We start from the raw sequence: 273,287 nt of genomic DNA, 5'->3' as shown, positions 1-273,287 counted from the left end.
TTCAGAGCAGAGGACCTCAATTATCAAATTTGCAAGTACTGTGAGACGCAATCGAATCAACAAAGACCCTTATCTTTGTTATGGCATGCTTTTAATACCTCGTTGGGCGCATGCCAAAACGAGGTCCAGGCTCTTCTGAGGGCTAAAGGGAGACCTACTCGCTATTAAGCAGTGCATCGATTCAAATAGCTACTCAGCGTATTTTATTATGTAGAATTTTAATCATTTTGGAATTGAGTAGCTTCGTAATTGTTGGAAGCTATGGACAACGTGTTCGAAGATACTGCAGTTGCCAGTTTTTATTAATATTAGTGACAAAGCAAGCTTATATAGCATCAGCCAATTTCTCTTTATTTTTCTCATTCTCTAGTAGATTTGCAAAAAATACGTATACAAGGGCATCTGTGGTCTTGGCATAGCATTCATGATCAGACGTAAGCATGTTGCGTAATCGAATCTGTCACAAAGAAGGCATGGACAAACCATAATTAATTGATGGTTATTACATCCGCTGGCCTGAAACAATAAAGATGTAGTTTTGCCACTGGGTGGGGGAGCGCAGACCTTGTAAAATGAACTTTAAATCAATTTATTCAAAGTATTTTGAAATTGCTTTACTGTACAGACCTTAGCATGTTGGGAGCATTGTTTAAAATACAAAGTTCATATCATTTGCTTGCTAGATGGCGCTATACAAGCATGCAAATAAAATTGCTGTTTGCGCAAAGATCTTTATCTACAACTTCGTAAAATAGGGAGCGGACAGACACGAACTCGAATAATTTGCATTATCCGATGCTTGTATGGCGAGTGACTCTTTCAACTTCGTTTTCCCAACTAAAAAGGATGGAAGATTTCAGATGTGAAGTGGTGGGTAGGTACGAGTAAAGTTTATGTAAAATATAAAGTGCTTATTAATAAATTTGGTCACAAAAGTACCCTGCTTTATCAAGATCTTTTGCGATCAAGTCTAATCAAGAACTTGTAGCGCATTTCCATCGATGATGCTGTAGCTGAAAAATTCAAAATCATTGAGGACACAATATCCATAACAGCATAATTATTTCAGTTTAATAAACCTTTTAAGTCCTTCATTTTCTTTATCAATAGTTCTTGCATTTCTTCCATTCCACTTTTTGGTAGTATAGCGTTAATTATAACGCGACTCCGGGGTCCCCCCAAACTCGGCGTCAAGCAATCAATGTAATAAACACAAAACTCTGTAAAGGCCAGATTTACGTAGGTTAGTGTGTTCGTGTAGTGTTAGGGTGGGATTGTGTTGTTTATCCGGCCCCTTAGCCTAGGGGGGCCTGTGTTTTGACAGAAAAACCTCTAGTTTACCTTCCAGCACCACGAGGAGACGGACCGGGCAGTAGGGAGTAAGAAAGCGCTGGTGGGGCGAACCCTGTGGTAGCCGAGCTACAGACAGGAAGAGCCCAGTTAAAAAACAAACAAACAAACAAAACAAGAGGTTGAAGGTGATAGTTAGAAGACAGTTAGTCAGACGGGGGACAGTAGTAAAGGCTCCCGCCTAGTTGAAAGGGGGGACAGAAGAGGGACCCCGAGGTAGAATGCCCATCCACCCCGGGGGTGAAAGTTGACAGATGGCAGGGGGTTACCCACAAGGCGAAGGGGTGCCACCCAGGTTAGCATTAGTAGAGGCATATGATGCAAGAAAGCAAGCTTATATAGCATCAGCCAAAAAAAAAACGCCTTCCCATTTCACCCATCCTTTCACTCCAAATGTCTGTCTAGTTCTGCCTTAAATCTATTTAAGCTGTCAACTTCTACGACAGATGGAGGTTTGTTTCAGCAATCAACTACCCGCTGGCTAAACGCAAATTTCTGCACATCTATTCTACAACTGTCTTTCCTCAATTTGAATTTATGTCCCCTCAGGCGACTAATCTGGACAAGAGAAGAATCTCATTAACATTAAGCTTGCTCAAACCTTATACATCTCAATCAGATCACTGCGCAGGTGCCTAGTCTCCAGATACTGCAATTTGCAGAACTTAAGCCTTTCTTTGTAAGAGCAACCCTTTGTTCCATTTAGGTTGGAGGGAAAGGGATGAGGAGTGGGAAAACAATCAATCCAGGCGCTCCAACATAAGGATTGGGATTCCTATGTTGGAGCGTCTGTTTGCTGCTCATTCCCACACTGGTCAGAGGTAAATCTTGCTGACCAGTCTGCATCTAAATAGCTACGGCGTGATGTCTGTTTGGATGGGCGGGGGCTATATGGACATCCGCCCATCATCCTATCCAGGGGGGATTCACTTTTTGGTAGTGTTTGACTGGTGGTAAACGAGTTACGAGCCTCGGATAGAGAGAAGTGACCAGACTTATAAACCAGTGGTGATCAACCTATAGCTTGCCAAAAAATAAGTTTTCTACTTCTGTACCATACGCATTTATATGAAATGGCATAATAGACGAATATCTATTAATGTTACAATAGTACAAGCATTGTACAAAATTAAATAAACGAATGAGTATGACATTTTCCATGCATTCAATTTGGTTTAATGTCGACTTCCGCCGGAGATAGGCCAATTGCAATCCAGGGGTAAGGGGAAGAGTCTTTAAGAAAATTTTCCCTTCAGATAAGATGATATCACTTTGTTAGGGGTAGAAATCGAACTGGGAAAAGCCGTCCCATTTAAATCTCATTCATCGCAGCCAACTTCTGGAATGTTGAGCAATAAACACTTCTAAAAACGCCTCATTCGCTCTTAAAAGAATGGGCGGGTCGGGTCTGGTCTAGCCTAATCAGCTACCACAATTTATTACCTATTATCACTCGGCAGTTATTGTTACAGTTATCTCTTTGTTCTTTTTTTCTGATAAAGGTTTTAAATTTGATGGTACTTGTATCGAACAATTCAATATTAATGGAAGGAACGCTTAGTTTACTTTCAGATAACATAATAAATCAATAGTAATTTAAATAAAAAGGTTTGTCCATTTTCTATAACACTTCGCAGTACGTTATATTTCAGAGTTGTGTTTATTGAATTTTCATTTTCTGCGATTAACAGAAGTGAAAGGTAAATAAGTAGTTAACTTTTTGCTGGTTAATTACTAATTAACACTTAATGTATAAAAGTAATTGTTTTTAATTAACTACATATACCTAAGTCCCTCGTGGTTTTCACAGTGGTCATAGTCGCGCTATGTGGAAAAGGCCTGAATTCAAATCCCGTCAGTGATTCAAAGAATTTTTTTTTTTTAGGGTTGCGTGTGGTTTTATCTTCGGGAAAATAGGTTGTTTTATCCAACAAACCGACCGAAGAATACACGCAGTTACTGACGCAATATACCCTTCGTGTCTTTGGCTCTTAACACGCACATCCACATCACAAGCACGTAATATTTATTCAATATTTTGTAATTACTTTATTTGTTTCCTTCTGGATTTTAATAAAAATTGAAATACAACACGTATTTCGCTCTATGATTTTAATTGGAAACTTAATTTGAATTTAAAATTCGAAATTGAACTTTTCACACACCTCTTGAATGCTAACCAAGCCTCCACTTCTTTGGACACAGAAGTAAAAAACTCTCTCTCTCGATTTGAGAATCATCAAAAACACGAGCGGGGAGTTTAAACGTCATTTATCCCAGAAAATTTTGAAACGATGTACCAAAACCATTCCTTCTTCTTAATTCGAAAACTATAGGTGGTTTCCAAAAAATCTGTGTAAACACAGTGCTTCAGATATCTCCACAACCAAGAGTTTGCTGGAGTTAGTTTGGGCGATCTTGCAGGCTAGGGATGTGAAAAATAACGATTGATAATTCACTTTTTTATGAAGGCATCTTGTATGGGCTGTTTGACATTATTGTCAGTTTGGGTCATAGCACCATGCTACATGAAAATAAGGGCATTTAATGACCTTTTCTGAGTAATTGTCATTCGTTCTTGCTACGGATATTTCATCATTAAACTGTATCAAGTTATTTTAGCTTTTTCTTCTGCATGCCTCTAAATGTTCATGAATGCTTTTATACTATTTCTGTACTGTATATTAATTTATGGTTTCATATGTATTTTTATTCCTTTTTTATGACAACTAAATTCTTATTTTAAATTATGTCATGCGTGCTTTGAAAAAATATGCTCTGTTGTGTATGTGTTTAATAAATATTGCCTTCTTGGCAGCGCACTGGATATGTCACCTTTTTGAATTATTATTTTTATCTATTTCTACGGAAATATCTATTCGAGTTTAACATAAAGCATGAGAACTCTTTGTGTAGCAAAATAAGATATTTCTTTAGGCTAAGTATGCGTTATTATCTTGTAGTAATCACGCCCCTTCCTGACATCAACGTGCATTGGCTCATCGTTATCCGTCTACAGGACAGGACAATACAGCGGCCCCCTCCCGTACAAAACATGATGCGTGTGGGCGGTGGAGAAGGACATCTATAAAACGCTCAGTTCCACCGATTTCTCATCACCTGAAAAGGAACCAAATTTGGTTGTGACTTTGAGTTGTGTGGATATTATTGTATAATCCACTAAAATATGAGAAATAAACTCTCTTCTAAACAGCTCTGAAGTGTGGATTTTTCAGATATTGGTAGAAAATGTATTTCTCAAAACAGAAAAAAAAAAAACGGAAGGTTCCAAAGTAAATCATATTTTTTGAAATGATCTTGTGCAACTGTCCCCTAGGGGGGCAACTGTTCTAAAACGTTTAATTTTTATATTTTAATTTTAAATTATTTTCATTTATAAGTATATAAACAATAATTTTATAGAAATTGTTTTATAATTTTTTCAATTCATAATATTATAAATTTAATTAAAAATATTTTATGAATTAAAATATTAATCTGTATTAACGTTTTCAATTTTATCTAATTAATATATTATTATTATATATATTTTTTTCAATCCTGTTTCTAAAATTTCAAACCAGATGGCTCTGCAATAACCATATAATATAGCAGTAGCTAATATGGCTATAAACCAGCGAAAAACTTCATTTTGGTTCTCAAGAAAAATTTTACTAATTTCTTTTTCATTTACCTGATTCTGTAGTTCTCACCATTATTTTAGTTTCCTTCTAATTCATAAAAATAATTATTAAAGGAAACAGGAAGTGCAGTTTATGAGCACCCAAGGTTGAATGTTTCTTTACTCGCTTCTTCCATTTAAGATAATCGCTAGAAATCAAGGTTTAATCATTTAATGTTTATAGCATTACACGCTAGATGGCGCTACACGAGTACCGATGTAAATAAATAGTTTATTGTGGATATTTAAACCGGAAGTAAATTGGGTATCTACTGTTTCATTAAATATGAAGCGAAAATGAATTAACCAGTAGTCCAGTGTTGTACCAAGTACCTTGTCCATGGTGAGCGTCTGAGATTTAGGTATACGTAGGAGTATATTGAAGCTAGCATTAACGAACATCGTAAAGTACTCAAGCAGGTCATGTGATGTCCCAAAGTGTAAGCTCACCAATTAGGAAAGATGAAAGTCTTCGCCTTTCCTTTTATACCTAATTGTTAACCAACTAATTTCCACGCGAAGCTTTTACGCTCTAATCTTACATGCAAATAAGGAGGTATTTGCACTACTTTAAAGCGTGCTTTTAATCTGCACAAAGGAGCTGTACTACGTTAATTAACCAGCATCGTGGTGTCTTAGAGGATTCATTAGAGTACTTAAAAGGTTAATGTTTGTTTTCATTCATTTTAAAGAAAAGATCATCCTTATAATGGGTGGTAGCGATGCGTACGTTGTTCGAAAGCACTTTTCTGGATTCAGAATTCTAGAATTGTTTTTGATCAACTGTATATAAACTCTGAAAAATAATAGGGAATGTAAGAAATTGTGTGGACCATCTGTTTTTTAGTATGAGCAATGAAAAAATGAGATTCTGTTGAATCAAAATACCTTGTTATATTTATTTGATGAAAGTGCTCTTTCAAAATCGGCTTATTCTTTCGTAGAAACTAATTTTCTTTAATTAGTTTCTTAAGGTACTTTTAAAATTTTATGCGAGAACTACAGCACGTGTTATAATATTTCAAGTTTTTCGTTTACATCTGCAGACTCTGCTGTTCAGTGTATAAACAGAGAGATAAATTACAACCATTTAGGTGGTAGACGAACAGAGATTCTTTTACTACGAAATTTGAACACCATTCCATTAAATATTTACGCTTCAGTTCTACTTTCAATGTCACTCTTATTACACGCACATCATAATGCCTCGCTGTTTGGTATTCCCACAAGATATCTCGCCATATTTATCAGAACGAGCTAAGATATTTAGCAGAGCTGCATTAGATAAACACTTCGTGAATTCTCTCAACATGTGTGCGCTTTGCATACATCCTTAGATCTTTATTTGTTGATGAATTCTTTCTCTAGAGTGAAAACGAGAAAAAAAGATTCTAAAATTATACCAGAACCGAGTTCTTCATTCACCATTCAGTCGCTTCTGGGCGAGATACATTTCCGAAGTATCTTGTTTACCTTTGTAGTCATTCATCAGTGATCGCTGCTCCTCAATGGATCTGATGCTGCCAAACAGAAGTGGGAGTCTGTTTACCCGAATAAATGTCTGTATTTTTACTTCTCTGTTGCACCGCGCATTTTTGAAGAAACGGAACCATGCAGACCTTCCTTAGGAGAAATATTAATGGAGGAAGGCTGAAGTCTATTGTTTTATACATATAAATATAGGGTGACCACCAGAGATCATATCGTACTCTACCACCGTTTTCTGGATCTGTTGCAAGAATTTCATTGAAAGTACGCTTGCGTACTATCTCAGGTATTCTGTTTTTCGAGTGCTGCGAATTAAGACGGAACAGACGAGAAAGTTCACGTCGTGATTAGAAAACGGTCTTTCTTATTTCTTAAGAACGCAGCGGCTTTAAAGGTACCGCATAAAAATTCAAAGCCACCTGAATTTATGACCTTCTCTTAGCAGCAAAGAATTAATTGGCTAATAAAACATTAAATTAATTGCTTAAAGCATTTTAAATTTCCGGTCACTGCGTCGCTACGTGCTGGTGCCCTTTGTGCAATAAAAGAGATAATATTTTAATATTTACGGCTTTCTCCACCGCGCATTAATGCACAGTTATGGAGAAGATTAAACGCAATGAGAGAATTCACAGTCCGTAGAAACATGAATGATGTCAGAGCGAATTTTATGCTGAGCAAAATTTACTGTTTTATGTTAAATGTCCCACGAGTCTTATAATGGCGCCTTTGTAATAATCTTTTTGATGGAGGAGAAATCGGGGATCACCCCCCCTTTTTTTTGGCCCAATTTTCTCAAGGAATTGGATATTGCTAGCAGGTTTAACCTGCGAATTCAAAATACAGTATAACTATAGTGGATGCAACTCATTATCAGCAGGTTATTGCAAGCAACTACAGAATTCTAAATACAGTAGGACGTCGATAATCCCCAAAATGTTTGTTCGAAATAGGGGCTATCTGAATCAGCGAAGTCACTGACAGTTAGCGCCACCTACAATTGGTTGAGCAGATTCATTCTACATTAGTTGTCATTTAATAATAAAATAAGCGAAGTCACTGACAGTTAGCGCCACCTACAATTGGTTGAGCAGATTCATTCTACATTAGTTGTCATTTAATAATAAAATAAACTTAACGTACTGAAGAGAATGTTGGATCCAGCTTTTGTTTGGCAATATCAGTTAGAAATTTGGAGAAAGTTGTGAGCCTTCTACTGTGTATGGTGGTTGGTACCACAAGAACATACGTAAAGGATGTATTTGTGGTACCTAAAGGGACCACTTGATTTACCAGTACGGTTCAGTACAGATTTTTTTCTTTACTGTCGGAGCTGCTGATGCCCAAATTTCTGGTGTGTAGAGCAAAGTTTCTCAACTGAAATCCAGTGGCGGATGTAAAGGTTATAAACATTCCACCAAGGACCGGTAAAATTTAAACTAATTAAAAGTTGTAAAATAAAAGGTGAAAAAGAAGGAAAAAAGAACTGCTGACGTCACACGAAAAGAAAAGGGGCGAGGAAGGTAAAAAAAAAACCTGCACTGAAAAAGGGTTGGGAGGGTAGGAAAGGGGTGAGGAAAACTACCTGAACACATATTCGTCAAGGGCAGGAAGGGGAAGGATTGGAGCTTGCGAATGCTGCGGTCAAATGGGAAGAATTGAGAAAAGGATGAAGGACCGTAGGGCCTTCTTTCGTTCTGCTTTACAGTACAGGACTTGGGTCTAAGAGCTTTCTTAATCTTTCCACAGGGTTTCACGGACCATGCCGGATCGGAAAGTAATAGACCGCGGACCGGCAGTTGAGAAACACTGATATAAAGCACCATAGGGTAAATTAGTCGAGATATACACTGAGCGATCACTGATTATGACCACTTATCTCATACTTCGTAGATCCTCCTTTTTCCCTCTGTACAGCAGCTATCTGACTTGGCATTGATTCAACAAGATGTCGGAAGGTATGGCCAACCAAGCTGTGTGTGATTTGGCTAGCAATACAGGTATGGAGGTGACTGGTGTATCCAGACGCCTGATATGCCTTTCCATAATGTTTCACGAATGCTCTATGGGATTGATATCGCGGGAGTTCGGAGACCAATCGATATGCTGGAAGTCAGAACTGTGTTCCTCAAACCATTCCTGCACATCAAGTGCCCGATGACTCAGCGCATTGTCATCTTGGGAGACACCATCGCCATTCTGGAAAAAGTGTAACATAGCGGGGTGTACACAGTTAGCAGGCAGTTGACGATAGCGGAGACCACTGATACGTTGTTCCACATGCGCCAGGGGTCCAAGTCCTGCCAGTGAAACATGCCCCACACCATACAAACGCCTCCACCGGCCTGCATTTTTGATACCATGCATGATGGATGAAGAGCCTCATGTTGTTGATGCCAAATCCGTACACGACCATCCACTGTGTGGAGTGAATAACGTGACTCATCCGACCAGCACACCTTCTTACAGTCTTCTAACATCCAACTTGCATGCTCTTTTTTGTACTACGCCGATGAACTACGTTAGGAGTTTTTTTTTTTTTTTTTTTTAAGGAGCATTAGCAACTAATGCCATATTGCTCCGGGGATATGCAGTAGTCATTCCCTGACTTTTCCGCATCCTCCGTATTTGGTGGTGACGGGCTCGAATCCCGGTCTAATCAAGAAGCGTGTGCTACGCACTGCTGCTCCTTCCCACCTGACTACGGAGGCGCCTTGGTTAGGAGAGAATGCCGTTGGGGTCGTCTGCTGGTATAGCCCATACGTGTGCGAGCGTGCGACGCATTGTCATGCCAGATATTGTTCAGGGTTGGCCCATGTTGTATTGGGTAGTCAACTCTTGAACAGTGCTGCGCCTGTACGATTCGTCGAACCCGGCGCTCACCTCTAACATCGACCTTTCGCTGACCTTTGCAGTTTTGCCGTTGGGTCGTTGTTTGACCATTTTGACACCAGTCCTGTTACACTTTAACTGTGGCAGCTCTCGAACACCCTAAGAGTTCAGCCGTTTGGGAAATCGAGGCACCAGCTCGGAACACCTACTGAACCACTGACACATTATCTATGCTACATAGGTCGACTTATTGCGCACTCTCGTACTTCACGTGGTCAACGGGTCGCATTCAGTTTTCATAGGGATGGTCATAATTCAGTGATCACTCAGTGTATTTCTTCTTTGTTCTTACGTCATTTATTTACAGACTGTTTTTGTTTAGTACGCCTTCTAAGGCGACTCATCTTTGTTACTAGGTCTTCAATATGTTGAGGGAATTAGAATTAATATTACCCATATGGCTCAAGGAAGCCCTAGGTGTTTGTTACACCAGCCAAAAAAATAAATAAATAAATAAATAAAAGCAATTAATTAAAAATAAATAATAAAATTATATAAACTACTTACTTTCCTTCCCCCTCACGCAAGGGGAAGGCAAGTAAGCCATTTGGGAAAACTGAAAGGTCATCTGGATGACCTTTCAGTTTTCCCAAATGGCTGGTCGATGTCTAAAAGAGAACTTTTGTAATCCGTCTAGACCTTTTCTCGCATAATTCAGATTTATGGTCCCTAAAAACTTCAATTTTACTGTTATAAATGAATCCTTATTCGTGTGACTTTCACCTTTCAGAGCCTTATACAAAACTATTATTTTTAGGCCATCCGAATAATGAAATTCATCTGCCTTGCATTGTGTATTATGTCCGTAAATTGCGTGAGTTCTCTGATCGATTTGCCTGTTTTGCTGGACGAAAAACCCCCAGTTTCTGGGGGGAAAAACATTTCTATCTACGCCTGAGACCGACTAACTGAGCCACGGAGTGAAAAAAGCCCAGTAAAGTTCCTCGCGTCATCGACGGGATTCGAACCCTAGCCTTTTACACCCTGTGTGGGGAGGACGGTGACGACACTGTGCTACCGCGCAGACTAGCCGAGTGGTCAAGAGAAAGCGCATAAGCATACTCGCTTTGAGTGATCGGGGTTCAAACCCGTGACTACTAAATATGGTGTTGTTTCTTGTATTCGTTCTATCTTTTGAACTCCTCTAACCGTGTGGTCGTCCCAGAGTATAAACAGAATATTTATTTGTTTTTACTAGGGTTTATGCGTATCCCAAACTGTTCAAGGAGGAAAGCTAACTGAGTTATCCTGTTATTTATGGAATAAGTAATGGCAGCTGGGTTATCTCCTGGGGGATGGAGATTAGTAACTAGATGTCATCTACATACATAAAAATATGTTCTTTGCCGTATTAGTGTAGCTGTGAAAAGCAATCCGGACAAACCTCCTTGTGGCACTCCAGCATTTATTTTTCTAGTGGACTGATTTGTTGTTCTTGACGTGTGCAGATCTACACGTGAATAGGGATTTTTATGAAGGCCAAGTTATTTCCATAAAGGTGGAAAAATGATTCCAGCAGCGTAAGGATTGTTTCGATTTTGATGCTGTTAAAGTCTGCTTCCAGGTCAACATACAGAACTGCTAATTCTGCTTTATCTTCGAAAGCTTTTATTGCGAGGTTTGACATTGCTAGATTTGTCACAGTGGAATGGTTAGCTAATGCATTGCGGAGGACGCATGGAAGAAATAAGATATTGACTCAATGTTGATGAAGCATTAATAACGGGCTCAGTTTACCAATAAGGAATGTGCCATGCAAAAATATACTCCTCAGTGTAGTTTTCGAGAACAAAAAAGATAATGCACTCGAAAAGAGTGGAGCACATACAAATGATTCGTGCAAATCTTCTCTGTGGTACTACAATTAACTCTGTTTCACTACTGATTCGGAAACTATAAATTGCTTTTACCTTGGTTATATCAACGTCCTGACAACTAGTAAAGGGTAAGATCCTCCTGACTTTACCAGCTGTTCTCAATATCCCAATTTTGGTCTGCAGGGAGCTTCATTTACTACCTCTGTTTCAACAAATGGCAAACTACGTCATTACTAGCAGTTAATTGATGAATAATTAAAATATATTTTGATGTAATAATATTATTTAAGCACCTACATTGGGTGTTTATAAATTCCACCAAAGTTATAGGGATAGTTCTGCGTATCAATAGAAGTAAAAAGTTCACCTAAACATGAGTTCGAGTCTGAACTATAGAGCTATGGCTGTTTGAATTAAAAAAAAAAAAAAAAAATAGCTATGTAGTTTTAAATGGCAAAATGAGCATATCTAGTAAAATCTTCACCCATATCTAGTGAAATATTTATTCATATAGGTGAGTGTCTGGATATTATTTGTTTTGTTATTAATAAAACATCGAAAACTGAGCAGCCATTTTTTTTTTATATTTTAAATCCAAACCGCCATAGTTCTGTTATCGTTCAGAAGGCAACACTTGTGTTATATAAACTTTTTTTTTTTTTGCTTCTTTCGGTATTTCTTTCCCTATTAGTTCGACTTACTGAGGTTTTCCAGTTCTTATAAAACGGCTGCATCTGTGACCTTGTGCGTCAGTGTGTGGGTAAAACCGATTCTGATGCCAATTCTGCTGTAATGCCGGGCATCGTTGCAGGAATCTGTGATGGGCCCTTTACACAGAGTCCCGATTTCTGAAATTCACCACTGGTGCTAGAGAGAACGGAACAACCAAGTCCCCATGTGCTATATATATATATATATGCAGTTAATACTGTTTGTGATTTGTTAGTTTCAGCAAGTTTGTTGATGCTTGGAATTATGTTTTAGAGAAACCCTGGGGAGAGGTGGTTGCCAGAGATGCTGATGGTCAGCATTTATATACAATCGTAAGCGCGTAAGATTGGTACTTGGCAATGTGTTAGATTTTCTCATGGGTAAGGATATTGTGCAACAATAGAAGTAATATATCTTACAATGATTCACCTTTGACATTTACTTGTCGTATAACATACTTCTTAAATTATTAGTGTGTATATATATATATATATATATATATTTTTTTTTTTTTTTTATCATGAAAGAATGATCAATCTCAATCTTACGCCTTTTCTGTAACCAACGCCCAAACAGAGAATCTCGTTGTCTACATTTGTCTAATTTATCACTATAGTAAACTGGATACAATCTCCATTAATTATAAGTAAAATACAGTGTTTACTTTTCTGGCCGAGACTCAAAGTGCAGCTCTAAAAGTATAAAGCGAATCGCTCAATGTCAGACTAACTAGATTCGGTGTTATAAATCGTTAGATATCTCCAGAGTTTGTTTGAACTGCGTTAAATTTACGCAACTCTTTATATTAAAAAATCAATATACTGTATTAACCTGTTTAATGGCTTTTATTGATTTGATATGCATTTCATTTAAGAATAAATATTAAGCAAAAGATTATTATTGTATACAGCTTGAACTTTTATAGGTGAGGAATAAAATATTTATTTTGGTAATAAGACTGCATGGATAATCCACTCATTCATGACTGAGAGGGCGCTGATGGTTGAATTATAATCAGCCATACGAAGAATTTTTTTTTTTTTTTTAAATATGAATGTTCACACATGTAATATCAAAGCTGTCATTTTAATGTTATTTCATTCCAATAGAAATGAATTATAATTGTTTTAAAATAATGCACTCTTGTTTTTAAAGCTAAATTTTTTTTGGCTTTCGTACTTAATCCCTTATTCTTTAATTTAATTAAATTATAAAAACATTCCTTAATTTATTCATTTTCTGTTTGTATTGTTTTTCGGTAGATGGCGCTACAAATTCCCAACGTTAATTATATAAGAAATTTAATTCGCTCATTTTTGTTTAATGTTCTTTTTTTTCTTTTCTTTTTTTTAACCAGTTATAACTATTCCACTAATATTAGTTCAAATAAGATTTGAAGTTCTCAGAACTCGCCTGCCTCTTATCATAACAGCAAAGCTATTATTAATGAAGTCTGTGGCATGGCCTTATCCATCACACGATTAACGCAATGATAGTAACTAATTTATAACGGATGAACGTTCAAAGCTACCGATCTTCAATTCTGTAATCAGAATTTAATATCTTAATGAGCTCAGGTAGAGGTGTTTATCTGACTTCGGCTGACTGCAATTAGATTATGCGACCACAAGTGTCACACGAAAATCTTTATTTGCAATCAATAACATCAAAGTCCGTTTTCTAAGCCTTTAGAAATGATTTCTGGTGAAAGAAATAATAAAATATTCGCTTCCTTTCATCTTTCAAGAGTTGCATAATTTCTTCTCTCTCTCTCTCGGATGAATACCACTGATCGTATTTTAACGAACCTAACAATCATTTCTTTTCTATTAAATCATGCTCTGTTCGCCTTACCTTTTTGAAATCCTCAGTGTCTAATGACGTTTACTGTGGTGGATTCACGTTCTGAATACACCACTCCCTTCTAAAAAGAAACTTTAATCTCCTCGGTTATATATTTTTTTCTCATAAAGAGGCAAATTATGTTTTCGGAAACCTATTTAAGTTAATGGAGTAAATTGTTAAGCGTTAATTTTACAGATACTCCTACTAATTTGAGGTTTAATGCGTCCATTCGTTTCTTTTTCTATCGGAATAAACCTTTCAAACCAATGGAAAAAAAAATAATAATAATAAATAAAAATTAAGGTTTTTTGTTGTTGTTATTGTTTAAATAGCACACGCTTGCCGGCTTGAGATTTTAAGAAGTTTCAGTACGGAATATGATTCCATGGTTATTAGCAAAACCTTTTCGTATGAATGAGTCAACTCAAAACAGAACATTGAGTTGAGAGCTGAAAATCAGACATACGTTTCTTATAAATGTATACTATATGTCATATTAAGAGTGAACTCGCAATGCTCGATATTCTTCTCTGAAAATTCTCGCGGCGTAGCCACTGTCTTTTTGATTTGAAGTTTCAATTATTTCTCTTTCTCCCCTCCTGAAAATTCAAGTTTTTCATCTCACAAGCAGGAAACAACTTATGGACGCAAAATACTCAATCCTGATGATCTTACTTGCCTGTACGTTTATTTTAAACAACTTAATTCAACTCCGCGATGCAATTAGCTGATTTAAAGCTCAAGTGTATGGTTCTTCTCCCTCCAATTTATTTTTCCTGCCATGTACAGTATATGCAATTTAGTGACAAAATTACCTTTTTATTGCTTTAGTTGCCTCTGTGTTTGCCTTAAAGAACTCGACTCCTAACACTGATTCCATATTAAAATTTATTCATTAAATGACATTTGGAAAGAGAAACAAGGCTCAATACCAATCATGTTCTCTTTTTGACTTCTGTTAGATCTGATTATAGCTTAGTATAATTATAGAATTCTTTACGCACTAGTATTATGAAGAGTAAATAACGTTGATGCCTACTATTCTTTCAAGTGGCACATGTTTTTCGCTATAAAATTTAATTATTTTTAATATGCTTTTTTTTAATGTTAAGTTACAGCATAAAATAAAAACAGAAGTCAAAAATCCTGAATAACTTTCTCCAATAAAATACTCTTTCGAATGTGATATTAGGAAAAAAAAGATGCTTTTAAAGACCTCAAAGCAGAATATTGTTATGAATACGAAAAATATCGTTATTGAATACAACGAACTAAATCTAGTGGCTGGGAGGGTTCCTAAAGTCAAATATTGACTTTTATTTTTATCAGAGGCTTGTGCAAAAGAAGATAGGAAGAGAAATTATTGATGTCAGGTTCACACTACTATTATGGGAGGTTACACAAGGCTGATGGATAAATATTGCAGTTTTTTGATACATGGTTAGTCCCATACATCAAAAATCATTGTAGAGTGACTTTTACATTCATGGGGTTTGACTGGGATCGTACAGCAGCCTAACTACAGAATGTCCACATCACCATAAAGATGAATCACTGGCATCGTCGACAGAAGCCGGGAGCCAAATGAAAGTTAATAAAACCAAATTTATAAAGCTTCCTCCGCTCGGGGCCCTCTTCGGATTAAGGTCCCTATCCCAACCACGTTGCATAGTTAACCTCTTTGATTGTATGGTGATGGACCACCTAAATCAAGAATGAATTCTTCTAAAAAATAGTGTTATCGACTCTCCAATTTTCTTCAATCTTTTAAATTGAGCACTGGCCTTGGGTCTACACTCTTTTTTGCCATAAGCTCGATATAAAGAGCCGATAAAGGCGCCACTGTCATTGTTATCGACGAATGCGTATAAACATTGACAAACTTTAATCTATTGTTAATGTCACCAGCTTATATGAATTAGTTATCAATAAGCCCATTCATAAGCTGATAGCCTAATAAATAATATCCTTAAAAATTAGGACAGTCAGATCCAAGTTCAACGGCTACTCCCAACGATATTAATGTCTGTATTCGCATCTTGTTCAATCCTTATCTATTCCCTCAAATCTCATTTCGTAGAAGAATACAACTGTTTCTTGTAGCCAACTGTGTTCCATTTAATTACACCTCTAAAAATCCAGTGTAAATTAGCCATAAAACTTACAGAAATTGAGTGAAAAAGTTATACTGTTATCTTTTTACTCTAGTTTAGCTATACATAGATTCATTTTAATATTAGCTTACCATGTGTTGTTAAGGCAATTAATCATTTTTATCAGATAATATTTTCTTCTAGAACCAAGTCTCCCACCCCCACCACCATATTGTCAAATTACTATCCTGTGATGAATATTTAATGAACTTCTTATTTGAGAATAGCGAATATTAATAGAATTTTGGGCTTCCTAACACTTAAATAGGAGCGGTTGTTAGGTTAATTGACTTCCTTTAATAAATTCCTTTCCTCCTAATGGGCTTTGTTCGAACGCTATATTAATAATATCTCCTGTATAACATCACAAAAAAAAGAAGTCGGCGATAATTTGTAATTAAAATAACACCAGTTCACGAACATTTTCATATCTCAACTTCAAATCCCCCTGTTATACGCTCAATTAGTAAATGAGTACGCATTAATAATTACTTCTACTAATTAAAGCTAATCCAATAAATTATCTCAACTGAAAGTTTCCTCAATATGTTGTCTACCCGTTATGAAACGCAAAAATCAATATTTGTCCGGTCTGGTTCATTCAGGTACGATTCTCTTCTATAGACTCGCGCGGGTAGCAGTGGATATACTGTAGTCACCATCCACTCCACATTGGGTGGAAAACACCTGGAGTTCGAATCCTGTCAATAACGTACGAAATTTTTGCAAGCATGCAAACAGAATTTGCAAACACAGCACACTGATTCCTCACAACCTTAATTGCTTTGGGAACTAAGGCTATGAGACACCAAGACTATCCTAGAGATAGAGATTGCAGATTTTAATACAATGATTTTCTATGCCGCTTTTGTATATATATATTCACGGGCAGATTTGGGCGTTGTGCATGCTGAGAAAACTCTCTGCCTCAGATTGCCTAAATTAGCCCGGTTGAAAAGGTCTTTAGAAATTGCTCCAGTCTGCGGACTTGAATCTTTACCTCTCCTAACGAATGGCGAAACCACTATGATGTAACGGAGGGCAGTCTTCAACTCACAATGATTTTTCTCTAATATCATGATACATGGGCTGTGTTATGGTTATTAAGAGCGAAAAACAGCCGCCCTCATCCGTAATGAACTATGTCACATAGCTCGCAGAATAAAAAGCAGACCAGCTTCATACGCTAGAGCAGTGGTAGTTTGCACCTGGTCGTGCAAGTCAAAGTTATTTAGTTATGTAGAAGTGATGGGACATCGTAAAGTTATCACAGAGTTTCAAAAGGGCATAATTGTGGGAGCTCGAGCGTCGGATGCTTCCATATCGGAAATGGCACCCCATCTTGGTTGCTTAAGCCCACTGTGGTTAAGATGTACGAAGGATGGTATCGAACGGGTCAAATCCTCTCCCGCCTACAGAACTGTAAAGGATTATGCGAGGTGGATGGATGTTCGTGGTGAGCGAAGGGTGCAGCGTGTTGTATGGCTCAACGGCAGGTTCCTGTTATAACATTCCCCGTATTGTATTGAGACAGTTGACGTCTCAATACAATACGGGGAGTGGAAGAAATACAGTATATCCCGAATGACTGCGCCACACACTCAGACGTATGGGGTTCCACAGCAGACGACCACGCACTCTCTCTTCACCGCTAATCAGGACGCCTCCGTAGCCAGATGGGCAGGAGCAGCAGTGCGTAGCACACCCTTCTTGAGTAGACCGGGGTTCGAGCCCGTGACCACCAAATACAGATGGTGCGGAAAGGTCAGGAATTAAGTCCACCGCATATCCCCGGAGCAATATGGCCTTAGTTGCTAATGCTCCTAAAAAACCAAACAACAACTTCCTTGCAGAGCGGTCTATTTTCGCCTATACCTCAGAGCATCGTATCTGAAGAGGCAATTCGCTCTTGTTGCTCCCAAATGGACTGCTCTCACATTCTTAACACAGATTTCACCAGTCGAATATCCGAGTGGATTGATTACAAAACTCCTTCAAATCTTATATATTTATAAATCTGTGATGGTCTCACTTGATAAAACTAAAAAAAAAAGTTATAAAATGCTGAACTACGTGATATTATTTTCATGTTACTTCAAAAATCTCGGATTTAACAGAAATTATTTGAAATTCCAGCAGATGTTTCAGCCCTCAAGACATCTGGCGAAAACCTATGAAAAATCTTGCTCACGAATCCTCAGCTCCTATGGCGGAAGCCTCTTATACATCAATTCTAAAGCACTTCTAAACTCTACGATATATGCCTCCGAATAAGTCTCTAATGATGGGAATCGCACTCTAAATCCACTCCTATAAGGTGTCATTTCCAGTACAAGGCAGGCAGATCAAGTCAGAAGGCAATGGAGACATTAGATATTCATCAATCAGGCAAATATCGACGTCCTCTGCCTATTGTGGGAACTGCTGCCAACTCTACAATCCGAGCAGTTTCCACAACTAATGTTTCAACTAAGGGCATTTTCGTCTTAAGACTCTAACCACAACCGAGTGAGATGGAAAGTGGAACAACATATTAGATCTCAGCTGCAAATAGAAACTATAGTAATAATCCCAGAGGCCAGTAGTGAAGGATCACTACTGGCTTCTGTGAGCGATTATTCGTCCTTTTTTTGGAAACCTCCTCTTCCTAGATCTCACTCATTTGCCAGTGAACCAGATATTGAATCAAGCGGGTGCGATTGACAATCCATACACTTTTCAGAGATTCTGGAGTCCCTATTAGGAAGGATGGCTATACATGATTTATCTTTCTCTTCTTGACAGAATCTGAACAACGCCAGTTCTACTGAAAACATCTTGCCTTGCCAAACCATTAATCCAAAAAACTTGACTTAATGCTGCATCAAAAAAAGAAAAAAAAAAAAAAGAAAGAAAAGCAATTACTGTTTGATAGATGGACACTTGTAGCCTTGTGAAACATGATGAAATTCTTGAACTTACAACATGCTGGTTTTTACAGACTTCTGGTTGTCTCTTGAAGTCTCCATCCAAGTTCCTGACTTCACTTTTTCACAATTGCAGATGTGCTTCAAAAGGAGGAGTTGTTATTTATGCTCACAATCATCTGCGTTGCTCTGTCTTCCCTTTCTTAACTCAGCCAGATCAAGCTTTTGAATTCCTTTTTATCAGCATTGCTTCTCTGGTGGTTGGTCTGTCTATACCGTCCTCCTTTCGCTTCTATTAACAACTTTCTGTTATCCCTTGGAATTATTCTACCTCACTTTTCAGACAAATCCCTTAGTCTTTTACTGGCTGGACACTACAACATTAATATTCTTCAAAGATCTTCCTCATATGCAAGAGCTTCTTATATGTTATTGCTTCCAGTGGATTCTCCCTCTTCTTACTGGTGGTGATATCCGAACAAGAATTGGGGAATCTCAATTCCCTTCTTTATTTCGCAACTGGGGACTATTCAAACACATGTGCAATACTTAATGCGACTGTTTTTGACTATCGTCCCATTTTTATGGTAAATGAAAACGAAGTAAGCAAATCTAAGAACATCCCACACTTTAAGACCTCTCACCCCAGACTCTCTTAATGTGTTATGAACTCCAGCATCTACATGGGAGGAAGTGCTTGTTGCAGATGATCTGGAAAGTACTGCCAACTCATTCTTTAAGTATATACTAAACTGTTATGAAAAATGCGTACCGTATATCAGGTGCTAAAAAAAAAAATTCAAGTCAAGAGGAAAAGTAGGTCCGGAAACATTGAGATTGTAAATGTGACTCCTATTCACAAATGCGAATCAAAGAGTGAAGTGATTGATTACGGACCTCTAAGTTTGACCTCTTTTCTCCAGAAAATAACGGAGTCAGTTGTTAAAGAAGTACTGCAGGATTAGCTTAGTATAAATGGAACTATAGAACATCACAGTATAGATTTCTTCAAGGGTCGGGCTTTTCTGACCAATCTATTGAACACTATGACGTAGTAACAAAGGAATTGCATTAAAAAACCCCTTTGATATCGTATATTTAGACGTTAGTAAAGCTGCTTTTCACACTCTTTCCACGGGAAAGGCTGTTGTGCACATTGGAACAGTGTGGCAATGGGGGCCAAGTTACTACTATGGATAAAGGGATGGTCAAGTGGCAGAAGGTAGAGGGTGGTTATAAATGGGCACTACTTTTCTTGAACTAATGTTATTAGTGGAGTTCCTCAAGATTAAATTCTGAGTTCATTGTTGTTTTTAATATTTATGAATGATATTGATGAAGTTATATCAGGCTTAATGTCCAAGTTCGCAGATTATAAGAAGATTGGCAGGGTGATCAATGACAGCAATCAAGGCATACTACACTACTACAGCCTAGATGAATTAGGTAAGTGGACTGAAAAGTGGCAGTCGGGGTTTAAAATTGATATTTGCAATGTACAAAAGGGGGGCTGCAGTAATCCCAGAACAACATACAAATTGGGTGATACCACACTAAAGGTGGTGGAGAATGAAAGAGACTTAAGGGTAATTCTACAGTCCGACATGAAAATCTGAGCAGTGCAGAGAGGCTACTAGGACAGCTCACGGGTTTCTGTTTCAATGACACGCAGATATTTTCCAGAAATGACAAGAAGGTGATTGTCCTGTTGTTGAACGCAATGGTCAAAAGCCATATCTTGAGTACAACATATAGGTCTGGAAGCCTCGTTTAGAGAAAGATGTGGATATTTTGGAACAGGTGCAGAAAAGAGCAACAAGATTAGCCAAGAATGCAAATTGCAGCGCTTGGAAACTAGCCACTTGCGAGCAGATTTCATTGAAGAGGTTTAAGTCTTTAAATGGACTGAGTAATGATGACGGTATTCTGTTCTAAATCTTTCTCACATAAGGGGGCATAAATTAAAGAATGGTTGCAGGATAGATGTGCAAATATTTGCTTTCAGCCAGAGAATGATTAATTGCTTGTTGGAACCATCTTGGAAGTGTGTAGTTTGAATAAATTTAAAGAGAAATTAGACGCGTTATTAGAGGAGATGGATAGATCAGTTAGGTATTTTTCTTTTCTTTAGCTGATGCTGCATAAGCTCACTTCTTTGCATCATTTACCTAATACTAAAACCATGAAACTCACTTCGAGACCTGCTGACTCGGCCACACGTGAAAAAAGCTCATAAGTTCATCCCATTCTAGTTGTAACTGTTATGTGCCTATTATAAAGTATGAGACATGGTTCCGAAGAAGGTTCCTCCTATTTTATTTCGCCAATTTTTTCTTAAAAATGTATAAACTGTGTAGTCACTTCTGTAGAAATACAGAAAAATTGCTGCACTTCGCTTCAGTGCCTCTCATGTATAAATTACGAGTTTCCCGCAATACATTTTACCATTCACGCATTTCATTGTTATTGCCATTCAAGAAGTCCATCTAAAAGCAGCGGGAGGAATCATTATTTAGTAGCAAATAACGTCGTAAAATGCACATTTATCTCTCTGCCCACAGGTATTACTCCATTTCTAGTTCTTCCATTCTGGGTTGGTATATCGAACAGCCTCTGGCTTTCAGAAAGTGAGCTTCTTATTAAACGCCGAAGGAATAACACGCATAGATTTTGCATCTTCTTCGAACTGTCTACGTATTTTAAACATTTACTAGGAGATCTCAACTATTATATGTTGCAAAGAAAAAGATTCATAGACGCAGGAAAAATTTCTCAATTTCCGAGGAATAAAAAATGTAAATAAGGTACCATTTTTAAATTGAAAGGGGCAAAGAGGGGGTTCGTTTTATTCCAGATGGGAGTCGCATGCGAAACTAGGCAAAGAAGTAATTTCTTTGATTAGTTCAAAGTCATTTCCAGCCATTCTGCTTCACTGTTTCATTTTGTGTGTAGTTACCAACCTTCCAGAAATTGATTTAAAGTGAATATAATTTACTTCAAGATCCTTAACTCCTTCACGCGCGTTATTTAAGTAATTACGGAAAGATGGGTTTAAAGGTTATTCTACTTATTTACGTTTGGACTGATGTCTGGAAATGAAAAAGCATCGTGTTGCTAGGAGACGGAGTACAGTCAAGGATTCTTCACTGCGATTGTCTGTCCGCCTGAAAATAAGGTCATCCATAGAAAGAAGAAAAGAAGATGTCTGGAGATTGCGCAAGTCTATAAGCAATTAGAGGAACATTGTGCTGCATAAGTGTGTGTGTGTGTGTGCAGCGGAAGGAAGTACAATCTGATTGGGACTAATTAACTTGGTCTTTTTTACAGTTAGGGAAATTAACAGATGGAGTTGGTTGTAGGGCAATATAGCGAAATAAGGGGACAGCCACACTTCGGGGGAGAGTGGAAGATAAGGAGACTACTGTATGAAATTGGATTTCATGGTAGTTCAATTTTTTTTGACACTCGAAATATGCTTAGTTAGCATTTTGTGAGATACCAGCAATTTATGTTTGGTGGAATGACCTCACTGCAGGCACTTAACTAGTTTTGCTTCCATTCTTGTTTAGACGTTCCGGCCTTAGTTTGACATCGTATGAATAAACCAACCAGTGTTCCAATTATTGGAATCGAATACTCTTTACGCTAAAAGTCCTTCTAATTTATAAGACACTCCACTTGACATTACGGTTCTTCCTGAACTTGCCAATTTATGGAGATGACTACATTGTTCATGGGTTTGCACGATTAGCACAGTAGTTATAATCCCTTCTAACAATGGGTAGAAAAGGCGCGGGTTCGAGTTTGGGCTTTTTTTCACCCCTTGGCTGAGTTTAGTTTGCCTTAGGCAAAGATAGCAAAGTTCTTCCCTCCCGGAAACCCAGGTTTTTTGTCCAGCAAACGAGCAAGTCAACCAGTGAGCACACTGGTCGACTAATGGATATATTACACATGGGCAGATGAGTTGGGTTTTGGGTAGCCCTAAATGACCGTTTTTTTTATTTTATTGTAATTCGTGATGGATGAATATCTGTATTTTCTTCAAGAATTTACAAGCGTATCATCCTGAAAACTATTCAGAAAATATTCCATACATCTGGGGTTGCAAAGTATGCTTTTTCTATCAGATAATGTTCTGCAGCTGATTTGTAGAGTATTTTCCAACTGTTTCTCTTTATTTACAGTCATGAATACGAATAATTAATATCAGTCGTTTTTTTATACACAAATAATGCATCGGATGCTCTACGAGATATTTCTAAATACGATTTGATGTATTAGAACTCTGCATACTGTTTGGGTAAGGCACCACCGGTGGTTTCCTCCATCTGCACCATCAATACTCTTGTAATGAATGCAGAACCTCTGTAAAAGCCAGAAAAGTGTTGTATGTGTAGTTTTGTGGATTCTGTTGTTGTGTTTTGGTTACTTGGCAGCAGGGCCCCCTAGTGGGATTCTAGCGGCACCTGGGGTTTCTCCCATCTCTGCCTGTGTTCTTTGTATCGGGCTAGCCAGAAATTTAAAAAGTGTGTGGGATTTGTAATGTGTTGGGCCCCTTGTTCTTCCGGCCTGTTAGCTGCTGGGCCCGACGTTACCATACCTCGCCAACGGGGAGGGTGGTACCAGTATTTTATAAAGTACTCTGGGTGGTCCTGCCACTTACTTTCCTGAGATTTCAGTGACTAGGAGGTAAGGAGAAAGTAGTGGGTGGGGAGGCAAAAGACTGGGGGATAGGAAGCAAGGAGGGGAGCTGACAGGGTAGATGGCCACCATAGGGCAGCAGGACATGGCCTGCCAGAGGGAAGAGTGGGGCGGCAGGAGGGGGAGGAGACAGCAGGGCCGTCACCTCCCCCTGCCATGGAGGGGGAAGAAACAGGCTGAGACGAGGATATTCAGCCCAGTTCGCCATATGGCTATGGCAGTTATATATTTTTAGTCATAATCAGGGGTTAGTCCTGGGGTGAAACCCAGTCTTGACAATCTTGTCTGAGAGTCATGTCTTCACTTCTGTCTTTTAGTGCATTTCTTGACGTATTGCTCTTCTGGGGAATCACCAGGCTTGATCGTGATATCTCGGGTGTTATGTCCTTCAGAACTGATGTGTCTCTTTCATGCATTCCTTGTTGATTTGCTGTCTTTGGGGAATCAGCGGTGTCGCAACACCACATCTAATGTTTGTCTCTTAGTGCATTCCTTGATAAATTGCTATCATTGTTTTTAGTCTACTGAATAATGCCTGCGCAAATTTGCTGAGGGCAGCAAAATCCTCTTGGAGTCAAGTGGGCGGTATTCTTGGTTTGCGGGAGTGTATCTTATTCTCGTGATGAGTTCTCCTCTTAGGTCTTCATACACTGGTGTGCAAAACTTAAGGACTAACATTATTTCTAAAGGTTACAACCATAAAATCTTTACTTAAGGTACTCTTTACTGATGAGAGTAGATTCACTCAGCAGCGATTCTGGACATCAGCTAATTTGGCGAGAGGTTGGCACACGGTATCACCCCGCAAACATCACTGAAAGGGTCGAGGTGTTCTCGTATGGGGAGGAGTTATCTTGGATGGACGTACACAACTCCAGATACTGGAAGGCGGTACTGCAACCTGTGCACGCTGCTGTACTGAGGTAATCCTTCCCTCATGTGCGTCTGTTCAGAGGTGCCATTTTCCCCCAGTTCGTGTTTATGGATGATAACGCCACACCCCATCGCACTGCAGCTGTTGATATGCTTTTGGAAAGTGAGGACATTGCTCGTATGGATTGGCTTGCCCGTTCCATAAATCTAAATCCCATCGAACACATATGGGACGCTCTGGGGAGACGCTTTGCGGCACGTCCACACCCACCAGAAAATGTGCATCAGCTGAAAATGGCGCTGACAGAGGAACGCACGATGTTACCGCAAGAACTTATCAACAACATTGTTCTAAGTATCTGCATCGATATTAGGGGTGGCCATATCTCCTACTGAGGAACACCTCTTCCCTTTGTTCCACCTTTGGCAGTGATGTATGTGTATCATGGCAGCCAGTGCTATGTTGCCATTTTTGAATAAAGTCCCTCTGTACCGTATTGTTTCTGTTGTTGTTGTGTCGGTGTTGTTTCCTTCATCATTTCTGTACCTCACGAGGTTCCTTTGGTATGCTTTTCCCATATCCAGGCCACTCCTATGAGAAGCTACAGTTCAAATTATTATATTAGGGCCACCCAAAATTTCTTTCATATGCCCGTATATGTATTATGTCTGTAAATTTCGTGTGTTCTCTGGTCGATTTGCCTGTTTTGCTGGACGAAAAAACCCCAGTTTCTTGGGGGGAAAACCTTGCTATCTACGCCTGAGACTGACTAACTCACCCACCGAGTGAAAAAGCCCATTAAAGTTCCTCGCGTCATCGATGGGATTCGAACCCGGGCGTTTTCAACCCGGTGTGGGGAGGACGGTGACGATACCACTGTGCCACCCGCGCAGACTATGAGAAGCTACATGTAGACATGTATAGTATCTTATGTGGGATGGCACCTGAACGTGAGTTCAACTCCGCCTTTGTACACTGTGATGGTTACAGATCACTGCAACAGGCCAGAAATGTGTGTAATGTTATGTTTGTGCAGTGTGTGTGTGTTGTTTAGTTGTTTCTGGCCTCTTTGTCACCAGGCAGGCGATCACCTAGAAAGCCTGCCCAATGTCCATCTACACCACAGGGAGGTGGGCCACAACTACGCATGTAATGTGGCGGACCTCGAGTAGCTCGTACTGAATGCCCAAAACGAGTTTGGGATCATTCAAAGAGAAAAAAAGAAATCCAAAATCTACTGGTTAAGTGCAAGACTAGTGGATGCTACGATCCCGTACCTAGGGAGCCCAACGCCAGACACCAGCAAAATCCCGCACCCACAGACAGTAATGGATGCCAGCAAAAAAAAAAAAAAAAAAAAATTTAATCTCGCATCCATATGGAGAAAGCAGTGAGTACCAGCAATCTCGTACCACACGAGACCCAAATCCTGGATACCAGCAAAAGAGTTCGCCTCGTGAGGCCACAATTTCTGCCCCTTTAGGAGCTGTGAAGAAACAGAAAATAAAAACTCCGATCCGTGGAAGGAGAATGAAAGTTCGTATTGTCAGGTAAGTGCAGCCAGTAAAGTCCAATCAGGTAGTCCAGTCGGATGAGTCCTATCGAAAAGTCATTCTGGTTTGAAATTAGTTCTTCTGGGAAAAGGGAAATATCATAGAAAGTATTCTATTTTAGGTACGTCCTGTCAGGTAAGTAGGTCCATTTTATAATATAACCGTGATAGGTGCGCTGAATACTAAGTATTTATTTCAATAGAGTCCAAGAGCGTAATCAAGTATCAGCATAAGTTTTTTTTTTTTCTTCTTCTTCTTCTCCTCTTCTTTATTGTTTGAAGTTTAGGATACATTTCTAGATAAATGCAAAAAGCCTATTGTACAGTCAACATTCACGTAAGGTAGTGGTCGGAAGTTTAAGAGTTTGTAGGCGTAGGTGTATTTGCCAGCGGTCCGACAGTTGAAGAAGCAGGAGATGGAGCAGCCAACAGGTGCTCTTTTCTTTTTGTGAATACTTCTAGTGCAAATCTTTGAAATGTCTGAAAGGATTCTTCATTTTCCACGAATATAGCTTCATTTCCCTCAGCAAAATTATTATGATAAGATTTTATTGTTGATCTTTGGTCATTGTAGTTGGAGCAATGATAAATCACATGAGCCCAAGTTTCTTCGGACCCGCAGGAGCAAAGCTGTGAGTTGACAAGGCCGAATTGAAATAATTTTGAATTTAGGGATCAGTGACCAGTGATTAAGTATGAAGAGTACAGACTAGGCCTGAACCATTTCTTAACATCTCTTCCTGTGGCAAAGGTAACGTCTGATATAAAGTTTCGTGTCACATGCCCAGTTTGGCTGGTATCCCATCTGGTTTGCCAGATGTTTATCAAATTTTTCCTTATTCTGAGTTTTTCTTGCTTCACATCTGCATCTATATTACAGGTTATGCCAAGAATTTCAGTGGGAATTCTGTGTTTTATTCGGTAGCAGAGATCTTTGTTCACGAGGTGAAGGTCCATTGGAAGCACGCCTCCTAAGACCTGCAGTGCAGCAGAGGATACTGTCCTGCAAGCGCGAAGCATGGAAAGGAGCATAGATCTTTGAAATGTGATTAGTTTATCCTTTAAATTTGATGTTTGTTGCCCTGTGAAACCACGCTCCAGAGGCGTACGTGGCTATTGGAACAAAAAACAGCTTTGTAATATCCATAGGAAAAGAGTTTTTCTATTTAATCCCTATTCAGTCTTGGTAATTCTGATTAGAGCGTTAGTATACTTTTTGATCTTTGATGTTAGATAGTTGACGTGGGCCACAAAATTTAATCGGTCATCCACAATAACTCCTAGATATTTGAGCTGTGGAACCATTGGGATGGAACGGCCATTAATTTTAATGAGCGGAGGTCTACAGTAATCAAAATTTCCCCTGAAAGTGATCATCTTGGTCTTTGAAGGAGATGTACTCGGTTTATTAGTGGCTGCCCAAGCAAGGTGGTCAGAGAGGACCATGTTGGCGAGAGATGCGAGATTTGCCTGCAAAGAAGAGAGTCAAATCGTCGGCATATGCTATTGCGTGTGTCTTATGAGAAGCTACAGGTGAAAACCTGACTGTGGAAGCAGCCCCTGCGGACCGTTCTACAGGTGCTGGCATAGGGAGCAACAATCTGTACTTTTCTGTTTTGTAGGTATGATCTTAAACAATCCGAAAGGTTTTGCCGAGACGCGCCGCTCTGAGCCTTGCCAGGACGCTCGGCCACCACAGTGTGTCGGACGCCCAGACGAAGTCAGTTGTGATGGCCAAAAAAGTATTTTTTGGTGCACTGATTTGCCTTGCAGAGCAGATTTCGAATTGTTTAAATCGTCGACATTCGTGGAGTGAAGCCGTACTGTTTGGGTGTGTTGAGCTTGGCGTTGTGGTCAAGTTGATTTATTCTTTTGTGTAGCATCCTTTCTTTCTGAGTGTGGATAGCAGTGCTATAGGTCTGTAAGAGTTCGGTAATTCCAGTGGTTTGGTTGAGCCTTTGATTACTTTGAGTGTTGCAATTTTCTACTGGACTGGAAATTGGTCCTGTGCCAGGCAGGTATTAAATAGATGGAGCAGAAGATCTGGTACGAATTCAATGGCCCTTTTTGCCATTTCCGGTTCAATTTGGTCCGGGCCTGGGCATTTCCTGTTCTTAGTTCTTTGATCTACCTCCTGCATTTCATCCATTATAAATGGGGGGTTCTGTCTGATTACTTTCATATTGTTCATTGCCTTGGCATATTTCTCTTTGTTCCAATGTCAGCCGGTGGGGTGGTTCCTGAAAAATGGTGTCGAGTATGTTTCCAACAGATTCCTCCCAGGTCGTGGTATGGCGCCTTGGGGAGTTTTGGTTACCGTTACTACTTCCCCCCTTGGGAAGCTCGTTTGTCGTGATCCTACGTACTATTCCCCAGAGGTTTGTACTGCCCATTGCTTGAACCAATTTTTCTTGATCTTGTCTGTGTATAGGTTTGGGATTTGTCTGTATTGATTTTTCAGTACCATCACCTCCATGAGGCCAGGTCCTCCGAGCTCTCTGGAATTGTTTTCTTTTTTCCTGGACTAATTTCCTCATTCTATGGAGCTCCGGAGGCCACCAAGGCGTCGCTCCTACCAAGGGGTACCCCAGGTCTTGAAAGTCCACCCAAAGCTAGGAAAAGAGAAAAAAAAGCTTGCAGGGTTAGAGCACCCTGCAAACAAGTACGCCATTTGGCCTGAACCACCATACGGCATGTAGGTACCAGGTTTCCCACACCCGAAGGTATCAGCACCTGACCTACTCGACAGTATACAAGTGCATGTAATGTTTACACCCGAAGATGTCTGCAGCACTTGGCCCACCCTAAGATATGCAGGTGCAATTGTACCCTAAATGGAATTAGCTGAAGATCCCGCACTAGATACTGGTTCCAGCAGCAAATCCTAACTTTATCGAGGTTAGCTTGAGATTAAATCCTACCCCGGGAGTAGATCACTGGAGTTCCCACACCGGTGGCTCACTATAGTCAGTGCAAGTCACCGGTGTTCCTACAAGAGCTAGTAGGAAAAAGAAAAGTACCAACAGATCATATCACTCAAGTGAGCCATCAAGTTTCTGTGTTTAGAAAACCACTAGGAATTGGAAATTCAAATCACAGTATTTTGATTCTAATAGCATCTCTTTCAGTAAGTTTGAGCAATTCTGCGATCTTGGTTTTTTTCTTTTCTTTTCTTTTTTTTTTTTTAATCAAAAAACGTAGAGTCAAGATAAAAGCTAAATCGGGATTTTTCAGCAAACTTTGCTGACCGTTATTGAGCAAAGATACTATTTCAGAGACTCTGCCTCCACTCCCACAAATTGCCATCACTGAACGAACTGATATGAAATCAAAATGAACGATTTAATAAACTGCCCCCGCTATTAATCGAATCAGCAAGTTCATGCAACAGGAGTATAACTATTCAAAGCCCGAAACTGGAATTATCTTGAGTTTCTTAAAAGTGTCCTCACGAAATTAGTGCAACGCATCCGAAAACGAATTTGCTGCTATGCTGCTTTATCACCAAAGTTAGAAGAATATTTCCCTTCACCCACAAAGTCTCCTGTGAACATCGACAATGGAGGTGAAGAAACTCAAGAAGAGATGGTTCAGAAGAAGAATTCCACTTTTTTTTAGTAAAATCCATAATCGATACATTTAAAATCTTACATATTTATTGTAGACACAAATATTTAAACAGAAGGTCCTTCCTAAGAATTCTTCTTCAATGATTATTCAATGAAAGTATTGTTTCGTTATTAAATCAATGGTACGGACCATGTACCATTGGACTTAAATTGCTCGTAACTGTTTCTGAGTTTATGCAAACATATTTATTTCTTTCTGCTGGGTCTAGACGCATTAAATCATGTCTGCCATAAATATTCCAGACACGTAATTACTTGTAGCGTATTATGTCTAGACTTTTCTATTGCACATTTTCAAATCGTGAATTTTAATTAAATCTCACCTGAATGCGTTTAAATTTTAATTCTGCGAATGAAGCTAATCCTATTATTCATCCAGACGAGAACAGTTTTTGAAAGAGAATTGGGGTGCATCCATTCTTTACAGCAATATACTTCTAGAAAATGTTGAAAAGTAGGATGATAACGCGAAGAAAAGGATTGTCAGAGTTCTCTGTCCGATCACTTGCAGTAATATTGAAGTCATACATAAAGAAATGAAATTAGGCTTAGCCATCGAGTTTTGTAATGCAGTTTTGGAAAGTTTTTATTGACATGTCTGTTTGGTTGTCCACTTCATAACGAGCAGGGATACAAAAGTCTGCTTAAGCAATGCGCATAACTTGCCAGTACAAAGGCCACGAGAAGTAAGAAGATACGAATAGATCGTGGAGGCCATAGCAATAGAAACCCAGAAGTAATTCAAAAAACTCAGTCTTGGGTTTTCGTCTCCAGGAAATCATTCCAAGCCAGAAACACAAGAAAATGTCTGTATTAATGTATTCCACTCGTATTCATCTTCCCATTTCTGATGTCTTTCTTTCTTCCATTGCTCCAACCGTTCTCTTTTCTGTATGTAAATACTTTTCTTAAGTAAAAACTTTGTATTTTAACTCTACCCTGCCTAACCCTTTGGCTAAACTTTTCATCTCCAATCAGAAGTTCGTTTAATTTCCAGACATTAATAAAGAGCGTCTAATATTCTGTTGTGGTAGCGTAGAGTTATTCAAGTGATCGTTAATTTCGCTAGATGTGTATAGATGGATCAATTCTGCGTGCCAATCCACCGGCAAATTGTAATCCTTGATCTTTAGCACCTACATGTGAATAAAATGTAACTAATTGACCCTTGATTCCGCCTTGAATTAGCATCTCTGTTGGAATCTAAGTCACGGTGAGGCACTGCATCTATTGCTAGTAAAGTTGAAGGTCATGGCAAAGGCATATATGGATCTCGGGAAGGCAAAGATAAAATGCTAATTTAAATAGCAAACCAGCCTAGTTTGTTGTGCAGTAGCGTCAGTCATTTATGTTGTTCAGTCTAACAGCCATTTTTCGAAGGTTTAGGAGTTAGTTTTTATCAAGGTGGCTAAGACCATGAGATTTCATGACTATAAATTACATGACCATAAATTGTGCGAATTCTGTGGTCGGTTTATTTGTTTTGCGAAATATAAAATATAATTCAGTGTGGATTTGATTTTATGCCATTTATTTATTTTATATTCTTTTCAGTCCTAGCGAGTAACTATAATCAGTGTCCTTTCAACACTGGCTGAAAAAGTCTCTGGTTCGAATCCCATCAGTGACGCAAGGAACTTTTATGACCTTTTTTCACTCTTTGGTTGAATTAGTTGGTCTGAGGCCTGTAATATGGCAGCTTTTTTTACCCTAATTATGCCTCCTCAAGTCTTTCAATCCAGTGTCCTAATGATTACTCAAATACAATTTGCAACTACCTAGATTCAAACTTAGCCGGTTGTGATTCACCATTACCTTATTCAAATATTACCATCTACTGACATTAGCGTTGCCACCTGCTCAGATTTTCTCCAGACGTTCAGGAAATACGTAAATGTCTAGCTTCTGGATTGCACATTCCTTCGGATGTAGGTTATATAGATTCCTTGTAACTCTTAAGTGACAAATATCATTTCTACATCTTGTTATACTATTAAAATATGACTGAGAATTATTAAGATATGCAGGATTTATTTATGAAACGCTTTAAGATGTTTTTAAAACTTAAAGCGTTTGAATTCATTCAAAATTTATATTCTAATATTCATGGTGTATTGCTTTCAGTATTCCGTCTAAGCAAGGGAAATTTCTGGGTAAAAATAATGAACTTTATACTGTTAACTGGTATTCAAAGAGGTTTTGGAATAAGTGCAGGGTGATCGTTTTAAATGAAACCTTGTGTACATTGAGAATAACTTCGAGTGAAAGAGTTCTAGAGACATGAAATTTAAGAGTAACATTCTAAATTCTCTAGCGTGGCTTAATCTGTCTCAAAAAATGTTGAAAATAATCACCATCATGACGTTTGATATATTATTTTTCAATGTCTTTGACACAGCCCCACAAAAAGAAGTCTAATGGCGACAAATGTGGAGAGTGCAGTGGCTATATTCCTTTTGAAATTACGCAATTTTCGAAAAAAGGTATTTCTCGACTCCAGGCGCAAGTGAAGTATGAAAAAAGTTAAATCTAAGGAACCAAAGAGAAATTAGGTTACTTAAATTTCTAGTCTCCATAGTAGAACTTCCAATAAGCTCCATTGCCATGTCTTGTTTTTCCTTAATTCAAATACAACTCACACTTTGCGGTACTTATTAACAAGATTTATGAACAAAATTAAAGTTCGTGGAAAAATCCCACCTAATATCACCTGACTGACCTTCCGATTATAAAGCATGTCATCTCCAGATCACCCCACATTCGTTATATTTTCCAGCATGCGCTTTGCTTAAGACGTATCAGTCGAAGTACGACATGGCATTTAGGTGTTGGGTACTGTAGCAACTCCTTTATGACCCCCCACAAGCCCAGCCGTTGCCACTGGTAACAAACGAGTTATTTAATTTTGAAAATGCTTTGGAAATTAATTAACGCTCGAAAGCCCTCGGAGGTAAATTTTCCATGTCTAGTTATTAAGAAAATGCCATAAAATTCTGGGTAGTTTGTTAACATGCTTTTGCAGCTCTTCGAAGTATTGTATAATCGATAAAAACCTATCAGACGCCAAGAAGAGATTTGTTGTACCACAGATTTGAATAAATATCAAATGCCATTATGTAAATGCATTATTTTTAGCTTCGTTACCCATTAGCTACCCATAGTCTAATGGGTAGTTAAATGTCTAATCAGAGCATGGTCAATACACCTTACTTGAGTGTTCATATAAAAGTCCCTTTGAAGTCAGAGTATAGCAAAATATTAGATGCGCGTTATTGTAAATTACTCTTCAGTATTTCCTGAAGGATCATTTCAGGGTTGTGCTGTCACGGGCTCAATTGCGCACTTGTTTTGTAAGATTTTAGATGATTTGCCGAGTTTCCCTGTTATAGCAGCTATTAACAGTTGGTTTCGATTAGCGAATCTTTTCTATGATGCAGCACGCACCATCAATATTCAAATACGGTCTTATATATAATGAAGAAACCAGTACTATGTAGAGAGCTTCAGTGTTAGACTGTATACCCTACCAAAATATTGGAATGCACAATTAAGAGGCATGATTGTTGATGCTCATGCAGTGGAAGTATTCCTGAAGGTGATATATGTCGGCTCACGCTGTTAAGAGTCTATAATCAGCGGATAACAGCTGGAATAATCAGTCAGCACCGCGTAAAATCACGGACATGGTATATTAGCCTAATTAAGTTATCACTGAATTGGGTAGGAGAAACCTATTGTATTTCTAAATACTGTGATGGATAGAGTTCTGATCCTTCGTTATTATACAGAAAGATTGTAGAATTAAAAACAGATTTAAATCATGTTAAAAGTTCCCTTTCATGTCAAATAAAACTTGTCTTTCTTTCAAGTAATTAAATTTATACTATAAGAGTTTTACTTTCGCTTACCTGCTTGCACTTTTGCATCCAATCGTGTGTGTGAGAGAGAGAGAGAGAGAATGAAAACCTATTTAATAAATTCCAGGCAAATACATATGCAGTAAAGACTTAGTTGCTAAATTACTTAAATTATCCTGGGAGAAGCTACAAAGGGCTCAGTTCAGCATTATGATTAAAATTCGTTGTTCTAATCATGTTCTTCGTGAACGACCCATATGATAATAACAAGCGATTATTTTTATCTCCTGCGTTTCCCAGGTAAAATATTCTTTCTCTCTTTTTTTTTTAAATGTCAGCGTTATCAAGCGTTCTTCTGTCTCCAGCTGCAACCAGATTTGAAGCTTAGGAACTTAATCGCCACTACCTGAAGGAAGAGAACGGCTTTGATTGTACCAGTTCTAATCAGCGATGCAGTGAGGTCACTTCTTTTTTTCGTTCCATTAGAATCGGCGAGGTCATAGATGTTGCCAACAACTGAGGATTGCTGGTTCAAAAGAGTTATTACATGGTAATACATTCTACTTTTCCCCCCATCCATAAATTCCATCTAATTACATTGGTATGCACTCTTCAGATGTCTACGCTTTATCGTTTATGCCCAAACTGTTTGCTCATTTCGCGATCAGCATAACATCACGTTCAAATCATAAATGTTTAAAAGACAATAAACCACTGCATTTGACAGTTTAAATTGGAAGTGAGCATTTTCGAAGTATGTTTTTAAAAACACTGCACTAATTGCATTTATGTTGGATGAATGACTTTAAAAAAAAAAACTAGTAATTTGTTAAATGATAATAATAGTAAAAATACGTAAATAAATCAAATTGAGTGGACGATGAGAAAATCTGATACGGGAACAGTTGCGTGGTATTACGGATTTGTAGAGAATTAACGACTTTTTTTTTTTTTTTTTTAGAAGAAAAGTAAATGTGAAGAATGAACCCCAAAGCCTGGTGATTTTGTGGTGCAGAGGAAGTAGTATTCGTGATATACTAATGGCAAGAGTTTGGTTAATAGTCACGGTTGGCTCCAGTAAAGAGACTTACTCTTGTCTAGAAATCTGAATGGTTTTTTTTTTGGCTTGGAAGGATTGAAGCTAGGCTCTTCTAACCCTCCCCCCCTCCATCAATGGAGAATTACGCAGAGATCAGGATTTGTCGAACTCGAAGATGGAACGTAGTATACTGTCAGCAGCGAAACTGTGGACAGAATTTCCAGTTGACGTAAGAAGATCATTAATATACAGAAGGAAAAGAGTGGACGATGAACAGAACCTAGAGAACTACAGCATTAGTTGAAAACGTCGAACCGTTTTCGACTAACTATGTATTGAACGGTCAGAAAGGAAACAAACTACCCATTTGCAAAATTTGGAAAGTAGACCATAAGATGGAAGCTTATTTAGAAAACCTCTGTGCCAAACACGACCATAAGTCTTGGAAATGTCCAAAGAATTTGTGTGAATTTCAGGATTTCCATCGAATTTTTTCAAAAGATTGAGTAACATAAGCCAATATATCGCCAGTGGATCGACACTGACTGAATCTATGTTGGCGATCGTGGCAATCGATTGAGCAGGCAGAAGGTTTCAAGGTAGTTTAAGAGTAGTGGATTGATGGATCTCTTCATTACTTTGGAAAGGGTAGAGGTAAGTGCAATGGGGTGATAAGTGAAAGGGAGAGATTTGCGACCATTTTTAGGAACTGGTTTGATGGGAGAAAGCCTCCATCATGTGACATCAGGAAGTGTAAGAAAAAAAAAATTAGACACAAAACAAGTGCAAGCTAAGGACCACAGGTTTTAGAAAAATGCAATCAAGATCAAGACTCCGAAATTTTTGACAGTTTTTGCAATAGTATAATAATTAGAAGGAAGGGATCTGTTACTCTTTTTAGGAACTAGCTGGATTTGAGAAAATTTTCAGTCAGAAGTCTTTTCTTCTACTTTCTGAAATGGAATAATTCCTTATTAAACATTATCCCATTATAAAGAAATAAGTACGACCCTTCGTTGGTATAAAATAAATACAATCTTTTAAAATCATTAAAAATTTATATGGTTACAACCCAAACTGCTGTAATTTTAATACTTTTTGAACTTTTAGCTATATCGAAACGTTCTAAAAAACAAAAGGCAAAAATTTCATAAAATTATGCGTGTATTTTTATCAAGTTCCAAACAGTATCATATTTTCGATCGTTATAAAGCTACTTTTTTAAATACAGTATATAAAAATTAATTATTCAGCAGTGACAAAGAATAATTTTCCGATGGGTGGCGCTGTTGTCCACGTTTGAGTCATGTTTTAGGAATGTTAAATAGTGACACAATATTATTTATATTTCGCATTATTAAGACGCAGTATGAAAAGCAGACTGCAAAATAATCCAGTAATATTTATTACGTTATAGATGTCATAAGACTGGACAGAAATCTTTTATTTATTAATTTATTTAATGGAACGTGAATTTGCGTTTGTATTATATAAAAACTATTCATTCGATTATTAATTAATTAATATGTTAATGGAAACTTTCATGATATGATCTTGTTAAACGATACATTATAAATTAATTTTTTTTTCTTTGAAAGTTTGACGTTTACAGATAGTTCCTGCAATAAAAACCTTACTTTTCCGTGAAAGTTTTAAAACTCGGTGGTATTTTCATTATTTACGTAATTAATTATCCACTCGTTATTTTTTTATTAATAAAATGGATACTACTTCGTGGCAATTGCTTTTACATCGTTTAAAACACTGATTACATTCGTTACAGAATTTTGCTGTTTCTTTTTTTTTTCCCCAGCTCTCGATACTTTTTCGAACACGGGGAAAAAGAGGTGGATCTGTTCCCCTCCTCCTAGTAAAGCACCATACGTTTCCTCTTCTAAGACACTTGATTAATGAAAGTAATTAAAGGAAGAATTAAGATAATTTAATTTAGGATTAATCAAAGGATGAATTTTGGCTTTTTTAAAAAATCAATGTAATCCTTTAATACCGTGGTTTCTTTCCTGTCAATATTATCTAAAGAATTTCGATTGCTTTTGTGCTTTAGGGAACACAAGTTTCCTTTAAGAAGACTTGATATTCTAATGGCTAAGTGTATGAAGTGTTGGAAGCCGTTGAACTTGCGTAACTTGTGAGCTCTGTTTCTTAAATACCGTGACACCTTCAAGAGAATTATGCAATTTACTTCTGGCATCTTAAAAGCCTTTAGATTTAAAATGTTTGATTTCAGTTTTAATCTAAATATCACATTTTTGTTTAAAAATTTTGTAAATTTATCTCCAGTATTGCTTGGATTTGCATTTGAATCCTTCTTTTAAAGAGACCATTTCATTTTCGGGACATGGTAATGTGCCGTACCACAAAATCTTGCAATCAATGTTGAAAGTGTTTGAACTAAAGAAGAACTCCATTACTAAAATGGACCAAAACATAAATTGCAAATCTAATAGACGGTCTATTAGATTTGCAGTGTGAACTGTGAAAAAGAATATTTTTCACAGTTCACAATAATTTATAATTAAGGTTATATCAAAGATATGATTAATGGTAATTATTACCCAATCTGAAAGAATTTGGAAGGGCTATAGCCTCAACCTACGAGAAATTCACTTAATGTAAAAGTCAGTGCAATAGCATCATGTTTTTCCGTAAATGAATCGCCATTTTAATGGCATCGTTTTCATCATATCTCATATTGTGAATACCTTCACAACGATGTTGCTTATTTGAGGTAGTGCAATATTAGGCAACTCGTTGTGAAGGTATTCACAATATGAAATATGATGAAAACGATGCCATTTTCGCCAATTTGGTGATTCACTTACGTAAAAACATGATGCTATTGCACTAACCTTCACGTTATTTACCAACCTTGTTTAGAGTTTAATACAGGCTGATATTGAAAGAGTTGGTTTCTCTTCTTGGGCAAATGTTTTTTTTTACTTTGAGGAGTAACAAATTTCTTGACGCACAGCAATCTGAAACCAAAGTTAAGAATTCGTTGTGTCAAAGTTCTCGAACATGCATTTTTTTCACCATCATATTTTAATGGTTTCAAGAAGAAAATAATTCTCGTCAACCTTCAGGGCCCTCGTGGGTAGCGCAGTTGTTATAATCGCCGTCCTCCCCACACGGGGTGGAAAAGACCAGAGTTCGAATCTTTTCAGTAACGGGAGGAATTTTTATCGGCCTTTTCACAAGGTGTCTGAGTTAGTCGGTTTCAGGCGAGGACAGCATGGTTCCGGGAACTTAGCAAATCTACCACAGAACAGACGCAATATGGCCTAAAACCCTACAACAACTAGCCTGCATAGCATCTCTAACTGAAAATGCTCTTTCTATGGCCACAGTTGTATTGGAAATTGTTAAAGAAAGTTCCAAAACGATTGTATTTTTTAAATAAATGACTTCCCTTTGCGCAAAACTCGAATGCTCCTGACAGTCTTTCAACAGTTTGCATTAAATTCGTGTGTAATATTGGAATAAACTGGTACTCTTGGAGAAAAAGAAGAAGAAAAAAGCCAGAATTTGTCTTATACGAGTAATTCGTTTCGAATGTGTCCATATAAGTCCAATAACGTTTAAATACGATACATTTTTTAATATACACGTTCATTTCATAAATCGGACAGCTTTCAAGACTCAAAAACATCTTTAATTTCACTGCAATGCGTATATCCAACTACTTCCACTGACTTACAAAGGAACTGGAATGCAAAAAATAATTTTGGTATCATATATTTGGATTTCAGGAAAGCTTTTGACACTGTTGCGCATGGAAGACAATTGTACAAATTGGAGCACAATGGTATTAAAGGTAAGTTGCTACAATTGATAAAAGGATGGTTGAGTGGGAGAAGACAGAGGGTGGTAATCAATGGGTGCTGCTCTTCGTGAACTAATGTTATTAGTGGAGTCCCACAGGGTTCGGTGTTGGGTCCACTCTTGTTTTGTATATTTATCAATGATATTGATGAAGGTATATCAGACTTAATGTCGAAGTTTGCAGATGATACAAAGGTTGGCAGAGTTGTTAATGGCAGAGTGCTACTGCAACAGGATCTAGATAATTTGGGCAGATGGGCTAAGAAGTGGCAACTGAAATTTAACCTTGACAAATGCAAAGTGCTGCATATGGGTAGAAGTAACCCCAGAGAAACGTACCAACTGTGTGGTACTACACTTCAGGTGGTAGGAAATGAAAAAGACCTGGGAGTAATTGTGCAGTCAGATATGAAGTTTTCTGAGCAATGCAGGCAGATCATGGGGTTTTGTCAATAATATATAGGAATTTTGCTAGCAGGGAAAAGGAGGTGATTGTCCCTCTGTATAAGGCAAAGGTCAGGCCATATCTTGAGTACTGTATACAGGTCTGGAGGCCTCATTTTAGGAAGGATGTAGATTTGCTTGAGCGTGTACAGAGAAGGGCAACAAGATTGGTGAGGGGAATGAAGGGATCCTCTTACCAAGAGAGGCTTAAGTTCTGCAAATTGCACTGGCTGGAGACTAGGCACCTGCACGGTGATCTGATTGAGGTGTATAAGGCCTTGAATGGGTTGAGCACGCTGAATTCTGATGGGATCCTTCCACTTGTTCAGATTACCAACCTAAGGGGGCATAAATTCAAATTAAGAAAAGACAGATGTAGAATAGATGTGCGGAAATTTACCATTAGCCAGCGGGTGGTTAATTTCTGGAACAAACTTCCATCTGTCGTTGTGGAAGTTGATAGGTTGAATAAATTTAAGGAGGAACTGGACAGGCATTTGGAGGGAATGGTGTGATTTTTTTTTTTTTTTTTTTTGACTGATGCTGCATAAGCACATGCCACTACTACTACTAGTGAGAATTTTTCGGGTTGTTTATTCTGTTTGTTATGAGTTTGTTCCTTTGCCGATGAGGTAATTCCAGAACCGGTGACGAATCTTCTTTTGCAATTCGCTTTACGTAGGAATATAAAAAGTGAAAAACCCGACATTTCATTTTACACCGTGGGTGCTGCCTTTACAGGTGTCGATAACTACTAAAAGATAAACATATTGCGATAATGGCAGTCTTTGTTCTTTAAAAACGCATTGCTTAACCATTCGAATAATTGCGACATTTAATATCACAATGAAAAGTATTAAGTGGCTTGTTAAGGACTTGTTAATCTTCACCTCCCATCCTTAAATGATCAACAATTACAGATATTAGAAACACGTCGGGTATTTCGAGAAAGTTTCTATGGCCACCCTTCCTGTCTCGTTGGCACACTTTTAACGTTTTTGATAATAATGGTAACTTTATCTCGAGAACGGTCATAATTAAAACTGCATCTATTTGTGAGATCAGACTCGCACTATCTCTGGCAAACAAATACGAGATAGCACCTTACAATTGCATGTAATGGCGAAAGCGACACAACCAGTTTACTGTCAAGATAAATTAACAAAGAAAATTCCAATTACTGGCAAGATAATAGGTAGACTGCATACCACCACATATCACTTGGTCACAGAACAAAACAAAATACAGTGGCTCCAAATGGCAGCAAGTTGGAATGTTGGAATGATGCCTGAAGAGAGAAAAATAATGAAATTACGCTGCCCACACGTTAATTAAATTCAAGTTAGTGATTCTATTCAAGTTACTCGCCACCAGGGGCAACGAACGAATTGGAACACTTTGAAATAGTTCTGTACTTGACATTAGTGTTGTGTAAACAAAGCGATAAAATGGAGAGGAAATCAATTTTTGGTAATTCGAATTTACTGTTTTCTTGTGGAGTAGAATTGGTTCTACTCATCAAACAGTCTCTTTATTCAGCTTCACACGTAAAAAGTCTCGAATTCCATTCTGGAGGGCAGTCTCTTCATTCAGTCTAATTGCTTCTAGAATTAAGACTCTTAAACATTTCCTATATGAGAGTTTCTTAATGTTTACTTTGAATGCAACATTGTGTAACCAGAGTTAAACTAATTCTGAAAGACTCCCAAAGAGTCAACTCTTGTTGACTAATATCGCAGCCAATCATTGCTTTTGCCATATGGGCAAAGGACACTCACTATCTGCACGTAAATAGACGACAATGTATTTAAAATGGTTGTCGAATATTGGACCAGACAATTCCAGCGCAAGAGAGTGTCGAGCACTATCGCTCTTTATGTGTACCTGTAGTCATGGAAACAACGTTACGATGCTACAAATGGAGATTGGACATCTACTTACTTGCCGGTAGGTGCTAAAATAAGAAATCTCCTTGGTAGGCAATGGGCACAATCTGATTCGCTGTCATTACCACCGATGTCACAAATAAACACCTAACGAAGAGTTAAAAGCAGAAACTACTTCGATTTTACAATCTGATTTTATAGATCTACATTACAAGAAGAGAAAGTCATTGAGGTTACCGAGTATTGTCACTTAATACTGAAGATTCCTGTGATTGTTGAAGAAGAATTCAATAAAAAACGTTTAATGTAGCGTTGATGGAATGTCTTCATTGGAAAAATCATGTTATTATGGCATATTATTAATCTATTGCTTTTAATGCTGGATTTTTAACAGAATTTCGAACATCAACAAACGCTTTTCCACGTCATAAATGAATTAGAATAAAGCATCAAAACTGTGAACACAATTTGCTCTGTACCATTTAAAAAATAATTACGCTGTTGTCATTAAAAGAAAATAAAAGCAATTCGGATTTTCACAAAAGTTTCAACAAAAGGAAGCGCCTGTTTAAACCATAAAAGGCCCTTTAGGCTACGCTCGTGGCTTTTTCCTGAAGAGATGAGCATCGGTGATCAAATTTTTCTTTTTAATCCTTCCAAGCACTTCCATTTCTCTTTTCTATAAACGATGCGCAACTTCCATCAGTACTTCATTAGGCAGACTTTATTTTATTCTTTCTCTAAATTTTGCCCTCGTGGGTATCACAGTTAACCCTGAGTTAGAGTAAAAACCTGAGTTAGAGTCCCATCGATGACGTGAGGGATATTTATGGGCCTTTTTCACAACCTGGGGCAATTATTCGGTCTCAGGCGAGGATAGCATGATTTTTTCTCCCGGAAACTCGGATTTTTAGTCCATCAAACAGAGAATCGACCACAGAACACACGCAATTTACAGACAGTATACACAGGGCAACATGGCCTTAGTCGCTGATGCTCCTAAAAACCCAACAACAACAGCTAGAGATTCATATGTAGGTGCAGCGTGGCGTACAATTCAGAGTATGTAAATTGTATGTAACGAACAGTCGAGATGCACAGGATGGATTCATACAAATCAGTACAACGGATTGTACTGCAATTTCTGGCTACATAAGGCTAGGGTTATTGTTCTAAAGAAATCACTAAGATCATGAGACGCAAGTAAATTGTGCTTGTGAACTGTGTGTATTCTGTGTAGTCTCTTTTCTGTTCTGCGGGATGAAAACCAGAATTTCTAAGAAAAATGAAGGAAAGAAAAACGCAGTCAGTCCTACCCCATTAAAGAGTTAGCCATGGTGTGAAAACTATCTGTAAACTTTTCTTCTTTCCAAAGGGAATCTAACCCAGACCATTTCTGCATTGTATTGGAGAACAGTAGTTGTAACCACTGTGCTACCGCGAGAGTTCTGCTGAAGGAGTGTATCATGATGAAAGTTGCTATTGTATACAATTTGTTTATGAGGAACATTGCATGAGACATTTCCCTTGCAGTTAGCACAGTGGTTACGATCACTATCCTATTTTATCTTTTGTAAAAGCATAAAAGGTAACGCTTTTGGAGATTAGTAAGTGGTCAAAAAGGACTTTAACTTCGCTAAATACAATCGACTGCATTATTGGAAGGCATGCGTGCAACATCTTCTACGTTACCATCAGGACGGACGAAATTTCCTTCAGGAGATTGTTGTTTAAAATAAATCAGGTTGCTAGCTACCATCTTGAACTGGAAAGAAGAGAAAACAAAGCTGAAGTAGAAACATCAGCCATGACTACCAGGGAAATCTAGTGACATGCCTATAACTTACATGGCCATTGTCACATTTTTCTTTGATTGCCAAAGGCTATTATTCTGGTTTCTGGCATTATTTGAACCATTGAAATACTAAAACGATAAGCAATAAAGATGAAGAAGTCAAGTATGTTGAAGTGTTGAGTTACTGCCCAACAATACGTCTCTGCCACCACACACAATAAGGGATTCCAAATTTCAGTGGACAGATTTCATTGTGAGGTGTTCAGACATCCTTCATACAGTCGAGATCTCTTTTCTCCATGCGATATCTAATCATCTGCGGTAGTTTTAATCTTTTACTTGGAGCGTAACACTTACCACCACCGTCAGAAACGTGCAACAATTTACACGTTGTGCAAACACAAGGAGAGCCATAAGTCCACCGTGGATCAATGCAGTTTAAAAATACTTATTTCCCAAGTTTCGTTTGAATAACACCCATATATGCGATTACTTGAAGTTGTAACTCAGTTGTTGAGTTGCAGGAACATCAGCGACTTACAGTACATGATATTGCGACGTATATAACGTTATGTCTGTAAGTTGTGTAGTCAATTTGTGTGTTTGCTGGATGAAAAATTCGAGTGTCCCGGACGAAAACCTCACCTGAAACGATTAATTCAACTACGTTGTGAAAAAAAAAAAAAAACAACCCATAATTCCTCGCATCATTAACGGGATTCGAGCCTGGACCTTTTCCACCTGGTGTGGGGAGGATGGTGATTGTCAGCTGTGGTATCCACGAGGGCTGTTGTAACTCAGCTATTCGAAAACAATGCATTATCACCATCCTAGTGTCATCTAGGATGGTGAAATACATTGGTAATACAGTACAGTATATCATGATAGAATTTTTGGATACAGTTCATTCATTAATTAATATTAATCGGCAAAAAGTGCTCAACCTTTATGAGATCGGGCATCAATAGTGTCCTGCCAGAAGTGACTAACCGTTCGCATTCAATGTAAATTTTAGACATCAAAAACCCAATTATTTATTAATAAGAAATTTGACCTTAATGAAATGCATTGGGGATAAAAATTGAATCAGAAAAGTTAAAAATTGACTCATTTAGGTGCGTGCGCATCCACACACAAATTAGCTTACCACTAACCGCAATGAACTTGTGAAGACCTAACAAAGACAGTGAATAGTTTCTTCAAAGGTAGGTGAAACGGGACCGACCCCACAAGAGTGCCCCTGACGTTCCCGTATCAGTCGTGAAGTATAAGCTGCGTTCGAACACCTGCCGTCTCTTCACTTGGCTGACTTCCTCGAAAGGCGCGAGGGGTTGTCCATGTGTGGCTTTGCTGGTCAAAGGCTGTCGCCCATCGACAACTAGCAATCCTATGATGAATCGATAGAGGAACTATCGTTTACGGATGAAGGTTAAGGAAAGAACGGGGTGGGCAGAGGGGGGAAGAAGAGATAAACAAACTGCAGCTGAAACTCCCCGGATATTTCAACCAGAAGTACTCCCTCTAGTCATGATCGTTAGTCAATACTTTTCCACTTTTGTCCGTGTGTTTTCATAGCGAAAGGCAGTCTGAAATGCTACGCTGCGAATGGCTTCGATAACAGTGTTGGTGAAGTGCTGCTAAGAGTCTTCAGTTGTCTTTAAGTAACGGCAAATATGCCTCCTTCGTCTATCAGAATGACCCAATTACTGCTATTGTATCCGGACGTTGGACCTGAAAAACAAGACGTGTACAAAGACGGAACCAGTCAGCCGTCTTTTGTTTTTTTTCTTTTGTCAATTTTCTCAGCAAGATGATTCAATGGAACGTGACAAATTTGGCAGCTGAAAGTGAAAGGGATGGACTGATATGGGCATCAAGTGGGAAGATTTTAATATGACGGTCATCAGAAGTGAAGCCAGAGCTTGTTTAAGCAGGATGAGAAGAGAAACAGAGTGGGAAAAACTTGATTATTTGATGGTGAGCGAATAGGACAAAAGGGCAGAGGAGACTGAACTCATAGGTTTTTGGTAGATAAGAAAGTGAGAAACAAATTTGTTTTCTCTCCATTGAAATAGTGATAGTTTTATTTATTTTCAAAAGCTGCTACAGTTTTAATTAAGAAAGTTGAAAAACTTGGATAAGCGGAAAGAATGTGAAATGATGGAATCATCTTGCCTTTATCAATGTTTTCCAGTGTTTTGATTTGCAAAGGATGTGTGAAATGTGCTTTCATCTCTTCCAACGTCTTGTGTGCCTATTCCATGAAGCATCCGTGTCGTCATTCCAATGACGGACTTCCTGTAAGCGACGGAAGTCCGGCATTGGTTCGGAAGTAATCTAATTAGTTTTTCAACATTGAAAAGCTGCGGATATTTTCTGTATGCCCCTTACAGTTCTTTCGTGTTATGATGCTTTTAAAAACACAAACATCAAATTAAAACATCAAATTAAACATCAAAAAATTAAAACTGTACAGTTTTAATTGACATTTAAATTGACAATCTTGATTGATTTGACTTAACGATCATTTTTTATACTCGTCATGATCCCCTACTTTAAATAAGACTGAAACATGAATTGCTTCTTAACTTTAATTCCTCCTGAACTTGATAAACACTTATTGAGTGAATATTTCAATCGGTTATGTCACTATTTGAGGTGTGGGCCAAAAAATGACAAGACCATGCTTGCCAAAAAGGCTAGCATGGTCTTGCCTCTTTGGACTTTGAAGAAGACTCAATCTTCTTCAAGGTCCAAAGAGGCAAGACCATGAAGATTGAGTCTTCAATTGAGAGAAATGGGCCTGTGGTTCCAGGTCATAGCCACATATCATATTTTGTCAGCAATAATGATAGAAGAAATAAAATTTTGGTTAGCACGTTGACGAAAAAGCTGATATGCAAGAACTTGAAACAAAAATGGTTGATGCAAATTCTCTGCTTAGTAAAATTACTCATTTTAAAATGCAACAAAACACAATTCATTCTGTTCAACGCGCGCCAATTTAGACTGACTTCAGATAAACGAGTGATTCATGTGTTGCAATGTCTAGATGAGTCACTGAACGCGTTGCAACAAGTCGTAACTCGCTGTCCTAAAACTACTACAACGACAGGGACGTCAACAAGTCTACTGAAAACTTTTACAAAAATACTTCTAAATATCTTTAGAAGTATTTAGTTATCTGGATTTGAATTTTTTATTTCTTGGTGTGTTGCGAAATATAAATTCCTTATTTGTTTATATGCTTGGGCGATGATTTTTACTGACATCTTTTGTGAAAGAGCAGTTGTTTGAGAAAGCAATTCGCAAATCTTTCACGGAGGTAATTCTAGACACAATTTCTGTTGGGTGTTTTTAATGGAAATATAAAATTTGGCATCATCGGCTTAAAGAAGAATTTTAGTACCCTTCAGAAAATGGGATTAGTTTTAGATCGTTAACATATATGTTAAATATTAATGGCCCTAAAGAGGATCCTTGAGGGACACCTGTTAAAAATGTGAAAGATCTGGGTAAGTGTCGGAAATATTTGATTTGATAAGATCGTTGAGATACAGAGTCTAACAACCAGTTAAATAGAAGGTTGTTAACCCCACATGACTAATTTTTTGCTTAAACACGAACGGTATAGGGAACCAAATGCTCTGGACAGATCAATATAAACCAGATCAACTCAGTTTCCTCTGTCAAGTTCAGTTGGGACAAACTGCCAGAGAGAAACCAAGTTGGTTGTAATGGATCTTCTAGAGCTGAATCCATGTAATTTAGTTGCTAATATTTGGTTAAAGTATTAACCTATTTGTTTAAAAATAGCGCAATATCAAGGCAACTAGCGGTAAAGGCGAAATTCAAATAATCATGATCGGCTACTTTTTCATAATTTTGAAAAGGTTAAAATAAATTGCATTAACTATTTTTTTGACTAACGAATGCTAACTTTCCAAACGTTCATCAGAGTTAGTTATTTTGCAATTTCGAAATTGGTAAAATTATTTTGCAAAAGGAGACTCGATAATCCGATTCTCGGATTAACGAGTCACTACTTTACTTATAGTTTAACTACCTTTTTAAAGTAAGAAATAATTCGAAGTTACTGTATTTTTCAACCAAAATTAATTTATAAAAATTTAAGTTATAACTTTCTTACTGATTTTATTCTGCCCGGGCATATTAGTTAATAATATTTATAACGCGAAACCCAGTATTATAAATATGGTCACGAGGTAGTAACTGCACACGTCACTTATCTAATTTGAAGCCTCGGTGATATTTTATGAATGATCATCAGTTAATGGACACTGAATGCATTAATTCAACTTACACTTTGCGTTGATTAGGTATTTATTATTAAAATCTGCATCGCCAAAAGACTTCTGGGAAATAGAACAAAATTTGTGTGAACAGCGTCAAAAGTTTTTCGATAGTGAGAGGTCGCTGCGATCGGCTAATTAAAATGTTCGAAAAAAAAAGGTAAAAAATAAATAAATACAATAAAAAATAAAAACTAGAAATAATAAAATTAAAAACAAAAACGATAAATAATAAAATTAAATAAAAACGATAAATAATAAAGTTAAATAAATACAAAGTTTAAAAATCAGTTAAATCTTTATACAGGGGAAACTAGCTTCCCTGAACTTCCTTTCACCAAATCTAAAGCTAGTTTCCGTTTTTCTTGGGAATTTCCCCCCTTTTCCGTTTGTAGGGCAATCACCACAATCCATAGTTCTACACACCAGTACTTCTGACGCCAGAAACTTGGCGATACTGACTCGCCAGTGTACACTAAGCGGTGGATCGATGGGGTGTACCAAGATCGATACTAAATATCTATTGAATTTCCATTTGTGTTTGATTAGGTTCAACCGGCAAACAGATCAGCGACGTGTACGATAACGGACTGCTGTGAACACGCCTCGTCCGCAAGGTGAATCGTTGTCGAGAAATATGAAAAGAAGTAAACAGACGAGAAAACACTCTTGCACTTTTGCTATCTGTTGGTTTTGGATTTCGACGTGTCCTCTATAAAAAATAGTGCGTTTATAAAATAAATAAATTAGATAAAAAAGAAAACGATTAACCGAAAAAGAAGTGCCGGATTGTTGATTAAAAAACGTTAAAAGTTTGCGCTTATCTTTCGGAAAAAGAATTTTTAGCATTTTTAACTGAATGGCGGAGTGGTACAACGTGCAAAGAAAGTGCACCGCCCGCGCCAGTGCGATTTGACGCAGACGAACGAAGCGACAACAAACGGACGCCGCAGCGTGTGCTCCTGCTGATCGAATTACTTGTGTCTATCGCCATGACACTTTGATAGCGGAGTTCGCCGTTCCACTACACGAAAATTCGGCGGTCACCCAACGCTGACCTGTGCCCATGGATACAGTGCGGTAGACGCCATGTGGAAAGTGAGCTTGTTTGCCGTGTTACTGCTGGGATGTTTGTCAGGTGAGTGATCCAGCATGGTTCCATTGATAGATCGCTCGTGAAGGACAGGTACGGCTGCTCTGCGCTCATCGGTCGGGTTGCCGAGCGAACGCGGTCGGCGGTAGGTCGGCCGGTGTGCGCTTAAAAGAGCAGCGTAGTGTAGTTAATGATTTTCTACGATATCACACTGCAGGGTACGTACGGCAAGGGGTTTGTGTTCACTTACAGGGGAGCTTGGCCATTGCACACTGGTACGGAGGTAAACATTTCGAGGGAATTAGTTTGGTGTTGTCGGGTACGACGATGTCTTGTACCGCTCTAACATGTACAGCGGGAATCGATAACCTCACTTTACCACCTTGCTTACTTTCTCCCTCAATTCGTATTTCAGTTTTTACCATCTAGTACATGAAAAGTTCTTATTTCATATATCCAACGTTAATCTGGTTAAAATTTAAAATACTATCTTTTGATAGTTGAAGCGAGCTTAGATAGCTCAAGGCATTGGAGTGTCTAACTGCGTAGTTTTATTAACATCAAACACTAGCTCAATGGTGCTATATCGAATGAAAGCGAAGATACAGTTTGATTTTAAAGAATCGAGGATGGTGTTGAAGTTGATTCACACCAACCCCGTATTTCGACCGTGAATAGGACAGGCCTAACTCATTGCAAATCCATCCCGAACATAAAGTTGATGCATTAACCTAAAAAAAAAAAAAAGATGATTTCTACTGTATGAATCACCAGAGATCTCATTGAAAGAAATAGTGACTCGCTGAAATACAATGACTCAGTAGAAGCTTAATGAAAGGAAATACAATGACCTTAATTTCATCATAACAGTCCAATACTACTGTTGTCCTGGACTGAACAGTAAATTTGTTCTGGAAAGAACACTCAATTATTTAGTGAGATATCGATACAACTCTCCTGGTTATTAAACATTCCCTACCTCCTTACCAAAACTTTCCTTCGGATTCTTATTAATGAATCATATTTAAGTGATAACTATAGCAACTGGAACATGATAGAAATTTTCTTTCTACGTAACTTGCAACTTAACCTCGAAAAGAACCAGCTAATACGTTGGTCTTCTGTACGTGAAATAACCCAGGCGGTTTCTGACTACAAAACTACAGCAATTAACACGCCTTCCATCCCCATATGTTAGGCAAACTTGCGGCCTTAAGAATCCTTCCACACGCCCATAAGAGAGCCCCTGAAGACCAATTTTATATACACCTTCTTAATTGAAGAAGTGCGTGCGAAATGGATGTACTAGCAAGAGACAGAAACTCTTGTAACATGCAGGCTGTTTGATCAGATTTGTATGCTTTGAGGATGTCCCCTTATATTAAGCTTGTAGTCATTAGAAATGATTTATAATGGTTTCCATGATCCATTTAATCTCATGCACCTCTTCATTGAGCAATTACTCTGTCCAATGATCCTGATATAAGTAACTACAGTGCACAGCGTTGGTTCATTATTATTATTTTTTTTTTATTAAAGCACTGCCTTATGTAAAATAAATGTGGAAGGTTGGATGTCTTCACTGGAATAGATATTTCGAAGGTTACAGAAAAGGACATCAGTACAAACCGTTTTGCAATTAATTATTTCCAAGAAAGCAATTTTAATCCAACTTCTTAAATTTCACTAGCCAAATTTTGTAACTAATTCTCATTTGGATTTCTTTTGTTCTGTCTTTACCAGAAACTTTTTGTATTTTCATGGAGAGATTTTAACAAACCATAGCAGAGATAATTTTCGAAGATAGGACAATTTCTAGTGAAAAAAGTAACGATTATTTCGAGATCGAACTTGATCAAGGCTAATCGAGAACAATAGAGAAATTTGATATTAGAATTAATATTAAAAAACAGAAAAGAAAACAACCAGCTAATGAATTGTCCAAAGTGGGTGTTGTTTCGTGTCCCAAATGGTGTAGCTAAATTCTGGCATCGTATCAGCATTTTCCTTTCACTGCGTGTATTGATTGATCAGAATACAGTTATTGATTAAATAATTTCATTAATTTCTTTACGTGCTTTATACCTGGAGGTTGGTGAGCTCTGAACACGCACTTTTCTTTGAAAGCTAATAGTGCCCTAATCGCTTCCATTCTTCTCTTCCTTCATTCCTTCTCTCTTACCTTGTTTACATGTTTTTGGCCCGAAACAAAGGAAGTTAAGTACCGTTGCATTTTCAATAAACTTAAAAGATTAGAAACAAAAAGCGTGGTGGCGTCGAATAATTAAATTCTGGGTGTGGGGTCGAATTATTTTTAGCACATATATATTGCATCCTAGTTTGGATTGAATAGTTTTCACTGGTGTTTTAAGATTATTAGAAGACTCATCGGATGGCTGAAATGAGATATGTCCATATGGTGTCTGATAAGAATTATTCCAAATTTCGTATCCGTGTATATGATAAAAACAATGAAATTGCTAAAAACAAGTTTCAAATGCAGAGCGCACTTGAACTTTCAAACGAAGGAAGTTCAGTGCTCTTGTGCTGACAAGCGTAACGTGGAAATCCTACACAAAAATAAAAATAGCGTTTGGTGTTTCCTCACCGCACATGCCGCTAGAATGAACGGTATCAGCGTCTCGCTGTTTTTAGAGACATTGAAAAAAATTGCCCTGAAAGATTGGGTAAAAGTAAGCGATTTCTCGGGTATTGGTGCTTTGTTAAAGAAGATGGCTGGTTATAGAATGATGGAGAGAGGATAAAAATGGCGTTTCTACTTTGCTTAAATGTATCGTTCAAGGAAAAAAAGAAGTTTTTGTTTCAAGGACAATTTCATATTTTTATTTTTTCGTGGTTATTGGAAATGATTTGAAGACAATTGTTAATTTTTAAAGGTGTTTCCATTAGGTACCAGTATCGAAATCGTAGTCTAAAGTGGGATTCCTTCTCGAAAAGTAATTGTAGAGTATATGACCTCGATATAAAATCAACGAACCAGAACAAAAAAATTTTGAAGCGCAATATTTGCGCTTCGAAATAGGGTCATATGTTAATAATTTGAAGAGGGAAAGCAAATTTCTCATCATTGTTCAGTTCAAGCGAAGCACTGGGATTAAAGATTTTTTCGTTGTGCGATGAACTGGAAACAATCCATGATGGATTACGACACTCGGAATCCAAAATACTTTAAGTGCTTTGCCATTGTCCTGTCATTATTTTTTTGGGGGGGCGAATACAAAGTAGGGGAATGGCCAATCTGCTGAAGCCCAAGATAATTGCTACGCAGAACCAACTAGGGTTCTTACCACTAAATGCAAAATACCAGCTTTTATTCTCCTGGCGGTTGCATACATTTGAAGGTCAGCTTTGTCAGTTTAGAAGAAGGGGTGGCGGTAACTGACAACTCGGAAAAATTTACGACCGTGTTCTCAGATGTACCCAATACTTACTGATCTCTGAAGGTAGTGAGATGAAGTTTAAAGGGGAGGAGATCCCTACATGCCCACTAGGGATTTGAATTCTGATGTTCCTCCCTCCGTAGACGAGTCCTACCCATAGCAGTAAACCTCTTTTCTCCAACAGCACTAACGAAATTACTCCTGTCAGACACCAGGACAAATAAGAAAATGTTCCTGCGCGCGGTTTGTCTAGTATGAGTAGTCCAAAGTCTTTATTGTGATTGGAGAAATTTTGGAACCTTTTTTTCTTGTTGTTGTACAGTTTTCCCAACCCAATTTCTGATTACCACCAAAACCCGCATCGTTGTAGTAATCCCGAACCCTTTATAACATCGGAGAAAGTTTCCGCACTTATTCTTTCCGTATCTGTACCGCCATCACTTGGTCCTGAAGTGGCAATCGTCACGTCCTGGCTTAAGAGTAAGATCCTCGTGGCCGTGAAGGCAACACATTGTGTTAAGTGAAATGTACAAACTACGCATTTACGCCACCCGAACACTTATCTGCTTCCCGTTGCCTTGGAAACGGCCTTCTGGGAGGAACGCGTAGAGCTATCGCGTAAAGTGACTCCCAGAGAACACTAACGCGCACTTAGAAAATACTACGAAGAGGAAATTTTCTGTAAAAACTTCAGGATTGTTTGAAGCCAGACTACAATTAGATAATTGCTCTCTTTATGTCTTATAGAACAACCCATTTTTCTACAGCATCTATCCTTTGTTGCATCACTGAGTGCAGGAAAGTCTTTTTATTTGATTATTGGACAAACGAGGGTTAGGTCAGTGGTGCGGCATCTTTCTTTCTTTACAGTAAACGTGCAGTGTTCTCTTGGTAAATAGTCGATTTCTTCGTGTTCATACAATATATTTATCACCATTTCTCTTTAACCAAGCATATCAGCGTTTGAGTTTGGAGGCGTAGGCAGTATAGACTTAAGTAATCTAATAGAAACCATCCAGAATTAGGTTAGATGCGAGAGACAATATGTGAATTAACCAAAATTTATAGCAATTTTTTTGTGGAGGGGAAGAAAATGGTGGGCTATGGAATCGAAATTGAGTTCAACCCTTTTCAGACACCAAAAGAACATGCACTAAAAGTTTGGCGTCAATCTGCCTTTAATTTACTCAGTAATGCTAGAACATCCAAAGCATACACTTTCATGCATATAGACTGCCTTCCGACATACTGGGTACCTCTCCCTGGGAAGTAATGTTCAGTTACAGAGGCTAAACGACAGGTAGATGGTAGTACTAATTAAAAGTAGGGTTTAAAATGCATGCACTTTAAATAGCACGAAGATGGGACGAGAAAAGGACTCTGATCCCTTCTCAGGAGGTATAATAGGATATCGCATAGTAGCTACGTTCATTCACCAGATAGCAGGAAGAATTGAATGTCCGAAAATATCTTATCTTGTTGGAAATATCTTACACTAACTGAAGACAGGCGGTAACTCGACTATACATCCCAAAGCAGTTAGATAATCAGTGTTGATCTCTAGAGCAATACCGTTAGTTGAAATGGACAGTAAGAAGAAATAGCAAAGGGATCCTTAAAGTGTTGACCGGGAAGACGGCTGACAGAACTGGGATAAATGTAGAAACAATAACCATCTGAAAAACGCTTCATAAAATGGGTTTTTGTAGCTGTTCATAAGCGGAAATCCCAGCAGTACATGTCACCGCCTAACTGGCGTAAAGAACAGAGGCTTTGGAAGTTGAATAGAAGTTGAAGAACGTAATGCGGAGTGATATTGTTTTAACTGTGTAGTCCCAGCAATAGAGGGACGTGTCCATGCGTGACGTATGACTAAGGAACGATTTCGTTTAGATTGTATTATGCAACAATATCCATGCCATACTGTAGTACGGCATGATCGTCATCGATGAAACCATGAATGCTGCAGTCTATTGTAACATTTTAAACAGTTCTGCCTTACCTGCATTGCGGCAGTTTTTTGGAGAGGAATCTTATTTGTATCAACGATGCACGGTCAGTAAAACAGTGCTTTGAGGAGAATAATGTGATGAACCAGCCAATTCCATCCCAGATCTGAATCCAGAACATCTTTTGAATGCTTTGGAACCAGGGGCTGAAATGAAAAAAAAATCATGAAACAGAACGCTTGATAATAAATGCTTGATTTTTAATAATCAAGTATGTACGTGATATTACTGATGGATGTGACGAACCGGAACGGCGTTCGGATGCGCTCCAGTCCATTCCTAGTACTGTTTGGTACAAATGAGAGCCGGAACAAGACGTCTTAGTTCAAGCAGAGAACTAGTCGCTGCCATTTGGAGGAGTGGAGAAAGATTTCAGTCTCCTCATACCAAAAAAAGTTGTAGAAAGTGTTCTACAGAGGTCATTAAAGCCAATGGAAGTCATGTTTCTTTTTTTCTGTTTCTAATCACTTTTTCTTTTATGAAATAATAATAATAAAAAAAAAAAAAAAAAACCGGAATTATTTGTGCAATTTAAATGAAATTTGTGATAGTCCCACAAATTTCATTTTTAAATGTCATTTAATTTTCTAGAGAACTGTTTAGAGAAATAAACAAATTTATCTATTTATTTTTCTAAAAGAATCAAATATGAAATTTAATGGAATTCATCTACTGGTAGTTTCGGTTGGTTTGCCGAATAAAAAAAAAATCCGAGTTTCTGGGTGATAAAACCATGCAACATTCAGCTGATACTCAGTGGTGTTGTGAAAAGGCCCATAAATTTCTCGTGGGGTTCCTCGCTTGATGTAGGTGGACGATGGTTATAACTACTATACTACTGCGAGGAATAACATGCCTTAAAAACTCCAATAAAACAATATACTGTATTTAAGTTTATGACCGTAAGCATATAAGGAACAGAATCTATATTGGTTGCTGTAGTCTTAGACACCTTTGAAAAAAGTAGTGGACAGTTAAACGAAATTGTTAAACATGGCCGTGAACAACCTTGGTTAACTTGTCCTTACTTATAGTTTATACTGCACAACTCATCTGTCAGCATCGCATACAATATTACAAATGTAAAAAACAAAAACTTGTTTATATGCTATTAAATTTGTTCATAGTAGCAAAAGTTATAAAAGGGTAGATAAGTTACAAAACAACCATGTATAACATAAAAATATATTAGATCGTACGATTTTCTAAAACTTGCTTTTAATATTTAAATGTACAGATGATGATTAGGTTTATCGTTAACATACACCAGAACTGTATAAATATTTACTAATAAAGAAGTGCCTCGCATATAAATTACCCATAAAAAAAAACAAACTTAGTGACAGTAATTTTAATCAGATTTATCACTGCATACACATTATATTTTCTCCGACTAAAAATACTGCACTTTCATAATATTCTGTTGATTATATTTCATTTTAATGATGTACCAGATTGTGAATATGATTAAATTTCACCAAGCGCGAGAAAACTAACTGTTTTGATCAGAGGGCGCTGCTCAGCAATGCGAAAAGTAAAGCAGACGTAAGATTATTTAAATTAATGGCGAAATATTTGTTTAGTTTGTCGTATAATGGTGGTGTCAAACTTTAAGGTTAGAATGCGATGGAAAGGAAAACAATTTTATAAGCAACTGACTGTCGATATAAAAGACAACAAGGTGGCATAATTTATTCTAAGGAAAGTTATATGTTATCGGTATGGCAGATAGTTTACAGATATACGAGAACAGCATTGTAGAAGAAAATAAAGCCAAATTGTTAAACTCAGGTAAATAACTTTAATTTTGTTACTTTTATCGTAATTAAATAGTAGGGAGAGAGAATGCAGTCTCGAGACTAAAAGCCATCTTGGATGTTAAAGATGTAATTAGTCAGCCTGGGATCTAATCGGAGTTTAATATGATTGAATTATGTAATGAAGCCAATTTACTTAATTCTTCTAATTATGTACGTCATGATCTTAGAATGGAAATGTGAAATCCGTATTCATTGGTTTTGTTTTCATGAAAGCAAATATACATTTATATATATATGTATATAAAATTAGCATATAATTCTGAAGAGGTGTAAATCAGTGATTCGAGCCTTTCTTTCTTACCCCCCTTCTTCTAAAAAATCTTTTTTTTTTAAGGTTTTTATAAATTCTGGTAATATATTTGTTTATTTAAATGGGGATTTAATGTTCAATTTCTCATCGAAGAATAAAAATATGACCTCAAGAAAATACATATTTGAATTTATACTTTTTTTTAGAATTTATTTCAAGTAGTGCATTACCAAAGCAACCGCTATGATGAGAGGTCGTGCCCTTGCCATTACAGAAAAAAAAAATAATTTTTTTCTATTACTGTACAAATATTTATTATTATTTTTTTTTTATAGCAGTGATAGAATTATGCACATAGATTGAGCTTTCAGTTTCATTATATAACGTCATCATTAAAGTGGCCATCTTCCAATTCGTTTGGAGCACACCATCAAAAATGCGCTACCAAAACAAAACTGGAAGACAGGGAAAATCCGGTTTTAGGGGTATAAGCAGAAGGGTTCTTTGCAAAGAGGAGGAGGAATGTTTGGGTTTGGCATTCTTTTAGATTTTTAACGCCTCTTGTGGGAGGCTTGTGAAAGTCAGTGTATTTCGCATGCTTATACTGTGGAATCTTTTTATTTATTATTTTTTACGTCTGTTGAGTCATTCTGTAAAACAGGGCAGAGGTTCGACGTCAGCATAGTGGAGCTACATCTGCTCCAGATAGTGGGAGATAAAAGCAAACCTGTGGACTACGGACGCATGCATTTCAAGTTGGGCAAGAAGGAAGGCATAAACTGGGTTCCAGAAAGGTTTAACTCTTAATGTCCGCTACTTGGTGAAGTCATTTCCTCGTTACCAGAGTTTTCATGGCCATTATCTTGTATCCGGTGTTCGCACCCAGGAGGTTCATTCGAACTGGTTTTTACAAATGTTATCATCTGTAGAGAAAAGAAATAAAAATGTTTACAAATAATGATATCAAATTGAAACGGTGATGCGCAGGTGTTTAAAGAGTTTTTATACTGTTCGGAACAAACAGTATAAATAGTATTTACACCATGTAATTATGTTACCAACGCAAAATTTGATGGCTAAGATAATTATTTCGTGTCTTTAATTTGATATGAATTTAGTCAAGAAAAAATAATTTTATTTCTAAACGAAATTTCCAGAAACAATACGCTGGCCTTCATATAGAACTTATGGAATGTCCTTCAATATGGTAATTGGTCTGAGAATTCTTCGACTGCATCAGAACAGCTGCATTACAAGAAAACTGACGTAACATCAGTTCTGACACTTTACAGAGCTGTAGTGGAATCCACCTCGCAAAGTGGGTAGGCTGTCAGGAGCGCATAATTGCTCAACCTCTTGTTACTAATTCAGTTTCTAAATCTTTTTCCACTCTATGCATCTGGTATTCATTAAGTGATTACATAATGTTCATTTTAACTACGGATGGTTGATTGGCAGAGAGCGGAAAGCCTTTGGCTGGCCCATAGATCTCGAAAAAATCAAATCTAAGATTGTGAGACGTGTCCAGTTTTGAATTACGTGCTGGAGAACCGATCCACTTCCTGGCTGCAAAGCTTTTCAGAAGCAAATGACAAAGGCGTAGCGGCTCAGCTCATTTGAATATCTGATTTTGGAATTTAGCAGTTGCTTTCAAGACGGAATTGCTTGCTCACAAATGACTTAAAATTTGATCCTTTGTAGGTATTCTTTACAACTATACACTGAGTGATCACTGAATTATAACCACCTACCTAATACTTCGTACATCCTCCTTTTGCCCTCATTACAGCAGCTATCCGGCGTGGCATTGATTCAACAAGATGACGGAAGCGTTCGGGAGGTATGACCAATCAAGTTGTGTGCAATGCGCCCAGCAATGCAGGTATGGTGATTTGAGTATCCAGACGCCTGATATGCCTTTCCATAGTGTGCTCTATGGGATTGATATCGGTGGAATTCGGAGGCCAATCGATATACTGGAAGTCAGAACTGTGTTCCTCAAACCATTCCTGCACAAGTTCCCGATGGCTCGGTGCATTGTCATCTTGGAAGACACCATCGCCATTGGGGAAAAAGTGTAAGATTGCGGGCTGTACACAGTCAGCCAGCAGTTGACAATAGCGGAGACCAGTGATACGTTGTTCCACATGCACCAGGGGTCCAAGTTCCTGCCAGTGAAACATGCCCCACACCATACAACCGCCTCCACCGGCCTGCACTTTTGATACTATGCATGATGGATGAAGAGCCTCATGTTGTTGACGCCAAATCCGTACACGACCATCCACAGTGTGGAGTAATTAACGTGACTCATCTGACCAGCACACCTTCTTCCAGTCTTCTAAGGTCCAACTTGCATGCTCTTTGCACCAGGCGATTCTTTTACTCCAATGAACCTTGGTGAGGAGAACAGAATACCGTTGGGGTCGTCTGCTGGTATAGCCCATACGTGCGAGCGTGCGACGCATGGTCATGCCAGATATTGATCCGGGTTGGCCCATGTTGTATTGGGTAGTCAACTCTTTAACAGTGCTGCGCCTGTTCGCCTCTACGAGTCTTCGAACCCGGCGCTCACCTCTAACATCAACCTTCCGCTGACTTTGCAGTTTTGTCGTTGGGTCGTTGTTTAACCATTTTTATGCCAGCCCTGGTACACTTTAACTACGGCAGCTCTCGAACACCCCAACAGTTCAGCCGTTTGGGAAATCGAGGCACCAGCTCGTCGAGCACCCACAATCTGTCCTTTATCAAAGTCCGATAAATCCTCCCTTTTACCCATCACGCTCGGAATTTTACTACCTACTGAACCACTGACATTATATATGCTACACAGGTCGACTAACTGCGCACTCTCGTACCTCACGTGGTTGACGGGTCGTATTCAGTTTTCATAGGGGTGGTCATAATTCAGTGATCACTCTGTGTATAATGACCAGCAATTGTACAGTGTTATGCGTAGAGTTCTAGTCTTCTGTCTTTCTGTTAATTGCATTTTTCATTGCTATGGCACCCAATTATCATACAGTTTGATTTGGATGCCATTGCAATGAAAAATGCAATTTCATCAAGTCATTCATCATGAAAGACTTGATGAATCAAATCTTTTAAGAAACAGTATTATTAGTTTGAAAATGCTTCAGTTTTCTTGAATCGTAATTGATATCATTACTATCCGAAACTGAACAGCCAGTTTTGTATAATTTGGGCTTTTAATAGGAAGTACCATCGCCCTCATAACCAAACAGCGTTCACAAAGAGCTGTATCACATACTGTTTACAAAGCTAATGATAATGCCTTGTGGTAATAAATCCCACTCCTTTACAAGTACTGGTCTTAAGCCTATTGAAGGGCTCTGGAAGGAGATCGATGTGGATCATTTCGTTTTCATAATGTATCCTAAACATGTTGAATCAGATTCAAGTCCGAAGAGACCACTCTATTCAAAGATTATCCTCACGTGGAAAGAATTCGTCGACCGTCTCAGTCCCACATAGAAGAGCATTATGCTCATGAATTCAGAGCTTACTCTGAAAAGCTTAAAGGATCTCGTTCCTATACCTTGTGTGCAGTCAAGTCTCCCTCAGTGAGGTGGATATTAGTGTGGCCGTTTATCAACGATTCCTACGAGACCATTAAACGATTGCCAGGATAGTGGGCCCTTTCCCTGATAAAACAGTGTGTGTGCTTGTTCCATATTCTCTCCAGATGAGAACATCGCGAATTCATTTCAAGACTGAATCTCGACTCATCTGTAAAGAGAATACTGGCCCATTGGTGGCTCCACAGATGGTATCGTGGATACTAAATCAAACGAGTTCTCCTGTGTTGTAGGGAGGGGGAAGAGTACATGAACACATATCATGGGCCATCTCACTATGCATAGTGTGCCCTTTCCTGATTTTTTTCTGTATGCAGTTTGCCTTAAAATTATCGTTTCTCTTGAGCGGCCCTAATACCGAGACCCTTAACTTACTTTTGACGCAGCTATCGCGTTTCTCGGTGTAATAAAGAAATAAATTGCTGTTTATATTGTGGGATAGTGAAGAGTAGTCAGAGAAGTTTACAAAGATAGACTACACGAATATTATCGTTTTGTAGTATTGCTGATTTGCACTTGTATTTGACGACTTGGCTACGGTCCTTCAAATTGCATTCCTTACCACCTATTTGGTGAAATAGAGGTATTAACGTATAGATTTAAGACAGGGATGATACTGAAGCCACTTGTAATTTAAAACGATTTCAGTTTTATTTTCTACACTAAAGAAGAATACAGCCTCCTTCAAAAAGTTGGAGGACAGTGTATTGGAGACTAAATAAAGAAAAAAAAATTTAATATCGATTATGATCTACGTGGCTTTAATAACATCAGCGACTTTAATTTTCATCATTGGACTCAGACAGGGGCCCCTCACTGGGTATGCTACCTCCCTGACTTATGTGGGCATATCGCGATAACCGCTAACACTACAAACGGTTGTGTAAAAGGTTTCAACCCACGGCTAGTGTGATGCTCCATCATTATTCCTCCCACTTCCATAATTTAATATTCGAAGCTCCCTCCACCTGTTACCATACAGGAAGAAGAAGAGCAAAAAAGTCATTACAAACTTAACGTATCCCCTCTTCTCTTCCCGTGAGGGGGAGGACGAAGCTGCAGTCATGTTCCTGATGTGCTAGCTATTTAATGATCCGTGAGGGACGAAGAAGTGTGGAAGGAGGATAGGAAGAAGAACGTTGTATTAATGCATAAAACGTGTTTTTGTTTTTATATCTTTCTATTTTTTTTAATTTTGCGTTCATCACATCTGTTGATGATTCAGAAACTAAACTTAGCAACACTGACTGGGGAAGCTGTAAACGCAGTTAAATTGGAGCAATGAATGTGGCGTTTGTTTTCAGGCAGTCGAGGTAAAGTGCATCAGTGCAGGTGCCGAAAGGCGAAAAAATGAATCATAGGGAGCTTTGGATATGCCACAAATTGAGAAAAGGACAAAGGATTCAAAGTGTGAACTCAGTCACTCGCTGTGTGGTGGATCCTGCAGACTGACGTGTGCGTAATGCGCCTTTTGGACAGTTGCCAGGTGCACCACCACCACCCACTTGTCCCTTCCATACTACAAACGATCTGTACCAGAGCTGGCTGCCAGCCTACTCGAGGACACAAGTTCAGTTTGTCTCTTACCGTTTTAGAGAGTTTTCCAGAGTATTTTAAAAGCCCACGCGGGTAAGGACAACGGCTTTTAGACACGCAGACTTGGTACCTGTCATAGAGACAGCTAAATGATAAATACTCATTTAGTAGAAAAATAATTTTTTTTTTTTTTTAACCCCAAACCCGAAGGTATTATAACCTATAGTACTGAGCACCGTGCGTGGGTTGAAGGTTGAGAAGATGAAAGATACTTATTGAGATTAGACGTGAATTTCTGTACATTGTAATTTTTAGGAAATATGTGTGGTGGGAGATTGTTCCAGAAAATGGAAGTTGAAGGTATAAAAGAGGAAGAGGAGTTGGTTCTGTGAGTTTAAAGTTGGTCAGTAAAAGGATACTGACTGGTTGCGGCACGTGTTCGGACTGCTTTGGAAGAGGGGGGGAGGAGAATTATAGAAGCCAATTCAGAAGAACAGTGCCCATGGAAATATCTATAGAAAAGGCATGCAGCAGAAATAGAACGTGTGAGAAAGTGGAGAATAAATAAAATGCCACATTAGGATCACCCGTAATATTAATTCAACTACCCAAGTGTATTATGTTCGTGAATTGCGTGTGTTCTCTGGTCAATTTTTTCTGGATGAAAAACCCGATTTTTTGGGAGGGGGGAAATTTGCTATCCCCTGAGACCGACTAACTCAGTCATGGAGTGAAACGCTATAAAAGTTCTTCGCATCATTGACGGGATTGGAACCCGAGCCGTTTCCACCCGGTGTGGGAAGGAAGGTGAGGATGCCATTGTTCTACACGCGCAGAGTGAGAAAGTGGAGAGACTTTGTTAGAGATGGGTCATTAATAACCTAACTGCCCTCTTTCAAATGGAGTTTAGAAGCCTGAGAGAAGTTTTGGGGGCACTGGCCCAGATGTGAGAACAATATTCAATGGTAGGGCGGATTTGAGATTTGTACAAAGTTAGTAACTGTTTTGAAGAAAAGTAACGCCAAGAACAAAAGAGAAAACCCAGTTTTTTTTTTTTTTTTTTTTCAGATGCAGAGGAAGCAATATTTGTGATGTTAATCTGTGATATTTCTGCTAAGACAGATTAGAAGTCAGCGCAGTCACTAATACAAATGTGATCTTGTCTAGACATCTGAATGTCGTAGAAGATAAGCGTAGGAGCAAAAGAATCCTTTGTGCGAGATATATAACAGGACTGAGTTTTAGAAGGATTGAAGTTAACTAAGTTATCTTTGCCCCATTAAAGAATTACCTCGATATGAACATTTAAGCAATTGGTAGTGGATATTCGAGAAGTTGAAGCTGTTTGTGCAGAGCAAGATTTCTCAAACTGGAAGGTGGAATGCAATATGCTATCATTAGCAAAACTATGGATAGGATTTCCACTCAATGGAAGAAGGTCATTAATATGCAAGGGGAAAGTACTGGTCCTTGAGAAACACCAGCATTAGTGGATAAGTTAAAAGACAGAACCCCCTACCATCACCCGCATTGAGCGGCCAGAGAGAAAACTGGATATCCAAATTACAAAAAAACAATCCGCAATCCATAAGATGGAAGCTCGTTTAGAAGATCTTTATTCTAAACACGATCAAAAGTCTTTGAATTGTCAAGAGCAACTGCTTGAGTTTAACCAAACTTTTCCATTGAATTTATCCATAGATTGGTACTATAAGCTAGTTTATCACCAGTGGATCGACATTGAGGCTGAATACATATTGGCGTTCATTGATCAGATGGAAGGTTTCTAGGTAGTTTAGGAGTTGGCGATTAATGAATTTCTCCATTACTTTAAAAAGAGTAGAAGTAAGTGCGATGGGAAGGATTTGTCCCTTTTTTCAGGAACTGGCTGGATATAAGCAAATTTCCAAGCAGAAGTAAAAACACCAATGGAATAAGAAAGTGTAAAGAGGCGACACAGAACAGGATTAAGTTCAGGAGCACAGATTTTAAGAACAAGTAAAGAAATACCATCAGGACTAATTAACGTTCTTCTGACATCCTTTTGAAAGAAAACTACAGGAGGCGTTGAGTGGAGTGTGTTGAGAATAATAGGAGTTGGTTTACCAAGCTCGTCAATATAAGAGTTAGAAGAAAAGTAGGATGCATGCAGGTCAGCATTATTTAGCTGAGGAAGAAAGTCATTAATAGAACCATCAAGTTTTAACAGACGTGGGAGTAGAGATGGGCAAAAGTTGTGGTCAATAACTTTGGCAAGAGACCAGGATGCTCGACTACCATTTGGACGGGAAGCAATTTTCCTACTCTTAGCCTGTTTAAGATATATCTAGGACCAATTAATAACTGCATTACAATTGTTGAGAGCTTTCGTGTAGGCAGAAAATGAACCCAACCTGGAGATTTGGATGGAAGCCAGTTGCAATATTCAACATTCTTATCTTGAACAGCCTTAGTGCATTTATTGGAAAAACAAGATTTACATAAAGGACGAGATTTTAAGGTGGGCTGTGGAATAAAGGATTTCATCCCTACAACAATAATTTCCCTGACACAATTTGAGCAAACATTGATATCAGAAGATTTAAAAACAGTGCTCCAACCAAGAAAAGAAGAATAGAAATCTCTCAGGTCATCCCATTTTGCAGTCTTGTAATGCTGAACAACACGAATTTGAGAATGGCCACGATAGGAAAGCTCCACTGGAGAGGGGACCATCACTAAGTTGTGATCTGAGGTGCCCAGAGGACCATTCACTTCGACCGCATACTTGGAACGGTTGTTTGTAAGGAAAAAAAAAAATCAAGGGCGTTGGCTGTGTGGTTAGGATTGTTGGGTATTCTTGGAGGTATGTGAAAAATCTCTGCCAGGTTTAGTAATTGCAAAAACCTCAGAATCTCGACCAGTTGGGTCCTTGTGACTAGAAAATGGAAGCCAGCTGGAGTTGTGAGCATTAAAATCACCAAGGAAAATTACCACACTGTTAGGAAAGTTGAAATGGAGAAAGTCAAATTTCAAAGACCAACGAGGTCAAAGAGTTCCAAGTGATTAGTTGGGAGAACGATAGAGGCAACAGATAAATTTGACAGAATGTGGTAGAGAGAAATAGCCAGTGAAGATTGAAAAGAGAAGATTCGAAATTACTAGGTCTCTGTCAGGGAATATCAGAGCGGACATAAAAGCATACACATGTACATGAATTCTAAAGCAAATAAATGCACAACTGAGATGAGCAGTGGTTGAATCAACCTATAAATGGGATTCTGTCAGAAAAAGTACTTCAGGTCTGGCAGATTGTAAGTGTAAATGGACATAACTGAGATCGGAACCGAGACCACGTGTATTTGTGAAATAAACGAGGAAGTGTTTTGAGAGATTTATATTGTTTCGCCGATAAGTTTGTTATATTAGGCTTACTATTCATTATGTAGTCAGTAGTAAGAAAAGGTGGGGAGGGCATGTTTTATGAAGTAATGAAATTTTGGATAAGGCATGCACAGACCAAGAATATATCAAGCTCCTTGACATAATGGACCTTGACAATGCCTCCCCTCGTATACAAACTACTCAGAATATCTCCATTCACTATCTGGCAGAGTAGTGGTTGCGAGATTGGAGAGTTACCAACAGGTTCAGTCCGATGGACTATCTAGCAGCCAGCTTCCGAACGCCGTTTCAGAGCTGTAGCCTCGAAATGCAAGGAAGATTAGATCTCGCCATGATTCCCATCATAACATCAAAAGACATCAATCATACTGCATGATGGAAAAGACTGCGAGTTTTGCGCTGAAAATGAACTCTGTGTGGTGTGGATGCCACATCTTGATACCTGCTTACGTCGGCTCACGCCTGGGTGACTACCTCCAGTATACTAGGTGCCTTATTTCAAGACTTGCACACGGAGGTCATACTCAGTTTACTAAAATTCGCAGCATCGTGAAGGTTCAAACAGAGGATTTTGTTGTCGCAGATCGACCAGAATTGAACGAAATTCGATCCACTTGATGCAAGTGTAACCTGAATATCGGTTCAATCAGCATTTTAGACTTCTAGTTAGAAAGCTCTATCTTGTGATACTTGAGACTGAGTCTGACAGCCTCAAGGACCAATGGTATTTGTTTCACACGGACCGTCGCACTTTCTTCAATCCTAAAAATGCACGAGGTCCATGGTGGCATAAAAAATTTAGAATTATTAGTTTCTCAAATTGGTGTCAAATCTCCCAGTGGGAGGTTTTCGACGCCAATCAATTAATTTTAGCGCACCTGGTAAACAGAAATAATGGGGACAATTTCAGGCTCTCCAACAACGCATCTAAATTGGTCCAGATTACCATCTGTCTGCAAAATAATCCAACACAGGCCGTAGCCACTACTGGAGGATCCCAGTTACTAAATATGCCCATACACACTGACTTAGGCATTGTCTTCAATCCCAAGTTATTTTTCCATTGTCTTAAAGAAAAATCACTGGCTAGCGAAGTGCCAACTCCTCCATGTCCGTGAACCTGTGATAGTTCGAAAATACATATCCACATTCCTGGACGCTGGAATCCTCTACGGAGCTGAAATCTGGGTTTCGGGCCTCCCCACTAACGCAAACCGCATTTATGTCGAGGAACACTGGTTTCTAAAATGGGCCGCCCACAAATTTAATTTTCCACTTCTACGACAGACAACAGCAGCAATAGCACAAGAACTATGGCTAACGAGGCTACTAAAACTGGTTGAAGACAGAAGACTAGTATTCACTGCTAAAATGGTCACCGGAATTATATCGGAGCTTAGTATATGGGACATATAAATAAATTTTCTGTTTATACTCCGGCACGACAACCAAGTCAGTAGAGTTATACATTCATGGCGGGCCCCATGCACGTCTAAGATGAACACCAACCTTAATTTTGCATTCCAATAGGCTTGCCCTATGTGACCGTTGCCTACCGAATCAGATGCTTCACAGAATCCAAGAACTCGATGCTGACCTCCATCTATTTGCTACCAACGCAGCTTATAGGCGCCATAAGCTACCCAGCGGACTCGTCATCATAACTGCGTGGCCTGATCCATACAACACTCGCTGCTTTGCATCTGGCTTCAGCCCCTCCAGCTGTGGATGGACAACCATTATATTCTCAAATATAATATATTTATGTTATATGTATCCACCTATATAGTTATATGCCTATATACTATTTAGTCGTATACTAAGTTACATTCCATTTAATGTGTAAATCACTGGTCACCTGCCGTGATGGGAATAAAGATTATTTATTTAATGAAACTTCTGCACTGTTAGAAGAAGAATTCTACTAAATAGAACGTTCAAGAAGTTTAGAATATACCACTACCTTGTGGACAAAAAAAAAAAAAAAAAAAAAATCTTGCATTCTCACAACGCGACGCAAACGTCGTTTGATTGCCAAATTTGTTTTCCTGGCATTCTTAAGAATTCGCTAAGAACTGGCACTTGCTTGGAAGTCTGACTGAAGGTTTTGATAATCGGAACTAATGAAGTCATGCTGACCTATATTTCTGACATTCTTCATTGGAATTTAACACACCCATGATTTTCCCAAAGCGTAATATGCATAGCTTCTGAATGCCCCACCAATTTCTTGGGAGATTCATATCTTTTTTTTTTTTTGTCATTCATTATGATGTGCGGTGAGTGTTTTCGCTTAACGAAATCAAATGTGAATAGAGTTCTTGCCGGTGTGTCTCACCCACCACACTGAACGCATTTTGCATCATACAGCTTCAAATATTCTTTGTAATTTAACGCATTATAGTGCAAAATACACACATCTGTTATTTCTGTGCATAATATCTCTTCGCGTATATATTTTATATAAGCGCATTGTATTTAGTGGTGAGGGCGGTCTGGAAGCGAAAATGTGAATTCAGTATACTTAAAATAGCTACACGGAGAAAGTTATATGGGAAATACTCTGTTATGCGTTCTCTTCTCTAAATTTGTGTACTACTTATTTATCGCAGTAATTCTATACTACTCTTGTGGTTTATAATACGAAATTAAATATCATTTGTCCATATGCGGTTATTTTTAATCAGTGACTTAGGCCATATTTTTCCATAATATATATTATGTCTGTAAATTTGCATGCATTCTGAGGTCTATTTTCTGTTTGATGTACAAAAAAACCATGCTACCTCGCCTGAGAACCACTAACTCAGCCACGTTGTGAAAAAAGACCCACGAATTCCTCAAGTCATCTATGGTATTCGAACTTGAGTCTTTTTCCACAGTGCAGCTGATGCACTGCAGTTCCCTATGAACCCAGGAATACACCTGGGCTCCAAATCCCAGTAACAGAGGGTGTTCAATCCAGGCTAGAACTCCTGCTGGCCGTCTTTCCCCCCCGATATTAATTATCTCACCCGGGCTTCTGAACTCCGGCCCTGTACGTCCCCAAATCAGCTTGTTACTATTGTACCTCTCTCTTTCCTCTTCCCATCAAAGAAATTAAAACCATACCGCGTAAGAAATTTCTTCAACTACTAGCCTGCTCGGTTATCTGACATAAAATTACAGTTAAAATACTTTTTATTCCCGAATTTATTCAAGAATTTTTGAGAAATTTTATTAGTTTGAATATCACATTTCATTACATTTAACGTAGTGAAAATTTCGAATGGGTTCTGCCTCAAAAGAAAGTGCATTCAGAATAAGTCAGTTCTGAATGCGTTTTGCGCATTCAGAACCTATTTAATCCACACTATGGCTAAAATCAGGGCCCTGAGGCTGGGCACAATTTTGAAACCCTAGATTACCTGAATATATAAGCAAATTTTAGTATAAATAAATTTTGGGGTCCACTATTGCACTGGTGGACGGAGCCCTGCCTGTTCTTTCTTAAATGGGCCATGACTACAATACTATACGTTTGCAACGAAAAGTAGAAATCAATACAGTAGAATTGAAAAAAGTATTCTGAAAAGACCTAATTTTTATTATTATGGAAATAGGATTGCCTTCCCAGAATACGTTTCATTAACCTCTAAAACACAAAAGCAATATTACAAACCCACTAAAAATAAATAAGTAAAATACTGCGTCTTTGAATTGTTGGATATTTTATACCCCCATCAGTATCTTTCATATTGTCATCACACTAACGTCAGGTATGGGATATTGAATACTGCAATGATGTTGTTATATTAATCAGCGTGGCTAAAATGCTGACTGGACATATGCCATTACTGTACATGTATTGAGAGAGGAGAGGAGAGAGAGGTTGGTAGTCCTCTTGCAAACAGTGTCCAAGATAAACAGCTCTTTATTTTACTCTGAAGATATTGGCTGTAGTATCTGCGGAAGTGCTTGTCCGGAACATTAGTGAATTACTTTCGTCTTGTTTACTTTCAGCATGGGTCATCGAACTAACCCTTTTCTAGGTATTATCGTGTGGATAGCGCTTTCTTTCTTCTCAGGCGAATTAAAGGTCTTAATGGGACGTATATATGAATGGGGTCGAGGTTCTTCCACCCACTTTTTTTTTTGGAACTTCAAGAACAGTGTGTTATTTGATACAAGAGATGTTAAAATAATTTTTTGTGCTATTCAAGCTGATATGCAAAAAGTGTATTTTTGATGAAAGTGTTTTTTCACTCGAGAAACGCCATGCTTCTTAAGAAGTATTTGCTTGTTTGCAGATAACATTACTGAGCTACTTATAATTAAAATGAAAACACACTCGGTGTGGTTACTGAAAGAGTCGATACCGAAATAGAGGGAGAAAGACAATTTCTACATTGTGACATAAATTTCTCAGGTTGGATGCTGCCACCACGAGTTGCCTTGTTGTTGCACCAGAAATACTCAACACCTCACTCTGAACAAGGCTGAGACTTTTTAAAGTTTTCGTTTTAAATGAATACTTCGACCAAATTGGTATCTTTCGCCTCATGATTTCAATGAGCTAAATGCTGCAACTGATGAAAAATAACTGTCAAAACGCTTGCCGAGGTGGTTGGCGACACTGTATTACAAATGAATGACATTTACAGGCCTACTTGTTGTAATGGAAGTGCTGTTCTAGTGCACTGCCCAGGATGCTCGTGGTGATAGCATCAAGAAGTCAGTGTTATAGTGCGAGAACTTGTCCGTACAGAATGCCCGTGTACATTTATTTATTTAATTACAATGTTTTGCGCTCAATTTTCTTTTTTTAAATGCGTATTCACAGCGTGCTCATAAAAGATAAGAAGAGAGACGTGTAAAGTGGCTTAAAAACAAAATGAGTAACCAGTCACAAAATTATTTCGAAGGCAGAATGCAGCCCTAAAGCTATCCAGCACACATCTACTCTAAATAAAATTAATTAGTTAGATGTTTTCCGTATCCGAACTCTTATTACTCATATTAATCGCCCGCATGTCTTCCCTCAAAAATTATACGCTGACTCAATAACGCAACTAGGGTGAGGAGTGGTGGGAAGCTGTCCAGGTGCATGCTGATTCTTGGATGTATAATTTGCACGTTGGGTTGGTGTGTGTGTGTGGGGGAGGAATATTCTAGGACCTTCCCGTGGCTCAAAAATACCTAGTTACAATACTGTGTAGACTGAAAGCAGTAAAAATAACCTGTTTTTTTTCTAAGTGTGTGTTGTTGTTTTTTTTTTTTTTTAAATCTGTTTATTTTGAATAGTTGCGTAGTTATAAACTTGTGTACAGCAGTTATATTTGAATGACTTTGACAGTTATGCTAAATACCAGAATAGAAAACCGATTTTACTTTGAAAAATTGATACCACTGTACAGGGGCATATTCAAGGGGGGAGCAGTGGGGACATGCCCCTTTAACCACACGTATAAGTGTTCCTAGGTCTATCTAAAAAAAACACTCTAAAACCTGGTCATTATGCCCCTTTATGATTGATACCTGGATAAGGTACAGCCACCGTACAGTACTATGTATTGTTCAGAGCTATTCCGGTTGTATTTTTGCAACTCAAACTCTACCGGATCCCGAAACAATTTTTTTTTTGTATATCCTCTGAAAATCTTTATAATTTTAACGCGATTCGTTTCTTAATCGAGTAATAACGATTGAAAATTGAGTAAAGCTTTAGATTTATTGAAACTGGGAGGATTTGTAGACTGTATATCATCATCCACTTCGTGATACCTTCACAGTATCGAGGAAATCTGTACTTCTCGTGAAAATAGGAAATAGGGTCAAGTCTGAGGTTCACAGTTGTATAGGGTATTGACCTAGTATTCTGCAACTATAGCGATTACACTTATTAGCCATCATTAGGAAATGTAACACTCATGCACTCACACACAAACCGGTTATTGAATAACTACGGCACTTTCATGTTTAAATGAGATTGCATTCCTCTTCCAGTAGAGAAATCACACAACGTGTATTTTACGCAGGCTTTGAAGAATATTTGAACACTGTGTGGAAAACATTTCGCTACTACTGTTGAGCTCAAGTGGATGTATCAGGAGGATACTCTTTCCTCAAATCTGATATCACTCTCTGTCTCCCTTTCACACGCCTCACGTTTTCGCATAAAAAAATCTGCATACTACAAGAAACGTTACTTCCACCCTTCCCTGGAGATTTATAAAGTTCCCTCGGTTAAGCCAAGTATTTTTCCACATCGGCTGTTACTTATGAGATTTTCTAAATATCGTCAGCAATGTTATCCTTTCAGACTTCTATTTGAAACATGGTGTGGTGTATTTGGCGAAATCAGTGAAGTACACTTAACCATTTTCACAAGCCTTGACTTTAGTTTATCTGCAAACCAGTCGTCCGTGATAGTATAGTAGCTTCGCCACACATTTCTGCAGACTTTAGTAATACGGTCGAAGAAGCTGTTGATATTCCATAAGTCTATAACAATTTTCAAACCTAAAGTTAACCCACTAAAGCAGTTCTTAAATTTTTCATCCCGTGACTACTCCTCCACAGGACCCTTTATGCTCTTGTAATCCTCATTAACAGTTCAGCAGATGTACGTTGTCTCCTTTTGACCGTGGTTCAAGCTCGGGTGTGATCTGCACGTTGTCCTTTTGACCGTGGTTCAAGTTCGGGTGTACTGGTATCTGTTCTAAGAAGATTATAGGGAACATAGTTACTGCATTATCTAATAACGATTCACCCATGAATACTTAAAAAACCATTTTCAATAATCCGGTACGTGCGATGTCCCCGATAATGTTGGATTTATGAGGTTTTAGTTGTACTTATATTATATTGATCTAATATTTACTTGCTACCTAACCAAAGCGTAGTTTTAGTAATTTGTGTTTATTATACGTATTAGTACTGAAATACAGATTGTTTACATTAATTTTAACCAATTAATCTGTTCTATAAAAGAGAATTTAAAATAAAACCCCCGGGTCCTGACACTTTCGTAATATTCTGTTAAGAACAACAAAATGAGTTTGAGTTAAATTATCTCTCGAAAAGAGACTCGCTCCCAGCCACTTCATACAATATTTGCCATGAAAAAGATTTGCACACTCGGAATTTTTTTTCTTCTCAGCAGAACAAAAGATTTCTAAGAATGTCAATAATATCGGTAACTGCTCCAACGTGGTGCTGTCTTGACGAAAACAAAAGAAAATCAATTCGGAGATTCGGACCCAGAAATAAATCGAATCCTATTGAATTACTGAATCGAAATCCACCAGGTTCTGCTATTCACGAAATGTTTATGCCACTCTTGTGTCCTAAAAATAACGTATTGACTATTGGGTTGATGCTTCATCTTAGTATAAACAACGATGGCAGATAACAAATCGAAAAGAATGAAGAGTCAGCTTTTCAGCTGATCGTAATTTCCCCATTGAATGTTCATAATTCAGTATTAAGCCATACTGAATTTTAATTATTAATGGTTTCCAAAAAAGAATAAATATTTAAAATTTAGAGTAACTTCCCATTGAAAAAAGAGTGAGTGGACAAAGTGGCTTATTTTCATCATTCGTCTTTTGGTAATGAGAAAGGGCTAAAGATTCATGTTTAACATTATACAAATTAGCAACCAATATGGGCTTTCAACAGCCCTCTCTTATTAAATTGGCATGGAGTTGTCAGTGTTATGCAGCAGTATTTCCAGCAACCGGTTATTGTAATGGTCTACGAGAATTAAGTTAATCGTGGCTTCCTTACTATGTGCGAATTAGAAGGATGAATAGCACTGTCTGACCTCTGCTGTGCGGTGGAGGTCAGACAGACAGCGGTTAGATGGAATTTGGTAGAATAGATAGAGATCTGTATTTTAAAAGATCTATGCGTTTGAGATCAGTAAACCGTAGTCTAAATTGGATCATTTATCGCTAAGTATTCCCATCAGTTGGCACCTCACCTCAACTACGGCCCTGCGTGCTGTTTACTCCCTACATCAGGTAGTTTAATACGATAAGAGGAAGCAACTCATCTTGTTAAGAAGTCTCTCAAGCATTCAAGTATTCTGTGAAGCGTTGTATAATGTCAATTATCGAGAGACTTGGTTATCAAATAGTGGGTAGCTTTGTCATCTTTAAATACCTTGAAATCGAAGTTATTACAAAGTGTTAGAAGTTCCAGACATCTTACCACGGAAACAGGATTCGTAAATATTTTTCGAGTGAGGATAAATCGAAATGTATTTTCATTTATTCAATATAGAGTTGCCAATTGGCACATCCGCTCATAATTGCTGCAGATAAAACTCATAAATCTAATTAGACAAATTAATACAAAAATAATTAATTTTCGGGGCAGTTGAATTGATCCTTCGTGAACCTGACTGCAACTTCAATAACGATAAGTTCTTAATTGATAAATGCATAAAATACAAATTTCTCGTTAGAGGATAGACTACGTCTGGCTGTTCTATATTTAAATTAAATCTCGCATACTTATCCAAAGTGGGTTTTTATTTATACGAATGCATTCATCTCGTCCATCTTCTCAAAGAAATGCGGCTAGCAGATTACGATGGTGCCCCTCCCTTTTTTATTACTATCTTTGCGAATCTAGCGACCTCTGTCGATGTAAAAAAAAAAGTCACTACTGTATAACCCGATCTGTTTGTGACTGTTGGGCACGAGGCCAATGTGCGACAGTGAGACATGGAGACGCCAATGCAGCCTGCAATCGATCCAGTTTTATATGAAGCGAAGACACAGACAAAAGGCAGAGAGGACGGGCACCGAGGGGTGAAAGGGCAGTAATGGGGGGGGAAATTAAGATTACTATCTTTTATAGAAACGTGTGCTGGAAAACATTGGACAGAAAGCGAAACACATCGCTTCCATTCACACGACTAATTACGCCAGCTGATTAAAGGAACGCGCATTGCGCAAGACTTGCCATGCCAAAGGACCTTGTAAACTTAACAGTCATATAGCATCATCAATAGATGTCAGGCAAGCGGAAGTGACGGATCTCGTTATCGTAAATCGGTCGCTAAGGTTACTACCTTCAAATTGACGTCTTAAACTATTTGATATGTTACTAAATGGCAACGAAAACCATTTATACACAACTCCTCCCTCTGTGCACGATTTTTGAAACTTTCTTTTGCAAGCACTACGTCAACGGGGCTCTTTAGGTGGTAATATTACATAAGTTTTGCTTACTGCATTAATATCAAAAAGTATTTGATGCGTTTCTTGAAAAAAAAAAGTCCATTTGGCAAAGCAACCTAATATTGTTGTGAAATTAATGGCGTGGTTGAAGTTTTGTACGCCCTCTGGACAAGTGTGCATTTGAATGCAATACTAATTCAGGATTTTAAATGCTATAAAGGAATAAAATAAATTTTCTGTTTATAGTCTGAGACAGCTATGTAGGTTGTCCCACATTATAAACTTGTATAACCACGGTCAACTCAAACATGTATAAATGCGTATTGCTGTATCCAGGCTTTCACCAATCGACTAACAATTAGTACGAAATTTCGTTTTTTGGTAATTCTGATCGGACCTTCCACAAATCGCAGCAGTTTTGCTACAGAATTGCTTAAATTTTGTTATGAATCAGTGCTGTTGGTGATGAGACAGCCCTTCTAGCATATACTGGAGTGAAGTTGTACACGACATTGAGTAAATAAGAGAAGTCGCGGTATGGGTGGGAAGGAGTAGAACCCTTCATGACATCTTTCACATTTCAAAGGGTTTTTTTTTTTTTTTGGAAAACGGCTTTATTTTAAAAGTTGTTTCGGTTGTAGCAGAGCGGCCACGCCTACTAGCCGCAAGCAGGATATGCTTTTGGAAGGACTGAAACACAGCCGAGAGGGGGGGGACTGTTAATCATTATCGAAAAGATATTTTACAACGTTAATAGGTGGTTACAGTACTCACGCACGCCAAACGCTCTGCAAGGTTGTTAATTACGGTGTGTCACACTGCCCATTCCCCCCTTAATGTCATTCCTGGCTCTCATTTTTCTTCTTTTTTAATGGATACACGCATACGCACAATTGAGTCGAAAGGGCTTTGTGCGATTAGCCAGGCGAACGTTTCATCGGCATTAGCAAATCCAATTGGTGTGATTGATTGGAGGGGTGGCTGCATCGCACTGAGAAAGGGCAATTCTTCTAATGTACCTTTTGTAAAGTATCAGATAATGGGACTCTGGTGACAAGTTCGTTACAATTTCTCTCTCACCCCCTTTTTGATGATTCTCTCCTCATTTCCTTTTTGTTGGTCTTTCTTTTTTTTTTTTTTTTTTTCGTTCATTACTTCTTTTCCCCGGGCTTTCCATTACGCAGCATAATTACAACTCCACGACACCAGACACCCATAAACCCAATTCATTACAAAAATAGAACGTGCGTCAACCCACTTGTTGTGACATATTTTATTTCCTAATGTATGGTTAGGGTTCGCTAAATGACCATATCCGCCAGTCAGTACAAGAATGCGCAACTTTTTTTGAATGACGTAACTTGCCAATAAAAGTTCTGGCATCATTAGCGAAGAAGCACCAGTCTTAGAATATTCCACTATTTTGGGTAAGTCGCTACCAACAATTGCAATTTTCTGACCATGAACCTTTCTAATTAACTTCAAAGTACTGTACCATGTTTTTCTAACTACCTTCAAAGGGCTACAGTCGGTAACAGAAATATTTAAATACAGTGCTGGACCAGAAGAAAAATCAAACCTCCTTATGCTTTCACATTTTGGTCCTCATCACCTTTTTCAACAGCACCTTGATGAGATTTTTCCAGTTTGCCTTCAAATCTTAATACTTTGCTTGCGTCGCATTACCTTTTTGAAGACAATGTTGGTGACCTCAGATAAGAAGTCTGCTGTGCATAGATATAATGATGTAGCAGTGTTCACTGACCGCGCGCGCGTGTCGCAATCGATAGCGCGCACATCCCTCTCTACTGTCACCGCAGCTACACGACTTGCTGCGGTACGCGGGCAAAACCCAGGGATGTGCGCAGTGCTCTATCAAGTAGATGGCTGCAGCTGGGAGGTTGAACGCTCGGAATTATATCTCGCGCTTTGACATCAGAGTTGGCAGAAGATACAGAAGCATCTTCAACTCGGTTGGAGTCGTTCTCTTAAGTCACCGGATGCCTCGGAGAAGTGAGGAATCAGCAGAAAGGCTCGGGGTGATTTTCTTTCCCTTCTTCCTTCGAGTTTTGTTCTGGTGACTTAGCCGAAATTCTCTGCTCTCGTAAATCTCTTCTTCGCCTTTCTTTCGTCCTTATCCGACATTCCTTATTGGCTCCCTAGCCTGCCTTCCTTTTCTTTTTACCTCCGTTTCCCGAATTCATTTTTATACCTGACCCGATGTCTCTCGCAATGTATGGAAGTGTTTCTTATTTATTGTGTAGCAAAAAATACTCAATTTATCGAGTAGAAGTTTGGTGGTTCTTTTTTTGAAATTATTTTCAGTCCCTTGCTGCTGTAGTAGAGCTCTAATTGGTTAGTTGCTAAAAAAAAAAAAAAAAAAAAAGAAGTAGAGGGCACTTCAGCAACTGACCAATGGAGGTTTACTGAATTACGTATATTTGTTTATGTGAGGGTTATTAAAGTTATCGTGCAGAGAGAGTATAGTCCGTTAGCTGAATTTCTCTGATAGTTTTCTTTGACTTTCATTGACGTGTATTGGTAGATGGATACAGAATTTCTATTGCAAAATACAAAGCTGAATTTCAAGTGAATCTCAATACAACTTTAGAATAGTTTATTCTTGAAATATGGGCACACTGTTTTTCAGTATTACTTCCCCTCTTCTAAGTCTAGATTTTATTCCAGCAACTGACAAGCGTTTTGAATCCATCAGAGAAGAATTTCTTTGGTAAAGAGGTAGGGATTGAAGCTTATGGCTTTGGCACCAGAGGCAACACCAGGTCTGGACTACTTTGAATGGGCCACAAAGCAATTTTATGTAATTATCCAAACGAAACATACCCCCGAGAGGCGTACCACTGTTACAGTTTAATTTCTAAAAAACTCCTCTAAATGCATTTCACAGAGCAGTTTTTTTTCTTTTTTTCTTTACAGAATAAATTCTTGATTTAAAGAATTCGGTGACACCAGAATGAACTCGGCAACTCTCGTCTTCACACCAAAGTGAACTGGGCCCCCACTTTTGAAGATTGCTTTTACCCGGACTGTATCCACTTGTCTAATAGCATTTTAAACTTTTGCATCATTCATGAATTTACACCCCGAAGCGCTTCTTTAAATGGTCCAGAACGTGAAAAGAAGTCGCAAGATCAGGACTGTATGACGATTGTTGGTAGTCCAAAATGAACTCTGATGCATTCTGTTTTCGGGAAACAGGGCCACGCCCTTTCGACCGATTTGCGCTAATATTCAAATTTAGCAATTCATTCAAACTGTGATGTCTTGGTACTTCTGAATATGTTTTCATCAACTCGTTGAATTGTATCTGGTGCTGGTTTTTCAACCACTCTGCTAGCTCGATGTGCATCCATTGCGCTTGAGCTATCGTTTATGGATAAAAAAATGGAACTATGCACAAATTCTACAGTAAGTGTCGCACAGTGTCTCTCTTTAAGATGGTAAAAATCGAATCAAATTTCAGTTTGTTCAAAAGGGGTTTAATCTGAAAGAGCAACTCCCATTTTAAAAAGTCTTCAGCTCTGTAAGTGCAAATAACACGATGACGCGTCTTAAATTGTAAGATGATTCAAAGATACCAATCATAGAAATATCTTTCTTTCAACAATTAGTAGTACTGTTCTTTTAAAGCTTGTCTAAATATTTGATACAAATAATGGAATAGAACAAAGGCTTCATCTAATCGTGATCAAAGCGGATCTAAGTCTGCCTTTTTAATCTGCAAAATTTCACAAGTTGATTGAAACTTTGTTTGGGCAACGCTTCTTTGCTAAACTTTTTGTTTCGGATAAGAGAGAAAGAGACAGGCTCGTCCGCCTTGGCTGTGATTAGATAAGAAGCTTTTGTTCTATTTACCAGTTAATTTTTTTCTTTTTTTTTTTTACAATATATGACGCAATATGCCTTTTCCCCTCCCCATAATCAAAGAACTTTTAACAGAAGAATGAAAATGGGAGTTTTACTGGCATTTTCGTAGCACGTGGGTGTTTCTTCTTTTGAGATCAGATTCCTCTCCTAAAGTTATGTGCGGAGCAGTGGCCTAAAGGATGGGGATTAACCGCCCGCCCCGTTCCTTCGCTTTGAAAATAAAGCGGGCCTTCATTTTAAAAATAGTTTAGAAAATATGAGACACATTTTATGAAAAATATAATCCATCTTAACTATTGTGTATTAATACAGATTTGAGACGATAAAATTTCGAATCTCCCTTTTGCCCATAATGAGATTCTAGTTACGTCTATGTTGCTTTGAGAAAGTAGCCCCCCCCTCCCTCTTGCGGAGGAACAGATTTTTATGAGGGGAAGACTGTCCATGGTGAAAATTGAATTCTGTTTTGTACATCAGCAACGTATCTGTACTTGAGTTCATTCCTACAAAAGAACCAAAGGTTCATTCGCAGGAGTGTCTTACAAAAGTTCTTATATGCCTGTTGAACCGTTTCCGCTGATAGATACCGTACCTATCTGGGGACCCTTTTATTCAGCAAGTTTTATTCAGGAATTTGGGCCTTTCTGAAAGTAATAAATCTCTTGAAGCTTTCTTTGCTGTACGGTACTTTACTGTCTTCTCCATCCTCCCACAGGACTTACAAGCAAAGAGGAGATGACAGAGCAACCCGCTATTACATTGTGACTTCCGCTGTTCCCCAGGACAGAAGGGGATTCTCTGTGCTGCCATTAAATAGATTATGATTTATTTATAAACCCCTCCTGTATGTGCCCCCTTTTTTTAGCGACATTTCCCTTCATGCCGTGTGAATAGGCTTTGTGCTTCCGCTAGGCAGGGAATGACACGAATATTCAGTTCTGCTGTGGCGGGAAATATCGGATCGGTATCTCCTTAGAACGTCTAACAATGTCCTTAAGAGGTAATGCAGACCATTACATAAGATTTCCATATTAACTAGCCATCTGCAAGTTCTCGTCAGCATAAACTGGTCTGAACTCTGGGTGGGGCAAAAGTAAGCTTCTCTTGTTGAAGGTCATGGGTTGTGATTTGGTCCACATGCTACTCGTGACTCTACCTCATCCTCTTCCCTGCCTCAATGGGAAAGTGACACGCAGCTGCGCGCATATGTTCGTACCCCCTCGCAGTTCACTGTCGTTGCGGGGAAGATCCTTGAAGGCTGATTCATCTCTTGAAGCTTTCTTTCTACACCGCTACCCCCGAATGTAGCTGACATTGTGTATGTGCGCCGCCATATACTCGCCTGTAAGCTGGAACTTCACAAAGGTGGCGTTGTTAGGCGTTCTTGAATGGTCTCGTGGAAACTAGGCACCGCAACGTTTTCTCACGGCATGCCTCTTTAAATCGAAGCGAGAGAGAGCCACCTGTGCCCTACAGACAGCCCAGCATTATCTGCTGATGTCCGCTAGATGTCCTCCGTGTGCACGCATTGGAATGACTCAAAATATTCCAGCTGGTCAAATGCGTTTTGAATTTAAATGGCTGTCGGTCGGCAGTTCAACTAGTTTTTGAAGATACATTGTGCCCCGATAGAAGCTAGAATCTTCTGCAGCCAGAATAGCTTATTCTCTCCCAGCTAAGGTCAGTTGGCGTCGTAGATACAGACCCGACCTTATGTACTCCAGAAAATGACTTCGGGGCGAAAGATAAAATGAAATAAAACCTGTCTAGGCTTGGACAAATGGCTATATGTGCATGTGGAATGGCTGTCATGACAACCGAAGTCTAATGACTGTTTTTATACGCTGAATAGGAGTTTCCGGATGTATTCTTTAGAAGCTCGAATGCCCAAAGCGAAACTTCTTCTTCAGCTGAACGCTTTTCTTTTGAAAAGAGGCGTTGGATTTTCTTGTTTGGCTTCCGTCATGATTTTATATTGAAAATTGCACTTCTCGTTTGACGACACTTGCTAGCGAGTCACGTGCACTGTTAATCCAGGATGGCGTACGTTGGCGAAATACTGCTCAGCTAGGAGAAACTGAACATTTAGCCAATGATCGATATTTACTCGGAAAACAATAGGAGGTCACTAAGGGTTTGCAGGTAGAAAAAACGAAGGTACCTTGATTGGTATTTACGAACAGCACACACACGGATTCTATAAGAATCGAATAAAGCAAATGCTGAAACGGTTATTTAAGAAGACATGGACTCAGCCATGTTGAAATCAAATTGCCAAATAACTTATTTAAACCGATGTAACAAACTTTCTAGCTAAATGTTGTAATACATACTTCAAGCACTCCAAAATGGTTTCTTGAAATTGAAAATAGTTTCAGTTTCCTTCCACTAGAAACGTGCACTCTTTAAAATGCATGTTGAATTCACGGTATTGGGTTTATATTTCAGATACGAGAGGTGGTCAAAGGGTTCTGAGAACAGTGTACGTAAGACTATTAATACATTATAGAATAGGCTATTTTTATAGCGTAATGTCTTATAACATGAAGAAAAATTGTAATGTCAATGTTTTATGCAATTTCTGAAACTTAATTTTAATTGAAATTTTATATTAGTAGGCGGAAGAAGGATGAATATCCAACAAATCGAACATCGTTCAAGTAATCAAATTTTTGACCAAAGAGGGTTATAAACGCTAAAGAAGTGCATGAAAGAATGACTAGAGTGTTTGTGAGTAGTATCACCGAGTTGCGCTGTTGTTGCGAGAGGGTCGGCAGGGTTCAAAAGAGGAGGGGAGTCAGTTGAGGAAGATCCAAGGTCCGCTCGGCCATTTGAAACAAATATTTCTCAAACAGCTGCCACATCTTGAAGGAAAAAATTTAGAAAACAGCAGAATTCAAGTGTCTGAACTTGAAAACGTAGCATCCATGGAAGCATTTTAACAATAATACATGAACATGTGGGAATCTGCAAAGTTTGTCCAAGATGGGTTCCCAGAGACCTCTCTGTTTATAATACTTTTGATAATAGAGAGCTATTAAGTGCTCGATTTATAATACTGTAAACATTGGAGGGCGCAGTCATCAAAAGATAATTTAAAATTAATTCGTGCTAATCCGGATAGATGTTTATCCTATCTGGTAATTTGGGATGAAAATTGGTTACATTTGTGTGATCCTGAATCCAAATTAGAAAGCATGCGGTAGAAGCACAAGGGATCTTCACCCCCGAAAAATTTTCGAATGTAATCATCAGCTGGAAAATTGTTGGGTGGCCTCAGTTTTTTGGAACACAAAACGATTATTTTTGTTAATTGGTTACTTTGCACATAAAACCACAATAAAAGCTGCAATTCTGGAAAAAAAAAAAAAAAAAAAAAACCGAGGAAAGTTGGGTCATCTGTTATTGCTTTTCCATGACAGTGCTACTTTGCATAAAGCCCGGGTAATTAGGCTAAAATTCATAAATGTGGATTTGAATAAATAACCTCCTCCCCAACGTCACAGATCTGGCCACAAGTGACTATTACTCAGAAACCTCAAGTCTCATCTTCATGGAACTTATTTTAAAGATGGTGAAGAGCTAAAAGCAGTAGTGGAAGCCTGGTTTGACGCCCCCCCCCTTTTTTGTGAAGGATTAAGTCTATGCAAATTAAATAGAATAAGTGTATGGTGCTTCCATATTGAGGCACTGTTTACGGAGAAACAAATTTTCAGTTCAGTACAATAATAAACAGGCAACAATTGCATAATCAAATCTTCCCATGTACACATAGTGATGTCACTTCGTCATCTACGCTTGTAAGTTTTGGCCCTCGTTGGAAGCACTGCGGATATAATCACCGTCCTGGAAAAGATCTGAATTCGAATTCCGTCAATGACGCGAGGAATTTTTAAGGGCCTTTTTCACATCGGGCTGAGTTAGTCGGTCTCGGGCGAGGGTAACATGGTTTTTAGTCCAGAAAACAGCAAATCTACCCCAGAACGTACGTACGTATGTATCTATAGTGATAATATCTAACATTTTTCCTAGATAATTGTAAGGTGCTGTAGCCCTTAAGCTTCTGTTTGGTTTTAGTTCCGATTGTTCCATGTTTTGGCAATTGCTTTAAAATATGCAGCGTTAATTTTGACGCCTTTTTTTGCGAAAGGACTTTCTGTTTAAGCGAAACGTGTCTGCTAACGGCGTTCATTAGGAGTACTTATTTCTTTTAACTTTCTATTCCAACTTCCGTCTCTTTAAGTGAACGCAACGAGAAAACCTATCCATTCACTTGGTAACAGTTTTCTGTTGCTTCCTCCCCCTCTTCAATGCATTTATTTGTATGCACAGAGATCTCGGCAAGTTGGCAACTTGCCAAAAAAGAAAAAGAAAAAAAAAAAAAAAAAAAAAACCCAGCAAGCATTGTCTGAAATTGGCATAGCGCCAGAATGAGAAAAGGAATGCCACAATTTTTTTAAATTATAAATTTGGGTAATGTCTATAAAATACAACGGAACTTTTAAATAAGCCAAAACTTCTCAAACATCAGTAATTGTACATCATTATTTTTCTCTTCAGTCGCAATACATTTCATAACAATTGCGAAATATGTCGATAATAAGGCTAAACTTGTAAGGAGAACACTTAGCCATCTCATGAAGTCTAAATAAACAGCACTCCTCTAATGAGGAGAATTATATCTATTGCGAGAGCGTCCATGACTATGTCATTAGGAGTGGGATGGCACCAAATCAGTGAAAATCTTCAATATAGGTCCTTCTGGAGCTTCAATATGGTATGAAGCTCCAGAAGTGCCAAGTGGTCACTACATGACTTATTAATGTGGTTCTTCAAGGATAGCGAATAGAAGTGATACTGTCTCACTTTTATCAGCTCCGAAACACCTGGGTTTGATTCTCGTTGTCGCCCGAATTTGCGAGATACTTCTGTGTGATCGGGAGAGCTGTATTGGTTTACCTATACTACGTCGAGAGATAGCCAAGAAGTCATTATCGGGCGTGGATGGCATACTTTTTTCCTCCTCTTTCAGGAAGTTTGGATTTTCATCCTGCAAAACAGGCCCTCTAACCATTGAATACACACAATTTACAGAAGCGAAATGCAGTAGTTTCATGTCCATATTTGCTTCGGGAAATATTTTAAACAATCAAGCTTGCGCTATCTTCTAGCTGACACGCGAAATTTGAATACTTCGAGCATCTCGGAAGAAACAGCTCCTCGAAATAATAACTTGTAGAGTATTTTTAGATTCGCCTTTGTTCTGTGCTCTTCAATTGGCTTTAATCGAAAATAATTATAGAAATGAAGTTTATTTGAGCTTTTTTTAATAGTTTATTGGTGTCGCTTCTCTTGTGTAAGGTTTCTTGGTGGTTGCATATTTAAGAGGTGTAGGAACTGTAGATTCAACCTAGTAAAATTAAAGGTCTCTCTTATATAAAATCAAACTTCTCAATTTCTGATATGTTAATTTGGCAATTGGATAGATATTTGGAATAGATCTTGGTCCTTCGAATGATGGATTGGACTTGCTAGAGTTAATTGAGACACTATTGGCTTATTCACTGTCTTTGTTTGTGAAAAATGTGTTAGACAGGATGCTCTTGTGGCCTTTTAATATTGACAAGATCATTTATAAATGCTTTTATGAAAGTTCAGAGATGTTTGTCCAAGTTTTTATTGCAGCTGCTGAATATGTACTGACTTCACTTGGATGAATATATTGGAATTCATTCTATTTTTGGTTATTAATGGAAATACATCCATTGTTATCATTTAACAATTTTAAAAATGACACAACATACTTATACTAATTTGCTTACAGGCTAACTGAAGAAAATAATAATAAATAAATTGGCAAACGAATTAAACTTCATTACATTATAAATACTTCGGTTTCCATAAACCGAATGTAATAATGTATATGCATTACTGGATGTTGCGTGTGGCAGGGCCGTGCAAATGAGGAGTACATTGGATGCGCCACTCCAGGGCCCCAATCGAGGGGGTCATCAAAGTCTCAACATAAGTAAACGAGGCCCCTTAACCCCGTTTGCATCCTGGTCCCCAAGTACCTTTGCACGGCCCTGGCGTATGGAATTGCTCTGTAAACCGGAATGCTTTGATAAAGGTCAATTGTTATCTTCGCACTACGATTATAATACTGGTACTTTTAGTATATCTTTAATTTTATTGTCTATTAGTGTAAACACCCTTGTGGGACAATAATTATCCCCTAATAATAAAGATATTTTTAAATATTTCCAGAAGCTCCTCTTTATGATGAAAAATTCAACAACCGTTTTGGTTATTGAAGTACCTAAGAATGTTATTGGCTTATTAGCAGCTGTCAAGACACCACGACTCAAAGTACTTGTTATTTTGACAGAAGCCGTACTTAATCGATCATTAAATTCAAGTTTATCAATACAGCGAACCACTTTTTTAGAGAGGAGTGTTAGAAGCAATGAGGGCACGAGCATGGAATAAAAATCAGATAGAATAACAAACCTTTCAACTAGCATATATTATGGTAGCGCATGTACTTTTGTCCAGGAATTTCTCTCTCTCTCCCAGTTTATCAACTCTGTTATGACTGTACTAGTTTCATATTGTCATTCCGGAACAGTTTTTCCACCCGACTCAGCTACCGAAATGAGGAGAAGTCTGCTCCTATTAAGCTCTTTTCACCATCTGTTTGACTGGAATACCCGATGTGACCAACGATGAATTTTTACTCGCTTGTTGTCATAGCAACACGTGCTTTGAAACTCGCCAGCGTTCTGAATGGGTGGCCGTGTGTGTGCGAATTATATTAAGCATCCCGCTGTTCGATTGTCGCATCCCATACCTCATGGCACAGTTTAGTAAACTTTCCCTCTCGCAGTTTCCTTCATCATCCGATTTCAAATTTCGTTTCCCCATTTCCTTGTACTCCAGTCTTATTATTCCTTCATTGTTATTATTTTTTTTCTTAAATCACTGTTGTTGAACCAAAGTGAATATTATTTTTGAATTCGGAGTACGAATACAATACATGTTACAAAAGATACGCTTGATGTTCCGATTTGCAACGTTCCCTAGAAGTTATGCTTAAATCGGAAGCAATTTTCGCATCGATATAATGGGATGGCGCGTGCCAAAAAGAAAAAAAAAAAAAAAGTTTGCGTTTTGTTGCGGTATGGGCAGTATTAGAATTGCCAAATGATGCAAGCAAGACGTTTGTTGATACTCGTCGTATTTAGTATCTTATGGTGCTTGATCTGGTGACTGGGGAGGCCACTGCAGCAAGCTAAATTCACTATATTGTTCCTAGAACCGATTCTGTACAATTCTGGCCTTATGACATGGCCCATTATCTTGTTGGAAGGACGCATCCCAAGATGGATATGCTGCAGTCATGAAGGTATACTGCCTGGTCAGATAGTTTCTTATGGCATTCAGAGAGGCACAAATGTGCACCACAACAGCACTCCACGCACCATTAAACCCCATCACCAGCTTGCATTGTCGATGCCTGGAAGGATGAGTCCATGGACTTAGGCTGTTTTTGCCACAGGAATGTGTAGTGGGCATAATCTAATATAAGCTATCAAAACCGTTCTTGGATCGATTTTTGCATCTATAAAGGTACATCATTGGAAAAATCTTGACCAAAAATTGAGTTTAGGATGTTAAGCAGAATTTTTAATAAGTTTAAAATATGAAATTAAGTTATTGACGCGTTTGTTCAAATGACCATCTCACATAAATCAGGATGTTATAATCGCAACGGTATCTGTTGAACCATTAATGTAATGGATAAGATCGCTTCTTGCTTGTTTTATTACTTCGAGTATACGTGATCCAGTTGTACGTTTTTCTTTTCTAACTAATCCGTGCTTCTTTTTATAGCAGAATTGAACGAAGTGATATGAACGAGAAAAATAAATAAATAAATAAAACATATCACCGGAAAGGGAATTCATTCTTCGTTTCTGTGTCATTGATTAAAGATATAAATAGTATGAACGCAGTATGCGATCCACTTGAATCACAAGTATCACAGGGAGATCGATTAAAAAATCCAGAATAAGTGAAAAGAATATTTTGTATGTATGTGTTGTAGAAATATATTAAATGTATAATCGTAGTACTATTAACACTTTAACGCGCCCTCTTAAATATCTTTGAACACAGTCGACTTTTCAAAATCATTTAATTAAATCATCATTCACTCTTATTTCTCGTTTTTAAATAGCTGTTTGATTAATTTTGTTGATTAAAAATAATTATTCATATCTTTTAATTTTTATGTCTGTAATATATATATATTTTTTAAATTTGACTTTACTGAAAGGTATTTGACAATGTAGTCCAGTACTATATTCTTTTTCACAAATCCACATGCAAAGCAGTACTTTAAATCTTATCGGGCGGTACTCTGGGGAGGGCAACGTGTTATTATCTAAGATAATAGTAAGCGTAATTTCCGAAGTGTTCCAAATGATTGTCTCTAAACACCCGAATAAACTGCATGAATCTTTTGATGAATATCAGAATTCGGATTTCTGCCTAATGTAATTATCAGACACAATAAACCTCAAAGTTTGATGTCTTACGAAATGAGAAAGGAAACTTTTATCACGACAAGCTCCCTGATGTAATCTTTTGATCACATAAATCCCTATTTCCTTCTCAGTAAGCTTCGTTTTTTACCTCATCCTCCAACTTTTCTTGGCTGGCTAGCTGAGATTTTAGCTAACCGTCCAGCAATAAATAATGGTTGATATGCAGAGTCCGAGAGCTCTCTGATTAATTCTGAAATTATGCAAGGATTCCCATGGAGGTAGGGAGAGCCTGCTATTCGTTTGATGGTTCAGGGGACCATAGATGGTGGCGCAGTGCGGTAGCACACGCTTCTTGATTAGACCGGGGTTCGAGCCCGTCACCACCAAATACGGAGGATGCGGAAAGGTCAGGGAATGACCACCGCATATCCCCAGAGCAATATGGCCTTAGTTGCTAATGCTCCAAATAACAAAACAAACAACAACAGATGGTGGCGCAAAGTTGCACAATATTTAAATTACGCTATTACTGGCTGACAGACAATAGCGTGGGCGCTAGTGCCTGTTAGTTGCCTATTTGCTCTTTAGGAATATTGGTGTCACCTAGTTGTTTTAGGGGTTAAGATCAAGCTGGTTCATTCACTCATTAAAATTAATAACATTTCGAAGATTTCTGTGCATTCGCGAATTCGGTTTTTCGCAGCAGAGATTATTAGACGCTGCCTGCAACTTCTTGCATTTGGGCCGTGTTTTATCTCTACAGTATGGTCTGGTTGGTTCTTCCAGTTTGTTTGCTGCATTGTTAAGTTTATTAAAGGCTTATTTAAGACGCATTTTGATATTTTTAATCCCGGTGTGTGGAACTAATTACTTTCAGAGCTCTATCATTAATGATGCTGGGTTGGTAACGTAATGCTTGTTTATTAAAATTATTTTCCGTTGTGTACCAAGTGTGTGAATAGTTTATTTTTTGATGGTGACACCTGCGAAGAAAACGTCTCATATAAAGACATAATTAAAGTAGTGTGGATTGATATTTTTGTGCCATTTGGAATCTTTAAAAGTTAAGTATATGCAGCTTTAATTACGAGTTTCTTTCAGCGTCTGCGTTGAAAGAATAACCAGTTATTTCCCACAAACATGTTATGGTTATTGACAGTCTGGTAGTAAAGTTGGCTTCTGCATCTACGCCTCGCGGTTGGCGCGGTGGATCGTGTTACGCTTCTCTTAAACTACAGTGTAAAGGAAGAGAAATGCGAACAAAGTCGCCATGCCGGCTGTTTTTTTTTTTTTTTTTTTTTTTCCTCTTTGGTCCCCTTCCTCCTTGGAAACCGAGATTTTTCTTTTCTTAAAATAGTAAACCGATCAATAGTGCAATCAATTGTATTAGTTTTAATGATATGCTTGCTTTTCTAACATTCTCTTCTGTATCTCATCGGAACCCTATTGAACATTATGTGGCTATCTTATTATTGATTAGCATATACACTGTTTCCAGCCATCTGCTGGATTTAGTTCTTATACGATGAAGTTTTATAATAAGTGGCTAAAATAACTATGTGAAAACTAACGCTTAAGTTCTTATAACTGCTCCACTGGATATGAGCAGGATGTACTGGAAGGAGACTGGGGGAACCTGCGACTCCCCTGTTAAATTTTTGGGGATTATTCGAGCCCCTTAAAAATAGTTTGATAAAAGTTACCAGGCTGTTTTAACCGGGAATGTTCCTTAGCTGAAATTCTTCTCGAGCGAATCCCTTGTTTAACAAGCTCCTTGAGAGAGAGAGAGAGAGAGAGAGAGAGAGAGAGAGAGAGATTAATGGTTGTACAAGTCCCTCTTTACTAGGGACAGCGAACGCTATAGAATGGCATTTATTAATATTTTTCTGGAATTAATTTGTTATGACCCCGCTGGGAGGAGATAAGTGTGCTTTGCTTTGCAGGCTTTTAGATTCACGATCGTTTTTTAATTACCCTTAAAAATTTATATCATCATGTATATTAGAACGAAATTTTTGCATGTTTTACACACCATTACATTATATAATTATATTTTGGTATTGCTGGTTTTGCAGTCCATCTTGTGCTCGGTATTCGTAGAGTTATCTGAACATCATTGAATAACTTGAGATAGCATTCACGTAAATTATTGGAGCTAATTTTAAAGTCGGCACGGGACCTGGGACACAGCCTCATCGTATTGGACTCCTTGGACTCCAGTCTGACCTTTCCGAGGACCCCCCCCCCATCCGATGCACCTAAACGGTGGCTTTCGTAGAGCTGAAATTGCCCTTGGGTTTGGTGGATCGTTTATTTTTAGAGGTGTTGGCATTATGCTGAACTGGAGGCGATAAGCAGACATCACATTAGGCTAATGCGTCTGCTTATCGCTTGCGTTTCAGCTTAATGTTGACACCTCTTAAAAGTAAACTATCTCCCAAATCTATGTGCTGTTTTGGTTCTGCGCAGGTCACCATTTAAATTGCCGAATTGTACTATGGATTTCTCTCAGCAGGCGAAATCCGTGCTGTTTCTAAATATCCCAACCGAGAAAAAAAAGAGAGGGGGGCTATATACGTTGTGTACCAGGGACTCCAGAATTACCCCCCCCCCAAAAAAAAAAAGAAAAAACACGTGTGGCATATTAATTTAGCTAATAGCACCCACCAAAACACTGCTTCTGAGAGTTGCATGTTAAACTGAATGCAAGCAGATAGCAGAAGTGAGTAAGAGTTGCGGCAACGATTGAAAATCGACCCGAAAGTTGTGAAGAATATGGAATGAGGATGAATGTAGGTAGGATAGGGAAGAGATTCAAAGGAAATAACTATTAAAACAGATGCTAAGAGGATATATAAGTGGATAAATACGGATATCTTGGCGGTCTGTTAACAAATAATGGAAGAAATAATAAAGAAATTAAAACTAAAATTGCATTTGGTAAGGTGGCATTTAAAAAGAAGCAGATATTTACAAGGAGAATGTATATTGAATGACAGAAGAGGAAATGTTTTGTACAGAGTGCAGCACTTTATGGGGCTGATATTTAGGCACTTACATCGGCGGGTTTTTTTATTTTTTTTTAATGGTGACCACAAACGGGAAAGATATTAGACCCTATAGAACTCGAGAGCCATGCATGGGTTGAAGGCTGAAGACCCTTGTTGATATTAGACTTCTGTAGATTGTAATTTTAGTGAAATACGTGTAAAGGAAGGTTGTTCCAGAAAATAGAAGCGATAAATGAGAAAGTTGGCAGTGAATGGGTGCTGACTAGTTGCATCATGTGCTCGGACTGGTTTGGAAGAGAGTGGAGAAATTGCAGATGCCAATTCAGAAGAACAGTGCTCATGGAAGTGTCTATAAGAAAGGCATGCAGCAGAAACAGAACGTCTATGAGACAGAGTGGAGAGACTTTGTAAGAGATGGGTCATTAATTAACTGCCATCTTTCGGTATGATAAAAAAAGATAAGGAAAAAAATAAAAATCGGACAGGCAAGAGAAGAAGAAAGAGAATTGTAATGATGGATGATTTTATAGAGGCTAATGGTATCGTGGTTTGAGGAGAGATGAAAATGTGATTGAGTTCGTGTCGCCATGGATATGCTTTGTGGCAGAGATCACCAATTATGAGAATGTAACACATACATATGAGATGAGATCAGCATTTTGCTATTGATGTGAAACACTTACACACGAGAGAGAGAAAGAAATGTACACAAACATCCTCAGTTGCGTACAAATTTCTGTGTCGCCCTGTTCTTAAAATTACTGACGGCAAAACTCCTCTCGTCCGTTGCTGTTTTCCAGCCCGTGGAGCGATTTATGGTAGATGAGAGGCGGCTAAAAACAGCGTGCATATACCCTGGCGGCGCGCGCCTGGATACGGTATTTGGCAATTCTGCAGCACCACTGTGCCGTCAAGAGTCGCCTGCGGAGGTTAATGGATGACGCCAAGGATCATAATCTGCTCGCGAAGCGGAAGAGTAGCGGGTTCCTGAAAGACTGGGTTTGTGTCTGTCCCCCTATCTCTACCAGCCACCAGAGGGTGTGAAGCGAGGCGGCTGTAGGCTATCATAGGTATAGCTGTCGGCGAGCTAAGGAAATAGCAGTTCCGCGTGCGATTATCCCCACTCTCCCTCCAGACTTAGTAGGGATCTTCTCCCACGAACGCTCTGTCATTTTCTTTAATGGTTTAAGACAGATTACCGCTTGGGTTCTGGCACGGAATTAGTTTCGGGAAATGCCTTTCGACTCTTTCCCCATGCTGATACCTACTTGTCCACTGAAGTTTGCTTCCTTAGAGGAAGGATATTATTATTAGCGATTCTACTGTTTGCTGCTTGCGTAATAAAGACTTTAAACGTTCTTGTTTTGATCCAACGGAGTTAAAAGGCCTTACAACAAACAAGAATTTCAGGTAAAATTACTGCCCAAAGTATATATATAAGTGGATATATAAGCGTAGTTAAATTCGTAAAAAGAAATGGCCCTTGTACATTTGTTCCCATCGATCACTAAATCGGGTATTGCAGCTAACAGATGGTTTCATTACTCCCCGGCATGCGTCATCACCCTCCGATAAGTGGAAGTTTGATTAGTCCCTCGAGACGATCTTTTATAGACGCCAGGGAAAGTTGGCAGTCCACACGAAGTGTTGAACCCAACCTGTGTGTCCCTGAAACACATCCACACGGGAGCTGTTCCCTTTTCTTGTGCTTGGAGGAGGCAGACTGGCACCCGAACGGTGCAAAAATAACAACGCTAAACACAGTACACATGCAACGGTCGAAAGAAAAAAAGAAAAGCCACAGCATGAGGAAGAAGAAAAAAAAAAAATTCCAGATCAGTGTTGTGGTGACTCGAATATATCGCTTGTATAGTGGAGGTCGGTCTCGTGTTTGCTGTCTTTGTTCTCTTCAGTACTTTTGAATTATTGTATCGTAAACTAGCGCTTTACTGTCATGGACACGACTTATCTGGTGATGAGGTCTTGAGAGGTTTGCTCTTGAGGATACGATCACGGCCCCCATTTCCGCCTACAATCAATTCCTATAGTGAGAAGATGAGACAATCATTCAATTGTTTCATTTTCCATTTGACTGTACTAATTTATATTAAGTCTTAGGCTGCAGTATGCACTGCTACACCAAAAGTTAGGAGACATTTGTTGTTATGACCAAAAACATGTATTTATTCAAAGAAATTAACAGCATGCTGGCACACCTTTGGTTGCAATAACTGCTGTATAATTTCAGCCAGGAAAGATTACTAATTTCTAATAGAAAGCTGGTGATTTTGTGTTCTACTTCTTTAAAACAATCCTGTGCTCCTTCTGCTCTACAATTCATCCCAAAGATATTAATTGGGTTGAAGTTGTATTTCTGTGCTAGCTACTGTAACGTTCTGATGTTATTTTCGAATCACGCGTTCACAATACTTGCTTTGTGACATGGACCATCGCCATGTTGGGAGGTGTAATGGCTGCGTCCATAAAATTTCCACAATGTAGGCACATAGAATTGTATATAACATTGATACAGGACTTCTCTTTCGAATCCCACCCCTTGTGGAATACTAGTAGATATTTGACGGGTGAAAGTCCCCATTTGGATGTTAAGATGACCACACCTATTCGTTAGTAGTGCAGTAAGGAAGGTCACGAAGTCTATTTATCCCAAAGAAAGATTGCAGAAGATGGAGGTTCTGAGATGTTCAAGGCTATTAAAGACTACTTCAATATCAGCGTGTACGATTGCCATCTAGTATGGCAAATTGAGCTGCTAGCAAGTTGGTTACGTGGTGGTTCCCCATGAAATCTAAATTTCTATAATGACCCCCCTCCTGTACCGTAGAATGCGTAGTCGGAATTCAGACATTCGGCAAGCAGGAGGCTGGCAAGAAACTATGGTCTAAGGATGGGTTTGGGCAAAATTCCCAAAACGTTACCTTAATATATAGGGATTTAGTTATAAGCTAAATAATCTATCTTGATATTCACGTGGTATAAGAATGGTCACATAGAAATTTAGATTTCATAGTTAATAATAAAATTCTTTAAGAAATTAACTGGTATACATTTTTGATTCCTTGCACAGATAACCAGAGGAATCTTTCAAAACATTCACTATACAAGTCACAAAAATACAAAGTTCAGCTGCAAATTAACCATTAAAGACAAAATATCTGAACAGGGAATTAATCTTAATAAAAACAAGGCTACAAATTAAGCATAATATACAATGACATCGGCATACTAGGATCGCACTTGCAAACCTATCCTTTACATAATCTTGTTTTTGTTGACGAATATGCATTCCAGTTGTTAATATTTTCCAATTAGAGCATTCTGTGGGAGTGATACGACTCGTGGGCCCATACCATACTGTTGCTTAAATAATTCCGAGACTACTGGTACTGTACTCTTTGCTGGCGCCAAATCTCTTATTTTTGGTTTGTCATGTATTCTTTCTTTTCTCCTCCTTCTTGGCCAGGAAACTCGGGTAGTTGAAGCTCGTATAATCCAGGTCCTATATTATCTATCATTTTGTTTGTCACTTAAGTATGGACACTTGACAGCAACCCCCTGATCACTTTATACCTATTAATTTTTTTATAGTCTTAATTCGAAACCTTGGTGCATACAATTCCAAATTCGCCTCATCATCATCACAACAACAAAAATATATAAATAAAAGCAGATGCATGGTCCATTCATCAGGACCTTGAATGAGCTAATAACCTTGCCAGTCTTTCCAAAAACGACACAAGTCAGATCTAACAGATACCGCAGAGTCATTCATTTCCGCTCCTACATCTGCCTGATAGACGAAGGTATTGTTGGCAAGCAGATAACAATGACCATCGTTTGACAGCATTCATTGTTTCCAGCGTTCTATTTGCTACCCGCGTTCATTGTTCAGCTCCTTTGTTGACAACAAGTTCTTTTCACTTTCATTTAGCACAATCTGTGTGGTTTCTTTGTTCGGATCCATATTGGAGTTGGGCAAAGATTGTCTGCACCTAATAATAACCTCCTCGCCCAGTTATAAGGCTTCTGTGTTGCGCAAGTGTATTGTCTGCTCGAAGCTTGCTCCATTGCGATAAATTTGTCTCAGTGTCATCCTTATCTTAGATTTTATCTAAACGTGATTAGTTATCCTTTTAGCAGCCAGGCGATACGTTTCTTTTTATTCCATTGCTGTTCTGTTGTCGTTCCTTAAATGGTCAGCTAGTCTATCTTACCGTTCTTGGCTCAGGTGATTCTTTTAAAACTCGCTTGGATTTCTTTTTTTTTTTTTTTAAGTTTTTAAGATGAAAGATCTGGATCATCCTATACATATAAGTGAGATGTGTCTTCCTTAAAATGTTTGTACCCTCTACTTGACCTCCCTAATACTAACCGACACGCCCCCGTGTGATTTGTTGTAGGAGTAGTACGGAATCGGAGAGCGGAAATGGTGTTACTTGAAGCCGGAAACCCTTGAGACCGCTCGCTGGGCCAAGTGACTGCCACTTAAATCCGCGGCGTCTCTTTGTCCTCGATTTTTCCGTAGCGGGAAACCTGAGGGATTTCGGCGGCGCTGGATTAGTGATACGGGGTTGACTGGCAGGTGTTCGTACTTAACAGGACGCAATTCGTGCAGATGGCGTTCTCAGCTGTCGCCCCTGTATGCCCGCAGGTTGGTGTTGTAAACGTTTACGGGGTTTCTCCCTCCCCCCCCCCCTTTCTTTTCAGGAATACGGAATCTTGTTTTTATTAACGCGAGGCCAACAACTCGTCGTACTCTGCGGTCCAGATGTCTCTATAAGTCGTCTTGTCTTCAGGCATGTTTCGCATGCCAATGAAGAAAGTCTTTATGTTGGTGGCTTTTACCGGCTTCCAACGGAAGGGAGAGAAATGGAGTTGGACTTAAAATCAATCTTCAGGAAAATGGAAGCGAACACACCAATTTCAACTTAAAAGATTAATCTTTTTTGATTAACTGGACAGCGAAAGATAAAGAAAAAAAAAATCGATTTTTCTCTAAGAAGTTTCATTCAAACTTTCCTCTTCTAAAGAAACTTGTGGTTCCAAGAAGGAACTTGTAATGGAATGTTTACAGCAACTTAAGTGAAACGTGGAATCTGTAATTTACGGGGCTGTTCAAAAGGATTTTGTAGTTTTACTGAAGAGTGGAATGATAGAGCAACAAACGGGAACTGCCCTACCAGTTCTTTAACAATTTTTCTTCTCTTGCAGTCGCGTCTTTTTTTATTATTATTTTTTGCTTACCCACTTTACCAGTTGGTACTATTAAACATAAGACCATATCAATTTCCAGAATTTACTGTAAATGCTCAATTCTCTGTTTTTAAGGGATTCCACAGACTTTAAAAAAAGCATCTGGTATTGCGCGAACAGTTTTTTTAAATTCTCTGCTTTCTTTAGTGCGAGTAAAGATTCAAAATTGGTTACAAGTTCTCCGTAACCAATTGCGACACGTCCATTCCCAACCTGAACCTTGCATATTTTACCCTCTTTCGCCACTTTACCTTGGCTCAATTCTGTTCCATCATCCTTGTTTTAACAGCGAATGCAATGAAAACACTATTTTCATTTGAATTGTAAAATACTTCGAAGGAATAGACGTTTAAAAGATGTGAGAACGTGGAGTACGTCCTCCATATTTATATCCTCTCGGTGCGAACGGGGTGCTTAACGTTGTCTTCGATGGACCGTCTGGAATACTTATGGTTGCAGCTAAGATAGCGCACGTACACATAACCATCAATTAATGGGATACAGATACAAAGCTTCTGTGGTGGCTATTTCCAATCGGACATAATTTATGTCTGCTGATTAAATTTAAATAAATTTCCATCTACTGTATTTGTACTGGTGCATTATTAGGCGTCGCAGCTGATGCGCTGTTAAACACAACAACCATCTGTTTATACTTTAGGATGACCACATTGGGTGAGCTCTGTTTGCAGCATAGACAGATTCAATGGCCCAAGGGACATTGAATGTCTCACCCTTGGGCCATTAAATCTGTCTATGCTGTGAACCTGAAACGTTACATGAAGGGTGGGACATTGAAATTGTCCCACCCTTCATGTAAAGGTAACATGGCTTGCTCTGGATGGCGTATTAGTTGGAGGCAGCAGGCGGAATTTAATTTTGTATGTAGCTGAATGAATTCTCGTACAGCAACGCATAGCATGTGCGCATAGAGAATTAACTGGTACGTCATCAGTGAAAAAGTATTTGTGCATTCTTTTGTTCCATCCCTGCCACAGTTAATTAAATACCTCGCAAGAAAAGAGAAAATAGAATCCACGCGCTTCTTACGAATGTGGTATGTTGGGATGATCATTAATAAGCACGCGGTGATTAATAAGCGCGTGGCAGCATACTGTGGGCGTTAATTTCGCATGACCCAAGAAATATTCATTTAACCCTTTCTCATTTTGCGTTAGAGCTACGTTACAGGTCAAAATGAGGTCATATGCAAAGGCTCATTTCCTCCTCCCCCCTTCTTGTGACAAGGGACACTTTTTTTTTTTTTTTTTTAGCACTCGCTAAGAATTGCCATTGCACTCCCAGTATTTTAACTATTCACGATGCGAAACCATTTCGATAATTAAGGGAATGACAGTTGTCATGTGACTTGAGGTCAGTATCATCCAGTAAAAGTTCGCCTTTGGAGAAATCGTTTTTGTGAATTTTACATTAATAAACAAGAGAAGATAATTTAACTACTAATTAATACTGGAAGTTAATTCTCTGTAGAAAAATCTTCAGGCTGAACTCGAAACCAACTGTGAAAATTGAGCAGAAAATATTTCGAATGAATTTATCTCAAGGCCCAAGGGAATTGCCATTTCAGTTCACTGGTTTAATCAAAATGAAAATGGGGGGGGGGGGAGTTATCTTTCGAGCAAAAGTCATATCAGGATCAAGAATACTAAATTCACAAATCAGGCCGCCGTAGCCGAGTGGTCAGGGCGCGGGTGCATAAGTACACGTACCTTGAGCTACGGGGTTTCAAGCCCGTGACTGCTAAATACGGTGCTGTTTCTTGTATTCTGTCTATTTTGTGAACTCCTCTGACCGTTTGGTCGTCCCGGAGTATAAAAACAGAACATTTATTTTTATTATAAGTAGGAGAGGGTTGAAATGCAGTAACCAATCTCCAGCATGCATTTTGCAGACATATTCATAGTACATCTTCCAGAAATGCTGACAGTTTGGCTCAGTAGATAGAACACACTTCAGATGCACAGTCCAATCGATGTCAAAAAATCACAATCAATTTGCTCTTGACATTCAAATGGAGTACTCCAGCATGAATGTGCGACAATTTCTGGCTAAAAGTAACTTGACCGTGGTTCCTTACTCTCCATATTCTTGAGCTCTGGATCCCATGATTTCTTTTTGTTTTTCAAAACTAAAATTTGTACCGAAAGGGCGAAGATACATATAAAATCACATGATATGCTGAAGGGGATCATAAAGCACTCCAGAAATGCTTACAACAATGGTAGAATCCATTGAAGCCCAAAAAAGTGTGGTAAACGATGTGAAGCAGTCCTCTGAGGACTACTTTGTTTCAACCGTTCCAACGACCACTGTCGCTTTGCTACATCCAAAACCGGATTTACTGAGGTGCGGTAGGACAGTCGCTCCAGGTCCCAAGATCACTGGGTCGTGGGACGAATGTAATTATCGTTGGACCAGGGTCCTGCGATCGTATTTTTAAAATATGTATTCCAGGTTTCAGCCTGTAAAATCAAGAAAAAGTCGTCTGTCCGATCATGGGTGTCTTCTGGTCTGCTTTATGCTTGTCGCTGCTGTTTTTTTCTAGTCGATGGCCACTGATCTTAGGGATGCTTACGCTATAATGGCATCGACAATCATGTCCTTCATGAATATGTTGCTATTTCCTGCGTTTCTCGTAGTGATCTGATTCTTCAGTTTATATAATTCATTGTTTTCTGCCCACACGGATCTGTAATGCAAGACACATCGCTGCCAGTCCTTAATGCGATAACTTTTATAAAAGAACTGTTAAATCAGATAGAGTGGATTATTAAAATGATCCCGTGATAGTGAAGTCGTTGAGTTCAGAAATTGTATCCGTTTTGCATCGGAAATTGTATCAAGGATTGCATCACCGAGGAAGATATCGTAACCGGAATTTGTGGAAGAAAAAAAGGAACGAAATAAATTCACTTTGTAAGATATCTTGCGAATTGTTGTTTAGGCTGTAATTGAGTTTCTCTATATTCTTTCTTTCTTTCTTTCTATGGACACTTGGAGTTCTTAATGCAATACTCCTTTTAACATCTCCTTCATTCCTAGCCCTTAATAGCCATCTCATGTAATTCGTCGCTCATCGGGAACCGCGCCATAACATCTCGCGACGTTTCCTTTTACAAAGGTGCTCTGTCTGAAGTTACATCGCCGATCGGTGGAACGAAATCCCATCGTCTGTGTTCGCGAATTGGAGACATTTCTCACCTGTCGCTGCCCATTACTCGTGTCGTTTGTTTGTGCGATTCACGGAAGCCTTGCGCAGTTTGGTCGCCTCTTGCCTCCCGTAGAAAGTTAAATGGATGGAACGACGGCCAAGCTGTTGAGTTCAAATCTACAGGGAGGCGGGGAGGGGTCAGTAATAGGGGAGACATTTTGGGAGTAAAAGAAAAAGAGGGACTCCGCCAACTCCATTTGTTCCGTACTGGCAGATAAGGATGTACAACCTGGAGGATGGAATTGGTGACCGTAAAGATTTCAATCAGTCATCGTCGTAAATCGATAAGCAAGCTGTATGCTGCTCGTTAGAGGGCGCATTTATTGAACTACTTACAACTTCTCAGCCTTTACCTCAGTACGTCGGAGCAGCGTGTCCTAGTTTAGCGAGTCGCTGTTTCATAAGGATCGCTTTTTATTGGTCCTGATGTCGCTGTGCTACAAAGGGTTGATGATTATGCATGAAAGTGTTAATGGACCGTGTACCTGCCCGGTTATCCAGGATTAGTATTCCTTTGTGTACAAGAATCTGCTTGTATCTTTTATAATTATTTGTCGGGCTTTAAAGAATCCGTGTTTATTAAAGTCCACCGTACTTTTGCCATTATCATCATGCATGGCGATGGTGTTTGTAAGTCTCTCCCTTTCCACTATTTATGCAATAAGCGTGTCCACCGTTTTCCCAATAATGGATTACAGTATTTACTTTCGTAAATAATACAATGCCCGATAGGAATGGGTCCGTATAAATAAACGAACCATTGATTTCGTCGGCCGTGAGGTTAGTGTCATAACAGCTTTCTTAAAACGTTTGGTTGTAAGTTTGAAGGAGGCAGTTGACGAAAGTTGTCTTACTGGCAAAAAGATCTGATAAATGTTTCTTAAGCAGTCGTTCTTCAAAGTTACCATCCTTCAATCAAATTTAAAATACAGGGGTTCGAAAGCGTGGAATGAATGCGGATCATTTCCTTCTTTTATTCTTTGTAGATAAAGCCGAAGGGAACACGAGAGGTAGCAACGATGAAAAGATCAATTCCTTTGAGTTTTGGTGCAGGTTGCGATGGCCCAGCTTATTCAGACAGGGTTTCAAAGCTTTGCAGTTGTTAATTTGTACTGGACACAAAATGCCTCGTGACTAAGGAGAAGCGTTTGAAATATTGATGAGATTTTGTTTTCATTTTTCGATAGTGGAATATCTTTTATACTTCAAAAGATGGAACCTGGTGTTTTTGTAACAGTAAAGGGTTAGCATACCGCTGTTGAAATGCCACAGTTCCTCTTTCATACAAGAAGCACGTGCGAAGTGTGCGCTTTTAAATTTCAAACAATGCTCTGCCTATTATTGTATTGATAACGTGACCCGGGTGTTAATACTGCCAACAATGCAGCGTGAAGTGTGACCAAACGATGGGTATTTGCACACTGAACTGTAATGACGTGCTAACACGAACGTGTGGTATCACGAGAATTTCGACAACAAACCTCTGGAGCGTGTAATTCACTTGTGCAGGTCGGAGGCAGTATGAGTGTTGAATAGATCGAGCCTTCTTTAAATATTTTATTTGAGTCCCTTTAGAAATATTAGTACGAACATTTGTGTATCTATTCTAAAAATTAGTTTTTCGCTTATAGGTTGCGACCTGTATGCGTTTAACATACTGAACGTATTAAAATCCGCACGAATGTTGGTATTCGGAACCAGTGCCTTCAACTACATTCTTTGCAAGCCAGAATTTTTAGAATACGCGCAACTGTTGTGATAATTATAGAATAACTGATATGCTGACAGAATAATTTTTTTCGTCTGTTATGTAATTTTTTTTTCGTCTGTTGTTATTCCCCCCACCGTATTTTCTGTTGTTTCGTCCGTTGTTATTTCATAGCAACAGACGAAAAAAAAAAAAATTATTCTTTGTTTTTCGTCTGCTATTTCATAACAACAGACGAAAAAAAATTTCTTTATTATGTTGAACAGAGACGTTAGACATAACGAGAAGTCTTTATATGACATCACTTGGAAATCGTGTTTAGAGAGGTTCAGGTTTTGATTCAAACTGTCCTCTATCGCAATCAGTTCTTCCTCTCGGTCCATAAACTTTATTCTTTCGGCACGTGGTATGAAATTCATAAGCGGAATCCCGCACATTTCTCAGAACGTGTCACTGCCAGCAGATTGCGAGCAAAAGAAAGGTTGCACGCGCGACATGCCCAGTGGTCGTTAAAAGTGATCTATAAGCCTCCTTGTAGCACTCAAACTGATGGCAGCACTCAAAACGTGCATGACAAACACTCATATCACATTCTCCTCCATGCTGCTGGCTATTCTACGTTGCCATGACAACTTACTTACTTTCTCTGACCTGTGCGTTGGCCAAAATCGAGTGAGAAACTTAGCTCGACTTTAAAAAAAAAAAATAGGCTGGAGTTGTGGACCTCTAGAGGATTGGAAGCATCTGCTGTGTTACTGCCCGATTTATTCAAATCAGAGACAGCAGTTGAATTCTGTCAACAAATATTTGATACGGGTCAGGAGCACAAATTCATTGAAGATCCAACCGTGTTCCAGTATTTTCAAGATTACGCCAACGCTTTATTTACTCACCGGAAAACAGTCTTGACAACTGAGGATAACTTAATGGTTATAATTGGTTAGGAAAAATCTGTTCATGGTAATAGTCACATGACTCGCATCACTTGGCTATAAATAATTTTCCCTGGAAAAAAAAAAAGTGATATTTTGATTTGATATTTTTACCTGTAAGTGAGCTGCTAGTAGCTCATTTTATTCTTTATTCATTTTAATATTAATATTATTTTTAAACTGTTAAGTTTTCTTTTGCTATATTCTAGTATTGTTCTTAATTTCCTTTTTTTGTCTTTCTTTTTCTCTCGTTTTTTTTGTGCCACATTCACAGGCAATTGACTTCTGCTTTCCGGTGGATATGGGATCTTTAGATTAGTCCTTTTGGACTGGCCAGTACGCGCTCAACTGCGGCCCGCCTCCTCTTGGCATGTACGTGTACTAGGAAGCAGCATTCGTCCTGATTGCTGCTTCCCGCTAGCACACGCACGCACGCTGCACTCATTTCTGGCCATTTTACAGAGTTCTGTAATCATGACAGAGTACTGTGGCGGAGTTGAGCTAGCGTTCAGAGCTGCCCTACCTAAGACACGTGGCCACACATGTCCAACAGATCGGAATTATTGAATTCTAACCTGTCGAGAAATTCAGTGTATAAAAGAACGGCCAAAATTACTATGCAGTGATTTATGATCGAAATGAAGTAATGACTTAATGGCCATAGATGATTCGATACTGACCAGTTCTGCAGTTGGTAGACACAATCTAATGGTTAAGCGAAGACTGAAACCGCAGATTAGAGTGAACTGGTATCAGCCACGTAGTTATGCCCTTGCTAAAGAAAAGCAAACATCACTTAATTTCTTAAAGTTGCCAAGTAATTACCTGCTCTATGAAAACAGGATGAATCCCATAACTGGAATATACTTTGCATTAAATTTTCATTCAGTCCTAATGTGATTGAGTGGATTATACGCTCTTTGGCATCTAACATTCCGATGGATAGTTTTCCGAACTTCCCACTTGCAATTAGCATCACTTCGGGAAGCATCGGTGAATGCGAACGTGTCGGCGTTTCAATAGAGCAACGCTGGTTTCGGTTCGTCTTTCAAAACGGATGCATGAACGCCTACTCTTCCGACATTTGAGTCTGTCAGTTTCGGTAAACAACATCTACGGATGACACTTTGAAATAACTCTGTCTTCGGCAGATTCCCAGGAAAGCCTGGGAATCGGCAGAAATAGTTGATTGAACTAATGCAGCAATGACGTCAGCTGAAATGATCTTCAGAGTGAATGATATCCAAGGAATGATACATCGTAGAATTAAAGTCCAGTTCCTTTGCGCATCGTGAATATTTTTCCAAAGATAATAGCGACCTGGAAATCCTTCCCGTATCTCAATGCTCTCGAGCTTCCCTGTGAAAAACCGCTATTTCTCCCTCGGGATTGAGTAACCGCATACCCGAGCGAAACAACCTAAAAATTCTCTGTTTGTTGAAGGGAATCGGATTTCAGACGTTCTTCCCGGGTGGGCGGACGGATTGCCCACTGTGTTTCCACGGAGGCCACTAACATCGGTAAAACCACCAGACAACAGCTGTTGTACTATAAATGTCCACCATGTGGGAAGGACCACCCAGGTGTAAACAAACGTGGGCAGGGAAGTCGAGACTGGCACAACTAGGTTGGGCTGCAACGGTGTCCTTATATTGCATTCTTAACACTACACTTAAATTGTCTTAATTGTACCCGGATCATGTATATATGTATTAATAATAATAAATGAAAAAAATATATAAATTTCCCTTTTGCATGTTAAGTTGTATAACTATGCGCGAAAGCCAGTCATTTGTGTAAACTATGCGGTGACCGAATGAATGCTTATGATTAGTATTATAAAAAAAAAAAGAAAAAGTCATTGTCTTGGTAGTTGTCCATATTTAGGTGGCACCTGTGTCCTGGTGTCCTGTCTAGTTGTATGATGACTAATGCAAGATGGCAGATGTGTGAGAGAATGTAGTGTGATGTGCCATTAATTAGCCTACCCCTAAATATATTTAAAAAAAAAAAGTGGGTACTTGTGAATGTGTTTGACAGGTGTGCAGATAGGTTGACGACATCTAGAGTGTGTGTTGTTCTGATAGGCCACCCTCCCCCATTAGACTGCTGTGGGAGCAACCTATCAGGAAACCTCCCGGCCTTGCTGATGTCATGCACTTTTCTCTGATGCATGGAATTTGTGGACACTGGTTTCAGCTGACCTGGCCAGTGTGGGATTTGAAGCAGACAAGTATTTTAAATTGTCTACAATGCGATCTCCTCCACTCCCACATAGGGCACCCTGGCCCTATGGCTTTACTTCTCCTTCAGTACCTGCATCCCTCCACAGGCGTCTCCGTAGCCAGGTGGGAAGGACCAGCAGTGCGTAGCACACACTTCTTCATTACACCGGGGTTAGAGCCCGTCACCACGAAATACGGAGGATGCGGAAAGGTCAGGGAATGACCACCGCATATCCCGGAGCAATATGGCCTTAGTTGCTAATGCTCCTAAAAACCAAATAACAAACAAACAGCATCCCTCCCCCACCTCTCATCCAAACCTTTTGCCTGGTGGATTCTACCAAATCTTTTTCTGTTCTTAACAATTCCCCCCTCCCCATGACGGACGGGCTCCTTCCACCGGGGTGCCCATGGAAGGCACCCTGTTTTTTTTATCTTCACCTTTACTCTAGTACTCAAGCTATCAGCCCAGCTTCTCTCCTTTTCCAATAAAAAAAAAAACCGCTTCCAATTTTTTTTTTAAGGCGCGTTCCCTGGCAATCTCAAGAGACGCCCAGGGTTCGTCCCAGGCAGAAACTTTATCTACATCCGGCCTACCTTCTCATGGTGATGGACTGGCAACGGAGTCTCACCATGGGTCCCGTGGCTAAATGGAAATCCTGACAGGCCTTTACAGAGTTTGTAATGCAACACGGCGTATACTACGCGGAGTTGGGGGCAGGGCGGAAATACCCAGTGACGCTTGACATTATACACTACAATTCTGTGTCCAAATGCTATTCTTTCATGTAGGAAAGAATAACATTTGCTTAAAGCTCGAATAGCTCGAAGCTTAAAGCCTACTTTTAGCTGTTGCGTATGCTGTTTCTTTGTTTGGTAGTTGTTGGCGCATCAGCTTCTGTGGCCATAATGCACCTCCCAAGGTTTTTGCAGTACTTTGATCCAAGCCCGAGGCGGGATTCGAACCCGCGACCTTTAGGTTGCCAGGCAGGCACTTTACCCACCCGGCTAGCCCGGTCGGCGTTGCGTATGCTTGTGGAGGCATCTTTTACTGCCGATAGGTGACTACTGCAGAGTGGGCTATTAATTTTGAACACTACCTTTTAGGTTTAGACATAAGTTTAAAGCGTGTTCGAAACATTCAAATCAAAGCCCTAAGGATGACCCCCGACGCCAGATTTGAATACCATCGAGTATATTATCATGCAGAATATTTATTCGGTTGGCATCTCAAAAAAACAGCAGTTTTCTTGAGACAGAAGAAATCTTAAACGCAAGCCTGAATAATCTACTATCATCTAGAGGTTGTATTTTTAAACGTTTCCTACAAGGTTGCACTTTATCCACAAAACCGCAAACAGCTTAAATCCGAATACCTAACGTAACCTGCTCTGGTGTATAAAATTATTTTTCCTGCAAAATTCTGTGGAAAGCGCATCTTTTTATCCTTGCTATCGAACGGATTCCGGCACACCCAGACGCTGTACACTACTACCAAAAGTATTCTGGTAAAATCACGATTGGAAAAACAGGAGTTTTATATTAAAAGAGGAATTTAAGCTAAGTAAGACCTAAATATCTGCTTATTTCCAGTTTATGTACAGATGGAAATCGCACATTTCCTGGTATATTCTACCATTTAACTAGTGACCAAAAATAAATGGGGAAAATAGTTATAATAAATAATTATAAGTTACTTATATAAGGCTTAATTATCGATTAAATTGGAAACTTACCTTCGTTGGAAACTTACCAGATAATTTTAGCCGTATGTAAGCAATTTATAATTTATTATATTAAATGTTATAATAAATTATAATTCATTTATTATAGTAACATAACAATTTAGCTCTATTTGCCGTCTTTGCAGTCACTAATGCAGTAATAGGAAACATACTACGGAATGTCTAATGTTCCATCTTTTATACAATTCCAAATACATTGATGGAATCAATCCCGCTAGATTCAGTAGGACGCTCTGAACTTCATATCATCTATCCTTTAGAATCGGATAATCTAACTGTAAACTCCAGATGGAAAATGGGAATGAGAAGTAACCATAGTTCCCCACGGTGGAGTCTTATTGGGATTTCTATTTACTGTAATAAAAGCTCCATCAGTAACGAACCGCCAGTATCTTCTTAGCTTTGCGTATTTCGGGCTGAAAATTAACCCATCCAAATCTGCCTTGATCTTCTCAATAACATCTACCTCACTGTATGTTCCCTTCCCCAACTATAGCGCATTCAGATGAAGCAGCATATAATGATGGTATCTTACTTATCACTATTATGTGGTGCTGAAGTATGGACGTCAGCAGCCCCCATAACAATAAAGCCACTTCTGGCATACGAATTCTGGTTATTAAAATAGGCGAATTGGAAATCAAGGCTCCCACGACAACAGTGGACTACAACCTTGGAAACTTAATCGTTGGAAACTTAACATCATAATAAAATTGGTAAGAAACGTTGGTTCTTCTACATTACTTGCCAGTTTTGTTATGGTTTTAAGTTTCCAACGATCAAATATAGGAGGAAAGTGCATTTCCTTCCCCCAGGGAATTCAGAGCTCTTAGTTTTTTTTTAAATTTTGTCCATGATTTCCATTTCTCACTCTACATGCTTTAATCAGGCGATCAGGAGGTAAGTTCCGTCCACTAGAGGTATACTAATTCATATAATTATCATAAGTTCTCAGAACTTAAAGCAGTGCTAAATATTATTATTGAGATATTTGTATCTCACATAAGTTAAAAGTACTTCATTCCTATCACACCTCTCAAGCAACATCTAAAAACGAGATTTTTGATGAATAAATTAATGAGTTCATTTGCTTTGAGTGACCGGGGTTCAAGTCCGTGACTGCTAAATACGATGCTGTTTATCGTATTCTCTGTATCTTGTGAACTCCTCTGATCGTGTGGTCGTCCGGAGTATAAACAGAAATTCTTTTTTTTTTTTTTTTTTATTTATCAGTATTTACTTTCCTTCCCTTTGCTCATTCGCACTACAATTTCCTCCTCTGCCATCATAAGAGAAAGGAAGACCTTTTCATTTCGGTCCAGTGCAGATACTCCTGTTGATGATTGTCAGTACAAACGACTGACCTACTTTTTGGTTTTTTATTGTAGATGTTTTTATGAGTTTATCAGTCACGATCTCCACACGCCAAATGGTTCATTCAAGTCGATCACTGTCAGTGGTGGCTGATATGAACGTGAGTGAAACGAATTTTCCAAATAAGATTGCTTCTTAATTGTTCTGTCGTTTCTTAAACATCGCCATATGGATTGTTTTAGTTTCCCCACCTAAGATGGTTCACACGGCCACACCCAAATGGACCACACTCGAAAACCTTCTCGTCATTTCCGGTCATCACTCTTGTTATTGTTATTTCCAGCTGATGATCTTTCAGGTGCTGGTCCTTTCGCGTCCAGAGTACGTCTCTGTTATCCTGTCGTATAACCGTTATAATAATAAATATCGATGCTACGACTCTGTACACCCCCCTCCAACGTCATGTCTGTTTGACCGGTTGTCAAGGAAACCAAAGTCATTACCCCTGGAGCCAGAAGCGCGGAAAGCTAAGAGGTACTCGATCAATAACACGCGGCACCAGAGAACTGCTGGTCAGGGTTCACTAGGGTTCAGAGGGTGTATTGGGAACATGTGGCTAGCGTAGGGAGTTGAAAAGGGAGGAAACGGCCATATATGGTCAAGGTGTGTAGTAGGGGTATTCCTCGCACAGGCTCACAGTTCTAGGACAATAAGGGAGGGGGAGAGGGGTGGGGAAACAGCTGTTGAATTGTAACCATCGCGAATGAGTTGAACGGACTTCAATTTTACACACTTCCGATGACCACTTGGTATCATTATCCAAGTTCCTTTGATCCACTTTTAAGAATTGGAGAGTTCAATTTTTATGAGAGCCAGGTATTTTACCGTTGGAATTCCTCATTTAAATGCCAGGGGACATTTAGCAAAGAATATCTCGCTGAACAAACGTAGGATGGCTCTGGTCCCGTATTTAAGTATTTATTGCATTTTTGACTGATATCATTGGCATCATCCACACGCGCCAACTAGTGAGCAGCGGGAGCTGTGTTCAAAGTTTTAGGCAGCTCGCGCCACTTGCTGTGTAAAGCAATTGACACGAGGTCCGTGATGAAAGTGGACTGCGGGAGGTAAGGTCGTTGACCACGATTAGCCTCAGCAGGAGCGACTTAAAATAGCTTCTTTCTAAGGAACCACACTCCAAGACACTTCCAAAGAAAGGCTTCATTATAGTGAAGTTTGTTCAGCCTTATTTATCTCTGTATCGTTGACATCTGTGTCCGTTTTTGTAGGTTGGTTTTGATTGTCTTTCACATGTGTCAAACAATCTCTGCGTATGGTAAAATTCGTGTTAGGACCATGGGGTTTCAGTTTATAAAGATCAGGAGTAGCGAAATAACAGCATGTCCTTCGACATGCTGTTATTTCGCTACTCCTGATCTTTATGATTCAGAAGATGATTCTAATGCGGAGCAATATGGCCTTAGTTGCTAATGCTCTTAAAAACCAAACAACAAACAACAACAAACATGATTCTAATAGTTAAGAAACCCGCAAGCTAGTTTTTATTAAAATAATTCAAAGTACATACCCTTACCACAGATTCAAGTGGCATGGAGTAACCCAACTAACTGCTGTATAATGACATAGGGTTCTCTTTTGATTATTTTTAGATTTCTGTTATTTGTCGTATGGACTTTTTTTTTGTCGTATTTGGCTGTAATTTTTGAATATAATATTAAAATTGGACCAAGATTTTACGATCTCTAAATTTAGATCCTGTTTTTTCACACTGGAAAAGTTGTTTCCTCCTCAGATTGTCTAAAAACGTCATCGGGGTTCTTCTGAAACGAACACAACCGATTTTATTCGAAGGGGAAAAACAGCAGACATTTTATATGGGGTGTTTACTCTTCAGTATGCTCACTTAGCTGTGCAGAACAGCTACTTGTTGTGAACACCACAGTGAGCGTGTGAAAGTTTTGCAATAACAAATTTGCTACCTGAATACTTTCCCATTTAGAATTTACTCTTGGTAACATCGTCAGTTGGTTCCACTGCACACGTAGCCGAGTTGTTATGCGCGCGAGTACATAAGTACATACGCTTTGAGTGACAGAGTTCAAGTCCGTTACTGCTAAATACGGTGTTGTATCGTGTGAACTCGTGATTGTTCCGAAGTATAAACAGATTTTTTTTTATTTAATTATAATACAATTCCATTAACTGAAATTTTAATTTCAGTTAATGGAATTGTATTATAATTAAAAGTTTAAGAGGAAACAGATCAGCGCTATTGGACAAAAGCGAAATTTTGATCTCATTGAAATGGCCAAACTATGTTGTCATCTGGCTGTAAGAGATAAATATCGATCTGTTGAAATTTTCATTTCAAAAGATCGAGACTCGTTTGAGTCCATATTAATCTGCTCTTGGAAAAAAAGTACAAAAGAATGAAAAGTCAGGTGGAGGGAAAAATCCATTGACCTCAGGAAGCGATAACAGTTGACTTTGCTCATAGACTTTGAGCTTAGACGAACTTGCAAATAGCAGCAGCAGTTGACCTTTGTTCCTTTAGGTGACATTGTCGGAAATATTTCGTAGCTTATGTTCAACGCTGTATTAATTTGAATAAAACACCTTCGATGTCAACACATACCCTTAAATTTAAACGTGATGGTTGAAATTTAAGCTCTCATTTTCCAAACCGCCTGTGTGTGAGTGCAGGGTCGGCGCAAGTGATGCACTTGCTACGGGCGCCGCCTAAAATAGGCGCTACTAGATGCGTTACTGCATATATGCGTGTTAAGATACGATATGAATTAGGCACCGTGACAAGGTTTTTGTCTCAGGGGCCACAAACGCTAGCGTCGGCCCTGTGTGTCTGTTTTCTTGTAAGTTTTTTTTTTTTTTTTTTTATGTATGCAGCAGCTGCTGGACTATTTCTTAAGAAGTGATTTCGCAGTTTTGAAGAGGTAATGACCAGTTGTATAAGTGAGCGTTCAGCTGCTCCTCACCGCGGTGATGTGGATACCGTTACATATCACACCAGAAGAAAAGGCCGATTCCCTTTCTTTTCTAACTCTCGGCGCGTTTGGCACCCTTCCAAACTACCTTAAGTGCCTGCCATCTGCGTGAAAGAAATGTAGGAACCTGCGAAGTGGAAGGCAAGGTAGTGGGATGGTGCTTTTGTTCGCCCTGTCTGCCAGGTAGTGTTCTTGTGGCAGAAAGAAATCGCCGTTTGAAAAACTTCCACCCCGAATTACTATATCGCTGGTTACGATATTTCGCCGATTTAGTTTAATTGGCACCGTGCCAGGAACTGCCACCCGGTCAACGGCAGGTGGCGCTTCGATACTTTTTGTTTTCTTGCGGAGAAAGCCACAATTTTGAAATAAGCTGGTGAAAAAACGTAGTGTGCGATGGAGCACGATGTCTAGTGAAAATCGGGAGGTGTTCGCAGTTCCCTTAGGCATGAAAACATTATAAATCATCGTATATCTTAGGGAGAACCTTTCTTTTCTTGGTCTGTGAACGTTACCAACGCATACTCCCCTGTCATCCCATAAGGGTGTTGAATATTTTACAGTTGCTGAAAATAGCGAAACTTTCGCGAAAAATAAGAAATGCGGTCAAAGATGTGGTCCCCCTAAAAACTACTGCAGGCGGACATTTTTCAGCTTCTGTATTGTAAGAAAAAACTGGCGTATCAGGTACTTACCGAGCATTTTCTTCTCTGATTTAATCACAAATCTTGTGTTGTTGGGGTAAAGGTAAAAGATGGTTTCACCGAAAAATGGCATAACCACGTTTCCGTTTTAAAGGCAGACTGAATTTTGCCTTCTTATTAAATTATCCTCGTATTTTATTAGCTATTTCAATTCTACCTCACGAAATTCATATTGAATAAAAACTTTTTCTTAATCACAGTTCGAAGAGTTTAATTGTACTTTTTTGTTGTTTTTCATTTTAGGGATAAAGGGGGGTGTTGATATCACCCTAGAAGGAAGGGATGCTGGATTTTTCTTAAAACCGCACCAATCAGAAGAGGTTGGAAATGGAGTGGATGCAATGGAAAGATTTACTTTGTTACATTCAACAATTCCTATAACAATACGAGCCCAGTACGGACCATTTGCTGTTAAACAGACTGTGCTTCCGGCGCTAGTAGTGCCCTCTATTGCCAACAGCTGGAATGAAAGCCAAGATGAATCGGGGGTGACTTCGGGTGACGTTGTTCCAGCACTGGCAACGCCACCTGTCGGTGACTTAGATGTTAGTGCTCACCTCGTGACCCACGAAGTTAGGCGCGATCGACCTGTGCTACGGGTATTATTCCACAGCAGTCGGGCGTCTGACCCCAAGACCCGACAACACGGGGAAGACAGCCAGAAAGGACCTCTGTGTATTGTGTTGTACGTTCATCATCAGGACCAGCATTTAATGGCGGTGTGCAGCCCGAGCGCAAGTCGAGATGGTGTGTGCTTAGCAGAGGCCACCCTTCCAGCCGCCTGGTGGCCCCCTTTAGAAGCTGGAGTTTGGAAATCTGCCAAGACCCAGAAAACGTCGGTGCGCGTGGAGTACAGTGTTCTACAAAGTCATTCGCTAGAGTGTTCCAATTCGGCGTTACCCGTAACAGCGCCGCCTGGTGTCCCAAGTGTGTACTTGGCGGACGTAGCGTTGTCTAGTGTACACGGTAGCTATGAAGAAGTGAAAAGTGATGACGTAGTGAGGATCCTTGTACCCCAGGGTCCTGCCTATCCTCGTTCCAAGGTGTATGTTCCTGTATACTTGCAGCCCAATCCAGTTTATCCACTCTACGTGTTTGTCATCAGGTAAGATCGTTAGATTCTTTCTATTCTACTGTATACAAGTAATCTTATATCCATACGTTACAAGAAACATTATGAATTAAAGGTTTTATAAATCCAGGACCTCGGAAACTGAAGTTTTTATTCAGTTTGATTATTCGTTATTATTATTATTTATTCAAACAAAGAAAGTTAAATCCATTTCTAAACAAACCATCCATACGAGGGTGGTTCAATAAAGAATCGCCCTCACCTACTTCCACATATCGCAGAGTCGTGATATTTCTGTACTAAATATCATACATATCTCTGTACTAAAGGTGTAAAATTTCAACCGTGTGTCTTAATTTGTTTTTCTCTTACAGAGCTGAATGTGTGACGAAGTAGCATCATGGACAAAGTTGAAGCCAGAGCTGTAATCCAGTATCTGTTCTTGAAGGGGAAATCTCCTAAAGAAATCCACGAGGAGATGACTGCTGTATATAAGGGTGAAGCCCCATCCTATGGCATTGTGAAGCACTGGCATAGACAGTTTAGGTAATGGTCGGACATCGGTAGAATCTGAGCCCATTCCAGGTCGTCCCCATTCAGCCATTGATGACAGCACAACCAGGAAAGTGGAGTCGTTAATCATGGAAGATTGCCCGATGTCTGTGCGTGAATTGTCCCAGGAGTTGAAGATTAGTGTGGGCTCTGTTGAAACAGTCCTTCATGACCAAATTCATTCACGGAAATTGAGTGCAAGATGGATTCCCCGATTGACTGGTTTCCAGAAGGTTGATCGACAACAGAAGTCACAAGAGTTGTTAGCCCTGTGCCAAAAAAAAAAAAAAAAAAATGAAGATTTTTCTCTCGTTTAATCACTCAGGATGAAAGTTGGATAAACCATTTCGACTCTGAAAGTAAAAAGCAGTCCATGGAAGACAAGGGTACAAGCGTCAGCAGGAAAGGTCTTGCTGACAGTGTTTTGGGACGAGAAAGGCGTAATAATGACTGATTACTTGCTGAAAGGTAGAACAATTACAGGTGCCTATTATGCCAACTTACTCACAAAATTACGGGAGAAAATCAAAACATGATTTTCATATATGGCATGCTGCCCAAAGGTGTGAGAATGCTTCAAGACAATGCCCCAGTTCACACTTCTGAAATTGCAACAACACAAGCGGCCACTTGTGGATATGAAATACTGCCCCATCCAGCCTACTCATCCGATCTTGCACCATCGGACTTTTTGTTTCCTTCCCTCAAATCATTTCTTCGGGGGCCCACTTCCCTGACGCCAAGATACTCATTTCTACAACAGAGTCATGGTTCAAAGACCAACCTCACCCCTTCTACAAAAACGGTATCCGTAGCCTCATCCATCGATGGGAAAAATGTGTAAATCTGCACTGTGGCTATGCAGAGGAGGAATAAACCTGTGCCAAGAATCAACAGGTTAGCACCTTTACAGCTGGGTCAGTGCGATTCTTTATTGAACCACCTCGTTAGATTCTTTCTGTTCTACTATATACAAGTAATCTTATATCCATACATTATGAATAAGAAACATTATGAATTAAAGGTTTTATTAATCCAAGACCTCGGAAACTGAAGTTTTCATTCAGTTTGATTATTCATTATTAGTACTGTATTATTATTTATTCAAACAAAGAGAAAGTTAAATCCATTCCTAAACAAAGCATCCTTATGCTAGGTGGATAAACACAACCATAAATGTGCAGTATATTGAATACGACACACATTTCGGGTAATTTTAAAGCCCAGAAATCTATAGAACCAACTTCAGAGGGCCAAAGCCAGAAATATCAAAATACAGATTTCTTAAATATATTCAGCATCTCGCTATCTACAAGAGTGGTTAGCCACCAGAAAGGTGTCCATGCAAAGTATATAACCACTGACCATGTTGCACGGAAATTGCAGTATGATTAAGTATCGGGGAGAACTATTGTTCTTGTTTTCGTAATTGTGTGAGGTCTGATCTGAAAATCGTTAAATTCCAGTGTGATTGTTGAAAACATTTGACTATGTCAGCTAAAGGGGCGAACAACTAATGTTCGCTGATATGCACCCTTCCTTTATTCTTAAGATGTTCGGGGCATCCAGTCCTCCCATAATAAGTTTAGAGAGAGAGAAATGATGTTTCGAGTGATGATTCGTTTCCACGGGATCATTCCCAGGGAGTAGATAATAGCCTTAGAAATAGTAGGGGAGGGAGGGACACTGGTTCTATTAAGAGATCTTAAAAGCCAGCATTGAAACTCCCAAGAAATGATGTAAGTACAGCAATAGTCAAACCGATGTAATAGTCAATAATTGTTATTGTTGTTGTTGGATTTTAGGAGCATCGGCGACTAAGGCCATGTTGTTTCGTGTTTATTGGCTGTAAATTGCGTGTGTTCCGAGGTCGATTTTCTGTTTTCTGGACAAAAAAACCTGAGTTTCCGGGAGAAAAAAGTATGCTATTCTCGCCTGTTTTTTTTCCAGCAGAATTTTTATGCATCGTATCAGAGTGTTTGGCGTTATTTGGAGGTGAATAAATTTACCCGGCCTGTTTGGTTTTGCATACGCTTTGTTCTGTGAATTATTTTGTACATATATTCCCTCGATTTCACTTTCCATAAACAAATATTGGTTTTCTCCTCCGAATCAGACAGAAATTGAAAATGAAGGACATTATGATAAATATAAGCCACGAAAAGCACCACCCCATGAAGCGTTTAACGCCTTTCTTCAGATGGCTTGGCCGAATCTCAACAATTTGAATGTGAACAAATTGTGTTTAAAGAAAGTGTTGAATCTTGCAGCGGAGACACTATTCAAATAGAAAAAGAAACTTGGGAATTATTTAAAAACAATGTGAAATCATAAATGAAAATTTGCAGTAATTTTCTTTAATTATCCCCCCCCCCGCTTCTCTTTTATACTGTAGATGTGTGCATTTAAAATAGATTGTTCCCAAAATCGACTATTCGAAATTACACTCGACCCCAGTTCTTATAACCAGGATTCTACAGTATGTTGGAGGAAAGATGAAAAAAAAAAAAAAATTCTGAGTGGAGAGCTACCGGTATCACAAAACGTCGGACAAATTTCATGATAAGTTTAGCACTGTTGAAACCCAATAGTTCCTGTTGTGTAGACCAAAGAACAGTGAAGATTTACTCCCTTCTTCTTTGAAAACGCCCTTGAAAGGACAAACCTTGCCCTAGGGTTTCCTGCCGCAGACCAACCCGAGAGCCTTGTGAAGGTTGACATTTTTCTAATCTTGTATCCATTTGTTGTGATTTATTCTTCTCTTTGAGAACCTCATCCATTGTTGTTTTTCAGCGGTTAACTCAAGCCCAATTGATTCCAAGAGTCTTTGCGGATAGCACAGTGGGTATACTCACCACACCAAAGTCACACCAAAGTCTCGAGTTTAAATGCCATCAGAGGCGGTGAATTTTTTTTTTTTTTTTTTTTTTTTTTACGATTTGGCTGTGTTTAGTCTGATGGGTTTATCTCCCAGAAACAGGCAAACTTTGGGGCTTAACACATAACTAACACCTAAGGGATTCAAGGAATACGTTGAGATCACAGATTAATTGCATTGCAATTCTTTGGCTGTTGGTGCGCGATCCAGCTGATTTGAGTGTACGATGTCAGGTTCTGGAACCTTGCTAAGAGGGGTGCGAATTCTGCTACAAGTATTGGTAGAGACACCCTGTAGAACCTCTCTTGAGACATCTAAAAGGAGATGCCTTTCCCGTAATATTACAGCGAGAAGGAGATTACTAGAGATTCTCAAGTAGTTTCCCAAAATTTTAAGTACGGATGTTACTGAAACCATATAATAGAATTTAACATTGTTTATTATGAAATCTCATATGCTAATTTATCAAATCTTACAAAATGAATGTCAAATGTCCTGACTAGAAGGAAAGTAGTTAGTCTGTATCTCCTATCAGTAAGACAGCTTATTGTACTCCAAATAGAGTGGTCATTTACACATTTATAACTAGGCGCCTCCGTAGCCAGGTGGGAAGGAGCAGCAGTGCACAGCACACGCTTCTTGATTAGACCGGGGTTCGAGCCCGTCACCACCAAATACGGAGGATGCGGAAAGGTCACGGAATGACCACCGCATATCCGGAAGCAATATGGCCTTAGTTGCTAATGCTCCTAAAAACCAAATAACAAATAACAACATTTATAACTAGGCAATCGTATGCAATATGTCTATGCATGTGCAGACTGTGTATTTATAGTGTAGTATGGCTCGAACAAGCGATATGTGGAATTCCTTATCTGAGCTACTGGCCTTTGAAACCTTGTTGTTTTCCCATCCTTAGTCACGTTGGTTGCTCTCATCTGTATTTGCAGCCAGTATTTTTGTTTTCTCTAGTCCCACCGTTGAACTCTGACCTCTGCATCTCTACCCATGTTCAAAAATAGAGAAATATTACAGCCTATAGTCGATCCTTTTTTCTTAAAAAAAAATATTGTCACACTGTCGTGTAGCTGTGTCAGCAGTTATATCACATTTCGAAGGGGACAAAAAAAAGGAAAGCGTTTCTAATGTCCTTGTTGACAGTTCCACTTCCGGTTCATAAAGCACTAATAATAAACGGACTTGAAAGTGATACAAGTATCTTTTATCTTGTGACAAGATGCTTCTGTCTTTCTGATGCAAACACGCAGTAAAATGTAATCATTGACAGGTCCTTTGGTGCGGATCTGCTTTACCGTCTGTTTCTCGCATTCCGAGCATTAAAGCTACGTGATTTTGTTCACTTCGTTTTATCTCTTTGGTAACACGCCAGTCCTGACTGCAGAAAACGCCATACGTCTGCCTCCGATTTCTGTGCCGTTACCGTGGCAACCAAGACACGATTGCATTGTTGGTTTTAATAGTCTGCCGTGCATATCTTTTGGAAACTCTGTAAGCAGTCGATTGGGTTTCCGTCTCAAATATTTCCAACACGTTAGCGATCCATTCTGCTTCTTCTCCCCTGAACATTTCATCGAGTTAATCGACAAGGTCCAGTGGTGTCTTCTTGTCACGCCATGGATCTCTGCGTTCCCTGTTCACGCAATCAGTCGATAATTTATTTTGGTTTCAGTTCAGTTCGTGTTTTTTTTTTTTTTTTTTTTTTTAAGTGAGCAGCTAGCTCTTCTTCGAGTGCACGTGCTGCTCCGAGACACTCAAACTATAAGTAAGGTGATTAAGTCTCGTTGTCGGGTTCTGCTTTTGGAAATGCGCGTGCCAAATACCAATAAATAGTGACCGCATTAATTTAACCCTTAACCACTAACGTTTGATTTCGGAAATGTAAGTACAGTACTTGCATGCCGTCTGAGCAACACCCTAATTTATTTTTGTTAAAGAACAAAAATGGGCACGTATAAGGAGAAGGGAAATTATTCAATGCACCATGTACAGTGCATATCAGTTGTTATGATTAAAAAGAAAACGTACTTCTGTATTTAAAAAAAAAAATAGATTAATTAAATAATCCTTTGGTTACAACTCATAAAAAATGCGTCTGCTATATACAGTATTACAAAAGAAAAAAAGTTGGTTAATAAAAAAATTCCGGATTTTTCAAGCGTCAAAAACACGCTATGGTGTCAGTCATTTTCTCTGGAGATTTTGTAGAATTTCTTTGTAGTACACTTCAAATCTGTCGCAATTTGGATAAGTTGAGCGTATGCGTTTAACAAACCCTCCTTTTGTTTATTGAAGCAGACCTGTGGAAAAGTCTCGTAACTACACTTCTCGACAAATTAACAGAACAAAATGTTTTTCATGAATATTTTATGGTGAACAGTGCTGCCGAAGACACCGTTCACAATAAAATAGCAGTCCTGATTTAGCCTACAAACAGATTCTAGATGTTATTTCATCCGGAGACAACGAGGAATGCGGTATTATCCCTCCAACGTCAGAAGGGGACACTAAGTGGAGGTGGTGTTCTCGTGTTGGGCAGAATAATGATCAATGGTCGCACTCCTCTTCATGTTTTTGATAGGGGGGCCGTAACAGATCCTCGAACCCTATGTGTGACTTTTTAGGGGTGCGGTTGGCTCACATTTTCTTTTCATGCACAACAACGCCACTGCATATAGAGCTCAAGTGGTGGAGGAATGTCTTAAAACTGAAGATATCCAACGACTGCCGTGGCCAGCACGATCATCAGACTTAAATCTGATGGAATATGTGTGGGACGTCCTTTATGTACATGATGTCATGTGACCATATTTTCGAGTATCTTGTATCGACTTCTGTAATGTGACCTTTTCGGTAATTTTTATACAACCTATAAATGTCCGTTATATATATCCGAAGTGCCTCACTGTCTCCTCATTTCATTGTAATTTTATGTTACATCACCATACCTCATTTTGTCCCGCTTTATTGCAAGCTGCATGAGTTACGCCACATTTTCTACGCGTTCTGTTAATTTTGTCGAGCAGTGTAACTAACGTGTCCTGTGAAAAACGGTCTGCAACTTTTAAGATTAATTTCTGCCCATAAGCATCACCAACTTCTTGCTAAACAGATTAATTTGAAGGTACACTGACTTTTAGGCTCCAAAATAAAGATAATGAGAGTTTATTCCCACTTATCCAGTCTATATCTATCTCACAGAGAGCGTCATCTCCTCACGTGGTAACAACTAACAGAGCATCTCTGTTCGTGTGAATGTGATATCGCTGCAGATAAGAAAAGTACATCTTTTCCATATTTGCGGCGAAGAAATAACAGAACTTCTGTTCCATGGACAGTTGTCTGTAGTCTGTCCAATTTTTAAGCGCCTCTCTCGCAAAACTGGACAACGCTTCCAACAAGGTTGACTCAAAGCTACTGTCGAGCCAACGGGCGGTCTCCGCTGTCAGATTATTCCCATCTGTGAATATTTTCAGATTTTGTGTCATAGTGTAGCTCGAACACGTTTAGTGGTTTGTTGTCACAAGTGTGGAAGACTGATGATGATGTCACGGAACAGCACCTCCAAGTATTCTGAGCATACGACAAAGATAAGAACTATTTTCACTCAACCACTTTTTACAGTGTGTGACTATTTCAGGGAACCAGAATTCACGTTGGTGGTTGACAAGGCATCCTACGGAACGGATGCCAAACCTGTAATGAGCGCCCTCTAACCGGCGTGCTCGTTGTATGCAAAAATAAATAATTGAGAACTGTCAAACTGCGTGGTGTTGAATTTCCTCTTGAATTAACAAACTGGGTTTATTGTAATTCTCGCTCGAGCATCGCCTAAATTTGCATTGGTGACGTTCTTTTGGGTTTAATTTTAAGAGCATCGTGGCAATGTGCCAAAAGTTGGAAAGTGAAAAATCGGAAGAGGGCGTTGTATAATATTCTCTTTCTCTCGGGTATTGTCTCCATATGTGGATTTTTTCTAATAGTTTCCGGAACCGAAATTCTCAGAAGTGTACCAGCGGGGGGAAGTCTGAGTTATGACGAAATTTATAAATATTTATAAAAAATAAGAAAATTTACGGCGTAAGACACCTCGAAAAACAGGTTTACTTGTGTACATCTGTTTGATGATAAAATAATAACAATAAATAAATAAATAAATAAATAAATAAAAATAATACAATTATAGAAAAAAAAAAAAAGCTTGGCGTGTACAGTTCTCCCGCCTCGTCTGATATAAAAAATTCAGCCTTGAAAGCTGCGGACAGCTCTTAATCTAAAAAAAAAAAATAAGTCTTCAGGTCATTGGAAATGCAGGGAAGGTGGCTCTTTGGTCAACGTTTAGCTGATACTTTAGCGAATTGTTTCTCTTTACCAATTCCTTAAATTTGTACCAGTTCTTTTTTCTGATTTTTTTTTTACGGTATTTCATACCATGATCGGCAAACATTACCATGTTTTTAACTTCTGCAGGGTCTTAATGTAATTAAGAAACCTGCCATCAAGACAGTACTTAGTAATAAAGTTTGAGCACCTGCTTGCAGTTCAATAATCGTCACATGTAGTGCTGCCATCTAGTGTAAATTTCGTCACCTGATTTTCATCTACTGTATTTAGGTACGGTTAAATCGTTGTTGCCCTACGGCTGGCGTAGTGTTTACGGTCTGTTCTTCCGCACCTTATGGAAAAAAGACTGGATTCGAATCCTGTGGAAACGGGAGGAATTTTTACACGAGGAATATTTTTTACTTCGTGGCCCAAAAAGACTCAGCCACAATGTGAAAAATAGTTGTCTGTCTCAGAGGATGATTGCTTTTTTTTTTTTTTTTTTTTTCCCGAAAAAAAAAAAAAAATCTTGCTCCAATTTCTGTTATATGTGGAAGGTTTGTTTGTCTTGAACCTGTTGATCAGTAGTCAAAGCTCTTTTCGGTAAATACCCGATTTCCTATAGCCTGAGATTGGCTACAAAAGATTCCAGTTTGCAGGGCACTCAGATATCGGTTCTGAAGTGCAGTTAGTCAAATAGCAGTCACTGTTTGGCGTATCTGATGCGGAAGATTGAAAGAGCGCAGTAAAAGTGCTGTGCTTTTTTCCATAACAGCAGTACTGTATATCATCATGAGGTTTTATTTTGGTACGTATGGGTTGCAGTTTTGGTGCCCCACAAAGTATTAAAAATATCAAGAAATGGACGTATTACGTTACTTTGTGCATTCGTTTGATGAGCCCACTATTTTCAAATCCTTAGTTTTAAAAATGGCTTTCCAGAAAAGTGTGGCAGTTCTCACTTAGCGCTTCCACGTGTCAGCACTGAACACGTGCCACATCTCTGCTGCAAACGGGAGCCACGTGGCGTTGCCCACCACGAACTTAGTTGAGAGATCTGCAATCCCCCCAACACACACACATGGCCTTGCAGCTCTCGGGGGCAGCTTGATGAGAGACTTACCGAACTTCTGTTTATCTTCTAAACACGCGAGACGGCGCCTCATTCCATATCGACTGCACTTAATGTGGCCACGCGACACCTTGACGTTGACGTTTGGGCTTTGAAGTCGCCGGAAGTTCCAGATTACTGTCTTTAACTCGCCTTCATCCTGCCAATTCAGGGTGACAGAAAGCCACGTGCAGGTTTTCTAGCCACACCTTTTCTCAACAAGGAAACTGCCCTTTCAGTCTTCAGATGCTGTGGATCGTTGTAAGACACACCTGTTATACTCGTATACACACATCTCTACAAGCGACCTTCGACTCATCTATTTTAACTTTAAAAGGTAAACAAGTGGCTATTTATAGCAATTCTCTACTCCCTGAATGTTTTAACAGTTTAAATAAAGTCAAATCCTCATCTTCTACTGCTTAATACGCACCGAGTTAAATAAAAAAATCGTAAATTAATCAAAAGTAACTTATCAGCCAATCGCTTTTTTAGAAAAGAAGATATTTGATAGTCACGTTTTGAGGTTCGATTCTTTATTCTTTTATCAGATGCTCAAACACGCTAACATCGCGAGAGGAATTAACATTAAAAATGCATTGTTCACTAATAGCTACATCAATCCCCAACTTTCAGAGACGCTTCCACACACCCATTGTTGCCAAGTGAAGCGTGTGGAAAGCCTCACGTAAAGGTCACGAGTTATATGTTTGACGTCAAGGGAATTAGAAATCACCTAGAGAAATTGCACCATGCACTGTTTCCTGGTTCTTGCGTTAACGTCAGAGAACTTGGGGGGGGGGGACATTCAGTTCGGAAGACATGCGACTGTTTGCTCTGCTAATATTAGACATATTGCGTGCTTCACTTACATAATTCGTACTTTTTCCAATACCTATGTGTGGCCCTCCACCCTTTCTGGCGTCAGCACTCTTTGTCAGTACTGTTGTCACTTGTATGAGCATGGAGCTGCATTACATTTCAGATTAGGCAGTCTTCTGCAGGTTGCCACGGCTGGATACATTAGTGGAACAGTGCATACATATGCTTATAATCATTTGCTGTTCAGGAATATGGCACGTATCATCAATTGGTTCAAGAGAGCTGACCGAGACCTTGAGGCATCTCGCAAGGGGACAAACAGTGCTTTGCTAAGCATTGCAACGTGCTTTACACAGCTACAACCGTTATGGATTCACCCCCCCCCCAAGCTATGGAATAAGTGGCGTTTGGTACAACGGATTTAAGTTTTACTCCGCTTTTCTTGTTATCATTGAGTCGGAGGACTTTGCGAACCTAGGGGCCAAAAGCATGCGAGGATATTTACGCTCGCCCTTGGCAGCTTACTGTACTCATACGCGTATAAACACGAACATGAGGCCATCACACTAGTCTACAGGACCCTTGCTTGAAGAATTTCGGCAAATTCCAGTCATGTCCCTCAAGCAAATCATTTTTTAACACCTTCACGCTTGTGAGGTTTGTTAATTAGGTTGGGTGTTATTCGGATGAAAAGTGCCGTACTAATGATACCAAAAACGAGTATCTAGGTAATGTTGGCAGGGATCGAGATGTGGCGTCTATATCACACATGGGAGCGGCAGAGCTTAATATGACCTGTGACCTCTGTATGTGTGCCGCTAATCAACCTGTTAAAAGCCATTTTACAAGCATCCACTGTAATGTACATCCCTATACAGTTATGTCAATATGTCCACATTGGGCTGGGTTGTTCAGATCGGACACATGAGTGTAAGACTTTTTAAGCGTAAATCTTCCTGTGTTTTGTGGGGGAAGGCACTTTTCGTATTATGGCAATAAATGGATTATTATAAATAATTATGAATAGAATTAATGGAACAGATTTACTTGTGATCAGATCAAAATCATTCTCCAAACACACGAAGGCCGAATTCATAACTGTAATATTTCTGTGATTATTTTGATACCAATAAGGCTTATCCATGATGATATTTTTCGAATCATTGTTGAAGTCCTTATCACTAGAATTGACTCCTATTCTGCTGTCTTTTCTACAGATTTACTCTATTAAAGTTTTTCCCGGATCATGGAAATTTGTTTACATCCATTCTCCTTCAGGGAAAAAGAAGTCCTTCCCACTCAGTTGTAATCTTGTTGCCCTTTCTTCGTCTCCTTGACGTAATGGAGAACTCCATTGGCAGGCAGGTCCCCTCTTTGACCTTCCTGAAATCAGTGGTCATTATTACGTAATTGATACATGGGATTTTCTAGCTTGTATTACCCATCTTTGGACAAATGCATTTTGAGGGGTAAAAGAAGCGAACCTCAAGTAATTTTTGATATTTCACAGACCAGTTTTCTACGGCATGCAATGGCGCTAGTTGAAGAAATTTATAACTGGGAAACTTGATGTTCCAGCCGTCTGTCAACCTAAAATTAACAGAAAAATTACAGACCAGCGAAGAGTAGAAATGCGATCTTCTCTTGATCAGCTGGGTTGTTTAGTAACACATTCCCAGTTAGCACATTCAGATTTGTCAGTGATGTGGACAATGATCTTCGGAGATTATACGAAGATAGAAGTTACAGCAAGATGGTTTATGAAGAAATCTACGCTAAGCTGCAGTTCTATAACAACCAATACCTAAAGAACTTTTATGCTAGGTCATTTTACTAATGTAAAGTGTATATTTTAAATACGTATCCATACTTATGCATAATATTCTGTATTGCCCTCCTGGTACATGAATGCTGTCGGGACCAATGTAATTTACTCGTATTTATTGAATAAATATTGTTGTCACATCTAAGGCGATATTCTCAGGTCCTCTTGTAAAGTCATGGGGATCCTGTCACCCCAATCAGTAGTGAGATCCACCTGCCATTCTCGATCCTAGTTTATCCCAAGTCTTTGAGATGAACGAGGATTGAGAGATCGTCAGTTCACTTTCTGTTCCACACCCTTCGCACGTTCCAAACTGGTTTCTGCAGAGCGGAAAAGTGTGTATGCGCAGCTGTCGAGTTAAAGCGGAAAGGGGGGATAGAAAAGGATGAGGGCGGTGAGTTTGCATTAAATCACAATTTGTAATCCGCTCAGGCTGTTATTGTTTTCCCACCCCGTCATTCCATGCGAGTGAACACCCAGTTCGTGCATAAAAGATTATGTTAAGATGATTTAAGTCGCTTTGCCATCGAAGTGCGAGTAGCTTTTGGCAACACAGTAGCATCAATGTCGTTAAGGCTTAATTTTTCTAAACATAGAGGGCACTGCGGTTGAAATCGATGAAAGTCTGCAGGACTTAGGGGAGATTAAGTGTCAGCTTCGTGTCTCAGCTTCTTAATGTACTTCTTACGCCTACTAACACTTGTACACGTGTAGCCGACTCCGGTGTAAGATTAATGCTGGCTTCGTGTCCAGATTTAGAAAACATTCTTCTCCCGAAACGTGTATAAGAATTAAAAAGGAAAAGGTGTTGTGGTAAATTCCTCTCGGTTCTGTGTACCGAAAGGGAGCTGTCACTTTGTGTAAGCACCCTGTCATTACTGTAGGATGCTTACACGACATTAGACCCTCTTCTAGCAAGAACCTTTTCTCGCTTCTAATCATCTTTTTGTTGTGAAGGCGATTTAAACTTTATCTCTCTTGAAAATCGTTTTTTATTTTCTGGAAATGAGATGATTTATCCGATGGATGCGGTAATGCACTGCAGTGCACATCACCGAATAAAAACTGTAATGCGTTGATATCCAGATCAATTTGGCGTCAATCTTTTTGATGCTACCGTGGGCATACATTAATGGAGACAACTTTAGAACGTACAGTAGTGCTGAGCATCGAAGGTATTTTTAATTTTTAGGCAGTGAAAACAACACCAAGTTGAAATAAACCTGATAGTGCACCGATTACATCGTCCACTCTGCTGTAAGATATGTATTGTGAGAAAGATCTTCACCCATTTCTGTACTTTTTTTTAGTGAAATTGCAATAAAATATAGAATTTCTACTTCTTTTTTGAAAGTTTTAAGGAAATTTATTTATTTCCTGAAAGATCTTCCATGAAGCTATTGGAAAGCTTAAGAATTTCATTTTTTCATTGTAGGTGAAAATGCACTGATTTCATTTTGCAATTTGGTTAATCCTATTTCAGTGATTCCACTTTGCTATAACAAAGGCATTCTTCAAGTTAAATGTCAGCATTCTCAAAGCGATCAAAATATTTCGAAGTTGAGTGATCGAGTGAGGCTGGCCAAATAATAATTGGGCAAGATCATTGCGCGATCACTTCCTTATTCGACACAGCTTTTTGATTCTATAGGGATAAGTTCATTTAGGGCTCCGTTATTCTGTCTACGTTCCCGAGCTCGAACTTTAAAGATCGATGAAGTAAATAAGGAACACTCACCCTAATCAATTAAAGTTTTCGATAAATTCTTTCAAATCTATATTATTTCACCAAAATACATTGGAACTATCAATTTATTAATTACGTTTCCACGTAATTAATAAATTGATAGTTGGCGTTCATATGTTTTGATTTTATTCAAAAGGTTAACCATATTTGAGGAAATTCTGTTTCTTTTTGCTTCTTACCTTGAAAGAAGCCCCATCTTACAGTGCTTCTTCCAATTCTTGTAGTTTCTTTCTTTGAGACAGTCTTCCGTAGCAGCCGATATACAATTTAAATTTACTCATGGAAGATCCCTTCCGGAAATGGTTAATAACCTGAGGTATCCAATTTTATCTTATTTGTCCAACGATATTAATCTACCGCACTTTAAATTTAAATCTGAAATTTAATGATGGAAGAGAGCAGAGTGCTTTAGTTATTGTATTAGTGCCGGTGCTTTGTTCAATACACGCAATGTCCGCGTGCAGCTCATTTCTGTTTCCTTGCCATTAACCCTTCTGCGTGCTGTTTTAGTTCCCCAGCGATCTGTGATGTAATATCTACAACCAGAATTGCTAATAGAAAAAAGGAATGCCAGTTGTCTCCTGGAGTAGTTTGTAAGTAAAGCACAATTTAGGGCCTGCACGTCAGATTGCACTTTATTGCTGCGCCTTAAATCAAAATAAAGTGAATGACGCTGCTGGATGATGAACAGAGTGCGGTACGTCTAAACATATTATGTTGTAATGGAATTTTCTTAGACTTTGACTGAAGATACAATTCGTTGTAATAATTTGGATATTCTTCCAGAACAGTTTGATATTCCATGTTGTACTTGGATTATGCGTTTTATTTAGTGGTAGACGAACAAACCACTCTGAAAATTCTCCCTCTTCCCTCATTTTTTGTGGAAATTCAACTAGTAGTATGTCCTCTTTCGCTTTGATTTCTTGGTCAGACTCAAAGTGAAGACGTTCGGTTTTTTTTCCCTTATAAACTGCAACTACAAATTACACAAACAAATGTTATGGCACTTTGGCATGCTCCTGCAAACGGAAATCTGTATCATCGCTTGTGGATTAACATAGGGGTTGAAAAATGGCCATCACAAACAGCCATAACTGATCTGCAATGCTACATATAACTTACGTGTACATCCTCTATTGACTGTTTGGTGACTTCAGTTTTGCTAACATTTTTTTCACTTAGCAATTGTGCCATTTCGTCTGCTGTTGCTATTATACTTATCTCAAGCAGATTCGTAGAATTCTCCCATCAGAAAACTGTTTCACCCCACACGCTCCTCCAAAAAAATAGCACATAGAACGCATGCAGTTTACAGATATAGTAAGGTGGCGCATTGTGGCTTAGGTTGTCTTTGAAGAAATCAAAAGCAACTCAATCCAGCTGGCTAAATCAGGCCTATCTTTCATGTATGTGAATTTATTAAAACTATTCCTACAACGAGCTCTGATCAAATGCTCTTTATCTACAGACCACACTATCTACACTTAATAGTGAACAGAAGTTCAACAACCACTAACCTACCTATTACTCTGATAAACGTACAAAAGCCAATCCACTGTATGTGTTTATGTGTATGCACACAGGAAGTCTCCAACTTACATCTTTTTGAATTATGTAGCTTTTAGTTTTAAAATCGTAAATCCTATAAATATGAAACTTTCGTTTTTCTCTCTCATCGTTAAGAAGTATCTTAAGGAAGAGAATCTCACCAATAGGACCTTGTTTGTTTTTGATAACGCGCCTGGCCATCCTTAACATTGAACATGTTGATGACAACATGCAAGTCGTTTTGATGACAGCAAATACTTCTTTGTTGCAACTGATAGACTAAGGAGTTGATAGTAACGTTCATAGTCCATTATGCCCCGGATTTGTGGCATATGTGAGGAAGTCACCAGGGCTTCGATGAAATGTGTGTGAGTTTATTGTGTAATTGGCTTCAACGAAGTGGACATAAACAACATGAAGGAGCCACTGGAAATGCACGATTCCGAGCTGACCTAATGAGAATCTGGTTGAATTGGAGCAGTAAAGGGCAAGAGTGCAGGAGGAGGAGGAAATGCAGCCAGCACTGCAAGTTAAACAATTCTCAACTAAAAGGATGTCCAATGCTTTCAGTTAATTCAAAGATGGGTTTGGCCATTCCTGTTTAAGATGGCTCAAAAATAGAAAAGCAGCAGCAAGTTCAGTGGGAGGTTGAGCAATCTTTTGCGATGTCGTAATGAACTGTATCAAGACAAGAAAAAGAAAAATTCTGTTCATAATTCTGCCCTCAACTTCTTAAAATGTGAATAATTTTGTATGAATAACACTGTATATTAACAACAAATGCTTATGTACACAGTGTAATGCCTATGTGTGTATTTTTATTGCTTTACTGTTTCAATATTCATTTATTTAATTCCTGTTTTTAATGAACAGTTAAATGAAGCTTAAACTAAGTTTCTGAGTCCAAAAATTTTACTATGGGAAGGCATCCCCACCCCGTTATAAAATATAAATGTACATTGTCAAAAAACCTGCACGATTATGTCATTTCCATATACTTCGCCATTCATAGGAACACATCCCCGACGTAAATGGAACGCTATCTGTATATATACATATAAAGCAACGGGATGTGGTCCTCCCCGATATCTCAGCATCTTCATCAATAGCATGTGATAACGTGAATTATTTGTGACTGAAATCTTGAGCAGTTTCAGGTCATTTGCATACTTATTTTACTGTAAAATTCTTTATTTTTAATAAACCATCAAATACCGGCTATAAGCAATCAATGGAATGAATAATTCAGGTATATCTAGGATTGCTCGGGCTCACGCGTAGTCATAAAAACCTATTCAGTATTTAATTGAAAGATATAATACACTGGCGCCTTAAAGACATGTACAAGACATGACATGTACAAATATTTAGGGGAACATTTTTTTTTCTGAATTTTATGAGTTATATGCGATTAAACTACGCCAATGGGCTTCGCCGAAGGCCCCTATTTTTAGTGATTAGTAGGAACCATCAGCCATGACGTTGACATTCCATCCTCCTCGATATTTTTTCTCCATTATGTTTGATATCTTAGTAAAATTTTTCTCCTTGTTTTCTGCTTAGCAAAAATTTTCAGAAACTAGTTAAAAAGCTGTATTATTTCTTAACTTGTTTTACTCTATTAATTGTATTATGCTTATCAAAATAGGCATAATACAATTTCTTGACAGTCTGTCACATTCTCCTTCCTTATCTCATACGCTTCTATACCAACGCTTATGGAATAGAGCATCAAGAATTTGTTATTCTGTATTTCCAAAATGATAGATTTTACTTCGTTCAATGTTGGAGAGTAGTCTATCATTCAACAGTAATTGCTGCTCGTGAAGTCTCTAACTACTCTGGATTCATGTGTCTGTAGTTATTAAGGCAACAAAGAATGTCCCGAAATATTGACTAATTTTAAATCGTTATTATGAATGACCTTGTAAAGCGCCACTACACTGGAAGCTTCTATTATAACTCATAATTTCATAATGATATTGAAGCGCAGCAAACCTTACTAATAGTACCTTACCCTTGAAGGAATTTCATCTTGCTTGAAAGAGTCCTGTCACAGAAATGTTTTCATATGAAATTTAGATTTGATAAATCGCGAACTTTATTCTTCCTCTTTTTACTTTATTGAGGAGGACCTGTAGAATAAAAGGTTTTAAAATATGCGCATCGTGCTTCTCTGTTTGCAACTCACGTGCAGCGACTTCTCCCCATTGTGGGAGAAACTATCATTTATTAAGTTCTCCAGTGGCGTCCCATCCACTGGTTTTACTGTTTGCCCGAGCGTGTGGTGGAGACAATTTATCTCCCATCCCCCCAACGTGTGCCGGTTGCCGTACAATGTCCAAATGACATGGCTTCCAGGCCAAGTCATTACACAAGTTAATTGGGTAGAGGGAAAGCGGAGTATTATCAGAGGAGGAAATTAGGGCGTTCCAGTTTACTTTCCGAGGAGGGAGAGGAGAGTTTTAAGAGGGGAAAATAAAGATTTTAATTTATTTATATACATATACGTTTGTGTATTACTTCTTTTCTTTCCTGATCTTTTCGAAAATTATCTGCTTCTCATATAATTTCGAAAAGAACAAGAAGAATAAAATTCTTGACCAGAAGTATTGAATGAAGGACTTATTGCTTCAAATCCGCGAATTGAATTAACCCAGTGTGTCCCAAGAAGGATATAATAGCGATATTGTATTCCACACACGAAGCAGAGTGAATATAAGATTATATTTTAAAATAACAAACCAAAATTTTTAGCGCTGACGCGACTCAGAAATTTGCGATTCAACTTATTGGTGGAAGATTCTGTGACTTGTGCTGAAAAATAAGCCAAGATATTCGTTATAAATAATTTTTTTTTTTTTTTTTTCTCTGTCCGAGTATTTCTGTTTATACTCAAGAGTAAAGTGCATAAAGAAGCATCAAACCCCTTTGCCATGCCAACCGAGATTTTCTAAATGGAATAATTTCTTGAAAATGACATGCCATCGGAGAACATGAGATTTGGAGAACATATGTTGTGAATGTGTTTGAGAACGTATGGTGTGTTGTGAACATTTCTCTTTGGTTTTGTGAACTCAATTAGATTCGGCTACTTATTTTTGAAACGTGTCCACGGTAATGGCGAAGTATACTGGAACCACTGTACAAATTGAGGACCAAACTGCAGCACCTGACTTCCGGATACTCATTTCTGCCATACAGATTCGCCAAGTTTTCATTATGGTTTCAAATTGTGTGTGTGTGTGTGTGTGTATGTATGCGCGCGCGCGCATATTGTCTTACATTTGTAGTTGCCTGAAAATTATAATTGTGGAGGAAAACCTCCTAATCGTTGTCTGATTGCATTATTCACGACGTTGACTGAATTTACACCCTTTTTAATTGCTATTTAAGTTTTATGGATTTTTTTTTTTTTTTTTTTTTTTTACATAACGCTAAGCAGTAAGTGCCCGTATTTATATAATTATACAGAAGGTAAAATGCAGATTTAAAAAAAAAAAAAATAACTATATAAACAAGTTAACTCTTTTTTTTTACCTAAATTAATAATTTTTTGTAACTTTTATTATTTTTTATAGCATCTTCGTCCAGCAAAAAGAAAATAGACCTCAGAACACGCACAATTTACATATAATATATACACGGAGCAACATGGCCTTGGTCGCTGATGCTCCTAAAACCCAATAACATAACTCCATGTTATTATTGGTGACTCTATTGTCAAGGAAACGTGGAATATATTGTATAAAAAGGATAGCTGGAACAGAGAAGGGCAACAAGATTGGTGAGGGGAATGAAGGGATCCTCTTACCAAGAGAGGATTACACAACACAGTGTACAAGAAACAGCACGACATTTAGCAGTCACGAGCTTGAACCCAAAGCACGTGTACTTAATGCACCCTGGTGCCTGACCACTCAGATAAGGCAGCCCTTAAGAAAGAGAAGATAACGGGTCGCACCACAGATTTGGCATTGAAACAGTCACCAACGCGCTGCTAGTGGCAGTAGTTCATCTACTGTCGGTTGGAAACCGCATAAACTTGCTCACAATTCGTCAGTTGTTAGATCAAATGCGAGATGTCTTTGCACTTGAAACTGATCAATTGGTGTTTGAGACAACTTCAAAGCTGTCATGTTGCGTAATGAATCACAGTACTAAGTCCATTTGCACCCAGTAGATGAATCAGGGTTTGTCATGAAGCTGCCAAACACCTAAGAGTATGACTGTTTCCCAAAAGCGAAAGTTGTTGGAGCTAGTATCATTGGGCAGGAGTGCTGTGACTCGGGGGAGAACTGAGGGGGGCAATTCTCCAACGCATCACAGCCTAAAAAAATGTGCAACTTGTGAAATGTTTGCCGAACTCTCTGGAACGGAACATGATATTGCCATGGGGGATGTCTTTGTGTGTGCGCGATGTAAGGAGTGTAAGGAAATCAGGCGACAACTCAGCGTTGTTATGGGCCTATATGAGAGTTTGAAGGACAGGGTGGATGCCCTCGAAAGATCTAAATTGAGGAGCCCATCAGGCTCTCAGCTGCCCAACTCAACGCTAGAGCTCACTCCTGGGCATCAGGCAACACAGCGGCAATCTCCAAAGCAGAATGCGCTGGTCCCAAAGGAACTAGTTATTGTTGGTGACTCTATTGTCAGGGAGACGGGGAATATATTTTGTAAAAAGGATAGGTGGAACAGGACCAGGGTATGTCTGCCAGGGGCAAAGGTTGATGACGTTGTAGAGCGGATATTATCTTTCAAGGGCACAAAAGGTGATATAGTTGTACACGTTGGCACTAATGATATTAAGAGTAGGAGACCGGCGGAATTACTCAACAAGTACAGGTCACTGTTGAAAAAAAGCCGAGAATTAGGGTTGAATTTGAAAGTGTCTGCAATTCTGCCCAGACACGATAGGAGGGAGTATATGATGAGAGCCTTGTCGATCAATTCGGCCCTGGAAAGATTGTGCAAGGCTCAAGGGGTAGAATTTTTTTCAGCCTGGACTGTACTTGTTAACAGGAGAGATTGCTTCTACAGGGATGGGATACACTTAAATAGAAAGGGTGCAAGAATATTTGCTGATGCTATCGAGGCAGTGTTAGGTGGGTCGGAAAACTGCTAGTTTGGGGGGATACAAAGACTAATAGTTTAACAGTAACCGCAGGCAGAGGTGAAGGTGATTCTTGCACAACTTCTATTAGAATAAGAAGCGACCTGGAGCGAGGGGTGTTGGGGGTTTCAGGGACGGATGGCAGTCATCATGGAACAGTTGGGTATATGGGATGTGTTAGGGTAACAAGGAATAGGCATAGGAGCATGTATGCTTGCATGTATACCAATGCTAGAAGTATAGTAAATAAATTTGATGAATTTGAAGTGTTGGTAAAGACATCAAAGGCGGATATTGTTGGGATAGCAGAGACGTGGTGTCACAAAGATATAAGGAATGCAGAACTGGAATTTGGGGAGTACAATGTGTACAGAAAGGATAGACAGGACAGAAAGGGAGGGGGTGTTATGCTGTTAATTAAGAAAAACATAAAATCAAAGGAAGTGCACCCAGTTAATATAGATGAACAGTACTCTGTTGAGTCAGTTTGGTGTGAGATAAGCACTGCGAAAGGAAAAATAAGAGTAGGAGTGTGTTATAGGCCTAATGACTTGAATGAGTACAATGAACAATTGTACAGAGAAATAGTGGGCCAGTAAATCAGAATGTCTTATAATGGGGGATTTTAACTTCCCAGATATTGACTGGAACTTGTGGGTTGGTCACTCACACACTAGTCAGACTTTTGTGGAGTTATTGGATGATTGTTTTCTGCAGCAGCATGTTCGAGAGGCAACCAGAGAAAGTAACACTCTTGATCTGGTTATCAGCAGTGATCATTCGTGTATTAAGAATTTGCAGATAAAGGAACCACTAGGTGGCAGTGATCACAGTGTGCTGAAGTGGGATTTACTCAAAGAGGTAACTACCGTCAGGGGTAAAGGAAAGGGTTTTTGCTTCCGTAAAGGGGAGTACAGTGGTCTCAGACAGTTTTTAAATTCTGTACAGTGGGATCAACTGACGATGTTACAAACAGTAAATTCTAAGTGGGAAGCATTCAAGGAATTAATCGTGGAAGCGACTAGACTTTATATACCGATTAAGAAATATCGTTCAAGGTTTAGGCCTAAATGGTTATCAAATGAACTAATGAGACTCGTGACAGAGAAGAAAAATGCTTGGGATGCATATATATTATCAGGTGACGCAGAAGCCTGTGGCAGATATAAGCTAGTCTGTAATCAAGTCACAAAGGAGGTTCGGCAGGCGAAGGCGGATTACGAGAAATCTTTGGCAAAAGATGCTAAGAATAACAGCAAGGATTTCTTTACTTATATAAACTCTAAAAGGAAGGGGATGAATATGATTGGTCCACTTGACATCGATGGTTCGACTGTTGATGATCCTGTTCAGATAGCAAACAAACTGAATCAGTATTTTGCATCTACATTCACACGTGAGGAATTATTACAATTTGAAAATGGAAGAAGGTTATCAAATTGTAGCAGTGTGCTTAATGATTTTGTAATAACTGAGAGCAAAGTGGAGGAGAAATTGTTGAAGTTAAACATAAGAAAGGCACCTGGGGTGGATGGGATCTATCCAGTTATTTTAAAGGAGGCGGCAAAGCAACTAAGCAAACCCTTAGCCATAATTATGAGAGCATCCTTGGACTCAGGGGAGGTTCCCACGGACTGGAGATGTGCAAATGTGTCCCCAATTCACAAAGGGGGATCGAAGGGTGACACGAGTAATTACAGACCAGTTAGTTTAACTTCTGTTCCGGGTAAAATAATGGAGTCGCTGGTTAAAGATGCATTGCAGGATCATCTAGACAAGACTGCATCAATAATTCAAACACAGCATGGGTTTGTTAAGGGTAAGTCTTGTCTGACAAATTTGATTGGTTATTATGATGTGGTCACAAAGGAACTGGATGCAAAAAATAATTTTGATATCATATACTTGGATTTCAGAAAAGCTCTTGACACTGTTGCGCATGGAAGACTACTGTACAAATTGGAGCAGAATGGTATTAAGGGTGAGTTGCTACAATGGATAAAAGGATGGTTAAGTGGGAGAAGACAGAGGGTGGTAATCAATGGGTGCTGCTCTTCGTGGACTAATGTTATTAGTGGAGTCCCACAGGGTTCGGTGTTGGGTCCACTGTTGTTTTGTGTATTTATCAATGATATTGATGAAGGTATATCAGGCTTAATGTCGAAGTTTGCAGATGACACAAAGGTTGGCAGGGTTGTTAATGACAGTAATGGCAGTGTGCTACTGCAACAGGATCTAGATAATTTGGGCAGATGGGCTAAGAAGTGGCAACTGAAGTTCAACCTTGACAAATGCAAAGTACTGCATATGGGTAGAAGTAACCCCAGAGAAACGTACCAACTGTGTGGTACTACACTTAAGGTGGTAGAAAATGAAAAAGACCTGGGAGTAATTGTGCAGTCAGATATGAAGTTTTCTGAGCAGTGCAGACAGGCTGCTAGGGCGGGTCATGGGGTTTTGTCAATGATATATAGGAATTTTGCTAGCAGGGAAAAGGAGGTGATTGTCCCTCTGTATAAGGCAATGGTCAGACCACGCCTTGAGTACTGCGTACAGGTCTGGAGGCCTCATTTTAGGAAGGATGTAGATTTGCTTGAGCGTGTACAGAGAAGAGCAACACGATTGGTGAGGGGAATGAAGGGATTCTCTTACCAAGAGAGGCTTAAGTTCTGCAAATTGCAGTGGCTGGAGACTAGGCACCTGCGCGGTGATCTGATTGAGGTCTATAAGGCCTTGAATGGGTTGAGCACGCTGAATTCTGATGGGATCCTTCCACTTGTTCAGATTACCAACCTACGGGGACATAAGTTCAAATTAAGAAAGGACAGATGTAGAATAGATGTGCGGAAATTTGCCTTTAGCCAGCGGGTGGTTAATTGCTGGAACAAACTTCCATCTGTCGTTGTAGAAGTTGATAGGTTAAATAAATTTAAGGAGGAACTGGACAGGCATTTGGAGGGAATGGTGTGATTTTTTTTTTTTTTTTTTTTTTTTTTGGCTGATGCTGCATAAGCTCCTACACTTGCTTTCTTGCATCACATGCCACTGCCACTACTACTACTACTACCAGCTTTGCAAACAAAACCAGCTCCAAAAACTGCTGTTAAAGGAAGACCTGCAACTAGGTGGAAGGATAGGATCAGTGAACTTTTGGGCGTGACATTTTGCGATGACGCTCGTATAGCATGTGATCGATGCAGTTGGAGGATTTTGTTGATGGCCACAACAGCTCCTCAGGGAACTATGTGACTGGAAGAAGAAAGCTTTGCAATAATATTACTAATACGCTATCAATAAGAAGGGCCATGTAGCAATGCTAGAATAGCCACCATTGGTTACAAATCTGCTACGGATGATCCAAAATCATGATTTGGATCTCTCTCTCTCTCTCTCTCTCGCTCTCTGTGGAACCACATGTAACCTCGGCCTGAAAGCCCGAATGAACTAACGAAATCCATTATCCAAATAGCGTGTAAGAACGATAATACCATATTATTCGCATATATACTGTATATATGTCGGAAATGTTACTGACAGGACCTTTGCTAAGATTGCTGACAACGGCCGACCAGCACCCTATTAGAAAGGAGATTTAAATATAACTAACTTACCCCAAAATTTTGCTTACTGTCCTAATACTTTAATAATGTATTCTATATGAAGGTAGATAAGAGGTTATAGACGCGATAAACTAACGCCTCACAGCCTTAATTTATTTGGCACTTAACACGTATCGTATCATCTATATAAGAGTAGAAAGAATGGTCGCACCACGGACCTAATATTAAAAGTTGGTTGCTTCTTAAGGATATAAAATGTTTACCCTATTTCTTGAATGCCAAATAATTAGAACTCTTCAGCAGCTACGAATCTTTAGGAATACGCCAAGTGGCTGCATTAAGAAGGTATCTGACGACAAGACACGTAGTCTTCTTTACAAAAACTTCTACACTAAAAATTTCTGCACTCTTAAGAGAACTGAGGCCACGTGATTGGGGAGCCATTTCAGTTGGGAATATGCTTTCCTTCATTCCTGGAACTATTTCTCGATAATGCGAGCTGAGAATATGGGCTCTCATTCTGAGAGAGACTTCTCGACCTGATTATTGGAGGGGCGTGATATGTGAAGATCCTGAAGCAATCATTTGACCATAAGTGGAGTTGGGTGACTGTAATCTGTAGCTATGGTCACCTAAGTTTCCTGGGAGAGGAAAATATTGCGGATACCGATTTCTGTCGTCCAGTGTTGAAAGCTGTCCTTACTTTGGATATTGCGGCGCTATTTTTGTGTGCAATTCTAGATTGCATCTTAGCCATCGCTTCTGGCGCAACATGGCAATATCCATCGGCTTAGTCATCGTGCCACTCCGCTACACGTACGTCATGTCAATCCAATCCTCGAATCGATGTTGCTTTTTTATGTCACTTTCGATATTATTCGGGAGGAGAAAGTTAGCGTGTTATTTGTATACCTAATAATTGGAGAGGACTTATAAATGCAGCTCGTAAACGAACGTTTGATGTCGCTTATGGGAAATCGTTTCAACATTGGAAATCTATATATTTTGAATACTTTCCGACACTTAAAAATGTCATCAGAATATGCGTGATCACGTCGATATCGTTGGTATGCAAACTGCATCACTGATTTCAGTAATGGAATTTATTTGCCTGGTCCTCTGGTCTTTATTTGCATTAGGGAGTGCAGACAAGGAGATTCCGATCTTCTTGTACTCGTATAATCAAATTCGACCAGGAAAGAGGAATTTCGTATTCCCGTGGTCGCGAAGTGGGATATCTAGCATACGGGGATGTGCCCGCCTCTCCCGAACTTCTGAAAAAATAAGTGCACGGGTGACGAGGTGGAGGATAAGAGGAAGATCCAAAGACTATATTTCACAGGGATAGGTAGCCTTTGTAGTTCAACTTAAAGTGTCAAACGAGGCACTTCCATCAGTCTAAAGGCCAGAAGTTATGGTCACCTACGCTTCATCAATCTTGTTCTTTGTTGGTGAGTAGTTATTCCTGGTAGCGCTTAAATATTCATTGATATTGACGCGCTGTCTGTCACGAGGAGTGATCGGGCACTCTCCACTCTCATCCATCAGGTGACTTCTGATCAATACACCTTGTGCAAATGGCACGAGTCGGCAGCTAGTGACGGTTGGCTTTCCGCGCATCGGCGAAATGAAGCTGTATTTCAAGCCACGAGGGAGAGAAGAAGCTTTACCCTGAGGAATTGCTCCACTCAACGATGTAATGAAAGAAATTTTTCTCCAAGAATCATATACGAGTGGCGGGGAGAACTGGAGCGCGTGTAGTTTCGTGTAAAGTACTGCAGCGACACCCTGCTTAGCCTCTCGAGAAAGTCATGTTGTGATGCAGCCATTAGACTCTCTATCCGAGCACTTCTTCTCCGAGAAGATTAACTTAGTTACACCGTCGTTATGGGGTTTATCTGACATTTCCATTTGTCTTCATTACTTTTTACTCCTCAGTTTGAACACTTGTATCCCCACCTACGTGGCTTATTGCAACACACAATCACTTTGTGGTCTTTCGAAGCCTGGAAGACAAAGCACCGACTTCACGTGAAGTCCAGCACGCAGAAATCGGAGACACGAGTTTGTGGATTTAAGTACAAAACATTATCGGGGAATTGAGCTTTAATTTCGAAAAAGTATTTTTGTATGGTTACAACGAGTGGATGGCCTCCATAAAGCTGCTGTTTCAAAGCAGGAGGCAGGCTTGATTGCCATCTCGAGACCTGTAGTATATGATGGTTCCAGTATATCCGAGAGGAAGGTTCTGTTGAAGAGCATTGCTTCCGACAATGGTTTCACGGGTCAGTCGATTTATTCACTACTGCATCGGATGATAGCAACTATTTTTATCGTTCTGTTCCACGCAGTTAGTGCTGTTTCTGTTGTGTTAAGAGCTATTGGCTTGGGTCAACGACTTTTTTTTGGAAATAACTGTGAATGAACGCCGAAAATTTCATGCAGTAAACACAGTTCAGATATTATATTTAATGAACTCTTCGTGAACTTTTCAAATTGTTTATGAATTTAGAACTATCAAATTGCCTTATTTTATGATAATCCCAAACGAAAGGCTGTTGAAACAAATTATGCTGTTTTCTTGTACGTTAAATTCTGAGGATTAGGAAGACCGAAGACTCTTAACAACATTGGTCTTGAAAATCTGCCGACTGTAGTTTGAGAAACCAAAATGACGAATTCTGTAATGCATTTACAGTTTAGCTTGGGCTGTCTACAACAAACGTTGAGAAACCGTTCTAGGTCTAAAATAAGAAAAAAGCTGTACAAACATGCGTCCGATTCTGAATTGTTACGATTGTTTGGATTTTTTAAAAAATGTCTGTGGAAATTTTAATACTAAAAAATAGTAAAATAAATAAATAAAAACAAGCAGATGAGTATCTAGTAAAATTTTTATTCATACCAGTTAAGTATCTGCTTTTATTTTATTTTTTTAAATAAATGTATTTTCTTAGGCACTTATTCCCCACCGGTGTGCCACGAGATTGGGTAAAATTCTACCGAGTTCAATGGCATTCACTCCTCAAGCGTGCCGAGAATATAGCGTCTTTTTAGTCAAAGTGTGAATCGGGTGACAAAAGGTTGGGAACCACTGTGACCTAAGAGAAATATTTATCTCGCATAAATTAGTATTAAATGACCAAACTTTTCTACGAAAAGTTTTCTTGGCTAGGAAAGGAGGCCAGAGCCCCCGGAATTATAATCTTTCCCTAGTTTTTAACAACAGCACTATTTTAATAAAACTTGAAAACTAGCTGATGAAGTATCAGGCGTTGCTCGGGGGAACTCTGCTTTACAGTATCAGGTTCCCTGGAGGTTGTCCTTTGCAGCGGATTTTTTTAGACACATTTTGGTTTCGTTTTGTTTTATGTTTCTTCAGGCCATACCAAAATATCAACGGTGGAAGGCCACTTTTTTCTTTTCCAACCATTCTGTGGAGTGCCTATGACATTCTGTCGCGCCAACAATTTTCTCTTCCATTACAAAATTCAATTTGTTTCAGTCTGTTTGATGCGCGCGCTTTTCCCTTGAGATTATTCCGTTGAGACTTTCCCCTTGAGAATATGAGAAAATTCCTGTATATCATGGTGTCTTGTCAATGATATACAGGAATTTTTCTAGCAGGGATAAGGAGGTGATTATTCCCTTGTATAAGGCAATGGTCAGGCCACACCTTGAGTACTGTATACAGGTCTGGAGGCCTCATTTTAAGAAGGATGTGAGCTGTTGGAACGAGTACAGAGAAGGGCAACAAGATTAGTGAATGGAACAAAGGATTGCTCTTACGAAGAAAGGCTTAAGTTTTGCAGATTACAGTGTCTGGAGACTAGGCACCAGCGAGGTGATCTGATAGAGGTGTATAAAGCCTTGAATGGTTTGAGCATGCTCAATGCTGATGGGATTCTTCCTCTCGCTCAGAATAATCACCTGAGAGGGCATAAATTCAAATTGAGGAAAGACAGATGTAGGATAGATGTGCGGAAATTTGCCTTTAGCCAGCAGGTAGTTGGTTGGTGGAACAGACTTCCATCCCTTGTGGAATTTGATAGCCTAAATAAATTTAAGGCTCAGCTGGACAGGTATTTCGAACGAACGGAGGCGTGAAATGGGAGTGGGTTTTTTTTTGGCTGATGCTGCATAAGCTTGCTTTCTTGCATCATCTGCCTATTCTAATTAGTTTCTAAACCAGGTATGTCAAATCCGCAGTCCGCTCGCGGCCATCTGACGTTTGTTGCGCGTCCTCCCCAAAATTAATGTCAACGTTCACAGGTTAAAGAGGTTAAACGTATATAAAAATAATGGTAAATGGTGATACTTCGAGGCGATACACCAATATAAAATTTAAATAAAATTCGTAACTAATACGAATCATCATAAATGTTGATCGTTGAAATCCCGAATTTTGTGTAATGGGAAATACATAAAAATATTTAGTGCGCTATATTTTTCTCAGTAATGCCACATGTGGTCCCACATCGGATGGAAAAGACTAGTTCGGATTCCGTCAGTGAAGCAAGGAGTTTTTATCGGTCTTTTTCACAAGGTTAGTCTCGAGCGAGGGTAGCGTGGTTTTTTTTTTTTTTTTTCGTCCGGCAAACAGCAAATCGGCTAACGAACACATACAATTTACAGGCATATTAAATATATGGCACAGTTTTATCGCTTAAGTTGTTGAATGAACTTTTCCAGGATAGTGGGCCATCTGTAAATACTGCAAGTCACGAGTTTGAAATATTCGATGTGTTGGGTTGTGTTTAGGGTAAACGCCGTGCTGAGAATCCAGACCATGAGACGTGAGAGGACGGTGCCTGTAAATTGTGCATATTCCCGTGGTATAACGATAGTTCTGTATAGAAAATAATAAATAAATCATGTATTACCATTCTAATTATACGGGTTGATTGGTCTCGAACGAAGGTTGCACGTTCTTCAAAGGAAACTCGGGTTTTTCATCCAGCAAAACAGATGAACAAACCATTAGAATATGTGCAGATTACAGACACCATACATTTACGCCTCATAGTTTTAGCAACTTTTGAGAAAAAACAAACAAATTGTGACCTGTGTACTGTAATATCATACGCCGCATTATGTACTTTTTTTACTTTATTATTTAGCCTCTTTGGATTTTGCATATGCAGAGTTGAAGACCAACCTTCCACAAGCAAGTAACACGAAATACTAAGCATAAAAGATAGAACACTACCCTTTATACTTTCAAGAATTACTTTCCAGACAGCTTACAGCCAGCCAACCGAACAGAGTCCCTTCCATTCAATCTCCATTCATCTTAACGTAGAAGATCACTGCTTATTCAAAACGGACAGGCTAGAACCAATCAGCATAACGTAGCTTTCTCTTGGGGCCGATGGTAATCGCAGTCTGTCAGACTTCGGAAAATAGCAATTGTTGCGAGTGTACAGCTCCAACAGATGTCATACCTTTTGTAACTCCCATTAAATTGCTCTGTGGAGGTGAATATGTTCTGCGCAGGCTTTTTTCCTGCCAATTTTTTTTTTTTTTTTTTTAAATTTGCTGTTGAAGGCTGTATTCGTACTGTTATTCGGCCTCAACGTGGAAAAAAAGCAGCGACCACCGTTTAATGAATTAAAACGAGGTAGTCTTCACGCTATTGTGTTGTCCTGTGGGAAAAGGAGGAATCCAGCAAATGCTTTCACAAGACAGCTTTAATACTTCGTCTTTTTAATGGAAGTATTCAGTGTTATTACAGCTTCCTACCGTTTTAAAGCTCTGAAACATGTAACGCGACTTCTCAAAACTGGACTTCGAGTTCAACCGGAAGTTTTTGCACGGATACTGAATCTATCGATGAACAGGCCGCCTCCAGTACACGTATGAATTCTCCATCTGTTAATATTCCTGGAAACTCTATCAGGAAGCTACTTCATGTTTGCATGCACCGATATCCCTATAAAATCACGGGGGCATATCAAATCTTGTTCGCAGATAAGCCTAAAAGCTTAGCATTTTCCCAGTGATGCTGAATGAAACAAAATCAAATTGGTTGGCAAACGTGTTCTGGACTGACGAAGCACATTTTTCGTTAATTGGGACTGTGGACTCCTAGCTGGCGCATTTGGCTCTCAGATCGCACGAATTACTTTTCAGGAAGTCCCCATATTCCCTAAAGGCGATTGTGTGCGATTTTACCTCTTCAGAAGTGGGCCATCCTTTTTCGAAAGGCCGACTTCTGAAGGAAAAGAAACAGCAACCGATACAGGACAACGCTGTGAAATCCCTTATTAGAAGAGAAGATTAAACTGCATTTACGAGGACCATTGTCGTCATACTTGATGGAGCGTCGCCACATGAATTTGGCCTCCACATTCACGGGATTTGACTCCAGAAAATTTTTAGCTATGGAGGTATTTTTAAGACTATATTTACAAAGAGCACATAGCCTTAAAATTATGTGTTCTCTAAAGAAACCTTGTTTCTTTAGAGAAAAATCTAAAGAATAACATTCAATATAAGATTTCAGCAATCTCTGCAGATTTGCTACCAGGAGAGTGCGAACTATGTTACTTCTTGACCAACGTGGTGAACGTATAGGGCACTTTGATATACCGTATATCGTAATTTCTGCAGCCGAATTTTAAAAAAAATATAAATAAATTATCTGTTTATACTCCGGGACGACCAAAGGAGTTCACAATATAGACAGAATACAAGAAACAGCACCGTATTCAGTAGTCACGGGCTTGAACCCCGGTCACTCAAGGCACGTGTACTTATGCACCCGCGCGCCTGACCACTAGGCTACGGTGGCCTTCTTTTTTTTCGCTTCCTTTCAAGTACAGTATTCATTTCAACACTGTAGACTATTATTATCATCTGTTCTCTCTACACATATTTTGTATTACAATAGAAAACCTTGATCCTCTGGTGGTGAATATTGTAAAAGTTTTTTATATGAAGCTTCTTTTGACAATTTTTATTATTTTTTTAAATTGCTAAGGACTTTTGTTAACCGCCCTGTATATCAAGAAAGGATAAAGTATATTATACTGCCTCTCAGAAGTGAAATAGTTCAGGAACTATTTAAATATATTTGTAATTATAAATACCGTATTCCTTAAAAGTATCTATTTTGATACGATATGGAAATACGAAGTGCTGTATGAGTTTTTAACTGGATAATTTGCATGGGCAATACTAGATGTAAATAAAATGGCCGCGATTTCCTTTGGGATTATTTAGTTTTCCTTATCAACAGAAACCAAGCATTAGATACGAGAAATCTTTAGAGAGTTGCACTGGTATGTGCCAGACATTTTCCGGTGGTTAGTGTTTAAAAGGATATCCGGCCATAAACCTTTTTCTGTTTGTTGTCTGCATACTCCGAAATTTTTGGAAATTAGACGTTGGAATGAAACAGAAAGAAATACATGAGTAGCAGCAAAGCGGGCTCGAAAACACCAAAACAAGATAAGTTTATATTTAAACTTAAGGTAAAAGTTTTCCAGTTGTTAAACATACAAAAAAAAAAAAAAAAAAAAAATCCAAAATTAAGATGATCATTTTCGATTACCAGTTCGAGCAAATCCTTAATTAATAGTAGCATCCCAATATTAAAATCAATGAGAACTGTGTATATTATTTGTACACGTTGAATGAACTCTTTATAAAAAAAAATATAAAACAATCTCACAAAGTGGCAAAATCGAATGAACAGCGTAGGTGTTCAGGTAAGTCATCTGTATTAATTTTACTCTTGAACCTCACTCAGTAAGCAAACACTTGCTCTCCTTGTGAGATATTTCAATATTTTTGTAGAGTAGTTGAGGTATTTGTTATCTAAGTTTGATCACATTGTTTGTGGTTTGCAGGAATTATTATTATTTTCTTTTCAGGGCAAGGGTTAAGAGTGGTCTTAGAATCCTCGGAGCTCAGGTTTCACAACCCTCTTTATGGAGGATTTCTGTCGATATGAACGCACGGCAAACGATTGCAACTGTAACTGCTTTTGTCAAGGACACCTCAACCAATCCACCACTAGAGGACGCACCAACCAGGTAACCTTTTTATTTTCAGAGCTTCCCCACATACGCCACCAGTATATCTTAATATCAATCTGTTTCACGCAGTTTGTGACAGAGTTTCCATTAATTTGACTGTCCATCAGTAGTATAAGATACCGAAGCACCAATTGCAAACAAAACACATTGACTTGAATTTCTTTTTTGCAGTTTATTGGTTTTTTTAAGTTGCATGTTCACTCGCGCTTGATCTCTCTAAACTTCGCCTAACTGCTTGGTTTTCGTGATGATGGGCATAGTTTAGCGACCATGTTTAAATCAAGATTACAATACCACTTGTATAGATATTAATAACTAACCGGAAATTAGTGTATGTGGAGTCATTGACACCGTACTAAGTTTACAGATGATTAACCAGTCTTAGGCACGCAATGTAGACTGCCACCACCACCTAAAGAAATGAAATGCAGCTGGCCAAATAATGTTCTTGTATCGTGATGCTTTAATTACGAAATATGCCGATGCAATTAATAACCGTGTGGTTAATGGCTGACGGTGCATTTTTGCAACTGAATATCCATCACAGTTAATGAGTGGGCAGTTTTTATAACTGGAGTATTTATTTCTAGACCATGAGCTACTTTCTGATTAATAGAGCAGCGCAGATCATAGCGGATATGCTCTACGGCTGTTCTAAGGCCAGTTTGTGTGTTAGCAGAATGAAAAACGAGAAATAACTGGGGTAACATCAATTTTATTTCCATGACTGGCTAGACCAGGATTTAACTTGCTTTTGAAGCCTGTTTGGTGTCAATAAACATGGGTATAAGTGCGATAAAGCAGTCGTTGAAGCGTCAGGTTGAAGGACTAAACTCTTCACAGGTGTGATCGGTAGCTACTAGTGTTCTTGTTGTCAGTTCAGTATAATATACTGTTAATTCTTCTCGATATATTTGATGTCAATCATAATGTAAAATTTATTTAGATTATATAAGCTGGTTTAGGTTACTTTATATTTGGTGAACAATAGTTTGAAAAGAATATCTGTGTACCCCGCCGTATACCCTCCAATACTTTCGTCCGGCAGTGTCTATACTGCTATAACGAGGAAGTTGTAAAGATTATTTTACAAATTATCAGCATTCAAGGTTGACATCAGCACTCATTTTAAAATAAGTTCGGATTTCATTAACTCTTACCAGAGAAAGATAAGTCATATACTAACTTATGAGACCATTTAATAATGAAGAACACGAGTTGATTAATATTAATTTCTCAGTTTTACTTCTAGGCAAGTTTTATTTCCACTTTTATATACAGTTTATTGTAAATAAAATTGGATATAAACTTACATTTTACAACGAATACCGTTTTAACTAAAATTCCACTATAAAGAAAATATTTATACGTCCCGCGTGACTTCTTATTAGTGCTTTGTATGTCTGATTTGAACGAAGTTTGATGAAAATTTCAGGATAGCGAATTTAGCCCTGACGTAGCCGAGTGGTTAGTGCATGAGTGCAGTAGCACGCGCTCTTTGAGTTGGACCGGGGTTCAAGCCCGTAACTGCTAAATACGATTAACGTTTATATTGATTGATTTATTGTAAACTTCACTGACCTGGTTGTCGTGCCGGAGTATAAACAAGAACAATTTTTTTTTATTTGTCGGTTTGATATTTTGGGAGCAAAAAATGTCTTCTTCACAGGAGAAGTGATGGGAACCAAAGATGAAGTACGTGACTGTAAAGTCAGCTCTCTAAGAAGAAAAAAGTGTGTTGAAAATATTACGTTTCATTGTGACCAACCAACCTTGGATGGGGTAAAATGAAACGCTCGATAAGGATTTTTTATTCGTTAATGAAGAATCTGGTGTGAACTAATATAGGGTGCCAGGAATTTCATAATTAAGCATGTTTCATAGGAAAAATGAATCCAACAACAACAAAAAAATAATAATAACTGTGAATTTTAATAGCAGTTATCACCAAAAAAAACTTTTCTATTTCATTGTGTGCCCAAGTTACCCCTATATATAAATCTCAGGCGGGCTACATGTTGAACGCCCCTGCTAATAGGGCTTGCGTTTTGAAGTGGTGGCAGAGTTAGTTATAGTAGAGAGAATTTCAACAGGCGGGTCAAAATCATTCATTGAATATTCCGCAACGCACTCACTCTACGAGTACACCCGTCTTATCAACAAACTATTGATCAAGAAAAAAACTGTTTATGTAAGCAGTCGGTACCACGAATTATGTGGGTGAAAGGTATAGGGAATGAGAGAGAGCTAACGAAGAATTTCTCTCCACTATAGCGCTTCAGTCAGTGACATAGCGGAAAGGTCCGCTTATCCAGCATTGTGGGGGACGGTATTTTTATCTTATTTTTTTATTTTTTTTAATCACGGACTCCCTTCCTGACAAATTTTGCAGTTTTTTTAGTAAATTCCGTTACGCCATTGCTCTTAACGCGAAAAACAATTCAACCTAACGTGATAGCAATTTGGGCCTTCAGATATTGTTATCAGAACCCCTGTTTATTCGTCGTCAGTTCCGCCGTGCTCCGAACCAAGACCGATTGCGTGATAGGTTTGATGACTTCCAGTTTTCAAAATCACAGCCGGCAGATTTCAAAAACGGCGCACGCGCACCTGGCCTATACCCTCATAGTCATTAAAGTACCCGGCCTTGAACTGGATTCCAACCGATACAAGCAACGTTGTGTTCACCTCGCCTGCCACACTGTTACGACTGCCTTAATAACACCGTACGGAGCTCTTCACTCGGAAAGGAACAGTTGAGATGCTCGTGGATTAAGATTTGTTTTCTTAAGCTCAATATGGCTTATATAATAGAAAAATAACTTTTTGTAAAATTATTTACTTCTCGCTTTTACAGGTATATTTACACGCTCGGCTGGTTTTTATTTTATTGTCTCCGATTAAAAAGGCATGGTCGACCTTTTCTTTTCTCACACGGCCGAACTCGGTGTTTCCAGCTCTTTTAAATGTGCGATGAATACAAGTGATGTCGGTAGTGTTGATGATAAACAGCCTGGAAATAGTTGCGACATTAAAATGCTGTGATTAAGGTGTTCCTTCATTAATATTAACACCACTGAACCGAATCGGCATCACGAGGGGAAAAAAATGTAATCGTAGAGCAGAGCGGTTGGAGAATCCTTTGGAGCCATAAAAACGGAGTTGGTTGAAGCTTCGTTTAACATAATTAGTCTTAATCAGTTGGCTTGCCACATTTCAAAGAAAGTAAAAATCGCGTAATTACGAGGCAGGCGTTAGCCAACCTTTCTGCTACTAGGAATCCCAGAGGTTGGGAAAAAAATTAATAAGAAGAATTTAAAAGAAAAAAATTCTGAGAATCAATTATTAGCTTCATTAACTCTAAGCCTAATTCAACTGACTTCTTTTTTCTCTCTCTCGCATGCTTAAGGGAAATTTCCACGTTAAACCAGAAAGATCAGACAGCTTGTGTAGTGCTTTTAACCTTATCAGCGTGCATCTGGGAAAGTCAAGATGTGAGCTGTTTATGGTAGTACTCTTTAAATAATCCTCTCGCAGCTGGACTGGTTCTTTCACTCCATCTATCTTCATCCGGGTTTTTGTTCTTACCTTAAACATCTGGTTAAGTCAAAGACCCACTTTCGCAAAGGACCACTGTTGACGCTTTTAAAACCACTGATTTGCTTCAGCCATTTTCTGAATTTTGACTTCGAAAATTGATTCTAAGTTGTCTCACTCGCTGAGGGTTATGCAAGTTCTGTTCTCTCTTTAACTTTGTATCCCCCCACCTTTTTCCTAACCACCTCTGTAACAATCTGTAATTACTATTTATGGTTGTCTACTGACATCTTCGAAACAACTTCCCGCTATCTGCCAAATCGCCCGCTTCCCCTTACCCTCCTGCGCTGTATAAAAATCGCCTTTGTTGCAACGTTGCTTTCCCCCCCCCCCCTTCCCCTCGTTATAATGTCCGTGATTAACGACTTCCCGAGTTTGGGCTAATCAAGTCCCCGAATTACTCTGGTTAAACTGACTGTGGGAATGCAGTCATCCATCAGTAAACACTGCGAGGATGTCCTTGTTCATGATTTGCCTAGGACAGAACTTAACCGTCACCTGCCCAACCCTTACAAGAACTTGAGTGGTTTCAGGGTTCTTATTTTAAGCGCGATATTCAAAACTTTTTTTTTTTTTTTTTAATGGCCATCACTGGCTGTTGATAAAGCGTGTCTGTCTCCTGTAAAAGTAGCTTCACCGCAACAACACACTCTTAAATTAATATTACGTTTTAAACTTTCCCAATTCTACGACATCCGATATCCTGGAGTTATCCTGTTATACCGCGTTAGCATAGCAGATTAAAAAGGACACTTATTATGTGCACACACGGTGACAGTCATAAAGGTTTCCATTGCTATCTGAAGTATCGTTTGCAGTATCCATTCAATGAGATACGGATTAGAAGAGCACTTGAAGCTTTGTTTCATCACCCTGAAAACACCATCGATCTGTCTTAAAATCAATAACTACGTTAGAATATCACAGCAACTTCTGCACTGTAGTTTGACTCCAGGAAAAATACCTCGTGCGTCAAAATTTTCTCTCTCTCTCTCTCTCTCTCTCTACAGCTACGAGCGGTGGTTACATCCTCATCTTCCTACAGATAAGGTCCGTGCCTATGAAACGACTGTGACCAACAGCAGTCCGAACACATTCAATTAGGTTATCAGCGGTATCCACATCACGGTTGATGTTCGTCTTCGCTCCGCCAGCACAATGTCCTCACTTTATCTGTTCTTTATGCGGCAGAATATTGAAAAAGGCCATTACAGCTATTTCGGCGTAATTTCGGAGCCAACGTTGAACACAGCGGGATCGTAATTCTCCTCACAACGAACACTATCGAGATCCCGAAATAAAAATTCTGTTTTAGGGGGGGAAAAAACTGTCTTTTCAGTTTCCCCTTCCTCCTCTCTCTCTCTCTCCCCCGATTGTTGGACGTGGAGCGAGTGAAAGCGCGAGCGATGGGCACCCGAATAACAATGAGTTGACTCAGCTAACAGATTGAAAGCGTGATGCGTACATTACGTTATCGCTGCCTCATGAATACCACTGGGAGGCGCGCGCCAGCTACCCTTACCTCGCCACAATCTGAAATTCTGATGTATAAATATATGGTCGTCACTCAAGGTGTCTGATATCTCCTAATGTCCACTACTTATTCTTACCATCTTCACGGCGTAAGCGAAAAATCTTGTTCTCGTTCAGAGGCGAAGGTGGCGCTTTTGTGTTTAAATTAAATCATAAACTTACAAAGAACACTCGAGGATCAACCCGAAAGTTAAGAATTTCAGAAATAGCACGTAGACGACTTTTAAGGGAAAAGATACGCGGGGTTTCGTCCGTGGCATGCACTATTGGAAGTTCCTTATCTTTCCAATCTCTTCTTCCCCCTTTAAACAGGTCTTCAGTTGTGCTTTTTTTTTTTTTTTTTTTGTTCATCACTCACGTTTGTCTTTCCCACTTTTGTAGAGCACACGTGGAAGTAGTTTTCCTGGATTTTCACGCGCGCTAAAGAAGGGCTACTTCTTCATTCAAACAGCAAACGTCACTGCCTTTTTTGCTGCCCGTTTTGAAAGGGAATTTCTTAATTTTTTTTTTTTTTTTTTTTTACTCAGGGATGTAATTAGTTGGGACAGTGTCCAGTTGAACAAACTGTGCTACGCTTGTCAGTTGATTCTATTCGTAGTGTTATTTGGACGTTGATCAGGACGTGGATCCAGCCTCAATGTTCATAAACATCTTCAGAATGTTTCTGAACATTGAGGCTGGACAATCGTTACCCTTGAAAGCGAATTCCATAAGTTTATTCGATCGATTCCTTTACGAACATCCTGGTGAATGCATAGCAGTTTCTTAAATTTCACTTTGGAGAAACCAAACAGATATTTCCTTCCCAAACGAATTTACATATTGAATATATTCACCCAAAACTTGGGGCCAGATAGCTGTAGTCCATTGTAGGATCAAAATTATGCTACGTATTTATTCCGGGCTGGGGACAATCCCGGCACATGAATGAGATTGCTCTGTCAACCCAGAACAAATTCTTTTCGTCTCTCACGCATTTCATCCTACTGTCGTTTGTTTCCGTCCCACACCACCAATCCGCGAGTTCCGTTGGACTTTCGCGTATCTCATTAAGTACTTCGCCCGTCTTTCGCATTTGATTATATTTCCACGGGGGTGCAATTATTCGGCAGCGTGATTAAAAGCGTTGGGAGGATCACCCTAATGGCGGTGAGATCTCTCCATCTACGTAAGGAAGCCGCGAAGGTGCACGTGTCCCTGTTATCGACACGGCTTCTGTGCTAGTTTGGTATTCGTTCTTCCGTCGACTCGGGTCAAGGCCGTATTTAATTTGTGTCATTTTCATAAAGGTTTCCATTACCCGAGATATCTCTCCACGCCCCTTCACAGTCTAATTATTTCTTGTAGATAATGTTTCTCAAATTCCTCCAGCATTTCCATTATCTCGCTGTGAGTTCCATTAATGTTAAATAACTTCTGCTCTAGTTGGCCACGAGAGGTCACCGCTTATACAAAGGTTTAGTATCTGCTGGCGTACGAAGTCTTAAAAGCCAGAGAATTATTACCAAAGATGTCCATATAATTTCTGCACCAATGCTTGGACAGATTATTTTAAAGTGGAATTATAATCTATCATTGGTTTCTCCAGGATGGTTTGCTGCATCTCTCTAAAGTGATACCTTTGTAACCTAATGACACCACCAGGTGCTGCACTTTTTGAGAATTCTGATTTGTACTGTAGCTAAAAAAAAAAGCAAGAAAAAGAAACACCTACATATCGGAAATTTCTCTGCACAGGAGGGTATGAAAATTGATCTCTTACCTCCCTGCAGCAGAATGGTAAGTTGTGTACGTATCATATCAAAGATTGCTTCTGAGCATAGTTGTAAAACATCCAGAAGAAAATTTCTCAGATGAATTAAGCGGTGAAAATGTTCTTGTACCGATAAAAGCTAAGTCATTAGTGTATTATGGTGGATTTGATTTCTTTTCTGGTTGCAAACTGCTGGAAGGCATTCCCAATAGCCACGATGCGTCTTTTTTATCATTTCTGATAACGTATTTCCTGTACTCGTAACTACCTCGTGGGTGAGGAGAGCATCAGTCACACTCGACATTAGTTTCCTGTTGCGTAGTCATCAGTTGTACAAACAAAAACTTTTCAGTGACTGAAGATCTAACTGACACAACACGCCGCTTTGGTGATCTGTATTACTTCCCTACCAAAAGTATTAGGATATCCTTCCCAGTATAGTGAACATACGAACGACATATATGTAATATGCAATGCAGAAACATGTTTCAAAGTGTGTAGTATATGTCAAAACAAACAGGACGATCACGGAAAGGTGCTTAGAAGTTTTAAAGGAGCTCTCTCTCTTGTCATTTGAAATATGTTACTGTGTGCGACAGCCTGACTTTTGAACTTTGATAATTCAACTGTAGCCGACGAAGTAAAAAAATATTTTATTTTCAATAATTCATTACAAAAATGAATATTGGACATCGTTTGGAGTGGGTGCGTAGCCCATGGTTCTTACACCATGGAACAGGTTCTGTTGAGAGGTCACTCGCATTAATCAACCTTCAGATCAAACGGTCGAGTGTGTTGGGATGGGGAATAGCTATGGAACGTGAATGGCAACTGCCGTAGTGTATTGCGCCCACAACGAAGTTCATAACAGGTGGGATCGTGGTGTGGATTGCTTCCCGTAGTTCACGTTCGGATCATTGGTTGTAGTTCCAAATGGTATCATGCGGTATACTGAAATTTAAGATGACTCTGTTGTGTCCACACCCTGGCAGTCTGAAAATTGCTCCTCCCTTCCATTCAATAGTGTAAAAATTCAATTTCAGGAAAACTAAGTCCCACAAGTCGTCTGACTGGTACAAAGTCTAGACCCGAATCCAATTAAATATCTTTGGGACAACATGGATCGGCGGATCAGGGCGCAGTCGATAGGTTCCTCTTCTACAGCCGAATTATCGACCGCGCCGAAGGTGGACTTGTTACACAACTCTGCTGCAAGCTTGTCAAAAGTGTTCCACGATGGACTGATACTGCTATTGGGGAAGGTGCATGGTCTACTGAAGCTAGACCCTGCACCTTGTTAATCCCATTTATGTTATTCTTATTATCGCATTTGCAAAAACTTGATGAAGTCGTTAAATGCAGAAATATTGTAGAGATATTGGGGACATGGTATCACTCCGACATAAGGGACACAGAATTTGAATATTGGGTGAGTATAATGGGCACAGAAATGAGAGATGGACAGGAGAGGGGGTTATGCTCTTAGTTAAAAAGCATATTAAATTTAAGGCGCTGCACCCAGTCGACATGGGTGGCTAGCAGTCGGTATGACAGGGGCACTGGGAAAGCAAAAATAAGAGTAGGAATGAACTATAGGCCTAATGACTGTAGTGGGTATAACGAACAGCCATACAGAGAATTAGAATCGGCTAGAAAATCAGACTGTCTTATAATGGGGGATTTTAACTTCCCAATAACTGGGACTTGAGTTAGTCGCTCACACAATAACAAGACTTTTTTGAATTTATTGGATTTTATTTATTTATTTCGTGTGATGTGATCAATACATGAAGGAACCAGTTTTTTCTTGCTTCCTTCGTGTATCGTGGCCGGGATATCCAACCAACCGGTTGGTTCGGCACCATCGTGATATCGAACCCGCGACCTTTGGGTTGCCAGGCAGGCACCTTACCTGCCCGGTCGGCCATTTATTGGATGAATATTTTTTAGTGTAACAAGAGGAAGCAATATTTTTAATATGATTATCAGCAACGATTTATCATGCATTAAGAATCTGCAGCGATCTCTAGGTGGCAGCAATCCCAGTGACTAATGTGGAATTTAATTAAAGACAACTACTGTCAAGGGTAAAGGGAAGGGCTTTTGTTTTCGTCAGGGTGACTGCAGTGGTCTCAAAGTTCTTAAATTCCATGCAGTGGGACCAACTGATGATTTTACCAACAGCAAATTCTAAATGGAAAGCATTCAAAGAAGTAATCATGGAAGCTACTAGGCTTTTCATACCAACTAAGAAATACTCTCCGAGGCTTAGACAATAACAAGACTTTTGCGAATTTATTGGATTTTATTTATTTATTTCGTATGATGTGATCAATACACGAAGGAACCAGTTTTTTCTTGCTTCCTTCGTGTATCGTGGCCGGGATATCCAACCAACCGGTTGGATGTCAGATGAACTAATGAGACTCATGGCAGAGAAGAAATATGCATGAGGTGCACATAAAGTATCAGGCTACACAGAAGCGTATTGAAGTTAGAAGTTAGCCTGTAATCATGTCACCAAGGAGAAGGCACATTACGAGAAGTCTCTGGCAAAGAATGCAAAGAAAAAGCAGCCAAGACTGTTTTATGTACATTAACAGTAGGAGGAAGGAGATGAATCAGGTCAGTCCACTTGATGTTGAGGGTTTAACTGTTGATGATCCTGCTCAGGTTGCTGACAAATTGAATAGGTATTTTGCATTTACATTTACGCATGAAGAATTCTTTAAGAAAGTGGCTACCAGGAGTTTGTTCAACTCTAAGAGGCAGTTAAATGATTTTGTGATAACTGAGAGGAAAATGAAAGAGAAATTGTTGAAGCTAAACATAAAAAAGCACCTGTGGTTGATGATATCTATCATTTTCATTATATTAACAGAAGCAGAGGAAGCGGTAAGCGAACCCTTAGCCATAATTATGAGAGCATCTTTGGATTCTGGAGAGAGGTCCTTATGGACTGGAGATGTGCGAATGCATCCCTTATTCACAAGGGGGGGGGGGGCTCAAAAGGTGACAGTAAATACAGACCTATTAGCTTAACGTCTGTTCCAGGGAAAATAATGGAGTCACTGGTTAAAATGTAATGCAGGACCATCTAGACAGGAATGTAGTTATACTGCAGTCACAGCATGGATTTGTTAAAAGGCAGTCTTGTCTAACCAATCTGATTGGATACTATGATGCAGTAACAAAGGAACTACATGCAAAAAATGATTTTGACATCATATACTTAGATTTTTAGGAACACTTTTTGATACTGTTGCACAAATGGGAACAGTGTGGTATTAAGGGCAGGTTACTGCTATGGATAAAGGGCTGGTTGAGTGGGAGAGAGGATTGTGGTTATTAATGGACACTGCTCTTCGTTGACTAATATTATTAGGGGACTCCTCCAGGGTTCAGTACTGGGCCAATTTTGTTTTATCTGTTTAATAATGAAGGTATATCAGGCTTAATGTCTGATAGGATGCAGAGAAAGGCAACGAGATTGGTAAAGTGAACGAAAGGGTTGTCTTACCAAGAAAAGCTTCAGTTCTGCAAATTGCAGCATCTGGAGACTAGGCACATGCGAGGTGATATGACTGAGATGTTTGATGTGCTTTGAATGAATTGAATAAACTCAATGCTGATGACATTCTTGCTCAGACTACATACATGAGGGGGCATGAATTCAAATTAAGGAAGGATGGTTGCAGGATAGATATGCGGAAGTTTGCCTCCGGCCAGCGTGTAGTTGATTGTCGGAACAAATTTCCATCTGTTGTTATGGAAGCGGATAGTTTGAATAAATTCAAGGGGAAACTAGACAATTTATTGGAGGGGGATGGACAGGTGATGTGGAATTTTTTTGGCTGATACTTTTTAAGCTTGCTTTCTTGTATCATTTGCCACTACTAATACTAATAATAATGCTTTTACAAATATAAAAATATATTAGGTAGTGTGTATCAGCAAGTATTGGCATTTCCAAGCAGAATTCATCATGTTGTGTATATTACTTGATATATCAGTTGTCTTGTACTTTATACTTTAGTGATATGGTTATCTGTATCACCTAGAATCTCAGAAATTTGTGAGAGATTGAATATTGGCTAAAGGGATGCGGTTATATGCTCTAAAAGTGACTCTTTAAGAGTTCCTTTTAAAGCATATAATTGATTCTCAACTAATTTAATTTTCTACAATCCTTTGAAGCCAAGTCAACTTTAATTGTTTCGGTACTTAAAATACATTTATTCGATCATTCTTTCGAATTAGCATTTGTGATTCCACCACTCTCTTCCAAACCAATCCAGACACGTGCTTGAACTATTCGGCATCCATTCGCTGTTCGGTTCTGGGGTGATAAAAGTAACTTTTTATTTTCTTTATTTATCTCTCCTTTTATTTTGTGGAACAACCTTCCTTCACATGTATTTCCTCGAAACTTACAATTTAAAGATATTCAGGTCCAGCATCAACAAGTGTCTTCAGTCTTTTCAACCTTCAACCCATACACGGTACTCAAGTACTATAGTATACTCTAAAAATCACTCAAGAAGGTTCAGAAGCATGCTGACCAACATTCGTAACCTGAAACGTATATTCCCTAACAATGTAATCAATATTTTCAACAAACTCAACGTTACCCCTTGAACGATTCTCTGACGCCAAAAGCTATAGGACTGAAATCCTTCAAGAAATTTATATCTTCTTGCAATTTTGATTTTTTAAGAATGCAACTTCGTATTTCCTGCCTCTTTGTATGTTAATTATTATGCATAGTAATACGATCATTTTAACCTTCCACCACTGTTGGTTTTCAGGAATTGTACTTTGTGTTCCTTTGGACCAGCTGCACATAAAACCGATTAGTTTATCCAAAGATACCGCCCTCACTTAGCTATAAATGATATCTTCTTGGTGACGTGACATCCATTTATCTTGTTGTTAATGGCGGTATAACTTAACAATTAAGGTGTTCTGTATGGCACATTGCAAATCAGACAGCAGAAGCAATCTTGATTTGACAGTTATCTTTTTGAGCAATGAAAAATTCTGCCCAAGTGGAAATAACCAAACAAAATATAGCAAAGATTGGGAAGTCAATTTTAAGTTAATAAGATTGAAAATTTCATGATTTTCGATACCAGGATATCTGAAATATCATAACATAAGAAGCCAGAATCATTTTCATTTATGGTGATGTCTTGTAACTAGTGCTGGATTTAGGGTCCCCCGGCTCCCTACTCGTAAACAACAGATATTTCTGTTCATAAAAACAGAATGTGTGCAACAATATGCGTCACACTTTCGAGACGAATAATGATATCGAAAACCTTGCAGTTTCCCAACTTCCAATTGGATACACCAAAATTAGAATGCTGGATAACAAGACCAACAGCGTGGCAAAGACGTATTACAGAAGAACAACCCTCCAAAAGTGCAGTCACTAAATTAGACAACCTACAAAGATTTTTTTTCGGTGAACATTATCAAGATGTACAATAACCTTAACATCGACCCTGAAAAACTGCACAAGAAAAGCATATAAGAAAAAAAAATCCTTTCCTTATATGTTTGTTTGTGTAGATTTTCATTTATTGGACATCAGAATCCTAAACATGAAAATGCGGGTTTAAGATTCTGATGTAAACTGACCCAAATTAGATCACATCCGGAATGAAGGCATTGACCCCAAAACACAGAGACAGAGAAGAAATTATTGCGTAATATTTTTTGTAATAATGAACATGGTTATTTTAATCAGAATTAATATATAGAATATTAAATTTTAATCTCCATTATAAAAGCTACAGGGCAAATTTATTATTTTTTTTAAAAACAGTTTAGTCAAAGGCTGTAACAAGGTATATCTTAGGAGAAATAAATAGATATAATGATAATCATCTCGCGCGTTGTGCAGTCTGGGTAAATTCTATCCTCCTCAATAAGGTCTTTTTAACCCTGATCCAGCCATATTTCACCAATGATATTTTTGCATGAGGGGAATCAATCAGCCAGGAGAACGTGGCTAAGACTAATACTATCTTAAATCGTTGCATGGCGCTAATTTGGGGTCTTCCCTGGAATGCCCCATTTACCGATTTAAGTAGGTAAACGTCTTAACATTCACCAGTTCAGAAATCAGAGACTGTGTAGCAGGCTGCCCAATTCTTTGAAGAATTGGTCACCTTGGAAATTGGTAGTATAACGTACGATTTAAGGAAAAACTAACTTGAAGAAGTCATTTGAACAGAAAAACCTCAAATTTGAAGTGGCGAAAAATTGGAGGACCTTATATGAAGAGAAAGACTGCTTCAAGTCGCTCAATGACTTTCAAGAGTCTTTGAATGTAGTAATCATGTTATAACATCAATGTACACGTATGTATAATAATGTACGTACGTATTTGACAATGTATCTATGTCTGTTAAAACTGTATCATTTATATTCATCTCAGGGAACAACACCCTTTAAAAAAATTAGGCTTGCCTTCCTACCTGTTTGTTGGTACTTCCCCTGATTTTGTCAGAATTAATGGGATAAATAAACAGTACTTAATAATAATCATAAAAGTTATTTATTTGCCTCATTATTTTTTTGGCTGCCCTTGATTTCGGGACCCTGCCGCAACTTCTCCAATTACATTTGGCGTTGTTACCTTGCGGTTGTTAGTCTTCGCACAACAACAGCACACCCCACCTTGTAGCAACTCCTTTGCATAACAAACTAAGATAAATGGAAAGCACGAATTGCTGTTATGCAACCCATCGTTTAATCAAACGTGAATGAAATTATCGTATCATCAGTTGACTGATATTAATGTGGCAGATCTACAGGCCAATTCACCTTTATAGCAGAGATCGCTAACTGCAGCATCCATTCACTGAATGTAAATCTCGAATTATAATATTCTAAATTATTATTTCTGCAGTTTTTCGCGCTTTCGCATATTTGCCTACGGCGCTTAGCGTCTCCACCCTGTCCGTCCGTCCATCCGCATGTAATAACTCCATTCCTATTGGATGGATTTTTGTGAAACAATTTTTCCGACCCTTCCCAAAATTCATTAAAATCGAACCAATAGAAATTCGTCAATTATTATGATTGTTTTTCATATACTATATATCAAACAGGCTATCCATACGCTGTATATTGCAGCTGAGCTAAATAGTGTTTGTTGTGCGATGATTGGAGAGTATAGCGAATACGCAAAAAAGAAACTTTCTCGGTTCGCACATATGAAGTATTTGCTTTCTGATGAGTTCGTTTTTCTGTTAAATTTGTAAATAATGAATAATTACTATTTGCTTATACTATATTTGAAAACATTGGTCACATCACCGTCATGGATAAGATTACGCCCCTTTGAATAAAAGGTCTCACACCGTATGCAGCCCTCTTGTCAGGTCCATGCTACCCTCAACCTTCTCAGAAAAAAAAAAAAAAAAAAACGAAAAATAAATTGTGTGGACAACACAAACCTCTTTAAAAATCCCCTAATGTGCAACTTTCTTCTTCAAAGAATGTTTGTTTTTTTCTCTCCAGAGCAACTAAGGCGTAGGTATATTGTGTGGTTTTTTTGGTCTACAGTGAGAGATTTCCAGATGATATTTTCGTTTTATGTGAAACAGTTTAATGAAAAACAGTTTTAATATTAAACTTTTTTTCCCTTTTAATATTAAACTTTATCCAATAAGCAGCAATATTTCTTATTTCATTTTTTATTTAATTTCTAGAATTGATTAGTAACTGAATGCTCCCATTAAAACTGTTATTCTGGACGTCTGTAACGAGAAGTCCGATACAAACCAATATTACGGATGCTCTAAAAATAAAGCAATTTGATGCAAAGTATGTATTTCACTGAAATCTGGTTGTTTAGTGGTTTTATGGCGTATCAGCGTCTGAACCGTCGTCTTAGATAGAACTCTAGATAAAATTATATCAATTAATAAGATGTGAACACTTGATTATATCTGACATATTGTCATTTCCAATAAAATCTGTCTGAGTGTATAAGGCTCATAAGATGGATAAAACAAAGACGGTGATTATTATTAAAATGGTTTCATAATTTCTACACACAGGACGATCATCAGCCCTCAGCAGATAGGTACGCGTCGAGTGACAATGCAGATCCAAACAAGGACTACTTCCTCCTGAGGAACCCTGCGCTGACTAGACAGCAAATGAATAATTACAGGCTTGATTTCGTTTAGCTTATTGGTGGTGTGCCCAGGCCAAAATTCTTGCCATCATATACACATAGTTTGTTGTGGATTAGACGCTGGTAGTCTGTACGTGGAACCAACAAGCGAATGTGATTCTGTGGTCTTGTTGATTTGGCTGCAGCATAAGCTAAGTCATTACTTCTGATACCAACGTGGCTAGAGATCATGCAAAGGGAGTGTAGAATTTTCTGTACCTGATACAAACCAGATAAGGAATGCATCTCATCTCTGATAAATCCTGTAATACATTTTGATTATTGGTATATAGCATGAACCTTTGTTACTGGTGGGATTTTATATGATCCAAGGCCAGTTATATAGCATTTAACTGTGCAGTATATATATACCACATTCATACTGCACCCGATTATAGATAGCTTTGTTTGAATCAAGACAAGCAGATCCCACAAACACTTCAGACTTCGAGCCATCGGTATATACTGGCAAGAAGGCATGGTCTTTGGTTCAGTGTGCTGCAAACAGTTAGCGGTGTATATATGGAGATGTGTCAACTTTCGGCCAGCTCCTAAGAGTAAAATCATAAGACGGAAGTTGCACATTCCAAGGAGGAAGGATTTGCTACTGACGTGCATATATTATTCAACGTAAAGTTTATATCTTGAATCTTGATACCAAAGGGACAAACGGCTATTCTACGCGTATTACACAGATTTTCCCATTGTTGCATATAAATGGATGCCCACGTAGATGGACCGGCAGGGATTTTATTTTTATGGCATATTGTAAAAACTGCTCATGTCGAAGCATCAATAGCGGGTCACTGGCTTCCACATAAAGACTTTGGACGAGACAAGTACGAAATGCCCCTGTGGCAATCCGGATCTCTGGTGGTTTGGATAGAGCCAGTGGAAAACGGAATTTCTACCAGAGGAATACACTTGGGAATCATAGTCAAGTTTGAAGAGCACAATTGCTCAATAAAGGAGTAATAATGTGCGTCCATCTGCTCCCCAATAATTGGAGGAGTAGCACTGAGAATGCTTAGATTTCTCGTGCATTTTTTCCTGAACCCGACGGATATGGTGGAGGAAAGTCAACTTTTGATCAAAGATGAGTCCCAAAAATTTTGTTTCAAAATGCCACAGGAATTGCATTTTGTCCAAGCCTGAGTTCAGGGCCAGAGAAGCGCGGCAAAAATGCACAAAAACGGACATTTTGAACAAAAAACTTAAGCCCATTGGCTAAAGCCCAGGAACTAAGATGGTTAATTGTCTGTTGCAGTTGTTGTTCGATAATTCTTAAGTTTAGGAGTGACAAAAAAAATACTAAAATCATGCACGATTTACTGGTGGAGAAAGCTGTTCTGCAATAATGTTCACTTTGGCTTCAAAAAGCATAACATTGAGGACAAGAGCCTTGGAGAACTTCCTTTTGGCAAAAATAAACTGGTACAAGCTAGACCTAACACGAACCTGGAAGGGTTGTTTTCAAAATAAATTGCTGACAAAAATCGGAAGATACCTCTAAAACAGATAGCTAGAGATCTTTTAAAACACCATACCTCCAAGAAACGTTTTCCATGTCAAAGAAAACTGATACCAAGTGCTAACGTAGCACGAATCATTGTTTCTAATCGGATAAAAAAAAACCCATAGTGGACCAGATCCCTTGGTAACAACATTGTGTCTTTTTGAAGCAGTCATTTGCTTCAAGGTAATAATACATAAGGCGAATAATGACTATTTATTGAAATCTGAAGAACTCTTTATTTTATACAGAAGGCACATTGCTGTACACAACACCCTTCACGGCTACAAGCCAGGGGTTTAATCGTGTATGGTTCGTTTCATCAGTGGTCATAAATTTCAGTTATGAAGTTCGATAAATTGCATCGGATGTCTTTAGATGGGCAAAATTATTTATTTAACCTCAACGATCCTCGGCAATAAAAACAGTTTAACCCAACACATGCTGTAAAAAGTTCTGGATGAAAACAGGGAGATGTCCTCTTAGCATTAAGTTATATATGTCCCGGAGAATGCCATAGCGCCAGGCTGTATCGTATGCCTTTCGATATCGAAGCATATCATGACTAAATGTTGTTTTCTAATGAAAGCATTTCGTACGTTGTTTTCTATTTTAATCAAGAGGTCCAAGTTTGATCTATGTTTCCTGAAGCCACACTGCACTGGGCACAAAAGGTTATGGTTTTCTAGGTACCACGTGAGTCTTGAATTTATAATCTTTTCCATTAACTTTCCTAGGCAGCTGGTGAGTGCTATTGGACGGTAGCTGTTTAGATTAGTAGAATCTTTGCCAGGTTTTGGGAAAGCGTGGACAATTGCATGATGCCACATGTTAGGAAACTCTTGTTCCATATAAATTATATTGTATAAAAGAAGTATAGATTGTAAAGTTTCTTCACTGAGTTTCTTTATCGTTATATAATTGATGCCATCTGGACCTTCTGCACTTTGTTTTGTTTGTGACAGTACCTTATGGAGTTCTGCTATCGTTAGTGGATTGTTATATTGTTCTACATATTTTGTGGAGAATTTTAAGTTGTATTTTTCATGATGATTTTTATATTTCTGGAATTCCGGTGAATAGGATGTGGTGGCAGATATTTTGGCGAATGTTTCACCTAAAGCATTTGCTATTTCTTTTGGATCAGCTATGTCTTGTCCTTGCCAATTGATAATTGGATGTACTAAATTTTGGTATCTATTGTTCATTTTTCTTATTTTATCCCAAACTGTTTTAGTATTTGCAGTTCTATTTATGATTGAGGCGAAACATCCAGGAGGCTTTCTTGCATGCCCGTCTGACATATCTTGCTCTTGCTCTCATTTTTTTAATGTATTAGATTGTCTGTGGTAGGACTTTTGAGAAAAATATTCCATGCTCTGTTTCTATCTCGTTTTGCTTGGGTACATTCCTCATTCCACCAAAGCTTTGGGAATAGAGGAAGTTTGGTAGACGTTTTTGGTATTGATTGTTCTGCTGCTTGGCTAATTTGATTCGTTACATATTGTTTTGCTTGGTTAATGGTTAGTTGTCGGACTCTCTGTTGTTCGATTACTGCTAAATTTTTGAATTTTTCCCAGTCTGCTTTGGGAAATTTCCATTTGGGTTTTTGTCTGGATTGACATAGGGTGTCTTTTGTTAAAGTGACAATAATGGGGTAGTGGTCACTGTGTAATGGTTCTTCATGAACTGTCCATTCTAAAATAGGATATAATGCTGGGGAGCATAAAGTAACGTCTATCGCTGAGCTAGTTCCTGTTGGAAGGTGGAAATACGTGTGTTTTCCACTGTTCAGGAGAATTAGATTTTTGGCATCTATTACTTTTTCTATTTGATGTCCTCTTTTATTAAAATCAGTATTTCCCCATAAATGGTGATGCCCATTTAGATCCTCCATTATACAGTAGGGAGGGGGTAGTTGATCTATTAGTTCTTCTAAGTCTTCGTAATTTATTTCTTGGTTCGGGAGTAAATATATTGATACTATTGTTATCAAACTATTTGTTGCTATACGTACTGCTACTGCCTCAAGAGTGGTTTGTAGGTGGACTGCTTGGACTGGTATGTGAGAGTTGACAAGGATTGCTACTCCTCCGTGGGCTATAGAACTATTTATTCGGTCTCGTCTATGTATGCTGTAACTCTTGATTAAGATTGTATCGTCAGGTTTTAGATACGTTTCTTATAAGCAGAAGCATATCGGGTGATATTGAGAAATTAAATCACGAACATCGTCAACATTCTTACGGAAACCTCGGCAATTCCATTGAATAAAGGTACTACTCATTGTTTTGTTTTAGATGAGTTTTCTGGTTGTTTTCTCGTTACTGTTTTAAATTTTTCTGTCTGTGGTTTGTCTTTTTTAGGGAAATATGGCTTTCCAGTGTCCATATCTTCCTCGGCAAATATTTCTAGAACGAGATCTTCTTGTTGTGTTTTTCCTGCTCTGTCCATATGTTCAGCAGCATGGTGTATTATTATGGAGGTATCTTCTTTGGTTTTTCCCTGCAGCGGTGAAAATACTGTTGGTGGAACTGAGATAGGGGTGTTTGCCGCCTGTTCTCGTTTCTGCTGTTTTGGGGGAATGAGCCATTTGCGTGCCCAATCCGACAACGATTCTTTTGGTGCGATTGTAACTTCCGTTTGTGATCCTGTTGTTTGTTGGTTCTGGGTTATTTGTACTACTTGAGCTATCTGTGCGTAGGTAAGTTTCCTTGTGTTGGCTGGTTGTATCGTCTTTCTGGCTTCCTGGTATGTAACTTTGTGTTCTGCTTTGTATTTTTGGATTTTCCTTTCCCGTTTCCATCTTTCGCATTCTCGAGAGTAGGCAGTGTGGCTTCCACTACAGTTTGGGCATTTAGGGTGCTCGGTTGTGCATTCTTGATTGGTGTGTTCTCGGAACCACATCTGGCACATATTGCTGTTCCTCTGCATGTTGTTTGTGAATGTCCGTATTTTTGACATTTAAAGCATCAAATAGGATTTGGTATGTAGGGTCGGATTTGACAAAGCAAGTATCCTGCTTTCACGTGCTGTGGTGGACTTCGAGTGTTGAAAGTTAAAATGATATTTCTGGTCTGGATGATTATTCCTTCTTTTTTGATCGTTATTCTTTTAACATGAATGACTCCCTGGGTTTTCATTTCTTGTAATATTTCTTCTTCTGTTATAGTGAGGAGATCCCATTCAGAGATTACTCCTTTCGAGGTGTTTAAAGTATTATGGGGTGTAATTGATACTGGGATTCCGCCAAAAGTGGACGTTTTCATTAGTTGCTCTGACTGTCGTATATTGGCTGTCTCAATTAATAGGTCGCCTGATTTTAATCTTTTTACTGCTTTTGGAGTTCCAGCTATTCTTTCCAGACATTTTTGTATCAGGAAAGGGGATAATTTTCCAGTGGACTGTTCGCCCGTAGAATGAATGATGAGATACTTTTGAGCGGGTATCTCATATATATATATATCGGTTTTTTGCCTTTTGGCCATGTTTGTGCAAATTTATTCACGTTCTTGAGTTGATTGGGCCATGTTAGAGGATTTTGTGACTTTGTTGTCAGAATCCATGCTGTTTGCTCCTTTTCGCCCTGGGAGTGAGAGCTTTTCCTCCCAGGTTTCCAGCCCCACCAAGTGGAGGCAGGAGCGGTGCCACCTAGTGACTAAGCGGGGAAAAAAAAGGGTTAGTAAGTGATTAATATAAAGAAACGTGACTTTCCTTTCTGTATTAGTAAGTTTTAATGTGTTATTAATATATACAGTAGGAGTTTAAGGAGATTGCAAAAACTCACACAAAAAATAAGCTCTTTATAATAATTGGCACGCTAGAAAATTCGCTGGAAGGTCGCTCGAATCACTACGCTTGGCACTCGGAGCCGAATATAAAGAAATAGACGTTGAAGTTCAGCATTTCAATAGCGCTATTCGTCCCTCTTTCTTGTCTTTTTCGCCATCTCAGCGGGTCGCGTTGTGTGCGTATATACAGCCATTTGCCTTTAGGAAAAATGTAAGTCGTTATGATGACAATAAAATACTGACAGTGTTATTAACAGTAGCCGAAAACCCCAGGCGACTTCCATGAACTTTGAACTAGCCATTGACAACAGCATTAGTTTTCCATTTTAATTTGCCTTAGGAAGACAGTGTAGTAATTATTAAGGGAAAACCTCCCACCAAAAATGGTAACGCCTTCAAATATTTGAAACAGCTGTGGTAAGTACTGATTAAACTTAATTCGATTATCAATGGATGCTCGCAACAAAAATTTATTTATTTATTTCGTATGATGTGAACCAGTTTTTTCCTGCTTTCTTCGTGTATCGTGGCCGTGAAATCCAACCGTAACCGGAGGTGCGGCACCATCGTGATATCAAGCCCGAGGCGAGATTCGAACCGGCGACCTTTCGGTTGCCAGGCAGGCACTTAACCCACCTGGCTAGCCCGGTCGGCGCAACAAAAATAATCCACAATGAACACGTTTCATTTGAAATGACTTCATTATTGTCTAATAAAAGCAAAACGATAATAACAAAATGAACATTTTTCTTTTGAAATGACTTCATTATTTGCGCGATATGAAAAAAAATAATCAAATTATGGAGAATAACGCATGCGCTCTTCTGGCTTTTAAGTTTGGCTGGTTTTCTCCATTGATTCCAAGTTGTTTCATTTATACTGGGTGAAACACAGACCACTAAAGCTCTCTTTGCACATTATATTCTTATTTTGTTCCTAATCTCCGTATATCAATTTAATATTTCTGCGATAGGGCAACAAATTATACATAAACAGAAATTACTCGTTTATGTAAGTTTGGGTTCAAATCCTGGCGAGAGTCCGAAGAGGCTTCTTCAATCTAGGATGTAGTTGGCTGATCTCGGAAAACTGGAGTTTGAAGCTCTGAAATACTTCATTCTGGGGCAGCACGATGTTTGTATAAATCGCCCTCAACATGCTCTTGTACAACTATAAACCAGTTTGTTCAATTGCACTGGTAATCCCGTTCTGAAGTTTGTTCTCCTCCTAATTCCGTTCAGAAAAAGCATGAATAGCACTTTTGGATGGAGGGATTAGACTGTATATTCATTGTGGGATTAGGCAGGTAGCGTAGATAACCAATTGATGCCGACTTTGAAGAAGCAACTCATGCAACCGCAAGACATTTTTGGCTGTCCTTTGAAATTAGCTGTGAGGGTTGCACAGTGGTTATAATCACCGTTCTTCCTCACACACATCGGCTGGAAGAGGCCCAGGTTCCAATCCCGTCAATGACCCGAGGAACTTTTATGGTTTTTTCTTCTCCATGACTGTGTTAGTCGGTCTAAGGCGTGGACAGCAAGGCTCTACCCCCTAGAAACTCTGGCATTTCGTCCAGCAGAATTGACAAATCTACCAGAGAACAAAACAGCTGTTAGGTGGCTCTAGTATAACAATTTTTTTTTTCATTAAAATTACAGGCCGCAGTTTTCACTTGAGTCGGTCATGGTGGAGGCGTATTCAACTGATGAATATTTCCGAAGAATATAGCGACCATTCTTCTGAAATTGGAAACTGGCTAACGTGAACATTTGGTCTGTCGGTTCTGGATCCTTCAGAAAGAAGTACCAGAAAGTTTTATGGAAGATCTAATGCTGATTCAGCCGTCTGAGAGTCACGTACTGTGCTTTACAGTGTCATCAATGTAAATTGATGACACTGTCAAATTTCCACCGAATTTTTAGACCTGCTCTGAAATTTCTTCAGAGAAGAGAACCAGTTCATGCAGAATTCAATAAAGATCACGATTATGATTATTAGTAGCCATAAGATGCAAGCCTCTGACTGCCTTTTTCGTTGTAGAAGTTGATAGCTTAAATAGATTCAACGCAGGATCTATTTAAGAAACATACAATTTGGAGTGAGTGGATGGGTGAAATGAGAAGGATGTGTGTGTGTGTGTGTGTTTTTTTTTTTTTTTGGCTGATACTATATAAGCTTGCTTTCTTGCATCATGTGCCTATGCTAATGCTGTTCTGCAAATTGCAGCATCTGGAGACCAGGCACCTGTAAAGCGATCTGATTTAGGCTCGATCGATCTGTATAAGGTTGATCGATCATACAGATCGATAGTTGATCGATCTGTATAAGGCCTTGAATGGATTGAGCAGGCTAAATGCTGATAGGATTCTTCTTTCGCATACGTAATGGCATGCGCACTTTCGCACATGCGCATGTCTATTTACGTATGCGCGTGTCAATTTACGTGCGCATGTCTGATTTTTGTATGCCATGTAGCTTCGGCGATAGGAGAAACCCTGGAAATCGCAACAAAGTAGAAAAAAATGCGCGTGCATTTTTTCGTACTTTTAGCCATTTACGTATGCGCGTGCATTTTTTTGTACTTTTATCCATTTACGTATGCGCGTGCACCAGAATGCACCATAGTTCATCCTAATATTTTTATATTTTTCGATACGTTAAAGGTACGTATACATGTCGTATAACGCGGTGTATGAATATAGTCAGTCCTCGTATAGCACACGATAAGTTGTGTTCCTAGAAACCCTCGTGCAATAATAACAACAGGCCCTATGGGAAAAATAGGGTTAGGTACTACCCACCCAAGATTGAACATTTGTAACCAAAACATTACCAAACTGTCGATTAGTACTAGCTTTTGCTTCTATCGTAAGCAAACTTGTTTTTTTTTTTTTTTTGATTTTCTATCCAAACAGATGGCAGCCGTTCCATCTCTTCCAATTCTTTGTCTTAATCTAATGGATTTTAATTACACTTTGAGTTGTTCCTGCTATGAAAGTTGTTTTTATTTTCTCCGCATTCTTTGTAATTCTCGGCGTTGCCTCATTTAGGTCTGTAGCACATGCAATGTCACATGGTCTTTCATTTCGCTCAAAGCGTTTCACAATTTCATATATTTTCTCTTTTTTTCTCAAAACATTACCAAACACAAATGTGAATTTGTGTTTGGTAATGTTTTGGCCGTATGAGGCCACTATAAATTTTTTCGGGTAAGAATTTTTGACTCAGTCCGCCTCTGTTTATCGATATTGCTTTTCTTTTTCTCTCTGAATCTATATCTTCACCAGGACGCTTCCTTTTCACACCTTTTAAGTATTTTACTCATTTTTAGGGAATAAAGCACAATTACAAAACGAGGAGGCGCATAAACAAAGCTGCGCGCGTGTAGCAACTGAACAAACAACACCGTAAAGGGAGAGACACACTAACACCTCACTAGCTCACATTTCTAGGAGTTACTACCATAAAACAATTTCCAGTTGCGTTTCGGCTAGTGGAATCTGTTATAAACTGGTAGTAAACTCGATCTAATTGCATTTGCTATAATACCAATAGCTGAAATTGTGTGGGTTTTTACGTTATTATGTGAAATGTGTTTCCCCTTCACTGGTATAAAAAACATAAATACATTTTCAGAATCTTCTATTCATTCCTATCGTGTTGCGCTCGGTTTCATATTTTTTCTCCATCTGTGTCGGACTGCCATTTCTATCGGTGATTCTGCGTCCGACTGCCATTTCTTGTAAACACAAAGGCGAATCGTGGATAAGCGAATTCGGTTCTTGTTATATAAGATATCGTTCCCTTATTTATAAATCGTGTATGGTCGAATTCGTGTAGTGTAAACACGTGTTATTCACTGACTGTTAAGCAGAAACGTAAAACGCGTGTTATCTTTTAATTATTATTAAAATTCAAGAGGAAATAAGTAAAATACATTATAGAAATGTTGACTACATACTAAGATATGCGTTGCTATTTTGTTTATTTTATTTAATCACAGATCCGTAAAATATGGGTTGCATTTCAGGTTTTATTAAAAATCCAAGAGGAAATAAGTAAAGTACATTGGTGTGCAAAACTTAAGGACCAACAACACTATTTCTAAAGGTTACAACCACAAAATCTTTACTTAAGGTACTTTTTACTGATGAGAGTAGATTCACTCAGCAGCGATTCTGAACGTCAGCTAATCTGGCAAGAGGTTGGCACACGGTATCACCCGCAAACATTACTGAAAGGGATCGATATGGCGATTGAGGTGTTCTCGTCAGGGGAGGCGTTACCTTGGATGGACGTACACAATTCCAGATACTGGAAGGCGGTACTGTAACCAGTGCACGCTACTGTACTGAGGTAATCCTTCCCCATGTGCGTCTGTTCCGAGGTGCCATTGGCCCCGAGTTCGTGTTTATGGATGATAATGCCACACCCCATTGCACTGCAGCTGTTTATATTCTTTTGGAAAGTGAGGACATTGTTCTTATGGATTTGCCTGCCCGTTCCATAGATCTAAATCCCATCAAACACATATGGGACGCTCTGGGGAGACGCCTAGTGGCACGTCCATACCCACTAGAAAATCTTCACCAGCGGTGAACATGGACAGGCGGTGCAAAGCCTGCATCGACATTAGGAGTGGCCATATCTCCTACTGAGGACCACCTCTTCCCTTTGTTCCATCTTTGGCAGTGATGCATCTATATCATGGCAGCCAGTGCAGTGCTATGTTGCCATTTTTGAATAAAGTCCCTCTGTACCGTTTTGTTTCCGTTGTTGTGTCGGTGTTATTTCCTTCATTTCTGTACCTCATTAGGTTCTTTTGGTATGCTTTTCCCATATCCAGGCCACTCCTGTGAGAAGCTACAGGTGAAAACCTGACTGGTCCTTAAATTTTGCACACCAGTGTATTACCGAACATTATACATCATACGCTGCAAGATGTATAATGTGAAAACAACTTTTTTATGTATTATTATTTTATTAATTAGTAATTAATTAGCTGGTAACAAGATAATTAGTTATTTACTTTTTAATTTTTATTAATCATAAAAAAGAAAAAATGCAGTTAATTTAAGAAATAAAAATCAAAAATGTGCGAAATGCAATGCACTACGTTCATTACCTAACTTTTTTCGTGTGACTTTTTTTTTTTTTTTTTATAATGTTTTGCTTTTACTTATTGTCTAAAAAAATCAAGGGAAAATGACTTCATTGTATACATTTAAGTATAGCAGCCTTAGACAGAACTTAATGTTATTGCCCTACACCTAGGATTCCTCCTAGGTGTAAAACTTCTTTTCTATGACCCTAAATATGATATATGCTAGCAACCCCCCCCCCCTTTTTTTTTTTTTAGAAATAAACCCCGAGCTCTCGTGGACTTCCACTCGAAATGGCAGCGCGGTACTTCACCTTCACTAACCAAATGTAATTTGGTTAGTGAAGGTGATTTCTAACACACTTGTGTGCACTGTCAGTAGTGCAAACTCACGACTCTCCTCCGCCCAAGGAACTGCATCCTCACACACTCACCATAGAATGAATAAATGCAATTTAATGAAATTAAATAAAGACGGGGAACTTGCAGGCTACCCCTTCAAGGGGACTTCAGCTTGTGAAATCCGAAAAGGATCGTATTTTAATTATTAACCGCTATTTAGCCAAATGTCCACGTACGTCCCTATACGATCCGAACACAGATTTCTTCATTAAGGGTTAATTACTTGATTATAATTTATGTTAATTCCGTTTATTACGAATTAGTTTTTAACGTTAATTTGCTTTTGGTTTATACCTGTCGATTGGCATGGGCGATGTTCACAAGTTGCATTTCGTTTATTACTTTTGATACTTATTTAACCTATAGAGGGCGGTGGCTGCGCCACACTTTAGGATTTTCGGTTTAGTTTGTTCGTTATTTGCTTTCTGTGTTCGGATCATATTGGGGCATCCGTTGACATTTGGCTGCAATACGACCCGTTTCGGAGTTCACAAGTGCTGATGTTCCCCTTCCCCCAAAGAGGTGGTGCTTGTGAGTTCCCTGTCTTTATTTAATTTCATTTATTATGAAAGTGGCAGCGGAAAGGCGTGCGTTTGCACTGCTACGGGTTGGTTTTGTTTTCTTTCTTTCTTGATTTATTTATTATTATATTTTTTTTTTAATTTTGAATATTAGGGAGTCGTGGTATTTAGGTAGTAGAAAAGCACCTTGCTCGCTACGTGATTATATTGCGAATGTCAACACCCATGTACAAGAAAGGGCCCTCTTTTAACACTCGGAGAGTGAGTGGAGTGCTGTCTGTTTGGCTATAATGAAAAGTAAGAACATGCACTTCAATTAGTCGAGTAAGCTATTCCCATATCTCCGTATATTTCATTTCATCCGTTGTCGGGTTTCGAGTGGCCGACTTTGGTGGGTCTGAAGTGCGCCATCTCCTTGTCTTTCCACATTCATGCGTCCGCCTTTCCAGGAATAATTTCCATTACAGCAGATAAGTTTGTTGACCTTTCGCGCAAAGTTCTTTTGAATTTCGTGCATCGATCGAGCCACACGTCGTTAATCTGCGTCATTAAGTCTCCTAATTACCTCGCTTTCCGCCTCGAAGTGTCGGAATTAATTAGAAAATATGTTGCTGATTTCGGTAGAGTGATGCCCCTTTTTACGGGCGTCTTCGAGCTCATCGTCGTTACAAGCTCCACTCTGACCCTCGTTTACGTCGTCACTCTGACCCTTCGTTTGCTCTTTCGGAAAAAAGCACTCAACACCAGTGCGTAGTCGTCAGTTTAGTTGGAATGGGAAGTCGCAATTGATTACGCGAGTCTTCACGAAAAATTAAACCCGTCATCTTATTCCACAGACAAGAGGAAGAAAATATTCTCTGATAACGAGATTAGAAACTTAGCCACTTACAGTTTCCTGGATGAAAAATTGGAAAATTTCTGAAATGAATTGAAAAATTGACTTCGGCAAACCCTGTGTGACAGTGCAGCAGTGTTAGCGGATGTCGCCGACATGAATCAGTGTCTTAGGTTCGTAAGGGTTCATTACGTCCTACGCAGAAGCTACTTTCGTCAGACACATTCATTACGATTTCGGACTAATTACGATCGTCCCTTCACGATTTACGAGTTTCAGGGGAAGACGGTCTTATCTCCTTCACATCGCCCCATAAACGGCATATCGCTGCGTATTTATATCAAACAATACACGATTCATCAGTCCTACATGTACTCCCATGTACTTGCATAACCATTACGCCTCGCAAGTTTCTTGGTCTCCTTTTTTTTCATCGTCATTCCGGACTAGAAGTTGCTGTCTGCCCCCAGGCTACAAGTCAGTACATCTGCAGCTAAACTTTGACGACTTCTGCAACAGTGAACCGTGTATGCAACACTAAAATCTACGCTGGATGAAATCATTTTCTGCCTTCAAGGCGTGCGGTGCCTTACCGATATTCTTGGTACTTCTACCAATATGTATATTCATGTTTCTGAAGGGGGTGGGGGGCAAAAATCTTTTCTGGTCTTAACTACATAACACCCAAGTCGATATCAATATTGAAGCAGATCTTTGAAAAATCTGGTTAGGATGAATATTACTGAGGGACACATTCACAAGGGCGGTATATGTTCTACAGATTCTCCGCCCTCGCGCTAACCTTTTTAAATGATTGCCACCGAGGAGTAGATATTTGTATTGCACGTGGCCGTAAAAGTGGACACACCAAGGGTAGATTGGCCCATTACGTGATCGCCTCCGGAGAGTCGAGAAGGTTGTTCCCACCACAAAGGGAACAAAGCGTCGTTGATATGTCGCTTTTACTCTCCACTGCACGGTTGCTTGGCCCTATTGATTTTTCATTATTTCCCCACCGCCGCGGTTTGGTGATCTTCTTGCGCATGCGGCAGCGACTGGGAGGCTGTTTTGCACCATCATTACCAATATTAAGGCTTAGATTCGTTTAGGGAAAACTTTGACGAGCGTAATGTCAGCACCCAAAATGGAAAAGCTGCTCAGTGGGGTTTACGAATTTCCGAGCAGGGCAACGACACGAGATTTTAGTTATTTTGAAGAAGGGAAGGAGGAGCAGTTGTCTACTTTGGTCGGTTGGATTCAGTTCACTTACGATCAATTTGATTATGAAAATCACTTGAATTGGCTCATATCTTAAGATTAGTTCGGAGTCGTTAGGAGGTCATCTTATATTTGGTTGCTTTTTATTTTTATTTAGCCACTTCTGTTCTCTGGAACAACCCTTCACTGCATTTGCATTTCCTGGGAATTGCAGCCAACAAAGAAATTCGATCCCAGTGACAAGTTTCTTCTGGCTTTTCAATCGATCCTCTAGAGGGTATTATACGTTTAGGGCAAAAAAATTATATTTGAACAATAGTACACCCTGCTACCAATGTCATACATGCAATCCCTGCCTTTTGTTTCCCTTTTGGATTCAATAGAATTGTTGAAAATTAACTTACAAGACTATAGTTTTAAATTGTCATATAACTGTGATTAAAATCCAAATACTGAATGAAATCGTGAATTTAAAAAGAAAATCTAACAAACATTAACAGGTGGCGCCACCTTAGCTCTGATACCGCAAAATCTATAAAATTTACTGTTTTCACATATTATTTAGAAGAGAACTATCCTGTAAGATACTTGACGCAGTGACTAATAACAGTTACCAACCTGTTCAGCTGATTTTATTCAAGTCTGGATGACTGTATTCCACAGCCAATGATTTGATGCAGCACATGTGCGAAGTGAATCATGCTTCATGATATGGCAATGCTGTGCGTGCTAAAAATGCTTGGTGGATACCTCGCGTGTGAAGGAAAAGGAATCGCGTGCCAAAGATGAAAGATGGCTGCACAGCTTAATGACACGAAGATTAGGGACCATTTCCTACGGCTCAAGAATGGACATTCAAAGTTAATCATCGACAAGATTAGACGAACGTCTTTTAATCTTGCTATTGACGGGCAGGCAATTAGTGGTCTTGGTGTAACGCACAAAAGTGATGATTCGCACGTCGTGAGTTCGAGCTCGTCTGTGCAAGAAATACGTGGTCTGTGTTGTAAGGGGCGGGGCAGGCGGATCAGTTTGCCGAGCTCGGATCTTGAGAAATTTAGACAATGGGGTTTTAAATTTTAAACTGCCGAAAGACTAAAGTACATAAATACTGATGGCTAGAATCGCGCGGAGGGACTGGGGTCTTAAATCCCATACTCTCTGGATCTAGTACGAATCTCTGTTCCTGCCTATTCTGACCTTTGGTTCTGGTGCATGGGGACATCCCATTGAGAACAAGTCTATTCAGTAAAAGCTAACTGAAGCACAGAGGATAATCCTCCTAACAGTGTCCAGAGCCTGCAGAATTGTCCCCACCCCGGCACTGCAAGCTATTTGTGGAAAATTGCCCATCCACCTAGAGATCATGCATTCATATCTCAAATATCACCTGAGAATTGAAAATTCAGCAGAAATAAATGGGGTCTCTTTGGACCTGACTGTTGCACCAGCAACTGAAATGAGGAGGATCCATGCCCAGTTTGTCCAAATTTGGCAGCAGAATTGGAACAACAGCCTACTTGGTAGAACCACATTCCACTTCATCCATTCATTTAGGGAGCTTAATAAACAGTTCCTTTCCTGGTTCAACCCAGGACTATATGCGACGTATATCCTCACTGGACATAGTAGCCTGAATGCCAAGCTGCATAGCTTCAACCTCTCTCAAACTTCCTATTGTGGTTCCCAGGAAATGGCAGAGCACATACTACTAGAATGTCCACACTATGCCGATCTTCGGCAGCCGCTTCAGTTGCTAACTGAAGTTTATTCACTTCAAGGAGCACCCTCTTTGTTAGACTCCAGGGAAAGCTACAATGCTTTCTCACGCTATGCCAATAAAGTCTTAAAAAGAAGGCTTTGTTGCTAAACAAAGTCATCTGATGCTGAACAACGCCACATAACCCTGAATGAATTCCCTTGGATATTCTGTGTCTTTACGGAGGACATATCTGCCTTCTCCACACGGATGTGACAAATCCGAAGAGACCCACCTGAACTAGATTACATTTGACAAACTTTGATACCCACATAGACAGCCTTCGCTGTCCATATTAATTGTGCTTACCAACCGGCAGACTTCACTACAAGCATTGATCCAAAAAGATACTGACCTGAGGCTTCACCACTTATAATGACACATCTGGACTGACTGCTCACTGGACTGAAATTTTGATCTACTTCAGATCACTTGGACTTGTCAACTGCTGACCCTACCTCCACAGGTGGGAACTCTCTCCTGGTTATCCAGCAATCCAGCTGGTTCTGATGCTTGGCTCAGAGCGGGAAGATAGACAATCCTCTTAGAGACCAGCTGACCTTGGTAGCCTGAGGTGGGACTCTTCTGCTGACTCCTTCGGGGGTGGGATTAATGGACACCACTGTCCAGACTTTCTTTGCTTTTACTTTCCTTCATTTATCTTGTAACGCTACTTTTCTTGGGGTTGTCTCCTTCTTTCTTCCCCTACATTTCTGTCTACTCTCCCTCCTCCATTTTACCCCACTGTTCACCAAATACAGAGTGGCCAAAAAATAACTTTACAACTTATAACGGCCGCCATTTTGGTTTAGTCCGAACGTGACAGTGCATATTTGACCATCGAGCAGTGTAGACACGGCATATTTGTTATGGAGCATTTAAAGATTCAACAACGCGTTCTTAGTATTGAAACGTACTACGAAAATCAGTCGTCAATAACGGTGACCCTCAGAAAATTGCATCCAATTCTTGGCTGAAACAATACGCCTTCCGGATCCACAATTATTCGTTTAGTGGCTAATTTCGAGGAAAGCGGTGCTGTGGCAGATAGACCAAGGTCAGGCCACGTTAGAAGTGTACGCTTAGTGGAGAATATTGAAATCGTGCATGAAAGTGTAGCTAAAGAACCGATAACGTCCTCACGGCGACGTTCCCAACAAATTGGAATTTCGCGGTCGTCTCTGCAGAATATTCTCAAAAAAGATTTGCATATGTATCCATATAAGATGAATCAAGAACTTCAGCCTCGAGACCATGAACGCCGTCGCAACTACAGTAATTCAATCCTACTCGTCTCTAATGAAAACCCAAATTTTTATGAGAAAATCATAATGAGCGATGAAGCCCATTTCGATCTCAGCGGTTATGTTAACAAACACAATAGCCGCTATTGGGGCACTGAAAATCCACAAGTGATTCATCAGCAACCATTACATCCTCGTAGGGTGAGAGTGTGGTGTGGAATTTGGTCAGGAGGTGTAATTAGACTTTATTTCTTCGAAGACGCTGCGGGTAACGCTGTAACTGAACGGCGACCACTACCATGCCATGATCGAGAACTTTCTATCACAGCAATTGGATGAACTGAGTTTGGAAAACATGTTGTTTCAGCAAGATGGGGCTACATGTCACACAGCACGAGCCACAATCGAAAATTTGAAGAGAATGTTTCCACACCGATTAATCTCCAGAAGCAGTGACATCGACTGGCGGTCAAGATCGCCAGATTTAACTGCTGCAGACATCTTTCTGTGGGGTTATCTTAAAGGACGTGTCTATGCCAACAAGCTAACGTCGATTGAACGACTAAAGAACAATATTCGAGCAGTAATAGTTGAAATATCGCCTGAAATTTGTGTAAATGTTATGAGAAATGCACTTGAAAGAGCTTGCATTTGTGTGGCAGCAAGAGGCGCCATTTGGCTGACATTATATTCCACAAATAATTGCAAGGTCCAAATAAAGCATTTATGTTAAAATATTTATTGTTTTGTCTTTATTATAGGAATTATTTGAAATGAAATTTGCAAAGTTAATTTTTGGCCACCCTTTATTTCCTCTTCTGCTCAATATTTCTTTTGGACTTCTCTAGAATTTTCTGGAAAGTCTGGTGCGAGACCTGTCCCTGATAGTTTCTGGCGCGCCTCCACGTGGCTGAGGTTGGGAGGCAGGGGGCAGCCGACCAGGTGTCTGCTGACCCCTGGCTGCGAAGTCGCGCCAGGTGCCGGCACACAACACTCATAACATTTGCAAACCAACATTACACTTACACAGCCGGCTTTGGAATTTGGCTTTTACAGATAATACAGCGGCGTGTGTGTGGGGGGGGAACCCTGGAGACCCCCAAAATAGAACAAGAAACTTAAAAAAAAAAGTACGTAAATGCTGTATTTCGTTCACTGACTCAGTTCCATTTGAAAAGACCTAGAAAAATATTCCTCATGCCTCTGATGGAATTTGAATTTAAACCGTACGGAATATATGAGTAGGAAAAAAAAAAAGAGTAGCGTACTGGTAAGTCAACATTATTTTTCGGTGGATGGATATAGAACTCACGATGAACCATCAAGATGTACAATAGGGAATTATTAAGGATGGAGAGACAAACGACCAGAAATTATGGCTGTCATTAAATTTTCTACTGTTGGTCTTTCCAGTGTGTTTTACTTAGTAAATGGGGATTTTTAATCTTTTTCTAATTTGAATATACCTGGACACTTTCTAAGTAAGAATATTTTATGCTTTATTTATTTACTTCAGTTTATCTTATAAACAACCACTTTCCAAATATTCTTCCTGTGCTTTCATTCATATGCGTTTTGTGCTCCAAAATTTAATTATAATTAAAATCCGTTTTAAAGGAAAGCCCACTTAGCTTCCACCACATGCATGATAAAATCAACACCTGTGGTGGAGTCACCTCCTATGTCCTAGGGAGGCGGGTCTCCACTATCTGGTGTTATTAAACCCAATAAACTGAATCTAAAATCCTTCTACTTACATGTTTAAAAGTATATACAACTCATTCAACTCTATATTACACTTAAAAATTTGTATAATTAAAAAATCCTAAAATCCTTCTCCTTAAAAATATAAAAACTACAAAATTTACAAACTTAAATTCCTAAAAACATCAGTATTACTAATTGAATTTATGATATTCGTCATAATTTCGTACCAGTCTCCCTATAGAACTTTCTAAATTATCCCTGAGATCAACGTACAAACCACAATTCATTAAAATGTGGTCAGTTTCCTCTAACTCCAGCGACCCCAATATCTCCTTAAATGTCTGCCAATCATCACGACATGTCCTACTCTTTCAACTGGAGAGGCATTTCTTTTTTAAAGAAGGCGGCCCCATCCCTGCCAGTTTGCTTGGAAAGCTCATATCCAGCCATTTCAAAAAAAAAAAAAAAAAGGGAGCGACAATTCATTTCTATCCGATTATCTTCTCATTGCACTTACATCTATTCTTTCTAAATTAATGGAGAAATCAAGTAACCACCAACTCTTAAACTATCTAGAAACCTTCCATGTAATCAATGATCGCCAGTATGGACTCCGTCAGTGTCGATCCACTGATGATATTCTGGCTTATTCCCATCTGTGGACAAATTCAGTGGAAAAGTTTGAAACTCAAGCAGTTGCTCTTGACATTTTAAAGACTCTTTGATCGTGTTTGGCAAAGGTCTTCTAAATAAGCTTCCATTTTATGGTTTGCCAACTTTTTTTTTTTTTTTTTTTGTAATTGGGTTTCCAGTTTTTTCTCTGCCCGCTCACTGCGGTGATGGTAGGTGGCTCTCTGTCTTCTTAACTTCTCGACTAACGCTGGTATTCTCCAGATTCAGTTCTTTCTCCCACTCTTTTCCTCTCCTCTTGTATATTAATGACCTTCTTCCATTGACCGGAAATCCTATCCATAGTGTTGCTGATGATAGCACATTGCATTCCACCTTCCGGTTTGAGAAACTTGCCCTGCTCAAACAAGTTTCAACTTCTCGAATATGCACTACCAATTCCTTAAATGCGGATCTCCAGTGGGGAAAAGATAACTTGGTAAATTTTAGTCCTAAAACCCAGTCCTGTCTTATCTCGCACAAAGGATTCTTCTGCTCCCATGGTTATCTTCGATGACATTCAGATTTCTAAGGCAAGATGATATATCTCTATTGGGATTACCCTAACTTCTAATCTCTCTTGGAATAAGAACATTACAAATATTGCTTCCTCTACATCTAAAAAAAACTGTTTTCTTTTTCACTCTCGGCGTTACTTTTCTTCCACTGTACAAATCGCAAATCCGCCCTACCATGGAATATTTTTCCCACATCTAGGGCGGTGCCCCCAAAACTTCTGTCTTCTAGATTCCATTCAAAAGAGGGCAGTTAGGTTACTTAATGACTCGTCTGTAACAGTCTCTCCACTCTGTCTCGTAGACGTTCTGTTTCTGCTGCGTGCCTTTTCTATAGATACAGTACTTCCATGGGCACTATTCTGATTGGCTTCTGTAATTTCCGATCTCTCTTCCAAAGCATTCCGAACAGGTGCCGCAACCAGTCAACCTCTCCTTTTACTGTCCTACTTCAAACTCACAGAACCAACTTTTCATCTTCCTCGTTTATTCATTCAACTGCCGTTTTCTGGAACAACCTTCCTTCATACGTATTTCCTGAAAATTACAATCTACAGAAATTCAAGTCTAATGTCAACAAGCATCTTCTTCCATTTTCTCAATCTTCAGCCCATGCACGGTACTATTACTATAAGTTCTAATACCTCTCGTGTTTGGGGTTTTCATAAAACAAATTTCCTGGCAATCCACGATCCATTGAAATACTGTACAGGTAAGTTCTTGCATAACATGTACTACTATTAGTTGGTTATCATACCTGGCACATGGGAATGGCCAGGGATTGTCTGCCTGCTTACGAATGATATCAAATACACCAATCGTCTGCCAGCGTGCTGATCACATACACAGCATCAATATAATACCTCCAATTTGAAGGGTATGTCAGTTCAGTAGTTCATATGTTAATGAAACAGCTATTTCGCACTAAAGCTGATCATGAGTCTGCTGGTCTTGATTTAGAGGATAAGTCTTTCTCACGAGGAAATATTTAGCTATTTCACCTCGCAACAGAAAGTCGACTTTGCATTCACTGCATAAAATCGCATCCAGGAGAAGTCAAGGCCTTTTTAAACACAACAACATACGCAGCTGATGTATCCATCACATAGCAATTTTGAAGCCGTAATCAAGAATAGCACTGCTCAGAAAATGGAACGCAATTCATATACAAGTCTATGCAGTAATGGAGTGAACAGCCTAAATATATTGTTATAACCCTAGCATTCACAGAACCGTCCCAACGGCCCGCCAGATCCCACTTCTCTATCTGAACTTTTGAGCAGTACAATATTTCTATATTACCATCTTTCCATAAATCTGCAAAAGATCTCTTCTGCTAAACACCTGTTATTAATGTAGTATCCGCCCTCATTTCAACAAACTTTTAAAAATCTCAGCCTCAATTAAATTCTTCTTGAGTACTTCTATATCTCGTAAACTCCTGACTTCTGGTTGTTCCGAAATATAAACAGAAAATTTATTTTATTTTTATTTACTCTCCCAATGTTCATTAAAGATGCAGCTTCATTCAATTCCTTCAAGTCAGTCAGTGACTGGCGTCGAAGGAATTAACAGATTTTCTTGTGTTATTCTGATTTGCTCTTCGTCTTCTTCATTCATATCATCATTCGGGAAAAGATTTTGGAGAACCACATTCATCGACTCTTACCAACAGAACGCGAGGCCCTTCAATTGTATAAAAAAACGTTATCAGTCTTCAACTTTTTCCTTTATAATATCATATAGCATGCCCCAGAATCATTAATTCCCGGGTTTCAACAAAATCTGTCAAAATTTTCGTTTACTTTCATTTATCAATCTAATGTTTTTTTTTTTTCTCCACATCATACTTCATTCTTACTCTTTCTATCTCAATACCAGACTTAACCGCCTGGCACTCGTCACCCTTCTCCTACTCTCCGGGTTAATTCTCATGACCATCACGGTACTATTCTATTAAACTTTCGAATCTTCTTTGTTCAGTGGCACGAAGCTCCATACATCAACTGCTGAATCATTTTTGCTTTTTCCACTACTTCCAATTTCGAAGTCGATAACTCTTTTATAGTCTCTTCAAACACCTGCTCAATGTTTGAAGATGGATGTTCCGAAGATGGATATTATTTGTATAGACTCGAGTTGTGACAAACATTGTAGTTAAAAAAAAAAAAAAAAAAAAAAATAGTCCGTACTATTTATCATTAATATAGTTACACTTTATAGTCTAGAATATTAATTTGCAAACTGTGGTCCGCCGGCTAGTGGTAGGAAGTCTGCAAGAAGGTGGACTTTCTGCTCATTTTGTGCAGAAAGTCCACCTTCATTTGCGTGACTGGTCTAGAATGTGATCAAAAACAACAATTATCTTTCTAAGATTTTTCATGGTGAGAATTTTTAACAGAATAGGACTACCCGTTCAGGAGCGTTTCAACCTCCGTTTCAACGAGTTATGCAGCACCCGGACGGCAAAACATTCAAATTTCCCTTTGCAGCAAAATTTAACTGGCACCCCGGTGGCGAATATCCTTGAAACGCTCCTGTACCCATTACTCAAGGAAAGATTATAAAGTTCCTGTTACGTCCGTTTGCAAGTACAAATAGAGTACTCTCAATTTGGAGGCTGCCATGTTCATACGGTGCTCTTTGGATACAGATCAGCTATCGAATAATGAATTAATGCCTGATTTTAAAATAAATAATTGTACATTGATATTTTGTATTTAGAAGCATTGAAAAATAACAGATTCCATAAGAATCTGCTTCAGATTCTTATGGAACATCTAATTTAGGATGTACATTGAAGTCATATTTTTGAATAAATAACTCGTCTGTTGGCTAGACAGTTGGGATACCAGAAAGTAGCAGGTCGAAGCAAATACAATTACTATACTAATTTAATTTCTTCAAGAAAGGTTCGCTATTTACTGTATCGAATGCCTTTATTTGCGAGTTGGTGACATTCACTTTATTTTAAAAGTAAGAGAAGACTACTAGGTATGACACCAACCTAAACAGAATCCTGTTACGCGTTCTGGAAAGGGATGAAAGATCAGTATACATTATGGTTTCGAACACTTTTTCAATGGAATTTAATAGGTGTAGTTCCTGTAACAAAGTATTGTCAGAGTTGGGTTTTGTAGGGAGACGGTTGGCCAGCATCATGTCGTTATGATCGCTGCTTTCGCTTAACTGAGCCAAGGAGTGTCGGGTTCTGATTTTCCCCGATAATTACAGGCCGACACTAAATTAAATAATGCAGCATGCTCTTCACTTGAAGCCCTAGGGAATTTTGTTAATGCATCTTCTTCGCACTCTTGTTCGGTGGCTGGATCTAATAAGGTATGCTAGCAAAGCTACTCGTGTTTCTCCTCCTCCTCCCACCTCCACTGCATCTTTGTGCTACGTAAACCTTCCATAAAGATTTTAACACTAATACTAACAGTTGTATCTACTGTTAGCCATTGCCATACCAACAATATGCTAACAGAACATACTGGAACTTCGATTTGTTCTAATATAAACTACAGTGATTATCAACACCATCACTTGAGACCGTAATAACTCTAATTTAAAAACGTAAGAAATATTACAATAATAATTGTAATAATATGATTTTAATAAAACAAGTCGTACGTTCCCTTCTTCTCATCTAATAGCCGCCCCATTTATTTGAGTGTGTTTTTATTGAAGAATTGATAACTTGAATTAAACATAAACATCATTCCTTAAAACATAGGCAACCGTCCTCGCTTTATGTAGGGTGGGAGGGAGATAGGTGCCTCGCACTTCTAGGAATCGAATGAAAACAAAATGTAAAGATCAAATTAAATCCACTTTACTTGAGTTCGGTTTAGATCATAGAGATCTTTACTCTTCGACGGCCCTTGGTCTTCACTAGCGAAGACCGAGAGCCGAATATTCGACCTTATGGCTTGTGCTTATGTTCGACTTAAGAGACACCGTTATCCACGATAAATAACGACACAATTTTGTCATGGGTTGGTAAGAGTTTGTTTTTAATATTTGCATTATACACGACTGACCACTTTATTAGGCAAACCCACCCTTTTCATGAAATGGAGCGCTCAGTAACCGTATCATGTATTTGTACCATGTGATATAATACGGGTGAGCAGATACGTAGGGATGCTGTATGTGTGTATATGCAGTTCAGTGCGAGAATGGGCAAGATAAAAGTTTTAAGCGAATTTGAACTTGGCATAGTAGTAGGCGCCAGACGCACCAATATGAGACTGCAAGCCTGCTGGAGTTTCATATATGTGTATAGAGATTGGTTCAATAACCGCATACCATCCAGACAACGGTGATCTTACGAGTGCGAAGGAAGAAGAACAGCTCTTTGATTCAAGAGGCCAACGGAGGCTAACAGAAATTGTGCAGGAAAACAGACAGGCTACAGTCGATCAAATAACAATCCAGTGCAACAGATTGAACCGATGACCAAACCTAGTTCCACTCCTGTCAGCCAGAAGGTACGGTTACAGTGGGCTCAGTCCTTTTCCAGTCCTCCACTTTACAGTGGAGGACTGGAAAAACGTTGTTTGGTGTGACGAATTCCAGCTCCTGCTCTTTCATGCTGATAGAAGGACCAGAATATGGCAAAAACAGTGAGTCCATGCTGTAAGATGTCAACGATACAGGCTGGTGGCGGTGTAATGGTGCTGCGAATGTTTTCGTGGTGCACACTTAGACCCCTTGATATACCAGTGAAGGAACATTTGGATGCAACAAGTCATTGGGAAATTGTTTCTGACCAGGTGCACTTCTTGTTTGAAGTGTATCCATTTGTGAATGGGTTCTCCAAACAGGATATGCCTTAGATAATTGTTAAAAATGCCAGAATTATACAGAACCGGTCTTGGGAATATGAAAGTGAATTCAACCTACTGCGACGACCTTCCCATTCAATTGGATCTTCAACCATCCAGTTTGCAACAACTGTGGGAATCAATTGAGTTAACATGAATCAGAATCCCTGTGGCACGCTTTCGACACGTCGTTGAGTCCATGAAGAGACGAATTTAGGCCGTTCGGAGTGCTAAAGTTGGGGCGAGGTTCTACTTGCTATTAAATAGGCAATATTTAATACAATGGCAACTCAGTTGTGCTTACGCTCGTATAGGTTCCGATCGCCAGTGGAATTTAGGTTTCGTCTCTTAGTTTGCTAGAATTGTTTCCTGCTTAACAGGATTCATCCATATGTAGATCCGTGTTTTCAGCTGAATCTCTTATTATCGCTCACATCGGGGAATCCATGGGTGGTTTTCTAATAGTAAGTAGGCCATAGCAAAAATGTGAGGATTTGTGAATTTTCACAATAACAGATGCATCCATGACGAAGTTGTCACTGTGATTCCTAAAAATTTCTTTTGTGTTAATCTTCCTTTTGTTAGTAAGTAATGCCCTTCGTTTAGGAGCTGGTGCATGGGTAGGGTGGGGTAGGATTTCCTAGCGTTTAGTCAGCCAGCAGTTGTGCTTTATCCTTGGATGATTCCATACCTCTGTGCTTTGCTGGGTGAGTATTGGCTTTGGATTGATAATTTGCATTTCTATTTTCATAAATGGTATAAGATTTAATTTCTGTGATGCGTCGCGAGCATACAGAAGTACACATGTTTGAGTGACCGTGGGGCAAGCTCGCGTGACTACTAAATACGGCAATGTTCTTGTATCTCTTTATATTGTGGACTCCACTCCTAAGCTTATATGGTCTTCCCAGAATATAAACAGAATTTATTTATTAAAATCTATTCCGATTATAATATTTTGCGATAATGAATAGAATATATGAGCTTATAGCTGTTGTAACTTTAGAAAAGTTAAGGATTTTATGACTTGAAGTTGGCTCTCTTATATTAATTACCGTGATGTCAATTAACTTTTGGAATGACACAACCAATACAGTATTTATTCAAAATTTTACTAACCCAATCGTGCCTGCTCAAGATGAAACAACTTGACTTTGCTTGTCCGCCTTTTTTTGGGGTTACTTTGACTCTCCTATAAGAATCAGTTCGGAAGAAATTTAAGTTTTTATTTTTTCTGTATTTTCGAAACAAAATGGAAAATCGTATTATTTTCTATTACACCAGCTATTCACATTACATTTATTTTTTCTTCAAGAGCTTCCTTTTCTCATGACTGACGTACATGAAGAAGAATTTGCTATTCACTTAAATCACGACACTTTTCTTACTTGAAATGTAGCTCGTATACTTCTACAGGAGTATACATGCTACTGTTTCTCTTTAGTTGCTAGGGTGGCGAATTAGCCGGTGATAACGTCATCGGTATTTACAGCTGTGTGAAAAACCTGGTGCTGTAGTTAAAAGATGACTTGTTCAGGAGGAGGGTGGAGGGTGTTCCTAGAACGTTGTTATGGGTGACTTGACATGAATCTCTCAGCATGCTCGAAGGGCTGCTAATTATCGCGACACACCCGAATGAAGTTATTAAGGCTTAATGATCTTGCATGCGTTTAATAACTGCCCTTCAGGAACAGGTGTTCGATATGGTCACGCTTGTAATTTGAGTTCTCCATGCGTTGATTACAAACACCGAACTCTCCCTCAACTTAATGATCCTTCTTGCAGTACTGTTGATACGATGCATGGCAATTATCTAAATGCGAAAAGAATTCACTGGTTTAAACATTTCGGTGGTCATTTCTTAATCCAAATAGAAGACTTCACAAGATAGGTGGAATACAAGAACATAACCGTATTTGGGAGTCACTCAAGCACGTGGACCGCAGCGTCGTTTTACTGTGTAGACTAGCTAATATTGTTTACAATAGGGCGCTGATTACGTTTTATGATGTTGTTTTGCTTTCAGGTTGGACCTGGTTTTGGGGAGCAGGGAGGAGGAATTTGAAAGAAACGAGCAAATCTAATCCGAATTTTGAACGATTGGTGAAATTGTGTTTCTAGCTGGTCTGAGACTCTCTGTCAATTCGGAAAGAGCTTTGGACAAGCAAGTTACAACACTGATTGATGAATGGATGAACAGTAATACGTTTGAGAGATGCAGAAGTCTGAAAACACTGCTGACCACAATCAGGAAATTCATCATTACTAGAAAGTTAAACTATAAAGTGTTTAAGGACAAAGGCCTCGTGCTACGAGGTAGAATGACTATCATGTAGGTTAGTGCAAATGCATCATTTTAACATAGCTATCTACCAGAGTAGTTGAATTAATTAATTTAATTAATTAATTACATTGGCATCATTTTGGTTATATCTCATATTGTGAATGCCTTCACAACGAGTTGCCATGGTATTGTACTACCTCGAATAAATAACGCTTCACCAGTGGAGAAGACTATTGTTATTTATTCTCGGCGGATACCACCACCCAGACGGCACCGTTTCAAAGTTTGTTGGCTTCTCTTCGGTGGGCGGGCAGTTACCCTGGTGTTGCAATAGTGACAACCCAGTTGTGAAGTATAACTTCACAATTTGAGAGATGCCTGATGGTGTGTACTGATATAGACTGTAAAGTGTTTAAGTGCAAAGGCTTCTCCACTGGTGAAGTGTTATTTATTCGAGGTAGTACAATACCATGGCAACTCGTTGTGAAGGCGTTCACAATATGAGTATAACCAAAACGATGCCAATGTAATTAATTAATTTAATTCACCTACTTTGGTAGATAGCTATGTTAAAATGATGGAGTTGCACTAACCTACATGATAGAAAGTTAAATCATTGCATGACTTGCGTATACTGATTGAAAATGATTATTGAATCTTGCAGCACTTCTGGTAACAACGTACAATATCGTGTTGACTCTGGAGAGAGAGAGATTTTAATGGAATCGAATGAGAGTTATAAAGAAACATGATTTGCTTGCATTTGTTTTATTTATTTCTTCCTTTTTATTTTTTAGGTGTGTTAGCAATATGCATAATGCTCCTGTTGTCTTCAACGTGTTCGTCCTTCCGTCCGCATGTAACAACTCGACTCCGAGTGGGCTGATTTTCACGAAATTTAATTTTATATTTGAGCCTTTCCAAATATCATTAAAATCAGATCAATAGAAATCCGACAATTATTATTTCTTTGTCCGTTCGTCCGCATGTAATAATTCGGCTCCTACTGAATGGATTTCATGAAATTTTATATTTTGCTCTTCTAGAAAGATTTGTGATTCCTTCCAAATTTCGTTAAAATCGTACCAATGGAAATCCGGAAATTATTTTTACATACATATCACATAGACTACCCATAATCACTATACAGTTTATTGCAGTTGAAGCACTGGATATTATGTGCGTTGCCTTTTTTTTTTTGCATGTATGTACAAGACGGATGCTGTTTCTTGTATTCTCTAGATCTTGTGAACTCCTCTGACCGTGTGGTCCTCCCTGAGTATAAACAGAAAATTTATTATTTTATTAAATAATTCTCATTCTGGGAAACAAAATTGTAAACAACAGACGAAATTCTTCTCAGTAGTTCGAAATTATTGCCTGTCAGCAATTTTCAAATTTTCATTTCGCATTTTTTTCCACATTAGCTTTATTTGTTTTTACCTTTTAATAACATCACGTATGATCAGACTGCGGTTGATAAATACATTAAAGTAAGTGGTTAAGTTCTAAATGTAATTACTAATAGGGAGAATTATACTTAGTTAAGAGCAAAACCGAATCTAGGACTGAGTGTAAAATAATTGTACGAATCAAGCTGCTAAACAACTGCGCGGGGCCACTCATTAGTATTTAAAGGATCTGCTTTATACTTGCAGGGTAATTAATGTCAGTTATCAAGATAAGGTACTGCAACGAGAGTTCTATAAAAATTAAGCAGGCAGATGGGCTGAGGTCTATAAAAAAATCAGGCTGAGAAATGGCAGCTGAAGTTTAACACGAATGCAAGCTACTGCATATGGGTAGCGATCTTGCATAAGAAAGATCCACTTTTCACGAGCATGAAATCGAGAAGATATTGATATAACTTTGGCAGGATGCGTTTGAATTAATATCTAATACGATTCTTGGGAACTTTTACCCACGGAAGATTGAGTCTTGAATATTTGTGATAATATCCGGTGATAAAATTAAGCAGAGACTGAATGTCACTCATACAAAAACTAATTGTGGAAGTAATAAGTTGAGTCAGAAAAGTTTTTCGCGTGAACTGAGGAAAGTGATAAGAAGCCAGAAGAAAAATGAAAATTAAAAACCTGTAGATGAAGTAAATGAGGAATGGCTTGGATAATTGAAATAAAAATTTGTGCTACGTGCTTGAAGTTAATTAGTTTTCTCAAGACGTGAAAGTAAGCTAATATATGAAGGAGTATTGCTGTAATTAAAGACGTGGTAAACTTAATAATGTAAGAAAGATGCGATATTCGAGACAATGTTTTTAGATGGGAGATGCCAACAGACATTTCTTAGTCATGGGAGTGACAATATTGAACTAATGTAAAAACAAACATAATAACACCGTATCAGTGTTATAAGATGTGATTAACTCAGTTTTTAAACCGTTTGGTGTAAATAAATGCGGACAGCGTATCCGAAATGTAGAATTCAGTTGATTTTATTTGTAATTTGGGTGTCTGCCCATGGTCTTACCAAGAAATGGCTTAACAGGAAACTCGACGGCCATATTTTGACGTCTAAAATTATTATAAATTTTCTGCAGAAACATCCGTTTTGAACGACGCATATATGGGATATTTCGAAGAAAATTTGGCGATATTCCAAATAAATTGATTGCTTTCCCTGTTCTCAATGTCAGTCGGAACTAATGCCAAGGCAACTGATGATAATACGTACTTCTGACAACTGTGATAACTTGTGCAGTACTCTTGAACTAGATGGAGCTATTCCAAAATTAGAGCTAACACTTACAACTGTATTATTCCTGGTCCTTATTTAATACTTCTGGATTATTTTGTATGAATTAGACCAAAGACAGTCTTTGGTGTAATAATCAGCTGCCCTCTTAGAGGAATTTTTGGTTTGAAGATGGTGTAATATGGAACTCGGGAGAGTTGGTTTATTATGTATGAAAATATTGATACCTTCTTGTATAGGCTTAAATTGCTAAAGTCGGATTTATTTTAATCTATAATTTACTCTTAACGAATTCACTCTGTTGGCTAGTGATCCATTAATGCTTGTGGAAGGTCTGAACGTCTTTAATTTCTAGGAATGTGTAGCAATATCCATTGTATAATTACAGAATTAGACAGTAATGATGCCTTAAGTCAACAACAATTAAGAAATATTAGCCATCTCAGCCCCTATTCCTTTGAGGAATAGGGGATGAGATGGCAAGGAAAGCATCTGCATCAGATTTTATCAAAGCACAACATAAATACAAGTAGATTGCTATGACAACGTGAATGTGGTTGTTATGGATGCAATTTCATATTCCTCTCTCTGCAATAAAGATTGTAATATTAATAAAGGAAGCGACGTCAGTCGATGACCAAGGTAAGTCAGATGCGACTATTGATTGTATATCACGACTGGAGGAGACAGCTTTTTATCTCTTCCGATGTAAAAATGGCAGATGCAATGAATGATTTTTATGAGCGTGTCAGACTTGACAGAGACTGTATGTCTCTGTCAAATTTGGCAGATTTGTCTTCATTTAGCAGTACGTATTCGTCCGTCAGCTATTAAAAATGCAAGGAGAGGCGAATCTTCACTTTCTCAATCTTTTCTCTGCAAATTAAATAGAAAGATAGCAGTATTGCAGCCAAACCTCTATTTTAATTGTCTGTACAGCTCCTGCGAAGACAATTCATTTTTCTTGTGCAGAAATTCTCTGCCCCCCCTTATTGTTGCATTTGGTCTGCGCTAATCTACATATAATATTTTAATTTTAATGTGCGTTAAGTGTGAGATGTGGACATGTGGACATGTGTTTTTGTAAAGGGCGGCTCCTAGAACGTGAGTTCAACTCCGCCTCGTATCTCTGTGAAGAACAGTATCACTACAAATGGGCCAGATGTGTGTGACGTCGGTTTGTGTGTATTATGTGTGTGTTCTGTTGTTATGTTCTGACCGCTTGGCTACCCAGAAGCATCAGTCACCTGGACAGATGATTCTGGGTACTCGTCCACACCACGGGAAGGTGGGCCAGTCCCAATGGAGCACGTACTGTCTCGATACGAGACTCTGAACCACCTGATGTTGCCAAAAGGTGGGCCAGATTTCTCTGGGGGCCCACTCCAGAGAGGGAAAAAAATAATAATAAATAAATAAATAAAATAAAAATTAAACTAAAAACAGAAACAAAATGTATTTCCCGTGGTGCAAAAAAAAAAAAAAAAAAAAATAATAATAATAATAAATAAAAAAAAAAAAAATTTTAAAAAATAATAAATAAATAAAAAAATAATAAAATAAATAATTAAATAAAATAAGAAAAATAAAATAAATTCCCTGTAATGAAAAAAAAAAAAAAAAAGGGAGAGCTGTCTGGCACCAATGATAGTCCACATCCCAGTTGTCAGAACAGAGCACGAGTAAAAAAAAAAAAAAAAAAAAAAAAAAAAAAAATGAAGCTAAGTAAATGAAAAAAAAAAAAATAATAAGAATAATTAAATAATTTTAATCCCACAGTGAAGAGGAAGATGTAAGTCGGGGTGCCAGCAGAGAGAGAGTAAGAGAAAAAAAAAAAAAAAAAAAAAATGTGAGAGTGGTTATCTATCCTGCACAGAGGGAGAAAGAAGAAAAGGTGAGCCAAGGCTGCTCCTAGTTCCAGGGTAGGACCCGGAAACAGTGCAAAATGCAGGTTTGAGGAAAAATAAAAAAAATAAATAAAAATAATAATAAAATAAAAATAAATAAAAAATAAAAATAATTAAAGAATAAATAAATAATTTTAATCCCACACCCTGGCTACAGTGAAGAGAAAGATGTAAATCGGGTGCCAGCAGAGAGAATGAAAAAAAAAAAAAATAAATAATAATAATAATAATAAAAATAAAAAAAAATGGGAGAGTGGTTATCTATCCTGCACAGAGTGGGAAAGAAGAAAAGGTGAGCCAAAGCTGCTCCTAGTTCTAGGGCAGGACCCGGAAACAATGCAGAACGGAGGTTAGAAAAAAAAAAAAAATAGTCAGTAGAAGAGGTGACTTTCAGTTGGCAGTGGAATTGTTAATGATCGGCATTTCCACGTCGGTGATTGACGATCAGTGTCCTCCTCCAGGCAAATACCTCAGCTGCAAAGGTCTGGAAGGCTTCGAGGTTGTTTTGGGTACATATCAGTTGATGCAGATCTGCTGGTGGGAAGTCCTGGATCTTATTCTGGAGACGGTTTCTGATATCGTTGTAATGTACGCACTCCAGAAGCAAGTGTTTCCAACTTTCACTTTGTCCGCAAAAGCAGTAGTTAAGTGTGAGATGGAAAACCAACGCAATATTTGAGTACATTTTATTCGTTATATGCTATGACAGTCTGTGAATTCCATGGTAGAAATATAGAGGCCGCCATAGTCGAGTGGTCAGGCGCGCGGGTGCATAAGTACACGTGCTTTGAGTGACCCGGATTCAAGCCCTTGACTGCTGAATACGGTGCTGTTTCTTGTATTCGGTGTATCTTTTGAACTCCTCTGACCGTGTGGGCGTCCCGGAGTATAAACAGAAAATTTATTTATTTATTATTTTTTCTCTCAATTCGTAAAAAGGAGGGTGTGATTAAAAATCTGTCTGGAGGTGCAGACTACAATTATATGCTCCTTTTAATACTGGTGTGGAGGCAGCTGCTTGTTTGTATCTGTTCTCCGATCATCTTAAATCCCCGGTAAGATACTAGGAGAAGGAAGAAACTTGTAGCTAGATATTCTTATAAGCGGGAGTTGATACTGAAAGGCTTACCAGTCTAATTGCGGGTATGATTAAAGCGATGCTACACACCTCTTATTGATTTGAAGAAGTGTAGAATCCAACTTAAGGTTATGCTGTTAAAAATGGAATGATAGTTGTCCCTAGCCAAAGTGATCTGTGGGGGAGAGGTTTTTTTTTGGCGTCTTTACTTTATAATTCTTTTATATTTTATTATTTCAACCCCTTTTTTAATTATATCCTCCCTTATATTTATTATTACCTAATAAAGGTACAGTACTTTGCAATTTCCCACTTTGCAATCTGACTCTTATGTCTATCAGGAGCTTTCCGGTTCAAAGAGATTTCTATATTATTATGTTCCTCCTTTGGGTTTGGCTGTATGTTCAAAATGACTAAACAAAGACTTCGTTTAAAATATACACAATTTTATTACATATTTACATAAATGAAATTGTTCAATGATCCAGTACATATTATAATTAGTATTGTTCTATTACCGTAAAAGCATAAAATGATTGGTTAAGTTTAGTTATATTCTTGTACAACTTCTTCCATTATATCACAAGGCTAACAACGTTTTTCTTATGCCACTCTTTTTATACATTACTTAGTAAAACATTCTCTGAGTAAATCATTTTTTATTCTAATAGATCAGGCTTGTCTCTCACATTCCAATCTTCTTTTTTAACAATAAGATTTCTCTGTTAGCAACATTAAGGGTAATCTCCTTCTAATTAGATTATTTATCTTTACTAATACATTAGCATTCATCTTTTAAATCAATATTTATCTCAATCCCTAAGTTATGCTAACAACCTTACTTCTGACTTGTCAGCTTATGACAGTTCAGTGTATTACATATATATATATAACAATCTTTCTATAATCCCTCTAGTTATCCCACTTCCAAAACTGTTACCTTACTTTACGTTACTCAAGAAAATTTTCTATATCTATAATTCTTTCTTTCTCTCTCTCTCTCTCTCTCTCTCTCTCTCTCTCTCTCTCTCTCTCTCTCTCTCTCTTCACCTTTATCTAGGGAACCTTATCTTAATTACACATTTTTTTTAAGGTACATATCTCTTATTATATATGTTATAATGTCCCTCTTATAATTCCTAACCCTTCTTTAAAGTCCTATAATTTACAAGTGAATACTCATGTTAATTAAACACTTACTTCTGATACTGAACAGGATCTTTTGGTAGGGCCTTTCGTTTCTCAATGGGCTGTAGTCTACGTCTGGATAGGGCATCACTGAGTCTCTTAGGAATTTATGGGCTGGTCTTCGATACTGCTACTTAGCCTTCGGTTCAGCTATTCTGGCGGGCTCGGGGTTACAACTTTACCTCTCAGCTCACTTATCTGCGCATTGGCCTTTATCACTGCCTTCAGATGACGGACTATGGTTATTTCTCTCCTTACACAACTCTTATTTGCACGCTGGCCACTTTCCCTACCTCCTGATTTCGGACTAGGCTTATTTCTCCTTACACTTCACCCGTTTACATACGACCACTACCGCTCCTTCCGATGACGGACTAGGCTTATTTTCTCCTTACCAAGGCTCCTACTTTCAGCTTCACAAGGCTGCTTCTTTCGGTTTACCAAGGTTCTTCCTTTCACTTATTTGCACACTGGCAACTTTCACTGCCTTCTGATGATGGACTAGGCTTATTTCTCCTTACACTTCACTCGTTTGCATACTGGCCACTTTCACTACCTCACGATTACGGACTAGGCTTATTTCTCTCTACTATATTTCTTCCATTACCAACCATATGACCAACTACTCGACTGTTCTCTTCTATCATGAAACTTTTCTAACCCTTCCTAACTTACTGGCTGCACTTAAACTTATCTAACCCTTTACAACTTACTACTCCATCTTAACTTTGTCAGAACTTTCTCAACTGGCTGACAGGACAGGACATTTGGTTACGCGTTCTCTCTTTTTGTTCTTCGAATTTGTGTACCGCCCTTTTTTGTTGGCCCACCTTCGCTCAGAAATTTAACCACTCGTACTTCAATATTTAAATTTACATCCCGACTATTCGCTAGTGTGAGTTTCCCATGCTGTCTCCATCCTTGCTAGATTCAACCTCCCATTTTAATATCAATATTCCTTTCCCATGCGGTCTGTTCTCTTTTGAAGTCGGCGGAACATTCCCACAGACACGTGTTACTACTATCTGTTATCTTTATATACAATTTCCTTGTAAGATTTTATATCTTACAGATCGTTTTCGGACTTTGAACGTTAAATATTCCAATACAAAAAAAAAATGTTGTTTATATTTAATTGTTCCTTATATGTACTGTATTTTGTATTCCGAATCTCTGTTGTCAGTATTTTGGAGGAAATCGATACCGATATTGCGATATATAAGATCCTTGCATGCGTATAGTAAGTTTTTCCCATCATACACATATGTTGCCCCTATGCATAATACTCTTCACTTTATCTTGATATATGCTCTCTTGACTATGCGCAATCAACTTACGAAATTCTAAAAAAGACAATGCCATTCGTTTTGTGGAAACGCAGGGGTACAGTAGTACACGCAATCCAGTTGACAGTAGTTCAAGCTTGTGACTGCTAAATGCGGTAGTGTTGTCTTCTGTCTACCTTGCAAACTTCCCTGTCCCTGTGTGGCTGTCCTGGAGTATAAACTGTTGTTATTAGGAGCATTAGCAACTCAGGCCATATTGCTCCGGGGATATGTGGTGGTCATTCCCTGACCTTTCCGCATCCTCCGTATTTGGTGGCCACGGGCTCGAACCCCGGTCTAATCAAGAAGCGTGTGCTACACATTGCTGCTCCTGGCTACGGAGGCGCCGGAGTATAAACTAAAACTTTATTTATATACTAACTGGGAGTAATACTCCCATTAGAATTATCTGATTCTAATGAATTATCTTATTATCTAAAAAATATCGTCTTCTAAGCTCAAACTTTTCTTTTCTTTCTATGTTAAGCGCATGAATTAAGCTGCAAGTTGCTGTTTTCTGAGGCTTAACTCCTCCAAAAATAACTCTGCAGCTACAAAGGGTTGCGTGAAACCCTTTTGAAACTATTCCGATTAAGAGAATAAGGAATGAAGTTACATACACTGGTGGTCAAAAATGAATGCCTTCTCAATTTAAGGAACATCCCATAACTTGATGTAGTTTAGTGTAAAACTAGTGTGAATCATTCATACTGAAAGACATCTTTTGAAATGCGTATTCTTTTAGTAAATGCCCTTAGCGTGATTAAATTATTGCTGTCTCTTCTATACCGCCATCTGACTATTCGATTTTTTCATTTGTGTAAATGCTATTCGAATTTTATTCCCTCCGTTTGCAGTATACTGTTCCCAACTATTCGTCAGTAGAGCACATACACGCATAATCCGTCTATTCACGCCTCTGCCCACTTAAAAAAGACAATAAACCTTCCTTCCAAACTACCTGAATATTATTGGAAACTAATTAAGAGGAAATTGGCATTCCGAAGCGCCGCCTGGCGTTAATTAGTGATCAATATAGTCTAATCAACAATAGAGAAAAGTTGAGAAAGGAAAGTTAATTTCTGCCTTGTGTGTGGAGAAGTGGATAAACAGTTAGTTATTCCCCCCTCCCCCAGGCTGAAACACTTCACACTAATGAGGTGTGAAGGCGAGGAAACAAAAGAACACCGCTAATAGACGCCACTGAAGAACGATACGAAGCCAGCCAGCGTTCTTGATTACAGCGGTGTCCTAAGCGCAGCTAAATGACGCCTGTCGCCACCAATCAACTTCTACTTTTTCTCCCCCCCCCGTCTAACTTCCTTCCAACAGAAACTTTATTGGCTTCTCCTAATTCTACAGCATTTGTAAAGAGGATAAACATCAGAATTGCTCCTGAAGATCACAACTGTTCTAGCAAATGCGGTCCAAGAGACAACTTCAGTTTTGTGTAATATGAAAGGGGAGACAAATTACTTTTATAGTCATGATGCCAACGATGGATTTTATCGGATTACTTTTCAGGCCAGGCTTTTTCTGGTAATCGACCTCAAAAGGTGATGCCTTGATATCTTCATGCTTGCCGACCTTTTAGAACAGAAATAATCAATAAAAATTGAAGCACTTTGAGGATTTTACCTTCCTCAGAAGGTAAATTTTGAGAGAAGACATAGGATGATAGTTTTATCCAGTTATCTATATTGGCAACGCACATTAGATTATTAATTTATTAATATTTTAAAGTAGTACGTTGTTAGTTAAAATATTTCCGAATTATAGAAACCTTTCGTTAACTCGTGCGTACATTCTTAATTTTACCTTTTCTCTTTAAAGTGATTGTTACCCAGAAATCCTCTGGGTAACGATCACTCAACCATTTAATCTAAAAGTATACGTCGAGTCACTGTTTTTACCTTTTGAAATTTAATTATTAATTTCCACATAGTGCCTTCATGGAACACAACTGTAATTGTTTTCTGGCAAGATGATATCTTTCCTTCTTCAGTAACCATATTCTTTTGAACCTTAAGTTTTCAACGTAGTACGCGCGTTTGAAGCTCATGTGACAGCCAAACACCACTGTGCTGCTTTTATATTCTCTCTCTCTCTCTCTCCCCCCCCCCCTGTATCTTGTGAACTCCTCAGGTCCTCTGTGGTTGTCCCTGAGTATAAACAAAAAATTTACATTTTTACTTTCTGATTGAGGTGCAAGACGTGATCCAATAATCAACTTCTGTGCTAAGAAATTTTGTGATATTTCCCAAGAGAGAGCGAGAGACACGCTATCCAAGCTACCGCGTTCATAACTCATAACAAGTAGTTCAAGTTACTTCTAACCAGGTAGCGCTGGAAGGGTCACTGGAAATGATTCAGATTAGTAGCACGGACCAAGATTCTTGCGCAGTACAGTAACTTGGGAAATAATTCAGTTAGCGCAATTACCGTGAGAACTTCACAGAAGGTTCCAATGGGGCTTCCCATTCTCCACTTACCATAGGCAATTGGAGAACGGGAACTCTAGTGTTGGGCACAGCAGACCCTACACTACAGTGTTAGGGACATAAAGAATACAATAAGACAGACTCTTTCATGTTTGTATACTAATATGCTACAGGTATAGTTAAATAAATTTGATGAAGTACTAGTTAAATCATCGAACGTTAATGGTGCCATTCTGATATACTGGATGCAGGTCTCGGAATAGACCGGAGTGTCGTTCCGGTTTGTCACCACATTGTTTCTGTTTGTTTGGAGTAGAGTGCATCAGCGACTTGACCATATTGCACCATTTTGTGTTGTGTGTATAACTATTAACCGATTTGCGTGTTGTACGGGCTCAAAAACCCGGAATAACTCACTGGGGAGAGACCTACTCCTGAGATCAGCTAACTGCAGCCTCGTTTAAAGAGAGCTTTAGAAATTCCTCCCGTCATCGGGAATCGAACCCAGATCTCTTCAAACTCGTTTGAAGAGATCTGGGTTCAGATCACTTCAAACAGATTCATACCCATTAGTAAAGTCATTTGCATATTGATTGTTAGAAATAAGATATTTCAGTAATGTACTATGTAATGAACTATGGATTTTTATTTTTAATCCCTATTCTAATTTATATGGTTATATTTCAGGCATCATGTAGGGGAATATGCTTTTTTGCTGCCTCTGATGTTTGCTGTATCTTTTTATTTTATTTTTATTATGAAAGATTCAGTTTCCGACTATTTTAAACGTTATTCAAATATATGTATAATTATATCACATGACAGTAGTGGGCGAATTGCTAACGCTGCCATCCATAGTTCATTATTCATCTATATAATCCGGTTAAGATTAATTTTGTCGGTAGTGTGGCTTTGCATTCGAGTGCTTGTATCTGTTCTATTTTTAGTTTTCGCTGCATCAGGTCCACCGTTATTCAAGTCTTCTGCATTGGCGGTTCGATCTGGGGATCAGATGGCGGACTGATCTTTCGATCGACTCGCCTTTGCGGCGATTTGTCCAGCGATCGAAATGCAGCGATTCCCTGACTATTATTGGCCTTGTGGTCCTCTGTTGAGATGGGGCGTAATGGTCAGTCTATTTTTGGTGTATTTTACTGTAGTGGTCTAGATCTCTGTTGGTGATATTTTACATAAATTTGGACCTGGTGCCCGTCAGAGGGGGCGCCGTTAAATTTCTATTTTAATTGGCTTTCGAAATTTAATCTATTTTATTATTCTGACATTTTAGATGTTCTAAATTATCTTTGAGTTTCTGCTGCAGTATTTTATTCTTGTTACCCCTCTCTTCCCTCCCTGTTGGTTTATCGTTATGTTAAATTTTGGTTATTTTCGCTCTTGTCTTGCCATGCTACTGGCATTATTTTTAATCCCCATTCTAATATATATATATATTAAATAATAAAACTATAAGTATTGCCTAAGAATCAAATTCTAATAAATTTATTTTTTAATTTTCAGTAAATATTTTAATAATATTTGTTTTTTCAAGTCTTTCAAAAACCAGAAGGTAGACGCCATTCAACTGAAAAAATCTGGAGGGTATACGGAGTATGCCCTCATATATCTTCCATTACAGCCCTGGGCGTGTGATCCCTTTCAACATCTAAACAGGCCTAATCGCGGTGAACCATGCTCGACATAAGGGAGTCTATAAGATTCAGTGGCAGAAAATCCCATTCTTCCAGCAACGGAGACCTTAACTCATCAAGTGACCGAGGAGTTGGCTGTCGGGCGTCCCACACATGTTCGATCGGATTTAAGTCTGGTGATCGTGCTGGCCACGGAAATCGTTGAATATCTTCAGTTTCAAGATATTCCTCCAATGCTTGAGCTCTATGTGCAGTGGCGTTGTCGTACATGAAAAGAAAATCTGGGCCAACCGCATTACTGAAATAGGGACGAGGATCTGTTTTTGGTACGTACCTCTGCGCAGTTACGGTACTCCCTATCAAAAACATGAAGATGGGTGCGGCCGTTGATCATTATTCTGCCCCACACGAACACACCGCCTCTACCATAAGTGTCCTTTTCTCTGATGTTGAAAGGATGGTACCGCATTCCTCGTGGTCTCCAGATGAAATAACGTCTAGAACCTGTTTGTGGGCTAAAATGGGACTCTTCTTCAGAGAACAGAACTGTACCCCATTTATCAGGGTTCCAAGTCTCTATTTATGGCATCAGTTTCGACGAGCTGTGCGTTTGTTTCGGTTTAATGGAATACACACCATTGACTTCCTTGCGTCGAGTCCACTTGAATTGAGCCATCTTAACGCAGTCCGGTTGAAAATGTTTTCACCTATGGCTGCAGCAACCTCAAGAGACAGTTGGTGACAGGACATCTTAGGGTTCTATCTTACTGTTAGAGCCAGATAGCGGTCTGTTCTGGTTGACGTAGCCTTCGGGCGGCCTTAGTCAGCTGAAGCTGCTTCTGTAGTGCCGAGATGACACTGTGTGACACATTAAGCTAACGTGCCACCTCCGTCTGCGACTCCACCACTTCAAGTCGCTCAACTGCCTGCCATCTCACAGAATCATTGAAATAACGATGGCTTGCCATCCTGAGTACAAGAGATCTCGGTATCCCACTGAGCAAGCCAGAAAACGGAATGAAGTGACGTTTAGCAACCCGTGTTTTTATAGGTATGAATAATTTGCATTATATGCGGCTCTGAAAGTGGTAGATCGATTTCTACCGGATACTCGGAATTTGCATGCCAGGATACCTATTATATTAAATATTCGCCTTCGGTGATACTATTCACAATATAATATTTATGAAAAACATTTTGTTCTGTTAATTTTGTTGAGCAGTGTAGGAGAAAGCCACTTACGAACGTTCTTACTGGTGGTGAAAGTAGGAAGAAACGAGTAACCTGGCCTAAATTGAGTTTAGTATTGGTACCTCGTCGTTTTTGCCATACGTTGATGAGCTCGTTACAGATTCGATCGTTTTCTTTTTAATGTCTGCTGAAAGATTGCAAGCAATACCAAGAACATCAGGTAGACCACCACCTTTAAACTGGTATCATAGACCTTTAAAGATTACATGCAGGTTTAGCGAAAGACATCAGCAATGACCTAAAGAACAACAGAAGCACTGTTCTGCAGGCTGGCAGCATAGCAAAAAGCATTAGGCGTTGTAGAGAATTTTTGTCCTGAAATCTAACATGGTAGCGCAGAGAAAAAGACATCGGATGCAAAAGTAGCTATAGGAATGAATAATGGAGTATGATATAACACGTATTTTTCTACTTAATCCTCATTTGATCCTCTATTGATAAGGATGATTGCTGCAGTAAACTTCTTAATCTTCATGGTAATATTATTTATATGAGGGAAGAAAGTTAATTGGTTGTCCAAAATTAACCCAAAATGGTTTAGTTGGGGTACCAGAGGGATTTGTTTACCATTTATGTTTGGAGGAGGTCTACCGTAATCAAGCTTCCCTTTGAAAATCATTATTTTTGTTTTTAAGGTTATGTGTTTGTTTTAGTTGATGGCGAGATCTTCTTGGAATTAGTAGCACAATGTCATCTGCATAGGCCAAGGCCCAGTGGCGTATCCAGGTGTCATCCTAGGGGGAGGAAGGCATGGCGACGAGGTCCAGGTATCGTCATCAGGGGAGCATGGTGACCAGGGTTTTGAGTTTTTTTTAGAACGCCTCCTGCCTTCTTTTTCTTTAATTTCAAAATTTTGGTTAAGGAGAATACCCCCTTCTGCCCACCCCTGAATATGCCCCTGCCAAGGTCATTTTCCACTAAATCTAATCCTGGACATTTATTTACATTGAGTTTGCTTAAAGCCAACTTTAATTCATGGGTATTAAAGAGGCCTGTGTCTTTTAACAATTAGTACCTGGAATTTCTAGATACTTAATTAAAAAGTTTCAGTGATTGGATCATCTTGAGATAGCAGTTGATCCAAAATTACGTTGACTGCGTCATGTCATTAGTGGTTTCCGTGTCCTTGTCGACTGCTGTAATTGTATGTATCATACGAAGGAAATTTATTTTTGATAATGTACAAGAGACTGTAGGGGCCAGAATTTCCTGTAGTTTGGACTAAATTTTGCTACGAGACAAGTTTTTGTTTAGCAATTGCTTTTACATATTCTTTCTTCGGTTCTCTATGAATATTCTTAATTTTGCTAACCTAAGATTCTGGCCAAGACTTACGCTGGAAATTTTTACTTGCTTTGTTGACTTGACCTAAAATTGGGTTTTTCTATCCGCCAAGGAACAATAATAGGTCTGCAAAGTGTCTTTCTAGCAGAGCAAGCTGTGACACGAAGAAGGGCAGGTTGAATACATAATGCGTATTCAGAGACATTAACCACATTTAAAGAACCTAAGATATCGCCATTAAAATCACGTTGAGTAGAGGACCTAAAGTTAGACCATTTGATGTTTTTAATGGAATATCTTCTGATATTCTGAGGAGGAAAATTATTTGAGTAAGAAATTTGGCGAAACACCTAAAACGAGATCGCTCTGTGGTCAATATTCGTGTAATCAGTGTGAATGGTTCAATCAGAATTTTTTCCTTAATTGCGTACGTGAGCGCACTCATCTGTTTGTAGTTCAATTATGCACATTGCATAATTCAACTACAAACAGATGAGTGTTTAAATATAATAATTTTTTAACATTTTTTTTTTACAGCTTGAAGATGAAAGGAAACTTGGTGCTCCATATTTTTTCACCATGCTGTATCTTTCATTATTCACAGCTGACTTAAAGATACCCTTTCTTTTAATTGAAAAATCATCATGTGAGCAGGAGTAGTAGGAATCCTAGACAGGCTGTTTCTTGTATCTGCAAGGATTTTGAATATATTTTATTCCCTGATGACGCGGGTTAATTTATTTTTTCTTGTATCTTTAAAAAAAAATAAAAAATGCGATTAATTTAAATGGAAGAGGACTATGGTATTAAAATCAGAGCAGCTGATAGCTATAAGTATAATATCATCAGTTGCGTTGTTGAAGTTCCACAAAGCTATTTTGGATTCAGCGCAACAACTGAATAGACCTTGAAAACAGGCAACGAACTGGAAAGGTCACCCAACAGCAATGGCTGACCATTCTGGCCTTTATCGGCGACCAAAGAGCACGCGTAACTGTAATGATAAAAAATGATTATGGCAGGTAGAGACAAGCCTCCAGGGAAATGAACGGAAATAAGAAAGCTGAAGCTCGCCTTAAATTTGTTTGTGTTTGACGAGCAAACTTAATCAAGGGGAGTTTATAAAACAATTACGTTTTGGAAGGAAAGGTTACCCCAGGGCAGAAATCAATGCAGACAGAATAAATAAAAGAAAAAAAAAAATCAGACACATTCTCTGATTAAAATTTGGGTGATGGGAAGGAAAGAACGTGAATTACCTTTCCATGGCTTCTCTCTAGTAACCCTGACTTAATGAGATCGCCGCTATTGTCCTCTGCAAGGGTTTCGAATCCCTACTGCGCATGCTTAAATGATTTCTTTAACCGGAACTTGATGTCTTAATATAGCTTCTCCGGAAGATAAATTCTATCAAATGAGTCGCAGCCTCAGCTGTCTGGACAAGGCAAAATGATCAAGAGCATCCCATCTAACAAGCTCTCCTAACAGCCACAACATTCCCTAGCCATCGACGTTGCGCGTGATGCTCATATGGTACCCAAGTTTCCCATCAAGTCTACTGCTCATTAGCCGCTAACTTCCATAATTGCATGCAGTGGAGTCAATCAGTAAACTGACGCGCCATCTGGTTTCATTTCAGCACATGAATTTTTAATATTCATTTGTAGTCATCCAATATGTGCGCTATATAGCGAGATATCGATCAATCCGACCAACTGCCCGAACTAAAGCGCCATCTATGTTTGGTATCTGGAACTGCTTTCCCTAAGTTTGTTCTCTAAAGAAATCTAAGTAGGCTTTCTCGAAGGATTTTTAAAATTTAATAAAATCAAAAGAATAGTGATCAGTTAACACAAACAATCTGCTATTACTAAAGATTTCTGTGGTATAACGTTCTTTGTAACGACATCTTCTGATTCAGTTCATCAGATGATGTTAAATAAACAAAATTTTTGACTATCCGGACATTGAAAACTTAGCAAACAGTGATTAGAAGTAATTCTTTTTAATTGAACTAACAAACTTTTATCAGATTACTCAATAATTTCGATTTCCATCGGATCCAGAGCCATTCTTGCAATACTCAGAACTGTAAACAAAGCTGCGTGCAATTCATTCATATGGTGACTCATTTCTTCGTAATGTTCAGCCCCACATGGAAGAGGGGGATTTCCCAGGAAACTTTGCATGCATCTAACAGAACAGACTCGACAGAGCAACCCGTGCGCGTTAATGGACTATCGGTAACGATGCGAAATACCCTGCAGAATAAACTCGAATGTTCTTCGCTAACGAGGACATTGTCGACAGCTAAACATTAGAGGGTCATTACCATGAAGATTAGGGGGGGATTGATTAGTTTTTCTTTTCACGGAAAGGAAATGAGATTGGTTTCAGTAGAACAACTGTGAACAGTAATATTGTCCAATTCAAGTATACGCTTGCGTGCTCTCTTACACACTATGCAAATGGTAATGCCAGGAAAGAAATCGAAGTCCACGAACTTATGAATTCCGTGATTTGAAGTTCGTGACCAACAGATGGTGTTAGAAGAAGGCAGGAGAATAAAATTGTGGACTTAGGGTGTTTCCAAGATCTGGACACTCACTGGCAATATCCATCTCTTTCATATTGTGACTTTCGTCTCGGTCTGTTGCCACCTTCCAAGGGAGTGTCTACCTTAATCGATTACGAGCCAGGTGTTTATCTAGAGAGTACCGCTGGCAAACATGACGTGTCCTACTCCCCAAGCAGCAAGGATACGCCCCTCATTTGGTAAACTAGTTAGTAAGACGGTGGAAAGCTTCCAGAGGGGTGGAGAGACTTGAGCACGCAATATTTGAACAGATTAATATCAATATTGTCGTCCTTGCCATTGAGATAGAAGAGAGAGGAAAACAAGTTCGTAATTCCCATTACTTGGGGACTGTTAAAGCAGAATTTATGGAATTCGTGACCATTTCAAGTTTGCAATATTTTGGCTCGACAATTTGCTGTGCGTCTCATATGTATGAGCATTAACATTGAAATATATTTGAACTCTGACACAAATTTAGAAAAATAAATGTCTACTGTGTTTGCTCAACGTATTTTTTAGTCTTTCTTTCTCAGTCGGAATTATCAGAACGGCACATTTCATTTTTAAGTAAGAGACAATGTGTGTTTTAACTTCGCCAGTAATGTCCAAGTAAACTTTTTTGTATCACATTTTATGAAATTAGGGATACTATGTGCAACCATCTTTTCTGAGGTGGTAAATAAATACAAAACCTGACCTAAAAATGAGAAAGCCCCATTGTTATACAAAGGGGGGTTTTCTCATTCTTTTGTTACACAAAAATGTCGTGAATGTCACATCATAGAAGCTTTATTGGACGAAGTCGATGTATAATAACTTCTGCCAACGGTTTTTATCATCGTGTGAAAAACTGTTTTTGGAATTGCTAAAAACCGTGCCCTGTTGCATTTTGTTTTATGGTTTCCATATCAATTTTTTTTCTTTCAAGGCTATTGTGGAAGAAAAAAATATATGGAACCATGGGATAAATATGATCGCTATGACGTTTAGCCAATAAACCGTGCAGCAATTAACCATTATCTGGTTAATCAAGGGTCGGAGTCTGACTTTTTTTTAAGTCATTTCCTTCCAATTGTATAACAAATACGAAATTTAAACGTCTAACTAGAAGTGTTAATTGATTAGCTGCCCATAATTTCTTATCAAAGTGTCTTTGTGGTTTCAAAACGCAGTGATGTGGGTTTGGGCCAGCGCCAGAAAATATGTATCTTTTTCATAAGACTTTTAGGTCACCTGTAATTGCAACCCATCGATGGGGAACATCATTTTTTATCTTCCCGATTTAACATATATTAAAGGTAATGTGGTAGAGGATACTTACACTGGCTATCTTTATAATGCGATATTGTTGTAATATAGGGTGGAAATATTTAAATCCAAAATTTTCATTAGATTCTTGCAATTCTGAATGGTCTTTTATCTGATATTTAATATTGGGATACATATTTACTTCATGTCCGGGCCAGTCCCAATGCCTTGTGTACAGCAAACTCCCATCCTAGCCTTGATACTAGTATCAAGTGAACAAATCAGCAGCACCCTGCAATGCACCAAATGTCGTTCACCTTGTCATCGATCGACCGGAATAGAAAGCCCATCCTTCAAAAAAAAAAAAAAAAAAAAACCGAAAACTAACTCCAGATGGAAGAATCCTGCAGGAAATGTTCCTCGAAGTCTCCGACACGACTTAATGCGGATTCCAGGTCAACTGTATCATGACTGACTAATCGATTATTAAAAGCAGCGCCTTCTTAAATACCTCTTGCGTGAAGCACTAACAGTGGGGGCTTTAACTGTGCGCTTCGTCCAAGATGCGGGGGAATTATTCTCACATGGTGGGAACTCATTACGTCACGGTAATTAATGGCACGCCGAAGGCCCGTTTCTGTAATTGAAATAGGCAGAAATTGCTCGCAGACAACCGGATGGATCTGCTTTCCTAAATTTTCTCCGTAATTCGCGGTACCCCAGTTGAAACTTTCAATTATCTGTTTAATTAAGATGTATGGCCCACTCCTTCTTTACCTTCCCCTATCTTCTTTTTTTTAGTACTCAGGAGGTGTTCACCTGGCTCTTTGAAGTTGAAGAGGATGCCGGATACCATGACAACGGACGCATCATCTGGCAGTTACGTTATATGCTTGATTCGAGTATGGCTGAGCAGTATGACTTCGATGATGACAACGTTAAGATGACCTCTCGCTTGGATATCCAGAAAGATGACGTACAGGGTGTGCTGCCGATAGCCAAGGTGAGTTATTGAGTTTGTTGCCATACAATAATAAAGAAAACACTTAGATATTTACGATAAAAATTTGGACTACAAGTACGTATAAGATAATTTTCTTCCATTTTCTCTCTCTCTTTAGTCAATCCAGCTTTTAAATACTGCTGTTCTGAATGGCCGTCAGGTGTCGCAACCGATGAAGGTATTCGTTGTTAGCCAGGCCGGTAAAGTGGGTGATGTAACGCTACAATCTTCTTGTCACGCTGCAGATGAATCTATTTTAAAGGTCAGTTTTTAGTAGAAGTGCTCTAAATATTAACGGTTTATTATGCTGTGGCATTATGTTCCATTAAAGCAGATTTTCACGATAAAATCATAATTTTATCGTTATGAACCGATGATTCCCACGTTGAACACAACGGCATCATGTAACACCGCAAGCTTTTCAAAGGATGATTCTTTATTCAGTGAATCTTGCATCATCCATTTAACACAAAATTAAATAAATAAAGAATTAAAATTAAACATTTTAATATAGAATTTAAATAAATAAAGATCTGAATTGAGAGGATCGCAGTTATATTCATTTAATTCCGAGGCAGAGGGAGGAAAAAAGTTTGGCAATCGCTGTTTATGGATTATGAAATTATTTATTTTTGTTCTTCGTTGCTAGGTGTCGCCTTCATGCACTTCGGTATATTTGGATGGCTCTGAAATACGAGGCTCTCAGAATGCTTCTGTACTTGTGAAATATGGCACGTATACAGGACAAGCCCACTTTTTAGTATGGATGCCCGAACTCCCACTGGTGGTCCGTTTATCGGATACTAAATTAAGTCAGTTGAAGGGATGGAAGACTCCCCAGCTTCAGAGAAGGTAAGACTCAACTGATGTAAATCCAATTATTTTTATTGGTTTAAGATGGTATGGTATTATCAAACAAGAAAATCCTAAGGAGATGGTTAGTTAGCAACAGTAACTGGAAGAAAAGAAGAGATCAGTTCACAAAGCGAAATCAAAATTAGTATTGTAAAATATCATAAATTGAAATGCCGCAAGCAAGCAAGACCTTCTTTTCCATTAGTCACTGTGCTTTGGGCCTACCAAAAAAAAAAATAAAATAAAATAAAATAATAATCAGGGACTCGAAAAAATATAATTTAAATAGAATTCAACGACTTTATTCCAACAATAAAATTCTACAAACCAATTTTTAAACGCAGATTTCTAAGATAAATTCTTTCTTGGGCTTTCAAAGTTCGTGTTGCGAGTATAGTGCTGGAATAAGTGTTATGGAAATAACTTCAATACAAAATTTATGGAAACGCTTTGGAATTTCTTTAAACAAAACAGAAAAAAAAATAGATTTAACGCAAGGATATTTTAATATGTTTGATATATTTTGCTTACGAACACCAAAATATGGCCTGGCGGCAAGACCCATTAGCGAAGGTATAAATAATGTGCTTTAAAATTACTTTAACTTGTAGGATGGTTAAAATTTTTATGAACATAATTTATTGAATAAATAATAAACTAAAAATGCACACAGATAAATTACACGCTAAAAAGTCTGATCTAAATAGTGCTTTGAAATTCTCCTTACATCGTCGCCTCAAAGCTATAACTAAAAAGAAAGAAATCTGTTAATAGAGCAGAAACCATTTAAGATCTTTTTTAAATTATCTGAGAATTTTACTTCTTTAAGAATCCCTTTTTTCTAGATAAGAAGTAAGGATACGTATTCCTTATGATTTAACCCCAGGGGCTCACATCTGGTGAGTATGGGCTTGGTACACCCATGGTCCTGAGCTGAATATCATCATCCTTCCCTTTCTTGGTGATTCTCTCTCTCTGAGGTTACTCAAATTTTTTTCTGGCTGGTGCAGAATAGGCCTCAGGCTTCCTTGTACTATATGTCTAATAATAATGTAGTTTAGATCGAAAATTAGCCCATTTTAGTCTCTTTCGGAAGTTGTAACCTAGGCCCCCTTTTATTTCCTTACTTTTTTGGTGTGTGTGTGGGGGGGGGGTGACCCTTGTTAGTCCAGGCTTTGTCACACACCACCCGTTTTGAGAGACTCGAATTCGAATATCATTAATGGCGAGATGATCTTACTTGGGGCCTTTTCAAACTGGAAGAGATTTAAGGTTCCCCGGAATTTTTCTTAAGTTTTTTTTCTTGTATTATAAAGACTGACAAACTGTCTTTAGAATACAAGCAGCTTACAGGTAAGACGCACTAACGAATCGTGACCTGTCTAAGTTGCTTTAATCGAAAAGAATTTTTCAAACAATCTCCTGTCTCTTTGGAGTTGTAATTTAAGATAATTTTAGAATGCCTTTCACTCATTCTTAATGCATTCGTACATTTTCTTAGCTCTTTTTTTTTCTTAAACACAGATTTAATGCTTTTGTTTTGAACGCTAATTACATCATTGTTCTTTTTCTTGTTTGTCATATCGACACCAGCTTCTTTGTACAGTGTATTATAATTTCAAGTGTCTGATTTATCGCACACTTCAAGTTCACTTTTAAGAATTCTTTGGGACAGTTATTTTCCTTCGAACTCTAATTTTATTTTCATTGTCTCTGCTTCTTAGACTGTCACTTCGTATTATATTTGGTGAGGAAGCTGGGATTTGCACTGTGCTTATTGATTACAAAATTATCAGTAATACAGTTTTTTTTTTCGTTTAAAACGAAAAAAAAAACTTCCAAATTTTTTGCAAGTGGGTTTTTATTTCTCTTGATTATTTCGGGAGAAATAAACCACAAATAATTCAGTATTTACGGACTTGCAGTATTTTTTTCGTGCATCATATATAAACACGGATAGAATCATTCCATAGAATATCATTTATAGGAAGGAGAAACTCGCGGATGATTGCCACGAATGTTTAAATTCTCCCTTTGTATAAAGAGGTGCGATATTTTCTTTGCCATCTTTTATTTAGTATATATCGAAATCGCACTCTGCTCGACCTTAACTACTATTGTAGAGCTTTAAAATGACCTGAAGCGTGAATTTTTGTGAAATCACTTCTGGTGATGATAATGTAGGAGTTGTTGATGCTCCTGATATTCTAATCGGAAGCCTGAATGCGCGTGTGGGAAGATTGCGAGTTCTGCATATTTTATTTTATGAGTTATTGTATGCAGGGTTTCGTCTTTGATTCCTCTATAGCAGCGCAATTTATTTTTTAAGAACTCAATATATATTACCTTTGACTGAGATGGATATGTGTGTTACTCACTGTTCGCTCGTTTCCAAAGATATCCTTTGGAAACGATTTAAAAGAGCGATTTTGAACCAAAGACACAAGATATATTGGTAATGTCTTGAGTAATCGTGATTCAGAGTAATGGACTGAATTTGGTGATTTCAGTAATTGTGTGTAAACATTTAAGCCTAATGGCACGATAGTCATTTGGGCTCTGAATTTAATTTGATGAATCAATGCGTTTAACTCGTTTACTAATAATTTGAAATAAAGTCCTCAGGAAATTTTTGAAACAATTCCAACATGCCGTTGACCTTAGCTGATAAACGTTTTTAGAAAATCATAAAATTTGGTAAACAGTCCCAAGAAGGTGTGTTTTAACTGTGCAATCCAGTAATGTCAGATAAAGACAGATGGATATGTTTTTCCTCACTGTTGTTGGATTAGGGTAACTTGGATTATTCGAAATGAGAACAAAATAAAAATTGTATATTATTATTTATTTATTTAAATGAATAAACAAACTTTAAATTAATGAAAGAGAAGATAAACTCTCCTTAAAAAAAAAGAAACAATAAATTTGTTTAAGCAATGAAAAGTATAAGCAGAAATATGTGACTTGTAGTTTAGGTCTATAGCAAGTTACGCAATTAGTCTTTCAAAATTATTTTCAACCTTTTAGTGAACAGTTTTTTTACTGTAAAAATGAAAATACTTATGCGAATTCACAAACTTATTACATAGGGTACAACTTACTTTTTTTTGCTAGTGGTAATTTTGGATTAAGCGGAACTCTAATTAGAGTTATGCTTAATCCTCCTAATTGGAGTCTCGCTAATTATAATTAGAGTAGACTCAGATTACTGAGATTCTACTGTGTTTTTTGAACGACTCTCGTAAACATACGTTTCTGCAAGATAGATGGAAACTTGAAAGATTTAATGAGGGTTTAACTGTATTTTTATACAGGTTTTGAAAATGTGATTAAAATAGAGCTAGCGGCATCTGCAAAATTATATCAAGTAGCTTTTGTGGAATAGCAGCGTACGTCAATTTCTAAAACAACTAGAAGCAATTTTTTAAAAAAGAGTTTAGAGTTTCTTTGAACCCCACGATAGTAATGTGACCAAGAAATACCACAGTTATTGTTAAGTAGGTTGGAATTTATTCATTGGTTTTCTGGCCACTAGATGTCCCGGTACTATAATTGTTACTCACGATCCCACGGTGGGATAAGTGCTGACTGCAATACAGTATTTTGAACGGAACGGGATGGTGAGGGATCATAATCTATAGGAGCGAGAGGGGGTGGAAAAACATTGGCCCACTTTATGGGAAAAGAATTCAGTTAAAATGCAAGAAACATTGTACTGTTTCGCAATTTTTTAAGTAGCTTGCTGATATATTAAAAATGCACATTTTAGAGGGGTTATACTCTTTTTCCTTCCCCTTCTCCAGACTGTGCCGTTGAAGATGAATGTTTCCTGTTTCTTTCAGAAAGTCGACAGTGCCTGTCAGTAGTGGTGGGTTCTCAAACAGGGCCAACGCTGGTAGACGGATGAGCGGGGGAGGTCCCAGTACAAGAAGTGATGGAAGGTGGGAAGAGCGAGAGGTAAGAAAGACAAATTAGAAATCATTTTCATTTCACCCTTATTCTCTCCTCTTGTAAAGACTTCGCTTAAGCACAGATTTAGATTATGCAGACTTTCTCAAAAGTAACTTTACTGAGAACAGTAATTTTTAAGAATATTTATGAAGAATTGACTATAAAACTTTAATATTTCATTGACTATAAAACAGTGAAAGCTAATTTGTTTCATTATCGAACTTAAAACTACAGAGGGCGCTAGAAAATACTTTCTTTTTATTATTTATACTGTGGTGTAAGTCTGCCTAGTTTGGGCAAGTGTCATAGGGACCTAAATTCATAGTCAACAGCTAATTTTATAATTCAGCCTTTTTATGTTCAGTTAGATGACAGCATCGCTGTCCAAGTAATGTTCTAATAACCTCGAGTCATCGCGAAGGGAGTGTTACTGAAGCAAGCCGATGAAGTGTCATGGCAGGCTTTCTGAATGCCAGTGCATTGATCGGCATTCGTGGCAGATAGAAAAGGACTCTTATTGGAGTTCCCCCAAGGAAGCTAAGACCATGAGGTGGCAGTGCATTGTCAGTAAATTGCGTATCTTCTATCATGAGCACTGTCCAGGAATGCTGAAACATTCTAAGCCCTTATATCTCGACCTCCCTGGGATAGAAAGGTTAATTAGTGGAAATAAAAGTGACAATCTACATAGCACAGATTGCGTCTCTGATTACTTCATTTTAATGAGTTTCTTTGTAAATATTCATTCATTATCTTTACATGTTCGTCTTCACAGTTGCTAGGTGAGTAACTGCAATATTATTAAGTGGATATTTCGATTATAAGCTCACAATTCGCTGATCATTAAGTTCGAGTGATAAATATTTTAATCCGTTTAACTTTTAATAGTGAACAGGGCCTAGTGCAATATTGCTGTCACTTCATACATTGCGTTTCGACATTCCTGGCAATTGTAAACTAAAAACTATTGGTGCCTACTTTTCAAGCCTCTGTTGCTCTCTTTCAGGAACTGGATGTCGTGTGTCGTCTCCGCTATCAGCAGTCCAATGTAGATGTGTACACACGCTTCTTCAGTGTCGACCACAACTCAGGCAGAGAAGCCTATCTCCTCAACAGAAGGGCCGAACTTCGAATCACTGACCTCGTTGCTCCGTTTCTACGAGTGGCAGACATTCGAATTGCATCTTTGAAAGGAACGATCGTACAAGGTCAACAAAGTGGCAGGACAGAAGTCCAGGTGGGTGTTTCTTGTGATGGAGAATCTTTCATGGGAAAGATTGTCGTGATTACTGAATTTCTATCGCATCGCACGGTCCTAAATTTATGCAGTAACGTGTATGTTTTTAACGCTTTTCTCCGCGCACCAAAGAATAATTATCAGAAAATTATGAATATATACGTGTAAATAAATGAGAAAATGTATATAAAATTTATCTGGGTGTAAAATGAAGGTGTATAAAATTCTGTAAAGTTCTATATTTCTAAATGTAGCTCAGCGTTTTATAAGTGAAAAATTGTATAACTTTAAAATTAACAGATTTATATGATACAGCTATGATATGATATAAATTGTTTAGTATTATCTATCAAAAAAAGAATTAAAATGACAAAAGCAGTTCATAGTATAGTACCAAAGTAAATAATTCCTTAAATCTAATAAAATTGATCACCCATTAAAACTAATTTTTATCATTTTTAAGTCTGTTTATAAAATTAAGTGTACAATCAGGGTCATTATGTATGCACCCTTTAAAATGTACGTATATTTAAAATTTATATTAATTTTAAAAATTAATTTAAAATTAATATATTTAAAACTAATTAATTTTTATACATTTTAAGTCGGTTGATAAAATTAAATGCGCAATCAATTCATTCACTTAAAATGTACATACAGTATATTTAAAACCTTGAATAAGACCTTGAATAAGACCTTGAATAAATCAAGGTCTTATTCAGTTTTAAATTTATCACAAATGAGTTCTTAAAAGTTTAATCGTAATTTCAAAGCGATATTCACCAATTTAAAATTAATATTGATTTAATAATAAATGGAATAATAAATTCCATTTATTATAATTTATTATTCATCTGGAATAATAAATGATTCCAGGCCCTCAGTAGTTCGTCTCTTCATTAAGAGCTGCAAATCTTTAAATCTTCTGCACTTTTATCTCTATAGATTGAAGTTCCCCGATTAATTTTGATATTTGTAAATCCTATGTTTACAAACATGGGATTTTTTTGAAGGCAGCAACATATTTGGGGGAATTTGAATATAAAATTGGTAAGGTAAAATCTAAAACAAGTCCTGAAGGTGTTAATGGAAAGATAAAATGTTTATTTATTTATTTATTTATTTATTTATTTATTTATTCCTAAGAGTTGACAAAGTATTCACGGTTAAAGATTACCTTCAGTGGAATCGGATCGCTTCATTTCATTTAAGTTTGAACCACTATGTATTCGCAATAGGCTAAAGAATTATTACCCTCTCTGGGTATTGAGAATTATCTCCAACAGAACTATATGGAAAGAAAGGAGTTGCCTCCTATTTTATATTATAATTTAAGGCACTCTCATCCCACACCACTAGCTATCTGTGCAACAGACAGTTCAAAAAAAAAAGTTTGTATTTTGCATTATTTAAGGGATTAAGATGTTAACATAGTTTTGTGCTGAGCTTTTTCTTTAGAAAACGGGTCCTTGTTTCTAAAACTGAAGGAAAATGTTAAGGTACGGAACTAATTTCTAGTCATAGAGATGCAGATCTACTGGAGTACGTATATGGGGAAAAGCATATTTGAAAAATCGCAAAGTTAAGCGCCCAGTGCTCATATTAACTGCCCATAAAATTTAAAGACTCTTGGAATGTTCTTTGTAAGTAGCCGTTTTGCAATCAGTTCCACTGTATTGGCCATTTCTTAAGTAAAATGGAAATTTAAATGCACCGAGTATTTCTCCACCGTTAGAGTAAATCGAGATGAGAAAATTTAGATGATTTAACTCCGTTTCTTATTGTTTTCCTTTTAAATCCCGCATTCAGACAGCTCTTAGTTCGTCTTTATTTATTCTTCATTAGATATAATGTCTCGGTTTTCTTTAACTCTGAATAAGATGGTTACTTAGCTTTCCAGCTCTGTAACAAAAGCCAACAAAGTACAACCGAATGTTGAGATCAATACTGGTTTATCGACGCCCTCTAGCAATAAACTCCTGGAATGTTCTTAACGATTTTTGTTCAAGTAATAAACTGGCTCACGCCATTGGTCCGATGCATTATCAGGTATAAACTAGAATTCTAAGACATCGCATTTGTTAGTCTTAAGAACTAAGAAAAGCAATTTCTTGCAGGTCCTATCTCCCATCACTGGCCGTGTGATCGGTGCCAAAGAGGTGAGAGTGGGAAGTGACAAGGAAACAATCACACATCTCCAGGTTACCGTGGTAACAGGTCTCCAGCTGTCCGTCACGCCAGAAGATAGCATGCCCGGGGTATTCCTTGCGCAGTCTGCTGTCAGTCACAAATTGACCTCTCAGTATCAGGTAAGAGCGTGTTTGTTTGCCCTGCTTATCTCGAAAGAAAAGTCAGGTACTTACGTGAAGAATAAAACCAAATTCTCTGCCTTCTAGCCTCGCATTTCTTGGGTAATTTTTGGAGATGCAAGTAAGATCTCTCCCTTCCTCTCGAGTAATTTGGAAACTCACCAAGTCTGCTTCAAATTACTGAACGATTGTTACTTGAAGTATTCAGTGTCTTTGTTGCCTTTACGGCCAGTTTAGTAAACTGAAGGAAGATCTCTTTATAAAGAAAAGAGGAAGTAAATAAGGTCCAACGGAAGCCATATAAGATAATAATGTGCTGTTGAAATATCCTGAAGTGGATCAATGGCTAACTTGTTGGCATCCTTCCAGGCTTCTAATTGTGCTTTGCATCTTCCTCTAAAGTTGGCCATTTATTAACTGAGAAAAGCCGATACAGAGTCTGATTTTTCTAGAGAATGTTAAAGAACAGGGTAAACACCAATGTTTTCATGCAATTTCTATTCAACAGAAATGAGGGGAGGTATAGTACGCCCTAACATAAAATGCCTGACTGCAAATATATATACAGTATATGTATTTTTTAATAATAAACTTTTCGCAAAGACTTATCAATGCTATGTTTATAGTCAAGGATGCCAAGAAAATTAGGTTCTATAAGCTAAGCTTGTAAGACTAGCAGACTCCAACCACTTCATAATGCAGTGTGTTCTGTAATTAGAGCTTGAAATGAAGTCTTCTCGTCAGATTTCCCGTATTATGCACGTACAATAACCATTGAGTTAACATCGTGTTAATATTAATTACGCACGAACGGTTTAGAGGTCATGTCTTTAACCAACCTTCGCTTGTATGATGAATTAATTAATCCGCCATATGAATGCAGGTTGCGTTACAGACATAATCACAATGCGATTTAATTTCCTATAATTAAGATACATCATTACAATAAGCATACTTGTTGACAGTATTAGCGAGAAATTGCCTTTCTGTCGTTCTATTCCAGTGACAGTTGTGCCCCTGGAAAGGAATGTTACGAAGTCTTCTTTAAAGAAGTCCAGCCGTATTTGTTATCTTTGCATTTTGGTCTTGCTGTCTTTTTATTATTCGTTAAAATAACAAACAACAAAATAGAATGCCGGGGAAAAAGCAAACGAGTTCTTTAAGAGGGTACCATTCTGTCAAATACAGCAAAGCAGTCGCTGTTTCCTGCCACCAGCAGATACTGATTCCCACTGACAGATGACATTCGCATCTTCGCTGTGGTCGGTTTTCGAATCCGGGTGGCTAATAATAGGCCTCGCCATGCCTTTCTTCTTCGGTTTCGATAGGCTCTTCAACTATCGCTCTTTGGCATTCTTACAGAACCCGTTTAAGCTTGGTACAGTCATCAGACGCACCGATTGTCTTTCGCGTTGACAGATGGTGTAACTCTCCCGTGGCCTGTAGCAGTCCTTGTACATCTCGGCAGCATCCATTGCTCTCAATCTCTTTCAGGACTCCGTGAAAGGTCTCCACTAGCACACTGCCTGCGGCATATGACGTCAACCCGCGTCATTTCCTTCAGAATATTAATCGTACTTTCCAACCAGTACACGTAGGTCTATCTATAGGTGTGGCTGCGATATTAAAGCACTTGGCAGATTGCACAGTTTGATAGAAGCCACGCGATGTTTTCTTTTCGTGGCCGCAATTAATTTTCAATCCATCTGCAACGCGAGCGAAAGTTTTAATTTTTTGAAAGAACTTTCCTCCTTTTTCATTTATTATTATTTTTTTTCTTTGTCTGCGCATCACAATTTTGCGCCTCTAACAATCTTTATTACTTTTCTAATAAAAGTATTCTCCACCTCAGTATTTTCCAACAGTTATATATATATATATATTTTTTTTTTATTATTATTTGTGGAAAGGCTAACTTTTCCTTTCCTGTTCGCTGTTCCGATTTGAAGAGATTCTTTAATAGAGGTCCATTTTTTTCCCCTTCAATTTAATATCAAGTTCGATATACGCGCTACAAAAACATAAATTACTGCTTTTGATTAATATTGATAATTGTTGCTTCTCTGTTCATGATTGTTTCACTGTGGAGATTGAAGTAACACTCCATTTCTAATTATACTGTATTATTTATATTTAATTTATAAAAGTGGTGGAACACTTATTTCGATTTTTATTATGTATATTTAGCCTTTTCAATAACTATATATTTTTAATTTACTTGAATTTACAACAAGCAAAATTAATTTTTTTTTTTTTTTTTTTTTTTTGTGATACTATAGTGGCTGTGCAGTCACTCGGTTTTTAATGTAAACGTGCTCATTCCTCCTTAGAACCGCACTGAGGGGTGAGCGGAATCAGATACATTACATCGAAAGCTTTTTTGGAAAAAATTTTTTATGCATGTATTCCCTTATTCAGTTCGAAAATAGTGGCGTGTTTATGCGTACCCCACTAGGCGGACACATAGGGCTCCCAATATTTGGGGCTCGGAACGTTGAAATATACATATGAATACATAAATTTTATAACAGTAGGGCCCAAAACTCCACCTTATCTAAAAGCGTCTGTTTGTAAGCGTGAAAAGAGTGATATTTTGAAATAATAATATAATAAATCGGTCAACTACTTGAGTGCTGGGCACTCAGGATGAAGGGTCCGTAGTCATAATGGTCGTTAGTTTAGTATCTCAAATAGAGAGCTTTATAAATAAATAAGATCTTTATTGTACAGTTCACCGGTACACGCAGGTACCACGACCATACAATACCCTTCACGGCACCATGCCAGGGGTTAACAAACGGCAAAGATTAATTATAAGCAAATTATATAATAACAAAAAAAAAAAGTACTCATAGCAGATAACATTGACTTGAAAGGAAAACTAATACAAAATAACAAAAATAACAAATTGTGATAACAAAAGCTTTTCCTCAAGTCCAGTTTTCTGAGAGTCTCTTGCCCCGCCATAACGATCTGAGATCAGTTGGTAGTTCTGGAGAAGACGTGCAGATCTAGGATGATCCGTCTATACTTTTTTATCATCTATTATTTTAAATAAGTCAGCATCCAGGGATTGAACCAGGTGGAGCTTCTGATAAGGGAGGAACCGATCTTTCAAATGTAGTCTCGAAGGACAAGAGCAAGAAGCTTGGGAGTGGAGCGGAGACCTGGTTGGGGAATCGCCAGCACACGGTGTCCCAAACGTTGGGTGCTGCTGAGACTCTCCCGGCAATCATTTTTACGGTGAAGATGAGTCTTCTCTCGTGCATTAATGCTGAAAACCTGGTTAAATTCAGCGCGTTGGCCATCGGTGTTGTGCGCTGCTGTGGTGGGAGATGACACTTCCAGGTTGCCCACTTCAGGAGCCAGTATTCAGCGGCTTTTAATGGTTTAATTGTGGTGTCTGCAGCTGAGCCCCACAACTCTACTCCATACAGTACACTTCCAAAAATCATCATCCTGATATACATTTCTATCAGGTTTGTGTTGTAAATGTGTAGCAAGTGCTGCTTGGCAACCCACCGTTTCTTGTTGAATTTAGCACAGAGTTCTTCTATATGGTGATGGAATCGTAATTTTCTGTCGAAGATTATACCCAGATCTCTTTGCTTTTCAACGCAGGGGATCGGAACTCCGTCAATCGCAGGCTGAATTATGGTTGGTATGGGTTTAAGAGAGAATACCATGATGGCAGATTTCTCAGGGTTCACTTGCAGGTCAAAATTCTTGCTGTACTTCTGATAAGGTCTTGTTGATGGTTACTGTGGCGTTTTTGGCTTCATCGGTCAAATTTATTTTTGTGAAGATCTTTAAATCATCTGCATATGATATCATATCTGTTCTATTGTGTATTAGTGGGTAGATGATAGCAGTGAAAAGAATTCCGGACAGGACTCCTCCTTGTGGAACGCCTGCATGTATTTGTCTAGTATACCTTTGTTTTCCTATGTACATTTGGATGATTCTATTCTGAAGAAGGGATGTCAGAAACTTCAATACTGGGCCTGTTATGGTAACTAAAAAATGTTTCTAGTACCCCAGCTTGGCCTAAAACTGAGGGACGAACGAAAACGTTGTCTATTTGAGTCTTACACCAGTTGATGCGAATGACAATGGTGGGAGAAGCGATTAAAGTCTTGGGGGAGAAGCGACTGGCAGGTGAGGGCCGCGCAGGCGTTTCCCCACCACCGCCGCCTCAACACTGGCTCTCTGAGTTCTTCCTTGCCGGGTCAACTCCAGCTTTGAAAATTGTTAAAAAATGCTTCTCGTCGCAAAATTTATAAATGACCCTTACAGAGTTATTAACTATTTAGCAACCTTTCTATCACCAAAAGGAGAGTTACTTAGTACAAAGAAGCGCGCTATCGAAGTGCAACAAAAAATTGTGGTTTTTAATTTTAACACAAAAAGTAAATGATAGATATCAATCGGAAAAATAGTTTTCCCTTGATAAGCATCGAATAACGCATAGCTGATGTGATTTTTAAATTTTTAGTTTCATTAGCGACGGGAATAGAGGGGGGACACACGAAAATTACATTTTCCTGTCTGGCGCCGCAATTTTTAATTTTAAAAATATTTTAAAATTATATTTTAAACTTACTCGTTGAGCTCTTTCCAACGGTGTATAATAAGCTATAGGTTGTCGACAACATTTTTTGTCTTCCCACATTTTATCCCCCTCCCCCCCAGTTTCTCGGAAAATTTTTTGTCAACAACGATCAATATGGTGTTATGTTGGTCCACATGATGTTCAAACCCACGCAAAATTTCAAGTCAATAGGTTGAGTGGTTCCAGATATACAAGGCTGTGACAGATGGACGGATAGACAGACAACCGAATGACATTATAAGGGTCCTTCGTTAGACTACAGACCCTAAAAACTGTTCAATTTATGCGTTGACTGATTCGCCATCACCAAACTTTATTTCAATCCAATTCATAAACGACGTCGAAAATTTATTTGCAAGATGCTATAGTTGGTTATTGTAGGGTTTTAGGCGCATCAGCAACTTAGGCCATATTCCGCCGTATATAATGTCTGTAAATTGCTTATTCTGCGGTCGATTTGCTGTTTGCCGAAACGAGTTTCCAGGAGGAAGAACCATGCTACTTCGCCTGAGACCGACTAACTCAGCCACGTTGTGAAAAATACCCCATAAAAATTCCTCCCGTCATTGACGGGATTCGAACTCAGGTCTTTTCCATTCGGTGCGGGGAGGACGATGATTATACAAACTGTGCTACCCACATGTTATAATAGATTGAAAAAGTGAATTATGTCGTTCGAGTTATATGAATCTTTCATCTTAAAAACAAAAGATAACGAAATGAGGATGTATTTTGTCTCCCGCGCATATGTCGTGTATTCTATCTATCTGAGATCGACTAACTATTGCCTATTGAAGAGGCCTGTAAGAATTCCTCCTGTCCAATCGGAGTTGAACCCAAATGTGTGACAAGTGGCAACCCGTAGTACTGTCATGATTATCTTACACATTAGAAAGGAAGACAAAGACTTTTAAAAGGGATCATAAATGCTTTTCCATAAAGATAAGTAAGCCCACATTTTAAATCAGAATATTTCTTTTTTAATCAGAATATCACTCCTTCAAACTCATGCTCTACTTTGTTATCTATCCCCCCCCCCCTTCTTAAATATATGGCATCTGTCGAACTTATAGAACACCGTCCTTGGCGTTTCTTTGTCAATAGTCCCTTAAACCGGCTCTTTAGATGGGCAGACTGAGAAGTAATCATTAAGCTTCACTAGGACTGCTACCACAGGCGCCTCTCAGCTTGCGGCTGGTATTTATTGAGCCATCAGCACGCCTTGAGCTGGTCCCCGAATATATAACATCGTGAATTAAACTGTACGCTAAAAATTTTAATTCTTTTTAAAAATGCACGTAAGTATAACAGTGGATTAATATAAAGAAGAATGCCTTTACTGTAATTATCAACCACTCTGAGGTTCCAAAATAAAAAATAAATAATTTAAATAAAATTAATATTATTAATTTTATTTAAATACATAACAACTTCAAAGTTAAAATAAAGTGTTCTCTTTCGGTGGGGGTGGAGGGGAGCACAGTTTTGTAGAAAGAAGCGAAGTGAGCTGTGATGTCATCAAGCGTGACGTATGCAATATTCCAAAGCATTTTCTGCAGAAACGGGTTTTTTTTTATAAAATTTCTTAAGTTATGTATTATATGAAGGAAGTTGAGAGTCGGGACTTCATCAGTTTAAAGTATAAAATTTTAATTTTTATATTTTAAAAATATAGCACATTTGACGAATTACAACAGGCTTCAGAAAATTCTCGTATTTCTTCCACTGTTCGAGTTCATACTTTAATCAAATGTATCACTTGTGAAAATATTTACATTAAAAATCTGATATTATTCTCTCGTGACCATTAAATTAAATTCTCGGATAAAGACTTTTACTGGAGTCCATTTCGAGAAGAAAGTTTTGAGCTTTTTCCCGTGTACAACGGGAAAATTCTCAAAAGATCTAGTAGATTCAACACCTTTTTTATGCACCTTGTTATGTGGCGCCATCTGGTTGTCATAAGTAAAGCGAATTCCTTAAAAACCTGTAAGCGCAATTCTCCTTGTTTTATGCGCACATATATACCTACACACGTATGTATATATTTTTTCACGTGTTACTGTTTATAAATATTACATTAGCGTAAAAATTATCTGAAAATAAACTAAAAAAACACTGAAAAGATTCAAATTTCTAGACTTCGTGGAAACGAGAGTGGAACAGATTCACAAGTGTCCATACTAGTGCCACAGAAAATGGGAATTTATCTATATATATATTTTTTTTATTTATTACATGTTACACCCCAGAAAGTCTGAATCTGCTTCTCTTGGAAGATCGTTTTTGGTAATCATCAGATTTTACAAATTTCAGTGATTCTGTCGCTGTTATCATTCACCGTGGTCTTCAATAACCCTTCCTGTTGTTTCATCACCATTTGGAAGGGTGTAGGCGAGACATTGCTCAACAAATCCATTCAGGTCCCCAGATTAGTTCAAACTTGCCTTATATTATTTATGACGGTGTTCGCTCTTCAAAGAATCATCCATGATTTGAACGTTTACATCATTTCAGACATTGGTCGTACATTGCAAGGAAGTCCCAGGCAGCTATCCAGAAGGCTTTGAATTTCCTCAAGCCGTCAACCAACTACTATGGAGGCAACTCGTTCCAGTAATTATCAGCTCGTTGGCAATAACGAAATTTCCTGCAGTCCCACTTATAATTCTTCCCCTTAGTTTGGATCTATGCTCCCTGGTTCTAGCATCATTTAATATTGACAAAATTTCGCCCTTACTCGTTTTACTATCTTCTTTATCCACGATCCAAAAATCATTTTATGGGCTCAAATTTATTTCGCGCCCATACTAGGAGAAAATTTACAGACTCAAAGTCTCTTGTATATTTGTGAGCGTTGTTAGCGAGATGACGCAATCCTTTAGTGAGAGAATCGCTACAGTGCCACCTGCTGTACCTGTGCAGTAATAGGGGTTTATGATTCACGCACACCCCTCCACTTATCTCCAGATACTCCACGAACACGTCATCCGCGGCGCCGTATAGTTGTTCGCGAAATTAAAAGGTCAGTCGCATGTAACGGCGTCAGCTTGCTGTCGGAATAACCAGGAATGATTAAAAAAAAAAAAAAAAAAAGATCACCTGACCAGCTCCTCATCATCCCAACAGCCGTTCACGGTAGATGTCTATTGACCTTTTGTTTTGAATTCTGCACTTTCTGAATTATTTTGTGCCATATTTGCTTCGCTAACAGCATAACATACCCGTTGTCAACGGCAACTCGAACTTCAGACCATTGCAAAACTGGCTGCATTCTTCCTTCACCCAAGAAAAAAAAAAAATCATTTCGAAGTCAATTGCCAGTGTACGAGTATAAGAAAGACCCCACCCCAATCGCCTGTGGAAATTCTTCATATTCACGTTTATTCTAATCAGCCCATTCAGTATTCATGGGCTGCTGTGTTATTTTCGGTACATTAAGAATTTTTTGCTGGAACTATTTATCTTCATAAACAGCAACGCTAACTGGCCCAGTGCTCTAAGTTGATTTTGATATAGATGCCATCGTCCATCGTGTAGCTCATTCACTATAATCCATGCACGCCCTTTTATAGTTCAGACATTGCAACAGAGTAAGAATTTACCTTTTCCTCTCTAGCTGACCTCGTGTGTAGCACAGTTGGTAGAGTCCCTCACCGGATGAAAAAGACCGGAGTTCGAGGCCCGTCGGTGACGTGAGGAATTTTTGTTGGTATTTTAGTCGAGTGTAGCATGGTTTTTTCTCCTGGAAACTCTGATTTTTCATCCAGCAAACAGAATTGCCCACAGAACACGCAATCTACAGACAGTATACACGGGGCAATATGCCTTAGTCGCTAATGCTTCTAAAACCCTACTACTACTCTTTGGATGACTGGTGGCTATGTCTTTTCACCTGTTGAGAAAGATAACACCTTTCTTGGCACAATTCTCATTGACTTCAGACACTGAAACGTGTTGAGGTCTTTTCAATTCGGCTGAGTTATCCGGTGTCAGGTAAAAAGTTTTCCGCAAAACAGAGAAACCGGCATGGTTCCCATGCCGATTTGTCTGTTTTGCAATTTAGATATACAATATACTAATGCATAACGGCCTCACTTGCCTTGGCAGGAATCCGAAACTGAATCTTATCCTGTACTTTCGATTTTGCTCGTTTATTGAAAGATTTTGAAAACGCAAGAAGCTTTCAATTAGATTTTTAGCGAAACTATGACTTTTATTTCTTTTATTATTGTAAGAGTAGATTTATTTATCATTTATTTATCTCTTATTAAATATTAAATCTCTTATTCCCACCATATTCACGACTTATTTATCTTTTGCAGGAAGGACTGTTGGATATACGCCTTCATTATTCCGATGGCACAGCGACTTCCCTGGCTGATATCACCGACACAGACTATCATCTGTCTGTGGACACCTTCGACAGCGGAGTTGTGGCTTTTGCTCCCATGGCAGGACTACATCATCCGAGAGTGATTGCCATCGGAGAAGGTCGAGGAGACTTGCTGCACGTGACATTGGAATTAGCCGAGCGTTGTCAGAAGAGGCGAAGCCAACCCCTAGCTATGGCTTACGCGTACATAGAAGTGGACTTCAGCGCGGTCGTTCTCCAGAACGACGCTAGGCTTAAAGGCGTTAAGGGGATTGTTGACCCCACCAGAGGTCGAACCAATGGAGGGTACTCTCCATCTGGAAGCTCTGATCCTCGCGACATCTCTGAGACCACGGGTGGCATGAGGGACGTGGATTCCATCCTGTATCAGGATGCAATATCACCCCGAGGGAAAGTGTACCACGAGCCTGCTGTGCAGGCACGCCAGAACTTAGTCCACCCCTCTGACCTGACTCCCCTAGAGATCGGGATGTACGCCCTGTTGGGAGTGTTCTGTTTGGCTATTCTCGTGTTCCTCGTCTCATGTTCCGTGTTCGCCGTCAGGTATAAGAGGAAACAAGTTCCGACCACCGACAGTGGGGAATCCGTGGCACACGCGCACGACTGGGTGTGGTTAGGCCGTGCCACGTTGGAGAGAAATTCGGTAAACACGCGATGTTCGCAGACCCTGCTCCCTATGGCCGACTTCAACGGGAATCATCCGACGGGAAACAACACCACCGACCCAAAGGTGCAGCGTCGAGAGAAACCCAGCGGCCGTCAAATTGGCAGCGGCTGCAGAGCGAGTAATCTTTCGTTTCCGGGGTCAGAGATCAGCATCCGAATTACCACTAATCCCCAAGAGCTACCAGAGGACGAGGAAGAGGAGGAAGAGACGTCTATGATCGAGAAGGGAACCGTCACTTGCCTCACCAACCCACACGCCCTCCATCTGCCGTCAGTCGTCGACATCAAAGGAGGAAACAACGGAAACAACACGAGGGAAAAGAGAGTTCGAATCGTCACCAATCCAGTGCCACCACCTGTAGCCCCTCCGGCAAATCATGTGAAGAACCACCCCGCGAACACGCCCCCTCCAGTGCCACCCCATCGCAACTTCGCTCCTCCCGTTCCACCTCACAGCCGCCACCCGGCTGCTCTTCACAGTCATCCAGCCAGCCTCAAAAACAGGGACGGTGGGAAACAGAAAGCGCCACCTGGTGACATGGAGTGGGAAGCTGTTGCCCAAGGCATGGACTACGACCAGCTAATAGAGTATTTCGAAAATCTCAAAGAATCAAATGCGTGAAGTCAGTAAAGTTAAAGGTCACCGGCGAGTGACACCACGATGTGCAATATTTCAGTTTTCGGTGGCTCACCGCAGAACGACCGAGGCCTGGCGTCCTTTCTCGCCGTTAATCTAGTCTCTCTGTCTCTCTTTCCACGTGTTTGTCAATCCCTGGACATCATGTGACTGCCGAACACATGACTCTTAAGATCGCCATTATCATTTAAAAAAATGCAACTTTTTTTTTCTTTTTTTTTTTTAAATCATTTTTCTCCATCTAGTCACGGATCCGTTTCGGCATCTTCGTAAAAGATTCACCGGGCGGAGCGCCTTAGCCTGCGCGGTGAATACTCATGCAGTCTAGTTACACTTTCAGTGAGTCTTCGGACTGGGTGTTAGGTTGACCTGTTCGTCCTGGTATCGAGTCGCTGTGTGCAGGAAGCTGCACGTGGAGGCCCCATTCTCGTGTTTGCCGTTTTATTTGATAGTCAGTAGCGCGTGTCATTTTTACTTGAGAAACAGAAGCCTCTCCTCACTAGCGAATAGAGAGGATAAAAGAGCATCCGCTGGGAATGCATCGGTGGAAGGCAATAGAACATACTTAAAGAACTGGAAGTCGGGGCCAACTCTCCCAGCCAAACTGATTTCAACATCTTCACGAGACTCGGTCCATGCATCAATGAATGTTGCGTGCATTTTAGGTAGTCCCATAATAATAATAGTGCAGCATGCGTATTGTAGAGCTAACTGGGACGTCGTCAGAGTTGTAGAATCTACTGATGGAATCAAAGGGAAGTGCGCTGTAATGCTCTGACGTCATTTCCTTTATTTTCGTGCAGATATATGACAATGCCTCACGGAGAATGTCCTTTGCCCAGTTGCTAATAAGCAACCTTCGTAGTTCTACATGCAATAATATTTACACGCCTTTGTTAGGTGGTCCTAGCGTTGCATAGGAATAACATTTTCTTTATATTTCTACTTAAAAGACTCGGAAAGCTTTTATATTAGGGCCGGCAATTACCACCACGAAATTAGGCCACAAATGAAAATTTTCATTATTTTTTTAACTTTTGAAATTCGCACCAGTTTATTTATGATTGGATTCTTTTCAGCGAATAATCGCACATTGCTAAATTAATCGAAATTTATAATCGGCGTAGCCATATTGTATTACATTCCTCCATCGCCATGGCTGTAATTGTAACCTTTTATCGGACTATTGGTTCCAGAGACCATTTACCATCTCCATCATTACTCACTTAAGTAACGGGTCAGATTTCTTAACCACTAAGTTTGATTCCCATTTCTTACGCTTAAATCCTTGGAGATAAGTACAAAATAACGAACTCTAGTCAACGTAAGACGAGTACAAAATGGGTTCTTAAAGTCTCAGAAGTCGCTTTTGCCCTCCGGCGAGTTTCCTCATTGCGTTAATAAGAAGACTCCGTAGTTCATCTCTCTGTACGATAACAGTGACTTAGAGCTAAGAGTTTTGGTGATAACTTTCTTAGAAGATCCAGGTTTGGCCACATAAATGGCCGCGTGACCTTGTTAGAATATCGTCGAACAGTACGAGGACTGTGAACCGTGCCACTTCATATGACGATTGTAATCCTGACGTAGACTTACGAACACTCCTTTTCCCAGAAACGGACTTCGTTGCAACACGATATCCATTGTCTTCTGTTTAAAAACATTTAGGTTTACATACTGCGAAGCCTTGACAGAGACATCTAAATTGAGTTATCAAACTCGAGGATTATTTTCAACTTCTCGATCCGTATTATTTGCTCAAGTACGTTAACTTTGACCAATCGCCAAGTGCGTCAGTTATTTTCAGAAGCGAAACGGCCTTTACAACGAGAGGGGTTAGTTGTCATCGGAATGTGCCCCGGATAAAGAAAACTTTTACTTGATCTCGACAAGGTCCGATCACCTCCAAATGAAACTGATCGAGACCAATTATTTTTTTGTCTTCCTTTCTTCTTAATTTTTTTTTCTTTTTTTTTTTTTGTTAGGCCGACGCACCTCGAACGAAAGAGAATAGAAGCCAATGTTTATTTTCGTACTTTGATTTTTCTAAACGATTTCCGAAATCCATCCATCGATGTGCAACTCAACTACTTAAAAGAATTTCGTGCCGATTTTGCTATGAAAAACGAACCGAACGTGACACTTTTATTTTATTATTTTTCTGTTTTTTTATTATTTTTTTCCACGCGCTCTCTAAGCAGACGCAGGACTACGAAAGTGTTCACTCTTGTAAATATTGCATGTTTCTAGTTCCTACTTATCTTTCCCGGGTCCGCCTCCCGAAAATTCTTATGACTTTGTCTAGCTCTCCTCTACAGCGGCACCTGTAGCCTTGTGTAGCGTTCACAGCTGTATCTACAATAGTCACGTGGATTGAGCGCGGGAACTGTGAAAATAAAAAAAATATATAATAAAACACGTTCTCTGAGTATGATGGTGTACTTCTGATTACACCCGAAATATAGAACTGCAATGTTTTATAGTGTGACCTGTGTAGTGCCTCTTCTTCCCCTCCCACCTCACTGGAACTCTGTGTAATAGCTTCTTTGTGAATATCAATAAGTCTCTGTGTAATGTTTCGGTACAATAAACACAAGTTCTAATGGTTGGTCTTCTTCATTATTTCCCAATTACATTCCAATAAACCATACGCGGGAATTGGAGCTATGAGCACTTGGTACACACGCCCATTAACTTCTAGTTAATTATTTTCCTACTAGATGGCACTACTAGGTGATAGTGTAATGGAGAATCGGGTTAATAACTGAAAGAAATTTTTAGGTTTTCTGCTAAAAATGAACTATAAAAATGAATAGTGGTATTTGAAGTTGAAGATTGGAAGTTACTTTATCTGATACTTCGTGAAGAGATCAACTTGTAGAAGGTGGAAAAAATTTTATCATCCTGACTTAATAGGATGATAAGTATAACGCAACATAATTCCTTTGTTTCTGGGATGGAAATTTACACCTATCTCCAGGCTAACTTACCACGGGTGAGGTTGAATATGACCTTTTATCTTGTGGTGACGTCCAATTATAATTCATACAGCGATTGATCTCACGAGCATCGTGTAAAATACTTACTTCTAAGGAGGAAATTTTCAGATTTTTTTTTTTTTTTTTCTCTCTAAATTGATTTAGACCGGTGGTTCGCGAACCCCTGTGGGTTCGCGATAGTGTTCCAGGATTTTGCACTAAAATTTTTGTAATGGCGTCTGCTTAGATTTACAGGTCTCAGGCAGGTAGGTAGCAAAGTTTTTCCGCCCAGAAACTGGGGTTCTTCGTCCAGCAAAACAGACAAACAAACCGACCATAGAACACACGCAATAAACAGACATTAGACACACAGCACGACAGATGAATTTAATTATTCGGGTGGCTTAAAAATAATACTTTGTTTATTTATTTTATTTTATTTTATTTTATTTTTTGGTTAGATTTACATAAAATAGGTATATTATTGTAAACTACATAATATAAACAATAAAATTAAATTAAATACAAAGTAAACAACTGCCAAAGAAAGAAACCACATCTCCCACAATTCGTTATAATTAGTTTACTATATTATAGTATATCATGTTAAATAAATGTTTTCAATACTAATTTTTTTTTTTTTTTCCAATTTCAAGGATCATTATTATGTATAGGTACTTTTTTTTTTTAGAATCTATAGTACTTAGTACCGTGCCTGAGTTGAAAAGATGGAAGATGATATTTGTTGACATTGGACTTGTAGACTGTAATTTTCAGGAAATACGCAAGAAGGAAAGTTGTTCCAGAAGACGGCAGTTGAATGAATAAACGAGGAAGATGAAAAGTTGGTTCTGTGAGTTTGAAGTTGGACAGTAAATGGATGTTGGCTGGTGGCGGCACGTGTTCGGACTGTTTTGAAAGAGAGAGCGGGAATTATAGAAGCCAATTCAGAAGAACAGTACCCATGGAAGTATCTGTACAAAAGGCATGCAACAGAAACAGTACGTCTATGAGACAGCGAGTGGAGAGACTCTGTTAGAGACGAATCATTAATTAACCTAACTGCCCTCTTCTGAATGGAATCTAGAAGCCTGAGTTGTTGTTGTTATTTGGTTTTTAGGAGCATTAGCAACTAAGGCCATATTGCTCCGGGGATATGCGGTGGTCATTTCTTGACCTTTCCGATATTTGATATTTGATGGTCACGGGCTCGAACCCCGGTCTAATCAAGAAGCGTGCGTTACGCACTGCTGCTCCTGCCCACCTGGCTACGGAGGCGCCTGAAGCCTGAGAGGGGGGGGGGCACCGCCCCAGTGTGGGAAAAATATTCCATGGTAGGCTGGATTTGCGATTTGTACAGAGTGAACAACTGTTTGGAAGAAAAGTAACGCCGAGAGCGAAAGAGAACACCCAGTTTTTTAGATGCAGCAGAAGCAATATTTGTAATGTGCTTGTGCCAAGACAGATTAGAAGTCAGTGTAAAATCCAAGATCTTGCCTAGAAATTGGAACGTCATAGGAGCAGAAGAATCCTTTTTGCGTGATATAAGGCAGGACTGAGTTTTAGAAGGATTGAAATTAAGTTTTCTTTGCCCCACTGGAGAATTACCTGGTGATCACCATTTGAGGATTTGGCAGTGAATACTCGAGAAGTTGAAGCTGCTTGAGCAGGCAAGGTTTCTCAAACTGGAAGGTGGAATGCAATGTGCTATCTTCAGCAAATTTATGGATAGGATTTCCGGTCAATAGAAGGTCAATATATACAAGAGGAAAAGACGGAAGAAAGAACTTAACCTTGAGGAACATCAGCATTAGTGGAGAAGTTAGAAGACAGAGCCTTCTACCATCAGCTGCAGCGAGCGGTCAGAGAGAAAACTGAATACCCAGTTACAAAGAACAGCTGGCAAACCACAGGATGGAAGCTTATTTAGGAGACCTTTATGCCAAACACGATCAAAAGCCTTTGAAATGTCAAGAAGAATGGCTTGAGTTTCACCAAACTTTTCCATTGACTTTGCCCACAGAATATCACCAGTGGAACGACAATGACTAAATCCATACCGGCGATCGTTCATCAGATGAAAGATTTCCAGATAGTTTTAAGAGTTGGCGGTTAATTGATTTCTACATTACTTTGGAAAGAGCAGAAGTAATTGCAATGGGATGATAATTGGATGGAAGGGATTTGACACCCTTTTTAGGAACTGGCTGGACATGAGCAAATTTCCAAACAGAAGGAAAAACACCTTTGGAATAAGAAAGTGAAAAAGGCGACACAAAACAGGAGTAAGTTCAGGAGCGCAGGTTTTGAGAACAAGTGGAGAAATACCATCAGAATTTGGAGCTTTCTTAGCATCAGATTCATTAAATTCCTTCTGACATTGTGTTGACAGAAGACCAGGGGATGCATTGAACAGAGTGTACTGGGAATGGTTTGAGGTGATTTACCAAGATCATCAATACATGAGTTGGAAATAAAAATAGGATGCTAGCAGGTCAGCTTTATCTTTGGCTGATGTGGCAACAGAACCATCTGGTTTTGTCAGAGGTGAAGAGAGATGGGCAAAAATTACGGCCAATAGCTTTGGCAAGACACCAGAATGCTCAGTTACCATTAGGGCAAGAAGCAAGTTTTGTACTCTTCGCCTGTTCGAAATGTAGTTTGGACTAATTAATAACTGCTTTACAAAGTATAAATAAAACTTAATAATAGTTTTTATTATTATGCAATGTCGCTTATAAAAATGTAGTACCGGAAATATTTTATAATAAAAATTCAGAAATATTATACGATTTCAGAGAATATAGGCTTAGGGGTTCGCATTAAAAATATTGTGTTGAAAGGGGTTCGCGATAAAAAAAAAAAATATATATATATATATATATATTAAGTTGAAAGGAGTTCGCGAGTCAAAGGTTTGGAACTGCTGATTTAGACGAATTGAAAAATATTGCGGAGTTAAGAGAAAAGATTACGTTCTCGTTGAATTAAAAACTATTTTCCGGGAATAAAGAAAACTATGCAGCCCTCTCCAAAGACATTGATTGAATGGGACCACAGTATTAAAAAAAAAAAAAAAATCCATAAAAATTCCTCTATTCTCACGGATTCGAACCCAGTCTTTCAGATGGTGTGAAAGAACGTAGGAAATAAGAATTTTGTTACTGCATAATTTTGCAGTTAAACTTAGTTTTGCCTAGGTGTGCCGATAGACCATAAAACACATTTGTTCTCAAATAAAGCAACGCTTTTTTACAGTATCATCTATCTATGGATGGCCGCGTGCCAGTATATTTTTTTAATGCATACCACTTGTGCAAAGAAAATTTCCAAAGAGTAAAACTGTCACATGAGGGCATTGTCTCATATGACAGTTTACGCTTCACGGTCTTATATTTAAATAGATCCGTCAGAACGTTCATTTAAAAGGGGGGGGGGAACCATTGTGCTATTCGGGGGAAGTAAAGGAGAAATATAATTAACATAAATTTTTAGTCATATTTATTAGTTGACACTATAAAATGTCAATTTAATTTAATGAATACAAAAATTAGATAAATTTTACCAACCTACAATCGCAGTCTGAAGATGAGATAAAGTAAGAAACTTGAAACTTAGCTAGAGTCAAATTTAGTGTTGCTTGTGCTTAATAATGGACTGCAAAAATAAATTATTAACAAACAACATTAAATGCATAAATTGCGTTTGATACTCGAAAACTAACGAATATAAAAGGGAATTCGTGAGAAATTAGTTTTAATATCCCTCACTGCTGGACAGGTTTCGATATTGAAATTAGTAATGCAAATGAGTATTAACCGCCAAAAATGAAGGTCAATAATCCATTGAAACATTTTCATAACCGTGTTAGCTTTAGTAATACTGGCGTGACACAACTCCCCATGCTGAGTGCAAGATCATTCCTCAATTTTTACTTAAGGGTCGATGCAATCTCAGTAGGTTTTCAGAGAGTGGACCTATGACTGGCAGTTCTCCTGCCTAAAGCATCCCAGGTATGCTCATTTGGATTTCTGAGAACGAGACAATTGCTAGCGGTATCATTTCTCTTTCTTACGCAATAATCGATGTAGACAGGTTTTGAGAGAGCATCTGTGACTGGTAATTCTCTCTAGAGCATCCCAGGTATGCTCAATTGGATTGAGGCCTGTGGGTGTGGCTGGCCATTTCTTATTGGCTATTCTCTCTAAAGATATTAGGTCACTAGGAGAGCTACTTTTCGAGACAATAGGATTCCCATAATGTTTTTTATAGGAGAGCTCTGTGAGAACATGCATTATTGTCAAGAAGGTTGCTTCTTTACAAAGGAGAACATGAGGATCAAGGATCTTATCTCGATATCTTACTGCTCTAAGTGTTCCTCTCGAAGAACACATGTAGATCTGCGATTTTTAGAACCTACTTGCGATATATTATTAATTGCTAACTCTGATGACCGATTGAAATAACTCTGCCCGATTGGTCAGATGTAAAAAAACTTCTTTGCTTCCTAATGCCTTTGAACTTTTTTTTAGTGTATTGACAATGTAAATTAAATAAATCACATCAGAATACATATAATAGCCTGACAGCTATCCATTTTGTAGTGAACTTTTCATTTAATTTTCTCATCAATCATCCACATCACAGAAAATATTCCCTAAATTATAATGATGTCAAGACATACAAAAGGAAACACCGACGTGGTGATATTTCCTTCTCCAGAAGATGCCATTTTTCCATGTCCCCGCGTTAATTTGAATACAAGACCTTATGATTACTAAAACGAATCCAAGGTCGTACATAATACTTTAAACATAAAGTTGAAATTTGATTTGAAGTCTTATTTCCTTCCGTTCCTTTGATGCATCGGAATTTTCATTTCTTCTATAGAAACCATATTATTGATCATCTTTATTGAATCCATTGAACGAACATCCACTCATGGTTGTCGCCATGTTAATATGCGTAGGCATCATTTGCATAATTATAAGACGGCTCCAGAAGCTGTAAGAGGTAGTGAAAGTGATGCCAGTGGAGGATTGAGCGTAGTTTTTGTTACAGGCATGATCGTTGCAACTTTTTTTGTGATACAACTTCCAAAAGGCATCGATGGAGTTCAAAATACTCCAAAAAATGAAATCGAATATTTCGGATCAGACCTTTTCAATTTGCCTTTCTGTAGACAACAAATATGATTTAAAATTTGATATCGTATCTTAAGCAAAAAAGCATTTGGAGCATATTAACAAGACGAAAGATGACGCCGCTAAGTTGATAGAAGAGCAGGTGGAAAGGCATTGAACAACGGCCATTACATGATCTTTTATCATCCGCCATAGGACAGGTGTGGATGCCATTATCCAGAAAAACAAATTTGAAGCATACGTAAGTGCTCCAATAATCCATTATGTCTTAACGCCTGACCAAACAGATCCAGGTCTTCTGGTTCGTGTCACATTTATACTTACACTTTTATTGGTTTATTTTATTATATAAATACACACTGCTCATTCAAAAAATGATCACCTCCTTACTAAGATGAGCATGTGTTTTTCTTGCCATGAGTATCTCCTCCACACGGCGAGGCATGGACTCTGAACGTTCCAGGGTTATGTTGTCTCATGTCGCCAGGAGTACGTACAGTAGATCTGCGATAGTCTTTAGGGGAGTAGAGAATGGCAAATGCCTAGGAGCCACCAGTGATACCACACACACACACACACACACAGTCCTTAATGGAGGATCCAAACGCCAGATCTCTATCTCCCATACCATCCCCACATCTAACAAATTCGCGGGCCAAGGTAGCACCTGAAAGTCACTTTTGTGTTCAGGAAACCACTTTCGAACAATACCAGCAATGTCGCACGGCGTATTTATCTTGCTAGAACACACGTGTACCATCTCGGAAGACAGTCACCATGAAAGGATGTACCTGACATTGGATAACTGTCATATTAGAGCCGCCACCCAAGAACTGACTTATATGCCCACGTGTATTATGTCCGTCAATTGCATGTGTTCTCTGATCGATTTGCCTGTTTTTCTAGACGAAAAGCCTAAGTTTCTATGGCAAAAAAAACCTTGCTATCCACACCTGAGGCCGACTAACTCCATGGAATGCAAAAGTTACAAAAGTTCAACGCGTCATTGACGAGATTCGGACCCAGTCTTTTTCCACCCATTGTGGGAATGACAGTGATTACAATTACTGTACTACCCACGCAGACAGCCATAATGAACAGGTAGTTTTCAGCATTCAGATTGCGGTATGAGGGCTCCAAGAGATTCCCAGAAAAACATCCCCCATACCAAAAGAATGCCGCCACCTGGCTGCTGCTGTTGGAGCACATTGGAGTGATTGCTTTCCGCTATTGTCACCTTACCCTCCATCTGTCTTCCGCACGGCATAGCAGAAAACGTAAATTCATGGGAAAATGAATTTTCTTAAGAATCACGTTTCCTTTTTTCCAATCGTCAGTCACCCAATAGCGCCGTTCAGATGCAAACTGTAGGCGTCATTGGCGATGGGTGGTCGTAAGTGTAGGTACCGTGACCAAGCGCCTACTCCAGTGGCCCATATGGACGTGGGTTCCATGGACGATGATCTTGAAAACATCTCTGGTCGCCCTGGTTAAAGTTCATGGTCATGTATGTAATTTATGTATGGGCGGCACAAAGAACAAACGTTCAAATCCGACTGGTATATTACGCGTTGATACAGAACACTAAACCAGGCCAGATATGTGTAGTGTACACAGGTTGGTGTGTGTTGTGTTCTGGCTACACAGAAGCAGCAATCGTCAGGTCAACTGCATCCAGGTACTCGTCTAAACCACGGGAAAGTGGACCAGTTCAGTAGTTCTCATTAGGGCTTACAGTACCGAGATTCCGGGATCCCGGTCATTTTTTTTCCGGTATTCAAATCCCAGTATTGATACAAAAATACCGGTTTTTCGGTACTAATTTAAAAAAATAATTATCCATTGATTTATTCACATAAAGGTTATAAAATCGTCAACAATAAATCATTAATACTGCTGAATTTGCAAATGAGGGATTGTTATACAGAGTACAAATGCAACGGAAACCTGAAAACGTTATGAAACTGTAAGACATAAAATCTTACAAATATATTTCTCTTAATAAGTATAGTGTGTGTGGAAGTAAAGCACTTAAGGAATAAAGAAAACATCATTACGGAAATATTTCCATTAGTGGTAGGGCAATTAAGGAATATGGTGAACAATGTTAAAATCAAAAGCTTCTGAACAATAGTTTAATCCCTCTATTACATCGCCACTTGAGGATGGAACACTTAGCGCATTTTGGGAAAGGGTGTCGTATGGAGCAGTTCAAAGTTATTGTAAACAGGTGATCTTGAGGTAAAAGGTGAAAGCGTTTCGTTGCGTGAGAAAAATATTCTGTTTTCCCACCAAAGGAAGAAGAGTGAGTCGGAAGAATAACACCATGATTGGGTCAGGTTTAAATTAGATAGGGGGAGATAAGTAAATATCTATTTACGTTTGCACGCATTTACGTATCTCCCCTATCTTTTTTATACGCAAGCTTATATGCAAACCCCAGAGGGGCTTGCACATAAGCTTGCGTATAAAAAAGTAGTACAAGGGGCGATTGTAACTTGCAATCAATTCAACAAATCAAAAGGAAATAAATAAGTTGCTCGCACCAAAAGAGGGGTTTGTGGTTGTTGTTCGGAGGGGTTGGAGACTTCCAGTGGTAGTTCTGGGAGTGTCCAGTTATATAGTGAAGGGTTCCGCCGGGCATATTCTTGTGCTAGAAGTTAATCCGGAAGTTGAATAACAAGCCAGTGAGAGAGTGCCCTGGCTTCTACTACTGCTGTGGTAATTACCTTCAGTATTAACAGAGAACTGTTCTCGAAATAGGACAGTACTGGAAGAGCTATACAGTAGAGATGTAGAGTTCAACTAAGAAGAGAGAGAGACATCACCGCACTCTGTGGAAGGAACCTGCACAAAGGAATCCCATCATGGAAGAGAGGGAAGGTAAGTCCTCTGAACTGTGTTGTTTTGGAAATGGTACTTAGATAAAGTGGGAGATTATTTTAGAGTAAGGTTGAAGTTGAAGAAACACGTGAAATAAGGAAGTGTTTAGTATTGAGTAGGCTTATTGGTTGAAGTTTCAAAGAAAATTGATATTGCTAAATTAAGAGAGATTACATGGAACTGTTAGCATTAAGTTAGCGACTTATGGATTGCTGTTGTGAAGAGAATTGATATTGGTGATTAAGATTGGATTAGTTTAGTATTTGAAGCTGTAGAGAGAGTTGAGACTGTTAATTGAGAGAAATTTTATGGAAATAATAGCATGTATTAACAGATTAAATGAGGAAAAATGAATAGATTAGATGTAAATGAACACCAGTTATGTATTGTAAGTAGATTTGTATGATAAATGACTTTTGTTTTATATTTGTGTCATTGCTCTTGAGAAACTGACACCTCACATGTAATATATATATACTCGTGTGTTGTGGGGGGAAATATCCCTCAGCTCCTGGAAATTCTCATTTTTTAACGCAGTCAGGTAGCTTGTGGGGCTTGGTGCTTGAGGGGAGCTGCTGAACGAAAATCATAACAATGGCCACTGATGGCAATACTAAGGTACAAAGAAATAAAAATTAATAAATAAATAAACAACCCCCGAAATACCGGTATTATGAGCTCTAGTTCTCATACATTCTGAATTCAGGATCCTGATCCACCTAGTGTTTCCAAGGTGTGTGCCAGATTTCTCTGGAAGCCCATTCAAGAGGAAGAAAAAATATTTTAAGCGGTCTAAATAAAAAATAATAATAAAAAAAACCTGTCTACTATTAATCATTTCACACTCAATGTGTCCAGTATGTCCAATATTATTCAGGCTAATTTTGATATTATTTTATTGTAGAAAAAAAAAGTCCATGTTCTACATTTTTACATTGGTTTTCCTTCTAGTGGTTGCATAAGGCAAGATGGCCTACTTCAACCACAACCATTGATGAAACGTGGGCTTCCACCATTGCCCCTGCAACTACTACTACTACCCTCTACTATCCGTCCACTCTTGGAACATCTTAACTACAGCATTCCGCGAACAGCCCACAGGATTCGCTGTTTCTGTAATGCTGCCTCCCTTCAAACCGGTACCCGACAATCATCCCTTTTTCGAAGCCTGTCAGATCATGTCCCTTGCCCACGTCGGTCAAGAACTTCGTATGGACTGCATGCCACTGATCTGCAGTATCACTCGACCGGTTCTCACCGAGACACCTGTCCCACCAGACGAGAAGGAACGGTCAATTGTCAAAACACGGAGCAATCATAATGATTTGAGCAGACAGTGTATATGTATAGCCGAGAATGTGGCAATAAAGTTTCTGGACTGATGATATTGCAGTCATGTTCGATGAATTTGAAAATAAACGGAAGTGGTACGTTGTAGTTCAAACTTCCTCTAACAGATGGTAGTTTGACCATCTCAACGATGGCTGACGAGTTGGATATGAATAAGACGATTCGTCAAATTCTTCATGAAGATTTAGGGAAAAGGAAGATCTGCGCAAAATTTGCGCTGTACATCCTCACCAATGAGCAGAAGCCACGAAGAGTGTCATGATGCGAAGACTTCAACTAGACTTGTCGAGACCATCTTAATATCCTCAACTATATTATCACTGGAGACGAGTGTTGATTGTTTCAGTACGACTCGCAAACGAACCGTCCGAGCATGCAGTGGACTTCAAAATCATCATCAAGGCCCAAAAATTTAGTTTACAGAAGTCTGCGGTCAAGGCGATGCTGATCGTGTTTGTCGACAAACGCCGTTATTCACAAGGAATTTGTGAATCACTCTCTGTGAAAAGGTGCGATTAACAAATTCGCAGCATTGACTTTCCCTGGGGAAAGAATCAATGGTGCGTTCTACGTATAGGTGCTTCAAAGACTATTGAAGCGCATGTCCCAGGTAAGGCCGCAATTTAGAGAGAAAGGCAACCGATTCTTGTTGCACGACAATATCCCAACCCATTGTGCACATCTTTTTGAAGACATTTTTGACGAAACACGGCATTGTACAGATCAACGATCCACCCTAATCTCCCAATCTAGCACCAAGGACTTCTTCCTAAGGTGAAAACGGCCTCAATGAAAAGATTTCAGGATGTTCGTAACCGACAAACTGAACATCATCACTTTGGACGCCTTCGCTGACTTTTTCCAGAAAGTTTTTGAATGGTGCGATCATTGCATTCAATCAGGTAGTGATTACTTGGAATAAAAATAAAACAATTTTGAGATCCACTTTTTTTTTTTTTTTTTTTTTTTTTGTAACAGTCCGGGAACTTTATTGTCACACCTCGTATACACGCACATACAAATAGGTATTTTCACACTAAATTTATCTCGGAGTTTACTCGTAGATGTGTCCCTAATTCGTTACGTTATCTTTCTTGTGTTGCCACGGTTATAGTTAGATAGAAAGAAGACACAAAGAATGTAAAATAATGGCAGATCCATAGAGAAGCCTACTATCAAGTTAGAAATGAGGAATTAAAAAGAAAAATCAATAATAGCTAAAGCAGATGTTTCTGAGCAAAAATCACTACGAGTGTTATTTTGAAACGAACAAAAGAGCGAAATTATCTTTTGTTAAAGAGAACTGAGCTTATTGACCAAAAACGCACGATGCAGTATTGAACTGATTACTCTGAATAGAATATCTTTTTCTTTCTTTCTTTCTCCATCGAGAGTAAATGTATAATCACAGAGAATGGCTATTGTGAAGCCACACTAATGAAATCGCTTTTAGCCAAAAAAAATGTTTCAGAAAACCCACTTCTGTGGTTGCAAAATTTTTATCAAACGCCCAGTGGTGACCGGAAACACTTCTGGAAGTGGTCTGAAAAGAAGGCTTCGATGAACCGTTGGCGATCATCCAAAGAAACAAAAACTAACAAAGGAACTGTCTTTGCAGCATAACAGTAAATTGGGGTTATGCGTAGAATTAAAACGAAAAAGAAGAATTGGGTTTTGTAACGCTGCATCGCTACTAAGTGTCGTGACCTATATAGCGGGGTGGAGGGGGAAGAAAAGAAGAAAATACCGTAATAAGTCATGTGCTGTGAACGACATCGCTTTATTATGCTAATAGCCTAGTTTCTTTAAAATTTATGATTCGCTTATCGTTAAACCAAGAACCGGAGACGAAGGAAGATGTTTATACTGCAGATTTAGGTTGCAATAACTCCTGGCAGGAGTGGACAGAATGAAATTAGACGAAAAATGTTTGCAGATAAATTACAAGTCCGCAGAGAGAATCGCTGCTGCATTGTTTCCTCTGCGAGAATCCCAATAAGATATTACGTTTCGGGTCAATCACCCGGACCCGGTGAGTAAATAAACTTTATCTCGAGTGTTAACGTCATTAAGAGATAAATGCAATCGTAGGTTCATCAAGGGTTGATCGAATTTTCACCACACTACGACGAGGATTCAATGAGCCAACTTTAGAGTGGCAATTAAGAAATATAAATTAGGTCTTGTGGTTTCAGATAGCGTCAAGGGTCATTTCGGATCATTTTCGTAAACCAAAAGAAACAAGGCTTGTTTTGTTAGTGTAAAGGCAACTGTGGTTATGAGGCGTCGATGAACCTTATCTGAAAATTGAATGTTCAGAGGTGGTTTTCTGTTTGCAGATTAAACAGGAATTCATCACTCCATATTACCCTCTGCCATTGTTGCTCCTCTGATGCATTGTGACAAACATTGATGTCAGATGAATAGTTTACCCTTTTTTTTTTTTCCTTCGTGAGCTTGGAAGGGGTGGCATGGCCGTTTCCCGGAAGTATTTTTTTCCTTAGATGTCTCTGGAATCGAATTGTACTTTCTTTTTTCGGTTAAACATTTCTAAAAGTATTTTATAATCATTTATTTATCAGAAATCAAATTAAAATTTACCACTTTGTACACTTTCCATACTTTTCAACTTTTTTACTACGTTTTACAGTAACGAACTCGGTGATGGTCGTGACTGATGAGAAATAAAATTTGCCACTGTTTGCGAAACACCCACAAGGGAATTGTTGGGTCTCTACTTAATTAAAAGCACTTTCCGGTAGACTCTGAAAAATGAAACGTTCATTAGGTTGATATTAATAATTACTTTCAAGAGTTAATCATATTCGTCCTTGATAAATAAAACACCCATTCTACGTTGTTGCGTTGAAATATTTTAATTAAAATGCATATTGAAAAGAGCAGTTTATATTACACCTTTCGGACCAATACTTTTAAAAAAAAACCTAATGGAACACATCCCCTTCTGGGAAATTTTATGACAAAAGCTACATATTTTTATAGCACCAATGGCCTCTCATTTCTAAAGAATACTCAACTTCCAGTCTTCGGCAATACCATTGTAGTTGGGGCATTTTGTCCACTCTCATATTAATATGCCTGTTTCCAAGGAAACAGATTTTTCTCTCTGAATGCTGATAAAAAGCAATTTAGTCCAAATTCCGCTACAGTTTTCTATATTCAGAATGGAAACTACTGTATTCTTAGAGTAACTGGACTTGCTATAAACAACAACCTAGAAAAGTGCGTATCCATAAAAAAAAAACCAAAACTTTTATAGAAAACAAAGGCCTCAAAGAATTCTCTGAAGAGCAGAGTAACACCAACACCGTAATAGAGAGGGTGAGATCTAATTTCAGTTATCCTCCTCAGTTGCTCGAACTTGCACGCTGTAAGCCTTGTTTAACCCTTTAAATAGGAGCTGTCACCGAGTAACCATATCTAGATGTGGCCATAAAGTTCAAATGTCACCTTCCATTGTGCTTGTTTTCAGCCAGTTAGGCGTTACAAATATTGCGATCCTTGCACACTACCTGTTATTGGACTGTCATATTCCACTGTTTGTGTATCTGAGCGTAAATAACAGAGATGTTTGTTTACTTTTAACACCGAACTACCTTTTAACTAAACATTTTCGTTCAGACAGCTGTTGGCACATCGCAATGAATGATTAGACGGCTGCGTCATCCCCGGAAAGTTTATGCAACTTGCGCAACAAATCTCAAGTGTTGTGGCTATCTAGAAACGTTTGTCACGTGTTTGTAATTCTTCCCTGGGAACCAGTGGAGTTTGCATTTATTCTCACCTACTTCACCGAGATGTTTTGCACCAGTGCAAGTCTTAATTAAAAAGTATTCCTTCTTGACCCGCTCGTATTTCCATTCGTACTAAAATAGCAAGAAGTTCCCGGATTCAAGCTTGAGTGGATTCCTTACCAATTAGCAGTTTATTTTGTTGTGCGGTGTATAAATGAATTACTACTTCCGCTGTCATACAGAACTGTAGTAATGCAGCACCTCGGGAAAGATTTTGAGACTTTCTCTCCATAGCAACTTCCTGGTTGCACCAATGGCACCCTTTGACCATAACGAATAAGTCAGAGTAATTCAATATTCGGTTTAAAATATAGTTGGGAGTTCGTGGAAATGTTCGGCTATGACTTCTTCGAACTGAGTAGGAACTTCTAGGGGATTTCGAGTCTGTATTTTCCATCAAAAGTAAGCTGAAATCTCTGGGGAATGTTGAGAAGTTAGATTACTATAAAATAAGTAATATAATAGAATAGAATCTTTAACTGCAGTATGACCTACATACAATTAGTAAACCGAGAGAAGCGTTTGTCAGAAACGCTCCAGAGGACGGTTTATATTCAGTTCTAATTAAAATGGCTGCGTGTGAATGTATCAAACCATTGGAATGTTAATGAGGGCGTTATTAAACTCTGGAATGATCCCCTTAGATTGGAGAAGTGCTAATGTCTACCCGGCAGTGCTAAAAAAGGAATTGGCTAACTATCAGCCAGTGACGTTGACTTTTATGATAAGGAAGATCGCGGAATCTGTGGTTGGTTAAGGATGCGATGCAGGACTACTTCGGCAAGAATGATATACTGAATAGATCCCATCACGAGTTCGTTTAGGGAACGTCATTCCTGATCAGTTTGATAAATTATTATGATGTAGTCATTAAACAGTTTTGGTAACAATTTTTACATTGTACATTTAAACTAGTTGACGCTTTTGATACCCTCCTAGAAGGTTGGTATAAAACGAGAAGTTGGCGTTACTAGTAACGTTCTACGCTGGATTGCAGACCGGCTAAAAGATAAGAAACAGGGATTTATCATAAATGGTTAGTGTTCACGGTGAACTTATGGTTGGTCCTTAGGGCGCGGTTGGTTTGGTCCCCTTCTATTTCTGATTTTCATAAATGATATTGATGAGGGTATCTAAGAGAAGCTGACAACGTTTTCTGATGATTTGAAGGTGGGAAGGGTGATCAGTAGTCTGAGCCAGGCCATGGTGCTTCAAAAAGACTTGGATCGCTTGTATATATGATATGAAAAATGGCAAAAAAATTACAATGCTTCTTAATATAAATTTTGCAATGGGGGAACAGAAATCCTGGTGTCGCGTATACGCTGAGGGGGGGGGGGAGAAGCTAAAAGTGATTCAAGACGAAAAAGACTTTGGTGTTACTATTCAGCCTGACTTGAAATTTTCTATACAGTTTAAACAAGAGGTAGGGTGACACACCGCACCGTGTCCTGTCTATGATTTATAGGACCTTTGCTAATAGAGAGAAGGAAGTCGTTATCTCTCTATTCAAGGATTGTGGTTAGACTGCATTTGCAATATTGTATCCATGTCTGAAGATCGCATTTCAGAAAATACATAGAACTCCTGAGAAGGGTCAGAGAAGGGCGGCCAGATTGGTGGCGAGTACAAACCGATACACATAAGAGGAAAGTTTAGAAGGTGTGCGGGCTGCAAAGTTTGAGAACCAGACATCTACGGGGAGATCTGATTGAGGTGTATAAAGTGGTTCAGTAAAATGAATGAGGAAGGTTTGTTCTCCCTCGTAAAGTGGGAGTGAGGGTAGCATAAATATAAAATCGCAGGGAATAACAGAAAACTGAATCTCATGATGTTCACTTATGAGCAGTGGTTTGTTGAACACTGGAATAAGTTGCTTCCGTCAGTAGCTTTCAATATTAATCTACATTAGTAGTCTTCCGATTCTTAAGAAAATCCAAGAAGATAATACCTTTTATATCCTAGAATTCATATGGCTTTCATTTTCCACGTTTTACGAACTTCGCTGAAGACTTTACCCACTCATGCGATATCACTTGTGATTGTTAGAAGGTCTTCATATAAAATATAAATGGGACTTCACTGTATTCGTATAAATAAATTCATGTCATTATTTTGACAACTAAATATCATATTGAGGTAAATTTCTCTTATTCTTCTACAAATATTCAATTATTTGAGATTGAGAACAGAACTTTTGCACTTTCCTTCAGAAATAACACCGATCTTGAACTAGTGTTTCTGCGCCTAAGATCGCTAATGGTTACGCCTCCATCTGATTATCTCACTGGATCTCCTTTGCATCCTTACGTTTCTTAACTCATTCGTAATTAATTGAACCACACTCATATAGCAGCTTAAACCCATAGTGCCTAGACAAGAGCATTGTAACCACCATGGTAACGTCCTCATGAGTAAGACTACATGGATTCACGAGCTGAGTTTAATAATTCGAGTTCGTATAGTTAACTTGCAGGAGAAACAAAATTCATTCTGAACAATTCTTGACTGCTCAGAATTAACTGCCATTCTTATTATTGTATGTAATAAATTTTCTCTTTATGCTCTCGGACTGCCACATTCAGTCAAAGAAGTTTACAAGATAGAGAAAATACAAGAACATCGCTGGATTCAGCAGTCACGGAGGATAAAATCACGGTCAACTGAAACTCGTGTGCTACTGTGCTATCAACGTTTACCACTCGACCAGATTTAATGAAATTTCATACGATTAGTTACAAGATTGTAGTTTCAAAACATTTAATTTTGCAAAGGGATAAACAAAAAAATTAGCAAAATTAACTGTCCATTTTCTCACAGGACATTCTTTTCTAACTGCATATCCTTCTGTGTTTCGGGTCGATCAGATTCTGTATATCGTACCATATCTACACTTACACGATAACAGAGTTTTTTATTAATTAAAAGACACCTCACAGGCCTCTAGATTTTTCCCAATATGCAAAGTCTCTGCCCTCGCTATCTTCTGTATACATTCAGAAGATAGCGAGAGCAGAGACAGCAGATAATGTTCAATGATGCCAAGTCCGGAAGATGGATCTCGTAGCTGTCAAACGATGTGTGTGCCTCTATAGAACACATAAAGAGTAAGGATCTTTGGTGACCTTGCGTATTACTGTGTTGTACTGAAAACAGATAGACAATTCAGAGCACGCTCCTACAACGGTCTTAAGCTAATCCCTGTCTTTGGAAAGAAAAAGAATTTGCGTGAGAAGTCGAACAAAACACCCGCCTCCATTAGTCTGTTCAGTGCGTGACGTAATCGCCAGTTTTATTAACCAACCCATTTTCACTTGCGTGCATTTACAAGTATGTGCTGAGAAAGGTAAAACAGTTGTACATGCTGGAAGCGCAAGACCTATCGCAGCCACTGACCTAGAAAGCTGGTGTAATGAGAAAGGCTAAAAGGGAAATCACCCTGGACCGGTTGTGGACAGACCCTATAGTTAAGCAAGCCGCACGAGCGTATAAAGAAAAAAAAAAACAGTAGCAAGAAGTCAGAACGTTCCCAAAAATAGGTCATAGTTATTTTAAGTGTTGTAAGCTTTTGTCAGCCTCGGGGATCACAGATACAGAAAGAAAAAAAGAAGGCGTTTCACTCCTCTCCGGTTGTTCACCGCAGAGATAGATGTTAACAAACTTGCCTCCACACTCCTTCAGTTTTTAGTCTCGGAGACTGTGGATGTCAAAATTAGTTCTCGTCTCTAGTTCAAAACAACCTTATGGTTAGGAAACTGTAGGGTGGAACATTCATAGATGTTTCCATGGTTTTTATTAAGTTCTTTCTTCTGCCCAGTTATAAGTACAATATGCTGTACACTAGCATATTGTACAGTGCATATTACCTAGCAAAATTAGATGAACCTCATGTCATAACCTACTGTCTATCCAGATCTTAAATTAAAAGTTTATTAGCTGAAAGACGTAGACGACACTGGTTGGTTTCCCAATTAATTGTTTCATTTTAAAGTAGATAAAATCTGAATCCTTGATGGTCTATGACCATGATGTTCAAGTAGAAACAACCATTACCTATTTTCAGAAATGGTCCTTGGGTGTAGAAGAATTGCACGCGTGCACAGTACTGCCTTTTCTGTTTCCATGAATTATACGTTGCAGATCAGATTAGAAAACAGTTTTAGATCATAATTTCGGTCATCCCTAGAAAAGTTAGACTTTAGTAAAATAATGTCTATAAAAATTGTCATGCGAATGTCGCTATCATGACAGTCAGTAAAGATTCACTTCAATGGGACTTAACAATATTTTAATGAGGATGAACTCCACTATTCTCGAGGTAAAAGCTGCCCTAGAAACAGACACACGTACTATGTTTGTAATACTAAACATTTTAGAATTTAGAACTGGTAACCGAAGTTTCTGGATTTCTTGTGAAAATTCTCCCCTTCTTATGAACTGTAAACAGAAAGACATGAAATGATTCACAAATAGAAGATTTCACGAAGGTAAAAGAATCATTCAAATGAAATGCTTTTAAGTATTTTAATGTCTGTTTATTCTCAACGGCCTGTCACAACATCCGCTTATAAAAAGACAGTCACGTTCTGCGCACGACACACACGCACACCTCGCTGTTGGTAAACACGATGGGTAAGATTTCACTCTTTGTTTTTTCTGTTTTCTTTTTCCTGTTTTTCTTTTCTGCTACAAATGTGTTTTCGAACTACCAACCATATTTCTTACAAATCCCAATTTTTGCCTACACGTACGTTGTAAATCTTTCAATTATTTTTATGGTGTTTGCATAAAGATGGCAATTTGAAGAAACACAATCTTATCGGCGTTAGTGTATTTGCTTGCAGAGCAGCAATCGGCATTCTGGCATCCCTTAACTTAGACAGACACGTGCCCCAGCAACGCTGAAAGAAATATGTTGTTTGTGTTGCAACGATGTGTTCTTACCACGAGGGAGTGATAAGCTACAAGAGGCGATTCATAAGAGCTGGCTCACGCAACATCATGATTTAACTGGTTGGCGAATAAAGAGAAAGTTTTCAACACTAATGCGAGGTTTATTTCGAAAGATGGGCCGTGACGCAAATATAAAGTCACGTGACTTTCACGCAGAGATCAAAGGATGGAACGTCGTGTTTTTACACAGCGCTTTGGAATGTTATTTAAAAAAAGGAAAATAATAAAACACCTCAAGAACTGCCAAATTATCCAACAAAATAGCCTATAATCGCACACTTATTTGAAGTACTCGTATATCCATATTCGTAGAAAAGCGATATCTTCCTGGAAGAGATTTGTTTCCAAGTATAAATAAGTTCAAAGTTCACAGTGCCTCGAAATATAACTTTAACAACTTCGTTCAATGGAAGATGTATACAGTAGATTACCACAAAGCACACGTAACTGGAAAAACCTTGAAAGCCATTTTATTAAATGAGAAGTCGAAAAGGATTTAAGAAAATTTTCAAATTGCATTTTGTCCAATCCGGCTAAAAATCAAATCATATAGCGCAAACCCGATCTGATAATATTACTATTGTAAATTTTGTCTGTTTGTTTGGAAATGTGAAAAGGAAATCACTGATTCTGAGACGGTCCCTCAGTCAATCGTGAAGCAAAGGCGAGGATAAGGATCAATTAACCAGTGGATGATCGGCCAACAGAATACTGATTAGAAATTATCTGTAAAAGAAAGTGGTGAGTTCACTGCTCCCACAAAAATTTCAATTTTGTTGTGGTTGTAGTTCTCTCGAGGCATGGTCATAAGGTAATGGGAAACAGAGTTTGGTGGGCATGGCAGCTGCCTCCAACGCCAGCCAAATTTCCAACTAAACAGAAATATTAGATGGTGGTTCCATTTAGTTTTCAAGTCGCTGATCTTAAAAGTAGTACTCAGTTCACTTTGAGTAATTTCACACTCAGGAACGTGCTTCAACCTCATCGGTCCTCGTGGGTAGCACAGTTGGTATAATCACTGTCCTCACCACACCGGTGGAAAAGACCTGAGTTCAAATCCCATCAGTGATGCGAGGAATTTTTATGGGTCTTTTTTCACAACTTGGCGGAGTTGGTAGGTCTCAAGCGAGGATAATATGCTTTCTTGCTCCCGGAAACAGGTTTTGTAAACAGCAAATCGGCCACAGAACACACGCAATTTACAGACATACGGTGCAATATAGCCTAAGTCTCTGATGGACCTGAAACCCTTCAAAACCAATCAACCGGCCTTTTATATCTCAGTTTTTTTTTTAAACTGAGACTGCCATCTCATTGTCATGTGACTTCTGGAAATGGCCTTTACTTCCATAGGGTGAAGTTTCCCAATACATGCAGTAGAGTAGTGTACACAATCTTCTGATTAACTGTTAATCACCATTAATGAAAATTTTATAACTGAAAATTCTCGTAATTATTATTGTAAATTGTTATATGAAAGTGTACATCAATCAAAAATTATTATTATTAACATTACTGAGCACATAATAATCAAGCGAAACTGGTTTCCTCTGTACGCATTAACTGGCCAACAACCTGTAGTGTATTTAACGTTTGAAAAATAAAAATAAAATAACCATAAACGAAGGTTTTATGGCGATGAAAACATTGATAACTTCAAGGATGTTAAGCATAACAAACCAGATAGCAGTCGCAGTATTTCAAGTTAAGGTGTAAGCACTGATATTGCTTGGGGTTAATTTGCTGACTTTTAGGCAAAGATAAGATTAAGAAAGGTTTTAAAAAAATGTGGATGACAGTCGAAATACAGACCGCGGAGGAAGTTTATGCGGATTTATTTGCTGGAAACTGGATTGGAGGAGAAATTGCAGACGCGCCTAGGCACAGAAGACATGATTGGAGCTCAGAACAGAGAAGTGGTGAGTGAATCATTTTCCTTAGCCCTAGCTGGAGATAGTTGTTATACGTTGACTGAGAAGTTTTTAGTCAATGTCGTGCTATTAGCCGTGATCATACTATCAATGCGGATGATGCCGTTTAATTTAAGACACGGAAATTATAGCTCCTTGATGTCACACTTCTAATGTCTTGATGTGGATTGCAGATCAGAATGGGAGGACAAGTTCATTCTTTTTCGTTTGCAAGCAGTTGAGTTGGGAGTTCAGAGGTAATTAGATCTCAATGAAGAGTTATCAAGGTTACCACAGTGTGCGTTGGGGGGGAGAAAAAACCTGAGTTCGAAAAAACCTTGGTATACATATACCATAAAAACACCTGAGTTCGAATCCCGTCAGGGATTCGAACTCAGGTGTTTTTATGGGCCTTTTCATAACGTGGCTGAGTTAGTCGGTCTGAGGCGAAGGTAGCTTGGTCTTTTCTCTCGGAATCTTAGGTTTTTCGACCAGCAAACAGAATTGACCACAGACACTCGCAACTTACATTCAAATACAGTAAACGGCGCAGTGTAGCCTCAGTTGCCAATGCACCTAAAACCCTACACAACAACAACAACACTGATTCGGCTATGGTGGAAATCATACATTCCATTCCGGTGTGCAATTCTGTGGCGCACGATGCAGCCAGTTCCGGAAAGAAAAGAGATTCTGGCAATCTCCAGTCATCTGATCAGTATCTTGCAAAGTTGCCAAAATTGCTAACAAATTTGTTAGCAATTTTGTATTAGTACTCTTTTGATCACAAGTTTTTTTTTTTTTTTTTGTTAGTCTAGGCTCTTTCAACAGGATATAGTAAATACAACATTTTCATAAGTTTATTTCTCCCAGCGTACTGAGAGGAAATAGATGCGGCAGGGATTGAAGTATCGAAATTTGTCTTATTTACCTCGGACTATAATATGCGTTCATTTAAAGCTTTTATATTGCTGCTACTTAATCGGCGCTTCTCGTCTTGGTATACATATACCAATAATTCAAGTCATGCTGCATATACAAAAAGGAAAAAAGTCTGGTCAAAAATTCATAAAGAAAGGTTTACACGTGCTAGAGTGCAGTCGAACTTAACATGTACCAGGAAGAATATGCAACGTGTTATGTCACGGTGGAATAATGCTGATAACAAATTCTCAATCTGTATAGAAGGTGTGTTGATTGTGGCTTGTCTACAGTCTCATAGCTGAGTTGCTTTCTTCCAGAGATATGTTGTCGAGTCTAATCATTCTTTCTCTGCTTACTGGCGAAGCTGTTTCCGTGGTATCTTTCCAAGTCACACCATCTGTATGAAGTGCATATTCAGTCCCCTATCAGCTAAACTCCCCTTCGCCAAACTACCCACACTTTGCTTACCTTGTTTGTGTATCTCACGAAATCTTCATGGCTAACTTATCTCTATCATTTCTTCCTTCCTACTGAAATAAAATAAATAAACAACAAAATTACCATTTTTGTACACAACATACTGTACTCAGTTAAGAGTCAGCTCATTGGAAGTTGGACTCCAACCGTTTAAAAAATGTATGCTTAACACTAATAATTTGAATAGGTAATATACATTCGTGATGTACCTAAACTTTATTATTTCGTTTTCATGTATAATAACTAAAACTGAGCGTAGTTTCTTTGTACTGAAAAATACAGGAATGTACAATAATAATACAGGGAAAAATACAGAAAATAATAATTACAAGTAGAAAGTGTTTATTTTGTTAGAAATCAATGCAAAACAGTGGCTTAAATTAAGTATTTGCAGTTTGGTTTTCTATTGGTAATTGAAAAGAAAGCAAATCATTCGTATATGATAGTCGATCTTTAATTTAATATTGCTAATTAATTAATTAAAGCTTATCATTACTGGAAAGGATAAAAATAACACAGAAACCTAGGCAAAGAGTGGGTCCGAGGAGTGAATTCTACGGGTAGCTGTTTTAGGACCGACAGCTAGTTAAAAAAGACGAATCAGTAGTACTGTATAAACGTTCGCAAAAACGACTTATTCTTCTTAGTACAGTATTTATTCTTATTATTTTATTATTCTTATTCTCAGGAGCGAGCCGTCCCGAGGGTGCAGGGGTGCACCGAACCCGGACGCCAACGCTCAAGGGGCGCCTGAAAACCTATAAAGAAAATTTTAAGGGGGGGGGGAGGCGCCAAATAGCCCTAGGATTAATCTTATTATTTTATTATTCTTATTCTTATTATTTTATTATTCTTATTATTTTATTATTCTTAGTATTTATTATATATTTATTAATTATTATATTAATAATTTAATATATTTTCTCTCCAAATCTCATGGATAGTATGGCGGTACATTATAAAAGTAAAAATTATTTGGAAGAATTCGTTTGGTAACTGATCGCCTTGGAAACTAAATTACAAATCTGCTGTTGCTAGGAGATACGTGTGATTACGTAGAGGAAATTTCGCGTGACAGCCATGACAATTTTGATTTGTTGTTCCATTCAAAACACTAGATCCAGGGGAGGAAAAATCGTATTTTATTAAACTGTAATGGCTTTCTGGTTTTCTCAACAGGCTTAATAATTGCAAAAAAGAACTAGTATGATAAATCGAAGCAATGATAATTCTTTTGTTTTGCCATTTTGCTTTAAAAATCTGTTTATTCCACTTTAAATATTAAATATATGCTCGCATTAGTTGCTTATCAAAACAGATTTCTAAATAAAACATGGGATATCTCGCGATACTGTAGGTTATTTGAGACATTTTAACAGAAAGACATACGATCTAGCAGGTAAAGAACAGTCACGGGCTATTAATGACACTGCGACTACCTTCCGGGAAGTCTTTATGCAGAACGACAAAGGCTGGACATGATATGATTAGCCTGGGGTACAGATGAATCGTTCGACTCGCAATAGTTAAAGAACAGCCTGCTCACTGGAATGTGCAATGGGGAAGGGAGAGGGGGTGATAAATATCCGTATGTTAAGTACCGGGTTCTCTTCCTACACGAACTCCTCAACACTGATTGCCATGGTGTCAGTTTTTACAGTGAAGCCCCTTTGAGAGAGAAAGGTAACAAAGACTTTCATACGGAATGGTAACAAAAGCATACGAGCTTCAAGGAGATAGTCCTATCTTTATAAGATATCTCGGTAAAAAACGATAGACACGCAGTATGGTTCCAGATCTCGACCGCTGTACTTAGAAAACGTCCCATGAAGAGAGGTATTATCTTAAGCTGTTTCGCTTGATATCTGATAATAAACATTTCGGGATTTCCCCCAAAGCTTTTTGTTTCACTGTACCACTTGAATTAAAAGGTCACAAGTCGTCACTGGAAAGCTGATTATTTCTTCTTGAAGATTTCCCCTCTCTTCTTAAGTTTGGATTTTATAAAAATAAACGCCATAAGAAAATCATTAAAGAATTACAAATGCTATTCTTAAATTATTTGCTTTCTTTCCTGTCTCTGAACCGTTTCTTCAATTAATGAGTGGCTCCAGTGAGGTCTTCCGCAACCCAGTGCGAATTGGATCACTTCTAAAAATAATCTACGGATTGTGGACTCACTGCACGTTTTTGGAATAACTCGTTGAAGGTTTCTTACCACTTCCAGCGGATTGATATCTTTTTACCCGTGCGTACCATTGGTTGGAAATTAGCCAACCTGGAAATCTTCCAAAGGATGCTAAGATTTACCTTGAAAAATGACCTTCAACAGTTTCAAGGTTGTCCTTCATTATCGAGAATACAGATCCATCTTTTTGTATACATTCATCCATTTTCCACCAGGCATCCCTTGTCATTCGAGATGAGTCTGTTTGTGTGTTTGTTACACGCATGGGTAAAAACATTCGTTTATGCATTTTTAAAAATCATTACAGTTTGAGGGATTAAATTCCTAGATATGAACTGACATTTCTAAGAGTGTTCTATTCTAAAATGGGATGGGGAGTATTCGCAGAAGAACGAAAACAATGCATTGAGTACGTGAGTGATAAAAGAAAAAAGCTCCATACTTTATTTACACATGTTAGATTAATCTAAACTAAAGTTTTTGATTTAGATTAAGCGAAGTATTTTGTTTGTCTCTTGTGAAGATTGGATTTTTTCTCTCTCTCTTTTTTTTCAGTCACGTAGTACAGACATTATTTTCGTGATTGCGTGCATACTTTTCGTTTCATTTACGGATTTGAAAAATTCTCTTTATGCTCCAAGAGAACAAACAAGTCAAAAAAATTACAAGGGTAGTCTTTGTTTACTGCGTATTTTACGTAGTCATGGAAATTCGAACACGCAACGTCGACCTTCGACGACTGCTCTAAATAACTAACGGCGATTTCTTCCCTCCCTACCCTTACAGGTGGATTTGGGCATTTGAAGCAACGCTACAACATTAGCTGTAGTCTTGAAGATGATGCAACATGCGCTTTCCACCATTATCCTAAACAAGCAAAAAGTCGAGATTACCACTATGAAAATTTTTACTTTTATGACAACATATTTTATATTACTTCTCCCTCCGATCTTGCACCCTGCGATTTCTGTTTGCTGGCGTTAAAATTAGATTGTACAGTATTATCCAAAATCTCAAAAGAGGTCTTTAGTAATTCGCAGTAATTTTTATATTTTTTTTCCGGCAGTGCATTGTAAATTGCAATGACTTGTTCAAATTATTTTATCGAGATTACATATAAAAATGAATTTTTGTTGTTATTTAAGCTAATGGATATTGAAGAATCAATTTCGAAACGGGATTTTTCTTTTGCAGGTAGAGTTTGTTCCTTTTAGTTCCACTCTTAGAGGCTTTATTATTTTTATTTTAGGATGCAATTTCGCTAAAGACGAATGGCAGTTCATTTCCAAAGAATAATTTTGGTAAATCAACTGAGGGTTGTTAAAAAATTAACCGATATCGGTCTAGATAAACTGAGTGAGAGCAAAGAAAAGAATTTCTCGTTAAGTACATTTTATGTCTTCCGATGCATATCAAGTCCTGTAAAGTATTTTATTTAAGTTATACAAGTTTCTCTCTCTCTCTCTAAAATTGTCTTTGAGATGGATCAATGAGTGTCTGGGAGGGCGTTGCTAGTTCACAATAATGCGAGTATTGTACCATTTTAAAGAGTTGAAAGTTTAAAATAAATCCACTGATGTATAAATGTAAAAGATAGCTTCAATGGTGCTACTTTTGACTGAAAATTAATAAAGGTCCATCTCCCCCGGAAATGTGTTCCTACGCCACGCTGTCCGAGTGACGCCGCATCTGTGTGGGAATGGTGCACGTCAGCATTACTCCTACGACAATTTCCTCTTCAACGTCCACTTTCGTCCCTACAAACGAAGCCTCATTTCCTTTGTTACGACTCGAAAATACGTTACCTTCTTTCTTCCGCGTTGTTACAGACCGGGAATTGTGGTCATCAAGAGAGGATCTCGAGACACTTGTCTTCCTTATCGCCATCCGGTGTTTCGGCGGGCCATTGAGGCAGAACAGAACGCGTGGGCTGTTCTATCCCCCCCACCAACGTTTGTGGCCAAATATAGAACCGTTATAATTTTTGCGGCTTCTTAGAGAAACTGCTTCACACGTGCATGAAAACGATAGGAGCACCTACTCAGCTCGGGAAGAAACCTCATCAGCATTATTTCAACTGGAAGAACCATCCCCTCAAATGAATCAGACGCCAAATGAATGCCAACTTTAATGATCAAATTCACCAGAAAAGCCTTCGACTCATAGCATCTTAATCCATATCAATTATTTATTTTTGCTAAATTCTAAATGTAATTATTTTAATTTTAATCTATAACTAAAATTATATAATTTAGGTTTAATCTAATGAAAATAATTATCTTAAATTTAAAATAATAATCTTTTTTTTTTTTAAATGTAGATGTTATTTCTAAATGTCATTAAATATTTTATTTTAATTTTTTTTTCTATTATGAATTTTCGGTGGAATGTGATAATTTTAGGAAGTAACCATAGAAACAGATGATGAAGAGGATGAAGCTACGATATTGTTCTACAACGGTTATTTTTAACGTACAGATTTTTTCTGTTGTATTTTTATCCATCTGTTTCTTGATTAACAACAACTGAAGTACCTGCTTATGTTTTCAATCACGCCTGAAGGACCAGATGTATACACCTATCCTGGTACAAAGAAATCAGAGAGATAGGTAGTATCCGGGAAATACCATCTGCTTCCATCGCCAAGGGAGGGGGAAAGAGAAGTGTACCTAACACATTTTGCACAAATCAGTAACTTTCGGTAGGAAGATCTGAACAGAAAAGGAAGTCAATATTTTTGGAAATACAACGCATGTTAATTCTGTATGAATTCAATTTGTCGAATAATTCTTGTTAATTCTGTAGACATTCAATTTCTTTCAGCGTTGAGTCTGCTTCATTGAGTGCAGTTTGGAAATTTCTGATGTGGGGAATATAATGTTCCAAAGGAAATGAATCAATGTTTCTATTTTCCTTCCTTTAGTCAGGTGGTAACGTTGATTCGGGTTTCGCTTTTGAACGTGCTTGCCGACCTTATTTGGATTGTATAAAAGCGTAGTGTCGATAGGCTGTGTTTTGTAGTCATCTTGTAAATTTTAAGAAATTAGCGGATTCCATTCGTGTTCTGTGGATACACAAAAATTTAGTTGAACAGAGAATCGCCGTCAAGTTTATGGGACTGAAATAAATGATGATAGCAGTTTCATATTGGTGGTCAATACTAGATGGAATCGATATTGATCACCAAGGGGCCAAATGGACTTTTACAGAAAACTAAAAGGGTGTTTCGAAGCAGAAATACTGACTGATTTGAAGGTGAAGCTTTCTTTTTCTCGCTGTGTCCGAATCGGGCGGTCTCAATCATGGGTTGCACTGTTTTTTTTTAGCTCCAGGAAATTCGAGTTTTTCGTCAAACAAACAGGAAAAGTTGACTACAGAATACATCCAATTTACAGACACAATGTACTGACGTGCCTCATAGCCTTAGTTGCTTTGGCGCTTAACGGACACACACATACATGCATGCGCCTAAATATAAAAACTTCCCGAGACAGATGGCATTTATTTTCTTTGAGTCTTGGGAGGCCATCGATTTTGGTCTGATTGCCAACTTCCGTAGAACACATTTTGGAGATTTCTTGCTGCAGGTGGCAGTGATGATAATTACTACGGCAAAGGCGTTGTTAGTACCAATAGCAGGAAAGATCTGTGAGATATGCCAACCACTCTTGCAGTTTTGAAGACGATATTTAAAGAGATGAAGGTATTTTACATTGTGGGTTTCAGTACACTGAAGGAATTTGTGACCAGTAAAAGGACAGTGCTCTCGCCAGTGATGGTGATGTTGAGGAAGGTGAATAGCAGCATCAAGACCATCATTTGTTGAAGAAGGGGAGCTTTTCGAAAATATGTTTTGTGGAAGGTAATATAGCTGTCCTTGAGTTGGGTTGTTTAAGATAAAGCATTAGTTTGCCACGTCTATAAACGATATGCATCTTAGGTCAATTTGCACGTACCAGGGGCGGCTTTCGCCCGTATAAATGAAAAAAAATAATAATAAAACCGAGAGGTTTTTTAGCTGGCGGGGGGGAAGAAGCTATAGCTTCTCTTTCGCTCCTCCTAACTACGTTCCCGGGTGATAAAAGCATTTTATAAAGAGATCATCCAATCAGTGAACTGGAAATCGAGCACCAGACATGTTTAAAAAGTGTGATAGAGTGGTCTATCCAATACGCTGTTATGGAAGACCTGCTCCTCAACAGACATGGAAAAGCTTGTAAAATCTTGGTACATATCTCTGAAGATGGAAGATGGGTGCAACAAAACAAATGGCTTTGGGTTGTCTTTGAGGAAGATAGAGAAAAATGAATATGTGCACAGGGCAATGGCCTTTACACGTAAAATTTTGGCTCAAAGGTAGACTATAAATGAAATTAATTTCATAGTTTTAGAATTCACTGGTTAGATATTTATTGCTCCTTGTAAACTGGTTAAATCTATAAAATTAGTATTGCCCTGTTTGTTATGTGGTAAATTAAACAAACAGAATCATTTCCTCTTAGAACATTATTTTTCTTTTCCATCTAAGAAGTTTACATCAGCTAGTTGGTAAAGCTTTAGTAAAGACTAGTAAATATTAGAAATTTAATAATTTTAGTACTCGTAACTTTAATTTATTTTTAAATACAGAAATACAAAATTCTTCATTGACTCCACATAGTTAATACGAAAGCAATATTCTTGTTTTTCCAATCCAGTTCAAAGTTCTTATTTATGTTCAAACCGTTCAAGTATAAAAAGTGTCCTACATTCTTTCTCTCAATACAACACTTAGGCCGATCGCTAAGTACTCACATCGGAAGAGTTAATCATTAGTGATGATGTATACGCCTTGCAAATAGATAAGACAGACGGATGTGCCCAGAGAGAATTAATTGGCTCCATACGTTTGTTGCCATAGCGATATACACACAGAGAATAAATCCTTGACTGTCATCGTGACTAAGGGTGTAGAAAACTATAGATTTACTGCCAGGCGTGTGGTAATTGAGGAAATTATAGCTGATTTGGGAATAAGCGTTGGCAGGATGCATTTCGTAATCCATTATACTATGGAGGGAACAGAACTCCTCCCGAGAAGGAGAGAGAGATTTTAAAAATCTCTTAAGTAGTCGTATCTTAAAGAACCTGGCTTTATTAGCTCGAAGTGGATACATAACATTCTAGGGGTGTTTGGAAAGTAAGGAGCAAACAGATGCGCATAATAAAAAGTATCATTTACTTCTACCGCAAAGAAGTAACAGTATGTGTCGCAGTAGCTGGCTGAGTGCTCTATATATATTCATGTACGTGAGATCATTAAAAATGTTCGAAATGAGGAGAAATATTTCAGCTGTTTGTGGGCTTCCTCTTGGAAGGAAAGAACAATGAATGCTATCTGTTACTGCAGCTCAATAGAACGAGAGATTGTTCTGCAAAGAGATTAGGACTGCTGAGAATATGTGACCTTGTTCTATGACAGTGCTAGACCATGCAAACAGTCGTGCAGACCCAACAATGGTTCAAGCAGTATGGATGGGACCTTTAAATGAACCACGCAGTTCAGATTTTCTCCTTTGGAATACGATCTCTTTAAGCCGCCGAAATAACATCTGCAGAAAAAGAAGTGTTTGTCAAGTTATTGCTTCCTGATTACAACTGCACTAGTGGACAATTATGTGGAAAAATAATGTCATATACAGTACTCGATACTGCCAAAAGCAATTTGTGATAAATAGCCCACACCTGCCATCCACGTGTCAGGAATAGGAATAAAAGGAATTTTTACACGCAGAAGCAAACAGATCACTGAAATACAGTAACTGGATCGAAGTGTTGAGCTCAGCGCTTCGAACGGGGAGTCATCATAAGATGCTATAATAGCAATCGATCTGTTCTTTCCAGAGAAGCAAAACTGCAATATCTCAGATTACTTGGCTGACCTGAATGGGAGCATCATTGTCCTGCCATAGCTTGGAAACGTTTGGGTAGATTGGAAAAATCGACAGAAAGACCAGAGAATGCTCAGAAGACTGGTATTTAAAGTGATTAAATTCCCATCGTATACTATTAACCAGGAGTTCAGAGAGGTCACAGGAACTGATATTAGTACTAAGATGCTACTTGGACAGCTGCTTAGCATTGGATTTTAAGGAAGAGCTGCAGTACACAAACCAAACGTCATCACAGCACACAATGCACTGCGTCGATTTGCCTGGTGCACAACCCATCATAGTTAGTCCATTTTACGTCGTAATTCGGTGTTAAGCGGATCACGATACACGTTCTTCCGATCTGATGGCTATGTTTGAGTCTGGCGGATCCCCGGAGAACGTTATTTATCGGATTGTGTCGTTCCAACTGTGAACTTTGACGGAGGTGCTGTCGCCTCTATTTCTGTGGTTTGGGCTTGAACCATTGTCCATCGTTCCTGGAAACAGTACTCTGTGATACGCTGAGATCCTAGACAATTGCTCTTTCTGCACTATGGCAGCTGTATGTGGAGGACCCTTTTTAAATATTTTATCAATAAAAGAATTTTTGAAACATGTCCACTTACTTTTGGCAATACAGTGTGGATGTGACATTCTCGCAAATGCTGACCAAACGTAGAAATAATACTCGAAGAGTTTAATAGTGTCCCGATTTCTTCCCTTTATGTGCACTGTTCTAACCATACTAATGAATGGTCAATATAGGAACTTACTTTCTGAATCTTACTTTCCTGACACCTCGCTTAATTTCCAATATAAAGATGGTTGGCTCTTGTGCGCTTAACTGAATGGGAATAAATTGCCAAACGATTGATTTTAATCAACAGACATAATCCTAATTTCAATATTAAGCTTTAGATGAAGAATATTTAATGAAATAATTTGCAAAGCGACTTCGTCCTTCCATCCACAAATACCATAATCATGCCATAATGCCTACATTCTTTGCTTGGTTTACATCTTAGCGTCTTCACATCCACTTTGGCATTAAGATTTTTATTTATGGTATCTATTAAGCATTCTTTATTTTTACATAATAAAACAGCGTTTAAAGGAATTAAATACTGTGACATGAAGATCACACTAACAACTATATTGCGACACAAATACTTCTACGTTTTGAGGCTGATAAGAAAAGAACTGGCTATAACACCCACACGCTCACCTAGCCATGACCTAGACGCTGTCTTGGTCGATAGCCCTGAGAGTCCAAACCCGCTCCAGGTAAATTCTTATTGTTTTGTACCTTTACACCATTAGCTATTAAGGACCTTGGAAATAAAGCAAAAACTATGAAGTACGGGTAGGATTAACTGACTACAAATGAAGCACACGTTTTGGAATGTTTTTAATTGGGCGTTACTTATATAGTCAAGCACTTTCAGAGACGGCCCATTGAAATAGATTAGCGGCCCATTTCCATTTTTTTTAAAAATTCTAATAATTTAAGTTTTTCTGTTTAAAGGTTTGAAGCAGAAGCTTTCTACGGATTGAAGCAATGTAATACTGAATTTGAATTGGACATGTTGCAAAGGATGCAGAAGAAGCTAAACATGAATTGGACATGTTGCAAAGGATGCAGAAGAAGCTAAACATGAATTGGACATGTTGCAAAGGATGCAGAAGAAGCTAAACATGAATTGGACATGTTGCAAAGGATGCAGAGGAAGATAAACATGAATTGGACATGTTGCAAAGGATGCAGAAGAAGATAAACGTGAATGGACATGTTTCAAAGGACGCAGAAGAAAATAAACACACCAAAGTTAGAGGCGGTTGTTATTTTATTTTCTGACAGATGCAGTTCGTCCTAATATAATTACTAGTCCCTAATGTCCACATTTTCATAACCAGCCAATCATATCGACTATAAAAGCGTGGACTACAACATCGATTTAGAGGCCATGGTTCATCAAGGGATAGGAGTAGTGTCTGAAGACAGGATATGACAAGACAATGTTTCGGTTTGATTTAAAATTCTCTGTTAAGAATAAACCGCTTACTGTATTTAAACATGGTCAATGATGGCGATTTTGGTGATAGAATAGGCCCACGTAAGAGATGACGCCTTGCAAACGAAACACCATAATAATCAATATTGTTAAGATGTATTGAAATAAATTCATGACAGACCGCCTTGTTACAAATGTTGAACAGTGCAGGGATGTTGGGCAGTTATCGAAATTTGTTTCTTTATTAGATGCAGTTTGATGGATAACTTGCGTGGTGAAATCCGCAAGCAGAACAGTTGCTAAAATGCTTTCCTACAAGCCAGTCTTCTTGACAGGCTTACAGAAACCTGTCAAGACAGAGAAGAAAATAATCCTGGTCCATTTTCGAGCGAAGTTAGCAAGTAAGCATGAACTTTCTCCCGTTTGATCGATGAGCACGAATATCTACTACCGAAATGTCAACGTACATCAACAAGGTAAATTCAAAAATTTGACATCCAACTGAAGGAGATTAATGAAAGGGCAAACAGACGAATTATCTTTTAAAATTAAAACGAATGTTTATGCAACCAGAAAATACATATACAGCACACAACAACTACGGTAACCCTTGAAAAATTGATAGTAGTTTGAAAATACTAATCGATAATTATAGTACTGTAATTCGAAATCGCACGGGGAAGCAGAGGATCTGAAACCTTTTGTGGTCATCGGATAACTGTTAAAACATAAAAAAAAAAAGGCACGATACCAAACTTTTTGTTTATCAATTATACAAAATATTACTTTCGTCAGAAAATGAACTGCACTTCGTATGCTAAGAACGGTTACGTTATGCCAACAGTGATGCTACAAGAGGCAGAAAAATGCTTCACTTTGTGTGTATTTGAAAATTATTTAAAATATTGTGTTTAAAATAATGTTTGAAATAATTTTCATAGCTTTATGTATGTAGCCAGCTAATTACTGGTAATTATAACGCATTAATTCTCTAAATTAGTTTGATAAAATTTTGCGCCTTTTCGGCCTAGTGATATCCAATGTGCTCTTACATTAAGTTAGATGAATTAATCATACTGTACTATACTTCACAAATGAGTATCGATTGGTGTTAATCGGACAAACCTTTCAACCACACTTGTAAATTCTCACTCCAAAAAGAAAAAAATAAATAATTTCTATATTTTATAAATATTATTTATTTTCGATGTATATTTTACCTGTTAATATTAATGAAAGTAATATATATTCAAGAAAAAAATAAAGAAAAATATGGAAACAAAAAGGAATTGCCATTATACTGTAATGCACATGGCACCTATTACCACTTAAATTTCCCCAGTATAAAATCCTAGATTTGAATTAAAAGCAATATTCTCAGGTTTAGAAAAACACGAATCAATACCAATATACTTGCACTGTATTATGCACATTGTTGCTCACTTTTAAAACCCAAAACTTTGTTCATCTTCTTCATAAAACGAAGATGGCTCATGGAATTGGTGGAGTTTTCGAAAGCATTTATATGTTAGTATAAATATTCTTACAGAACAGCAAAAGTTATTCGTATATATTTTTTCGAATCTTAAGTGAAATTGGACATACATATTTCGCCAAATCCTTTTCCAAATGTTTATTCTTTGACATCGACACGTGTCATCATTTAATAATCTTTTGTGGCCTTTACTTTGGACATACATATTTTGCCTTTGTGGCTTTTATCTCGGGGAAGTGGAGATCATCCCCACCAAAATATTGAAAATCGCACCCAAACTATTCTTAACTGATTCTGTTGATGCAGTCATATCTAGCAAATTTGTATGGACATTATTTTACCAAAATATAAAAATATAATGCTAAGATTCAAATTCAAGGAAACACTGTTCTTGTGTTGAGATGAGCTAACTACATCCCAGTCGAAGCGACTTTAAGAATTCTTCTGCCTCTAACGGGATTCCAACCAGGCCATTCCACACCAAGGATGTGGAAAAATATATCTTAATGTACTAAGATATATGAATGTTGGGATCAGTTATATAAATGATGAGATCATTCCTCTCGTATGACGAAATGTATTCTTTGAATGAGTCAGCGCTATAGATCATTCAAAGTTTACGGTTGTGAAAGCTTCTACTGATTCCGTTATTTCACTCATACTTTATATTTTCTCCTCAAAGTCCAATTTATGATGCTTGTGGAAAAGATCGGTTTATTTTGAAATTGTTGGTGGTTCGTTTGTCACCCGGTTTATCACTGGAATTAAATAGGATTGAATATTTTAAAAATCATCTTATACATATTCATTATGACCTGAAAACAAAATTTGAATTATCAGATAAGTATTGAACATGCAAGAGTTTTATTACTGGGTTTTATTACTCAGTCCAGAAAATGCTTGTTGAGTTCGAAAATATACATAATAATTGAAATTATAACCACTATTGACTATGTAACTGTATTTATTTAGCAGATCTTTAGCAAATATTATGATTAATTTTCGTGGTCAACCACGAAATAAAATGCCTCCTTCTGTGGACAATATATATGGAGCTTCCTCTGGTATTTTCAACTTTATTTTTCAAAGGAGAGGAGAAAGAATGAAACCGTACACAAGAAGATGAAGTTTTAATACAATGAAAACTTCTTATATGACAACAGTAATAATATATACAAGCAAGTATAATGAAGATTTTTTAATAAACTATTTAAAGGGTAACATGGTTTTTATCCCTGAATCTCGAATATTCATTGAGCAAATAGACAAATCACCTATAGAAAATGTGCAATTTACTGGCTTAACGTACACGGTACAATATACTCTTAAGTCGCTAATGCGTTTAAAAATTCTACAGCAACAACAGAAACAACTGTCTTTGAATCAATTTTGTTAATACGTACAACATAGCAAAATGTCATTATATATAATCAATTAAATTATATAAGGAACCAACTCACTTAGCATTAGTCAAAATGATTAGTGATTACATTGTTCTGAAATTTATTACAGTTTTCGGAAAACAAAATGCTGTATTAGCGTTGGACCTTAGTGTGAAAAACTAAATACAGTGCTCGACAAAATTAACAGAACAAGTAGAAAACGTGATGTAACTCGTGCAGCTTGGGAAGAAGGGTGAACAAAATTTGGTATGATGGCGTACCATAGAATAACGATGATATGAGGAGACAGCGAAAAACTTCGGACAGGTAGAACAGCTATTTATAGGGGTTGCGTAAGAATTTACAAAAAAGGTCACATTACAGAAGTCGATACAAGATGTTCGAAAATATGGTCACATGATTCGGTACGACGCACGATCTCCTCCAACAGCAAAACAGGCCTGACAGTGATGCAAGTTTATACAGTATCACCCCCCCCCCCCAAACCCTTCCCATTTCACTCACTCATTCGGTCCAAAAGTTTGTCTAGTTCTGCCTTGAATTTATTTAAGCTGTCAACTTCCACAACGACCGATGGAAGCTTGTTCCAGCAATCAGCCACCCGCTGGCTAAATGAAAATTTCCGCACATCTATTCTACACCTGTCTTTCCTCAGCTTGAGTTTATGCCCCATCAGGTTCGTAACCTGAGCAAGAGGAAGAATCCTACCAGCAGTGAGCCTACTCAAACCATTCAAGGTCTTATACACTTCAGTCAGATCACCTCGCAGATGAGCAGATTGTCCTACTCTGGCAACCTGTCTGCACTGCTCAGAAAATTTCATATCTGACTGTACAATTACCTCCAGGTCTTTTTCATTCTTCACTACCCTGAGTATAGTACCACACAGTTGGTACACTTCTGTGGGGTTTCTGCTACTCATATGTAGTACTTTGCATTTGTCAACGTTACACTTCAGTTGTCACTTCTCAGCCCATCTGCCTAACTTTTCTAGATCCTGCTGCAGTAGCATACTGTCATTAAGAACCCTGCCAACCTTTGTATCATGTGCTAACTTCAACAATATCATTGTTGAAGTTATTGATATTCCTTCATCAATATCATTGATAAATATACAAAACAACAATGGGCCCAACACCGAACCCTGGGGGACTGCGCTAATAACATTAGTCCAAGAAGAGCAGTGTCCATTGATTACTGTTCTCTGTCTTCTCACACTGAACCATCCTTTTATGCATTGTAGCAACTTGCCTTTAATGCCACACTGCTCCAATTTGTACAGTAGTCTTCCATGTGCAACAATATCAAAAGCTTTTCTGAAATCCAAGTATATGATATCAAAATTATTCTTTGCATCCAGTTCCTTTGTGACCACATCAGAGTATCCACTCACATTGTTCACACATGACTTCCCCTTAACAAACCCATGCTATGTCTGATTATTACTCCATTCTTGTCTAGATGATCTTGCAATGCTTCTTTAACAATTATTTTTCCCGGAACAGAAGTTAAACTAACAGGTCTGTAATTACTCGTGTCACCCTTTGATCTCCTTTGTGAATTGGAGATACATTTGCAGATCTACAGTCCATAGGAACCTCCTCTGAGTCCAAGGATGCCCTCATAATTATCGCTAGGGGTTTGCTTACTTCATCTGCTGCCCCTTTAATATAACTGGATAGATCCCATCCACCCCAGGTGGCTTTCTTATGTTTAACTTAAACAATTTCTCTTCCATTTTTCTCGGAGACTGTATCATTACGCTCCCTGTTAGAGTTCAATAAGCTTCTGTCCTCCACATCCCTACAGGATTCCTCATGTGTGAATGTAGATGCAAAATACTTATTCAGTTTGTCAGCTATCTGAGCAGGATAATCAACAGTCGAACCATCGATATTGTAGACAAATATGATTCATCCCCTTCCTTCTGGAGTTTATATAAGTAAAGAAGTGTTTGCTGTTTTTTTTTTGCATCCTTTGCCAAAGATTTCTCGTAATGTGACTTTGCTTGCCAAATCTCCTTCGTGACTTGATTACAGACTAGCTTATATCTACCATAGGCTTCTGTGTCGCCTGATAATTTATATGCATTCGATGCATTTTCTTCTCTGCCATGAGTTTCATTAGTTCATCTGGCATCCATTTGGGCCTAAACCTTGAACATTATTTCTTTGTTGGTATGAAAAGACTAATAGCTTCCAAGATTAATTCCTTGAATGCTTCCTATTTAGAATTTGCTGTTGGTAACACCATCGGTTGGTCCCACTGCATAGAATTTAATGAACTGTACTTGCTTTTACGAAAGCAAAAATCCTACCCATTACCATTAATGGTAATTACACCTTTAAATAAATCCCACATCAGTATACTGTGATCACTGCCACCTAGTGGTTCCTTTATCTGCAAATTCTTAATGATGATAATCACATCAAGAGTATTACTCTCTCTGGTTGCCTCTAGAACATGCTGCTATAGAAAACAATCATCCACAAGTTCGAGTCAATATCTTAGAAGTTAAAATCCCCCATTATAAGACATTCTGATTTACTTGCCCACTCTATTTCTCTCTATAGTTGTTCATTGTATTCATCAGAGGCATTAGGCCTAAATCACAGTCCTACTCTCATTTTTCCTCTCCCAGTACTTATTTCATACCAAACTGACTTAACATTGCACTGTGCACTAACGTCAACTGGATGCACTGCCTTAGATTTTAGGTATTTCTGAACTAACCATAAAACCTCCTCCTGTCTTCCTATCCTGTGTATCCGTTCTATACACATTTTTCTCCCTAAATTCCAATTCTTCATTCTTTATATCTGTGCAACACCACGTCTCTGATATCCCAAAAATATCTACCATTGATACTTTGACCACCAGCACTTCAAATTCATCAAATTTATTTACTGTACTCCTAACATTGGTGTACATGCAAATATACATGCACTTGTTCTTACTCTTAGTTACCCTAACACAGCCCATGACTCCCAGCAGTTCTTGAATCCCCAGCAACTTGCTTTCCAGGAGATGGATATCATCATTCATCTTTCTTTTTCATGGTGATTCCCTTCTCTCTCAGGGTAATTAAAAAATATATATTTATTTATATTGCAGCAAAAGCCTCGGTCTCCTTGCCCATATGGCCAATAATAATAATAATCCCATCAGAATTGAGCCTGCTCAACTCATTCAAGGCCTCATTCAGATCACTTCGCAGATGCCTAGTCTCCAGACGCTGAAATTTGCAGGATTTAAGCCTTTCTTGGTAATAGATACTTCGTTTTCCTCCCGAGTCTTGTTGCCCATCTCTGTAGTTGCTCAAGCAACTCTACATCCTTCCTAAAGTAAGAACTTCAGTCCTGTACGCAGTACTCAAGGCGTAGCCTGACCATTGCCTTATACAAAGGGATAATCAACTTCTTTTTCCTACTAGCAAAATTCCTGTATATTATTGACAATACCCATGACCTGCTCTGGCAGCCTGTCTGCACTGCTCAGAAAACTTCATATCTGACTGCACAATTACTCCCAGATCTTTGTTATTTTCTTCAACCCTAAGTATAGTACCACACTGTTGGTACGTTATTGTGAGGTTACTTCTACCCATATGCAGTACTTTGCATTTGTCACTGTTAAACTTCAGTTGCCACTTCTCAGCTCATCTGCCAAACTTTCTTAGATCCTGTTACAGTAGCACACTGCCATTAAGAACCCTTCCAACCTTTGAATCATCTGCAAATTTCGACATTAAGCCTGATATACCTTCATCAATATCATTGATAAATATACAAAACAGCAATCGGCCCAACACCGAACCCTGTGGTACTACAATAATAACATTAGTCCATGAAAAGCAGCGTCCATTGATTACCACTCTCTGTCTTCTCCCACTTATCCACCCCTTTTATCCATTGTAGCAACCTGCCCTTAATACAATACTACTTCAATTTGTACAGTGGTCTTCCATATGCAACAGTGCCATAAGCTTTTCTGAAAGTATATGATATCAAAATTATTTTTTGCATCCAGTTCCTTTGTAATCACAGCATAATATCCAATGAAATTTGTCAGACAAGACTTTCCCCTAACAAACCCACGCTGTGTGTGAATTATTACTGCAGTCTTGTCTAGATGATCCTGCAATGCACCTTTAACCAGTGGTTCCATTTCTTTATTCGGAACAGAAGTTAAACTAACTGGCTTGTAATTACTCGTGTCACCCTTATATCCCCCCACCTTTTTGAATTGGTGATACATTTGCACAACTTCAGTCCGTGGGGATTTCCCCCGGAATCCAGGTATGCTCTCATAAAATTATGGCTAAAGGTTTGCTTACTACCTTTGCGGCCACCTTTAATATAGTTGGATAGATCTGAGCGCCTTTCTTATATTTAACTTCAACAGTTTCTCCTCCACTTTCCATTTTGTTGAGTAATGTAGCAGTAAACGATAAATAAAATACAGATTGACGAGCTTTAATCACCAAAATCTTACTTCATGACATTCAGTTTAAACACGGGTGTTTTTAGATGTGGGGTATCAGAAATCTCTTTAATATTGATTAGGTGTTAAATGATTTTATGATAATGAAATGAAACTGGTAGTAGTACATTTGAAGCTAAATGTGTTAATTCCCTCAGCTCTACGTGTATTACCTGGACCTGAAGGAATATTAATATCCAATTATATTAATATACGCCACAAAAGAGGTTGTGAAACCTCTAGCCATAATACTGAGAATATACTTGACTTCAGACAGGGTTGTAGTGCAGAGTATGGTTTGGTAGATGTCATACGGTGTATACTTTTTTTTCGATCAAATAGTGTGTATTCTCGCTTTTAAATAATTTACCATTAATGGATGTTATATTTTTTGTGTGGTGTTTCTTCAATTTTTCTGGTATAACCCTACTAATTTACGATTATAGCACTGGATTGAGAAGAAATCCCTATGGGTTGGAGATGTGCAAATTTGTGTTCAATTCCTAGCAAAGGATGAATTAACAGCATTTCCTTGGAAACTAGGGTTTTTTATTCATTTAAATGACATACTGACTGTAGAATATCTTCAACTTCCAGAAATACACTGATGTGTTATAATGTTAGTTGCTTCGATGTAAAATTACACTGGTGTGCAAAAATTAAGGACGAACACTATTTCTAAAGATTACAATCACAAAATCTTTACTTAAGGAACTCTTTACTGATGTGAGTAGATTCCGTCTCAGCAGCGATTCAGGACGTCAGCTAATCTGGCGAGAGTTTGGCACACGGTATCTCCCTGCAAACAACACTGAAAGAGATCGACATGACGGTCGAGGTATTCTCGTCTGGGGAGGCGTTATCTTGGATGGAAGTACACAACTCCAGATACTGGAAGGCGGTACTGTAACCGGTGCACGCTACTGTATTGAGATAATCCTTCCCCATGTGCATCTGTTCCAAGGGACCATTGGCCCCAGGTTCGTGTTTATGAATGATAACGCCACACCCCATCGCACTGCAGCTGTTGATATGCTTTTGGAAAGTGAGGACATTGTTCGTATGGATTGGTCTGCCCATTCCACTGATCTGAATTCCATCGAACACATATGGGACGCTCTGGGGGAGATGCCTAGCGGCAAGTCCACACCCACCAGAAAATGTTCACCAGCTGAAGATGGCGCTGACAGAGGAATGGACGATGTTACCGCAAGAACTTATCAACAACATTGTTCTAAGTATAGACAGGCGGTTCACCGCCTGTATCGACATTAGAGGTGGCCATATATCCTACTGAGGACCACCTCTTCCCTTTGTTCTATCTTTGGCAGTGAAGCATCTGTATCATGGCAACCAGTGCTATGTTGCCATTTTTGAATAAAGTACCTCTGTACCTTTTTGATTCTGTTGTTGTCGGTGTTGTTTCCTTCATCATTTCTGCACCTCACGAGGCTCCTTTGGTATGCTTTTCCCATATCCAGGCCACTCCTATTAGAAGCTACAGGTGAAAATATGACCTTAAATTTTGCACACTAGTGTAGCATTAGATAAGATAGAATGAAGTTATTTAATTTTAAATGAAATTAAACTGATTTGAAAAGCATAAGAAGTGTGTGTGTGTGTGCGTGCGTGCTCGAGAGAGTGAGACAGAGAATATTGCATTTAGTATTCAGATGTAAAATTTTTTAAATATTTATATCTGGATACTAAATGTAAATTTAAAAATGTAAAAAGATGTAATTGTAACTCCAATAAAACTTTCTTGTAGGAATTATGTTATCATGAGCAAGGTATTTCCAGTCGCTGTTGTTGTCGTTATAGGGTTTTAGGAACATCAGCGACTGAGGCCATATTGCTCCGTGTATAATGTTTGTAAATTGCATGGCTCCTGAGGTCGGTTTTGTGATTGCTGAACGAAAAACCTGAGTTTCCGGGAGTAAAACTATGTTCCCCTCGCCTGAGACCGACTAAGTCAGCCATTTTGTGAAAAAGTCCTATAAAAATTCCTCCCCTCATCAACGGGATTCTAACTCAGGTCATTGCCATCCGGTGTGGGGAGAACAGCGATTCTACCAACTGTGCTACCACGAGTGCTTTCCAGATGCGGTGTCGTGAATAGTGGACTATATAAAAAACCTACATGTTAAAATAGTGCTTTCTTCGCCAAATGTTTATGAAACTCCCTATCCTCAAAAGGAAGTCGAAGGCTTCGACGGACTTAGGTCGTTTTCTGTTGCTTATAGTTTCAGGCTTTTCTTAATAGATTTTACCAAAAAAGAGCAGGTATATTTGAAGTGCTTCGATATAATTTACGCAAACGTTGACCTTACTACAACATTACAGTCCAAAATGCTGTTGTATTGGCTGCCGTAAGAAACTCAACAAAGTTTTAAATTCTTTTTGCCATTGGTGGCTTTACCAGAGTACAGAATTAGCCAAGATTAACTTTCTTATTTTTTTTTTTTGTCTCTTTATTTTTTAAACTGTGTCGTCGTTTTAAGCATATATATTTATCCCGTTAGATGTCGCTGTAGTTACTAATGATACTTTGCATGTATTACATGAGTATAAACTTTGAAAACTTTTGATGCGTTGTGTTTGTATTGTGTAGTGCAGAAACAAAATGCATGTGTATTTCGTTTAAGTTTAGTTTGTCAAACATCTTGGTTATTTTATTTGTGGTATTCATTTGACAGCGGGGGGGTTGCTTTATCAGACAACGGGATCCTGCTTCAGATGTGTTATGTGAATCAATTTTTTATCCAGCACGTTGATCTGTATTTCTCTTTGAGGTTGCGGCGGTGTTAAGGAGTTACCGAAAGTGAACAGTATGGAATATGCCCTACTCATTGCCAACTACAAAATTCCAAATGGAAAGCATTTTTAAATAATTTAATTTTTATTATATTTGCTTATAATGGTATGTATTTTACTCTTTTTTAATAATATATTTTTAACTCGGGTTCACTTTTTGTGTATTACTCTAATTTTGTGTAATTTCGAATTACTAGTTGAAAAACAGGTATATTGTTTGAGGGTAAATTAATTAATAAGCAAGATTAATGCAAATTTTCAGAATAATTGGAGAATGAGTAGCAAACTGACCGTTACTTAACGTTCATAATTTCTTTCGAAAAACTATCACTTTATATGCTGTCTTTTATCTTAATTAAATAGGTAGAATTTTGCAACCTGTTTGTGGATGCTTTTGAACCTGTTCTGTTTGTTATGGAAAGAAAGTCTAAATTTCTTGACAGCCATAATAGAAACCCAAGAAGCGATAAGCGTTGCTTTGGCTTTCAATTGCTGTCAGTTCGATAGAATGCTGAAGCCGAAAGCAATGCACTCTCAAACTTAATACGCCTCCAGTAGCAGCACGTAGTCCTCCGTAGTTAGTGGTTTCGCCACTTGTCACTCGGGGAGGTATGGGTTCGCGTTCATAGACCGGAGGCATTTATAAAGGTTTTTCAATCCGGCCTGTACTCAGCTGATCTCAGGATGAAGGAGTACAGTTTTGTTCCTTGAGTTTTTCAGTCGCACAATCTGCAAATCGGGCCGTGAACACACTTGTACAGACATAATATGCAGTGATGCAATATGGCCTAAGTTGGTGATATATCTAAAACAAAAAAAGAAAATAATAAATAAATAAATAAAAAGAAACTGTATGTAACATAAAAAGTATGTCTATACATTATATTTTAAACGTGTGAAAATATCCTTCATTACTCTGCCAGGTTTGATGGGGGGGTTCACCAAAGCTTAAGTGGATGCATATTATGTCTGTCAGAATGTGAATTTAGTTATAAAATATGCCCCATTGTATATTATGAATATTGGGTTATTAGATCTACTAGTGTTTGCTTGCAGACAGATTTCTGGGCTATAAAAAATCAGAATAAACAAAGATCTGGTAGTGGATATTGTAGAATGGGATCAACAACTTGAGGCATTGGCACTAGAGAGAGTTAGCAACTCCAGAGACTGGCCCAAATGGCACCATAAGATGCTCTAATTTAATCATACCAGTAAGATGTTGCCATGGAAGTTGCTACAAGACCGGCAGGTGAGCCCATGGTCCAATTTAATTTCACCTGTGTGTACCCATTTTTGCAAATTTAGTTTTTGTATACATAAAACTTCTACGACCATTTATAAAAATTTGCTACTGGCCAGATTTCCCATGCTATACAAAGTTTCACTCTCACTAGAGTGAAGCTTTGTAATAGTACATGATTTGTCAAATGAGGAGAAGCAAATTTAAAAAAAAAAATTTAAGTTGTATAGCAATGTTTATGAAAATAGGTGATTCTGGCAAATTTAATTCTTGGATTGGTTGTGTATATTTGCCAGTCAAATCATAAGAACTGATTGTGTGGGATAGAAATTTCACCTCATCTGTAAGTTTTTACTGTGTACCAGTGAAAATTGAGAAACTTGTTAGATCATGGAATTGTTTAATTTCAAAAAAGATTGAATCATTAATAAGTAACATTACTCAGTTTCAGAGTTCCATGATTCACATGTGAAGCATTAGACTGAGATAAATATTCACTAAACATATTTACTGCTTAATGAATGTTTTTAGGAGTTTTAACTTGTTGTTTAAAACAACAATAAAATAATAAATCAAGCAGAATATTCATACTATTTCCATTCTCATGCTGTGAGCATTCAATTCTGCTCAGCATATAGCCAGACTCACTGCCTCCACCATGCTAGAGGCTACTTAGTCTAGTGTTTGACAACCCATTGCTCATAAATGAATCTCATGAGAGCCATTCTTCTGTTTCTCATTTATACGCATCCTCTTCAGCAATTTGTGCACCTCAGTCAGACTCCCCTTAGATGTCTTGTCGCCATGTCAAATGGTACACTATGGCCATAGTTGCCAATGTGCCTAATGAATCCCTACACCAACAACAACAGCCATGTAAAACTTTGCAGCCCACACCTAAGCACATTCTTCATACAGGCATCTATTTGTATTCATCACTAATGTGGTCAACTTTGAATTTTTGCCAGAAGTTCTACTTTTTTTCTTTTTCTAGTTGAGGTCTAACAGTCATCTTGTATAGAGGGATAATGACTTTGTTCTCTCTATTAGCAGAGGTCCTATATATCATGGATAGGACACAGTGTTTCCTCCTAACTTCCTGTTTACACTGTGGAAAATTTCATGTCAGATTGTATTGTCACACCAGTCTTTTTTTTTTTTTTTTTTGCCTTGAACTACTTTATCTCCCCCCCCCCTGCACCCCTCCCACTTCTGTATGATTCCAGAATTCATGTTCTTGCCATTTTTGTGACCATATATTAGCATTTAGTAGAGGCATATGATGCAAGAAAGCAAGCTTATGCAGCATCAGCCAAAAAAAAAAAAAAAACTCTCCCATTTCACCCCTCTGTTCGTGCAACTGATCCAAGTGTTATTGAAGCATCATGGTCTAATTCAAATTAACTACCCTTCCCATCTTCAAACCACTTCTCCCCTTCCCCCAAACTTTTTCAGGTTTCCTTGATACCCTTGTCAATATCATTTAGAAAATTAAAAGTAGGACAGGACTAAACACATGACATGTAAACATGAATACAGAACTCCATAAAAGGCCAGAAATGTGTTTAATATCATGTTTGTGTAGTGTGTGTTTTTGTTTTGCATTGCTTATGGCCACTTTGCCACCAGGAAGGCAATCACCTGGAAAGCCTGCCCAGTGCCCATCTACACTACACAGAGGTGGGCCACAACTGAGCATGAATTGTGGTGGACCTCAGGCACTACAAATACAGATTCCTTTCCCTATGTACCTTCACTCCTACAACCTAAGTTGGTTGCTCTCATTCCCCCCTCTCCCCTTCCCCCAACCTGCATGGCTCCCCCATTTTGCCTGGTGGGTAATCCCACTGCCATCTGTCAACTCCCACCCCAGAGTAGGATGGGCATCCTGACCTGGGGTGTCCTCCTTTCACTCAGGCAGGCACCTTCACTACTGCCTTCCTCTATTTTCCTACCACTTTTAGCCCCTCCTATTTCCCCACTACCACCTAACTTTTTTTTTTGCTAGCCTCTCCCTGTCTGTAGCTTTAGCTACCACAAGGTTTGCCCTGCCAATGCTTTCATTGGCCCGCCTCTTTGTAGTGCTGGACGGTAAACTAGAGATTTCTGTGTGAAAACACAAGTCCCTAGGCTAAGAGGCCAGATGAACAACACAACCAACGTAACCCACACTAACAAACACGCAATAACCTACATAAATCTGGCCTTTACAGAGTTTTGTATTCGTCATGTTGCTTGATGTGGAGTTGGAGGAAACCCTCTGAGCCGCATTACAAATAACACTATACGCTATACTACAATCATTGTCTGCCCTTTAGGGTAAAATCTTGCATCCACTCTAGATAATGTTATACCAGTGGGTGCAGGGTGTAGCACTTAACGAACCCATGCTGGCATCTATTCAGGATACCATTCTTGTCAAGGTGGTCTGAATTGCATCCTTGACCACTGAAATTAAACTCACTGGCCTGTTGTTCAACTCCTCTTTAGCACTGCTTTAGTGGATTAGGGAGTCATTAGTACTTCTCCGGTCCAAGATCTTCCTGGAGTCTAAAACACACTTACTAACATTCCCAATGGTTTATTATGCTCAGTGTTTTTAAGTATAACTGAGTATATACTATCTCTACCTGGAGCCATGCCCTCCTTTAACCTTGGTAGTATTTTATTACAAATGCTTCTCTTGCAGCAGAATCCTTCACATTCCCCAGAGATTCAAGCTTTCTTTCGACTGTAAATATCATAAAAAAATTAACTCATCAGCCATTTCATCCATATTCAGCTAGTCAGCCATTTCTGCTGGGCTAACAATTTGCTCCTTGTGATTTCCATTACAGTACTCCATTCATGTATACTGGCTGAGGAAGGAAGAATACATATATTTTTATCCATTTAGTTGGAATATTAAATAATATATTATCCATATATAATAGTTTTATTCAGTTTGAATATTAATGAATTTATAGTCTACTACTAAATTAATACCTTCTGGAAGTTGCTATTTAGTAACCATATCATTGTGTCAGCATAGTGTTGTATCCATCTACCAAGCATTCTCCATTCATAAACTGTATGGCTATCGCAAAAATTTTGTGTTACTTTTCTGCATATTTAAAAATGCATATAGTTTAATTTAATAGTTTCTAATATTTTTGCAGCATCATCCTCTGTATTTAAAATGTAAACAGTTTAATTGAAAATGGCATTTTAATATTGTTGAAAACATTTGAACATCCTGTATAACATAAAAGCAAAAATATCAAATTTACACATTTCATTTTTAAGCAATATACTGCCTTTAAAAACAATTTTTCAAGTGTATTCCTTTTGACTATTTCCATTTAAGTCATACCAAAAAGGTGATAAATAAATTTTAGAAGATGGGATAGGCAGACACTATAAATATTGTTTGTTGTAAATGACTGATTTACAATAAATTAAGTATGAAAAGTTATAAATGATTTGTTCACCAAAATTTGGCCCTGAAGAGAGCAATTTTTTTTTTTTTAGAACTCTTTATTGCATACACAAAATGGCATTTTATTATGGTTGAAAACATCTGAATACCCTGTGTAGCATATAGAGAAAAAATATATTTAAGATATATTCATTTTTATAGAATACACTTAAATTTGCTATTAAAATTTTTGCTTTTAGATAAATCTTCATTGCCATTTTTAGGAAAGAAATAGTTTCACCAGTGTGTCTTCAGTTATATCATCTTTGATGCAATTATTTTTCAAATCTTTCGCATGCTATACACATTGAGTCCATCTATCAAGTGTCACTTGACTTAAGTTTGTTGCCATGCACTACCTATGTACGGTACTGCTTTCTGTGGAAGAGTCATCACAAGTTAACTGAGATGGACTGTAGTTATGAATATTTTGATTTACTTGTTACATTTACTTTTTGATTTGCATATTACATTTTGTTTTTGCTTATATACTTATGCTGGAGCAGCATAAGTGTATAAGAAAAAACACACACACACACACACACACACACACACACACACACACACACACACACACACACACACACACAATTAATTTTCCCATCCTTTCCAAAACTTTTTCCAAACCTTCCTTAAATTTAATTAAACTACTCACCTCCACAACACTAGGTGGAAGTTTATTCCACAAATTGCTTGAATGCAAATTTGTACGCATCTATTCTACAGCCATTCCTTTCAAATTCAAAAATTTCCCCTTTGTTTCATCTGAGAAAAAGTAACGATACCATCAGCATATAGTTTAGTTAACGCTTTTAAAGCCTTGTACATGTTAATTCACTCCCACGGATTTGATGCCTTATCACAGCGGGACTGTTTGCATGTGTCAAGGAAGCTGAGAATGTTGTCGGGAGCATATAATCTGATCAGGGTCATCCATTATGGACAGATCAAAGCTAAGACACCAGACTAAATCAATACAAAATCTGCCAACCTGTACTGGACCAGTGTGGCAGATTAATGTCCCTGTCCTCAACATGGCTTCACAACAAAATAAACTGCCCTCATTCCCAGGAGGCATGCGAGCTGCTACCTATGGCAGTGGAAAGACCATCTCAATGGCAGAGGGTGCTAAGAATCGCCAGGTTCGATCAGGCTGCCTTTGGCCTTTAGACATTAGAACACTTAACATTCAGTCTGTGAATACAGACGCCCACCTAGAACTATTACAACAGCTGAAAAACATCAATTGAGACATCATCGGTTTATGTGAGATTTGAAAAAAAGGTGAAGATTTGATGAAACTAGAAGAATTGGCTGTACTACAAAGAACAAATAATGGATGGTGTGGTGCAATTGGGTTCCTGATCAAAAAGACTAACAGATTTAACCATAAAAGTAGAAAGTATTACTGAAACAATTGTTTGTTGTGCTATTAAGCTAAATTTCCAGCCACTATTTTCTTTAAATTATTCAAGCTTATGCTCATACAAATAGCCATAGTGATGATGAGGTTGAAGAATTTTATAAAGATGTATTGCACCTTTACAAGCAGAATGACTACCACTATAAAATGGGAGATTTCAAATGCAAGAATTGGTTAAATCCAAAATGGGAGATCTGTTGGCCCATATGGAACTGAAAGATATGATGATAGAAGCACTCTACTAATTGAATTTGTGGAGGAACAAAATTTGTTCATCTTGAACGCTTTCTTCAAGAAAAAGACCCATTTAAAATGGACGTGGAAGAACCCTAGTGAAATTGACTTATTTTTGACAAACAATAAAACAGTATTCACTGACTGCTCAGTTTTAAACTATTTTAATGTTGGAAGCAACCATTGGTTACTGACAGTAAAAGACAAAATTGATTGCAAGAAAGAACAAAAGAAATTGGTCAAATCGACTAAAGTGAAGATCTACACTGACCAACAATTGAAAAATTGTCAAAACCTTGAACTAGAAATGTCCAGTAATTTTCGTGTGTTGCAACACCTTCCTAGTACAGATATTTCAACCGATAATGACAGTCATTGAGACTATTGTAGACACTGCCTATGCCCTTGCATGTATTGTAAAACAAGAAAACCATCTGGAGTATCAAAATAAATAATTGCCATGATGAAAAAGAGAAGAAATGAAGCAAAGTGGTAGCATCAGAAACAAGGTAGAATGTGTAGAAATGTGCAAGACCATAAGAAGAAGAAATGTGCAAGTTCAACATTGATCTTGTCAGAAGAACGCTAAAATAAAATCAAGGGCTAAAAAAAAGCAAAATGAAAAATGGTTATACACAAGAGCTACATATCTGCTTTGAAGCTTGAGGATGGCACAACAAATGCTGAAATGAGTGGAAGAATTTTATTCAAATCTTTATAAACTTTGGCCTGGACCGGAGAGACAGAAGGCTTATCTTCCATCTGTACAAGACACGATGTACTGAAATAGATATTAATGGTACCATAAAGGAAGCAAGGATCAGGAGAGGTGTGAGGCAGGGTTGCTCTCTATCCCCATACTTTTTCAACATGTTCATCGAGGAATCCATAACAAAAATGAACCTGGAAGCAAAGGGTATCAAGATTAATGGACAACAGATTCACTGCATCAGATTTGCGGACAACATAGCATTATTAGCTGACTCAGAGCAGGAGCTGTGTAAGATGTTGGAAAGGCTATCATTAAGGCTAAAAGACTCACATTTAAAGATAAATGCACAAAAGACTAAAATACTTGTCGTCACCAAGAATGATGAACAACCTCAAACAAACATCAAAATGGGGAACAAC

At 38.5% G+C, this 273,287-nt stretch overlaps 1 protein-coding gene across 1 annotated transcript; it reads left to right on the top strand.

Annotated features, from left to right (window-relative positions):
• The first annotated feature begins 47,718 nt into the window (after positions 1 to 47,718).
• dtn (transmembrane protein 132C dtn) lies at positions 47,719 to 222,088 on the top strand. The gene is made up of 10 exons (XM_090389350.1): positions 47,719 to 47,915; positions 108,891 to 109,752; positions 141,097 to 141,258; positions 202,195 to 202,396; positions 202,515 to 202,658; positions 203,046 to 203,248; positions 207,094 to 207,208; positions 208,209 to 208,439; positions 210,557 to 210,748; positions 219,686 to 222,088. The coding sequence occupies exons 1-10, from the start codon at positions 47,867 to 47,869 to the stop codon at positions 221,042 to 221,044; spliced, it is 3,519 nt and encodes a 1,172-aa protein (XP_090245476.1). The 5' UTR covers positions 47,719 to 47,866; the 3' UTR covers positions 221,045 to 222,088.
• Positions 222,089 to 273,287: the final 51,199 nt, after the last annotated feature.

This window comes from Mastigoproctus giganteus, unplaced genomic scaffold (genome assembly GCF_048544385.1).
Source record: "Mastigoproctus giganteus isolate SK-2022 unplaced genomic scaffold, ASM4854438v1 scaffold_15, whole genome shotgun sequence".
In the NCBI taxonomy this organism is placed as follows: domain Eukaryota; kingdom Metazoa; phylum Arthropoda; class Arachnida; order Uropygi; family Thelyphonidae; genus Mastigoproctus; species Mastigoproctus giganteus.
The sequence above is the reverse complement of the archived record's forward strand: the minus strand, read 5'-3'. Positions and strand labels throughout refer to the sequence as shown.

Coding starts and splice junctions, on each gene's coding strand:
- dtn (XM_090389350.1), top strand. CDS start 47,867: ATGTGGAAAGTGAGCTTGTTTGCCGTGTTACTGCTGGGATGTTTGTCA. Junction 109,753..141,096: donor CTCTACGTGTTTGTCATCAG/GTAAGATCGTTA, acceptor TTTTCTTTTCAG/GGCAAGGGTTAAGAGTGGTC. Junction 208,440..210,556: donor GTGGCAGGACAGAAGTCCAG/GTGGGTGTTTCT, acceptor AATTTCTTGCAG/GTCCTATCTCCCATCACTGG.